Below are 253,560 nucleotides of genomic sequence, written 5' to 3'. Positions count from 1 at the left end.
CTAAAGTCTGTCTTCCATTTTCATTGACTATAACCCTGGTCCAGCCACCATCATCTCTTGGCTTGGATTACTCCTGACTGGGCCTCCCACTTCCACTCCTGTTTCCCTTTACTCCGTTCTCCACACAGCAACCAGAGTGACCTTTTCATATAAATCAGATCATCATGCTCTCACACTTAAGATCATCTTAGTTCTCTTAAATGAAAATGATGTATCATGGTTTAAAATTCCCATAGGACAGACATTATGTTGAGCTGAAGAAGCCAGACACGAGAGTAAATACATATGATTCCAATTATATAAAGTTCAAGAGCAGACAAAATTAATTGATGGTGATAAAAATCAGAACAATAACCATTGGGAGAGAAAGGTTTTAACTGGAAAGATGCACAAGGGGGATACTAGAAATGTATCAGGTTGGTAAACTATGGCCCAAAGGGCAAGTCTTGCTCACCACCTGTTTCTGTACAGCTGGCAAGCTAAGAATGGTTTTTACATTTTCAAATGGTTGAGGAAAAAATCAAAAGAAGAAAAAAATATTTTGTGATATGTTAAAATTACAAGTTATTCAAATTTCAGTGCCCGCAACTAAAGGTTTATGGGAATCTGATCATGCCTCTTCGTTACATAGCAACTGTGGCTGCTTTCCTGCTATAGTAGCAGAGCTGAGTAGTTGCAGCAGAGACCATAGCCCACAAAGCCTAAACTATTTTCTATCTGGCATCTTACAATAAAAAGTTTGCTGACTCCTGTCCTATATCTTGATCTGGATGAGGTCACAACCAGGGGTGTATACAGATGTAAACATTCACTGAAATGTGCACGTAAAATTTGTACACTTTATGTATCTCACAACATGTATTTTATACTTATTTTTTTTCAATAAAATAACCCTACAGGATATGATCCCTGTCTATTTTTTTTAACCTCATTTACCCCTTGTTCACTATACTATAGCCACCATGCCCTTCTCCAAACCATCCATCCAATTCATTTCTGCTTCCAGAGCCTTCATCTCCATTGTTCCCTCCATCTAAAAATTTTTCTTGGAATTCCCTGGCGATCCAGTGGTTAAAACTCAACGCTTTCACTGCGTGGGCCTGGGTTCAGTCCCTGGTCGGGGAACTCAGATCCCCCAAAATAATAATAATAAAAATTTTTCTCATGGCCAACTCTTCCTTTTCATGAAGGTCTTAGTTCAAATGTTGCCTCCTCAGAGAAGTTCCCTGACATTAAATAGCCCTTTCACTGCCTGTCACTCTTTATCACATGCCTTTTTCACAACCCTTACCTGAAGTTATTAATTTATTTGTATGTTTGTTTATTGTCTGCCCCCTTCCCACTAAAAGATAAACTCCTTGAGAGCAGGTACATTGTCACAGCATTGACAGTATCTCTAGATAATTAATATATGAAAACCATTTCAAACAACCCTGTGAAGAAGAGATTGTTCCATTAGGCAAATGAAATTTTGGTTGAATGAAAAGTGAATAATGAAGACTCAATATTGTCAAGATGCCAGTTCTTCCCAACTTGATCTATAGATTCAACGCAATCCAATCAAAATCCCAGCAAGTTACTTTGTGGATATCAACAAGCTGATTCTAAAATTTGTATGGAGAGGCAAAAGATCAGAACAGCCAAAACAGTATTGAAGGAGAACCAAGTTGCAAGACTGACACTACCAGACTTCAAGCCTTACTATAAAGCTGCAGTAATCAAGACAGTGTGGTATTGGCAAAAGAATAGACAGATCAATGGAACAGAAAAGAGAGCCCAGAAATAGACCCACATAAATATAGTCTACTGATCTTTGACAAAGGAGCAAAGGCGATACAATAGAACAAAGGTAGTCTTTTCAACAAATGGCGCTGGAACGACTGGACATCCACATGCAAAAATTTAATCTAGACACAGATCTTATACCCTTCACAAAAATTAACTCAAAATGGATCACACACTTAAATGTAAAGCACAAAACTATAAAATTCCTAGAAGATAACACAGGAGAAAATCTAGATGACCTTGTATGTGGCGATGATGACTTTTTTTTTTTTTTTGGCTGCGTTGGGTCTTCGTTGCTGTGCACACGCTTTCTCTAGTTGTGGCGAGTGGGGGCTACTCTTCGTTGCGGTGCTCGGGCTTTTTATAAAAAATAATTTTTTTATTTTTGGCTGTGTTGGGTCTTCATTGCTGTGTGCAGGCTTTCTCTAGTTGCAGTGAGCAGGGGCTACTCTTCGTTGCGGTTCGCGGGCTTCTCCTTGCGGTGGCTTCTCTTGTTGTGGAGCACTGGCTCCAGGTGCGTGGGCTTTAGTAGTTGTGGCACGTGGGCTCAGTAGGTGTGGTTTGCAGGCTTCTAGAGCGCAGGCTCAGTAGTTGTGGCGCACGGGCTTAGTTGCTCTATGGCATGTGGGATCTTCCTGGACCAGGGCTCGAACTGTGTGTCCCCTGCATTGGCAGGCGGGTTCTTAACCACTGTGCCACCAGGGAAGTCCAATGATGACTTTTTAGATGCAACAACAAAGGTATGATCCATGAAATAAATAATTGATAAACCGGATTTCACTGAAATGAAAAACTGCTCTGTGAAAGACAATGTCAAGGGAATGAGAAGATAAGTCACAGACAGAGGGGAAATATTTGCAGAAGACCCATCTGATAAAGGACTGTTATCCAAAATATACAAAGAACTCTTAAAACTCAAAAATAAGAAAACAACCCGTTTAAAAAAAAATGGGTCAAAGACCTTAACAGACATCTCACCAAAAAAAGATACACAGACAGCAAATAAGCATATGAAAAGATGCTCCACATCATATGTCATCAGGGAAAGGCAAATTAAAATAAAAATGACATACCACTACACATCTATTAGAATGCTCCAAATCCAGAACACTGACAACATCAAATGCTGATGAGAACGTGGAGCAGTGGGAACTCTCATGCATTGCTGGTGGGAATGCAAAATGGTACAGCCACTGTGGAAGACAACTTAGTATTTTTTTACAAAAGTAAATATACTCTTACCATACAAACCGGTAATCACTCCCTTTAAACACCCAAAGGAGTTGAAAATTTATGTCCACACAAAACCTGCACATGGATGTCTACAGCAGTTTTATGTAGAACTGCCAGAACTTAGAAGCAACCAAAATGTCCTTCAATGGGTGAATGGTTAAATAAGCTGTGGTACATTCAGACAATGGGCTATTTATTATTCAACGCTAAAAAGAAGTGAGCTATCACGCTATGAAAAGACATGGTGGAATCTTAAACACATTACTAAGTGAAAAAAATAAATCTGAAAAGACTGCATACTGGGACTTCCCTGGTGGTGCAGGGGTTAAGAATCCGCCTGCCAGTTCAGGGGTACACGAGTTCGAGCCCTGGTCAGGGAAGATCCCACATGCCACGGAGCAACTAAGCCCGCGCGCCACAACTACTGAGCCTGCGCGACACAACTACTGGAGCGCACGCACCTAGAGCCCATACTCCGCAACAAGAAAAGCCACCACAATGAGAAGCCCACGCACCACAATGAAGAGCAGCCCCCGCTCGCCGCAACTAGAGAAAGCCCGCTCAGCAACGAAGACCCAATGCAGCCAATAAATAAATGAATTTTAAAAATTAAAAAAGACTGCATACTGTATGATTCCAACTATATGACATTCTGGAAAAGGCAACACTATGGAGATAGTAAAAAGATCAGTGGTTATCAGGGATTGGGGGTGGGGAGATGGGACGAATAGGAGCACAGAGGATTTTTAGGGCAAAGAATACTCTGTATGATACTTACTGGCGGGTACATGTCATTATACACTTGTCCAAACCCATAAAATGCACACCAGGAGTGAACCATAATGTAAACTATGGACTTCGGGTGATTACGTGTCAGTGTAGGTTCGTCAATTATAACAAATGTACCACTCTCATGGGAGATGTTGAAAATGGGGCGATACTATGCATGTGGGGGGGCAGGGGCTATAGAGGAAATCTCTGTACCTTCCCCTCAACGCTGTGAACCTGAAACTTCTAAAAAATAAAGTCGTGGGGAATTCCCTGGCGGTCCAGTGGTTAGGCCTTGGTGCTTCTACTGCAGGGGCCTGGGTTCTATCCCTGGTCGGGGAACTAAGATCCCACAAGTGGGATAAATAAATAAATAAATAAAATAAAGTCTTAATTTAAAAAAAGGTGAATGATGCCCATCTTTATAGACCCTCCTCCCATCATCCTCAGAAGACAAGGCCAAGCCAGAGTCTGAATGGATTGAACATAGCCTTGTACTACTAATTCCTTACTATGTGACCTTGAGCAATTCACCTCACCTCTCTGAGCCTCTCTCCCCTCATCTGTAAAGTGGGGCTAGAGTTGCTGATGTAAAATTGCTTTGAAAGCTCTAAAGAACCAGCTAAATGCAGGGGTGTATTTTAAACCTCTATTTCAGAGTCTCAAACTCATGATCTTCAGGTCAAGTTTAGCCTTCAGGTGTGCTTTACATAATGTTTTGATATTCTGAGTATTATTAATACTTTAGGCAGGAGAATGAAGGTTCTTACTTGCCATAAGCCCCACCATTTCTAATTGTCTTTTACTGGGCGACCTCACACATCATATCTGCCTGGCTCCTGAAGGCAGTTGAATCTGCAACTTCTTGTTCCTACACGTGAGTGGGAGAGACGAGAGCAAAGATGACACAGCCCTTGCTCTCAAGAATTTAGTCTCATTACGGAATGAGCTGTGAGCTTGGCAAAAAGTCAGGGCAGAGCGTTTTGATGCCACAGTGGTCAAGGGTCGTGTCAGATCCAGTGGGGAGGACTTCCAAGGGAAGTTGTCGTTTGAGTCTGACCTTGAAAAATTTAGGCATGAAGGGTAGGCACTTCAAGAAGATGACATGGCCTCAGTGAAGCTGAGGGTTGTGGGGGACAGTGAGTAGATCAGCTTATTTTCTTTATAAGGGAACAGATTGAGACAGATAGGTCACATGGAGCCAGGCTGCCAAAGGCCCAGCATGCCACGCTAGGTAGTAAGGGATTCGTTCAGAGGTTACAGGGAGCTATTGAAAGTTGTTGAGCAGGAATTGGCATGGTCCAGACTCCACTTTCCAAAGGACAATCTAACAGAATGAATGGGGTGGCTGTAAAGATAGCTGTAAGGCTGGAGATAAGAGAGGCCAGAGCTGTTACCCAGTTGTAATGGGGGCTACTGGCCAGCAGGTGGCAGTGGAGATGGAGGGAGAGACACAGAAGAGGAAGAATTAGCAGGATTTGGCAGACAGTTGATTGCTAGTGATAACGATCCTCTAAACAGCAGTTCCTCTTGCCTTCTGTGAAGCTAGCCTTTCCCAGTCTCCTCCTACCTCCTACCTCCCTGGACGCTCCTTCTCAGTCTTGCTTACAGGCCACTTCTCCTGGACACCTCCATCAATTGTAGGGGGTCCTCAGCATACTTCCCTCAATTGCCTTCTCTCATCCAGCACGTTCTCAAGGGCAGAGGCAGGTACCCCAAAGCTTCAGGACCCCTCCCTTACAGGGACCCTTCGTTACTCGAAGTATCTGGGGGTTATAAAACAGTCTAGGTGAGGTGGGAAAGCCAGGTTGCAACCCGAAAGCATTTGCACATAAGCATTTCTGATAATTTGCCTAAAGAGAAGAAAAAGACACTAATCCCTAAGGCTCCAGTAATTTGTCATGATTTCATCATGCAGTCCAATGACCACCTCTTAAGTCAAGGACTCGCAAGGGTTATTCCCACCTTGGAACCTGGTTTCCCATCTAACACGTGGATTCCTCCTGCAGGCATCCCAGGCACTTTGGACACATACATTTAAAACTAACTCTGGTGGTCCAGTGGTTAAGACTTCCAGGCTTCCACTGCAGGCAGCGCGGGTTCGAACCCTGGTTGGGGAGCTAAGCTCCTGCATGCCTCATGGTGCGGCCAAAAATAAATTAATTAATTAATTAAACTGAATTCATGATCTGAACCACAAATCCGCTCTGCAGTCCACCACTATCCACCCAGTTCAAACCAGAATGGAAGGCAACACCTTCCCTTTCCCTCACACCTCACATCAAGCCACCGAGTATTTTCCATTACATCTGAAATATTTCTCTCCAATGGATATTTCTATCCATTTCCCTCCAGTCCCACACCCAGTTCTTAGCCCTTGATGACCTATACCAAGTGACAGTACCAAGAACTGGCTTGTTGGAACTGCAGGGACTTTAGTCCTCCCCTGCCCCACTACCAATATCTCTAACTGCCTCCCCACCCCATTCTTTGATATGGACAATGACTGTTTTCTCAGTCTTATGTAAAGTGATATGCAAATGAAGTTTCTAGGGGAGTCTAGTCCTCTAGCCTTTTGCTCTCTACCAGCCAGACAGCTGTTCCTAACCCTCCTCCAGACAGCTGTTCCTAACCCTCCTAGGGCTTGCGCTGTCTTCACCAGCCTCCTGAGTGGTCTCCCTGTGGCCAGTCTCTCCTCCCGCTAAAGTCCCAGCTCTGGCAGGGTTTCCATTCCAATGGGGGTAAACAGAGAACAGGCATGAGAGAGTGTAGGACAATGTCAGGGCCTCATAACGTGGTAAAGCAGGTGGAGAGGGGCAGAGATGGGGGGTCTGGGAGATGCCATTTTAGACGAGGTAGTCTCTGGTGAGGTGGCAGTTGAACAGAGACTTGAAGGTTTCTCCTCCACACAGCAGCCAGGGAAAACCTCTCTAACTTCAAAGCTGATAAAGTCACTCGACTTCAAATCCTTTCATGGTTCCCATGAAACTCCTTTCTGAGACCCACAAAGCCCTGCTTGGTGGCCTTTGCCAAATCCTCCGGCCTCATCTCTCCCAGCCCTCCACACACCAGCCACGCTGGTCTTCCCACTCGTGTCCCTTTATAGGCTCTTTCTCTACCCTGGGCTTTCTCACACATGGTTCTCTTTCCTTTCTACCCAGTCAAAGCTTACAGAGTAACATCACTGCCTCCAGAATCCTTCTCTGGTTCTCAGACTACATTATATCTCTTATTACATTCTGTGCTTTTTTTTTTTTTTTTTTTTTTTTTTTTTTGCCTCTCAGCACTTTAACACTGGAAATAATTACTCGACTTCCTGAAGGCTCATGGCAAGAGAGGGGTCACATTTGTCTTGTTCACTTATGTGCCCATGTCTATACGCATTGTCTGGAAGAGTGACAGGCACATACTAAATATCAATGGATAGGGGTTGGTTGTTGACTCTATGGGGTTTTTTTGCGGTACGCGGGCCTCTCACTGTCGTGGCCTCTCCCGTTGCAGAGCACAGGCTCCGGACGTGCAGGCTCAGCGGCCATGGCTCACGGGCACAGCCGTTCCGTGGCATGTGGGATCCTCCCGGACCGGGACACGAACCCGCGTCCCCTGCATCGGCAGGCGGACTCTCAACCACTGCGCCACCAGAGAAGCCCGGTTATTGTCTCTATGACCCACATATGTGAGATTCACTCAAAAATTATAACAGTGACAAACACTGTAAGCACCAACCTGTGTTTTTACACAAATTAATTCACTTAATTCTCACAAAACCTTATTGAGTAGATTGTCATCCTCGTTTTTACAGATGGTAAAAAAAAGATGGTTAACTAACTAGTCCCAAGTGACAGAGCTGGGAAGCAGCAGAGCAGGGACTCGAACCCAGAGAGACTGGCTCACGTGTGTGCCCTTAACTGCGGTGCAACACAGCCTAACAAATCCAGGTCTATGAAGCTCCAAGTATTATTCTAGGCACCAGGAAGATAGTATTGGAAAAACAAACCAGTAAAAACTCAACATTCAGGTTTTTATTGAGCTGATATTCCTGATGGAGAAAAACAAAGAACAAATTTATAAGCAAGTAAAAGTATAAAATAACGGTAGGTAATATGTGTTATGAAAAAATAAAGCGGGGCTGGGGAGAGGGAGTGAGGGGCACGGGTGGTGCTGTTTTGGACAAGGTGGTCTGGTAAGGCATCTCTGGTGTGCTGACATTTGAACAGAGAATGCTTTGGGGGAAGAACATTCTAAGCGAAGGTAAGTTAGTACAAAGAGGCTGCCCAGCTTATCCTGACAGGAAACAACCAGAAGGCTCAGGAGGCTGCAGGGGACAGGAGAACAGTAGGAGATGAGGCCGGAGAGGGGGGTCAGACTTGGATCTAGTAGGGTTTTGTAGGAGTTTAGATGGAATTATAAGTGTAGCAGGGGGGCTCTGAGCAGAAGCCAGTGTTGAGAATGGATTATAGAGGTGAGATTAGAAGGCGACTGCTGTAGACTAGGTGAGAGGTGATGGACACCAAAATGTTTACGTAGCATGGGAACCCAGGGATAGGGTTGCCAGATTTAACAAATAATTCCTCCAGGGGTCCTCCCAGAGGAGCCTCCAGAAGTCAGCTGTGCAGTGGGTGAGGTCCCAGGAGCCTAGGAGAGGGTGGCAAGCTGCTAGAATACCTCTCTCCTCTCTGGGAGGACTGGGAACTTGTGAGAACACAGCCAAGCACAGAGACTTTATGGGTTGATTCCAGCACATCTTAAGTTAGCACAGCAATCAAAAGCATCCCCAGCACTAAAAGAGGGAAACTAAAATCATGATGCGTGGTTCTAGGAAGGGTGTGAAAACAGGCACTCACATGCTGCAGGGGGAGTGTACATGGGCACAATCATCTTGATTTGGTTTTTGTTTTTTTTTTTCGGTTGTACCAGGTCTTAGCTGCGGCTCGCTGCCTCCTTAGTTGCGGCTCGTGGTCTCTTTAGTTATAGCACGCGGGCTCCTTAGTTGTGGCATGCAAACTCTTAGTTGCAGCATGCATGTGGGATCTAGTTCCCTGACCGGGGTGGAACCTGGGACCCCTGCATTGGGAGCGCTTAGTCTTATCCACTGTGCCACCAGGGAAGTCCCGATTTGGATTTTTTTAAAAGACTGTTTTTTAAAAAAAGAAAATAAAAGTATTAAATTTAAAAACTATTCTTTGGGAATTCCCTGGTGGTGCAGTGGTTAAGAATCCGCCTGCCAATGCAGGGGACACAGGTTCGAGTCCTGGTCCGGGAAGATCCCACATGATGAGGATCAACTAAGCCCCTGCGCCACAACTACTGAAACCTGTGCGCTTAGAGCCTGTGCTCTGCAACAAGAGAAGCCACCGCTCGCCGCAACTAGAGAAAGCCCGCGTGCAGCAATGAAGACCCAACGCAGCCAAAAGTAAAGAGATAAATAAATTTATTTTAAAAATAAAAAAATACTATTTTTCCCCAGAAATCACACTTTTAGAAATTTATTTAAGGAATCAATCCTAAAAATGAGCAAATATCCATGGACAAAGAAGTCCATCACAGCATTGTTTATAAAGGCAAAAAAATTTGGATATGACATAAAGTTTCAACAAAAGAAAAATAGGGAATTCCCTGGCCGTCCTGTGGTTAGGACTTGGAGCTTTCACTGCTAGGGCCTGGGTTTAATACCTGGTCGGGGAACTAAGATCCCACAAACCACAAGGCGAGGAAAAAAAAAAAAAAAAGACAAGTATGTGAAGAAGTAGTTGGGAGACAAGGAAAGTCAAATCACCAATAAATATATTGAAAAGATGGTCACCCTCATGAATAATCAGGGAAATGTAAAAGTGATAACATTACCATTTCACAAAACTAGGAGGACTTCGCCTTTACCTGTAAAGTTGCATTTTATTTAACAATTCTGCAGCCCAGCAATGCACCTTAGCACCCAGATTATGGTCTCTAACTAGGGCTGGTTGCAGAAAAGGCCAAGTCTGTGTCTAGGGCTGAAAGGTACAAGATGAGCCTGGAACATCTTGTAGACCCAGGAAGCAAGGAAATTTTCAAAGATTAACATAATCTTGTTGGAAAGACAAGAATCTTGACAAAGGGGCTCCCGCTGGCCAACGCTAAGACCATTAAAACCCTAAAAAAAAACCTGTTGGGCTGAGGTCAGTGTTGGGCTTGGCCCACTAAAGTATTCACAGAAGAGTGAACATAAAGTTCTGAACTCTTTAAAAAGGGTGAATAGAATAAAATAATCCTATTTTGTTGTCTTGTTAGTGAAAAAAAATTTTTTTAAATGAAAGCAAAAAAATAACAAAATGTGTGTTTGTTAATTCTAGGAGATGGTACACACGTGCTTGTTTTAGTTTTCTTTTTTTAACTTAATAACAATTTTTAAGTGTGTCTAGGATAGAGGTAACACTAATGTTTGCTTTATAATTACTTCGTAAGAAGTACATGCGCTTTATACATTCTTCTGTTGTATGTTGTATTTTACAATTTAAAAGTTTTTGTTAAAAGAATTCAACAGTGAGGGATTGCTTGATTAAATTTCAATGTAGCTGTTACATGGCATAATGTGCAATCATTAGAATGATGTACTGACATGGAACATATTGAAAACAGCAGGGTACAGAGTAGTGCATTTTGTATAATTGCAACTTATAAATTGAGAGGATGAATATATTTGTATAGGCAGACCAGGAAATGTGAGTGTGCTCACCAATGTGTCGACTGGGGTTATCTCTGCGTGGTAGGATTTGGGATAATTTCAATTTTTTGTGAGCTTGTCTGAATTTTAAAATAGTTTGATCACAGGCATGTATCATCATTATAAAAGCAACATGCTATAAAAATCCAAACAACCTCAATCCAATCTCCCATACATAACGACTCTAAACAGAGTTTAATGACTATTCTCCTCGACTGTTCTTTCAGACCTCACACACAAGTTTTCTTTTCTCTTTTTTTTAACAAAAATGAGAGGACACTGTACCTATTGTTCTACAACCTGCATTTCTTATTTAACAACACTGTTATAGAGATATTTTGTTTGTGAATCACACTTGTACAGTCAGAAAAAAGCACAATTATTTATGGTTTTGGAAACAAAATGCTGTAGGTATATATTATTAACATGATAAAATGTGAAAAAAAAGACTAACAACATATGTAATATGATTCCATTTCATAAAAATAACTAAATCTAAATAGGCAAACAAAAACGCAGACAAAAATTTTTAGAATATACCAAACTGTTAAATGTGATCATCTTGTTGAGGATGAGAAGGCAAAGCTGTTGATCTTTTCTTCTTTATATTCTTCTTTATTTTCTTTAAAAACTTTTTTGCAATGAGCATACATTGCTTCTTTTTAATTTATGAACTTTACCCCTCCCCAGGTTTATTGAGATATAATTGACATTGTGTTTTGAACTCTTAAAATCTTTTTTTTTTAAATCGCGGTAATAAATGTTTGCTCTTCATCAAACATAAAATCCAGTACTTTGAAGTATAAACCAAAAGGTATGTCTTTCCTTCACCTTCTTAATTCCACTCCCCAGAGGTAATCAGTGTTGTTACTTGTATTTCCTCAGAAATTTTCCATGAGTGTGTCTTTTATACCTAGAAATGATATCATACTGTATATATTGTTCTACATCTTGCCTTTTTACACTTAATATATGTGTAACATCTTTCCACATCAATACATACAGACTTATCTCTTACTTTTTTAAAAATAAATTTATTTATTTTATTTTTATTTTTGGCTGTGTTGGGTGTTCATTGCTGCACACGGGCTTTCGCGAGTTGCAGCGAGCGGGAGCTACTCTTCTTTATGGTGCACAGGCTTCTCATTGCGGTGGCTTCTCTTGCTGCGGAGCACGGGCTCTAGGCGCGTGGGCTTCAGTAGTTGCGGTGTGCGGGCTCAGTAGTCGTGGTGCACGGGCCTAGCTGTTCCTCGGCCTGTGGGGTCTTCGCGGACCAGGGCTCGAACCCGTGTCCCCTACAGTGGCAGGCAGATTCTTACCCACTGCGCCACCAGGGAAGTCCATATCTCTTACTTTTAAATAGCTGCCCGTCAATTGTGTGCATATAACATGATGTCTAGCTAACTTTGTACCATGCTGTGGTGGACAACGTTGTACGTTTATATCCTGAGTTGTACAAGTAAATCTATAAGGTAAATTCTTAAAGTGGAAGAGAATTGCTGGGTCAAAGAATATGTGCATTTAAGATTTCCATAGACACTACTAAATATTGCCCTCCTAAGGTGCTACCCTAATTTCTAGTGCCACCAACAGGGTACGAACGGTGCCCCTTTGCCCCTCCCTCATTAATATCACTAATTAGCAGGCTTTTATTTTTTTAATAAAATTATTTATTTTTGGCTGTGTTGGGTCTATCGTTGCTGCACGTGGGCTTTCTCTAGTTGCGGTTCGCAGGCTTCTCATTGCGGCGGCTTCTCTTGTTGTGGAGCATGGGCTCTTGGCACTCGGGCTTCAGCAGTTGTGGCACGTGGGCTCAGTAGTTGTGGCTCGCGGGCTCTAGAGCGCAGGTTCAGTAGTTGTGGCGCACGGGCTTAGATGCTCCACGGCATGTGGGATCTTCCCTGACCAGGGCTCGAACCCGTGTCCCCGGCATTGGCAGGCAGATTCCCAACCACTGCACCACCAGGAAAGTCCCTAGTAGGCTTTTAAAACATCGCCTGTGAGGGCTTCCCTTCCCTGGTGGCGCAGTGGTTGAGAGTCCGCCTGCCGATGCAAGGTACACGGGCTCGCGACCCGGTCCGGAAAGTCCGGGAAGATCCCACATGCCGCGGAGCGGCTAGGCCCGTGAGCCATGGCCGCTGAGCCTGCGCGTCCGGAGCCTGTGCTCCGCAACGGGAGAGGCCACAACAGTGAGAGGCCCGCGTACCGCAAAAAACAACAACAACAACAAAAAAACATCTCCCGTGAAACATCAACTCTACCGAATAAAAAGCTGGTTTTTATTTTAATTTTTTCATCTTGACACAAACCCTTGTTGAAAAGACATTCTATGCACAAAGTAAAACAAAAATTCCAAACAGTACACAAAGGTATACAGTAAAGAGAAAGTCTCCCTATATGACCCTCCTACCCCATCCAACCCAGATACCCTGTGAAAGGCTGGTGTATAAAAATAAAAAGTTCTGTGGATAGTGAATGAATATTTTCCCCGCTAGTGTTTTTTAGTGTAAGGTACGTGCTTTTTTTTTTAGAAAAGACTTCAGGTACTAAGAATTGGATTAATTAAAATCCTTAATAACACATTGTTATTATCTGTTTATAGCCCTCTTTTATTTCTTTATCCACTTGTTTTATGTTTTTATTTGTTTATTCATCTATTTATATATTTACTTATTAATATTACAATAATATTGACAATAATTCCCATCTTCTGATGGGCTCTTTTACCTGTTCAAGCTGCTTCCCCTTCCCCACACCAGGAAACCACTATCTGGAACTTTGTGTTTATTGTTTTCTTGCCTTTAGTTTTGTAGTTTTGTCCTATCTATGATGATTAAACAATATATTGTTTAGTTTTAGTTATTTCTGAATTTTTTTAAAGGTTATCACCGTGTAGGAGTCCTCAGGTTCTCACTTTCTGTTTTTACACTCAATGGTCTATTAATGAAATTCATTCGTACTGTTATGTGTAGCTGTGGTTGCTTCCAATTCCACTCTTGTGTACTATTTCATTTTGTCAAGATGCCCCAATGCATTTATCCATTCTCCTGTTGAAGGGCTTTTCGGGTTCATTCTGGGTTTTGGCCATTTGTTCACTGCTGTTATGAATATTCATAGACATGTCTCCTGGAGCACTTGAGCAAGACTTGTTCTTGGATACCTGCCCAAGAGTGGAAGTGCTAGGCTTTAAGGTGTGTAAATGTTCAATTTGACAAGAAAGAATGATGAATTGTTTTCCAAAATGGTTGTATGGCTATGTATTCCCACCAGCAATGTATAGAAGTTCTTCTCCAGTACTTGGTGTTTTAAATCTTGCCGTAGACTGGATATCTCATTATGATGTTGATTTGTATCTCCTTGAATGATGTTGAACATCTCTCAGTAAGTTTCTTAGCCATGCTTCCTCTTCTTTGAAATGCACGTTCGAGTCTTTTGCCCATTTTTCTGTTGATTTATTATGCTTTGTTGGTTCATAGACGGTCTTTAGATCATCTCAATATATATATCCTTGAATAGTGATATGTGTTTGCAAATATCTTCTTCAAATTTGTAGCTTATAATTTTGTTTTAATTTTAATATAGTTTTATTTATCAATATTTTATTTTATAACTACCTTTTGTGTTTTGAGATTCGTTATCACTCCAAGGTCAAAAAGAAATTCTCTTATATTTTCTCCTAAAACTTTTTAATGTTTTGCCTTTGATAATTAAGTCCTTATATCTGGAGTTGATTTTTGTGTATAGTGTGAGGCAATGATCTAATTTCATTTTTTCCTATAGGGAGGACTTTTTTTCCAGCTCCACTTATTGGATAGACCCTCCTAGCATCTGCCGTGCCACCCCTGTCATTTATCAAAATTTTTTTTATTCATGAGTTGATTTTGGTGAATTTCTATCACTACCAACACCATCTTGTCTTCATTGCAATAGCCTTTTAACAATTCTGGTAGAGCAAGTCTCTTCTCTTTATTCTTCTTCAGAAATATCTACCTGTTCTTAGCTCCTACTTCTCTGTATATATTTTTTAATTGGCTTGTTGAGTTTCATGAAAAACCCTGTTGTAAGCTTTATTAACATTGCATTGACGGTTACAGATCAATTTGGAGAGAACAGTATACTTACAATATTGTCTTCCTATCCATGAACACAAGATAGCCCCATTTGCTTATTAATAATAAATGTTGAAGATTATCCCAGATCTGCATGTTGGGATCTACCTTATATTTTATTTTACCTTATATTTTAAAAGGCCATACTAGACCATTTTGTGAATGTTGAGTGATTTATTTAATCACTCTCCTATTTTGGACAGTTGAACTATTTTCATTCTCTAGCTCTAGGAACAATATTTTTGTGGAAAACCTGTAGTGAATATCTTCACATACATGAAAAACAGTGTTTGATTTTGTTTTCTAAGTCTCTCTTTATTGCTAACTTTAGCCTGTTCTGCACCCAGCACAATGGCTCTAGATGTCCTCCGTCTTTTTTCATCACCGTCTTCCTCCTGCTGTGTCTTCCCCAGGAGACTGGCAACGGCTCTGTGATCCCTAAGTATTGGGGTCAGGGTCCCCTAGAGAGTCTACAATTGCTTCTCCTGAAGCTAGGGGTGGGGTGGGGAGATTTGGAGTAAAATAAAGTGATTTTGTTAGGTAAGAAAAATTGCTTCATTTCTAAGGTGTGTCAAGTGTTTCATACACATTTCATCACAGCCGCCCGGCCCAGCCCTGAGAGGTGAGCATCATTACATCGCTGTTATTCCTACATTAGCCTGAGACACTGAGGCCCCAGTTCACCCAGCGTTTTAGAGACCTCAACTGGATTCCAAGCTGGGGTTGTCCCAGCTGGCCTCAGGAAATGTTTATTGACAGTAAAGCAGGGTGTGAGTATATCAACAAACACTTATTAACCAATCTTTCTCCTTTTTCAAAGTTCCAAACATTTCCATCAAGGGCTCATTGTCTCGTTAATGAAAAGAGTAAACGCTCATTTGCATCACTGAAGACCTCTTCTCCTTCACAGCTTGCGAGGGCAGGGGCTGGTATTAGGGAGAGAGTTAGAGACCATGAGACCTGGTCTCTAGGCACCTAACATAGGCTCTGACACCTGGTTCCGTAAATGTTATAATCATTCAGGACATTTACAGAATAATGACCCTAACAGCTGCTATTTCCTGGGCATTTACTATGTCCCCAGCGCTGTGCGAGGCCTTCTTCTTTTGCTGCAGCTTTTAGTCCTCCAGACTTTTGAGGTCCAAGGTCTTGTCCCTTTTTTGGTAGGTGTGGTTAACTCTCAGGTTCAGAGAGGTAACTAGCCTAAAATCACAAAGCAAACAGCTAGCAAAGCAGGGATTCAAACCCATATTTTGTCTGACCCTAAAGTCTGTCCCTCTTGAATTTTTCACTAAATTTGCATGAGCCTTTTTCATCGTTGCACCTCAGTATACACTGAGGATACTCATCCCAGTCTTACCTGCCTTGCAAGCAAGCCTCGTGGGCATTACATTCTTAGTATTAAATAACCAACTCAAGCAAGCTGGTGCTAGAGGCAGTCTAATATCAGTAACCATCTTAACCATTTTTAGAACACCAGTGATTCTCACAGCAACTCCATTGAGATACGCTGTATTACTATTCTCATTTTGCGGATGAGGGAACTAAGGTTCAGAAAGGTAAAGTCATTGGCTCAAGGTCACTCAGCTCAAGCCTACTCTGGATTTGATGGGTCCTGGAGAAAAGGTGGGAGAAGGGGGGAAGGAAGGCAAGAGAGGACTCCCTCCAAGAGCCAGGGCAGGGCCTCCCACCAGTTGGTGGGAGGGCTTGGGAGGAACTAGCAGCTTGGTGAAGGCATTTGTCAGTCTTACCCACCACTGCCCACGCACAACCCCACAGCGAAATGCCTGGCATGCAGAAAGTGCTCCACAAACACTGCTCCCAGGCTCTTCTTCACTCGGTAGCCGGCAACAGCCCACACGACTCCCCTCGCTGAGGCTCCAGCTCACCCAGCACGCTCCCACCTCAAGGACTGGCTGGGCACTGCTCCCCCCTTCTGCCTGAAACATTCCTCTCCCAATTTTTGTATTTTTGTTGTGATAATTAAATTTTATGTTTTTGTAAAAGTTTTACATATAAATATATATGTTTTAAGTAGAAAGAGTAGAACATGATCCGTAAAGGTGAAACCCTATCTCCACTCCCTAGAAGTTCCTATTGAGCAATTCTCAAATATCTTTCTAGAAACACTCTATGCATGCATAGATATATACTTTTCTCACATACATGGTAGCAAACTATACACACAGTTCTTCCCTTAATATTTTTTTTTTTTTTTTGCGGTACGCGGGCCTCTCACTGCCGTGGCCTCTCCCATTGTGGAGCACAGGCTCCGGACGCGCAGGCTCAGCGGCCATGGCTCACGGGCACAGCCGCTCCGCGGCATGTGGGATCCTCCCGTACCGGGGCACGAACCCGCGTCCCCTGCATCGGCAGGCGGACTCTCAACCACTGCGCCACCAGGGAAGCCCTTCCCTTAATTTTTTTAACTTAACACTACGTCACAGGGAGCTTTCCTTATCTGCCACACCAACCAGTACAGACACACCTCATTCTTGTTAACTGTTCCATATTTATCCATTGATGATCCTACAAGTTTAACAGATGCCTGTGGCTAGACATTTGGGTTGTTTCCAGTCTTTCCACGATAACAAACAGGGTTTCCGGGAACATTACTATTATTATTGACTTATAATTCATATACCATAAGTTCACCCTTTTAAAGTATACAATTCAAGGGTCTGGGGTTTTAGTATATTCACAAAGTTATGCAACTACTACCACTATCTAATTCTGGGAACATTCTTTTTTTAAAAAAAAATTTATTTATTTATTTTTTTAAAAGTTCCAACTCACTTCTTCTTTTAAAAATTAATTAATTAATTTTTGGCTGCGTTGGGTCTTCGTTGCTGCATGCGAGCTTTCTTTAGTTGCGGTGAGTAGGGGCTACTGTTTGTTGTGGTGCATGGGGTTCTCATTGCGGTGGCTTCTCTTGTTGAGGAGCACAGGCTCCGGGACGCGTGGGCTTCAGTAGTTGTGGCTCATGGGCTCTAGAGCGCAGGTTCAGTAGTTGTGGCCCACAGGCTTAGATGCTGCGCGGCATGTGGGATCTTTCCAGAGCAAGGCTGGAACGCGGGTCCCCTGCATTGGCAGGAGGATTCTTAACCACTGCGCCATCAGGGAAGCCCCTTTAATATTTACTTTATTTATTTATTTTATTTATTTAGTTGCACCAGGTCTTAGTTGTGGCTCTCTGGCTCCTTAGTTGCGGCATGCATGTGGGATCTAGGTCCCTGACCAGGGATCAAACCCAGGCTCCCTGAATTGGGAGCCTGGAGTCTTAACCACTGTGCCACCAGGGAAGTCCCTGGGAACAGTCTTTTTTTTTTTTTTTTTTTTTTTTTTTGGCGGTACGCGGGCCTCTCACTGTTGTGGCCTCTCCCGTTGCGGAGCACAGGCTCCGGACGCGCAGGCTCAGCGACCATGGCTCACGGGCCCAGCCGTTCCGCGACATGTGGGATCTTCCCGGACCGGGGCACGAACCCGCGTCCCCGGCATCGGTAGGCGAACTCTCAACCACTGCGCCACCAGGGAAGCCCCCTGGGAACATTCTTGAACACAAATTTTTACGACCTTGCCTGAATGTGTCAGCAGGAGGCACCTCTAGAGGTGCGGTGGATAAGCTTTAGGGAGATGATTACTTCCGATGGGAAAAAGGGTGGGGCTTATTTATATGCAGAGAGGCTTGGGATCTCTGCATTACCCTCTCCACACTGAGCACATGCCTATGGCAATGACCACCTTGTCCCTTAGAGAAACTTAGGTCCATCTGGATTTTCACACATTGGATTTGCTTAAAGCAGGCTAGGCCCCTAAATAGTCCAGTTAGAACAGGCTAATGATGGGAAATGCCCCCATCACGTGTGGACTGTAACAACCCCCTTCACAGACCTTACTGTTGTGCCGTTGTGTGGTCCTTTAAAAAACTAAATCAGGTAATGTCTTTCCACTGTTCTGAAATTCTCAAAAAAAAAAAAAAAGTACAGCCTAAATAAACTGTAATGGCTAGCATCTCACTCAGAGTAGAAGCCAAAATCCTCAAGTCCCTACAAAGGCCTGCCAGGTCCTACACGATCTCGTCCCCGCACACCTCTTGGATCTCATCTCCCATCCCTCTCCCTCTCACTCACTCTGCTCTAGCCACACTGGTCCCCTGGCTGATCCTCCAGCTCACCCAGCACATTTCCACCTCAAGGACTTCACCCTGCTCCTCCCTCTGCCTCAAGCATTCCTCTCCCAGGTATTGCATGATTCCTTTCCTCACTTCATTCCCACTCTGCCCTTGGCATCCCTTAGAGAAACCTTCTTTGATCTCTCTATAGAAAATTGCACACCAGGGACTTCCCTGGTGGTCCAGTGTTTAAAAATCCGTCTTGCAATGCAGCGGATGCCAGTTGGATCCCTGGTTAGGGAACTAAGATACCACATGCTGAGGGGCAACTAAGCCTGAGCTCCACAACTAGAGAGAAGCCTGCGCACTGCAACAAAAGATCCCAGGTGCCGCAACTAAGACCCAGTGCAGCCAAAAAATAAATGAATAAATAAATGTTGAAAAAAATAAGAGAAAATAGCACCCCAGAACTTTCTAGCCTATATTCTACTCTTTTTCCTTAACAGTTATCGCCAACTGACATATATTTATTTCTTTACTCTTTCTGCCCCCTCTAGAATTTTAATCTCCCAGAGAAAAATACCTTTGTCTTTTTTGTTCACTGCATGTTGCTATAACACCGTAGATAATAAATATTGATGGACTTAATGAATGAGTAGCTTTCACTGAGGCACAAAACAAAGATTAGAAAAAGTCTAAAGGGCAGGGGAGGGGGGAATGGGCAGAGGATCTGAAGAGACAATTCACAGAAAAGGAGAATACAAGTGATTTGTAAACGTCTGACAAGATGTTCAGCTTCACTCATAATAAAAGAAATGCAAATTAAAACTTCAGTGAGTCACCATCTTTCACCTATCAGATTAACAAAGATCAAAAAGCTTATGGGCTTCCCTGGTGGCGCAGTGGTTGAGAGTCCGTCTGCCAGTGCAGGGAACGCGGGTTCGTGCCCCGGTCCGGGAAGATCCCACATGCCGTGGAGCGGCTGGGCCCGTGAGCCATGGCCGCTGAGCCTGCGCGTCCGGAGCCTGTGCTCCGCGACGGGAGAGGCCACAGCAGTGAGAGGCCGCGTACAGAAAAAAAAAAAAAAAAAAAAAAAAATCGCTTGTTACTTCTCCATGTTAGCAAGGGTGTGGAGAAACAGGTCCTCTCATACACTGTTGGTGAGAATGAAAATTGGTGAAAGGTTTGTGGAGGACAATTTAGCAGCATCTAAATCTTGAAAGCACGTACTCTGGCTTAGCAATTCCTTGTCTAGAAACTGATCCTGCAGGTTTATTTGCTCAAGTATGCAAAGATGTGGGTATTCACTGCAGCACTCCTTATTCTAGTAAAACACTAAAAAGAACGTAAATGTCCATTGATGGAGACTGGTTAAATACATTATGGTATAGCCTTACAATGGAATACTATGTAGAGACTAAAATAGAAATGGATTTCTATGTGCTGAAATGGAATAACCCACAAGAGATTGTTAGTTGAAAACAGCAATGTGCTGAACAGCATGTACTATATGTAAACACTTGTTTAAAAGAAAGAAAAAAAGGAATTGTTCTGCAGAAACAAACAAGAAATCAAATGATGTCTCCGGGGAAGGGGAAATGGAGCAGGGTAGGAGGGTCAGAGGAAGGAAGAAAACTTTTTATTCTACCTTTTTAAATAACCTACAAACTTTAATGTTAATTACCCTAGGCATAAAAGCAGATAATACATGCACATGAGACAAAAATCCAAAAACATAAAAGGATAATAATAAAAAGTAAGTCTCTGCTAAAAAAACCCAAAACACCCAGAACAAAAAACACAATGGGGCTTCCCTGGTGGCGCAGTGGTTGAGAATCAGCCTGCCAATGCAGGGGACACGGGTTCGAACCCTGGTCTGGGAAGATCCCACAGGCCGCGGAGCAACTAGGCCCGTGAGCCACAACTACTGAGCCTGCGCATCTGGAGCCTGTGCTCCGCAGCAAGAGAGGCCACAACAGTGAGAGGCCCGCGCACCGCGATGAAGAGTGGCCCCCGCTTGCCACAACTAGAGAAAGCCCTCGCACAGAAACGAAGACCCAACACAGCCATAAATAAATAAATAAATTTATTTTAAAAAAAAAACCACAATGATGGGGGTACATCAAAGGGACACAGGAGCCAACTGAAAACTGGAGAGTAATAATTAAAGTAGTACTAGTGTTTAACCTAAAGTATAAAATGAATATCCAGAAAACCATCATAATATAATATAAATAAATGATTGAATAAATAAATTCTTACCATACAGAAGAATTCCAAATAGTTTATGTAGATATTTTTGCCCTCAAGGAGGTGGAGCATAATGTCTCAACTCCTGTAGTCTGGGCTGTGCATAGTGACTTTCTTCCTAAGAGTAGGATAGGGAAAGGAGGAAAAGAGTAATTTTACAGTGGAATCTGACAAGCACTACCTCAGCCAGGTGATTAAAGTTAACATCAACAGTGATAAATCATCTTGGGCCTTCCCTGGTGATCCAGTCATTAGGACTCCGTGCTTCCACTGCAGGGGGCACGGGTTCAATTCCTGGTCAGGGAATTAAGATCCCGCATGCTGTGTGGTGCCAATAAATAAATAAATACAACCTGAAAAAAAAATTGCAAATTAAAAAAAGTGATAAATCATCTTGAAGGCATGTACCCTTGATATGATGAGATGAAAATGGCATTTTACCTCTGCCTACTCCCCAAACCTATAACCTCTAGTCTACTTCTAGGGAAAACAACACACAAATCTCAATTAAGGGACATTTTATAAAATACCTGACCAGTAATCCTCAAAGTTGTCAAGATCATCAAAAACAAGGAAACCTGGGATTTCCCTGGTGGCGCAATGGCTAAGAATCCGCCTGCCAATGCAGGGGACACAGGTTCGAGCCCTGGTCCGGGAAGATCCCACATGCCGCGGAGCAACTAAGCCCGTGCATCACAACTACTGAGCCTGCGCTCTAGAGCCCGTGAGCCACAACTACTGAAGCCCGCGTGCCTAGAGCCGGTGTTCTGCAACAAGAGAAGCCACCGCAATGAGAAAACCGCGCACCGCTGCGGAGTAGCCTCCACTCATCGCAACTAGAGAAAGCCTGCGCGCAGCAACGAAGACCCAACGCAGCCAAAAATAAATTAATTAATTTAAAAAACACACACACAAAAAAAAGGAAACAAGGGGCTTCCCCGGTGGCGCAGGGGTTAAGAATCTGCCTGCCAATGCAGGGGACACGGGTTCAAGCCCTGGTCTGGGAAGATCCCACATGCCGCGGAGCAACTAAGCCCGTGCGCCACAACTACTGAGCCTGCACTCTAGAGCCCGTGCTCCACAACAAGAGAAGCCACTGCAATGAGAAGCCCACACACCACAACAAAGAGTAGCTCCCTCTCGCCACAACTAGAGAAAGCCCGTACACAGCAACGAAGACCCAGCACAGCCAAAAATAAGTAAATAAATAAATAAAATAAAATAAAATAAAATAAAATAAAATCACTACATTATGCCAAAAAAAAGAAAAAAGAAAAGAAAACAAGGAAACCTGGAAAACTCACAGTCAAGAGAAGCCTAAGGAGACATGATGACACTGGGACAGACAAAGGGCATTAGATAAAAACTAAGGAAATCTGAAAAAAGTATAGACTTAATAATAATAAAGTATCAGTACTGATTCATTAATTGTAACAAACGTGAGATGTTAATAGAGGACTGAGTGGGGGGACATACAGGAACCCTCAGTACAATCTTTTCAATTTTTCTATAAATCTAAAATTTCTGAATAATAAAGTTTATTTTTTTAACATCTCCACATAAGAATGTCTCCTTTCTTCTCTTGAATCCGTAAGTCATATAACTTCTCCGAACTTCAATTTCCCCATCTTGAAATAGGGAAATTATTTTGAATCCTTCCAACTACAATCAATAACAACACTCTCATTTAGTGAATGAATGTTCACTGTGTACTAAATTCTATGCTAGGCACCCTTTACATGCATTATTCCCGTGTAACCATCACAGTGAAACTGTGGGCTAAGATTGTCATTTTTCTTCTTTGTCCACCATGGAAAGAGGCTGCAACTACACCAAGACACAGAGCTTTGGTTGGTGGAAACCAAATTCAAACTCCGTTATATCTGATGTAAAAGGCTCTAAACCTGTGTTCTCCACTGGCTCCGATCCCTCCTTCCCTCTTCTATGCTCATTGGTAGATGCTTCCCACCCCAAAGCCCATTTTGAAAGATGTGCTTCCCCAGCAAACTGCTTGTAACTAAGCATTCTCTTTCATCAATCTCTAAAAATCTCTTTCTTAAGGTTTCTTTCTTTTTTTCTTTAAATTTTTATTGGAGTATAGTTGATTTACAATATTGTGTTAGTTTCAGGTGTACAGCAAAGTGAATCAGTTATACATATACATATATGCACTCTTTTTTAGATTCTTTTCCCATATAGGCCATTACAAAGTATTGAGTAGAGTTCCCTGTGCTATACAGTAGGTCCTTATTAGTTATCTATTTTAGATATAGTAGTGTGTATATGTCCACCCCAATCTCCCAACTTATCCCTCCACACACCCCCCCACCCCCTTATCCCCTGGTAACCATAAGTTTGTTTTCTACATCTGTAACTCTATTTCTGTTTTGTAGATACATTCATCTGGACCCTTTTTTTAGATTCCACATACAAGTGATATCATACGATATTTGTCTTCCTCTGTCTGACTTACTTCACTCAGTATGACAGTCTCTAGGTCCATCCATGTTGCTGCAAAATAGCATTATTTCATTCTTTTTTATGGCTGAGTAATATTCCATTGTATATGTGTACCACATCTTCTTTATCCATTCTTCTGTTGATGGACATTTAGTTTGCTTCCATGTCCTAGCTATTGTAAATAGTGCTGTGATGAACACTGAGGTGCATGCATCTTTTTGAATTATGGTTTTCTCTGGATATATGCCCAGGAGTGGGATTGCTGAATCATATGGTAGCCCTAGTTTTAGTTTTTTAAGGAAGCTCCATACTGTTCTCCATAGTGGCTGTACCAATTTACATTCCCACCAACAGTGTAGGAGGTTTCCCTTTTCTCCACACCCTCTCCAGCATTTATTGTTTGTAATTTTTTGGGTGATGGCAATTCTGACCGGTGTGAGGTGATACCTCATTGTAGTTTTTATTTGCATTTCTCTAATAATTATTGATGTTGAGCATCTTTTTAGTCGTCTGTATGTTGTCTTTGGAGAAATGTCTGTTTAGGTCTTCTGCCCATTTTTTTGATTGGGTTATTTGTTTTTTTGATATTGAGCTGCATGAGCTGCTTGCATATTTTGGAGATTAATCCCTTGTCGGTTGCTTCATTTTCAAATATTTTCTCCCATTCTGAGGGTTGTCTTTTCATTTTATTTATGGTTTCCTTTGCTGTGCAAAAGCTTTTAAGTTCTTTTTTACGGTTTCTGATCAGAAAGGCATCACCAGCAATGACAGCAGTCGTTCTTGGAGCATGTACCCTGTGCCAGACACAGTTCTAAGAACTTTATGCTTACTAACGTAGCAAATTCATGCAGTAATGGTAGAAGAAACCATTAAAACTCCAGGTTCATATATTGTTGGTGGGAATGTAAAATAGTTCAGCCACTTTGGAAACTAGTTTGGCCGTTCCCCAAAATACTAAATGTAGAGCCACCATATGACCCAGCAATTCCGCTCCAAAGTATATACCTAAGAAAATTGAAAACATGCATTCATACAAAAACTTGCACACAGATATTCACAGCCGCATTATTCGTAATAGTCAAAAGAAACAACCCAAATGTTCATCAACTGAAGAATGGATAAACACAATGTGGCATATCCATAAAATGGAGAATGTTACTTGGCAATAAAACAGAAAGAAGTACTGATGCAAGCTATGACAGGGATGAACCTTGAGACCATAATGCTAAGTGAAAGAAGCCAGTCATAAAAGACAGGTTGAATTGTACGGTATGTGAATTATATATCAGTAAATTTGTTTTTAAAACCCTCCATTTTGCAAATAAGGAAACCATGGCACAGAAATGAGCACACTGCTTAAGATTACACAGCTACTCTGCTGAGCTCATTCAGAACAAAGAAACACATTTCCAAATAGCAGCCTGATGGTGAATGATTTGGGTTTTGTTTTGTATTTCCCCAATGTTGACAGTCGTTTCTGGACTGTCCTTTTACCTCTGCCTAAGGAGCTGCATAAGTTAGGGTCAGAACCAGAGATGGGTCAATGGAAGACAATGGTTATTGAGGATAGGCCCTAACAAGGTATAGCCCTTGGGATTCTTTCCCTTCACTCTTTCTTCTCGTATGAGTTTATTGCTCCTCTCTCACAGTAGCATGTAAGCTCCAGGAAAGCTGGACTTTTGTTTTGTTTACCTCTGTATCCCCAGTCACTAGTTCAGCGCCTGGCATGATAGATGAAGCGAACAGCAGTTGAAAGAATAAGAGGCAGTGCAGACAGGGAATCAGACAGAGGGAGGTTTCTGACTTTGGTGCTGGTGAAACTCTCAGAGGTGGAAATGGAGTAGGGGTGGGGTGGTGTGCAGCATCAGAGATCTGAGGTACTTGCGGGAGAGATCTAGGAGAGGTTGGATATATGTATCTAGAAAATATTTCACTGAGAATTCCATACCCAAATGCTTACAGGGACCAGGGAAGTGCCCTGAATCATGCCAATGCCCCATTCCTAGACAATAGAGTGGAAAGGACAGTGACAATCTGGAGAGAATACGCCCCATCTCAAGTGACAGTCATAGGGAGAGCAGGTACAATGTTAACAGATCTTTGGATTTTTCAAGAGAAGCTGAAAACAAGGACTGCCAGGTGAAATATTGTCTGCAAGCCAAGTTTCTCCTGGTCAACCCGTTTCTGACTTGTTGGAGCAAGGTAGACCTGAGTCCTCCCTAGAAGTCTTGGGCGTGTGTGGTGGTAGCAGAGAGTGTTGGATGCATCTTTCCTAAGGTGATGGGTATACTCGGAACAAGTCAATTCTGGGTGGCTCGGGTGGGAGCCAGCTTCTCTAGCTCAGTTTAGTCGTCACTTGGTTTTTATGATTACATCAAAGAATGATGTTAAGTGTAAAAAGACAGTTGTAAAATAGTACATTTCACAGGATCCCATTTTTTTCATTACATTTTGAGCATACAGTTAGTAAAATAACTGGAAGAATATGCCCAACAGTTAACAGTGGCATCTCTGAGGAATGGGATCATGAGGCACTTTCTCATGTATTTCTGTGTATTTGAACTGTTTTATAATGACCATGTATAAAAGAAAAACCAATACTGATTTTTTAAAAATTATAGATCTTTTATCTTTTCTAACATTAACTACTATCCATGTTCATATATATGTGCAGGTAAACACAAATACCAAATGACTGACAGTGGTTACCTTGGGAAGGGTGCAGGGCTGGGGTATGTTGACACGTGAACGGGAGATCTAGTTTTGCTGTCTTTATTGCTTGAATCTTTCTTTTTTATAAAGTATTTTTAAAATTAATTAATTAATTTATTTTTGGCTGTGTTGGGTCTTCGTTTCTGTGCGAGGGCTTTCTCTAGTTGCGGCAAGCGAGAGCCACTCTTCATCACGGTGCACGGGCCTCTATTGCGGCCTCTCTCGTTGCGGAGCACAGCACAGGCTCCAGACGCACAGGTTTAGTAGCTGTGGCTCACGGGCCCAGTTGCTCCGTGGCATGTGGGATCTTCCCAGACCAGGGTTCGAACCCGTGTCCCCTGCATTGGCAGGCAGATTCTCAACCACTGCACCACCAGGGAAGCCCTATTGCTTGAATCTTACACACAGTTGACCCTGGGGTATTGATTCCAGGACCTGCCATGGATACCAAAATCCTCAGATGCTCAAGTCCCATAGTTGGCTCTCCATATCTGTGGTCCCACATCCACAGATTCAACCAACCATTGATCATGTGGTACTGTATGAAGTATTTATTGGGAATAAAACCACGTGTAAGTGGACCTGTGCAGTTCAAACCCGTGTTCAAGGGTCAACTGGAATATGTACTCCTGGACTGCAGAAAAATGTGAAAAACTTCAGTGCCCAACACTCCAATCCATCCATCCAGAAGTAGAACAAATTGCCCAGGTGGGAAGGAGGGGAAAACCTTCATCAGGACATGGACAATATTGTCCTCATCCCTCCCCAACCCCAGGACCCAGCCCAATCCCCCCCAGGTGACCCACACACAAAGAGGAGCCAAGGGGCCTCATTGTAACACTCATTTTTATATAAATATCCGCAAGTCATGTTACAGAATAAGTCCCACTGGGGAAAAAAGTCAATGTTATGTTTTTGTTAAACCAACCCCTGCCTTCTAGGTTGGGCCCCAGCCTGGGGGCACCTGCTGCTTTGGGAAGGCTGGGGCTGCTGCCAAGAGGCTGCTGAAGAAGCTGCCTGTGTTGCCCACCCCCCGGCCAACCCCCTTCTTTGGTGTGTGGTACATGGTGACCTTCTCTGGCCCCCCTTAAGGAGCCTGCGGCAGGGTTCTGGGGAACAGGGTTCTGGAGAGCAAGGTCCAGGAATCCTGGGGGCACTTGGAAATAGAGTGGGGGGGACCAAGCCACTAAGGTGGAGTCTGAAGCTTAGAGGTTGCGCCTTTGGGGATGGGGGCACACAGAGGTAACAGGAACAGGTGGGGGGAACCTGGGCTGACAGCCAAGCAGGAAGCACTTGCCCTTCTCTCTAGCCTAGGTACCCAGGTCCCTTTTCCTGTTGGTCCGCCTCCTGCTGGGCCCCAGATTTCCAGGGATAAGCCCTGGGTTCCTGCCTGTTCCCTCCCAGCTCTCCCCACTGCAATCCCCCCTCCCCCCACAGAGAGGCCAGAGGCTAGGAACACAGCACCAGTCTTAGGATTTAATTAACCAGGAAGGGGGATTATTGGGAGGGGCACCCCTGTAAAAATGTACAAAAGGTCTGGGGGGCTATGTGGAAGAGGAGATAAATATGTACATGGAACCCCCCTTCCTTTAGCCCCTCCTCCCCCAGCCCTGAGAGGGCATGAGGACTTGGGTGGTAGGTGAAGGGGAGGGGGGCACTTTGGCCTCTGGCTTAGTGAGCCCTTGGGGAGGCAGGCCAAGGGCCTAGGGGCCCTCAGAAGGGGCGATGGTGCACCTCAGGAGATCACGAGCTATGACCTCTGAAATGACCCCCACTCTCATGTACACACACACCTCTCTAAAGGCTTGTGACCTCTGCCCTCCCAGTGACCCCAAGATCCAACTGATGCTTGATCCAGTGGGGGTTGGGGCTTACTGCTCCCAGATTCCACGACCTCAGAGGTGGCTGGTGAGGTCATGACCTCTGCCCTCCAGCCCCGGCTTGAAACCTCAGCTCTAGGACCTTGTCAAAAGAAAAGGGGGATGGAGCTATGCCCCTGCCCCTCCCCTTCCCTCACCTGTCAGCCCGGGTTGGGCCAGGGGCCCGAGGTGGGGAACTAGGCCGAGGGGCGGGCACAAGCGGAGGTGGTGCCCCCAAAAGGGCTCCTGGCGGGGTCTTGCTGAGAAGGTGAGGGGTTCCCGGGGCCGCAGCTGGTGGCGGCGGTGGAGCCAAGCGGCTGTATAGCAGGGGATGGGCAGGCTCTAGACCGTAGAGGCGGGCAGCAGCCACAGCCCCTGGTCCAGTCAGCTCCTCACCCGCCTCATAGAAGCGGGGTGGCCTAGAGAGGCGAGGGGGCCCTGCCAACCAGGCTGGCTCCAGGAAGCCAGCACAGCGCTCTGGAGGACTAGGGCCCAGAAAGGGGGGTGGCCGGGGCCTCTCAAACAGCAGGTGAAGGCCTTGAGGCCCGGTGGTGGTGGCAGCGGCAGCGGCGGCGGCGGCGGCGGCGGCAGCAGCAGCGGCGGCGGCGGCAGCAGCAGCCTCCTCCTTCCGCTCTTCCTTTACCCGCACCGATTCCTTAGCTGGCCTGGCCCCTTCCTCGCCAGCCCGCGCCTTGGGAGTAGCAGGAGAAACTCGGAGCTGGGGCCGTGAGAAGGGGAGGTCCCTGGGGGCAGGGAGGAGAGGATGAAGGTACTCCGGAGGTTGGACTGAGGTAAGGGAGGGAGGAGGGCAGGGCAGGTGGGGGCTGGCAGGGAAGCACACCTGTCTTTCTCCTCCTTAGTGAGAGAGGGCTCCCTCCGCTCCACAGGCCGCTCCTTGTCTGAGCCTGGTGTCCGGGCGGCCTCAGGGGGCCGGACCCAGGCAGGAAAGGCCAGAGGACTGCGGTGCAGGCGGCCCCATGGGTCTGGCGGGGAGGCGAAGGCTGGTGGGGCCCCTGGGCTTTCTTTCTGGGCAAAGACGGCGCCGGAGTCTAGACAGAAGACAAAGTAGAAAGTGATGGGAGCCAGGAGTGGGAGGTCCCACTCAGGCATCCTCCCAGTCCCCTGCCTGAGCACAGGAGCCCACTGCCCCCACCCCACCCCGCCCAGCACTCACTGAATGTGGGGCTGCCCAGGCCTCCAAAGGCCCCGTTGGAGAGGGCAGCCAAGGAGGCGAAGCTTGTGGGACGCCCAAAGGGATCTGTAGGAGAAAAGGGGGATGGTCAGAGCATTGGGCGGCCGGCTCTGAGCAGGCATCAAGGACTGGCAGGGAAGAGGCTGATCACCAAGCAGGCCCCAGAAAAGCACTGAGCTTTAAGGTGCAACGTGTTGTTTAACCTCACAAGCTCCATGAGGCAGATGGGAGCATTCCCACTTAAAGATGATTAAACAGGCTCAGAGAGGTGAAGTAACTTGCCAATCAATGGTCATCTAACCAGTGAGTGGAACCCCCAATCCAGGGCCTCTGACTCCAGAGGTCAGGCTCTTACCCCACAGCCCCCGACACCAGCCACCCAGACCAGCTCTACAGCAAGCCACTCGCCTGAAGGCCTCAGCTAGCTTCCTCCCACCTGCATGCAGGGCTGCTCCCAACCTGACCCTAACTTCATATATATGTCACATAGCCAGTCAGAACATGTAACTAGCAAGCTGCGGGAACCTCACAATTCCTCTTCTAGGAACACCTTTTCCTAGGCCAGCCGGCTCAACTCCTCCTCGTCCATCCAAACCCAGGATAAATCTCCCCAAGAAGCCTGCCAAGATCACTGGGAGCCAGTGACCATGCTCTCCGCTGGGCCTGCACAGCCTTCCTCCACCCCACTCTCCCAGGTGGCACACTCCCCACTACCACTGGCTAGTTTCAGAGACAGTGACTGAGCTGTCAGGGATTGGCGATTACTCTGCCCTTCCCTATCCCATTTTACAGAGGATGAGATCAAGGCTCAGAGGGGGTAGAGTAACCTGCCCAAGGTCACAAAGCAAGTGGAACCAGGTCTACCCTCCATTCCAGCTGCCTCTCAGGTCTAACTTCTATCCCCAGCTTAACACCTCCTGGAACTCAGGGACAAGGCTTAGGTTGCCCAACATGCCTTTGGCTCTTACCAATGTGGGTGCTGGGGCTCAGAAAGGGTCCGTGGGCCCCGGGAGCTGCCGTGAAAGGGTTGGCTGCAGCGTGGACGGCACCTGGGGCGGAGAGGCGGGAGATTCTGATGAGGCTGAGTGGACGCAAGGTGGGCCTCGGGCTACAGGTGGGCAACCTCAGGCCCAGAGAGGGCTGGCCAGACTCACCAGTCGCAGTGAAGAGGGAGGCGGCCGGGTGGGAGAGCTCCTGCCCAGGGGGCAGGGCCCCATAGGGCCCCGGAAGGCAGGGCAGGAGGTCGTTCCGAAAGTCAAGCTTGTGGGAGTCGCCCTGCGTGGGACAGGGAGAGGGGCAGTGAGTGAGGAGCCAGGTGTGGTCCCGCTCTTGCTCTTCCACCCCGAGGCCCCCTCCGAGGGCTGCCTGGCGCCAAGACAGGGCTTGGGTGGGCCTCTGCCTCTCTCAGAGCCTTCTCTGACCACCCCCCAGTTAGCAAGAGAACCTAGTGCTAACTGTGGACTTGCTCAGGCAGTGACCAGGGACAGGAGGGAACATTTCTGGCCAAGATTCTGCCAAGCTCTGCTGAAGGTAGACGCCCAGAGCTCAGGCAGGCCCACTCTCCCCAGCCCTCCAGCCCCAGTACCTTCATCTTTTCCTGGTGTCTCAGGATCATGTAAGCCACGCGCACGTGCATGGCACACCACTTCCCTGGTTTCTGCCGCCCCAGAAGGATGACCAAAGGGAAAGGGAAGGAAAGAATGTTCACTCATCACCCACTCCAGACCTGGCCCTGGGCCCAGCCTTGCCACACAACGTCCCCACTCATCACCCCTACACCTGAGGGATGACTAGGTTCATTTCACAGCCTAGGAAACTGAGGCTCAGAGAGATAAACTGTCTTGCCCAAGGTCCCACGGCCAGCTGTGTCTGAACCCAGGTCTGCGGTTTGCAAGCCTTTCGCTTCCTGCTGTTCCACATCTGGCTGCCTCCACGTCTTGGGCTTCTTGCTTATTCCCAAGCAAGACCCTCCCCTCACACAAACACCCTGACGCCAGCCCCCAGCCTCATGCAGCCTGAGGTCCTCACCAAACTCACCCTCAAAGGTGGCCGGAAATGGTCAGGGATCTGGGAATAGCAAAGCAGAGATTGGCAGCAGTTCAGACCTGTTTACTGACCTGGGCACCTCATCTCCACAGTCCCCAATGCCCCCCCAAACACCTCCCTGAGACCGTGTGCGGCTCCCTCAAACCTTTCCTTTCCCCATCTCTCCCACTCCAGGCACCTCCCCTCCAGCACCAAGTTACTGAACCTGGCTCCAAGGAGGTGCCCTGCTTGGAAGGCTGTGGAGTGGGTTAGTGGGCAGGCAGGACAGGTTTCTCAGAGAAGAAGAGTAGCTATCTGATAAACAGCTTTATATAATGAAGATCTGCTTAAGATTTCTTTAGAAAAAAGCCTTTACTATTGTTAAAAGAAGCTGGAAAACCTCTGGTCTAGTCTCTCCTTTAGGAAACAGATCCTGTGCTTTTCAAGATGTTCCCAAAGCCCTGGGCTTTAAGGCTGCTCCCCACGTCACTTCACAAAGAAGCAGCTTATCTTTTCATTGTTTTATGGACAGAACTTCCTGGTATGATATCATTTGAAAAAATGAGTGCTGTGACTTAAAAAATTTGAAAACCCCTACAAAAACCACCATCCTAGGAATCTTATTTCTGGGGCAACTTCATGAAATTCCTATCCCTCATGCCTGAGAAATCCTTCATTTATAGAAATTCCCTCTTTTCAGGTCCTCAGAGACACCCCTGACCATATATTAAAGGGAGGAATCAGTGGTTCACTCTCAAGTCAACCCTGCTCTCCCTCAACAGATCTTCCAGCTGCCCGAGGACCTGCCTTGGCCCCCCTCACCTGTGTCCCCTTTTGGGGAAGCCCGCTCGGCACTGGCCCCAGTCGTGGTGGCAGCTCGGGGTTCGTGCTCTGGGAAAGGGGAGTGGAGGGATCAGTCAGGAGAGCTGACACCAGGCATAAGAGGGATCTAAAACCAAGCTGGGGGCTGGGACAGGGAGGGAGCATGGCTTTGGAGAAACCTGGGTCCACAAAGGGAGGGCAGGAGGATGGGCATGGTTTTGGGGAATGGGAAGGTAAATGGATCCAGGGGTATCCGGGTTTGTAAGGGGTGGGAGGTGGTGGTGTCGTCTGGATTGGGAGCTCACCTTGGGCTGGAAGGCCCCCTGCAGGGAGCCAAAGGAGACAGCCGGCGGGAGGCCCGGAGGTAGGCCGGGCACTGCGGGAGGGAAGGCCGTGTACGGCTGTGGAGAGAAGGGGACTAGTCCAAGCTGGGGGTGGAGGTGCAGCCCATCTGCGGTCTGCCCATCAGTCCTCTGGCCTCCACCCTAAATCCCCCCCAGGGAGCTCTCCCAGGCTCAAAGCTCTTGCTTTTGAAGCTGAAGACTGGACCCCAACAATCAGGGCCACAAGCATTGATGCATCCATGCCCACACACCACACACACCACACACCCACACCACACACCCACCCACACACCCACACACCCACACACCCACACACACACTCTCACACACTCACATTATGCCGGAAAAGGCCTTCCATCTTTCCTGGATATTTCTCAAACTAGGGAAGAGAAGGGAAGAGTAAGCTGCCAGCCAGGAACCCAGGGCCTTCCCCTGGAAGCCATACCCTCCCCCCAGGTCTCTGAGCCTCATCACCGGCCCAATGAGAAGCTCACCATGTGGGGGCCGTGGGGTGGCAGCAGGCCCGGGGGGTAAGGGGTGAAGTGCTGGTGGGTGTGCTGGTGGGTGTGCTGGTGCTGGTGGTTGTGCTGGTGGAACTGGAAGGCCAGGGGCCGGGCAGAGCCCCCTGCCCCCACCACCTCGGGGCCACCCTGGGCATTCAGGTAGCGAGAGTTCAGGTCCTGGCCGATCAGGTCCTGCTCTGTGGGAGGGGAGGGGGAGAAGGCTTTAACATCTGTAGCCACCGTGTCAGCCTCCTTGGGCCCGGGTGACTGGCCTTCCCTTCTGGCTTTGGGCCGCTCCCTCCTCACGCCCTGCTGCTTGCTAAGGTCCAGATGCCCCGAAGCCAACTGGGCCCAAGCCCGGGGCCATGGCCCCCCACCCCCCGGCCAGGACCCCAAACTCACCAGAAAGGGCGTTAGCGGCTGAGGCCCCAGGGTGCCCTGGCACCTGCAGCAGGGGAGGGGGCGGGGGCAGGGCGGGGCCAGGGGAGAATAAGGAGGGGTGGGGGGGTGGGGGTGCGGGCCGCAGCCCGGGTGGGGGGAAGCTGTGGGTGGACAAAGGCAGGGGCAGTGAGGGCGTCGGGGGCCGGTGGGTGAGCTGCGCGGACGAGGAGGAGGCAGATGAGGAGGAAGAGGACGAAGAGGATGATGAGGGGGGAGGCTGAGCCACGGGAGGGGCCGGGGCCTTGGGGGGCGGCCGTGAAGAGCTGGGGAGAGAAGTGGGGAGATGAGTGAGGGGTTGGGAGGTGCCAGCTCTGACGGGAGGGGGTCAGAAGCCTGGGCGATACCTTGACCCTGGTTCTCCAACATGGAAGGTGGTAGAACCTGGCCCCCAGGACCCCCACCCGCCGACCCGGAGAACCCAGCCTCAGACTGAGGTACCTCCCACACCCAACAGCCCCCTCTCTCCATCTCTAGGTCTCTTTTTCCACACAGCTGCCTCTGACGCCTCTGGCCACGTGACTTTCCCTTTTCTGACTCGACCACAGCACAAAACGTATCGTTCACTTTGACGCTTAATTACGACAGGCCACCTGGGTTCCCACCCTAAGACAGTGGAAGCAGCACCGCCCTGGCCTGGCCTAGGAGTCAGGAGACCTGAATTCTAGGCCCATCTTGCCATTAACACCCTGGGTGACCTTGAGCAAGTCACTGCCCCTCTCTGAGCCTTAGTTTTCCCAATAATAAGAGAATGATAATGATGATAACAATAATAACAAAGACAGCATCGATGATAATAACAGTGTCAGTGATTCTTACCCTTTAGTGAGCACTTACTGTAGGCCAAGTGCTGTCACCTGCTTTATATGCTAATCCAAGTCTCCAACATTCCACATCACCTTCCCAATTGCTGCCGCATCCATGGAACCCCCTGTACCGTTTACTTCTTTAACTTAACTCAGTTTGTTTTTACTTAGCCTCACCAAGCAGTAACACGTGAAATAAAGGGATTGAGGAACTATTTATATTTTTTTAAAGCACATCAGAGCTGAAAAAATTTTACTCGCATAACATCTAAAATGCACTTACATACCACTAACAAAGAGCGTACACACTTTGGGAAACACTGCATTAATTCGTAATTAATCCTCACAACAGCTTTACAATGAAGGTACTATTATTTCACTTTACAGAAAGAAGAAATCAAGGCTCAGAGAGGTTAAGTGACTTGTCGAAAATCACACGGCCATTAAGTGGCAGAACAAGAATTTGAATCCAGGTCTGACTGACACCAAAGCCAGCACTCTTAATCATGATGTCAGCATTTCCCAAAGTATGTTCCAAAGAACACTATACCTAGCAGATGTGCCTTGCGAAAATGTCTCACCAGCAAATAAGATTGGGAAACGACACAAACTGGATTCCCCTCTATGTGAATATATAAGGGTTCTGATAAGTCCTGTAGTAATCTCTTCAGATTTGTTCCACCCAGCATCTCTCAAACTTTTTAGCCTCCGAATCCCTTTTCAAGTCATATCCCACAGGTACCATCCCATATCCCAGCCACAGAATGCAGGGGCTGACACCAAAATGACCAGGCCTTTCCAGACCAGGCCAAACCCCTGGACCACTCACCTGCCAGTGCTGAGGTCCAGGCTGCTGCCATAGGGGGAAGTGCGGAGGCCGAAAGGCGAGACCCGAAGCTGCAGCTGGGGCTGGGGTGGGGGTGGCAGACTGGGGGCGGCCGGCAAGGGTGCAGGGGGTGAGATAGGAGGCCGAGGGGCCGGTGGAGGCGGTGGTTCCTTCGGGGGGAAAGGCACTAGCAGCGGGTCGGGCCCTGGGGGCTGTTCCTGGCTCCGCTCCAGGCCCGACACTTTAGGGACTACGGAGAGTTTTGCTTCACAGTTCCCATTGAAGGCGCCATGGGGGCCCGAGGCTGTGAAGGCAGGACAGCAGATATATTCAGTTGAGGTCCACGCTCACCCAATTTCCCTCCCTTGTCTCCAACCCCAGCCCTTGGGACCAACCTTTGCTGGTTGAGACAGTAAAGGACGGGTCAAGGTCATCATCGGAGACCTGGGGAAGAAGGACAGGGACAGGGTCAGGTTCTGGTCAGGTCGGGCCCTCACTCAGGAAGGCCAACAGCCTCTGGAGTCTGCTAGGAACTGGTAGTGGTGACAAGTCTATTCCATCAACTTAGCTGAAATCCACCAAAGATTGTGGGCTCTAGGGGGCCCTATGCTTGGGGAAAAGGGTAGAGCAACTGAGCCTGAGAATCTGATAGGTTGGGAGGACTGAACTGAGGCAGCATGGAAGTAGCAGAGAAACAAGCAAATCAAAAATGTCAGATATCACTAACTGCTGGCTCAGATGCCTACCTGGCTTATAGATTTGTTTGGTCCATAAACGTTAGCAAAATTCTTAAACTAATTGCTTATATTTAGAAATCTGGAGATTCCTCATTAAAAACTCAGACTTGCAGGTTCTCTTGAGAATGGGCCGCTATTCTTCCAATAGTGGCTGCCCCGTTTGGATAGACAAGTACTATTTGTTTCACCACAGTTCCTGTCCAGCCAACTTTTTAAACTACAGCAAGACACACATCAGGGAGTACAAATTTAGTTAGTTACAGGAGTACAGCACCAACCGTTAGAACACACTGTTTCAAATTTAGCACATCAGCCCTAAGGATAAAATGAAATATACCTTTACAGGATATATTCTTAAACTGACTACAATGGTTTAGTGTTCTCACTGCCATGACCATCGTCTCAGCTCAGACTCTAATCTACAGGAACAGACTAATGGCTAGCAGGAAGGACCAACTGGATTCCACAGCCACTCCAGGTTTCCGTGGAGAACACTGGTATCTCCAAGGGCTTTGGAAAGGATGGCAGAGCAAGGCATGGGCCTTTGATTCTTTGGTCAACTGGCTCTAGTTACCAAATATAATTTGTCACTTACTTTCTCGATCCCCTGCTCCATACTTCCTCCCTAAAAATCTAATTCTGGCTCAACCTAACACACGTTCCCCACTTAAGGGGAGACTCTGTCTGCTGCACAAGGAAACTTTTAAGCTGCAGTTCATTTTACAAGCTGTAATACTGCCCACCCAACAAGTTCTAGCCCCACTCACCCTCTCGTCCAGATCGCTTTCCGCGTCACACTGGGGAGAAGGAAAGACAGAGGTGTCACAAGAGGGAAGAGGAGTGGGGGCAAAGGTTGAGAGGGGAATTTCAGACAGGGAGCGAAAGGGGAGGGGCTGGTACAGGTGGAGAGCACTTACTATGTATCCAGCTTCCGGAGAATGACGGGAGGAGGCCTGAGAAAGACCAGAGTCCAGAGGTAAGGGAGGCTGACTGGCGAGGCCTTTGGATAAAGTCTAAACTGCCCGGCAAGGCACTCAAGGCCCCTCATGACCTATTCTCAATCCCTTTCTACTGCCCACCCTTGTTCTCAATGCTCTGGCAATTTTTCAAATATACCAGATTCTCACATCTCTGTGTTTTCGCCCAAAACAACTTAGCCCTGTTTCTCTTCTTAGCAAACTTATGACTATCCTTCAAGGCCTGACTAAGACATCCCAGGGGGCTTTCCCTAACCACAACCCTCCTCCCATCCCCCAGACAGAATGAGTGGCTTCCTCATGTGGGCTTCTGCAGCATCTCTCCCAGATCTCTGCCTTCTGTTGCTTCTCAGGTTTTCGTCTAGGTAATTGCTCAAAGGCTGCTTCTTTCCTGCTATACTGACACCGACTTGAAAAGGTGTGCAGACACCCTATCTAACTTATGATTCAACTAAGTCCCTTTGCTATATTTCTGAATTATCAATATGTTTTGAGGCAGACATAGTGTTGGCCAAAAGCAGGCAAGTCTGACTGCGGACATGTCTTTGTCAGACCTGGATGGGGCAGTGGAAGCTCAAATTTGCTCTGCCTTTCTCTTTGCCCTTAGAGACTGGGGTCACTGTTTACCATTAGCAGCACTGCTGACGGAAAATGGATCTATGTGAAGAACATTCTGCAGAGAGTTTTAAAGGACAGGGATTTGGGACAAGCTCACCTCTTTCCTTCTCCGCTTATTGGGCCATTTTCGGGCCCGATCCCCAGAGGGCCGGCCAGGCTCTCGATCAGAGCTGTCCCCTGGTTCCCCAGTTGCCCCACTGGAGCCCCCCCTCTTCCGCTTCCCAGAATGCTTCAGCCGATGCTCCAGTCGCTCTGGGGGCTGAAGAGACGCATCCTTCTGTGGAGGAGAAGGTGGAACTACAGTAGATGGAGAAAGGAAAGCTCCGACCTCTCTAGGGGTGACCAGGCTACCAAAGTGGCTCTCAGGCCAGGTAACCTGGTTGGTCCCTGGAGACTAGCTCTACCTCCTCCCACCCCAGGGTGGGGCAGCAGCCTGGCCAGAGGAGCCGGTTGCTCTGGTTTGGGGTGCCAGCATTCCCCCCTCAACTCCACCCCCTCCAGGCACCGTACTCTTCTCTCTGGCCCTCTGAAAAGGTCCCCGGCCCCATCAGGCCCCACCTGCAAGGCCTCGAGGCTGGCGAAGCTGGCGATGGCGAAGCCATCGATCAAGTCCTCCTCTTCTTCTTCTTCCTCCTCAAGCTCCTCCTCAGCCTCCCCATCGTCTGCGCCCCCCTCCTCCTCCTCCTCCTCTTCCTCCCCGCGGCTGCCCGAGCCAGCAGGCCGCTTCCGAGCTCGGGGTCGCGGGGGCCGAGGCCTAGGACGCGGCCGCCGCCGTCTCGGGCCTCCGGGCCGCTCTCCAGACGAAGCTGACGACCAGGGCCTGGCGGGCGGCGGCGGCGACGACGACGACGAGGAGCCGCGCGGGGCGGCCAACAGGGCCCGGGGCGCGTCGCCGCCGGGACCTCGGCGGCGCCGCTGCTCCCGGTCTCGGTCTCGGCGCGAGCAGCGCCGCCGCCGCCGCTCCCCCTCAGCGGCCCAGCCCGGGCCCGGAGCCGCGGCCGCTGCCGTCTCCATGGCGACCGCCCTCAGCGCCGCATCCGGAGGCGGCGGGCCCCGAAACGGCCTGTCCGGAGGCCCGGGGTCGCAGGCGCGGCGCTGGCGGCTGCACAGGGACGAGAGGGCCACGGCTTCCCCTTTAAAGCAGGATCTGCTGGCCCCGAGCTTGCCCCAAGGCCAAGGCCCGGGGAGCCGGCGCCGCCCCCGGGGCGACAAGCCTGAGAGCCCCCCCTGTGGGGCCGGCGGGGCCGAGACGGCGAAAACGGGGCGGTCGTCCCTTTAAGGCAAGGCCTCAAGCTGTCCAGCCCCTGGTCCCTTTAAGACGACCCAACGGTGTCCGACCGGCCTAGTTCGGTGGCCGCCCCCTGCCAGGGGTCGAGACAACTCTCCCCGAGGAAGAGGAAGGGCCACCCCTTTACCAGGGGCCGAAAGCTCGCCCCGAAACGCAGACCTCCCCTTTAAAAGTGCCTCAAGTCCGCCGGCTAAAAGAGGCCACCCCTTTAAAGAGTCCAGGGTTCTCCAAACACCAGGCCACCCCTTTAAGGGCTCGGAAGTTAGTTTCTAGTCCTCCACAAGCAGCCACTTCCCCTTTAAGTTGAATTTAAAGGACTTCTTGCGTGGGGGAGAAGTGGCGGTGAGAATTCCCACTAGCTCCACTTCTCCCAACAGTACAGTTCTCAATTTGTCAGCATCTGGTTCGGTGCCTTCCCCTTTAAAGGCTGGCGTTGTAGTCCGCCGAGATCAGTGGCCACCCCTTTAAGGAGATTTAAAGGGGCCTCTTCCAGGCCCAGCTCTTCCAGCCTCCGCCTCCGGTCGCCATGAAAGGCGCGAGGGGGGGGGCGGGGCCGCGGGGGCCAGCCCTCCAAAGCCCCGGATGTGAGGCAACGGTGACGGGTAAAGCTTGTCTGTCTGCCGACATAAAAGTCTCTTCCTCCTTTCCTCCGTCTCTGTCTGACTTGCGTCTTAAGGGATCCGAAACGGCTGTTGGGCAGCGAGGGAACTCCAGCTCACCCTCCTGTCGTCTCCCTTGGAGTCTTGGGCCTCTTCTCCGCCAGGACTTCCCTGCCCCTCCTCCCTCTTCCTTCTCAGCCTACGCCTCCTTCCTCTCTCGGCCTCCTCCCACTCTCCGCCCCCTTCCCCCTCACCCCTCTACAGCCTTAGTCGTTGATAGGTTGAGAAGTGTACGTCAAGGCGAAGGGCGGAGTCAAACTAGGGGGCGTGAGTAATATGTAACCGCCCTCAAATCTTGGATTGGGTATGTCAGATTAGCTCCGCCCTTCATCAAGTCTTGTGACTCGACTGGTTAGAAGTAGGTGCTTGGGGCGGTTCTCCAGATGACCCCGCCTCTTCCTGCTCTTCGTTCATTGATTGGCCCGTCTCCTGACGGCGTCAAGGCGAGGATCTGGATGTAGTGCGCGAGGCCTAGGGGACGGTTGGCCGCTGGGCGGCGCGCGGTCGCGGAAGGTCCCAGTCGACAGCCAGCAACGGCTTCTCTCCCTTTCCGCTGCTTGGCTTAGCCCACAGGCAGCCTGGCTTCTCGCGCACGCGCTTGGTGATACCACCATCCGGCTGGCAGCTCAGTAGGATCCCCCGCCGTGCGTGGTGGCTAGAGCACGCGGCGTGCTTTGAGAGCGCCAGCCGCGCGGGAAGGAAACCGCATCCCATTTATCGCTCGGTGCAGTGGGAGAGTGCTGGCCTGTGGTCTCCGCGTGCTAACAAGAAAGAAACAGTGCCGGGCACCTCCTCACATATTAACTCATTTGACAATGAGGAGTATCTTAGGAAAGTACTGCTATCGGCCCCATTTTACAGATGGAGAAGGGAATTGATGCACATTTAGTTTCCTAACCAAGATTTGGACTCAAGAAGCTTAGCTCCAGGCTGTGCTCTTTACCACTGCTCTGTTCTGCCTCTAAGTTATGAAAGATGTACAGTGCCGCTTGTGTCCTCTGGTTGCCTGGGTTACCCTTTTAATGTGGACATTACACTGAGAGTCAACTTGCTTTTCTTATGTATAAAATGAGTATAATTCTCACAGGGCTATGTGTAGGTCAATTACCTGTGACAGGTTGTTGTAGGTGCTTAATTACAGCTGATTACTCTTAGCTCTTGAATCCAGCAGCAGGTTCCTGGCCTGCGTGTTAGGAGGAACTCAGGACCATCTTGAACAAGGCCTTAGTCCACTCTGGGACTTTCAGTCTCCTGTTTTTTGCCGCGCTGCGCAGCTTGCGGGATATTAGTCCCCCGACCAGGGATCAAACCCGTGCCCCCTGCAGTGGAAGCACGAAGTCCTAACCACTGGACTTCCAGGAAATTCCCTCGGTCTCCTCCTTGATGTAAGTGAACTGAGAGAACCCTGACCAGGGTCACATTAGCTTCTGGAGCATACTCAGAAGTATCCCTCCACATAGGAAAATTCTCAAATCAAGAGGGTATCTCCAATGACCATTCCTCTACCCTCTCCCTATATCCAACCTTCATCATCTTCCCTGGTCCCTCCCGTTTCCCAGTTTCGGGTGCCAAAGTAGAAACATCAGCCAGTACTGCCAGTTAATCTCAAACTCAGCTAGAGACATACAAAAGAATCAGAAACATATCGAAAACTTTACTAGAAACACAGAGAAAAAAAATATAACTGTCTCAGAGACTTCCCCTCCCTCCAGGACGGATGGACAAACAGATGGAGCTTCTAAGTCCGATGGGGCCGCTCTCGATCCCCTTCCTCCTCCTCCAGGAGCAAGGCATCCAGCTCCTGCAGTCGCTGCTGCAGCAGGGGTCCTACATCTGGGCTGGGGGCCAGATTGGGAGTAAGGGTCCTGCCAGCTGCAGCCCGGGCCCCGCGAGATGGCCGCCGGGATCGAGGAAGACTACTGTCCCGAAACTCTACAGTTCGCCGGAGCTTCCTTGAGCTGGTGAAAATCAGAGTCCCGTTGCGCTCCCGGGGTTCCTCAAAGATGGTCTCAAAGGTCCTGGACCAGGCAGGGAGGAGTGCTGGTTACCAGCACGCCCCCTGGTTCCAGATTTCCCTCTGTCACCCCCAAGCCTTCAAAGTTTCTCACCTCCTGGTTGTGGGTGACTGGTAATTCTTGTTGGTGTAAATTTCTTCTAAGCTGAACTCCTTCTTGTTCAACCTGTGAGCAAAGAGGAGCAGAGGCCTCTGAGAAACCTGGGGCCAGTGGGCCTGGAGAAGGGATAATTAAGGCCTGGTCTGTATTTCAGTTTCTAGGACGTGCCAGGAGTGCTGCCTGAGGCAGACAAATGGTTCTAAGCATAAACCATGTCCAGACGAAATTGACTCCTCCAAGCTGGACTGTGCTCCCTGAGAGGAGATGAAGCCACACTCAGGGGATCTGAGCCTACACCTGTTTGGCCAAGGCAGCTCTGTGCACAAGAAGCCTCTCACCTGATTGGTCGAGGCAGCCCCATTGGTGTAAGGTTTGGTTGAGAACGGGCCGGTGTCCTGCGTATTCTGAATCGAGAAACCTTTCCCATGGTCTGCAAAAACGGGGCAGAGTGTAAAAGTGCAGCATGGGCTCAGGCTCCCACTTGTCTCCTCCCCCTTCATCTGTACCTCTACCTTGGTCTTGGGGTCTGAAAGCACCTGGTCTTCTGAGGCCCTTGGCTCCTTCCTCTTGGTTGAGCTCAACCTGCAGAGAAGGTCAAAGCTCAGGGCCAAACAGCATTCACAGCAACATCCCCATCTCCTGCCCACTGGATACTAGGGAAGGAGGCTGGGCCCAGACTATGGCCAGAGCTTTAAGGAGGGTTTATCAAGAGCACTACCTGGGTTCTGCAGGTTCAGAGAAGGAAGAAGTGGACGTGGTAGACGAGCAAGATGTGACGAGGGGAGGAGAGCCTCCCACTCCTCCAAGAGGGAAGACCTCTTTCCGGAGACAGGGCCGAGGGGGTGGCGGGGCTCGGGCCATCTCTCCACCACCCACAGTGTGCCGCCGAGGCCGTGGCCGGCTTGGGTGGGGTGGAGCAGGGGGCCAGCTGCAGGTATCTGGGCCGGGGGGCCCCAGATCAGGGCAGGAGTGGCTTCGGCCCAGAGAGGGCTTAGGGAGAGGTGCTGGGGGATTCTGGTCTTGGGCCCGCCATTGGCGGATAGGGGGCCGGGGACTGACAGATGCAGTGCCCTCAGCAGCCCCAGACTGCTCGGCCTCTGAGATGGCAATCTTCAACTCCAACTTCATGGGGGGTGATGGGGGCGGGGGCCGTGGGGCTTTGTTGGGTGTGAGGAAGATGTCAGCAAAGCTCTCCAGCTTGGAGCGGACGGAATGGAAGAGGGGGGCCAAGCCCCAGGGACTGAGGCGGGGGCGTAAAAGGCTGGATGGCGGTGGGGTCGATGGGAGCTCCAGAACAGGATCTGGGGCTGAGGAAAGGAGAGGGTCAGGTGGGTATTCCTCAGCTGCAGGTGTCTAAGCCCCACTTCAGTAGCCTTAGTCCCTCCCCAAACACTAATCTTTGCCCACAGAGGAATAAGCCCATCCCTAAAATACCAAGCCCTAAATTTAGAAGTTAAGCTTCAGGTCTCTGAAGTCTAAACCCCATCTTCATACACCAAGCTCTGCCCCAGGAGGGGGTTAAGCCCCATCCCCAACTCGTCACCTCACACTTCTAAGCTCAGCTAGAATGTTCCAGAACCCCAAGTCTCATCCATCTGAGTCCTTACCTGGTGGTGGGCTCTCCAGAGGGTTTGCAGACAGGGCAGATGGCTGGAATGAGGGTTCCACATCCCTGGGTGGAGGCTTTGGCTGGTGAACCATCATCCTTGGCTCAGTTCTGGGGTGAAGGGGCAAGTTAAAGGCTGAGGAAGCTTCCAGATTCAGATCCCACCTGAGCCAGCACATCCCCTGTCCCTTAAGGCTTCTGAAAGTGCTACAAGGAAGGACTGGACATGTAAATTCTGATGCCCCTAGCTCTGGCTGCCTGGATAATGGCTGTTGCCTGCACATCTTGATAATCCCTTCCCCAGCCCTCTCACCTTCTCGCTGGGACGGTGAAGTTGGGAGTCTCATCGGCAAAGCCCTGGATATAAACAGGGGATGGTTGTGAGGAGGCAGGGAAGCCCCCTGTGGTCTCCGTAGCTTCCCACATCCCGACTCTCTCGGTCTCCAGATTCCTGCCTGGGTTCACACTAAAGACTTTTTCATATAGGTCTTTGCTCAGACAGTGTCTTCTGCCCTAAAACGCTGTCCTCCTTGCTCTGAGCAAAATCCACCCCAGACTCAGCCCTCCTACCCCTGTCTTCTATGCCCACTGGCATGCCTGCCCCCAGCTGAACTCCTGACATCTTTCCCTGAAGTTTCCATACCTCTGCTGGGGGTCTGGAGCTGGCAATGTCCTCTAGCATCACCACCAGAGTGGGCTGGGGGGCCTGGTCCACCTTTTGTGAAGGGCCCTCCTCTGGGCCAGGTGTTGTCCTTGATCGCCGCCTCAGTGTGGAATGGGGCCGATGCACACGGCTCAAGGGCTCTCGGCATAAGTGCAGTGGGTCGGGAGGCCTAGAGAGGGACCAGGAATATCAGTGGGGCTCAGCTGTGTTCCCAGCTTACCCCCCATCCTGCCATGCTCACCTGGCTTGTGGGGACCACGTGGCCTGTCGGGGTGGTGAGGCAGGTGGATGGCTGTGGACAGAATCCCGACGGTTGCTGCAGTGCCGTGGGGTGGAGATCTCCTCTTGGGGCACCAGGGGGACCTATGGGAGGAGGAAGTGTCAAGAGCAAGGTGACTGAATGAGGCTGGACAGGACCTCCCTGTGCCTAACAGTGCCCTATGCCACAAAAATGACACAAATCGTGGCTAGAATTCATTCAAGATCCCCAAAGAAGAGGTCAGTGATGGCCCTCAATTAAGGGCCAGATATGACAGTGTCCTGAGCTGCTGGTGTGGGAGCTGGATGTCACCCAGGCTATTTGAAGAAATGAAAAGGAGAGGGTGACCTGGAGTGAGTCACTGCCCTATTTGGGGCCTCAGTTTTTCTAATCTGTGCAATGGAGCCAAAGTCCTCAGCCTGCTTCCCAAGGATTGCCTAGAAGTTGGGCTGGGAAGAAAGCAGAAGGGTTTCTCATACTTAAGAGTTGTAGGGATGTGGTTTCAGCCCAACAGAGTTGGTAGTGGGGAATGGGCACTGGAGACACTGCCCAATTCCAGGCTGGAGTGAGAGCCAAGGAAAAACAAAAGACAAAAAAAAAAAAATCTAGCATTAGGGAGGCTGCCTGATGGACGAGTGTGAGTGTGAGGTGTTTGGACCTCAGTTATCCTCACTAGTGATCTAGTTTGACTTTGGTACTGAGGGGACCTGAGGGAGAAGGGGGCCTCTCAGTTCAAGGGGCTCACCATGTGGGCAGCCATGACATCTTCCAGGACCACGGCCAGGACCCGCCGAGAGGCTTTTTCCAACGGCGAAGGGGCCCCGAGGGGCTGCAGCTTCGGCCGTTTGGGGCTCCTGGCTCCCCATAACGCTCGAGCCAGGGGCTGGCGGCACAGACCCTGCCGGCCAGGCGGGCTGGAGGATGAGAGAAGCAGAGGACGGTCGCCTGAGCCTGTTGTTGGCTCTGTGGTTTCCCCGGTACGGCCACCAGGCTCCCCGTTTCCCGGGCTCAAGACAGGCGGGCGGGGTGCGCTCTCACCTGGAGTCCCCGGGCAAGTCCATGGGGGAAGCGGCGGCTCCGGGGAGTCCCTGGGGGATCCCAGGCTCCAGCCTGGGGTGGGGGGGGAGCGGGGGAGCCGGGAGTGAAGGCCAGCCCCTCCCGTGGGGCTCCGCCCTTCATGGTCCGCCCGCGGCTCCCGGTAGCTCACGGGCCGGAGCCCTGGGGCGCGTAAGGGCGCCCCCGCCTGGCTGCCAGGAACGGGTGTCTTCCCGCTGCCGCCGCAGCGACCAGCGGATCACTCGCGCCCTGTCTGGGCCGCGAAAACCTGGATTGCTGCGGCCCCCGTTCTCCCCCGGCCCGAGCCTCCTGGGGCCTTTGTCCCTGCAGATTCCGCCCGGAGATTCCCCCGGGATCAGCTGGGATCCCAGTCCTCGGAGGCTCAGTTTCCGCCGGAACCCTCTTCAATTCTCATCCACCCCCAGCGAAGTGGCCGAGGACTCCGAAGCAATACTCCCACACGCCGACGGTTCCCCACTCCCACTAGATCCCCTAGACTAGACCCCCGCGGAAAGAATCCTACAGCGCGGTTCCTCCAAACAGACGCCGCGCGAGGATTCTCCTCTCCCTGTGAGCTTCGGCTCCGCAAAGCTCCACTCAGACAGGGGCGGCCCGAGCTTGAGCATCAGGAACTCAGTCCGGATCCCTGGGGATCCACTGTCAAGCAGATACCCCCCCCTTCACTCCAATCCCGGGAGGTCCCGCCCACAGACCCCCTCCCTCCGCCCTCCCCTGATCCCCGCCCAGCTCTCTCCCCAGCCGGGGACCAGATGGTTCAAAAGTTTCTTTCCCTCCCTCCTCCCGCCCTCTCTGCAGCCGTTCGGTGCCCTCCCCCACGCGCCGCTCACCGCCGCCTCCCGCGGATCCCGGGTCTTCGACGGCTGCCACCTCCGGCTCCTTTAAAACTAGCCTTACCCAGCACTGCCCAACCGCCGAGGGCCTTCTTCTCGAAGCCTTGGGGCACCGCCCAATCGCCGGTCCCCGTCTTCCGGGGTGGTGAGAAACTAAGTGAAGCCGCCTGGCGGCCATCATCCCTAGGGGCAAGAAGCCAAATTTGGCAGCGCCGCCATTATAATTGAGGGCAGATTACGCTAAACCAGATGAACCGAAGTAGACCGGACGGCGTCATCTTCTCCGGTCAGTGAGTGGCCGAAGGCTATGGCAAGTTTCTTGAGCTATTGAGGCAACTGTCCTGAAGCTAGGTTGCCGCCACGTTTTTTAAGGGCATCTTCCGGTTCTTTCGTTTTTAGGCCAATAAACGTGAACTGAGTGCTAACGATATGTGAAATTCCCAATTTCCTAGAGAGGCCCCATTGAGCCCGTTTCCAGTACCATCGAAGGCTCCTGAACCGGGTTCTCACGTTGCAGGGAAGAGTTTGGCTAGGGCTGGTGCCGCCTCAGGCTCCTTTGCTCGCACGGTGGCCTGGAGAGACTGGGCTCGGTCAAAGTGGGGAAGAGGGTGGGGCATTGAGCTTCACTTTACCCGAGTGTTCTATAGAGGGCTCAGTACAGAGGCGTCATTGCAGGAGACCAGTAACCACCTTGGCGTGCTTGATGGGTCCGCTTTTCTCTGGGGCTCCCACGAGCCCTCTTTCAAGAGGGGCCTGGCTGATGGGGTGTGTAGATAGTCCTTAGTAGTAGGGGATCGGGGATGGAATCCTGCTGCTTAGAGAGGCTGCGTCACGGAAATTTTATACCAGCAGCCTGCTGTTGGTGGGGAGGTAGTGGGCATGTACTGGCTTCTTGTACTGTGAAGGCGCCCTCACTGCCTAACCAAAGCCCATGCCTCCACTAGTTCTCCTTCCCCAGGATTCCCTGGTCCAAACTAGTACTCTTCTTTTTTTTCTTTTTTTAAAAAAAATTATTTATTTTTGGCCGCGCTCCCAGGGCATGCGGGATCTTAATTCCCCGACCAGGGATCGAGCCCCTGCCCCCTACAGTGGAAGCTGGGAGTCCTAACCACTAGACCGCCAGGGGATTCCCTAGTATTTATTTTCTTGATAGAACAAAAAAGCCTGGAGCCTAGAATCCTGGGTCTGAGATGAAGGTGCGGAGTGACCTACTCAGCCCAGCATAATTCTCTTTTATGGGATTGAGTGATAAGAGTAATGATCCAGAAAGGAAGATATGGAAAGAACAGCATCGGTAAGTGTTGGTGTGGAAAATGAAGACTCCCGACTCTAACCAAGGACTCATCCAGATAGGTCTCTGGGACTACAGTGACTCTCTGTAGCACAAGGCCTGCTGGGGCCTCTGGAAATGCATGGTGAGACTTCTGGTGCGAATAAGCAACAGCTCTTCCAACCAGAAGTGTTCTCTCTCCCCGCTGGAGCAGGGCCGGCTACACAGGTGCCTGAGGATGTTCCCTGCTGGTATGGTGATGCTTCCAGCTGTGAGTAGAGATCCCTCTCAACTTTGATGAGTTGAGAGGGCCCCTGTAGGCTTTCACTTTCCTGCTTAAATACACAGGTGTTTCCCAGACTCCAGGGCAATGAAAACATTTCAAGGGCCGAGCAAGCCTGATCTGAGTTTTGAGGGCAAAGGAAGTAGCCTAAAGAAAGGGCCTGAGAATCTGGCGGGGAGGGCCCAGCCCTATGATCCTAACTTGGGGTGCTGGAGTTCATCAAATTGAATAAGGTGGACTGCGGTTTCTTGGCCCTCAGCCCAGGCCAGCAGTGACGAGCCTTCACACCCTCACGGCCTTGCCTCTGGAAATAACTCTAGAGGGAGGATTTCCAGTCACCTCTTTGTGACTACCATTTCAAAAACTCTTACTTTATCCACCACCTGTGTACACACCCCAGGTGTGGCCAGTGTGTGCTGATCCAGTGGCAAGAGGCCTCACCCAGCCTCCTACGGGACAGGTGATGTGGCTGGAGATTGGCACATCCGTGTATCTATTCTTAAGAAACTCTGGACCCCTTTAGGCTCTGGGCTCACATCTGCTTAACTGTTCCTGGCCTTAGTGGTCTCATTTGTAAAATGGGAACAATAAACCCTGTCGTGCCTGCCTCAAAATAGACTTAGCAGATCAAGTGAGAAGGCACATCTGAAAGTGCCTGATAAGTAAGTTAAGTCTCAGGCTGCAGGTAAAAAGAGGATGATAAAAACTGCCTCTTTCCCTCAGAGTGCTCTATCCCTTCTGGTCCTCAAGCCAGCTACTCTGCTCAGTATCTTTCTCTGTAGAAGCCTCTAGCCTGAGCTCTAGATCAGCCAGGGAGGATTGGGTTGGGTTGTGGCTGCAGGGTGTTGAGATGGAGGGATGTTCAGTTATAGCCCTTTGCCAAGAACCACCCCAGAGAAATGACAGGAAGTCTTGGGTTTGGGTTGCTACTCTGGTTCGCATCAACCATTCAACAAAATTTCATTACCTGTGTGCCATGCTGTGGGAACAGACAGGTGCCTGTCCCTAGGAGTTTGGAGTTTATATGCCTGTGACAAGGTGGCCGTTGCCTCTGCTGCTTCCCTCAGCCTCAGTCCCCTCCACCCTGAAGTATTTAGTCCACCAGGTGCCAGCACACTCCTGTCCAATTTAGTTCCCCTGGTGAGGAGCTTTCAAGACCACCTCTGGGGGCTCTTCCACTCTGGTCAGCTACTTGCTAGAATTTTTATTTATCTGGGGAAAGTGGTCCTGCCCATCGTCTAACTCGTCTTCCCCAGTCTAGAACCATCTGCCACCACTACTATCCTCACCTCCTTTTATTATTTATTTATTTAAGTGGGTATGATAGGCAGGTGTCAAGTTTGGAGGAACTGAATGGTAAAGTGATAGGGCCTGGACTTCCCTGGCGGTCCAGTGGTTAAGACTCCACACTTCCCCTGCAGGGGGCACGGGTTCAATCCTTGGTCAGGGAACTAAGATGCCACTTTTCCCACAGTGCGGCCAGAAAAAAAGTGATAGGGCTTATGGTGAGGATGTCAGGGGAAGGAAGAACATTGGGAGGATTAGAGAGAGAGTCAAGAAGTGTAAAGGGAGCTACCTATTAGTATCTGAAACAGATGTATGTCACTGTGCCAGTTATTCATTTATTACCTCTTGGAAAAAAATTCATTCTTTTTGCATGCTCTGTGAAAATGGATCTGGGCCCTTTAACTACTTTTTCTTTCCCAGCTGGCACAATTAATGTTTTGTCAGTAGAGAGTTGGGGAGACATTGCAGGAAGGAAGGGCTTTGCTTCCTGGTTCCCATGAGCCCTATTGGCAGGCTCCTGAAGTACGTAGTGGCCAGCGGCACCCAAATGCCAGCAGCTTCCCCTGGTACACCCCTTGGACAGTTTAATGGTACAGTGCCTCTGGTGAGACACCTTCCCATGAACAGTTTTCCCTGGCACCCTAGAGGGAAGATTTCCAGCATGTTCCACCAGAGTGACACTCCAGTGACTTCTGTGTTCTCCCCCCAAAATTCTGGATCTCAGCTCCAGGGAGGCCCAGGTAGAGGCTCTTTCTTAGGTGCAGTGTCTCCAGCTGAGGGGTAGTGGCTGCTCTTATAGCTGCTATTCCTGCATTCTTTAGAATTCTCTTTCCTTCTTACTATCTATAGCAGGCAGAATTGTGTCCCTCAGAATTGTGTCCCAGTTCCTGTGACTGTGACCTTATTTGGAAATAGAGTCTTTGCAGACATAATCATTGAAATCATACTGTATTTGGTTGGGCCTCAATCCAATTACTGGTGTCCTTGTAAGAAGAAGGAAGTTTGGACACAGACTCATGGAAAGGAGAAGGCCATGTGAAGACACACAAAGAGACATGCAAGAAGAATGCCATGTGGTAACAGAGGCAGAGATTAGAGTGATGCATGTACAAATCTAAGGAATGCCAGAGATCACCAGCAAACCACCAGAAGCTAGGAAGAGGCACGGAAAGATTCCCCCTAGGGTCTCAAAGGGAGTATGGCCCTGCTGATGCCTTGATTTCAGGATTCTAGTCTCCAGAACTATGAGAGAATAGATTTATGTTGTCTTAAGGCACCCAATTTGTGGTAATTTGTCACGGCAGCCCTAGGAAACTAATACATAATCCAATCCCTCATTTCTCTAATTCCCGTTTTTAGTTGATCATTCTTTTTTTATAAAGTATTTTTAAATTTTATTTATTTATTTATTTGGCTGAATCAGGTCCTAGTCATGGCACACAGGATCTTCGTTGCAGTGCGTGGGCTTTTCTCTAGTTGTGGTGCACGAGCTCCAGAGCGTAGAGGCTTGGTTGCTCCAGAGTGCGGGGGCTTAGTTGCCCCGTGGCATGTGGGATCCCAGTTCCCCATCCAGAGGCTGAACCCATGTCCCCTGCATTGGGAGGGACCACTGGACCACCCGGAAAGTCCCGATGATTTTTTTTTTTTGGCTGCGCCGCATGGCTTGCGGGATCTCAGTTCCCTGACCAGGGATTGAACCTGGGCCACAGCAGTGAAAGCCCAGAATCCTAACCACTAAGCCACCCCAATTATTGGGAACTCCCAATAATTCTGTTTAATAAACTTCTGCTTGTTGAAATTGCTATGTGGATTCTCCCAATTGCACCCACACTTATACCATCACCAACAAAAATACTAGTGTTTTAGCACTAAAGAAAATGGAATATACGAATCTTGAAAGTTCCTACTGCAATTACTATGCAGATATTTCAGAGAGTAGGCCATTTTTGAGAGAGGTTTAAAATCTGCATTGCAGACATATTCCTTAAATGCATTTTGAATGCTCCTATCGCACCTGAGAAAAAAATAATAAATGAGAGCAGATGGTGCCTGTGAGGACAGCTGGCTCAACTGAAGTGGAGAAAGTTGGACTAGACAGCTGCCATGTTATCTAAAGGCCATTCCTGACATCCTGTGGTTTCAGGTGGAGGCCAGCTCTAGACAACACTCAGAAAACAAGTCCAGGTAGAGGTTTCTAGAAATGACTGTACCTGATACTATAGGCTGAGAAGGCAGAGGGGCAGTGGTATCAGTGGCAATGCTGAGGCAGGGAGGTCCACGACACACACAAAATACATTCACCTGGCTATGACCTTTGCTCCAGAGAAAGAGGCCTAGACATGGGAGGCAAGGGCCCTGGCTGGTCAAGAAGGCTCTAGGGCTTCCCTGGTGGCGCAATGGTTAAGAACCCGCCTGCCAAGGCAGGGGACATGGGTTCGAGCCCTGGCCCGGGAGGATCCCACATGCTGCAGAGCAACGGGGCCCATGCGCCACAACTGCTAAGCCTGCGCTCTAGAACCCACGAGCCACAACTACTGAAGCCTGTGCTTCTAGAGCCCGTGTTCCACAACAAGAGAAGCCACCGCAATGAGAAGCCCGCGCACCACAACGAAGAGTAGCCCCCGCTCACCGCAACTAGAGAAAACCTGTGCGCAGCAAAGAAGACCCAACACAGCCAAAAATAAATAAATCAATAAAAAAAAGAAGGCTATAAATATGGGATGACATGTCCATTTATTTGCTCAACACACTTTTAAAACTGAAACCACATGCCAGACACAAAAAATACTGTGGTGAGCAAGACAGTGAGAGTCCTTGTCCACAGACAGACAAGTAAACAGACCAGGGCCTAGTGAGATAAATGCTAAACTCAGCTTATATGCAGGTTCCCAAAAGTGCACATAAGCAGAGCTAGAGAAACCTCAGAGAAGGTGATGAATCATCTAAGAACTGAGGGAAAGGGGGTCGGTGGGGAGACTGTGCATGGGTTATCCCAACTGTGCAAAGGACCAGAGGACAAAACTCGGGAGGCTGCAAATAATTGGGTGTCAGCCTCTCAGAACTAATGCATGCCTTTTAGAATAAATATGTTGGGGCTTCCCTGATGGCGCAGTGGTTAAGAATCTGCCTGCCGATGCTGGGGACACGGGTTTGAGCCCTGGTCGAGGAAGATCCCACATGCTGCAGAGCAGCTGGGCCCATTCGCCACAGCTACTGAGCCTGCGCTATAGAGCCTGTGAGCCACAACTACTGAGGCCCGTGCGCCTAGAGCCCGTGCTCCACAGCAAGAGAAGCCACCGCCATGAGAAGCCCGTGCGCCACAACGAAGAGTAGCCCCTGCTCACCGCAACTAAAGAAAGCCCATGCGCAGCAACGAACACCCAATGCAGCCAAAAATAAATAAAATAAATTAAAAAAAAAAAAACATTTTCCCAAGGTTCAGGCATCCAACCTCTTTTCCTTGGTTCCAACTGTCATTATATCCTCTAGGCCAGTGATTCCCCACTTGGGGGGGTGACTCCCCACTACCCCACCCCTCAGGGGATGTTTGGCAATGTATAGAGACATTTTTTGGTTGTCCAGCATGGGGGTGGGGGTGGGGGGGAACGGAAGGTCCAGGGAGGGCTATGTGTGCGCTACTGACATCTAGTGGGTAGAGGCTAGGGATGCTTCCACTAAACCTCCTACCATGCACAGGACAGCGCCTCACAACCAAGAATTCTCTGACTCAAAATATTAATAGTGCTGCGATTGAGAAATCCTCCTCTAGGCCTGCACATCTAATTGGCTGCTAAACATTTTCACATGGTTGATGAGCCGAGAGCTTATTTTTTTCTAGATATTTTAGTTGACTATTCAACTACACTTTACTCCTGTTGCTAGCATATGACCTAAAATCCTGTTACCCGAGTCCTTCCTTCTCATGGTTTTCCCATGCCAGTCCCGAGTCTATTGTGTACCTGTAGTTTAGGACAAATCCATGGGGGAAAAAAACAGGCAAAGTTTCTCTCCTCAAGGAGCTTACCTTCCAAAGCGGGAGAATGGACAATTTCTAATCGACATAGATAAGGGATCCTTCCTTATCTATGGATAATGGGTGGGCCCAGGGGTATCAGCTGTCTTGCTCAAAACCAGCCAGCCCTGCTCAGTGAAAAAGTGTCCCTTGTCCTCTACCATGCTCAGAATGCCCCGTGGACATGCGTGTAGGTGAAAACAGGTTTGTAATTATCTGAGTACAGAACCTATATTTATTTTATATAGAAGCACAAACTTACAAGTACAGTTTTAATCCTGACTTTTCCAGAAAGGCCTGTATAAATGGAGGAAAGACTGTATTTTGTTTTGTTTGGAACTTTGCCAAGAATTATTTGCCATTTTGGAAAATCATTGCACAGATGGCCACACTTGAATTTGAATCAGCAGCACAACCCATCTGTGACAGCCTGAGTTTGTAGCTGCTGTGTTCATAGAAATCCTATATGTAGTGCAAGCATATTTCCATATGATTGCTTCACTAAATCCTTTGGCAAAGCCCTGCCCAAGCATTTACATATTGAGATATACATTACTTTTTTTTTTTAAAGAATAATATAATACACAAAAGTGCACAAATCTTAATGAATCTCAATGTTCTTATTCTTAAATAGAGACCACAGTCCCTACCCTCACATGGAGCGTTGATCAAGGTTAGATGATTCTAAGAAGGTTGTTGTGCACCTGGGGCAATGTAGAAATTCCACAAAGGTGCTCAGCTCCCTACTGGCTTCTCTCAGGACAGGAACCCAGTTAATTTTGCGGCCAGGACGCACTCTCCGAGGCCTTGTGGGTCAGCAGAACAGAAGGAGCTGAGGTGGAATAGCCCAGAGGACGCTGACCAATGCGGGCTCGCTACATGGTAACCTCCGGAGACTCCTGATCCTGTTCTTGCGAACCCGGCCTCCTGTCAGGCGTTACCTAGCAACAGCGTCCTAGAGTCTGGCCCAAGAGGCCAATCAGCACGTACTTAGTTATTTCAGTGATGGGAACAGTCCAGTCACCGGGCGCTGTCAACAGCCACCTCCTCAAGCTAATCTCCGCAAGCACCAATGAGGGGTTAGGAATTTTAAGAGCTGGAGCTGAGTATTCGGAGCTGGCTCTTATTTGATAAGACCACCTAGGGGGAGGGAATGACCAGCTTCCGACTGCATCTGAATGATGGTTGTGAAGGCAGGTCGCCGCCATATTCTCTTAGGGCGTTTTCCGGTACCATTGTCCACTCTGAGTACCAGAGTGACCCATGACGTTGTGATTCCTCTGTTTGGGCCGCAGCTTGGCCCCACGCAAAGCCAAATCCGGGCTGGCTCAGACACCGGGTCTAGCAGGGCAGTGTCTCCTTGGTCCGGAAAAGAGAGTAGCTCTTGGATTGGGGCATCTAGGACCTGGGGACTGGAAGAATTCAAGCGCCGCCCTAGTCCCGTTCCCCATCTGCAGCCCAGAGCCTGGATCCGAGCCGAGGAGGCTGTGAGCTGTGTAACTTTGCCGCGCGGCGGAGTATTTCTTCTTGGAGAAGTGGTGAAATCCGAGGCGCAGAAGGCCCTTTACCGAAAGTGATACTAGAACCCTATGGCCACCTGAGGGCGCTCCGTGAGGCCCTTTAGTGGTCTCCCTTTGCCCATTTTTGCTCACTCTTTATTCATCTATTCACGATGTACGTAAGCCAGTTCTTGGGCTAGAACTGCAGATGCGGACTATTCAGGGCAAAATGCCTGGAGCTGAGGGGAACAGAGGGGATAGTGGGCTGAGGCTTGGGGAGGGACTGTCCTAGAGTGCCTCTTGAAAGCCTTTTTTTTTTTTTTTAATAATTTACTATGACCATCTTGCTGTGTCTATGACTACAGCATAGTTTTTTTTTTAAACGGCTTTATTGAAATGTTATTCACATACCATGTAATTCACCCATTTAAAGTGTAAAATTCAGTGTTCTTTAGTATATTTAGAGTTATGAAACCATCACCACAATCAACTAAACACATTGTCATCACTCCAGAAAGGAACTCCCCAGCCATCACTCCCCATTCTCCTCTCCTCCAGCCCCGGGCAACCACTGATCTACTTTATCTCTCTGTAGATTTGCCTTTTCTGGACATTTCATGTAAATGGAATCATAAGACATGTGGTCTTTTTTAATCCGGCTTATTTCACTTGGCATGTTTTTAAAGTTCATCCGTGTTATAACATGAATCATTATTTAGAATTTTTTTAATAGATTTTAGTTTTAGAGTAGTTTAGAGTTCGCAGTAGAATTGAGCTGAATGTACAGAGTTCCCATATTCCTCTGCCCTCCCCCCAGCCTCCCCCACTATCAACAACCCATACCAGAGTGGCACATTTGTTACAATCTATGAACCTACGTTGACTCATCATTATCACTCAAAGTCCATAGTTTACATTAAGATTCACAAAACTAACAGGAAACCTGATGGCTTCTTCCAGATTAACAGGAATTACATGGGACTGAATGAACTGATAAATATGATTTATAATTTTATGACTTTTTGTCTAAAATATTACTGGCTGGCTTTTAATCTCTGTTTTCCAGAAAACCTTTCCTCTTATGCTATGACCTACAAAAAGTTGATAAAGTATACCTCTGTATTGTAAATGAAGATGATACATTGCTCTTTTTCTCTGCCTGATCCCTCCAGAATTTGGCTTCTCTAGCTAGCTCCCCTCTGGACTTGATGGCTTCTTGCGACCAGGTTACAACTAGTTATACTAATCATTGAAATTTGTTCTCTTTATGTTGTTCTCCAATTGCTTATGCCTTGTGTCTCTCTCTGCTGTACTATGACCTTATTAATGTTACTAGCTATATTACTTATATCCTGTCTATTTTATAAGATTGTTACCTCTTGCATTACCTAATGTATCATCAGGCCTCCAACAAAATTAATGATGGCTAAATGTCTTGAGGCAATTGATCATATACATAACCCTATGTAAAATAATTTTAACAGTGAGACTCTAGATATGGAGAAGCAACAAGGGAAAACATTTCCTGGATTATAGGAATAGACTAGTAAAACACACGATCCAGAGAATTTTAGGTTATTAATAGGGCCCAATCCAAAAATAATACATTGGGGGACTTCCCTGGTGGCACAGTGGTTAAGACTCCATGTTCCCAATGCAGGGAGCCTGGGTTCAACCCCTGGTCAGGGAACTAAGGTCCCACATGCATGTCGCAACAAAGAGTTCGCATGCCACAACTAAGGAGCCGGTGAGCCGCAACTAAGGAGCACATCTGCCCCAACTGGCACAACCAAATAAAAATTTAAAAAATTAAAAAAAAAAAAACAGAAGCAGCACATTGGGTGGCTGATCAATGAAATCTTCCTCTGACCTAGGAATAAGAATTCCATGACAAATTGACCATGAAAAGCCTCCCAAACCTTGGTCGAATTTATGACCAAGAGGGGGCCCTGTGCAGGAGCTCCCTGGTGGCCTAGTGGTTAGGATTCCGGGCTTTCACTGCCATGGCTTGGGTTTGATCCTTGGTCAGGGAAATGAGATCACACAAGCCGCTGGGCATGGCCAAAAAAAAAAAAAAAGGCGGGGCCCTGTGGAAAGGGAACCTTGCCTGCCATTTGGTAAACAACAAATGCTGCCGGCCATCAAGTTATCAGCCACTGCAGCCACCAGGCCCTCCTACTCCCTACCAAGGTGTGCCTTGAGGGAAATTCAAGATGGAAAAATACAGGAAACATTCTGTGCCCTGGATACTGTTCGATAGTTAAGTTGCATATCTAAAGAACAATTTCAACAAGCCCAGACTCTTGCATCTTCCCATATATAGAAAAGCCCTAAAATCACTAACTTGAAATGTCTGTTTTTTTGTGATTAGCAATAATGTTTTGATGTTCAAATATATATATATTTTTTTCCAGCAAAAACTGCTATATATCCTGGCTCCTCCCTTACCTCTTTGGAGCAGTTCCTCAGAGCTGAGAGGATAGTCCTCAGTAAGCTCCTGGAATAAAACTCAACTCGGAACTTTTAGGTTGTACGTTTTCTTCAGTTGGACAAAATCTTTGTTCTTCTCCTTACTAGCAAGTGCCCTCTGAGATTTTCCTCATCAGTAGAACCAGGATGATAATCATCATTTCACACATGGTAGCAAAAAATAAATACGTTGAACGTGTAATATGTTGGGCATGGTACCTGCGCACAGGAAACGCTAACGTTAATTCCCTTCCCCAAAGGGCAAGGAGGGAGTTACCCACTATCGCAAGAGAAGGCTCCTCTGAGAAAGCCAGGAAAGGAGACCCAGGGATATTCCAGCCCCGGGTTGGCCAGAGTGGCTCCGTCGCTCAAATCCTTCCCTCCCTCGGCTAGGCTGCGCCTCCAAGAAACAGAGGACCACTACTGATCCCAGGCGGGGTCGCCCCTTCCCGCCTCCAGACTCCCGGGCAGTCACCCGACATCGAGGGTCCAACTTTCTGCCCTTACGCTTCCGTTGGCTTCGTTCAAACAGGCCGCTTTTGGCAATACCCAATCAGAATACTCGATCTTAGGCCACCGCCCAATGACCGCGTGGAATAGGGGGGGAAAAGGGCGTGAAGCCCAATCGCAGCGCCATCACACTTGAGGGCAAAGAGGTTAGGGAGCCGGCATGGCGCTCCGGTCAATAAAATCGATAGCTGGAAGCTGCTTGTGTTTCAGGCAAAGGCGGTGCAGTAGCGAGGCCGCCATTTTCCCTGAAGGCATCTTCCGGTGCCTTTCACCCAAGTTCGGGCAGGAGTTTCCTGAATAACAGCGAAAGGTTTCCGTTAACCCCGCCGGCGGCCGATTCCTGTTCCCTCCTGGTCTCCCCAGGCACGCTCCGCCCGGATCCGGCTTGGGCTCCCAAGTCCCGGCGCCCGCCAGCGCCCAGCGGCCAAGGCCGGGACAGCCGTGGCGCCGGCTTGTCGGGTCCAATGGCGCGGCCTTCGGCTCCGCTCCCCGCGCGGGGACCAGGAGAGGCCGGACCCGGCCGGAGAAGGGGAAGGAGGCCGAGGGCGGTGAAGTTCGGGGACGTGGCCGTGTACTTCTCCCCGGAGGAGTGGGAGTGTCTGTGGCCCGCCCAGAGGGCCCTGTACCGGGACGTGATGCAGGAGACCTACGGCCACCTGGGCGCTCTCGGTAAGGCCCGCCCCAATCCGCTTCCGCGGGACCTGAAGGGATGGAGGAACTGGGGGTGGGAGTCCAGAGTGTCCATGGTCCTGGCCTGCGAAGAGGTTGTGTCGGGCGGGAGGACAGGGGCTTGGCAGGAGATGCCACCGGGTAGATAAGTCTACCCAGCGTTATGTACGAGCTGGGCCTCTGACTGATTCTTCTTCCCCAGGGTGCGCAGGTCCCAAACCAACCCTCATCTCCTGGTTGGAACGAAATACCGATGATTGGGAACCGGCTGCTCTGGATCCACAGGAGTGCCCAAGGAGGGTAACAGTCCAAAGAAGTAAGTGAAAAATGCCTCGGAGGGCTTGCAGCCTCTAATGACTCAGTCCAGAGTTTCCGTGGCTAGGGGTACCTATGACCCACGCTCCATTTACCGTGTTCGTTTTTACAACTTCAGGGTTCCTGTCTCTTTCATGGTGTCGAGTCCTTCTACCAAAGATTCACTTGTCAGTTTGTAAACTGACTACCTGCAGTTGTCTGTTGTGTAAATGGATCAGTGAGCTTTTCAAAAGAGCTACAACCCTCCTTCCTCCTTCCCAGGACTCTGTCTCCAGCATGCTTTGAATTGGGCTCTGACTGAGAGAGCCTATACCTCTGACTTTTCCAGGTTTTGGTTGAAGGGATCTTATGGGGAACAGTGGCCTGGGGTGCAGGGGCCTCTGTTTGCCCTTCTGGCAGAATGACCCCGATCAGTGCAGGAATCTGCACGTCTCCTCAGGATCAAGCAAGGCTCTGATTAAGGCCATTCAGGTAGAAGGTCCCCCCAGATCCACCTACAGGGGCAGATGCAACTGTCTGGGCTGGAGTTTCTGTGCCAGATTCTCTAAGAGCAGGGCTATCTTTCTAAGATTCAGATCGGACATGATATTTCCTTGCTTAAAACCTTTCAGCTTGGCTTCCCTGGTGGCACAGTGGTTGAGAGTCCGCCTGCCAATGCAGGGGACACGGGTTCGTGCCCTGGTCCGGGAAGATCCCACATGCCGCGGAGCGGCTAGGCCCGTGAGCCATGGCCGCTGAGCCTGCGCGTCCAGAGCCTGTGCTCTGCAACGGGAGAGGCCAGAACAGTGAGAGGCCCGCGTACCAGAAAAAAAAAACAAAAAAAAAACCTTTCAGTTTTTGCCAAGGCAGGTTGTCAAATGGCTGTCAGTTATATCTAAGACACTTGGGGAACTTGGTGAAAATACAGATTCCTGGACCCCATCCCAGAACGACTCATTTACTCTTATGGATATCTATGAACATATACATATTTTAATAGCCTCAGTTGATTTGGATGTACGTTTAGGTTTGGTTCTCACAGTGTGGCCGTCAGACCAGCAGCAGCAGCAGCAGCAGCAGCAGCAGCATCAGTCGGAAATGTATTAGAAAATGCAAATTCCTGGACCCCGTCCTAGACATGTTGAATCTAAAACTGGGGGTAGGGCCCAGCAATCTGTTTCATTAAACCCTCCAAATGATTCGGATCACAATAAAATTTGAGAAGCATTGGCTTAAAGGGCCTTATGACCTAGTCAATGCCAAATCATACCTCATTTGTTTCCACTTCCTGCCTTATATTTACCTCTTCAAAAACTGAAAAAAAAATTTATTATTTTATTTTATTCATTTGTTTATTTTTGGCCACGTTATGCGGCATGCGGGATCTTAGTTCCTGGACCAGGGATCGAACCCATACCCCCTGCAGTGGAAGCGCTGACCTCCAGGGAAGTCCCCAAAACTTTTTTTTTAAATTTATTTATTTATTTATTTATTTTTGGCTGAGTTGGGTCTTTTGCTGCACGCAGGCTTTCTCTGGTTGTGGCGAGCGGGGCTACTCTTCCTTGCAGTGCATGGGCTTCTCATTGCAGTGGCTTCTCTTGTTGCAGAGCTGGGGCTCTAGACGTGCGGGCTTCAGTAGTTGAGGCTCATGGGCTCTAGAACGCAGGCTCAGTAGTTGTGGCGCACGGGCTTAGTTGCTCCGCAGCATGGGGGGTCTTCCCGGTGCAGGACTCGAATCCGTGTCCCCTGCATTGGCAGGAGGATTCTTAACCACTGCGCCACGGGGGAAGCCCCCAAAACCTTTTTAAAGTCAGCTTAACCTCCTCCAAGAAACCTTCCCTGATTTCTCCAAGCTGGATTAGGGGCTCCTGTAATACCCTCCATATTTCCATAGCCGTATGTCACACTTGGTTGGTTGTCTTTGTCACTAACATTCCTTGAAGACGAGCTGAGTCTGTTTTATAACCTGTAACACTATAATAGGAAAGAGTAGGAGCCCAGTGTTTGTTAAATTAATTTCTCCTTTGTGTTCCTGTAGAAACCAGAACCAGAAAGAAGAATGAAGAGAAGGAAGTATTCCCGCCTAAGGAGGCACCCCGAAAGGGGAAGCGAGGCCGCCGGCCCAGCAAACCCCGCCTGATCCCCAGGCAAACATCCGGAGGTCCCATCTGCCCTGACTGTGGTTGTACCTTTCCCGATCACCCGGCCCTGCAGAGCCACAAGTGTGCCCAGAATCTGAAAAAGCCTTACCCTTGCCCAGACTGTGGGCGCCGCTTTTCCTACCCGTCCCTGCTGGTCAGTCACCGGCGGGCACACTCTGGGGAGTGTCCCTACGTTTGTGACCAGTGTGGCAAGCGGTTCTCCCAGCGCAAGAACCTCTCCCAGCACCAGGTTATCCACACAGGCGAGAAGCCCTACCACTGTCCTGACTGTGGCCGCTGTTTCCGGAGGAGCAGGTCCTTGGCCAATCATCGGACCACACATACGGGTGAAAAACCCCACCAGTGCCCCAGCTGCGGGCGTCGCTTCGCCTACCCCTCCCTGCTCGCCATCCACCAGCGCACACACACCGGAGAGAAGCCCTACACCTGCCTGGAATGCAGCCGGCGCTTCCGCCAGCGCACCGCCCTGGTCATCCACCAGCGCATCCACACGGGCGAGAAGCCCTACCCATGCCCGGACTGCGAGCGGCGCTTCTCCTCCTCCTCTCGCCTGGTCAGTCACCGGCGGGTGCACTCCGGAGAGCGTCCCTACGCCTGCGAGCACTGCGAGGCCCGCTTCTCCCAGCGCAGCACGCTGCTCCAGCACCAGCTCTTGCACACGGGAGAGAAGCCCTATCCCTGCCCGGACTGCGGACGTGCCTTCCGGCGGAGCGGTTCCCTCGCCATACACCGCAGCACGCACACCGAGGAGAAACTGCACGCATGTGACGACTGTGGCCGCCGCTTCGCCTACCCCTCACTGCTGGCCAGTCACCGGCGCGTCCACTCGGGCGAGCGGCCCTATGCCTGCGACCTGTGCTCCAAGCGGTTCGCCCAGTGGAGCCACCTGGCTCAGCACCAGCTCCTGCACACTGGGGAGAAGCCCTTCCCCTGCCTCGAGTGTGGCCGTTGCTTCCGCCAGAGGTGGTCTCTGGCCGTCCACAAGTGTAGCCCTGGGGTCCAGAACTGTAGCCCTAGATCTGCTATAGGGGTGCCTAGCCAGAAAGGCAACGCCCTTTAGAATGGGAAGGACTGTGTAAGTTCATTTCTTTTTGCGGAGGGGCCCAGAAAAGGGAAGGAGCCGCCGGTTATACAGGGCAGAGTCAGAACTAAAACCCAGGTCTCTTGCTACACAGAGCTGAACTTTATTCTACCACGCTGGCTGCCTTAATACATGTGTCTAGAACAGACAGTCCCAGTAGGACAAGTGACATTATTTGGTTAAAGTTTTCCAACCTACTCTATCCTAAAAGAGTTTCTGTGTGTGGATATTGGGCTAAAAGTTCTCCCCATCTAATTTACGGGCTTTGTGTTTTCTAGTTTGTGCACGCAGGGATTACCTGTCCCCTTGCATGCAGTCAGGAGGACCCCATTTATGGGGAGCAAGATCTTCTCCTCCTCTGCCTCTTCCTCCATGCCAGGTTTAAACAAACCTGGTTTAGCCCCCTTTTGATGATATTCCTGCCAAGTGGTCTTCTACCCTTTAAAACCTCCCTTGACAGGGAGCTCACTACCTCACAACGCAGGTCATTTCACTGTGGGACAGCTCTGACAATTTAGAAGGCCCTTAAGAACAACATTCTCCTTCCCTGGAAGCCTTGCCCAGAATATGTTTAAAACTTGATCTACATGGCAGCCCTTCAGAAAACTTAACCACAGATACTCTGCCCCCATGTTTTCAGGTTAATTAGCATTAATTTGGTCAGTCATTCCTTAAAGATAGGTATTCAAGTCCCACACATGATCTCTCCCCAAACAGGTGCTGGTTTTTCAATGTCCTTTTTAAAGGATCATACAAAGTAAGCCAGCATCACAGTATACGCTGTACCTCCTTGGTCTGTACTTGTTTTAACAGCTCTAGATTGCATTGGATTTGGGGGTGGTAGCAGTGTACCAGGAATTTATTGGGTTTCAGACACCTAAATACCTAAGCTTTTTCTTTTGTTCTAAAACCACATGCTGTGAAGTAAGTCGTCTGCATCCTGTGTTTGGAAAGTTGGTTCAAGATGGGTCTGGGACATAAGCACAGTGAGCTTTGGGAGAAGATTAATTTTAAGGAAAAACAGGGGAGCTGTGGTCTAGGCAGCAAGAAGTAGAACCAGGACCAGCTTGTTGTACTTTATCTGGTGGATTTGGATTAGTTCCAGGCAGCCAGTAGCTGGAAAATTCTTGAGAACTGGGTCTCACTCCTCCCCGAGTCTCATCAGAATCAGGACACTAGCACAAAACCTTCCAATGAGTCCTCTGTGAACATTTTTCATGAAATGAAGTGAGGCCATTCAAGGAGGTTAAAGAGTTAGGTAACTGAATACAAAGCAGGAAGAGTCTGTAGTCATCAAGTTGTGTTCATGCCCTGCCTCCCTAATAAAAGCTCCAGTCAGCAGCAGCAGCAGCAGCAATGTGTTTTAATTTTGTCATGCCTCCGTGGCACCCATTCCTAAGTAGGTGTGCAGTAAAGCTTTACTGAATTAAGTAAACAAGGCCTACCACTTTGCCTTGGGTAGCTGTACCAAACTGAATTTCTAAACATGACATATCGCATATTCCAATAGCTGGTGTGGGTCATCCTCCTACCCCTGTTGCTTCTTCCCTCAGTCCGCCTGGTATCAGCCCCAGGGGGGTGTAGCTGGGGCACAGGGTATTTGTAATTACCTGTTCTGGTATTTAGCAAGTTGTGTTGTAACTGTTTGTTTCTCCTTGGATTGATGGGCTACCCCAAAAGCAGGGGTCATACCAGATTGGGTTTCATTAAAATGTCTGATGAATGATTATGTTCTCTGTGGAATTACTGTTTATAAAATGTAAATCTAGTTCCTTGACTAAGTAGACATTTTTACAGTTCTGATGGAAACCTGCCCTTTCCTAGCAGAAACCTATTAGAATTCTGCCTAGCCTCCTGTTTCAGAACTGCCTCTTTTCCCTACCTCTATCACCAGGCTGACCCAACTACTTCCTTACCTAGGAATTTTAGAAATTTCTTTGGGCCTGGATTGTAACTCATGAACTTGGGAGCCGTTGGTAGGCAAGTCCCAGTATGTGGTCTGTGGAGGGCCGAGATGACAGACAAGTTCTTAGGTTTCCTAATGCACTTCAGTCCCAGGATCCCTTTGACAATTAACTGTAGTCAGTGGGAGATCCCAGTATTCTTCCAAGTAATTCTCTCTTCTGCTTCAGGTAGTTTAAGTTGAGTTTCTGTTACTTGCAACCAAAAGAATTAACTAATCCACAGCCCCAATATGGGTATATCTCCCATCTGTCCTCATGCCTATATGTGAGCTATGAAGAAAAAAAAATTCACAGTGCTGCTGAGAGGGGCCAGCCTTTCCACTCCATCCTCAGCTGAACCTTCAACATTGTTTATGTCTTTTATAGCCCCAAACCAGTGACTGCCTTCCCCTTCACCAAGAAAACACAGGATGTCAAACAGGAACTCCCTTAACATTCCATTCCCTGCTGTGACTCCATATTTACCAGTGTGACCACTGGTACTTGCTTCCCCACCTCATGGGAAGTCCCTCATACGCAGAGCTTGTCTGTATAGGTGTGCCTGGATTTCATCTCCTTGTGCCCTCTCAGGGACTTTGCTCCGTCTATTATTCTCTCTTAGTTTTATGGTTTCAGAGTCCCTCTTTTGCCTGGAATATATACATGCCAACCTATAAACATGGAAAAATCTGTCTTTGAAAACAAAGAAATTTCCCTTTGGCTTCCGTCCCCATCTCCTATTTTCAGCTAAGTTTTTTAAAACAACAGTAGCCTACATTCACTACATCCACTCTGTTTATTCTTTGGCCTACTGCAATAGCATTCTAGCTATTTTGTTGAGCCTTTATGATGTGCCGTGTACCGTGGCATTAAGCATTTTATATACATGCCAATCTATAGTTGGTACGAGAACCCCATAAAGTCAGTGTTAGGAGATGCCCCTCCATGGGTCTCTCATGTTGCTACACATCTTGCTGAGTATGCCAAAAAACACAAGGCTCTACCCTCAGCAAATTCTCAGACTTGAGCCAATTCCAGACCTACAGCCCCTTGAATAAGGGAAGGCTGGGTCCCCTTGATGAAGGACCATGTTACATTGGCAAAACACTGTAAAACTTCTTCCTACCCTTTTCCAAATGTACCTACAGCCATCTACCAGGGTGGCTGGGCATGGGAGAAGGGAAGTAACTAGAGTTTTCAGGGATTCTAATTCTTCGAGATCCAAATGAGAGAAATGTATTAAGACAAAATGTTCTTCCAGAAATAAACCCTTATATTTATGATCAACTGATTTGCAGCAAAGGTGCCAGACACTGCAAGGAAAGAAAGTCTTTTCAACAGGTGGTGCTGGGACATGAAAAAGAATGAAGTTGGGGGACTTCCCTGGTGGTCCAGTCTGAACCTGCCTTAAGAATCTGCCTTCCAATGCAGGGGACGTGGGTTCGATCCCTGCTTGGGGAACTAAGATCTCACATGCCGCGCGACCAAAAAAACAAGTAAAAAAAGTAAAATAACTCAGGAAGGACATAAGAAACTGGTAACAGAAATTGCCTCTAGGGAGGGGAAAGGGACTAGAGGAGAGACTTTTTGTAAAAAATTGAAGCATAATACAAAAATAAGTTCACATATCACAAGTGCATGGCTCAATTTTCACAAACTGAACACATCTGAGTAACCAGCACCTAGAACAGGAATCAGAATCTCATCAGCACCCTAGAAACAAAAAAGGTAACCCTCTATCCCGATTCTTAACAGCTTGCATTAGTTTTGCCTGTTTTTATACTTTATATGAATAGAATCATGTATACTATTTTGTCTGGCATCTTTTGCTCAATATTTGCCTATAAGATTCATCCATATTATGCATGTGGTTGGAGATGATTCATTCTCATTCCTGAATGGTATTCCATGTAGTGAATATCCCACTTTGTTTATTCATTCTACTGTTGTGGATAGTTTCCAGTTTTGAGCTATTGCAACTTATGTTGCTGTGAGCACATGTCTTTCAGTAAACATATGTATTCATTTCTGTTGGGTATACACCTAGGAATACACCTAGGAATGAAATTACTAGGTCATAGGGTATGGCATATTTTCAGCTTTAGTATATACTGCCAGCTTTCCAGAGTGACTGTACCAAATGACACTCCACCAGTAGTATGAGAGTTCAACACTTGTGAAACTTACTTTTGACTATACATTCTTTTGCATTTGGTTATTTTATGAAATAAAATGCAGGGACTTCCCTGGTGGCGCAGTGGTTAAGAATCCACCTGCCAATGCAGGGGACATGGGTTCGAGCCCTGGTCCAGGAAGATCCCACATGCCGTGGAGCAACTAAGCCTGTGCACCACAACTACTGAGCTTACGCTCTAGAGCCTGTGAGCCACAACTACTGAGCCCGCATGCCACAACTACTGAAGCCTGCACTCCTAGAGCCCGTGCTCCGCGACAAGAGAAGCCACCGCAATGAGAAGCCCGTGCACCACAAGGAAGAGTAGCCCCTGCTCGCCACAACTAGAGAAAGGCCGCGTGCAGCAGCGAAGACCCAACACAGCCAAAAAATAAATTAAATAAATAAATTTTAAAAAATTCATGTGAATTTGCATTTTCTTTCTTTTTAAAAAAATTTTATTTATTTTATTTATTTTTTGGCTGCTTGTGGGACCCTACAATGCAAATGTTAGTCTGCGTGATGTCCTCTCAGTGGCCCCTTAAACTATCTTCATTTTTGTTTTCTTTTCTTTTCTTTCATAATTGAGATTTTATTAGTTGTTTCGAGAATCAGTACACAGGCATTTCAATTTGTACACAATTCATTTTTTAAAATAAATTTATTTATTTTTGGCTGTGTTGGGTCTTCGTTGCTGTGCGCGGGCTTTCTCTAGTTGCGGCAAACGGGGGCTACTCTTTGTTGCAGTGCACGGGCTTCTCACTGCGGAGGCTTCTCTCATTGTGGAGCACGGGCTCCAGGCACACAGGCTTCAGTAGTTGCGGCACGTGGGCTCAGTAGTTGTGGCTCATGGGCTCTAGAGCACAGGCTCAGTAGTTGTGGTGCACGGGCTTAGTTGCTCCACGGCATGTGGGATCTTCCCGGCCCACGGATCGAACCCGTGTCCCCTGCACTGGCAGGCGGATTCTCAACCACTGCGCCACCAGGGAGGCTCTGTACACAATTCTTAACATACATACCAAAAACCTAAAAAATTATGTAGTTGTGATTCTTTTTTTTTTTTTTTTTTTTGGCTGCACTGCGCAGCTTGTGGGATCTTAGTTCCCTAGCCAGGGATCGAACCTGTGCCCCCTACAGTGGAAAGACAGAGTCCTAACCGACTGGACAGCCAGGAAATTCCCATGATTCTTTTCTTTTCTTTTTTTAAATTTATTAATTAATTTACTTAGGCTGTGCCAGGGCTTAGTTGAGGCATGTGGACTCTTAGTTGTGGCATGAGGACTTCTTAGTTGCAGCATGTATGCAGGATCTAGTTCCCCCACCAGGAATCGAACCCAGGCCCCCTGCATTGGGAGCGCAGTCTTACCCACTGGAACACCAGGGAAGTCCCCCATGATTCTTTTCTGAACAGTTATTCCAGTGCCTTTCCAGCTTAAAATTTGGAGGCAAATTCCCTTAACAGGATATCAAGTACCCATATCTTCAAATGTGGATATGCTGTTACATCCTAAGTCCCACTAAATTCACAATTTAATATCGTATACACTACATACTCAAGTTTTCAATCATTCATAGCACATCAACAAAGTTATTAGGAAAACTGGACTACCAGGACCAACGATGTTACAGGGTGCACAAAATTCTGACCAGGAGAGCCAAGATCAAGGAGTGGTTTGCTTTAGGAAACAATTCTACCAAAAACAACAAGGGAAGAGAAGTAATTTAAAGTGTTCAAGGGACCTCTCTGGTGGTCCAGTGGTAAATAATCCGCCTTCCAACGCAGGGGATGCGGGTTCGATCCCTGGTCGGGGAACTAAGATCCCATATGCCATGGGGCAAATAAGCCCACATGCCACAACTACTGAGCTCTTGCGCCTCAACTAGAGAGCTTGCGTGCCGCAAACTACAGGGCCCACGTGCCCTGGAGCCCATCCTCCACAACTAGAGAGAGAAAATCCACATGCCACAACTAGAGAGAAGCCCAAGTAGACCGCACGCTGTAATGAGAAAGATCCTGCATGCCTCAACAAAGATCCTGTGTGCCACAACTAAGACCCAACGCAGCCAATTTAAAAAAAAAAGGAAAATAAATAAAATAAATATATAAAAAGTGTTCAAGACATTAAATGTACAATTGACTCCAACTGCCATTTAGTATGCTTTGTATTATAGGATAGAAAAGCTACCCCATCTATGGAATGTTAAGCTGACACCCAAGACAATCAGAACCTCCCATATTCAATATCCCACTACTTTCTGATTGTACCAAAAAATAAACAACCAGCAAATGACTTCACCTCTTAAAAAAAAGCATTTACAGCAGCAACATGGATGGACCTACAGACTGTCATACTGAGTGAAGTAAATCAGACAGAGAAACACAAATATCATATGATAGCGCTTATATATGGAATCTAAAAAAATGGTACAAATGAACTTATTTACAAAACAGAAATAGAGTCACAGATGTAGAAAACAAACTTATGGTTACCAGGGGGATTGGGGGGGAGGGATAAATTGGGAGATTGGGATGGACATATACATACTATTATATATAAAATAGGTAACTAATAAGGACCTACTGTAGAGCACAGGGAACTCTACTCAATACTCTGTAATGGCCTATATGGGAAAAGGATCTAAAAGAGAGTAAATAGGGACTTCCCTGGTGTGCCAGCCAGACTGCCAAGAGCCTTCTCGAAGCTGGGCTGTCTGGCTGCTGCCACTCTCCCCCACACTGGAGCTGCTGGGACCCGCGGTGGGGACCCTATTCTTGTTTTTTGGGGATTCCTTTTTTTTTTTTAATATTTATTTATTTGGCTGCTCCGGGTCTTAGTTGCAGCATGCAGGATCTAGCTCCCTGACCAGGGATTGAACCTGGGCCCCCTACATTGGGAGCACAGAGTCTTAACCAGCAAAGTCCCCCTTTTTGCTGTTCTGATTGGGCAACTTCCATTTGTCTTCCAGATCACTGGTCTGTTTTGGTTTTTTTGCGTTCTCTGATTTCCTGCTGCTTTCCACGAGTGTATTTTTCATTTCAGTTAATAAATTCAAAAGTTTTAAATCTTCGTTTTTCAGATCTTCTAGCCCTTTGATGATTTCCTCACAGATTACCTCTCCGGATTCATCCACTTTTCTCCTGAGTTCGATGCGCATTTTTATGACAGTTACTTTGAATTCTTTATCTGATAAACTGCTTGTCTCCACTTTGTTTAGTTCTTTTTCTGAGGTTTTGTCTTGTTCTTCCCTTCTGAAGATATTCTGTAGTTTCTTCATTTTGCCTAACCCTCTGTGTTCATTTCTATGTAAATCAGCTTCATCTCCCAGTCTTGAAAGAGTGGCCTTACATAGGAGGTGTCCTGTGGGCTCAGTGGTGCAATCTCCCCCGATCAACAGAGCCAGGTGCTCCAGGGGTATCCCCTGTGTGGGCTGCATGTGCCCTCCTGTTGCGGTTGGGCAGCAAATGTTGCAGGTGTGCTGGTGGGTGAGGTTGGTCCCCTGGGTCCTCAGGGGAAAGCAGGGGCAGGGCGCGTGGTGTTAGCTAGGTTGATGGAGAGTGATAGAAATAGTGCTCACCAGCACCAGGCCAGCTACGTGGAAAGAAAGTAAAAACAAATGACGTCTGCCAGTGCTTCCATCCCCAGAGAAAATTCCACCAGATCCCTGCCCCTCCGGTGCATGCCCTGAAATTAGTCAATGAATCTCCTTCTTGTATGACCCGGGCGCTTTTCAAGCTGCTGCCTCTGTGCTAGGACTTGGAGCAAGTGAGTTTCTGCGAGAGTCCTTTAATAATTGAGTGTCTTCCCTTTCCCACGGCCCTCGGGCTCTCCCAGATGTAAGCCCTGCTGGTTTTCAAAGCCAGATGTTATGGGGGCTTGGCTTCCCGGTGCAGGTCTCCCAGGCTGGGGAGCCTGATGTGGGACATGGACCCCTTGCTCCTCAGGGGGGACCTTTGCGGTTGTGATATCCCTCCTGCTTGTGGGTTGTCCCACGGGAGTGGGGGAGGTTCTCACTAGACCAGGACTCTGCCCTTCCTACCTTTCTCGATGTGGCCTTTTCCTTATATCCTTAGTTGTAGAAAATCTGTTGTGCTAGTCTTCAGGTCAGTTCTCAGAGATAGTTGTTCTATATGTAGTTGTAGTTTTGGTGTGTCCTGGAAGGAGGTGAGCTCAGGACCTTCCCACTCCACCACCTTGATCCAGAATTGAAATAAATCTTAAGAGATGATCTGACTCATTCCTCAGTGTTATTATTCATTTATGAGCTGTAATTTGACACAGGTTTTCTGATTGAGGCAGGGTCTAGATAGTGTTATAATTACAATAACAACTATAAGCTCCTATTTATTGAGTACTTTGTGCAAGGCGCTACCCTAAGCACTTAATTGAACCTAAGTTCAACCGAAACGGGAGCCAGATGACTCTGAATCCGGCTCTGCTGCCCCGTGAGCTGTCACCTGCCCCGTCACTCAGTTTCATTGTCTGTAAAAGGGGAGACATCTGTGACCTTGGAGCACGGGCCAGATCAAATACTGGGTAGGAACGCATTTCCACAGCCCACGGGCTAGCCCTGCCCGAGTACCAGAGCTCACTCCCTTACCTCCAGAACCCGCCTCAGTCTTGCCCTTGGGCTTTTACTCACCTCCAAGCCCCGGACCTGCCCATAAGAGGTCTCATGAGAGTAGCAGAAATGAGTACCTTTACTCCGTTGGAACCTCTCTCTTACATGCCGACCCAGAAAAGCCAGATCAAGAGAAATCCTGCACCGCCGGCCACCTTCGGATCTGCCGCTACTTCACTCTCGGCCTTTCAAACAGACCGCTCCGGAAAGACCAATCAGAGCCTTCCTTCTTCCCCTAGCGACCGGCGCTGTCCAATCAACGCACGCTATCTCTCTACGGTTACGCCGTGGAGTCCAACCTCCCTTCCGATTTGCCCCTTGGCATGGAAGGGCAGATAAGAAAGGCGAGGGATGTTGAGGCCGGAGGGGCACCATCTTAGTTAAGGGCAGGACTGTGGGCTTTCAGGACGTTTTCCAAGGAAGGCCGGAAACAGGTAATTGCGTTTCCACATTTTCCGGAAGCCTCTCTGCGAAGCACAGAAGGGTTTCCCATGGCGTCGCCCCCGGTCCGGTTCCCGGTGGCGGATGTGCCTGGGGAGGCCGGGACCGGGCGGACGAGGGAAAGCAGCCCAGGGGCCGTGAGGTTTGTCGGATGTGGCCGTGTCTGAGGCCCGCGCAGAAGGCCCTGAACCGGGACGTGACGCGGGAGACCTATGGCTTCCTGGGCGCGCTCGGTGAGGTCCGGCGGCCCAGCCAGGACCCAGTAATCTGTGGGAAGCGGGGACTGATGCGCCCAGGGGCGATGGGCTGGAAGTGTGGAGCACCGAGCAAGCGCCCTCAGTTCTCTTCTCGGGTTCTCAGCCGAGCCCAGTGTTTGTGAGGATTTTCAGGCCCCAAACCCAATTTTATCTTTTAGGTGGAAAGAGAGGTGGAGGCGTGGAGCCCAGAGGCCCAGGATCCAGATCTCTGCAGCTGTGAGCAGAAACGAGGGAAAGGTCCTTCACTTCAAACCCCAGGTTGTGACCTTGGAGAACCTCCTCCCGCACTCGGAGCCTCAGCACACACTGCCCACTCCAGAGCCCCTCCGTGTTTCCCTGCACCTGATCTGCACAAAGGGCTCAACAGAACAGCTAAATTGAGACTGGTAGCACTCTTGGGGCCACGTTGCTACCATCTCTTAGGAAGGCACGTTCCAGTTCTGGTTCTGGTGCACCTTCAGCCACCCGCGACTAGTGTTCAGTTCTTGGGCTGAGGCTCCTGGTCCCTCTTCCAAGTCCCACTTGAGGTTACTTCACTGAAAACCATTCACCTAACTGGCTTTTCTTTCTGGATTATTTTCTCCCTTAGTGCATTCTGCTTTCTGGACTGTATCTCTCCCGCTCCTCAGAGACGGAGTACCCTAGATATAAGAGCCTATTAAAGGAGCTGGTGCTCCCTGGAATAGAGGGCACGCTTCGGGCCTGTCCGCACTGGGGAAGCTCATCCAAGGATTCTGTCTTTTACCCAGAGCAGGTCAAGTAGCTAGCAAGGACACACATGTGGTGTCAAGCCTCTGTTGGCATTGTTTGGTCTTGAAGACTTAGAGGTGGCCGTAAAGAGGACAGTGGCTTCAGGTGAGGAACTCTCCTGCCCCACACTTGCTCTGCACATAGTGCACAAAGGTATCAAACTTAGCGAGCTTAAAGGGTTTTTTCTCCAAATTTTTATGAACTAGTAATTGCAATGTGCTTTTTTTTCCCCCAGATATTTGCATGTTTCCTGGATTTTGCATCTTTTGAGTAAAGATGTATTCTTGGGCCACAGCAGCTGGAAATATGATGCTGGGGAATTTTTTTTTTTTTTTAAAGAAGGAGTATATTACTTGTGATTAGAGTTGAAATCAAGGCATAGTTATCTTCCGACTTAATTTTTACTGTAAGGTTTGTATTTGTCAACAGTTGAGAGGTCTTTCTGACCTATTTAGATTTGCTAGCCCTACTTTAGAACAGGAAACTCTTGAAGGGATAAAAGTAAGGAGGTGGGGGGGGACTAAGCATGTCTATGTCAGGAGTGGTGCTAGGTGGCTCAAATATCTCTTGACCAAAAGACTGCTTCTCCAAATACCTGGGTTCCAAAGATGATTATTAATGGGAACTGAGGGTTATTTTTACTTCATTACATAGCCTCTCCTGAATTGGTAGACCTGGATTCCAGGTTCAGCTCAGTCCCCACTAGCTGTGTGGCCTTAAGCATATTATATTATTACATTATTCAGATGTAAACTGACAAGTAAAATTTATGAACTATAATGACCTCCTGCGTGTTTCCTAATTTCTCATAATTATCTGATCAAGATTCTTCAACAAACATTTACAGTTTGTTGGGCAATAAAACAATTTGAAAGCATCATTTTTGTATTTTTATAATGATTGGCAGGAAAAACATGACACCAACCACTTATGAGCAAACAGTTTTAGTCTTGAACGTTGCAATCTGATGGTTAACAGCCAAGTGTACTTAGCTCCATCTTCTTATGTTTTCTCCATCCCTAGTGCAAAGAGAAATGATTTACAACATAGTACCTGAATAAACAGAAGTATTTTTTGGTCCAAGTGAAATGCTTTATAGCTTCTCTTTACATAAAGTTCATTCCCTGTTTTGTTTTGTTTTTTAAATTTATTTATTTTTGTCTGCATTGGGTCTTTGTTGCTGTGCACGGGCTTTCTCGTTGCAGCGAGCAGGGGCTACTCTTCATTGCAGTGCGCAGGCTTATCATCGCGGTGGCTTCTCGTTGCAGAGCACGGGCTCTAGGCACGCGGCTCAGTAGTTGTGCACAAGCTTAGTTGCTCCGCGGCATGTGGGATCTTCCCGGACCAGGGCTCAAACCCGTGTGCCCTGCATTGGCAGGCGGATTCTTAACCACTGCACCACCAGGGAAGCCCCTGATTCCCTGTTTAAAAGGATACTTATTTCTGAGGATCTGTTTTTTTCCTTACTCCCATTTCTACACTGTTCACACAGTGAATTACCTCCAGAACTCAAAATGTTTTAAAATAAGCACATAATTGTTGAGGCAAAATCAGCAGAAGTCACACTTAAAGCCAGAAAGTATTTCCGGTGAAAAACAGCAAGGACAAGGCCAGAAAATATAAAGACTGAAAAGGCACTAGCATGATCAGCAAAGAACATTTCTGAACACAAAGGGGAGATTCGGCATGTAGGGCAGGCAGGAGGGCAAGCAAGGAATTGTTCCAAGACCAGACTGTGGGCTGCTGCCAACAGACACCTGGTAGATCTCATCCGTCTGTTACCTCCAGTGACCGGCCCCACGCTTAGCAACTAGAGTCTGCATCCTGCCTGACTGCAGAAATATTCCAAAGGTGGGAGTGAAAACATCTAGCACCTGTAGTCAGTCCAATGCAAGCCATTGAGATGACCCCTCTCAACTCAAAAATAGGAAGACACTGAGTCTAGGAAGCAGAGGATACAACCCAAGGGCAGGGAGGGAAGACCCTGGATGACAGCTGAGGCCCAGTCTGTTTTGGAGAGAGGGCTGAGGGCCCAAGGAGGGAGATTTCCCAGGGAAAAAAATGGGGATTTGAGATTTGATGCTCCCCTTGGTAATTTGCAACAACTTAAAGAAGCAGAGCAGATAACACAAGGAGAAAAGACAATTATAAAATTGAAGAAAAGCAAACAGTTGACAAGAAAGGAAGTATAATAATAGCATATATTAGGAAATGCTATTTACAATAATGTATTGCAATGGGCTTTCCTGGTGGCGCAGTGGTTAAGAATCTGCCTGCCAATGCAGGGAACACGGGTTCGAGCCCTGGTCTGGGAAGATTCCCACATGCCGCGGAGCAACTAAGCCCGTGCGCCACAACTACTGAGCCTGCACTCTAGAGCCCGTGCTCCACAACAAGAGAAGCCACTGCAATGAGAAGCCCATGCACCGCAATGAAGAGTAGCACCTGCTCACCACAACTAGAGAAAGCCCGCATGCAGCAACAAAGACCCAATACAGCCATAAATAAATAAATAATTTATTGCATTAAGTATGTTGTAAAGAGGTGAAGGGAATGGGGCTAGAAATTAAGTATCAAGTATCATAGCAGGGTGCCCATAGTGTCTAAAATGAGTATACCAAGAAAAAGCAATTTTAAAAAAAAGTGTAAAATGAAAGCTCCAGAAGAAATGGCTAAGAGTGAAGTGTATTGAATCAGTTTAGGAAGATGAAAAATTTCTGGAGTGGATGGTGGTGATGGTTGCATAACACTGTGAATGCACTTAATACCACTGAACTTAAAAATGGTTAAAATGATTTTTTAAAAGAGGTTAAAATGATAACTTTTATGTTATGTACATTTTATCACAATTTTTAAGAAAAGGGGGCTTCCCTGGTGGCGCAGTGGTTGAGATTCCGCCTGCCGATGCAGGGGGACACGGGTTCGTGCCCCGGTCTGGGAGGATCCCACATGCCGCGGAGCGGCTGGGCCCACGAGCCATGGCCGCTGGGCCTGCGCGTCCGGAGCCTGTGCTCCGCAACGGGAGAGGCCACAACAGTGAGAGACCCGCGTACCGCAAAAAAAAAAAAAAAAAAAAAATCCAAGAGAAAAAGTAGATTGGAAGTTACCAGGGGTAGAGAGGGGGCTGGGGGGGGGGGGGGAGGAAAGGAATGGGGAAGGACTGTTTAACGGGTTCCAGGTTTTCTTTTGTGAGGATGAAAATCATGTTTTGAAAAATGACACTAGTGATGGTCGCACAACATTGTGAATGTAATTAATGCTACTGAATTAAAAACTTAAAAATGGTTAAAATTTTATGCAATATATCACAATAGAAAAGTATGTATTGATTGGAAAGGAAACATGGGTGATACCAATGTCCTACATCTTGTTTTGGGTGATGGCATACATTTGTCAAAGCTCGACGGATTTCACACTGAAGATCCGTGCATTTTACTGTATGTACAATATAATTCAAGTTAATAAAAAGTTTAAAGTAGTTGCCTCTAGGGAACAGGGTGAATGGGTAGGGAGGCTGCCTTTTTCATTACAAACCTTTTGTATTACTTTTTTAAAAACCACGTAAGTTAATTATTTTGGAAAAACTTAAAAAGTAATTTAAAACTTCTCCATTCCAATTCCAGCCTCACCAAGCACCTTCCTTCGCCGGCGGCTCCAGTCCAGAAAATGAGCGAGCGGAACTGCCGGTGCAAGGAGTCGTGTCGGCTCCGCAGCTGTGCACCCAAGTGTAAACGTGTACCTGATCTCTACCTCGGCTGCCCCCAGGGTTTGGCCAGGTGTGTGCGTCTTCCCGCAGGGGCCAGAGACCGGCTTGCGGATCCCGCTGCCGGGACGCGCAGAAGGAGACCATCGAGTTCAAAGTCCCGAGCTCCACAAACACCGAGATCGTTGCTGGGTTCCAGATCCCGCCTACAGAGAGTTCCGCGTGAAAACGCCCCGCCAGTCCCGCGTCGCGGCACAGCCGCTTCCTGCTGTCGCGGCCAATCACCGGCGTGCAACGCGGCCAGCGGGAGTGCTGGAAGCCGCGGGCACGTCCATCTTTCTTGATGGCAGGAAAGCTCCCCTCAGCTCCCACCCGTTAAAACTCACCTGCACGGCCATTGTATTTAAGGTCAAGTGGGCAATGAAAAGCCAGACCAGCGCCATGTTTGATACGGTCAAGGGACGGCGCCCTTAAGAGCAGCCAGTGACAACTGAAGCCTGGATGTCGCCATATTTTCTGAAGGCACCTTACGGATCCCTTAACCCGGGTGTGTGTGTCCAAGCTGCCAGGAAGTGACTAAACACCGAGGGTGTTTATTTGTCCCCATCAGAATCCCGAATCCCAAACAGCCAACCCTGCTACTTCGGTTCCCTTCGGCTGAGTTCGGAGGCCAAGACTGGGCGGGGCCCCGGGCTCGGGAGCCCTTCCTGTGGACGACGAGAGCTGAGGCCAGGCGCGGGGAGCAGGCGGCCGCTGCTCTGGGCTGGAGGCCACATGGCGCCGCCCCCGGCCCCGCTCCTGGTGCTGAGACCGGGGGAGACCGGGCCTAGTTGCAAGAAGTCTGCGGCCATGAGCTTCGCGGATGTGGCCGTGTACTTCTCCCCGGAGGAGTGGGGGTGTCTGCGGCCCGCGCAGAGGGCCCTGTACCGGGACGTGATGCGGGAGACCTACGGCCACCTGGACGCGCTCGGTGAGGCTCCGGGTCAGAGTTCGCCTGCTCCTTCACTGGGGTTCACAGGGGAGATGACATGAGGACCCGGAGGATTGTGAGGCCTAATCCCGCACTATTCCACCAACGACACCAGCCACCTCCCATCCCCAGCGCTTAAGGTACCCTCTCGAGAGTCCTTCCATCTCGCATCCGCTTGCTTCAGGCAGGAGCACTGCAGACCCTGTCCAGGTTGATCCTAAATTCTGAGGAGGTGACCTCACCCTGACAGGGGGATGCCATCTTCCCAGGGCAGCCTCTCAGGCCAGCACTGTGATCCCTGTTCTCTCCCAGGATTCCCAGGCCCCAAACCAGCCCTCATCTCTTGGATGGAACAGGAGAGTGAGGCTTGGAGCCCCGCCGCCCAGGATCCTGAGGAGGGGGAAAGCCTGGGAGGAGCTCTGAGAGGTGAGGGATGGTCCCAAGTTTCCCCCAACCCCAGTATTCCAGGGCTTCCTGTCTAGCAGTGTTTTCTTTCAGATCGCCACCTCCAGCATCCCTAAAGGAATGAAAGAGTCAACAGATGTTGGATACGGGAGAAGGAAAAGAGGCAGACCTGATACAAATTTTTCAGAATTTGGTACAGTAGTCAAGTTGAGACCAGAGTAAGATAATCAGGAGCCCAAGTCTGAGACTCTCTCTGGGAGAAGCGCTGTTCATTCTTCCCTTTTCAGGGACAACTAAAATCCCCTAAGAATGAAAGCAGCTTCAGGTCTGCCTTTCACATTCTCAAACAAGGCAAAGCAGTAATTGGCCAGTAATTGACAACTTGGCTCTTCTTCTTTCACCATCCCTCAGCAGAGTGATCTTAAGCAAATACCTTTACTCCTCTGTAAATGTCTTAACCCTGCAAAAAAATGAGAAACCACCATAATAATAGCTACTGCTTATTTATTTATTTAGGCTGCATTGGGTTTTAATTGCTGCGCGCGGGCTTCCTCTATTTGCAGCAAGCGGGGGGCTACTTTTCCTTGCGGTGTGTGGGCTTCTCATCGCTGTGGCTTCTCTTGTTGCGGAGCAGGGGCTCTAGGTGTGCGGGCTTCAGTAGCTGGGGCACGTGGGCTCAGTAGTTGTAGCACACGGGCTCAGTAGTTGCGGCGTGCAGGCTTTAGAGCGCAGGCTTGGTAGTTGTAGCGCACAGACTTAGTTGCTCCGGCATGTGGGATCTTCCCTGACCAGGGATGGAACCCGTGTCCCATGCATTGGCAGGCGGATTCTTAACTACTGCGCCACCAGGGAAGTACTGCTATTGCTTACTGAGCATTTACTAAGTACTTAAGATGCTTTTACTCATTTAATCCTCCCAACAAACTTGTGAACTAAAGAAACCATTATGATTCCCGTTTGACACATGAGGAAGCAAGGCCCAGATAAGTCACTCTTAAGAGATTTGACCCCTGTTTACCATCCTTTAGAGCCTGTGTGTTAATCACTGGGCAGTACTTTTCTGGCACTTCCTTAAGTAAAAGCATCCTATAAACTGAAACGATATAAGCGAATGTGTTTTAAAATGTAACTTGATTCCTGTTTCCTAGGAGATGCCCCAAACAAAAAGGAAGAGGAACCCAAGACAGGGCCAGGAGCCAAAGGATCCGAAAAGACTCCTAGGAAGGAGAGGCCTGAAGAGCTGGTTAAAAACAACCTTGACTCAACCATCAGCAAAACCTCGGCAAGAGCAGAGCCACCCAGCAAAGCTGCCTGTGACCAGAGTGCAGGTGCGCAGCCCCCGGCCCTGGTGCCCAGTGTAGATGCTCAGACCAGCCAGCGGCGCCACGTGTGTGCAGACTGCGGCCGCCGCTTCACCTATCCCTCGCTGCTGGTCAGCCACCGGCGCATGCATTCGGGTGAGCGGCCCTTCCCCTGCCCCGAGTGTGGCATGCGCTTCAAGAGGAAGTTTGCCGTGGAAGCGCACCAGTGGATCCACCGCTCCTGCTCTGGGGGCCGGCGGGGCCGGAGGCCCGGAATCCGGGCTGTGCCTCGGGCCCCAGTCCGAGGTGACCGGGACCCGCCGGTGCTGTTCCGGCACTACCCGGACATCTTTAAAGAGTGCGGGTGAGCGGCTCCCCCTGGCTGGGCTTGAGCCTGACCTCAGCGCTAAGGACTAACTGGGCCCTGAGGGAGGCTCCTGAGTCAGGAATTTGGGACCCAAAATTCATCCCTTGGTTTTCCCTCAAGGATCCCTCTAGTTTCCAAACCTGTAAAAATAAAAGTGCCTGTAAAGATTCAGAGATTAAACTTGACACCTCCTCTCCCTAGTCTTTCTTAAAAAATGAAGAGAGTGACATGCTGGATTTTTCTCAAAGTGTTATCTCAGTAGCAGGTGCAGCCAAGATCATGTGCAAACACTGTCTCCAAAAAAAATCCCCGCTGCTTATCTGCAGCAGAGGTAAATGCTCTGGGGGACTAAGGCCGAGGAGGAGGCCTCAGATGTAGGGCATGGTCTAGTCGCGGGTAACTGACACCAACAGGAGGCTCAGGCAGTGGAGTGGGTGGAAAGAATACAGAAACACCGGGTGCAGACCTAGTCTCTGCAACTTGCCCCCAAGGCGTAGCTGTTAAGTCACATGCTTTCCCTGAGCCTCAGCTCCTTCATCTGTAAAATGAGGATCAATAATATCTACCTCGGGCTTGCCTGGTGGTGCAGTGGTTGAGAGTCCGCCTGCCGATGCAGAGGACATGGGTTCGTGCCCCGGTCCGGGAAGATCCCACATGCCGCGGAGCGGCTGGGCCCGTGAGCCATGGCCGCTGAGCCTGCGCGTCCGGAGCCTGTGCTCTGCAACGGGAGAGGCCACAGCAGTGAGAGGCCCGCATACCACAAAAAATAATAATAATAATAATATCTACCTCAAAGGGTTAGTGTGAAGACTGAAATTGTAACAATATGTATGACACAGTAAATGTGCAATAAACGTTTGTTGAAACACAATTGAAAATGCTTGTCGATATGTTACACTTCAGACCATGAAAAGAAGTCTGCTAAGGAGGCAGGGATGGATAGCAACAGCTGTGTTTCACAGATGAGTAAACTGAGGATCAAAGTTTCACCGCTACAAAGCAGGAAAGCTGGAAACTGGCACTGTGCCCACACATATCTACCACTTCCTATGAGCAGTCAGATCTGGGCAGAACAGGGGTCAGGGGCTCAGGTGAGGGTGAAGTGAAGGAGCCAGTCTCACCTGTCTGGGGGAGCCTCAGCAGGAAAATGAGAGCCCCGCCAAGGCCAGAGACCTTTGGCAGTCAACATTCAGTGACCATATATTGAGTGGCTTCTGTTGGAGAGACTGCCAGGTGATGAGGGAATCCCAAGATGAGGAAGGCTAATTTCCTTTATTCAGCAAACACCGTCTGAAGACGGGTTTTGTGCAGGGCGCCAGGGACACTGACTCAAGTCCAATGTTCAAAACAGTGATTTGGGCTGTGATGGAGGAAGTCCAGAGGCACCACTTAACCCATCCTGGTTGGTGATATGCCAGGAAGTGTAGCTTGGAGAAGGAGGTGGTTGTGCTTCCCATAGCATTAAGAGGAATTGGTATGTAGTGAGATTTTTAGGCAGAGGAAGCAGCGAAGGAGCCTTATTTCCTAAAAAGGATAAAAGAGGGACACAGCATGGAGTAAAGGTTAAGGACATGGGTTCTGGAGTCAGACTGTCTGGGTTCAGGTCCTGACTCAATTGCTTTATAGCTCTGCAGTCGTGGGCAAATGACTTCTTGCTCCAAGTTACCTCTCCCTGCCTTAGTTTCTTCATCTATAAAACCTGGATAATAATAGCACCTACCTCATAAGACTGACATAACGATTAAATGAGATAACACAGAATGGTGCCTTGAATATTAGTGTTTAATAAACATCGGTTATTGTTATTATTCAAATACAACACAAAATAATATGTGAGGAGGACCAAGAGGAGACCGAGGAAGGTTTTCTGGAGGAGGTGGTTCAAACTAGCCTTGAAGGATGAGAAAGATTTCAACCAGGATGGGCATGTATGGGGAATGGTTGGCAGTTCCACTTGATTGAAACATAAAGATTGAAAGTAAAGAATAATGGATGACAGATGCAGCCGGAGAAGTGGGACCAATCTGGGAGGACCAAGGATCCCAGCGGGGACCTTGGAGTTCACCCTGTAGGCACTGAGGAGCCATAGAAAATCCCCGAGCAGTAGCAAGGCTGTTTGACAGGTCCCATCAGATGTCTTTGCCGGGACTTCCCTGGTGGTCCAGTGGTTAAGAATCCATCTTGCAATGCAGGGGACGCCGGTTTGATCCTTGGCCAGGGAACTAAGATCCTGCAAGCTGCGGGGCAGCTAAGCCCATGCACCACAACTAGAGAGCCTGTGCACCACAAGGAAGAGCCCGCGTGCCGCAACTAAGACCTAATGAAGCCAATAAATAAATATTAAAAAAAATAAATATTCTTAAAAAAAAAATGATGTCTTTGTCAAACAGTGTGGAGTGTGTTCCGTGGGAAGAGCCTGCACATGAGAGATCTGTTTGGCGTTTGTCCCCAGGTAGAAGCGATCAGGAGTGGGACAAAGCTAGAGAGCAAGACTCTTTCTTTCAGTTGCTCTTGTTTGCTGACCTTGGAATTGGGAAGAAAGATACTCCTGAGAGGCTTCTGCCATAGAATTTGCATGGCTCAGTGAATGAACAACATGAGCTGTGAACAGGTAAGCAAGGGAGCCTGGGCGCTGGACAAGGGGCAATCAGGAGTGGGAGGGTGTGAAGGTCCAGGGGTGACCAGTACTGGAGGGGGCGAGTCAAAGAGGAGGGGGAGCTGGAGAGTGGAGGAGCCACCGAGGAGGGGGGAGCAGAACCAGGCACAGTGTGTCAAGCAGAGCTGTCTCAGCACAGAGCAAGTGCTGTCTGCTCTTTCTCGTTTATCCAGTTAACAAATATCTACAGGGACTTCCCTGGTGGCACAGTGGTTAAGAATCTGCCTGCCAATGCAGGGGACATGGGTTCCATCCCGGTTCAGGAAGATCCCACATGCTGTGGAGCAACTAAGCCCGTGCGCCACAACTACTGAAGCCCGTGTGCCCTAGAGCCCGTGCACCGCAGCTACTGAACCCACATGCTGCAGCTACTGAAGCCCGCGTGCCTAGAGCCTGTGCTCCGCGACGAAGAGTAGCCCCTGCTCGCCGCAACTAGAGAAAGCTGCACCCAGCAACGAAGACCCAACGCAGCCAAAAAAAAAAAGAAAAGAAAAGAAAAACCAACGAACCAAACAAAAAACAACAAGAAAATATCTACTAAGCATTTACCATGTACTAGGTACTATTCTAAGTGCCAAGGTATAGCAAGGAAAACAGACATAGGCATCCTCTTGGACTTTACATTCGGGTAGGGTGGGGAGAGACAAGTGATAAGCCGGCACATAAATAAGACAAGGTACTGTAATTGCAAATAACAAGCACTACAAAGGAACTAAAACAGAGGACATACTGGAAGTGCCTGTTGCGGGGGGGATACCTAGGCCGGGCCTTGGTGAGGAGACGCTTGAGATGAGATCCAAAGGATGAGAAGGAACCAAAGGGCCGCTCAGTGTGGTCAGGAAAAAAAAAAAAAAAAAAAAGGAGCCAAGGGGAACCGGGTAGGGTCGCAGGATGTGGGAGTGGGGGAGGGCAGGGTTTCAGAGGCGGGGGTGGGTGGGTGCTGGGGTAAGGGGGTTGCTGGGGACAGGGTGTGGGAGAGAGGGGCTTCTAAACAGGGGCCGGCAAGTGCCAAGTTCTGAGGTAGGGATGAGTTTGGGTGAGGTGCTGAAAATGAGTTTGGAGGCAGGGGAAGGAGTGTGGGGAGTGGGAAAGGGGCAGGTCACAGAGCTCTTGCTTGCCATGATGTGAAGTTTGGATCTGATTCTAAATATACTGGGAAGCCACTGTATCATTTCTGTTTTTGTTTTGTGGTAAAATATATGTAACAAAATTTACCATTTTAAATATTTTTAAGTGTTCAGTTTAGTGGCATTAACATTGCCCAACATTGCTCAACATTCACGATGTTGGGCAACCATCACCCCTATCCCTCTCCAGAACTTTTTCATCTTCCCCAACTGAAACTTTGTACCCCTTAAACAATAATGCTCTATTCCCCCTTCCCCCAGCCCCTGGCAACCACCATTCTACTTTCTGTCTTTGTGAATTTGACTACTTTAGGGATTAAACCACTAGGGGGTTTTAAGCAGAGTGTCAAGGGTCAAGGTAATCCGATTTGCATTTTAAAAACCCACTCTGGCTGCTCTGAGAGTGGACTGCAGGGGGGCGATAGAGTGGAAATGGAGAGTAGTTGAAGGGCTGGAGGTAAACACTGGAAGATGAAGGGACAGGGCCTGTCCAGGGCTGCACATGGGGGCTGGGTCATTGGAGGGGCACCAGGACCGTGATAAGGTTTCTGGCTGAGTGAGGAGGATGGAGGAGCAGTTCCTGGGGTGGACCTGGAGGTGATGACAGGGTGGACTGTGGCATCTTGGAGCTGGTGGGGAGCTCTTGGAGCTGTCTGGTCCAATGTTTGAAGCAGGGTTTGGGAAACCGAGGGTGGGAGGGGACTCTCTGGGGCACGGGGAAGAACACTTGTTCCTATCTCATGGGAATACTGTTCCACAGAATACACCCTGAGAAAGGCTGAGGCCCGGAGAGGGGAAGGGCCTGGCTTAGACCACACAGTTGAGTTAGTGGCAGAAGCAAGCCTGGAACCTAAAGCTCCCGATTTCTCAGCTGATGCTCTTGATCTTTTCACTACACCAGGCTGCGGTGCCGGATGGATGGGAAAGGCAAAGGGCTGGATGCCCAGAGACCAGGTAGGAGACCCCAGGCCTAAATCAGCAATGGACTGAGCAAGAGCTGCTACAGGGTGCCTTTTGTGAAGCCTGTCACCCTCCTGCAGGGCAATTCCACATACCTCCCAAGCACTCGAATGATATATTTTTTTCCCCGTGACTTGACCCCTAAACACAATCCTTTTAATGCTTAGAGCACATCATTTTAATTTTTTCTCTTTACATTTAATACAACAGTATGGAATTGCATAGGTGACCAAAAGCAGTTCTTCTGACTTCCTACGTCCCTGCTTCTTGCCCTACCCCACATTACAACTGCATACCTGGCCTAAAATCCCACCTGTCTCTGGTTGCTGACATTGTGCCTTCAATAATTGGAGACATCATGGCATGGGTTCTGGAGTCAGAACCCTCACTAGCTGTGTGGCCTGGGGCAAGGTCATTCCTCTGCGCCTCAGCTTCCTGATCCAGAAGGGTACCTATCTCTGAAGTGTTGTGAGGGTTGAGTTAACAGGCAAAAGCACTTAGAACAGAGTTTGGCATGCAGTAAGTGATCGATCAAGATAAGCTAATATTATTAATGTCTTAGTCACATCACAGAACCAACTGCAGCTCTTGCATAGTCGGCCACTGTTCTGTTAGGGGAGCTTGGAAATGGAAGCACATTCAGATGGAGCATGAAAGCAAATGAGTCCTGTCATCCAGTAACTCATCTAACTTTTTTCTTTTTTTTAACATTTTATTTTGGCCACGCCCAACAGCATGTGGAACTTCCCCAACCAGGGCTCGAACCTGTGCCCCCTGAATTGGAAGGTGAAGTCTTAACCACTGGGCCATGAGGGAAGTCCCTAACCTTTTTGTTTTTAAAATAAGTTTATTTTTAAATTTTTATTTAGTTTTGGCTGCGTTGGGTCTTCGTTGCTGTGCGCGGGTTTTCTCTAGTTGCGGCAAGCTGGAGCTACACTTCGTTGCGGTACGCGGGCTTCTCATTGTCGTGGCTTCTCTTGTTGCAGAGCACAGGCTCCAGGCACCCGGGCTTCAGTAGTTGTGGCACGTGGGCTCAGAAGTTGTGGCTCGTGGGCTCTAGAGCGCAGGCTCAGTAGTTGTGGCGCACGGGCTTATTTGCTCCGCGGCATGTGGGATCTTCCTGGACCAGGGATTGAACCCATGTCCCCTGCATTGGCAGGCGGATTCTTAAGCACTGCACCACCAGGGAAGTCCCTCGTCTAACTTTTTATACAACAATAATGACAATAACGAGAATCCAGTTTGTTTCACAATGTCAGCAGGGGCCAGTAAATTTGAAGCATTCATGTTACTTTTCTGGGAGCCTGGAGGAGGCAGCGCCAGGAGGTGGTGGAAAGGCTCGCATTAGGAGTCTGAAAACCCTGAGTCACTAATGGCCTCCTGACCTTGGGTCCTAACTGGGTTTCAGTTCCCTTCTATAAAATGACTGAACTCTAAGGGACTGAGAGGCATTCGGCCCGGTGTCCTCAGTAAGAGCTAGTAAATGTGTGGAAGTACTATAGACAAACAGACTGACTATCTCTATAAGGCACAATCACTGTAGGGATAGTTAAGAAACTATTAGAGGAATGGTGGGGGGCTGGGGGAGAGGACATTCACTGAATATTCTTATGTACCTTGTAAATGAAAAAACAAAACCCAAAAACCTGAGAAATGAATTAGTTTGCCAATAATAAAAAAATATATTTTAATGACCGGGTCACTGAGTGGGCCTTCTTGCGGGGATTGGGAAGAGGACATTTGGCCGGACAGCCCCTCCACTCCTAGCCCAGCGTCCCCGTCTCCCAAACCCCTCGCCGCCGCCAGCCCTCCCTCACCCGCGCCTGCACCCGCGCCTGCACCCGCGCCTCACCTTTCACCCACCCGACCTGAGCGCGGGCGCCGAAGCGGCTGCGGCCATCTTAACTACGGGCAACAGGCCCTTGCAAAGCCACTAGCGGAACAGTAAGAGAAGACAACTCGAGGGGGGAGTATACCAGATCATCAACGCCAGGCCGACACTGAAGCTGTTACATGCCTTTCGCTAAAGTAGAAGGACGGTAGAGTGCCACCATCTCTTCTGAGGGCTTCTTCATTTCCCGGCCCTGGGACCAACGAGTTCGCGTAACGAGCCGTTTCCCGCCATCCTAGAGTGGCCCCAACCAAAGCTACTTCCGGTCGTCTGGGCCCGGAGGGACCCACGCCCGCCCAGCACCGCAGGCCGAATCACCAGCGTCCCAACCCGGGGATATGGGGGTGAGCCCAAGACTCCGTCCCCGGCCCTGCTCTGGGCTCCCTGCGCAGGTGCCGGTGAAGGCCGGGGGGGAAGGAGCTGGGAGAAGGCTGAGGGCCACGGGCTTCGTGAAGGTGGCCCTGTATTTCTTCCCCGAGGAGTGGGGATGTCTGCGGTGGCATACGTTAACCTGACCGTGCTCGGTGAGATCCAGTGTCCCGGATCTCTGAAAAGGGAAGCGGGTGGGTGGGACGAACAGGGCCAGGTGCCTGAATCCACTGAGCCTGACTCCAACAGAGAGGGACTCTGTTTCCCGGCATCCTCGCCAGATCAGCCTAAATTCATAAGTGACCCTCTCCGGTTAGATTTCAACACCGCAAAAACTTCTAAAAAAAGTTCAGAACCTGTACCGGCCTTAAAGGCGCATGGCACACTAACCTCCACGGACTCAAACCAGATCTTTCCCTACAGACAAGCCATCTCCTTGACTGCAGCTAAGTAGAATCTTTGTTCTTTGGACATGCTTCTAGCTTAATGAGCCTTTGTTCTTGCTATTCGGCTGTGTTATACACTGACCTCCAACTCTAACACCCTTCAATGCCCTTCTCAAATGCCATCTTCAAGAAATTCCTTGGGGGGGAGGGATAAATTGGGAAATTGAGATTGACATATATACACTACTATATATAAAATAGATAACTAATAAGGACCTAGTATATAGCACAGGGAACTCTACTCAATACTCTGTAATGGCCTATATGGGAGAAGAATCTAAAAAAGAGTGGATATATGTATATGTGTAACTGATTCACTGTACACCTGAAACTAACACAACATTGGAAATCAACTATACTCTAATAAAAATTAGAAAGAAAGAAAAGAGAGAGAGGGAGGAAGGAAGGAAGAAAGAAAGAAAGAAAGAAAAGAAATGAAATTCCTCCTGGAGCTCTTCTGCCCTGTGCTGGAAGTCTCCTCTAAGCTGCAGCTCTGTGTCCATCTCTGTAGCCCTGAGTACAATCTGCCCAAAGGTCCTCTCTGCACCTGTGCCAGCAAAGCTCCTACCTGGTATCTCTCTTAGAGCAGGTACTTTATCTTGGTTCACCAATGTCTCTAATACCTGGAACATCTAGAACAATGCCTGGCACACGTGAGATGCCCAATACATTTTCATTAAATGCATGCGTAGGTAGTCTTAAGAACTGTTTATTGGATGATGAGGGTTCTTCCCCAGTTTTGCCAGACCCCAAACCAGCCCTCATCAAATGGGTGGAGCAGGAGACCCAGCTGTGGGGTACAGGTGCTCAGGATCCTCTGGAGGAGGAAGCCTGAGAAAAAGCCAGAAAGATGGGAAGTGGAGGTGATGTCCCAGTGTCAACTGTAAGGGAAAACGTTTGTTGAGCAATAAACACCATCTATATGCTCTTTACTGCTGGCATTACTAATTTTCACTGACCTGAATTTATGACACCCACTGGAGATTGCAATCTTGACCTTCTCTTTCTCACTTAATTGGCTTTGAGGCATCCAAGTGGTCACATGATTAGGTCACACTGTATGAATCATCCAGACCGTAGGTTAGTGGCAGTGTGTGAATTCAAGTTTAGGATGGAGGCAGTTCATCTGTCTTCCAGGTCCCTGGTTCCTATAACAGCTGCCCTTCTGGTTGAGAGTATCTCTTCTGGTTGGCCCTGGAGTGGGTGGGAATGTCCCTGACTTGGGAGCCCTCAACTGGCCAATACAGTGTAGAAGGGGGCTTCCAGGGCTGGGTACCCATCTGAATGCTTCTGTCATTGTGAAGGTTGATTCTATTACCTGAACATACGTAGGCCGTGGAGAGTTAACAGGAAAAATGGTAAGTTTTGAATCTGCTGTTTCCCAGCACTCACTCAGAAAAATGATACGTTTGGAAGGGGTGAGCAGAAGTCTATCTGGGAGTTGTCGTGAGGCTCTGGGGTCAGAGACACTGACGTGGCCTTGGAGCCTGTGGCCAAGGCTCCCTGTAGTCAGGACTTTCCCAGGCCCTCAGTCTGTGCCCAGCTTCAACATCTGGCACTCACACCACACCCTCATCCCCACACCAAGTGCAGTCATGCTTTACTTTACCTTCAACTTGGCCCAGTGCGCTCTGTTTTGTGTTGTTTTCTTTGACCACACCATGCAGCTTGCAGGATCCTAGTTCCCCAACCAGGGATCGAACCTGTACCCGCTGCAGTGGAAGCACAGAGACCCAACCACTGGACCTCCAGGGAAGTCCCGGCGCAGTGCACTCTGGAGAGGAACCCTTTACTTGCAGCTAGTGCAGTACCTCTCATGCTACTTGCTGACTTACACAGGCAAGCAGGCCTACTACTGTCCCCACAGTGGCAGGTGCTTCAGCCAGAGGCCACTAATAGACCCACCAGCTTGGTACCATGGCCCTCAGGGTCTGACCCAGGAGTGCAGACTCTGCCCAGGGTTCTTCTCCAGGAGAGTCCAGACCCCTCTGCGAGCTTTCAGCACTACCCAGGGCTCTTCCAGTGTGTGATAGGGATGGGCACTGACAGGTGAGAAAAAGCCATTACTCTTAATGGAAATTTTCTAATTTCTTTTGTGTCCTTCAGGGGGCTTGAGAGGCTAAGAGAACTTGCTGGGGTTGAGCCCCTGGGCAACTCTGCACCCTTAGTCCTTACGCTCCACGGACCACCCTGCAACAAGCCTCTCTCCTTGGCCAGGCTGACCCCTCCCAAGTTTTAAGTCTTCCCCTTCCCTCCTGCTGAGATCAACTCTTTACTTGCCCAGCTCCCCTAGGGAGAAGCAGCCACTGGGTACAGGATGTCAGGTGGAAGCCTCAGGGGGGCCTTTGGAAGGAGGCAAACAGACAAGAGCTCCAGAGCAGACACCAGAGCTGCTGAAGATGTGAAGTGCATGTCCATGAAGTGTGTGAAATGCTGTGACTGATTTAAGTGGCCAAAGGAAAAATATCAAGGCTTCTTAGGGCAGGGTATTTATGAAGGCTTGTGGGAAGCACAGACTAGACAGTCAATAAATGTGTCCGGTGAGAGAGAGGGTTTGGAGGTAGAGATGATGGAGAGAGTTGGTGCCATTTGCTAAGACAAAGACCCCAGGAGGGGCAGGTTATGGGAAGAAAGGGATGAGTTCAGTTTGAGCCACGCAGAGTCCGAGGTGCTTGTGGGCCATCCATGCCGGGGCAAGGTGGCAGGTGGCTCTGTGATCAGGAGCTCAGGAGCCAAGCTTGAGCTAGAGGTAAAGAGATGTTCGGGAGACGTCCTGTAGGGCATGTCGGGGGAGCGTAAGCTTACAGAAAGAGGGTCCTTCCGACCTTTTTAGACCTCACCCTACTCTTCCCCAGTCGCCCCCACGATCTCCTGAAACAGAAGCTCCCATAATTTCAGGCTTATCAAGCTTCCAGTAGAGAAGGTTCTTTTACTCGCTCCATTTTTTTTTTTACCCTCAACATTGGGGGAAGCCTGCTGTCACCCAGTGATGGCCAGCGGCGAAACTGAACGTCTGAATTAACAGCGCGGAGCGGCCTGGGGTCTGGGCTGGAGGTCGCTGTTCCAAACCTGGGCGGGGCCGCGGCTGCGCCTCCAGCGCGACGGGCGCGGGGACCCGGCGGGGAAGCCGGGCCGCCGCGCCTCCGGAGCCGGGCGCCAAGCTCTGGGGAACGCCGCCTCCGGGCTGGTGGCAGCGCCTCCTCGGGCGCCTGTAGCCGCTGCAGCCATGTTGGCTGAGGGCTCGAAGACAAAGCCACCTGGAGACACCGGGGCGGCGTCATCTGGGCACGATGGCGCGGGAGCGAAGTTCGCGGGGCCGCGTTGCCGCCATCTCTTAGGAAGGCATCTTCCAATTCTGGTTCTCGGTGCACCTTCAGCCACCCGCTCTTAGTGTTCAGCCTTCCCCGTGGGCCCTCGAGGGGCCGTCCCTGGTCTCCCGGCCTCACGACGGCGCCCCGACCCTCGGGCCGGGCCACGGAGCGTTCTGGATCGCGGAGGCTCCGCGGACCCCGGCGGGTAGGGTTGGCGCTGGCCCGCCGCCGGGGTGGCACTTACGATGGCGCCGCCCCCGGCCCCGCTCCCCGCGCGGGAACCTAACGGGGCCGGGCGCCAGTGGGGGACACCCGAGTCCCTGAGCTTCGCGGACGTGGCCGTGTACTTCTCCCCGGAGGAGTGGGGGTGTCTGCGGCCCGCGCAGAGGGCCCTGTACCGGGACGTGATGCGGGAGACCTACGGCCACCTGGGCGCGCTCGGTGAGGCTCCACCTGATCGCCTGCGCCCACAACCCCGTCCACCCCGCCCAACCTCTGGGTCCTGCACGTGGAGTGTGAGGCCCCAGAAAGTCGCGACCCTGGGCGGCGGCTTCCCCCGCAGCGTGGGCTTTGCGTTCTTCTCCCCTAGGCTTCCGAGGCACCAAGCCAGCCCTCATCTCCTGGGTGGAGGAAGAGGCCGAACTGTGGGGTCCAGATGCCCGGGATCCTGAGACGGGAGAGTGTCTTAGAGAAGCAGACACAGGTGAAGTAGTGGGTACTTTGTCCCGTGGGGACTTCCTCTGGGTCTGACCCATCCTGCTACCCTCTGCCAATTCCTTACCTGCTCATCAGTTTCCTCCCTGAATTGCTTTCCCAGCTAAGGTTGTTATGCCTGGTCCCTGCCTAGCTCTGGATTCAGCCTAGAAAGGGGCTGTGAGTGTGACCCAGGCATACCTGCCTCTCCACTCCCAGCTCCGCGGTATCTGAGCCCCTCACATCTAGTTGGTCTCTAAGCTCCTTGGAGCTCCGCGTCACCTCGTCTGCTGTTTGCCTGCTCTCTAGCGCCTCTGCCACCTCCTCTGTTTTAGTTTACTTCCTTTTTGTTGTATTTTTGTAGCAGCCTCCTTTCTCTTGGCTTGCACGGCTTTCTTCCTCCACTTATCCTGTCCACCTGTTGCACAGTGCCCAGCCCCTCTGAACTTGTCAATGCCAGTCACCTTCATGCCTCTCTTTGTGCTGCATCCTTACCATCCACTCATCCTCCGTGATCAAGCTAAATTGTTATCCCTCTGACCTTCATTTCCCCAGCCCTGGGGTAGAATGTACTGTGCCTCTGTTCCTTCCCTCTCTCTCTGTCTCTGCAGCTTTTCTTACCATCCTGTGCAGCTGAGGAAAATGTGTCACTCCTAGCTTCCCTGCCTGTACCAAGCTGAGGCCCAGAGGCAGCTGTGGGTCCAGAAGGTGCTTGTATCTAAGAGGCTTCTCTGTCCCCATGTGGGCTGTGGGAATCAGGGACCAGGATAAGCCAGGGTCTGAGCTCTCCCCTTATCTCCCAGCAGGTTCCAGAGACAAGGAAGAGAAAGGACAAAGAGAAGGGACCGAGGCACTGGGGAAGATCCTTTCTGTGGACGCTCAGCCTCCCGGGCTGACGGCTCTCAAACCCTTTTCTGCTGGGTTTTCTTATGGTTGGGAGCAGCCATCGAAGGTGCCTCGCCGGGGTCGCCCACCACTCTGTGCCCATCCCCCGGTCCCCAGGGCAGACCAGAGGCACGGTTGCTACATGTGCGGGAAGAGTTTCGCTTGGCGGTCCACCCTGGTGGAGCATCTGTACACCCACACGGGCGAGAAGCCCTTCAGTTGCCCTGACTGTGGCAAGGGCTTCAGCCAGGCCTCCTCTCTGAGCAAGCACCGGGCCATCCACCGAGGGGAGCGGCCCCACCGCTGCCCAGACTGTGACCGGGCCTTCACCCAGCGCTCCGCCCTCACCACCCACCTCCGGGTCCACACGGGCGAGAAGCCCTACAGCTGTGCTGACTGCGGCCGCTGCTTCAGCCAGAGCTCCGCCCTGTACCAGCACCAGCGGGTCCATAGCGGCGAGACCCCCTTCCCGTGCCCCGACTGTGGCCGCGCCTTCGCCCACGCCTCAGACCTCCGGCGCCACGTGCGCACCCACACGGGCGAGAAGCCCTATCCATGCCCAGATTGCGGGCGCTGCTTCCGGCAGAGCTCCGAGATGGCAGCCCACCGGCGCACCCACAGTGGCGAGCGCCCCTACGCCTGCCCGCAATGCGGCAGGTGCTTCGGCCAGAAGTCAGCCATGGCCAAGCACCAGTGGGTCCATCGGCCCGGGGCGGGGCGGCGCAGGGGCCGGGGTGCCAGTGGGTTGCCTGTACCCCTGGCCTCTGGCCGAGGGGACCTGGACCCACCCGTGGGCTTCCAGCACTACCCAGAGATATTCCAGGAGTGTGGGTGATGGCCTCAACAGTGACAAGGCAAAGGGTGAAGATCTAGACATTGTTTGAGGCCCAGGGTGGCCTCAGGGGCCTGAAACTCTGGCAGCCCCGGGGAGGCCACAGAATTCCCAGCCAGAGTTGGACCTGGGGGAGGAGGACTGTTTCATCTTAGGCCCTCACGAGCTTCATCTGCTGATACCTTGTTCCCTACTGTCCCAGACTCTAGAAGCCCCCTTTGCTGAGTTAGGGCTGAGGTTAGAACCCCCACTAGACTTTCACTGTGGGGAAGAAAAGGCTGTTTCTAAGAGGATTGAGGTGGAGAACTTTGTTTTACCCACTGACTTTACTGCAGAAGTTAAAAACTGATGGCTGGGTACTGAATGTGGTCTGTAGCAGCCTTTAATTTTTTTTTTTTTTAGCCCAGCCAGCATTTTTAAATGTTATGAATTATTGGTTAAGATTTAAAAATCAGGATATTTCACACAGAAAACCAGGTTTCTGGCCTCTCTTGAAAAATCCGAAGATTTGCCAACTCCACCTGAGCTCCCACAAAACCACAATTGGTGAGAGCTGAGGGGCAGTTGTCCCTTTGGATGGAGACCAGGCTCTCCAGTTCAGCATGCCTGCCACTCCTTGTCACCTCCTGACCAGTGTCAGCTGGCACTCATCATGGCTCGCCAACATCTCTGGCAAAGCAGGCCCTCTCCATCTGGCATTTTTCTACTCATTTACATGACCTGTTGGGTTCCTGTAGTCATTTGAGTTTGCAAACTGTAGTCTACAGCATTCAGTTGTTCTTGAATCAGGGATTCAGGTAGAGAGCATATTTGTAAAAGGGTGGCAGGAGAGAAGTAAAAGGAGGCTTTATGTTAGATCTTGGCTCGTATTGCATTTTATGGTTTACAAAGTACTGTCTTGTCCATCAACTCATTTCACCCTCATAATTGCATATGGAAGGAAGCATCTTGCTTGGAGAGGACAGCCCATCAGGAAGAGGCAGTCAGGACTGAATGTTTTGCCCCAAATGGAGTGGTGTCTCCACCTTAGCACCACTCAGCTGACCTGCACTTCCTGTTTTTGAAGGGCAGGGGCCTGAGAGACCCCTCTAGTACTCCTTGGGCCTCCCTCGGAGAGCCCTATGGCTCAGGCTTTGCTATTCTAGGCCCAGCCAGGAGGGCCTCATCACATTTTTGAACTGGAAGAGATCTTAGCTTTTCCATCCTTTTGCATCTGGGGACACTGAGACTGGGGAAAGCTGAGCAACCTGTCCAAGGTCACACACAGAGTGAGATGCTAGGATTCTTTGTTTCCTGCTGTCTTTACCACACCACTCCTGAGTTCCTTGTCAGTGTCTCAGCCAGGGTTCTGGAAGCATCTCCCCCCTCCCTGAGATGACACCCAGGCACTGACCTAGACTAGGGACAGAGCAGCCCAGTGTTAGTGAAGCCCAGGTACAAGATGAGTGACAAAACAGCCACATAGCCAACAAGGCAAGGGAGAAAGCAGCCTTAGATGAGAGTTCCAGGGCCAACAAAAGCAGAGCTCGCATCTTCACTCTCTTCAGGACCTCCATCACCAGCAGAGGGGGACAAGGCCAGGAACATTTGGGGTTAGTAGCCAGAGGGAACTGTACTATTCTATATTCCCAAGCTCTGCACAGAATCCCTCCCCCATCACCCTGTGACTCCATCATCCATCTACCACTCATTCCTTTGTGGTCAGAGTCCAGCCTTGTCCAGGTGATGGAAGCAGCCAGCCATGTGCAGACCCTTTCTTGCCTCTGGTCAGGATGACCCTTCCCCTCAAGTAGAAGTAGCAAAGACTTATGTCCTCGGTGGCCTGTGTGCACTTCCCTTCTGAGAACTCAGCCCTGTGTCTGGCCTTAGGAAGAAACCAGATTTGTCAACCTAAAGAAACTTCTATAGGAAGAGGTACAAAACTTGGGGAAAAGACACTTCAGGTAAAGTGATGGACTGACTTGATTCCAACCTAATCTTCCAATCTGACCCCACCAAGATCTCTCTGAGACTAAACTTCACCAGGAGGATTGGCTCATATGCCACCTGTCACAGGGGGAATGTGGGAGTAAGGAGAGGCACCTTGGCAGTAGTAGCTACCTTTGTACCAGCTTTTATTCCCCTAGAGAAGCCAGTGTCCAACCCATCCTTCCCCTGCCCCTCAGCACTGCCTGGGGGAAACTCAGCCTGCAATACCACTTCTCAGGTCAGCCTCAAAGCCAGATCAGGACCCTGTCTGAGCTTGCCAATTAAAGGTATAATTACTACTTTCTCTGAGTGCGCTTAAGTTTTCAAGACTTGCGTAGGGCCCCCAAACCAGAACCAACTCCTCTGCTTCCTGCCCTCGTGACCCAATTTCCCCCTCACTTAATATTTGAGTATCATGGCACGCTTAAGCCTCAGCCTCACCCCCTTCTTGGCTCCTCACTCCTTGGCACGGATACTTCCCCTAAAGGTAAGGCTCCCTTTTTCTCTCCACTACCACAGGTTTTTGAGGCTCAGCCCTTGAAGCAATTTAAGCCAGGAAGAGGGTTTTCCTAGGGCTTCATTGGTGCCTCAGGAGAAATGCTTGTCTGCATCAGTGAAAACATGAGCCCCATCCACATGGCCAGAGTGAGAGGTCAAGGCCATGACCACATGGCCCCTTCCTAGTTTGTCCAAGCCATGTAAAGGATAAGTATTGATCTGAGCTCCAAAGACCCCTAAATTTGGGGGGAATATTTGTTTATGTGTATCTTTCTAGGAACAGTGCATGCAAAGACGTTTATGACTCAGAAGCTAAAACCTGCTCTAGGCCAATATTTTTCAAAGTAAGGCCTTTCTGCCACAGAATCACATGCAGTTATCTCTTCAAAATGCAGCTAGCTCCCTGGGCCCTGTCCCTAGTTTATTGTATCTCCAGCAATGGAATCTTATGGCTGCTAAAGTTTGAGAGAACCACTGCTCTGAACGTAAAAATGTTATTTTCTAGCTGCTCTTAGCATTAGAAGAGTAGGGGTTGGTGTCAGGGCCTGTTCCAAATGTGTCAGGCCAGCTGATGACTTCGCCATACACAAAGACTCCCATTTCCTTTGTTCTTCGCAAAGGGGCCTGTGTCATGATTGGTCTCTTTCTGGGTACCTCAAAGCTTCTTGAATATACCTGGGCATCTCTTGTAGCATCTGACAGAAGCCCTCTTAGAGGGCTTGTCCTTTGCATGCAGGGAGGAAGCAGATCACACAGAAGCCCCTCTCACACAGAGCCTTTGTCAGGACTCTCTTGGGTGTGGGCCAAGTTGGTTGGACCATGAACTGTGGCTGCACACTGCCCCAGTGCTGCTGCACATTGAGGGATGATGCTGTGGACAAAGTGGCTGCCCAACTCAGGACATGCACTTGGTCAAGTTGGAAGCCTCATCAGAGTCTTCCCTGTGCTTAGAGCCTATCCCTGCTATGGGCATGTGGCCGGCAGAGGCTGGCTGCCTCTCGAAGGTCCATTGCATAGAGAGGATAGGTGCTGGAGGAGGCTGCCTGGAAGTCAGCCAGGTACTAGTGAGACTGAATTTCCACATGGAAATACTGGTGCCAGAGCAGACTGAAGCCCTGGCCCAACTTCTGCTATTCGTGGGGCTTGTGGCCCACGCTATGAAGAGTGCAGGCAGGGACCATGTCAGAGCTGGGGCTGGAGGACTCGCCACATACTTTGCAGGGGACGGCTGCTCTCCTGTGGGAATTTTCTGGTGGGTAAGCAGGTAGGAGGTCAGAGAAAAGTGTCTCATGAAGGAGACTTTTGTCTCTCATTTGTGTGCTTTGGGGATGACCAGGAGGTGGCCCAGGTCCAGCTCTGCCCATAATCACTGCGGTTGTAGGGTGTTCTGCCTGTGTGGGCCCTCTAGTGCTGGACCCTGTGAGCCATTCTTCATGAAGGTTTTAGGACAGACAGTGGGATGGGAGAGAGGCATGGAGCTGGAAGCTGATCCTCTGGAGGGCAGAAAAGGACTCCTGCTTTATTTGTAGGAAGGTATCTCTATCTGTCATTCTGTCTGTAAGCCTCTACTGAGAACTGAGATCGCGTCTCTCCAGCCTTTTCTCCTTTGGAATTCTCCAAATTCTTGTTCTCATCTCCTTTCAGGAGAATGGAAGATGCCATCTTTCCTCCTAAGTAGTTTCCTCCTTTCCTTTGTCTGGTAAGGCAACAAGAAAACACAATCTATGCTTCCTGCATCACTCCCACAGAGAGAATTTGGTTCATTAATTGTCAAGAACACTACCAGGGCTTCCCTGGTGGCGCAGTGGTTGAGAGTCCACCTGCCGATGCAGGGGACACGGGTTCGTGCCCCGGTCCGGGAGGATCACACATGCCGCGGAGCGGCGGGACCCGTGAGCCATGGTCGCTGGGCCTGCGCGTCCGGAGCCTGTGCTCCGCAACGGGAGAGGCCACAACAGTAAGAGGCCCGCGTACCGGGAAAAAAAAAGAAGAAAGAACACTACCAACTAGTTTCAGCAGCAAGGGTAGTAGAAGGACAAGAACTGGATCCTATTAAATTGTCTTTCCAGGGTCACTTTTCCTTTGATTCAAAGCTGCACCTAGGGCAGTGTTTCTCAGGTTCCCTTCCTCTACAAGCCTCTATCCAAGTCAGACAGGACTGGAGAGTGGTTCTCTCCTATCCACTTCCACTCCTGAGAAAATCCAGGAACCAGGGACAAAGGCTCCAAGGGATTGAGTTAAACTCAGTCTTTGGGGAAGGTGGAGGGGAGAGGCAGGGTAACAGAAGAGGAAACAACCTTCTTTCTGCGGCAGGATCCCCCCCGACTGGCCACTTCGGCACCTGGAACCTGTGGGAAGAAGGAAAGTGCTGGGAAAGAGAGTGCGAGAAGAGACTGGGGAGTCAAGGGTGTCTTCCTCAGATGCCTTGTCTTTCATTCTTCAGAAAGATAAAACCTAATGAAGGGTAAATGAGGGCGGGAAAATGTCTGAAAGCACAGGCTCGACAAGAAGGGAGACGCCAGGGACGTCCCTCCCACTCCTCCCGCTAGCACTTCTGAAGCACAGAAGAGGTGGAACCGGCCTGCGCACCCTGCAACCAATCAGAAAGGTGCCTCGCGTTCCCTGGCGACCATTAACGCCTAGCAGTTGGTGTAGTGGGAGGAGGCGGGACGGTGAAAGCACGCGCTGCACCGACCAATCGGTGAGTTCCCTGGGAGGGAGGGGCGGTGCCTCTGGAAACTGGAGGCAGGCCTGTTTCCTTGGCAACGATCCTAGCCCGCCCAGAAGGGGGAAGGGTGAGATTAGGAGAAACAGCGAGCGGAGGGGGCCAGGAGGACTGGGGGTGGGCGCGCCGGTGTGGGGGAGTGGAGTTCGAGGTGGGGGTTCGAGACTCAGGAGCCTCGATGAGCCTAAGGGGCGGGGCGGGGTCCCGAGGCGCGGCCAGAGCTGACCCCAAGGCCCGGGAGGGGAGGGGAGCTAGACACCGCCCCCGCTGGCACCGGGAAGCGTCGCTCCTTCTCGCTGACCTTGGTCTCGCTTGTTGCCTCGCCCTTGGCCACAGGCACTGACGGACGCAGGGCCGGGAGACGGACGTATAGGCCCCCGGGAGGACAGGACCTAGGACATAGGCATACAAACTGCCCCAGCTTCTCCCGCCGGCTCCAGGGCGCCCAGTCCTCGCCTACCTCGACGCCGGGGCCATCCAGCCCAGGGTTAATGCCAACGAGTTTCCACCTCCAGTCGCTCCTAGAGAGGCCGCGGCGCTAGCCAGCGGGGGAAACTGGCCGCGGACGGACACTTCCTGTGCGGAGGGAGGGGGACGGCCAGCCGCAGCCCACCCGGGGGCTGGGAGGCCAGACGTCGGGGTCCCGGGCGGGGAGCGGTATCCGGGGGCGGCAAGGGGAGTCGTGAAGTCTCTCATCTCCGAGGTCACGACGTGTGGGGGCCTGTGAGGACCCCAGGGCAAGCCGAGACCTTGTGGGTGGGGGCGGGGCCGCGGATAGGGGAGGGGCCCAGCGGGCCGGAGAGGCCCAGGGTCAAGACGTCCGGCCTCAGGGGCCAGGGCTGGACAGCCGGGTCCCCTGGGTGGCGCTAAGCGGGCGGGCGGCGAGGGCCCGGGTCTCGGGGCACTCAGACCGGGTCTCAGGATCGTCCGCCATCGCCACTGCCGCCGCACTGGGAGCCGGCGGGGATGGAACGGGAGGCGTCGCCGTGGGGCCTCGAGCCCCGGGATGTGCAAAGTCCTGACGAAATGGGGAGCCCCGAAGGGTCTCTCAAAGGTGAGGGAGGGAGCGCCCCTCCGAGGAGCGTGACTGGGAGCGGGAGAGGGGGTTGTAGTGGGTGGGAGGGGAAGAGAGCCGGGGGCTTGGACACCTGGGACTTGGAGGGGGCGGGGGCGAGGACCCGGTGTCCTGGGTTTGCTGAGGGGGAGGTGGGAATTTCAGCACTTGCCCGAGGGCCAGCGACCCTGCTTGAGGAGGAGGGAAAGGTTTGTGGCAACTAATGGTGGGACCCAGTGACCTTCCAGGCCCCACACAATCTGGGTTTTCTGTAATTCTCTGATCCTGCAGGCAACATGAGTGAGAATGAGGAAGAGGAAATTTCTCAGCAAGAAGGCACTGGGGACTATGAGGTGGAAGAGATACCTTTTGGGCTTGAACCCCAGAGCCCTGGGTTTGGGCTACAAAGCCCAGAGTTTGAACCCCAAAGCCCCAGGTTTGAGCCTGAGAGTCCAGGTTTTGAGTCCCGAAGCCCTGGTTTTGTACCCCCAAGCCCTGAGTTTGCACCCAGAAGCCCTGAATCAGATTCTCAGAGCCCTGAGTTTGAACCCCAAAGCCCTAGGTATGAGCCCCAAAGCCCTGGATATGAACCCAAGAGCCCTGGATATGAACCCCGGAGCCCTGGGTATGAACCCCGGAGCCCTGGATATGAATCTCAGAGCTCCAGGTATGAATCCCAGAGCCCGGGGTATGAACCGCAGAACCCTGGATTTGAACCCCAGAATCCTGAGTTCAAAACCCAGAGCCCTGAATTTGAAGCTCAAAGTTCCAAATTCCAGGAAGGTGCAGAGATTCTTCTGAATCCTGAGGAAAAGAATCCCTTGAGCATCCCCTTGGGAGTCCACCCTTTGGACTCTTTCACCCAGGGGTTTGGGGAGCAACCCACGGGGGGCCTGCCCCTAGGGCCCCCTTTTGAGATGCCCACAGGGGCCCTGCTGGCTACACCCCAGTTTGAGATGCTCCAGAATCCCCTGGGCCTGACGGGGACCCTTCGTGGTCCAGGCCGACGGGGTGGCCGGGCCAGGGGTGGGCAGGGCCCGAGGCCTAACATCTGCGGCATCTGTGGGAAGAGTTTTGGGCGGGGCTCCACCCTGATCCAGCACCAGCGCATCCACACAGGTGAAAAACCCTATAAATGTGAGGTCTGTAGCAAGGCCTTCTCCCAGAGCTCTGACCTCATCAAACACCAGCGCACGCACACGGGCGAGCGGCCCTACAAGTGTCCCCGTTGCGGCAAGGCCTTCGCTGACAGCTCTTACCTGCTTCGCCACCAGCGCACGCACTCTGGTCAGAAGCCCTACAAGTGCCCACACTGCGGCAAGGCCTTCGGCGACAGCTCCTACCTCCTGCGGCACCAGCGCACCCACAGCCATGAGCGGCCCTACAGCTGCCCCGAGTGTGGCAAGTGCTACAGCCAGAACTCATCCCTGCGTAGTCACCAGAGGGTGCACACCGGGCAGAGGCCCTTCAGCTGTGGCATCTGTGGCAAGAGCTTCTCCCAGCGCTCGGCGCTTATCCCCCACGCCCGCAGCCATGCCCGCGAGAAGCCCTTCAAGTGCCCTGAGTGCGGCAAGCGCTTTGGCCAGAGCTCGGTGCTGGCCATCCACGCCCGTACCCACCTGCCGGGTCGCACCTACAGCTGCCCCGACTGCGGCAAGACCTTCAATCGCTCCTCCACGCTGATTCAGCACCAGCGCTCCCACACGGGCGAGCGGCCCTACAGGTGCGCCGTGTGTGGCAAGGGCTTCTGCCGCTCCTCCACGCTGCTGCAGCATCACCGGGTCCACAGCGGGGAGCGGCCCTACAAGTGCGATGACTGTGGAAAGGCCTTCTCTCAGAGCTCCGACCTCATCCGCCACCAGCGGACCCACGCGGCCGGCCGGCGCTGACCTGGGGCCGGCGCTGACCGGCGCTGACCCGTCGGGGTGGGGAGGTGGTGGGCAGAAGAGAAGGGGACAGGGAGCTAGAGAAACCTTGAGAGAGAATAGGGGAAACGCTGGAGGAGGGAGGAGTCGAGGGTTCTAGGAGAGGGGGCCGGGATGGAGGAAGCGACATGACACGGAGACTTATGGGAAATGGGCTATGAAGAGGGGTTGGAGGGAGGCCAAGCTGGTAGCCGGAGGCTCTGGGAGAGATCCAGAAAGAGGTCAGCAGAGAGCTGGCCTCAGCAGCAGCATGCCCCTTGGTGGAAGCCTGGCTTGGCAAAGTGCTAGGTGGGGGTGGGGGGAGGGGGTTTGGGTTACTTAATTAGAATGGGTAGCTTAGATTGGTAGCTACTGAGACCCTCGTTGAGTCAGGAAGGGGTGAGGGTAGGCGGGGCGGGGAGTGGGGCCCCGAAGCTTGGCCTGGCTTCTGAGTGCAAACCCCAGCCTCCCTTGTCTTCCTCAGGCTTTGGAGCCCCTGAATTTGAGTTCAATAAAAACCTTTATGTGGTAAAAGAGACTCGTCCTTAAAATGTGTGCACGGATAGTGCCCTGGGCAGTGGGAGGTACTAGGTCATCACTACAGCCAGTGAAGCTGTAAGCCCTTGTCTGGGAAGTGCTTTTATATTAAGTGTTTCACTTGAATCTTATAAACTGAGGCTCAGGAGACATGACTTACCCATATCTGTGCAAGTTCACGTCCTGTGCTTTGAATGCTGCACAAACACAAAGGGAGTCCAGTGTAGGTGTGAGAAAACCCTCAGCCTCGTGGAGGTCCCTATTCCCAAACACGGAGGGTCTGTCCTTGGGCCAGAAAACAGACCCTGATTCTCATATCCAGACCTAGTGCCTGCATTCCAGCTCTCTCAGGCTCCCAGCAGCCAGCTGGGCTGTCCCCTCCCCGCTGCCAGCTGGAACCTCTAGCCACCCCTCTGTGCACACTGACTGACCGGAATTACAGGGATTGTCTGCAGTTCCAACCCCACCCATAGGGGGAGCATACTGGACCCAGTACGAAGGTTGGACAACTTCAGCCTTTAAGACCCACTAGGCTGGTCCTGTTTAGGACCATGTTGTTACTACCCCATCTCTATCCTACTTTCACATCTGAGCCTCAGCCTCCTAACACTTGGCTCCTCAGGAAATGATGGGGAGTTGGTGCCCGCAGCGAGTCTGGGGGAATTCTGGAGTGTGCCCTGTCGTGAACTTAGCTAAGGAGGACAGGCCACACCTCAGGGAATTACTCAGCTGCAGGGCACATCTTGAGATGAACATCTGCTAAGTTCCCTATGAAGGAGACGTTCAGACCATGTCTGCCTGGCTCCACCTGCCCCCAGCAGCTCAGCCTCACAGGCGGGTGGGGAGTCATCGCTCCACAGGCCTCTTGGGCCTCAGGATCCTGACATCACCCTCGGCCCCGCACCCATCCTCAGGCCTTATAACTTGTCAGGGGCAAATAACCTCTCTAAGCACATTTCAATCCAGCCTCTCATGATCTAGCAACTCTGGAAAGGTGCCCTAGAGATCATGTAGTTCAGTACGGTTTGGTGTGTTTAGTGGTTTTCAAAGATTAAATTATTTTGGATGTAGAACATTACTTTTCAAGGGAAATCTCACAGTCTTTTAAAGACCTTTGTAAACTTTATGCACATTTTTGTACAGCCACCCTACCACACATAATTTCAAATATTAAAAAACTCCAACTCCCGCATTTAATATAGTTCATATATGTAACTATATATGACGAACAGAACTGCACTTGACTACCTGACATATTACATTTGTAGACATTTACTACAACATTTATTTCAATTATACAATTTAATCTCCTTATTTTGTTTTTTTAAATTTATTTATTTATTTATTTTTGGCTGCGTTGGGTCTTCACTGCTGTGTGTGGGCTTTTTTAGTTGCAGCGAGCAAGGGCTAGGCTTCCTTGCAGTGCGTGGGCTTCTCACTGCGGTGGCTTCTCTTGTTGCGGAGCACAGGCTCTAGGTGCGTGGGCTTCAGTAGCTGTGGCTCTTGGGCTCTAGATCACAGACTCAGTAGTTGTGGTGCATGGGCTTAGTTGCTCCGAGGCACATGAGATCTTCCCGGACCAGGGCTCGAACCCGTGTCCCCTGCATTAGCAGGTGGATTCTTAACCAGTGGGCCACCAGGGACGCCCTAATCTCCTTATTTTGGAGTTGAAATTTTCTTCGGCTCTCAACTGTAGGCACTTGAAAGCTAGAAGGACCTGGGTACAGTGCCTGTGGTGCTTAATTGATAAAGTAGCCTTGGTATTTGGGGTTTTTTGGCCACACCATGTGGCTTGCAGGATCTTAGTTCCCTGACCAGGGATTGAACCCACGTTCTCAGCAGCGAAAGCACAGAGTCCTAACCACTGGACCACCAGGGAATCCCAGTAACCTTGGTATTTAATATTGGTTCAAATGAGGGTGGGAACTTAGCTGCTCAGCCTCTACCCCTCTCTTCATGACAGCTCCTTAGGTACCTTCAGGTGCCAGGTGGAGCAGACCAAACCCAGAAAGGACATGTGTGTTCCCCAAGGTTGAGGTGGAAGGGCTAATGGAAGAGCTCCAGCACCAAGTCTCTTGACTTGTGGTCAGCCTGCTGCTTTTACTACACCCTTCTCCTGCACAATAGACCAACCATTTCTGTCTACCACCATTAGCACTTATACGCTGGGAACAGTGCTAAGCAGTTTACACGTGTTATTTAACGCTCAGAGCGACTCTGAGGTATAGACTGCTATTATTCCTGTTTAACAGATGAAGAAATGAATCCCAGAGAGGTTAAGGAAATTGCCCCACATGACACAGCTAGGAAGCAGCAGAGCCTGGTTTCCATCCTAGGGCTGACTGGGTTTTGACCATTTTCCTAACGATACTAAGATGTTATTTACTTTTTTTTTTCCGGTATGCGGGCCTCTCACTGCTGTGGCCTCTCCCGTTGCGGAGCACAGGCTCTGGACGCTCAGGCTCAGCGGCCATGGCTCACGGGCCCAGCCGCTCCGTGGCATGTGGGATCTTCCCGGACTGGGGCACGAACCCATGTCCCCTGCATCGGCAGGCGGACTCTCAACCACTGTGCCACCAGGGAAGCCCTTATAGCTTTTTGTTTTGTTTTGTTTTGTTATTTACTTTTTTTCACTCTGTTTCTCCCATAAAGAACTGTTTTCTAGAAGCTGCACGACATGTGATGACATATGTCATCACTCTGATGGCTTGCGTGGAATGTAGGCATGGATGTTCTTATGTTTTAAGTTTTTCTCCGGTTTAATTTCTAATTGGGTAAAACCAATAGGTTTAACCCATATACATTTAGGGCCACTGAATCAAACATTTATTGAACAATACCTTTGTGCCAGCCCTGGTGAGGGGTCGGTGTTGGTAATGCACGTGAGGCCTGAGTCCTGCCTTCCAGAATCTCCTAGTCTTGAGAGAGGGGCCCACAGAGTCAGCATCACGTGCCCCGATGAGCCATAAACAAAGTGGTGATGAATTGGGTCCTTTGTCCAGGAACCAAGGGGATGAGAAAAGCTTGGAAGTATCAATACTTTGAAGTAGAAAGATTTTAAAGGATAGAAAACAGGTGGAAACAACAAGGACCTACTGTATAGCATAGGGAACTATATTTGATATCCTGTAATAAACCATAATGGAGAAGAGTTCAAAAGAAAAGGAAACAGGTGGAGGTGGACAGGCTGGCAAGGGGAACAGCACGTGTGAAGGCACAGAGGCAGGAAGGATGCATAGGTGTTTGAAGACAGTGCTCTTTTTTTTTTTTCTTCTTTGTTTTTCCTTTTTTGGCTGCACAGCACGGCATGCAGGATCTTAGTTCCCCGACCAGGATCGAACCCGTGCCCCCTGCAGTGAAAGCATGGAGTCCTAACCACTAGACTGCCAGGGAACTACCACAAAGACAGTACTCTTGAGCGAGTTGGAAGAGAGATTCCTTGGCGTGATGATAGCAGGTCTGTTCCTGAAATGAACCTCCCAGATTTTCTGTGTTTTGTTGCCAGCCTTGATGAAAATATTCGCTTTTTCCTCGTGTCACAGAATCTCGCTTCCTCAGAGAGACTTTCCCGCCCACCTATGTAAAAGGGCCCTCTCCATCACCCCCTACCCCTTGTCCCTCTTCACTTTCTTTACGGCCCTATCACTACCTGGAATCACATTTCTACTTTTTCGCTCTGTTTTCCCACTGAAGTGAAGCTTCCCGAGGCCAGGGACTTGTCTGTCATGTTCACAAGCAGGTCCTCAGACACAGCACAGGGCCTGACACAGAGTGCTCAAGAAATCCTGCAGGAATGAATAACTTATGAATGAATAACTTATGCTTCATGAGGCTTACAGATCATTTCATGTACTTTTAGCAGTTCAGTGATACTCCTGATGGTCAAAACATTTTTTTCCCCTCTCTAGGAAAATAAGCCTCACTTCTTCCTTCCTGATGTCTTGCTTTGGAGCCAGCCCCATGGTTCCTTGGAGGCTGGACCAGAAGTGGGTGATGAGGTTGGAGAGGCCGGTAGGCTTTGAAAGCCTGTGTGCCCAGCTCAGGAATGTCCACTTACTCCGCTGTAGGCAGAAGGGAGCCATCAAAGGTCACTGCTTGGGGGACCAAATGTTGCTTCTCACCTCCCACTGCTGGACAGGAGCTGACCTTAGAGTTACTCAATACTCCCCTGGTGTCCTACTGACCACAAGAGGGCAGCAGTGACTAGTCCCCTCTGTTCCTTCTAAGGCAGGGGTGGGGGGGTGGGGGGAGGTGGTTTCAGGGTCAAGGCCCAACAACCATTTCTTTAAAAAAAGGGGGAGGGCATAAATCGACTATACCTCAATTAAAAAAAAAATTTAAAGCGGGGGTATCAGAGAAGGTCTATTCTCACAGCTTAATAAATTGTCAATGCCTCCCTAACCTTTCCTCATTTTCTGTGTCTCTCTCGCTGCTTCCTTTGAATGAACTGACAACGTCCTGCACATGTCAGTTTCTGAGGGTCATCACGGCAAATAGAAAAAGGAGAAGGAGAAGGAGAAGGGAGAAAGGAAAGAAAAAAAGATTTGACTGTTTTGGTTCCACTTAGTGGGAGGGTTGAGAAGGAAATGTTCTTTTTTCTTTGGCCACGCCAGGTGGCTTGTGGGATCCTAGCTCCCCGCTCAGGGATCGAACCCGGCTCCTTGGCAGTGAAAACTCCAAGTTCTGACCACTGGAATTCCCATTTAATTCCAGGAAATTTTCATTTAATTGAGCCAGGCTGGAATGTCGCACCAGCACAAAAACATCACAAAATTGGGCAGAATTCTTAATTTATTTGGTAAATATGTACAGGTGCTGTGCTTGGCACTGGGAGCCAGGTAAACGGACATAGTTTCCATCCTTGATGGTGGGGGCCACAGTGGGATGTGATGGAGTACCGGGGTGGGGCTGTGGAGGGAGGGGGCAGGCGCCTGGGGCAGACTGAGCCTTGTTGGATGGGGTTGCCCTGGGGCCCATCCAAGCTTTTTTCTCTATCTTCCCACAGGCACCCTCACAGTTCAGTGAAATTGTCTCAAGTACCTACTATGTGTCTGGTTCTGTGATACCACCAGGGGTCCCAAGGTGAACAAGAAATATGATCCTTACCCCGCTGGAGTCCACTGTTTAATTTAAGTAAATCACTTAACAATTAACAAATATAAGCAGTGCTATGCAGGACAAGTGCGGGCTAGTGTAAGCGTGTATAATATGGGAACCAAACTGAGTTGGGGTTGGGGGGTTGCCCTGCGGAAGTTATGTGTGAACTGAGATCTGAAGGCTGAGAGAGGGTTAGGCAGGAAAAGGAGGCAGGAGGAATGTTCCAGGAAGTGAGAAGAGTCTGGGTGAAGGAAGGAGCTGGGCAAGTGAAAAGGCTGGTTAACTGGCGCTTAGAAAGGGAGGCGGGCTGTCTCGAGAAGAGGCTGGGAAGGGAACAGCCCAGTTTTGCAGACGTTGGAAGGCCTATTAAGGAACCTGACTGTTAGCCAAAGGGCAAGGGGTTTCCAGGAGCAATGTAGTGACACAGATGAGATTTGCTCTCTGGTAGGAGAATTGAAAGCTGACTGCATTCCAGGCAGGAGAGGATGCAACGCAAGGTTCTGGGGGCTTGAGGCCTCTGCGGACATCCAAGGGCAGGTGGGTATGAGGGCCTGGAGTGTCGCTAGGTCCTGCGATGACTGTTTCTCCAAAATTTAGATCAGATGTTCTCTTCCAGGGAAGGAAACTCACAGGGGCCGGTGGGAGCCAGGACCACATGATAATTACAAGGCCTCACCTCTGTGGCCTTCCTGGCCCATCCCTCAAAGGATCCTCACCATAAGCCTGCAAAGGAGGCAGGCAGGAATGGGCCCATGTTCAAGATAGGGAAAGTGAGGCTCACGGAGGGGCAGTGACTTGCCCAACGACACATGGTGAAATTCAGGTAGAGGCAGGCTGGCACCAGGCATCCCGAGTCCAGTCCTGGGCCTTCTGCATCCAGCCTGCACCTCAGTCCCTGCCACCTCCATCCTGGGCCTCCTTCTCGTGGAGGGGCTCCAGGCAGCCCGGGTCCTTGGCTTCTTCCCCAGACGCCGGCTGCCCAGCGTCTTCTCCAGTGGTTTCATTTGAAGCATCTACGGTCGCCTCCATCCTCTCCTTCAGGTTCCGTTTGAAGAAACCAACCTGTAGGAAGACAAGACTTGAGTAAACAAAGAGTCCACACAGCCCTTTGGACCCTTCGGCCCCTGCAAAACATGAAAGTACCGTTTATAGGGATAAGTCACACATGCCACAGACAGGTGGCATCTGTTCTGGGGATGGGGCGAGGGGATCTGCCACACCTGCTTCTTGGCAGTATGTTAAAAAGCTGTACGTTTAATAGTTCATTCCTGAGGCTCATCAAAATGTCATGTACCATTATTGCGGGTGGGTGATTTGACAATATCTAGTAATACTAACAGCAAAAGCCTGCACTTATATAGGGCTTATTAGTAGGGGCCATGCACTCTCTGGTGAAAGCTCAAAAGATATATATTCTTTGGCTCAGTAATACCAGCTCTAGGAATTGATTCTAAAAAACATCTGGACAAGTGTGCAGAGATGTTGGTAACAAGAGCCTTTTGGGACTTCCCTGGTGGCACAGTGGTTAAGAATCCGCCTGTCAATGCAGGGGACACGGGTTCGAGCCCTGGTCCGGGAAGATCCCACATGCTGCAGAGCAACTAAACCCGTGCGCCACAACTACTGAAGCCCGTGTGCCTAGAGCCCGTGGTCCACAAGAGAAGCCACCGCAATGAGAAGCCCGTGCACCGCAACGAAGAGTAGCCCCCGCTCACCGCAACTAGAGAAAGCCTGCGCGCAGCAACGAAGACACAACGCAGCCAAAAAAAAACTAAATAAATAATAATAATAAAAAAAGCGCCTTTTGGCACACAGTTTGAAAAAAAGGTCAATTCCAAACAATCTAAACATTCGTCAATAAGGATCTTGTTAAATAAAAGGTGAGGCATCCAGACAGTAGAAAACCACCCGGGTTAAAAAGCAAGAGGCAGGGACTTCCCTGGTGGTGCAGTGGTTAAGAATCTGTCTGCCAATGCAGGGGACATGGGTTTGAGCCCTGGTCCAGGAAGATCCCACATGCCGTGGAGCAACTAAGCCCGTGCGCCACAACTACTGAGCCTTTGCGCCTAGAGCCCGTGCTCTGCAACAAGAGAAGCCACTGCAATGAGAAGCACGCCCACCACAACAGAGTAACCCCAGCTCGCCGCAACTAGAGAAAGCCCATGCGCAGCAACGAAGACCCAACGCAGCCAAGAAAATAAATAAGTTTTTTAAAAAAATTATAAAAACAAAACTAAAGAGCAAGAGGCAAATCTGTTTGTGCTCAGACAGAAAAACATCAAGATATAATATCCAGGGGGAAGTACAAGCTCCCAAGCAGTATATACAGTAATGTTTTGTATACATCCACACATCCACTGGCTTTTCTCTCTCTCTCATGCTCACACATTCACATATACGTTAACAATAAAATTAGAACATGGAGGAATATAAACAAAATGGTTGTTAATGACAACCCTCTGGGGTTGCAATAGGGAGAAACTTTGATTTTCTATGTTCTCTTTTCTGGAATATTTGAGTTTTTCACGTGGAACAGCTGCCCTCCAGCACTCTTTATCTGGCTAACTTCTACTCATCCTTCAAATCCCAACTCAAAGGCCACCTCTCTTGAGATTCCTTTCTGGACTCCCCCCAACCTCAGTTAGGTCCCTGTATCATAGGCCCAGAGCACATAGTATAGCCCCCATCATGTTCATGTCTGTGTCCCCCACGGACTGTGAGCATCTCAAAGCCATGGACCATGTGTGTGTTCTGTGCCCCTGTATCCCAGTGCCTGGCCCTCGATATGTGGGACAGTCCTTCTCCTTCCTCTCCCTGGGTACCCAGGTCTGGCTCTGCCAGTGCTTGTTGAGGGATGCCGGTAAAGTCTTGCTTGCCCTTTGGGTCTCAGTAGCCTTATCTGTAGAAGGAGGAGTAGGCTGAGGCCCCTTCTGGCTTTAAAGCCCCCTCATCTTGGTATTCTGCTCCCTGACTCCTGCCAATTCCACTCTCCCCAGCCTGGCTGGGTGCCCGTTCCTCGCAGAAGCTCCTACCTTGTACAGAGCTAAGAAAATCAGTAGCAGCAACAAGAGTCCCCCGATGCTGCTCAGCACGTAGAGATAGACCATTTCCTTCTCATATACAACGTCGACCTTCATGATGACCTGTGGGGAGAGGAGAGGTGGGGAGTGCAGGGAAGAAGCCGTTCCCACCCCTGACATTTCTTGTGAATCTGGCCTCAATCCCTAGGTCTCCGCATTTCCCATCTGGACTGTGTCACGCACGACATGGGGCTTGGGCCAGACCCCCTCTCCAGTACACCTTGCATTGCAGCCACCAGAATGAACAGGCAAATATGCACCACGGCCCCCTTAAACCCTTAAGAGTCTTCCCTTAGCCCCGGGATGAAATGCCAGAACCCCAGCTCAGCACGCAGTGCCTTTCCGAATCTGGCTTCTGCTTACTTTTTCAGCTGCCCCTTCCCTTCTCCTGCTCTGAGCTTCCTGCTCTTAAACCCATCTCGCCCACTCTCTCAACGCCAGGCTCTGCATGTGCTGGGTCCCTCCCATCACGCCCTGCGTGTGGGGTGGGGGCCCCTTGGCTGAGTTGCCATCAAACCCATCTTGACCTTGTGGTCTGCTTGTGCCAAGGCTGATGGCTCTGGCTGTGGGGAGGTTCTTTTTGTTTCTTTTTAATTTATTTATTTTTGGCTGCACTGTGCCTTCGTGGCTGCGCACGGGCTTTCTCTAGTTGCAACCAACGGGGGCTACTCTTCGTTGCGGTGCGCGGGCTTCTCATTGTGGTAGCTTCTCTTGTTGCGGAGCACGGGCTCTAGGTGCATGGGCTTCAGTAGTTGTGGCTCACGGGCTCTAGAGCGCAGGCTCAATAGTCGTGGCGCACGGGCTTAGTTGCTCCGCGGCATGTGGGATCTTCCCGGACCAGGGCTCGAACCCGTGTGCCCTGCATTGGCAGGCGGATTCTTAACCACTGTGCCGCCAGGGAAGCCCTGTGGGGAGGTTCTTACAGCACTAAAGCCCAAACCTCCTCTGTGGCTGCCCACACTCCCAGCTCCAGCTCTCCTAGCTCTGCCCTGGGTTCCTCCCATTCCTCTGCTGCCCTCTGTTCCCGGGTCTCCTGAGGAGGTAGAGAGATACCTGGGCCAGGGAGGCGTTGCTGCCGTAGAGGTGAAAGTGCTTGCTGCTGCTGAAGGAGATGGAGAGGGAGCTGCAGAGGCTGAACATGGAGGAGGCCTGTGGGAGGGAGGGGCGGGGGTGCGGCGTCAGGCCAGAGGGAACAAGGACCCAGACCCCACTGACTTCTGCCCCCCAGTGCAACTCAAGGGGCAGAGGCAGAGGAAAATGGGTCCTAGTGGGTGCGCCATCTCTACCCCATTTTCTCCTGGAGCATTCTAACGTGCCGTTTGCCATTGTTGGGAGGACATTTTTCCTATAAAGAACACCTAGGAATTATCTGTAGGCCCCTGAAAACTGTCCTGCGAATTTTAAACAAATCGTGGTGGTCCTCTTTCATCTGCAACTGTGTAAACATTGGGGCTATTTCCTCAAGACAGAACAAAAAATGCAAGGAGGCTCTCTGGGGGGGAAGCCCACGCCCCACCCCTCGAGGCCCCCCCAGAACCACTTGGAGTCTGTTGCCAGCTACCTTGATCTCCCCCACCAGCTCCACCGTCCCGATCACTTGGACGAGGATCTCCTGCCTGAAGACCACTGGGCAGCGGAACTCGGCTCCAAGTGAGCAAGGCTGCGGGAAGGACAGCGGGGGGTCAGGGAGGTTTCCTCCCACCTGCCCCCTGGCCAGCCCCCACCCCAGTTTCTGAGGTCACGGCCCACACCTCAGCCACATCAGATGGACTCTCCAGTTCCTCACGGTGGCAGGTGACAGGAGGCTCCTGGGAAGGATGAGGCGAGGTCTTCAGTTAGTCCAGAGCTGAGAGGGGAGGCCCGCCCCTTGAGGCCAGACCTGCATTCTTCCCCACTCTCAGATACCACCTTGCATCCCAGTTCTTCCCCACCAGCCCCTGGCAGATTCAATCATGCTCACTCTTGTCCCCACACATCTCCCCCCACCCCCACATCATGAGCTCACCCCCAGAGACCTGCACACCCTTCCCTCTGAGGCCCACACTCACCGTCTGCACGCTCCACTTGTGCGTGATGGGCCCCTCGCCATGAGGCTGTGGTACCCTAACCAAGGCCTCCAGGGCGGGCACATTGTGGTCATAGACAGAAGGCTGGATCCTCACCTGGTACAGAGGACAAGGGTCTGCAGAGCCCTGAATGCCACCCCAATGGCCACCCCAGATCCAATCCTCCTTGGCTGGGACCCAAGGGCCCGCTCTTCATTAGGCAGTGGGCAATGGTCAACCATAACCTTACAGCATGGGTTCCACGCGCTTCTCTGCTTCCTCCATGTGGCTAACCCTTGCCCATCCTGCAAGGTACTGCTCAAACATCATCCTGAAGGTTTGGCTGACTCTCCCACAGCACCCTCGTTCCCCAGCAAGATGGCAAAGCATCTGCTTGTGTGCGTTTATCCCCCCTAGACTGTGAGCTGTGAGAGGGCAGGAGCTGTGGCTCATTTCACCTGCAATTCCCTACGGCCTTGACACACTACCCAGCACATAACCAGCCTCGCAAAAAGTAGTTTTTTGAATGAGTGAAAGAAGGAAGGACATTTAACAAGGATAGATGCAAAAATTATTTGGGAAAAACATTTTGGCATTTTGGAATTTATTTAAGAAACATTTCCTGGGGGTTCCCTGGTAGCTTACTGGTTAGGATTCCAGGCTTTCACTGCTGTGACCTGGGTTCAATCCCTGGTCGGGGAACTGAAATCACACAAGCTGTGCGGCGCAGCCAAGATTTTCTTTAAAAAAGCATTTCCTAAGTGCCTTTTATAAAAAAGATCTGTCTGTGCTAGGGCTGGAAGACCCAGAAATGTAGAAGGTGACACAGGAGTAGCACCAATGAATCACAGGTCAAGCAGGGAAATACATATCCAGTTTGTGGGGTTCTATCATTTATTCATTCAACAAACACTTGTGGACACTTTAAAAGCATCAGTTAAGTTAAATTTAAATGGCCTAATGTTAAAGGCAGCATTTGAATTTAGCTGTAAAAGGTAGAGAGGGGATTAACAGATGAAGATGGGGGAAGCCAGCGGGAAGAGAAAATGCAGGGAATTAGGAGAGCACCAGGTGAGTGTGATGTGGCGGAGGGTAGGGTGCCTGGGAAGGAGAGATAGGAGATAAAACTGGGAAGGAGACTTGGGATGAGATTCTGGTGTCCAGAGGCTGGAGGGCCAGAAGTTAGGGACCAACGACTAAGCAATGGGCAGTCCTGGAAGGCAGCCAAGGGGAAGATGGCTCCAGGGGGTTGCACCCACTGCAGGCATGGAATGGAAAGAAGTTGGGAGCCTGTGCCATAGTCCAGCTGCAAGAAGGTGAGGAACTCAGTCCGAGCAGTAGTGAGGTCAGAAGAGAGAAGAGGATATAGACAACAGGACCTGAGGAGACAGTGGAACCAAGGACAGAAGAAGGAGACGTTCACCCAGACTTGGAAGTTTTGCTTGAGGAAAAGGTGGTGCTTTTAAAGGATTCTAAGCAAACCAAAGGAGATGCTGGCTTACAGGAAGATGATAAATTTGGTTTCGAACATCCTGAGACCAAAGCTTCAAGAGGAGCAACTGTACTCCTAGTTACATATCCAGGAGAAACAAAACATATGTCCACACAAAAACCTGTACAGGAATGTTCTAGCAGCATTATCCATAATAGCCCAAAATGGAAATAACCCAAATGTCCATAGACTGAAGAATGGATAAATCAAGTATGGCCCGTCTTACAAAGGAATATTATTTCGCAAAAAAAAAAGAGAATGAAATACTGACCCATGCTACAACATGGATGAACCTTGAAAATACTATGCTAAGTGAAAGAATCCAGTAACAAAAGACCACATGTTGTAGGATTCCTTTTATATGTAATGTCTGGGATAGGCAAATCTATAGAGACAAAAGTAGTGGCTGCCAGGTGCTGGGGGAGGGAGGAAGGGGGTGTGACTGCAAACAGGTACTGGGTTTCTTTCTGGAGTAATAAAAACGTTCTAAAATTAGATTATGGTGATGCACAGCTTTGTGAATATACTAAAAGCCATTGAATTGTATACTTTAAATGGGTAAATTGGTATGTGAATTCTACCTCAATGAAGCCATTAAAAGACAACAACAACAACAAAAGATGCTAGGAAGACATCCCAGAGGAGATCAGTGACCAGCTGCAGGCACAGGTGCATTGGAGGAGCAAGAGGGACACAATTCCAAGTTGTCATTTGGAAGGGGAACACTTACCCTGGAAGTGAGACACACCTAGTGTAGACAGACACAACAGAACAATCAGTAGCGCAAGCCCAGAGCCCTGAATCTGCTAGGAAGCAATAGCAATGGTGACAAAGCAGAGGACGGAGGGTTAGAACACGTAGGTGGTAACAATCCCCACTAGATGAACACTTAGCATGCTAGGCCTCGTCTGAGTCCCACTAAATGCATGATCTCATTTAGTTCTTTCAATATTCCTATGTGGTGGGCAGTACTATCATCCCCATTTTACAGATGAGAGAACTGAGGCTCAGGGAGATTCACTAATTTGTCTGAAGCTATCAAGTAGTAGAGCTGGCATTTTAACCCAGGCTGTGACTCCAGAGACTGGAACCACTCTGTTCTATCACCTTCCTTGGATGATGGAGAAAACAACAATGCTAAAAACAGCCAATATTGACAGATACCGTTTGTGTCAGCACTGTGCTAAGTTCTTAAACTGCATTTTCTGGGAATTTCCTGGTGGTCCAGTGGTTAGGACTCTGCGCTTTCACTGTCGAGGGCGCAGGTGCATGGCCAAAAAAAAAAAAAATTAAATTAAATTGCATTTTCTCATTTGTGCCTCCTGACAACCCCATAAGGTAGGTGTTATTATCCCCGTTTTACCGAGGCTCAGAGAGGTTAAGTAAGCTGCCTAAGGTCACACAGCTTTAAGTGGCAGAGCTTCAAAAAGATCTCGGGTCTGGCTGAAGCCTATGTTCCTAACCAGCCATGGGAGCAGAAGACCACGAGGAAGGAGATCCGGTGGCCCAGCTGGCCAGCTCTCACTGGGTTTCCATGCCTATTTAGCCCACAGTAAACCTTAGTTATTAGAGCTGACCTCCTTGAGGCAAACAGAGCCTGACTAATGGGACAGCTTCAGGAAGGAGGGACAGGATCACCCATGACCCATGCCGTGTTGGGTTTAGCTAAAACGGAGACCATTAGGGCCTTTAGCAAGAGTGGCTACTTGGCAAGCCAGGCAGTAGTGAGACAAATGCAGGGCTGAAGATGCTGGAGGCATCTAGCCCTGGTGACTATTCAGAGGCGGAGAGAGAGAGAGAGAGAGAGAGCGTGCTCAAGGGGTTGAGCTGGTTCCAGGCAGAGTGAGGCAAGAATGTAAGGTTTCCAGGTAGCTGGGAAGGCCAGGGCTGCAGCACGACACCCACGTCACCCCTGTGGCGACCTCCACGTCCCCAGGCACTGCGCCAAGCACTCTAGAGGAAGCAGGTGACCCATTTAAACCTCACGACCACCTGTGAAGTTCTTATCCCAAACCTCACTTGTCACAGTGGGGAACTGTGGCATGGACAGGTGAATCCTTGGCCCAAGGTCATACAGAGCGCAGGCGACAGAGCTGGGGTTTGTCGGACTCTTTCCGCTCTTCTGGTGGTAAAAGGACCGGCCTGGTCGACCCAGTAGGGAGCCCAGAGCCATCCCAGTGAAAGACACTGGAAGCCAACTCCACTGGTCACTCAGAACGTTCTATTTCAATGCAAATGGGCATCTGACCTTCCCAAAGCCCCCTCCTCTCCTGACATCGAGGTGTCAAAGTGAGATGGCTCCCACCTTTGTTCCGCAGGGAATTGAACTGCCCCGGGTCCTTCCCCGCTAGCTACTGCCCAGTCGGCCCTGACTTCAGTGCGGCCTTGGGGAAGATGGTGCCTCTTTGGGGCCTCAGTTTCCCCCACGGTAAAATGAGAATGCTCTTGGCTTGTTCAGAGCCTGCTCCTCTCTGAGGTTACCTCAAGAAAGCCCTAGACGCCTCAAGGTTTAGACTCAGGGGGCGGCCTCCCTCTTCTGAGTTCCCATAATGATGACTCTACTACAGCACCGAGCATTGCAGGAGAAACGAGGACCACTAACTTAAACACACGGATTTTGTATACAAGTAAGTGTTTGAATCTGACCTGTTCCCCTTACTAGCTGGGTAACCAGGGCAAGTTACTTGACCTGTCTATGCCTCAGATTGCTCATCTGTAAAATGGGAACGACACTGCCTGTCTTACAAGCTCTCACGGTTGGGTGTGAATTGCGGGGCTTGCATGTATAAAGGTCCAGGCTCAGAACTTGGGTTTGGTGAGTGGTTGCAGACCCTGTTTTATTTATTGATGCCCTACCACCTAAGAAAGTACCTAAACTGGAATGGTAGCTCATTAAATGTTTGAATAAAAACTAGGTTCTCAGGAATGCCCTGGCAGTCCAGTGGTTAGGACTTGGCACTTTCACTGCTGGCCCGAGTTCGATCCCTGGTTGGGGAACTAAGATCCCAAAAGCCTCACAGTGCAGCAAAAAAAACCAAACTAGGTTCTCTCCGGAAAACATGAATCTGATTCTGTACCTAACTGAGAACGCAATTAGGAGATCAAATGTCTATATAATTGAATCCTAAAATAAATGGGAACTTTCTACTTCAAAAAACAAAAACACCCCACGACACTGTAAATCAACTATACTTCAATAAAATAAATTAAAACAACAACAACCCCAAAACTAGGTTCTCCCTCAGAGCCCTTCTGGCTCTCAAGTTCTGTGATTCCAGAAATAATTTATCCAGAGTTGGAAAGGAGCTGGTGAGTATGCGCCACTGGGAGCATTTCAGGGAAAGGATCACAGAACGAGGTGGAGGACTGGGCCCGTTGAGGATGGGACTGAGTCTAGTTGGTCTCTGCATCCTTGGGCCTCAGGATGGGGCTGAACGTGAAACCTCTAAGGACCCTTTCACACTGAGGTTCATACCTGGTAGATGTGCTTGACATGGTGGATCTTGGGACCCTTGGGGGTGAAACTGATATAGAGCGTGGAGTTTTCCTGGCTGTGGAGAGAGAGGAGCAGCTGTAGAAGCCAGAGAAGACAGCAACCCAGTCACCCAGGGGGCCCCGGGCCAGGGGAAGCCTCGGAGTTGCCAGCCACTGTGCTAGAGACGGCGCAGGCACGATCTCATGTCATCCTGACACTGCTCTGCTCTTGCCCTTCGGAAACTAGGGCTCACTGAAGGGGTCAGTCTTGCCCAAAGTCCTGCAGTGGGGGACAAGGACTGGAACACAAGTGGATGGCTTTTGGAGCTGTGTTCTCCCCACTAGACGCCACCTCGCCGGAGCCTCCACTGTCCTTGGGCCCCACTGCTCATCTCCTCGAGAAGTGCACCAGCCTCTGGCTTGCTCTCCCACCCCATCCGTCTAATGACCTTCCTAATATCACTCTCTGATCCTGCCACGCTCCTCCTCCGAATCCATCAATGGCTCCCTGCTGTCCCCAAGGGTCAGGTCCAAAGCTCCCCGACATCCAGACCTGCCCACTTCCGAGTCTGCCTGCCCACTGCTCCCCACAGATACCTACCATCCTCTGGGCCTGCCCACCCCCTGCTCCCCGGATCTGCCCCACTGTTTGCCGCCCCCATGCCTTTCCCTTTGCTAGTCTCTCTGATGAGAATGGCTGCCTTTCTTCCTAGCCCTTATCTGAACCTCCTCATCCTCCAGACCCCAGTTCAAGCCCCTATTCTGCATGACTCCTTTCAAGTCTCCTCCAACTCACATCATCTTTCCTGGCTCTAATTTCATATCACACCTCAGACAATATTGTGTTTGGCATTTATGTTCAAAAGCACCGGGGACCCCGGCTCAGACATGGTCCTGCCCTTATCTCACTGAGCCGACTTAAAAATGCCACTTCCCTTTTCTGGCTTCATCCTCTTTTCTGTAAATGAGAAAACCCAGCTAGTGATCCCCATGGGTCCTTCCTGCCACAGCATTCTAAGACACTCACTCTGTGTGTCTGGGTTCTCCAACCTGACCATAAACTCTCTGTGGGCAAGAGTCACTGTGAAAACTTTTCTATCTCTTCCAGCACTCTTGGCGCCGGGGAAGAGGGAATCCAGCACGGCTGGAAATGTTCAAGAGCTTGGCTGGAGTTTGGAGTAAGACAGATTTAAGTTCAGATGCTGGTGTCAGTACTTCCTAGCTGTACTACTCTGGGCAGATTCCTCCCTTCTCTGAGCCTCGTTGTTCATCAGTAAATCAGAGAGGCAAGGTGCCTCGCGAGGTGTCGAAAGCTCCAGGGGAAGCCCTCAGCTGCGCAGTGCAGCTGGAGCAGAAGCTCACATCAGCTCAGCATTCAGTCACATTTTCTTCTACCATAAGTATCGATCTGACTCAGAGATCGATAGCCCCGGGAGGAAGGCTGGGGCCCTGGGTGGGGAGGCTGAGGTGGGAGGAGAGGGGGGACGGCCGCTCAGGACTCACTCCTTGGTGAGGATGTTGATGGGGTACATGACTGGGATGCTGGTGGTGGCCGAGTTGTCCCCCAGGAGGCCTGAGTCCTCATTGTTGCTGCAGGGGGCAAGGTAGAGGGCAGTGTTAGGAGACAGTCTGGCCAGGACTGTGTGACAGTCTGAGGCCAGGGTGGGAGGAGATGCTGGCAGGGGCCTGCCTGGGGCCTGCTCACCAGCTCACATTGGCGTGCACCTCAACAAAGTCCCCCCAGGAGCCGTTCAGCAGCGTATGAAACATCACCTGGATATCAACCTGTCAGGGGAGGAGACGGGAATGAAGAAGGAAGGCGCCTGGCCCTCAGGGGGCCGCCTTAGCCCCTCACAGCCCCCATGGCCCCACTGCCATAGTCACAGTGACAGCTTATCTCAAGCCCTGGGCTGGGTGTTTTATCCCCATTGTAGAGATGAGGATACTGAGGTTCCGAGTGGTTAAGTCATGTGTGTAAGGTCACAAAATGAATGACCTAACCCTGGGTTTCTCTGATTCCAAAGTCCAGGCTCTCAAACACGACACAGGACACCTCTGCACACATTCTCCTGGGGTAGGGATAAGCCCTGCCTTTCCAATCACCTTCACCTTCCCCAGAGCCAGGAGCTCCCTCCCCTCCTGAGCTTACAGCCCCTTGGCTGCTTGACTCCTGGGGGCTGGAAGCACTCACCAAGCTGCCTGCTTTGAAGATGGGAGAGCTCACGTTGCAAGAGAGGGCCCTGCTCTGAAGCTTGGTCTCCTCAGGAAGCTCCTCGCAGCTCACAGGTATCTGGCTGTGGGGCTGGGGGTGAGAAGAGAGAGAAGGAGCGTTTTAGTGGGCAAGGCTAAGAGTTCCCCAGAGGCCACCAACCCTCAGGTCCCCTCCCCCCGGCCAGGGCACATTTGCAGAAAGGTGGGGCCGAAGAGTCAGGGGTACAGCCAGGGGTTCAGTACAAAGATGTTCACTGCAATCCTGTTTCTCACAGGGAAAAACTGGAAGTGATCAAACAATCCAAAGAGGTGGGAATGGTTCAGTGAATTGTGGTACAATCACAGGAGAGAGTTAAAATGCTGCTACGTCCACACATTCAGCAACCATTTACAAAATGAACTTGATCCTGGGCTAAAGAGGACAAAACCCTTCATCTTCATCGCTGTCTGGAAGCCACAGATTTCAGTTCAGATTGGGAAGAAAATCAGATAAGGAAATAGAGGCTCAGAGCAGTCGAGAGACTTTCCCCCAGTCTCACAACTGGGTAACCCGGCAGGGATCTGGTAGGAACTTGAATCCAGGTCTGTTTGACCCCAGATCTCAAGTTCTCAATCACTTTACTAGATACCCCTTAAGAAAGCATTTAATGTTGCTGTATAAGAATAATTCAAGGATCCATCCACAGATGAACGGATAAGCAAAATGTGGTCTATCCATGTGATGGAATATTAGCCTTAAAAAGGAATGAAATTCATACCTGCTATCACAGGGATGAACCTCAAAAACATAACGCTAAGGTGAATAACATCTTGCTAAGCGATGTAAGACAGACACAAAAAGACAAATATTGTATGGCTCAACATTTTTGTTTTAAATTTCAAAATTCAAAATTTTTTTAAAAACATGGAGGAGGGGCTTCCCTGGTGGCGCAGTGGTTGAGAGTCCACCTGCTGATGCAGGGGACACAGGTTCGTGCCCCGGTCCGGGAGGATCCCACATGCCACGGAGCGGCTGGGCCCGTGAGCCGTGGCCGCTGGGCCTGCGCGTCCGGAGCCTGTGCTCCACAACGGGAGAGGCCACAACAGTGAGAGGCCTGCGTACCGCAAAAAAAAAAAAAAAAAAAAAAAAAAAACATGGAGGAAAAATAACCATATGGAGAGCAAAATGCCAATTAGTTAAAATATAGAATAAATATACAATGTATCAATAATTTGTACCTATGTGTATAGAAAAACAGAAGGATAAACACCAAAATATTAAAAGTCATAATTGTGGGTTGTATAAGTACGGGTGTTTGTCTTCTTTAAACTTCTCTGTAATTTCCAAGTTTCTGCGGTGATTATGTATTACTTTAGTAACAATAATTTAAAAAATAAAAGTTGCACTTAAAATAACCCAGCTCGAGAGAGTAAATCCTAGGAGTTCTCATCACACACAAAAATGTTTTTTCTGTTTCTTTAATTTTGTATCCATACGAGATGATGCATATGCATTAAACTTATTGTGATGATTATTTCATGATGTATGTAAGTCAAATCATTATGCTGTACACCTTCCACTTATACAGTGCTGTATGTCAATTATATCTCAATAAAATTAGAAGAAAAAAATAATGAAATAATAAAACAACCCAGGCCATCCCTCAAAGACAAGTTGGTCACCTTTAGGAGGAAGGTAGCTCAGTCTCCCTGAACCTGTGCACAACTTCTTGGTCACCAGGTCCATGAGCCTCTGTCACACTCTCCATTTCATGCAACCCTCTAACCCTGTGATGTCCCCAGCCTCATTTCTTGGTCGCGAATCCGAGGCTCACAGAGGATGAACCTTGTATCTCAGCTCACACAGCTCGAGGGTGGCCATCAGGCTGAGAACCCAGAGGTGGTCCGAAGACCTCCGCCCACATCTTCAGACTGTCCTGACCGCCTGGGGCTCCAAGAGGCAGGACAAGCCTGGCACGTGGTCTGCGGGCAGACCCCACCCTCTCGCTCACCTTGAGTGTCTCCACTTTGCGGAAGGAGAGTCCCCGAGGGAAGCTCAGGCTGAGGTGGACCCAGTAAGCGTCTTCTCCCAAGTTACTCAGTGTCAGCCCCACAGAGAGGCTGGCGGAGGGGGTCAGACGCAGGACTCTGGATCTGGGGGGAGGATCAGGGCAAAGTTATGGGGGCCAACAAAGGAAGCAGGATCAGAGGTGGGGACTTTCAGAACTGAGGGATCCGGTAGGCCAGAAGAAAGAAATACACAAAAATAAGCTCCTGTGCACAGGCTTTAAGTTTTGCGATCTCGTCTATTCCTGATAGGAGAGCTGCAAGGCACCAGCATTTCTCAGAGGGGGAAACTAAGGCCCAGACGACAAACGGAGTCAGTGGTCGTGGGGGTCTTCCGACCTGAAGTCCTATGTTCTTTTTATACACAGGAGCTGCCTCAGGAAAACATCGAGTGAAATAGGAGGCCGTACAGACCTTGCAGTGGAGGTCAGCCCCAGGTTAGCCTCACACTTCTTGTCCTCTCCGCAGTTCTTCTCAAAAGGGATCTGGAAGGCCAAGAAGAAAGGACCAGGAGGCTCAGATCCCCACACCCAGGAGGACTGGACCTTGGCCTCTCTGTCTGCCCCTCTTCCCCTCTTACCTCCTTGGTCTCCGAGTGTGGTGAAGGCCTCAGGATGGGCTGGATGTCCTTGCCCTGCTGAGCACGGAGCAGGGGGAGACAGGAGAGAATAGTTGAGGCAGCAGAACTGATGGAGGAGAGCTGGAGGGGCTCAGAGCTTGGTGCTCCGCTGGGCTGGCTGTGGTCGGGGCCCTCTCAGGAGCCAACGCCTTCCCGGGGCAGGCCCCAACCTCCCGACTCAGCCCAAGGCTGTCTGTGCCACACTCCTCTGGTGGCAGTTCCTTGAGGGAGGCTCAGGGTGTCCACTTCCTGTCCTGGCCATGAGATCTGGGCCTTGACAGAGCAGCTCCCCCAGGTTCTCCCAGCCTTTGCTGGGAGCAGCACCTGGCCGCGCAGCCTCTAGACTCCCCTGCCTGGGACTAGCTCCTCCTGTGGTTCTCCTCTGTGAACCCCAGCTCTCCATCTCCTATCAGATCAAGGCCAGTTTTTTCAACATTTCCAGAATTTCTGCTCTGGGCCAGACCCCCCCAGCAGAGATCAAAACAGACACATTGCCCATCCTCCCAGGCTGGTGGGAGAAACAGCCTGGCATCCTCAAGTGTGAGGATGGGATAGGTACAGGGTATGTTTACAGGATGTAGAAGGGGATCCTATCCTACGCTTGGAGATCAGGGAAGCTTCCTGAAGGGATGGCATCTCAACTGAAATCCACAGGGTGAGGAGGAGGGAGCCAGGTGAAGAGAATGGAAAGAGGCGAAGAAAGAACAGTTTACGTGAAGGCCAAGGCAAGAGAGATTGTGCCCGTGTAAGGAGCAGGAAGATGCTCGGACTGGCGGGAGTGCCGCGTGTCAGGAGGGGCAGGAGAGGGAAGCAGGGTGCAGCTTCCCCCCAGCCTCGCAAGCCATATTCAGCAGTTGAGGGTAATGGTGACACAGGAGTGTTTTATGGGTGATCAACGGTATGTTCTCAAGAGACTCCAGCCCCCTCCACTTCCAGGCCATCTGCCAAGCAGCCTCCAGACCCTCCCCTAAGGGCGGGGCTCCTGGCAGCTTCTGCTGACTGCTTGCAGCCACCCCAACATTCCCGCACAGATTTCCCACCACCCACCAGACCACAGCCTGTCCCCAAAGGGGCATCCAGGGCCTCTGTCTTGTTCAGTTGTCCTGCCAGAAGCTAAGCCCACCTCCCCATTTCCCCCGAACTTAAAATCGTGCCTCTTCTCTCTCAACCTACGCAAAATCTACTCATTCTGCGAGATCCGGAACAAAGGACACTTCCCCCAGGAAGACTTTTTGACAACTGTGACCTCAGGTCTCTCTCTCTCTTTTTTCTAAATTAGCCTTTAATTTGTTTATTATTATTATTATTATTTTTGGCCGGGCGACACACCTTTCGGGATCTTAGCTCCCCAAACAGGGATCGAATTCGTGCCCCTTGTAGTGGAAGCTTGGAGTCCTAACCACTGGACCACCAGGGAATTCCCAGGTCTCCTTTGAAGCCTGAGTTGCTGCACCACACAGTTTGACTTTTTTATTTTATTCTTTTAATTAGTGCCGATGGGAGAAGCTGCTGGCTGTCCCTATACATCCTGAGTGGGTGGCAGGTTGCGGGGCAGGGCACTCAGCGCAAGCTGCCAAAAACCACAAGAAGGAGTGTGTTTATCAGTCACGGAGCTCCGGCCCTGAAAGCGACCTCAGAATGCAGAGATGCAGAAACCGTCCCAAAGAAAGACAGACCTGCTTGTGCCAGAAAAAAACAAATCTGCATCTTCAGGCTTCCAGGCCCAGGTTCTTTCCATCAGACCCTGCCGCCTTCCGACAGAAGCCAAACCACCAGCTGAGTGTCAAGGATTTCAGAAGAGGAAATTAGGCTTTGGCACTGGGTAGGGAGCGTGGGATCCAGGAGACTAGGATAGAGAGTGCTTTCCTCTTCTTTTACATAACAAGGGCACCCCAATTAGGCTTTGAGGGAACTACGTGCCCTCAACGGAATACCCTTGGGCGAGAAGGCTAATTAGGATACCCTGTCCTTCCACAGATAAGGGATGGTCCTAGGCTTTCTGGTGTTCTCTCCCTGTAATTTGCATCTGTTAGTATTCGCCCAGGTTAGAAGCCTAATGAGGTCTGAAGCTGATGCACAGAGGGACGCGTGGAAGGGGCCGTGCCCTGGGAAGTCCATCCATTATTTCTTCCTCTTGAGAGCCCCCAGAGCCTCCACCTACCCTGGTCCTCCATCTTCCCAATCCCAGTTTTCCAAATTTCTCTTAAATACAAACTCCCATAGACTCCTTTCTGCTTAAGTAAGCATATTTCATTTCTATTGCTTGAAGCCAATGTAATACAGTCCTGACAAATTGAATTTCTATTCTCCCTTATTTCCTATCAGTCTCTCCAGCTGATCTCTTCTTACCGTGCTTTGGTCCCTCGGTGTCCCTTCTTCCTCCCAGAGAGAGTAATTTAGGGAGACATTGATGGGAGAGATGAGGTCTTGAGTGCACACCTGAGGGCAATAAGAATACACCCTATGTCATGAGTTTAACCTTTACCACACTTCCAGTTAAAGGCACAACTTGTCCATACTTTATAAAGGATGAAATTCCAGTAGCTAGTTGTCTGAGACCTTACCAGGAGTGGAGGGATGTTTACTATACATCAGGTGTTTATGATATGCCCAGCTTGCTTCTCAGTACGAGTGTTATCCCTCAGCCCCAATCCCAAGGCAGACATCAGTCATCAACCACGGCACTTTTCCCCACTGAGTCCTAACAGAAGTCCCCGAATCTTTGTCAAACTCCTCTAGGCAACCATTATCAAAGTTTGCACAAGAAAAGAATACTCTAGAATAAGTAGAATATCCCAGTTCCTTGACAACAGGGGTGGATCTCAGTCTTTTATGTTATTACCAGTGCCTGACACTTTGGAGACGCTCACTTGGAGGACTTTTTGTCCTCACCTAAAGGTTCCCCCAATTCGAAGAGGTCGGCATTATTATCCCCACATCAGAGACGAGGAAAGTGAGGTGTACAAAGGTGACACAATTTTCCTAAGGGCTAGAACTGGGAAGCGAACCCAGATCTGTCCAACTCCCAAGTCTAAAGTCTTTCCATCATGTCACAGTGCCTCTTCTCTGGCAAATTTATGTTTAAAATTTCCAAATCTTGTAATGCGGGTTACGGGTATGAGGAGGCAGAGAGGCTCTGAACGAAATGAGATCGTGAGCTGATCGTTGTTGAAAATGGGTGATGGCTGTTTGGCGGTTCATTAAACTCTTTTTCTACTTTTGTATGTCTGAAATTTCCCATAATAAAAACTTGAAAATAAACTTCAAAATCTTATACTGAGTATACCAATCACGTATTCAGTCTCTTATGAAATATTTGAGGCCAGAATAAAATTTAATATCAATCTTATTTCATACAGAACAGATATAAGCAAACGGAATTTGGGTATTTTGGCAGTTATCTAAACTAACAAGAACTTAAAAAAATTCTTTCTGGGGTGCATTTTTTTTTAATACATTTAGTTATTTATTTCTGGCTGCATTGGATCCTTGTGGCTGCGTGCAGGCTTTCTCTAGCTGTGGCGAGCGGGGGGCTACTCTTTGTGTGGTGCGCGGGCTTCTCATTGCAGTGGCTTCTCTTGTTGTGGAGCATAGGCTCTAGGCACTCAGGCTTCAGTAGTTGTGGCACTCGGGCTCAGTAGTTGTGGCACATGGGCTTAGTTGCTCCGCGGCATGTGGGATCTTCCTGGACCAGGGCTTGAACCCACGTCCCCTGCATTGGCAGGTGGATTCTTAACCACTGCGCCACCAGGGAAGCCCTGGGATGGATGTTAATAATAAAACACCCACACGGCAAACGAAGATACCGAGTGCCGCAACTAAGGCCTGGTGCAGCCAAATAAATGAATAAATAAATATTTCAATAATAATAATGAAAAATGACCACGTGTACCTGGCAAATAGTGACACACCACCGTGCCTGAATATTCCATAGGACCGAATATTCTGTGGCCATTAAAAATAATCTGAAAGCTGGGCTGCAGCATTAATATATGATGTGTGAAAAGAGTAGGGAAAAAATGGTAAGTACTTTACAATTGTAATCATGTTTAAAATGCCTATGGATGTGGATTAAGGACTAGAAGAAAATATGCTGAAGGTATTGTTACTACTGTGATACAGAAGAGGAAACGGTAGGACCAGGAGATCAAGGTGACCTGTGACCTGTGCTGGACAGCGATGGAGCCGAGCCTGGCACTGGGGCTGCCTCCCGCTGCGGTCAGCTCGTCCGCCCCTTCCCTCCCCTGAGCAGACTTGTTGGCTCCTTACCGGGAAGTGGAACCAGAACCCAGTGCAGGACTTGACTGAGGTGACAGCTGTGTTCCTGCTGAGCTCATGTTTCCCTTCTGGGAACAACCCCCGGCTTCTGGTCCGATGGCCATCCAGCTGCAGAGTGTAAGTGAGGTTGGCAACCAGGTGCCCTGGGCAGGGTGGAAAGGCAAGAGTTGAATGATGGCGGATCCTGGGGCCGTGAGCCTGGATTTGGGGCAGGCAGCTGCGCTGGGAAGCAGGTAGGTAGCACTGACCTTTGAACTGGGAGATGAGAGACTTGACCTGGAAACAGACTGTGATGTTAACGCCTTCCTTCTTCTTGTCGCTGGAGGAATGCGAGCACTCGACTTCATGCACTGGGATCTCGGCCGGGGAGAAGGACATGGTTGTGATGATATCCACCACAGGCCGGGAGCTTCAGGGAAGGAAACAACCGACGCTCTCTCTCGGCCTCAACTGCCATCCCCAGCCAGACCTGGGGCTCCAGCTAGCAGAGGCCAGAGGACTCCCCTTCCCTAAAGCAGACCTCAGTGTCACTGTCTCTTTGCAATGAAAATAATAATGATAATTCATTAGGGCTCCCCATAATGATAATTCTTCCTAGCAGCCTTCTGACCCATTTCTCACACAGAAGAATGAGCTTTTAAAAAGAAAAGTCGGGACTTCCCTGGTGGTGCAGTGGTTAAGAATCCGCCTGCCAATGCAGGGGACACGGGTTCGAGCCCTGGTCCGGGAAGATCCCACATGCTGCGGAGCAACTAAGCCCGTGCGCCACAACTACTGAGCCCACGCGCCACAACTACTGAGCCCGCACGCTTAGACCCTGTGCTCCGCAACAAGAGAAGCCACCGCAATGAGAAGCCCGCGTGCCTCAACGAAGAGCAGCCCCCGCTTGTCACAACTAAAGAAAGCCGGCACGCAGCAACAACGCAGCTAAAAATAAAAATGAATGAATGAATGAATGAATTTATAAAAAGAGAAGTCAGGGAATTCCCTGGTGGTCTAGTGGTTAGGACTCCGAGCTTTCACTGCCAAGGGCCCAGGTTCGATCCCTGGTCAGGGAACAAAGATATTGAGCTTCCATGCCAGTAACCTTTCAAGGATGCCCCATGGTATTCAGAATAAAATCTAAACTTTTCACTGTCTGTGCCATACCATCTGCCTCTCCAGTCTTCTTTTTTTTTTGGGCTGCACTGGTTCTTAGTTGTGGCACGTGGGATCTTCAGTGCCGCATGCGGGGGGATCTTTAGTTGAGGCATGTGGGGTCTAGTTCCCTGCCAGGGATTGAAACCGGACCCCTTGCATTGGGAGCATGGAGTCTTACCCACTGGACCACCAGGGAAGTCCCTCCTCTCCAGTCTCACCTCCTACCACACTGACCCTATTTCCGTGCCTTGAACACGTCACACTTTTGCCTGCCTTACGGCCTTGGCACCTCCTGGGCTTTCGACATGGAAAGCTCTTACCCCAGATTTCTGCAAGCCTGGCTCTTTCTCATCTTTCAAGTCCCAGTTCCTCAGAAAGGCCTTTCTTGGCCACCAGCCTATAGTAGGTCTCCCCTGCTATTCTCTCTCACAGAACACTGCTCATGTCCCTCATGGCACTTATCACAATTGTAATGATCTATTTATTTGCTTTACTTTTTTATTATGTTTCCCCACACATACACTGTAGCCAATGACTTGTTCCGTATTGAAGACAGTATCTAGTCACTAGATGACGTTACATGAGGCTTCCAGTGACTCTAAGATCTGGGTCAGGCAGGAAATGCCATCACCATTTCAAAGATGAAGAAACTGAGGTCTTGAGAAGCAAAGTGACTGGGGTAAGATCACCCAAGAAGTCAGCGGCAGAGCTTCGACTTGAATACAGGTCACCAGGTTCTAAAGCCATCCCGCATCTCTCTAGGAGGTTTTAGTGTTAGACAGGCCTGGGTTCAAATTCTAGTCTGTCACTGAATAGCAGCTGTTTAACCTGGAGCCAGACACAAAGCCGGTATAAAAGGAGAACCAGGGCTTCCCTGGTGGCGCAGTGGTTGAGAGTCCGCCTGCCGATGCAGGGGACACGGGTTCGTGCCCCGGTCCGGGAAGATCCCACATGCCGCGGAGCGGCTGGGCCCGTGAGCCATGGCCACTGAGTCTGCGCGTCCGGAGCCTGTGCTCCGCAACGGGAGAGGCCACAACAGTGAGAGGCCCGCGTACCGCAAAAAAAGAAAAAAAAAAAAAGGAGAACCAAACTCACAGGGTTGAGCCGAGGAGCAAATGCGCCGAAGTCGATAAGCATTTAGCACGATGCCTAGTGCATCGTAACTGCTGAAACGATGAGGACTGGAATCATCCCCAGGTAGGACTCAGGAGTCCCATCTTACCTCAGCACGATCACCTGGCTCTCAGCCCCTACAGCCACATCTACCAGGCCGTCCCCGCCAAGGTCCTTCACCCCGTGGATGGAACGTCCAAACCATCGAATTCCAGGGAGCATCCGGGTCCCTTCTATCCGCTGAGACCAAGAGAGAGATTCATGCTAAGCTGGGGAGAGGACGGGTGGAAGGGCGGGAAGAGTCGGGCTGAGGAGTGGGGTTGGGGCTTGGTGGCTGCCAGCTGCCTGGGAATGGGTTCTGATTGGCAGGCGGGGTACCTCACCTGACTGGGCCAGGGGCTCAGCCCCGCTTGCTGCCCATTGAAGATGTACACAGCCCCCTGCTCTTCCAGAGGGGCTCCCACGGCCACGTCCGTCAGCTCATCCCCATTGATGTCCGTCAGGGCAGCGATGACTGCTCCAAATCGCCCAAGGGGGTAGCCGGGATCCCCGTGCAGCTCTGACACCATGGTGAACCCCAGCTGGGAAGGAGCAAGGCAATAGGTCCCACCTCAGTCACTCAGCACTAACCACTGGACCGCCAGGGAACTCCCCACCTTTGTTATCTGTGTGACTTTGTGCCTTTGGAAAGTTGCCCAGCCTTGCTGAGCTGCGATGTTCCCATTTGTAAAATAAAGCTCATAGTATCCCAGAAGGTGATTACGAGAATCAAACGAGGTATCCTATATATAAAAAGTTTGGCACTGGGCCTTGCACACATTTTTAACCACCTCTGCATATTTGCTAACGTTTGTCGTTGTTCTAAAGGTCTGATTAACACAGGATCAGGCAGGGAAAGGCTTTCAGAATAACTGAGACCAGAGAAGGCACGGGAGTCTCTTTCTCCCACAGCCTCCACGCATTGTCCTGGTCCCCACCTTTTTTCTCTGGTAGATAAACACCCGGCCTCCTCTCTGCTCGCCATAGAACAGGGGGGCTCCAACCAGCAGCAGCTCTGTCTCCCCATCTTGGTCCATGTCAACGCCACACAGCTCGCCGCCAAAATAAGAGCCAATCTGCAGGGAGAGGAAGACGTTTGAGGAAGAAACCTAGAGCAGGACACCTCCCTCCCCATCAAGGGCACCTTATCCGTCCTACTCTAAGCCCTCAAATGAAGGTCCAAGTCCTGGGTCCCACTCAGAGCCCGTATGAATTCAGACAAGCTGGGATCTTAAGTTGGCAAGTGGGGATGACAAGGCTAACCTCAGAGGCTTTGCAGGGGAACATATGCGACAGTGCTCGGCACAGGGCGAGTGCTCAGCAAGTGCATGCGTGTTCGGAAGACAGCAGGAAGCATAACTGGCGTCACTCCAACCCCCTCTTGGGCGGACGCCCCTGCAATCACGCTCACCTGGATCCCATCTATTTTCTGGATTTGGCTCCAACGTTCTCCGCCCTTTGGCTCTTGGAACAGCAACACCCGCCCCACGTGCTGGTATCGGGGGGCTCCAGCTGCCAGCAGCGACGTGGTCCGTCGGGAGGGCAGCCAGGTCACCGTGTAGCCTGAGGAGAGAGCGAGCGTGGGCCTTGGAGTTAGGAACACAATGGCTGCTGGACGAAGGTAAAACCCAGGGGGAAAGGCGGCAGAGACCCTGAGAAGCTGGGTTAGTAGCAAAGACACATTGAGACGGCCAGAAGACCTTCTCCCGAGAAGAGCAGCCACGTGCTCCGAGGAGTACAAATCCTGCCGTCAGGGTCTAAGACTGCATTTCTCGAACTGTGGACAACACGCATACGCAGGACTAAGCGGCCGCGTACTGCAGGGTAAACATCTTCCTGAGGTTCAGTTCACCTAAGGGTTTATAAAGGAGACTACCTTCTTCTTCTTCTTTTTTTTTTTTTTGCGATATGTGGGCCTCTCACTGTTGTGGCCTCTCCCGCTGCGGAGCACAGGCTACGGACGCTCAGGCCCAGCGGCCATGGCTCACGGGCCCAGCCGCTCCGCGGCACGTGGGATCCTCCCGGAACGGGGCACGAACCCGTGTCCCCTGCATCGGCAGGCGGACTCTCAACCACTGCGCCACCAGGGAAGCCCCTACCTTCTTTTTAAAGAGTAAAATGAAATGGAATATATTAGTAAGAAGAAGGCAAAGTTTGCATGAAGATTAAAAATAAAGCAGCAGATGCCTCAAGACTGCCAGCCTGCCCTGTTTCAGACTTGGCAGCCCCTACATTGCATGACCCAACTTCTTAAAACCAATCTCTTTATAGGTGATAGATAGATAGATAGGAAAAGAGAGAAGAAGAATTATGTATCTATATAGAGATACAGATACATATATACATATAGATATATCCTATGGGCTTTGTTTCTCAGGAGAATCTTGACTGATAAAATAATATATACATATGTATGTTATTCTTTACATATATATGTGTATATATAAAGAGAGATAAACAAATGTGGCAAATGTTAACAACTGATAAATCTAGGTGAAGCATATATGGATATTCATTGTACTATTAACTTTTCTCAAAGTGTGAAAATTTTTGCAGAAAAATTTGGTAGAAAAGATTAAAGATGCATTTCAGTGAAAAAGTTTGGTAAGGTAGTACAACTCAGTCAGCATGGAGACACAGCCTAATAAAAATACTGAAATTTAAACATAAGGAGTGGTGGACTTCCCTGGTGGCGCGGTGGTTAAGAATCCACCTGCCAATGTAGGAAACACGGATGGGTTCGAGTCCTGGTCCAGGAAGATCCCACATGCTGAGGAGCAACTAAGCCCATGCACCACAACTACTGAGCCCGTGCACCTGGAGCCCATGCTCCGCAACAAGGGAAGCCACCGCAATGAGAAGCCCGCACACCACAACGAAGAGTAGACCCCGCTCACCGCAACTAGAGAAAGCCTGTGTGCAGCAACGAAGACCCAACGCAGCCAAAAATTAATTAATTAATTAATTTAAAAAAAACCCATAAGGAGTGGTGATTGTACAGCACAGAGAATATAGCCAATATTTTATAATAACTATAAATGGAGCATAATATATAAAACTTTTGAACCACTATCTTGCATACCTGAAACAAATATGTTATTGTAAATCAACTATACCTCAAGAAAAAAAAAAAAGCAGGAGACTTGAAAACATCTCTGCTTCAAGGTATCACTGAGGTTATCTACATACTTCACAACTCCTGTGGTTTAGGTTCCCTGCCCTCTGTTCCTACACCGATGAAACGCTGGAGGAAATGCCGCAGGAAATTGGACCAGGGATTGGGCGGGAGCCAGGAGCCACCTCCCAGGAATGCTCTGAAGATGACCCAATTTGAACTTCTTTGTTTATTTTTTTTGAATTACTTTTTATTGGAGTACAGTTGATTTGCAATGTTAGGTTAGTTTCTACTGTACAGCAAAATGAATCAGTTATACATATACATATATCCACTTTTTTAGATTCTTTTCCCATACAGGTCATTACAGAGTACTGAGTAGAGTTCCCTGTGCTATACAATAGGTTCTTATTAGTTACCTATTTTATTTATAGTAGTGTGTATATGTCAGTCCCAGTCTCCCAATGTATCCCTCCTCCGCGTGACCTTCTTTGCTCAGAGCAGTTGGAAGTGAATGAGAAAAACAGATGTCTGGGACTCTATAGCCCATGAGGGGAAGGGTGAAGAGGCTGAATCACTCTCCTGCTTCTTCATGTATATTCCTGAAGTACAAGGGTTAAGAAATTGCCCTTTGAAATCAGAGAGACAAGGTTTTAATCCGAGTATTACTTCTTCCTGGCCGTATAATCTTGAGTAAATGACTTCATGTGTCTGAGCCCCAGTCTTCTCGTCTAAAAAAAAAACTGGGACAATATCAACCTTATAGGGGGTTTCTAAGGATTAAATAAGACCGTGGATGTAAAATGCTTAACACCATGTTAGTGAGATCTAAACTAAGATCAAGATTATATTTACTTCTACACATACACAGCACACATACATCTGTGTGTGTGTATATAGTGGTAGGGCTGCCTAACTAGATTCAACTTTGGGTTATTTCTTCTTATTCAGTGAGCAAATTTGCCAGCTATTTTGCAGTACAGTCATCTCTACGTATCCGCAGGGGATTGGTTCCAGGACCTGCCCCGATACCAAAATCCACCACAGACGCTCAAAGTCCCACAATTGGCCTTTGGTATCCCCGGCTTCCAAATCTGGGGATTCAACCAACCATGGATCATAAACGTGGAACCCGCAGCTGCAGAGGGCCAACTGGATACTGAAGAACAGAAAACCACCTTGAAGGCAGTAGTGTAGGTGCTGCAGTGTAAGTGCAGTGGTTACTAAGCACAGATTTGGGGCTGGGACTACCTACTAGTCTATGACCCTGGGGAAGTTATTTAAAGTCTCCTGGGCTCAGTTTCTTCATCTGTAAAATACAGATGATAAAAATACCTACTTACAGGGTTGTTGGGAGGATACAATGAGATAAAAATAAGTTAATATGTGCCATGCGCTTAGAACAGTGCCTGGCACATAATACTTGCTCAGTAAAGAAAAAGAAAAGGAAAACAAGGAAAAAATCAGAGGGCAGTCTCCCTCAGAAGGGTAAGAGTAGATGCACGATGAATAGCACCAATTTTCCCGAGGAAAGTATTTAATAAGATCTTGTGTTTTGAAAGTTTAATAATAATCTTTGTGTACTGAGCCCACCCCCAGCCAAGGGTCATGGGTGAGGCAGGGTGGAGGGTGGTGGTTCTAGATCTATGAGGAGGTAGAACCTGGAAGCACTCCTATCCCAGGGCTCTTGGAGTCAGTTCGTGCCTTGAGACAGGCTGACTCTTTGAATGTGAACTAGAAGAGCTATAACCCCAAGCGCAAGGGTGAGGCCGTTCTGCTCCTGAGACTGGCATCGGCTTGGATGGACAGCATCCCCAGGACTGTGCAGGACAAGACACCATGAGGCAGAGAGAAGCAACAGCAGTTGGTGGATTGACCAGCCTCGTTTCCTCTGTGCTTGGTATCTGAGAACTCTTGAGACTGAACCAACCCTGGAGTTCCTGGACAATTCAAGGGGAGGAAGCCTCACGGAGGAGGGGCTGGTCCTCCCACCGATGAGGCAGGTTGTTTTAAAGTGGACTCGGGATTTAATTTATAGGTATAACTGAGTAACGACACAGAGAAGTCACTGCCATTGAAAAAAGTTTATCACTCACAGCTCCCCAAAGCAGGTGTCACAGCAGGCCATGCAGGGCCACATGGGAGAAGCCCCAGGGTGGAAGGAGCAAGGGGAGAATGGCCCAGAGCTGTTACTGCAGTTTCGGTGGGAAGGAATGAGGGAGGCAAGGCAAGTTGGAACAAGCTTAGGACTGGACGGTTTGAATGATGTTGGCAGGCTCTGGGCTATAGAGGTGGTCTTCAGTTATCTAGTACCTGGGCCTGGGGTGATTTACGTCAGGGTGGATACTGGCCTGGTGTGTGAAAGTTAGATAAAAGGGTGGTTGGGATGCAGTGTCTGGATTGGCCAGTTGGCCTATGGAAGGCCTGCTCCCAGGCAAGTTGTTTTCTACTGGTAGGAATTAGCTGGCCCTGGGAGGAGCAGTCTCTCCAGGATTAGCAAGGCCACACGATGTCAAAGCCTCATAAGGTATAGAAAATAAAAACATGATTAATACACAGGTGAAGGGTTAGTAAGGGAAAAATGAAGACTATTATAACCATATTTAAACTGAGTTTGTTCATGTTGTTGCTTAATTGCTTTCATTATTATTTTGAAAGTCAATCTGAGTGACTCCCTGGTTCCCCAAAGCTGAAAGAACCCAGCAGAAAAGAGAAGTACTCACCCAAATATCCTGCCCTCACTTCTGGTGTCAATGGTTCATTCCCAACAAATGTATCACCCTGCAGGTCTGTCTTCAGATCGAGAAAGCCCCCAGCCCAGTCCTTGGCTCCAGCGGCCCCTACAATGCCATGGTCCTGCCCAGGGAGGGAGATGAGTGTGGGTCAGCTGCGTTCCCACCACATCCCTCAGCCGGTAGTGTCAGGCCCGCCACTCACCCTGCTGAGATCCGCGCTGATCCCGCTGGAGGACAGCTCCATGTTGAAGGATGTCAGGTCCTGTTTGCTTGTGCCTGAGGGACGAGGTAGGGAGAATGGGCCGAGACCCAAGGAGCCGTGAAAACAGTGTTGCTCAAGAAAGGACTGAGGAAAAAACACAGCATCCACCCGTAGGCAAGGTAGAAAGAGCATGAACTGTTTTTTTTAGGCAGCTCTGTGCAGCTTATGGGATTTTAGTTCCCCGACCAGGGATCGAACCCGGGGCCCTGGCAGTGAGAGTGCCAAGTCCTAACAACTGGACTGCCAGGGAATTCCCAAGAGCATGAACCTTAGCGTCAGACGGGGAAGCGACTTATGCCCTGAGTCTCCCGCGACTCTCCACGCGCCCCAGGTATGGATATTCCGTTCCCCGACTCAGCACGTCTAAGAGGCAGATTTTGATTTCTGCTTCTACTCAGGCTTCCCCTCTACAATGAATAGCACCCCACACCCACCTAATGACACGCTAAAAGCCCCGGAAACAACCTTGATTCTTCCCTTTTCCCTCCATTCTACCTCCAACACATGACCAAATCATGATAGTTCTACCTGCAAAACACATCTACCCACTTCTGTGAACCGTCTGTATCACCGCCACACTGGCCCAAGCCATCCTCCTCTTATGCCTGACGAAGGCAGGAGCTTGTTAATTTGGTCTCTTTGACTTCATTCTTTTCTTTTTTTTTTTTTTTAAATTAAATGTATTATTTTTTTGGCCGTGCTGCACAGCACATGGGTTATTAGTTCCCTGACCAGGGATCAAACCCGTGCCTGCTACAGTGGAAGTGCAGAGTCCTAACCACCGGACCGCCAGGGAAGCCCCTTTGACTTCATTCTTCCTCTTTCTATGCCTTTTTTCACAGAGCAAGTTGTGTACTCTTTTTTAAAAATGTACATCAGACCTCATCTTTCCCTTTCTTAAAACCCTTCGTAACTTCTCATTGGTCTGAAGACTAAAATCCAAACTCATGAGGAGCTGGGAGGCCCCTGCCTTCCTCTCCAAACTTCTGTCTCCTTTACTCCCCACACTGCTATTACACTGACCTTTTTTCCTGTTCCTCCAGCACACCGAGCCCTGCCCCATCTCCTGGCCTTTGCACTTGATCTGCTCTCTGACTATAATGCCCTTTGCCCACACTTCTCCCATGGCTGTCTGATTCTCATCTTTCATGCCTCAGCTCAAAAGTTATCTCAGTGAATTTTCCCTCACTTTAAAAAAAAGCACCTCACGGGATTTCCCTGGTGGTCTAGTGGTTAGGATTCTGGGCTTTCACTGCTGGCTCAGGTTCAATCCCTGGTCAGGGAACTGAGATCCCGCAAGCTGCGCGGCGTGGCCCCCAAAAAATTGCATCTCAGAAAGGCCTCCCTTGAAAAGCTTATTTAAAGTGGCTTCTTCCAATTAAATCTGTCTTACCACTTTACTCATTTTCTTTATAGCACTTACCACAAGCTTGAATCATCCTGTTTGTTTACTGACTTTCTTTATCCAACCTGAATATGAGTTCTATGTTGGCAATATCCCTGAGAGTCTGAGTCACAGCACCTGCTCCATGGTTGTTGCCAGCATGAATAAATAAAATGAAAATAATACCACCAGCCTTGCAAGGATACTGAGAAGAACCGATTCAAGGATATAGATAAAGTGCCTGTTACCTGTAAGCTTTCAAGAACCGTAGCAATTATTATGAAGATTTGTTCATCCAATCAAAGATTTGTTCAACAAATCTCATGAGTGAGATTTGTTCACTCATTTAGAGTCACTAAATATTTGGTGCCAGGGATACAGGGGTGGGAAAGCAGGCACAATACTTGTCACTAAACCTCTCAGTTTAGTGTGGGAGACAGACACCTAATAGAGAGCTCTTTTTTTTTTTTTTTTTAATTTATTTTTTTGACTGCGTCAGGTCTTAGCTGTGGCATGTGGGATTTTCCGTTGCCGTGCTCTGGCTTAGTTGCCCTGCGGCATGTGGGTTCTTAGTTCCCTGACCAGGGACCAAAACCACGTCCCCTGCATTAGAAGGTGGAGTCTTAACCACTGGACCACCAGGGAAGTCCCCTAATAGAGAGTTCTAATACAATGTATGTCACAGGGGCTGTGACAGGGAATGTACAGTGGTTAAAGCAGCACGTGGGAACCCAGATCAGCGAGAACTTATCAGAGGGAATGACATCTAAACTGTGATCTGAAGGATGAGTAAGGGCAGGGAAGGATAGAGGATAAGAGCTATGATTTATCAAGAGTCTACAAGGTACCAAGCACTTTGCTAAGCAGTCATTAGGGCTTGAATTGTGTCCCCTGAAGAAAAGATGTCTAAGTCCTAACCCCTAGTGCCTCAGAATGTGACCTTATTTGGAAATAGGGTCTTCTCAGAGGTAATCAAGTTAAAATGAGGTCATTAGGGTGGGCCCTGATCCAATCTGACTGGTGTCCTTATTAAAAGGGGCAATTTGGACACAGAGGGACAGACACAGAGAGAAGATGATGGGTAAACACACAGGGAGAAGACGGCCAGGCGACCAGAGTGATGCAGCTACAAGTCCAGGAACACCAAGGACTGTTAGTGAACACCAGAAATTAGAAGAGGCAGGGAAGGATTCTCTCCGAAACCATCACAAGGAGCGTGGCCCTGTCAAACCTTTAATTTCTAACTTCTAGCCTCCAGAACTGCAAGACAACACATTTCTCTTGCTTTTTAAAATTTTTTAATTTTCATTTCTCTTGATTTAAGCCACCTAGTTTTTGGTACTTTGTTACAGCAGCCCTAGGAAATGAATACAGCAGTTAAACCTTACAACCCTCTGAGACTGGTATCACTACCCCCCTTTAACAGAGAACAATGAGGCTCGGAGAGGGAAAGTGACCTGGCTGAGGTCACACAGCACAGGCAGAGTGAATTCTTGAGCAGGTCTGCCTGGTCCCATTAAATATAATCCATTGCCTCTTCAAGTGAACTGAACACCAAGGCTGTGTCCTAGTGAAGGGGCTTCCTGGGGGAATCAGGTATCTTTCAGCAGACTAAGCCACCTGGGGAAATACTCTCCCATAGGCAGTCCTCCATCTGGCGACTACAATCAAACCTCTTATTCTGGGCCAAAGAAGAGGGCCTGTGGGCTCCTTGCACTTGGCCCCTGCCTGCTTGCCTGTCTTAAATAATTTGAGGCCCAGGACAAGTGACAATGAGGGAGCTGAGTGAGGAGAGGAAGGGATTATAGTCATTCTACAGGGCTCAGCTGATGCCTACAAGATATAGGTCAGCTCGGGGACCCATCCTGGACCAGGCTGAGCTTCAAGAGGAAGACAGACTTTCAGAGGGAAATAGAGGCTGCTCCTAAATTGCCCTCCCTTAAATTCCTACCTGAGGGCTTTTAACCGGAGAGCTCTTAACACAGTGACAGACGCTCTGTAAGCTCCAGTGATTATTATTCCGCGTGTCCTTAGTCTGATGTCCCAGGTGAGGTTCTGTATACACCCCCTGAACCCTCTCTTCCAGGGTCTGCCACTCACCTTCAATGACATAGATCTTTTTTTGCAGCTCGGTGAATAGATCTTTCAGCTTCTCAAACGTGTCCAGAATCTTTACAAACTCCTCCGCAGGTTTTGAGGCAAATTCATGGAGTGTCTCCTGACTTTCCTTGGTCTTAAAATACTTTCCAATCTGGAAGAAATGGAGAGTGAAGAGCTAGCATCCCCAGAATGGCAGACCAATTTTCTGTTATTTTCACAAGACCCTGGCCCCAGGGAGAAAAGGAGTGGGGTTCAGGAATAGGAGAGGGAAGATGGGTGGTAAGAAGAGGCAGGGACCTGGAGCCCGTACCCCAATGATGTAGCGGATGATGTCTTTGGCCGCGTCAATGTTGGCTTTGTCAGTGGCTTCCCCGTCAGTGATGATGATAAGCACTTTGGTGGCATCTGGCCGGGCCCCCAGCTCTTGCCGGAACACCTTGGTCCTGTGTCCAGGAAGGAGGGGATGTGAGAGACTCCCCGCAAATCACCTAAGGTCTCCCTCTTACCCTGCTCATTAAGTCACTGTCCTGCTGATTATGCCAAATCCCTTCTCACAATTCCCAGACAGCTATTCCCAGCCTTCAAAGCTCTCCTCTGAAGCTCCTTCCTCACCCTGGTTGCCATATCCCTCCTTCTGGACCAGTGGTCTTCAACTGAATCCTGGGCAGCCACGAGGCTGTCCCAGAGTCTGTGGGCAGTGAGGGGAAACTCTGGGCTTCCTACTCTTCGTTTCAACCACGTGGCAACTACCCTTTAATCAGTTAGATATGCTGGTGATCTAGGTGAGATTCCAGTGGAAGGATGGGCTCCATGGCAGAAGGAAATTGGAAAGCCACTCTTCTAGAGAAAGCTCATATAACACCCCCTTCTGCCTCCCCTACCATTGCCAGGCTACTTGTACATCTCTGCTGCAGCAAATCTCCTAGGTAATCAAAGAGACTTGTTTCTGTGTCAATTTTTCCCCAAACCAGATTTGCTGCTGTATCTCTGGCTCCTGACTCAGAGTAGGTGCTCAGTGCACGTGACAGAAGAGAAAGAAGGAAGGAGTGAATTCTGGACAGGCCGAGGCTCCAAATTCCTGCCCTGCCCACAGCCTCCTTCTGAAGCAAGACAGGCTGCCCACAGCTTCCACTGGGACAGCCGCTCTATTTGAACATCCTCCCCTCCTCACCCCACAGCTAACCAAAGATGGACAATTAATCCAAGAGCAGCCAGTCCACAACCCCTGACTTATGGCATGACCTGTACTGGGAACAGAAGCTGAAAGTCACCTGGAGAGGCCACAGTGGGAGGTGAACAGATACAGAGAAGAGGGCGGGCGAGCTACTTGGAAGCTGCCACAGACAGAGGAACCTGATGGGCGGGGTCAAAACCACATCTTGTTCTATCTCGGATGCAAATGTTTCCCCAACTTCCATCCACCTGGACATGGCCTATCATGGATCCTCCTCATGGATTTCCACCCTGGTTTAAACCACTATCATCTCTCACCTGGATTTTTCAGTGTCTGCGAACTGGCATCCCTGTTTCCACCCTTGCCCCTTCCACAGTCTAATATCAACCCTGCAGCAAGGGGGATCCTTTTAAAAACATAAATCAGATTATCACTCCTTTGATCAAAACCACCAATGGGGCTTCCCTGGTGGCGCAGTGGTTGGGAGTCAGCCTGCCGATGCAGGGGACACGGGTTCATGCCCCGGTCCAGGAGGATCCCACATGCCGCAGAGCGGCTGGGCCCGTGAGCCATGGCCGCTGAGCCTGCGCGTCCGGAGCCTGTGCTCCGCAACGGGAGAGGCTACAACAGTGAGAGGTCCGTGTACAGCAAAAAAAAAAAAAAAAAAAAAAACCACCAATGATTTTCATCTCACTCAGAGGAAAAGCCAAAGTCCTCACTAGAGCCTCATCCAGACTTCGATGGTCTCTCTGACTTCATCTCCTACTACTTGAACTCATCACTTACTTCTCTCTAGCCACACTGGTGTCCTGGTTCTTCTGTGAACATCCCAAGCATGGGATCAGGGCCTCTGCTGTTCCCTCTACCTGGAATGGTCTTCCTTCAGGTATCCACATGGCCTGCTTCCTCACCTCCAACAAGTCTTTGCTCAGATGTAACCTTCCCTGATCTTCCCATTGAACATTGCTTTATTTTTCTTTGTAAAACTTACATCTTCTACTATATGATCCAATTTACTTATTTATCCTATTTATTACATTTCTCTCCCCTACTAGAATGTTAAGCTCCAGGAGGGCAGAGACTTTTCTTTGTTTCGTTCACTGTTAATTCCTAGCACCTAGAAAATGGCAAACAAAAACCTGCAGACCAGAGCCAGCCCACAGCTTGTTTTTGTATGGTCTCTGGGCTAAAAATGGTTTTTATATTTTTGTTTTTAAAGAGTTACAAAAACAAAGAAGAATATGCAACAGATAACTGTTATGTGGCCACAAAAGTCTAAAATAGTACTATCTGGCCCCTTATAGAAAAAAATCTGCCAAGTCCTGACCCGGAACACTGTCTGGCACACAGCCAGATGGTCAAGAATTATTTATGAAATACATTTCCATGACCGCTTCTTTTTGTTCCCACAGTTGACACCTTTTGGGGTATCTTCCCATCCTGTGGGGACCCAGTTCTCTAAGAACTGCCCCCTTCCCAATGGAGGTGGGACCCCTGAATCCATGTTACTCTACGTCATGAAGTAGAACAAGGCCTTAGCTGGGTTGACCCATGGACACACAGTCTAGGCTCAGCCAATCAGATTTCCTCTCTCCTGGAGGCTAGAATTCAGGTTGTTCACCTGAATTGAGGAACTGAGGCTGCCATTTTTTCAATGGACATTGTTTGATCATGTACCCACCAGAGCCATCTACAGAGAGAAGAACGAAGTAGACACGACAGGTCAAGTAAGCCCCAGAAGAAAAGAGCTGGAAACACATGCAGAGTCTTGAGATACATCACATGCATGTTTAACTTATGCAAATCCAACTATACATGCTTGGCAAAGAAATATAAATGAAAAATACAAGTGTACTAGTACAGGAGATCCTTTCTGCTATTTCACTCAATCTGAGCGTATGCCCCGGGGGAGCATGGGATAGGAGATGTAATTCTCTTATTCCCCAAAGTGGTCTCAGTTTCCATGGCCACTCTAATGTTTAAATACAGGTATTTAAAAAATACACAATATGGCCCTTTAACACAGTCCAACTACATTCATCTAGGTCTCAATTTAAACACAGTAATCTGATCCAACTCTGGGTTAGTAGGTTTAGAAAATCAGGATATGCTAGTTTCCAATATGGGACTTGGATATATTGACTCTGATGAAAAATTCAAAGAATAATTCAAAAGTAACTTGACTCTCTGAGATTTGTATTCATACACTGACTTCAAAAGCTGATCCCCAACTAACATGTGACTCTACCGTGGCTGTCATCATTCACAATCTCTTTTCAAGTTCTGGTTCTAATCCCTCACGAGGCCTGGAAATATTCTCTGTCCCAAAGGTTCATGAGCTATCCCTGCATCCTCTCACGAATTCCCCTTTGGGATTTAGCTGGTGTAGAGTCCTGTTATAATCAAAAGAACCCCGGAATTCCCTAGCGGTCCAGTGGTTAGGAGTCTGTGCTTTCACTGCCCAGGGCCCGGCTTCAATCCCTGGTTGGGGAACTAAGATCCCACAAGCCACATGGCGTGGCCAAAAATAAATATAAAAATAAACAATAATCAAAAGAACCTGGACTATAACACAATATTGTAAATCAACTATATACTTCAATAATAATAATAATAAAGAACCTGGAATAAAATTGCTCCAGTAGAATGCTTACAATAACCTGCCCCTTGCTGAGCCCACCTGTTGAGTTCCTACAGCCTGCAACTTGAAGAAGCTAGTGCTCACAGAACAACCGACGGATGGGCTCTCTCACACAAGGGAACTCACGCGACATAGTTGATGGCACCGAAGGTGTTGGTCAACAGGCGCATGTGTTTGACTTTGGCAAGAAGAATATCAGGGTCCTTCCAGTTAACATAATCCAAGAAAGTAAATTCTGTTTTGTAGTTTGAGGAAAACTGAACAGCTGCAAACTAGAAAAAGGAAAGAAGACAAAAAATGACGTTACATAGTCCTTCCCACTTGTTTGCTCCAATCTCTACATTTTTTTTATAAGTTTATTTTATTTTATAAATTTATTTATTTATTTTTGCTGCGTTGGGTCTTCATTGCTGCGCTTAGGCTTTCTCTACTTGTGGCAAGCGGGGACTACTCTTCTTTGTGGTGCGCGGGCTTCTCATTGTGGTGGCTTCTCCTGTTGCAGAGCACGGGCTCTAGGCACACAGGCTTCAGTAGTCGTGGTGCGTGGGCTTAGTTGCTCCGCAGCATGTGAGATCTTCCCGGACCAGGGCTTGAACCCGTGTCCCCTGCATTGACAGGCGGATTCTTAACCACTGCACCACCAGGGAAGTCCCACCCATCTCTACTTCTTTTGTTTTTTTTTTTTTTTTTTGCGATATGCGGGCCTCTCACTGTCGCGGCCTCTCCCGTTGCGGAGCACAGGCTCCGGACGCACAGGCCCAGCGGCCAGGGCTCACGGGCCCAGCTGCTCCACGGCATGTGGGATCCTCCCGGACCGGGGCACGAACCCGTGTCCCCTGCATTGGCAGGCGGACTCTCAACCACTGCGCCACCAGGGAAGCCGTCTACTTCTTATCCAGGACCTGGGCAACCCAACTCCACATTCCTGCCTTGAATCGTTCTTTTGTTTTATTTTTTCGGTCACACCTCTCAGCATTCGGGATCTTGGTTCCCTGACCAGGGATGGAACACATGCCCCCTGCAGTGGAAGCATGGATTCACCAGGGAAGTCCCTCGAATCATTCTTTTGAAAGTGAGGCTGTATATAAACAAACACAGAAATAAATCAACCTGGAACCCGTTATGGAGTGCTGTCTGCTGGGCTCCGGTTCTCTGGGTTCTGCCTACCTCACCAATAGAGGTGGTTCCCAGCAACCATATTTCTGCTGAGTGACCCTGCTAAACAAGATACAGTTGGCTGGGACTGAGGTGAGGCCAGTCAGAATCTCTCCTCTGAGAAACTGGAATTTGCAGAGGGAGGGGTTGCTTGAGAGGAAGATTGGAAAAAAAGCAACAACAAAAAACAAAAAAACACCTCCTGAAACTTTAACATGTGAACTTGGGAGCTTTCCACAGGCCCATGTGATCCAAAGAAGCTGAGAGCCAGTCTACAGAGAGAAAGAGAAAGAGAGAAGGAAGCAAAAGCCAAAAAGAAACAGAAATGAGAATTAGGGAGAATTCTGGAAGCAGAGGTCCAGTAATAGCCATGCCCTTAGGTTCTAGAGAAAACTTGTACTAAATTTTCCCTTTATGCCCTTAGCTAGCTCAGGTAGGCATCTATTGCTTACAACCAGGAATCCTAACTGATATATTTACCTGGTAGGAAGAGTTGCTGAGTTTCTTCATCACATCCTTCATGAAGTCCAGAATTTTCTGAAATTCATCTTGTTGCAAGCTCATTGAGCCATCAAACAGAAATACCAAGTCTACGTTGCCCTTTATACATTCTACAGAGGCCAGACACAGAGGGACTTGGTAAAGAGTCTCTGGGGGTTGGCCTGCCCATGCCAGTTCCCATGTATGGGCAACCACTTGGAGGTATTTTTACCCACTGGATCCCCCGTTCCTTACCCTGATAACCAGGGTGCCCTTGCAGCACCGGACCACTCAGATTCTGGTGGAAGAGGTAACACAGGCCACTTAGATAGATGTTCTGGTCACATGTCCGAGACAGCCCAGGGTCACAGGCCTGAAGGAATCAAAGATTTTTTAAAAGGTTGGGGCTTCCTCTTGCTGTGTGTCTTTAGGGCATCATCAACCAAGAACAAAAGCCTTCAGGGTCATCATCCCCCGACCTCATTCCCATCATCCAACTGGTTGCTAAGGCAAGATAATTCGGCCTCCAGGTATCTTGTATCAGTCTCTCCATCCCCACTACCAATGTTATATGCCAACGGATGCTCGCTGCCTATAGGACAAAGTCTAAACTCCTTAGTTTGGCATTCATATAGTTCACAGTAGGCACTATCTTACATTTCCAAACCCATCCCCTTCTATTTCCAATTACACATTCTGTGTTTAAGCCAAATCAAATGACTCCCTATTCCCAGAATATACAATGATGTTTCTTTCATTTATGACTATCTTTCCTGCCAGACTGTAATTTCTTGAAAGTCAGGGCTCACGTCATGGTCATCTTTGCATCTCACTCCCCTTCCCCCATCAGAACCCAGCACAATGCCAGGCATGTAAGAGTAGCTAAGTAATCAAGCTCCAATTAAATACTGGATAACTATTTCACTCGCTTAGCCTTCTATTTCTTATATACCTGTGTCAGAAGGATGCTGCTGGGATGAACTGTAAAGAGTAATGGACTTGTAATCAAATAGGAATTATATTCAAATCCTGGCTCTACCTCTTTAAAACCATGTGACCTTGACCAGGTCTTTTAACCCCTTTGGTTCTGTTTCCTCATGTGTAAAATCTGTATACGGATCCCTATCTCACCTGAGTGTCTTGAGGATTAAAAGAGATAAGGCAGTGTTTCCCAAACTTTAGGCGTTTGTGTACCAGTTCACAATTTCTGTCATATGGGCATATCATCCACACTATTATTAATATTTTATTTAACTAAAATTTACTTTTTTTAAAAAATTGAAGTATGGTTGATTTACAATGTTGTGTTAGTTTTTGGAGTACAGCAAAGTGATTCAGCTATATATATATATATATATATATATATATACATTCTTTTTCATATTTTCTTTTCCATTATGGTTTACGACAGGATATTAAATATAGTCCCCTGTGCTGTACTATAGGACCTTATTGGGGGAGGGAGGATGGAAGAGGGAAGGATTGGGAGTTTGGAATTAGCAGATGCAAACTATCATATATAGGATGGATAAACAAGGTCATACTGTACGGAACAGGAAACTATATTCAATATCCTGTGATAAACCATAATGCAAAAGAATGTGAAAAAGAACATATGTGTAACTGGGTCACTATGCTGTATAGCGGAAATTGACACAATGTTGTAAATCAATTATACTTCAAGAAAATTAAAAACAAAAACAAGAAACAAAAAACAAAACCCAAGAGGAACTTGTTTAAAATTTACTGTTTTAAACTTTAGCCTCATCCTATGCAATGCGAGGCAAGAAATCATGAATTTAACGTACCTGGTGAATATTTTTCTAATAAGCCATTAAATAAATATATGACTATTAAAACATTAAAAGTTGTGTACCACCACAAATCACCTTGTATGTTAACGGTCACAGATATTGTACATTTGGAAAAAACACTGAGATAACTAAGGTCTCAAAAATAGCTGACTGATAGATGGCTCTCAATAAACACTGACTGAATCTGAACCTTTCTGATGCCTATAATCTTCTATAGCACGGGTCCCCACCCCCTCGGTCCGCTACCCTTCTGGGGCCTGTTAAGAACTGGGCCTCACAGCAGGAGGCGAGCGGTGGCAGCAAGCAAGCAAACCTTCATCCACCTCTCCCCATGGCTTCCCTTCACCGCCTGTACCATCCCCCACCCCCACCCCCAAGCTCGGTCAGTGGAAAAACTGTCTTGCACGAAACCAGTGCCTGGTGCCAAAAAGGTTGGGGACCGCTGTTCTATAGGATCTTTAATCCATTTTTTTCTTTTCTTTGTCTCCCTTTCCTAGCATCAATCTTCACAGGCGCTGATATCACACTGTACAGAACTCTTACCAAAAGGCTGTCACTTGTGGGGTCTGTCGCCAAGGTCATTCCCAAGTACTTGGAGGTATAGTTGGAACCTGCAGGCACCAGAAGATTGGTCTGGAGGAACTTAGGCAATCCAGGTGTGATGGGGTCAGCCTCAATTTCCCGATACCATTCCTCCCAGCTCCCAAATCAGTTACTCACTACTCAGTCTGACTGGCAAGCAGTGTCCAGTGCCTGGGTGGCACTGATAGAGGTTTCCCATGTTGTTCCCCTCACCTGGAGCTCCCACGACAACCCTGATGAGAAATCGCATCTGTGAGATGGAGTTGCCCAGGCCTTTACCCCCCCCCCAACTCCTACCTATTAAGGGGGTTTGGACCCCCCACAAGATATCTCAAAGCAATTCAGCCACTCCTCTTCTGGGTGACTCCTCAGCCCCCATCTCGTCCCTATTGAATCCCAGATAAATAATCCGATGTGAAAGAATTCTAGAAAGTTAAGGATCTTTTCCATTTACAGTCCAGAAAAACAGAGGCCCAGAGAATGATCTGCTGGAACGGCACAATACGAGTTCATTTAATCAGCCAACAATTCAAAAGTCGTTTATGGCTTACCTGCTATGTGCTAGGCTGTGGTATGTACTAGGGAGGGGTGGGGATTAGAGAGAAAAACCAAATCTCTGCCATCGAGGAGCTCACTGTCTAGTCTGGGAAAGAGTCTGGAATCTAGGAAGTATGGCCAAGTGTTTTAGGGGTTGTGATACATATTCCCTTCAATTAGGCACTTATAAGGTGCTTTAATGATGGATGGTCCACATCGTACTATCTGATGGCCTTGCTCCTGTTGCTTGGGTCCCACCACGGACTCCTCAAAACCGGAAGGTCCTGGCCAGGGCAGGGAGGACCTGCGGCGACAGCTCACCCATTTCCAACCTGCAAGACGCGGTACCCAAAATGCCTCCCGGCGTCTGGGATGGAGAAGTTTTGCACGTGTCGCACATCCAGGTTGTAGCTCCAGGCTGGGGCTGAGGGAGACCAGGACCAGGTCAGCCACTTCCGACCAGGGACCCCCCACGACCACCTCAGAGCGGCGGGCGTTGATTGGCCTCAACCCACGTGCCCGCAGTGGGCGGCCTCACCCGGAAAGACCTCGCTTCCTTCTCCCCAGGCCACCCACACCCCGGACAGGGCTGGCAGCCCATTTCCTGGACTCCAGGAAATGTGAAAGCAATTCCCTACTACCCAGAGCTCTGGCAGCGCCAGGGCCTGGGGAGGACACACAACTTCCCGATTGGCCCATCAGCAAAGAAGGAAGGATGAGAAGGCAGAGGCCCCTAAGAAAGGAGCAGTCCGAAGGGCCCCCCCCAACCCGAGGCGGTGGGGATGCCCCAAGGCAGGGTGTATCTCCCCACACACACCCACTTCTCCCCTGGGCTTGGGGCCCCGTCGCCCTGAAAACTCAGATAATTAGCCTCAGGCTCCCTCCCCGTGAAAGTTCAAGATCCCCTGATCCTGTGAAGCTGCCTCCTCACTCTTGTACTGCTCCCTGCCTCCCCACCCCACCATGGACCAGTCTCTGCCATAACCATTAGATCTCAAATTCCCCCATCACATCCCCCACCTAAGCCCCAAACTGTTCTTTTTGGCCTTGCTTTCCCTCCAGGCCTCAGGCTCATTTCACATCTTAAGATGTCATTTCTTTCCCCCCTTCTCCCTCCAGAATTCCTGGGCCCCACGTTACCTATGGCCAATCCCACACTTAAAACAGCTGCTCATTTACTCTGGTTCCACAAAGCCCTGCAGTTTCTCTGGTCACAGACACATGTCCCCTCCCCTCCCCACCTCTCTTGCCTACCAAAGAGAAAAGGCCCAGACAGCAGCAGCCTCATCACCATGATGCAGGAATTCATCTTTCAAGGGGCTGGAGGGACCCGACCTAGGTGCAGTCTCAGAGGGCTCTTGGGATTTACTGGCAACCTAGACAGGGTGAAAGAGGGAAATGATAATGCCTCAGGGCCGCTTGCAGTGGAAATTTCTCACAGAGGCGCCAGGCTGGTGACACTGCACTGGGGGAGAGAGGGTTGTGCCTGGAGGGGTTGTGAAACCGCATGGGTTCAGAGAGGAAGTGTAAGCAGGTTAAAGACACTTCCTGTGCCTGCTTGCATTTTCTTATCATCCAGCGGCAGGCAGCACAGTAGTGCTGCCCGAGAGCTGCTGTGTCTCAGTCCTTCACCAGCACACAAACTTAAGATTCGTTAAAGCTCAGTGGAGGACTGGTCAGATGAACTGTGGTACAACCGTAATGGAATGCTATGTAGCCACAAAAAAGGAGGATTGAAAAAAAATAAGATGGGGGGGAAGAATGATGTAGCTTTCTCTTGATGTTGAAAGATGCCCATGATACACTCACCATCGAAGAAAAAAAACAAGTTACAGAACAGTATATTTAATAATTCGTTTTGAGTCTAAAACACAAACAAAAAATAATAATTTCCACAGAATGGGAGATATATGATTTGCAAGTCATCTGATACAGGACTTGTATCCAGAATATATAAAGAACTCTTGTGGGACTTCCCTGGTGGTCCAGTGGTTAAGACTCTGCACTTCCCCTATAACGGTCGCGGGTTCCAACCCTGGTCAGGGAACTAAGATCCCACATGCTGTGCAGCACTGCCAAAAAAGGAAAAAAACAACAATGACAAAACAAAACAGAATATATAAAGAACTCCTGTAACTCAATGGTAAAAAGACAACCCAGTTTTCAAGTGGGCAAAGAATTTGAATAGACGTTTCTCCAAAGACAGTATATAAAATGGCCACTCCGTACACGAAAATGTTCAACATTATTAGTCATTAGAGGAATACAAATCAAAACCAAAAGATACCACTTCACACCAAAGAGGATGGCTAGAGTAAAAAAGAAAGAAACTAAGTGTTCGTGAGAACGTGGAGAAATGGGAACTCTTGTGCTTTGCCGGTGGGAATTTAAGCTGGTGCAGCTACTGTGGAAAACAGTTTGACAGTTCCTCAAAAAAGTTAAACATAGTTTCCATGTGACCTAGCGATTCCTAGGTCTAGACCCAAAAGAATTGAAAATATGTTCACCAAAAAACTTATACATGAGTGCTCATAACAGAATTATTCATATTAGCCAAAGACTGGAAACAGTGCAAATGTCTACCCACTGATGAATGGATAAACAAAATGTGGTCTATTCATACAGTGGAATATTATTCAGTCATTAAAAAAAGAATGGAGTATTGGTACATTCTACAGTGTTTGTCCATGTAGAATGTTTGTACATTCTACAAACATTCTACAATGTTTGTCCATGGACAAACCTTGAAAATCATGCTAAGTGAAACAAGTCAGGCACAAAAGGTCAGATATGGTATGCTTGCATTTACATGAAATGTCCAGAATAGGCAAATCTATAGAGACAGAAAATAGATGAGTGGTTGTCAGGGCGGGGGGAGTGGAGAATGTGGAGTGACTGCTCTTGGGTATAGAGATTTTTTTTGGAGTGATGAAATGTTCTGGAATTAGATAGTGGTGATGGTTGCACAACTTTCTGAATATATTTTTAAAAAACACTAAATGGTATGTGATTTATATCTGGAAAAAAAAGAAAGATAAATGGAAGTTGAAATTATGGGTGTGTTTGTAAAAAAAAAATCTGAAACGACACACAACCAAACTCTAAACAGTGATTACCTCTGCAGAATACGGATTACACATTTCTGCATTATCTGGAAGAGGATGTATAACTTGGGTAATTAAAAAAAATAAAAATATTAAAAACACAACAGAATAGAGGAAGTGTATTTGTTTATGGGAAAACAATACTGATACACTTCTTATTCTCTCTGTTGTGAGGAAATCCTGCTCAACCAGCAAGGCCACTTCCAGTGTCACTGCCCTGCAGAAGGCTTTTGCAGTCAGATTACCCATAATCTACCGCCAGGCAGTTACAACTTGACGAGCTGGCTCTTGTTAATTAGATGATATTAAACAGTCTTTTTCAAATTCAGTTAAAATCAGATAAGTCAGACTGATTTCTTTGATTCTCTGTACAGCAGTTTCAATTTACAGCTAACCAAATTCTTTTGTTTTGTTCTGAAATTACAAAAAGAATATACATTTTAAAATTCAAACATCACAGAAGTGTATAAAGTAAAAGGATAAAAACTCTAGAATAACCATGGTTACCAGTTTGGAGCCCTACGTTCTTCATGACAAAAAATTATTAGTTCTAGTAGTTAACCATACAGGTTTGATCTGTTTGGAAAAACTATAATTCTCCTCTCACCACGGAACATCTAATCCAGAATTAATAGTCAAATTAGCCATCTCCAGTGTGAAGGTTTTCCTTTACACCAGCTTCAAATTTTAGTTGCTTGAGTTAGGGCTTAAGTTTATAGAAACTTTAAGTGTATCAGTAGCAACGAATAGAACACCTGGGATGAAAGGATTCAGGAAACACTCTCAGAGTCTCCATTGCTTGGATTATATTAGTTTATGTGTATGTTTCAGCAGGTGGGTATACTCATTTGTGTATTTATCATGTTCAGGTTTTCAGTTTAAAAAAACAAAAGAATTATACATATATATATAATATATATATTTTTCCCCCCACTTCTTTTCAAGGTTTATAAGGCTGAGGAACTATAAAGTACAAGTAAGCCCCAAAGATTCTAGGAAGTCAGGGGCCCAATGCAGGAGAGAGCAGGTGATTCCCCTGAAGAGCTGGGCTGCAAGGATCTCAGGCTGAGACCACATGGGGAAGGCCTGAGGGGCAGGATACACCTTACACACACACACAGACACACACACAGACACACATACACAACTTCTTCCCTAGTCATGTTCGCCAGCTGTCTTCATCATAACTGAGACTGTCAGTTCTCTGAGGGCCCAGATCCTCTGAACTGTCTCTCCATTCCATCCCTTCTGTTAGAACCTCCATCAGTTTTCACCTGAACAATTTATTGCCACTGCAGCTCTTCTTTCCCTCAGTCCCCTCCCCCTAGAGAAGGTTCTACCTCCCAGCTACTCGCCCAGTAGCCTTGAGAAACCTGAGCATGTCTCTCTCACGCTTTAAAACCCCTGATGATTCCCCTTTTGCCCACACAAGATTGAGTCTGAGCTCCTTGGTATGGCTTTCAGGGGCCTTGTTGCCTCTCTGTGCCCCATGGTCTAACCTACTGAATGTCTCCTCAGTGGGCAAACAGACCGAGCATCTAGAGAAAAGTTTATGAAACACAAAGTGTTGGCCATACTCGCACCCCTTTCTGAGGAAAGCAGCTTCAATAGGTGGTTTCTGTATGATGTCATATTGACTGCATCAGATGAACAGTGTGGAACGGATTCTGTTGGTGTGGTGATGGCTGAATGGACCTGAGGTGATGCCTGGGGCAAAGATGGCCACGGATAGACTGGACCCAACACATGCAGCTCTCTCCAGGATGACTTGGTTTTTCCACTTATGAATTGTTCCCCACAGGGTCGTGAAAATGGACTCAAACATATCACGTCACAGAGGAGTGACAAATGAGATCTCAGATTGGGAAGTTCCAGGTTACACAGAATCCATGCAACTAAGACTGAGCCAGTGGGCTGGATGCCTCAAGTCTGTGTGTCCTCTGTGGGGTAAAATGATCTCAATGATGTCTTATTTTTCTGTAGGTTCATCTGAAAACGATGAGAGAGAATTTTTTCTTGCTCCACTCAAGAGAGCAAACAGGACTTTGTATCATGCTCTTTTGTATCTTCATCACTGCTCATTCCATGGTCCAAGCCATCACCATCTTGTGCCCAGATTTTTTTTTTTTGCAACAGATTATTTTATATTTTTTGATAAATATATCAAGGCAAATAATACTGTAATCCATGTTCCCTTCTCCTCATGCCCTAGAAGCAATAATTACAATTGTTTGAGGGTAATGATGCTTTTATATTTTAGTATGTATAAGTATCACAATATATATCTATGTATGTGTGATATTTATGACTTTTAATTGACATAAAATGATTTCAAAACTGTATAAAATGTTCTGCACTTTGGTAACTCATTATTATGTCTATGAGATCAATCAAAGTGAATATATATAATTCTGGTTTATTCATTTTGATAGCTGTATAATATTCCATTGTTTTGATATGCTCATATGCAGTTTTCCTTTTCTGATAGATGTTGAGTTGCAATGTTTCGGTAAAAATCCTAGTATATGTCTTTTTGTATATTTTTATAAATTCCCTTATGGTATACCCCCAAGGATAAATTTTAAGTCATAAGGCATACACATCTTCAAAGACAATGTATAATAATACCTGATAATAAATTGTCTTTCAGAGTAGTTACGGCAATTCTACCAATTCTCCTTTTCTTTATTTGTCAATATCTCACTTTTTTCCCCTTGATGTTGTTGTTGACTAAAAAAAACACTGCACACCGTAAAAGCAGTGAGTTTCAGTTTTTGTTTTTTTTTAAATTTATTTATTTATTTAGGCTGTGTTGGGTCTTCGTTTCTTCGTTTCTGCATGGGCTTTCTCTAGTTGCGGCGAGCGGGGGCCACTCTTCATCGCGGTGCGCGGGCCTCTCACTGTCGCGGCCTCTCTTGTTGCAGAGCACAGGCTCCAGACGTGCAGGCTCAGTAGTTGTGGCACACGGGCTTAGTAGCTCCGTGGCATGTGGGATCTTCCCAGACCAGGGCTCGTGTCCCCTGCATTGGAAGGCAGATTCTCAACCACTGTGCCACCAGGGAAGCCCAAGTTTCAGTTTTATTGGGGGACCTTATTGAGAACTATAGCCCGGGAGACAGCCTCTCAGATTGCTCTGAAGAGGTAGGGGAGGACCCAGTATATATGTGATTTTTTTGGCTGGGAAAGACATGTAGTCAAGCATATATCTTGGTAAAAGATTACTAATCTAATCATAAAACCCAGCTATCTCAAGTTAATGATCTTAGTATTTTCTATGTCTGGGAAGATGCAAGAATCTAGGGTCATTGACATTCTCCCTTAGATATGCATCTTAATTATATATCCAAAACAAAGCTCCATCTTACTGTTCTCCTTCCGGAATTCCCTTCCAGGTGCACTGTCGGTGGGCAACTGCAGTGGGTTGCAACTTAATCCTTATAGAACTGAAATGGTGGGGGGCAACATTCTTTGTTTACCTTGTAATGTCCAGTTTTGTCTATTAAGCCATATATGTAAATATATATATGTATCTTGTTAACTTAATTTCCCTTCTCTGATAGACCTAGTGGCAGGGCAGGAATAAAGACGCAGATGTAGAGAATGGACTTGAGGACAAGGGGTGAAAGGGGAGGCCGGGACATAGTGAGAGAGTGGCATGGACATACATACACTACTAAATATAAAATAGATAGTTAGTGGGAAGCAGCCGCAAAGCACAGAGAGATCAGCTCGATGCATTGTGACCACCTAGAGGGGTGGGATAGGGAGGGTGGGAGGGAGGTTCAAGAAGGAGAGGATATGGGGATATATGTATATGTATAGCTGATTCACTTTGTTGTACAGCAGAAACTAACACAACATTGTAAATCAATTATACTCCAATAAAGATGTATAAAAAATTTCCCTTCTTTTACAAAGTTATAACAGATGATAAAGTAGGAGATTTAGATCACTGGCTTATTATAAAAAGCTATAGTTCAGGAACAGTCAGATGGAAAAATTGCACAGGGCAGGGTGTGAGGAGTTTCCCTGCCCTCTCCAGGCACCTCCACATGCTCACCAACCCAGAAGCTCCTTGTGCCCAGATTTTGTGGCAGTTTCCTAACTAATGGGTCCTGCTTCCAACCTTGCCTCTGCTGCAGTCAGAGGGGTCCTTTAAAAATATGTCAGATCACGTCACTTTCTTGCTCAAAACCTTCCAGTGGTTCCTCATGTCACTCAAAATACCAGCCAAAGTTCTCACCATGTCCCACAAAGGCTTAACTCATCAGACATCTCATCATCTGTTTGAGCTTGTCCCCCTCCAGCTTACTCCTTTCCAGCCTCACTGCTGTCCCGGCCCTTTGATCATCATCCATCACTCCTTGGCCTCAGGGCACTTGTTCTCCTGCAGGCTCGTTCCCTGTCTCCTCGAGGTCTTTGTTCCTTAGCACTTATAAACTGCTTCTACTATCTAATTTCCTTATTCATCTAGTTTATTGTCCATCTTCCCTACTGGAATGTAAACTCCACTTGGACAGTTGTTATTCACTGCTGTACACCCAGTACCTAGAACAGTGCTTGGAACAGAGTGGATAAATACTGAATCAGTAAATGTTTACTAAATGAATGAATACTCGGGGCTGCCCTTGTCCCTAAGGATAGTTAAAAGGCTTTTGCTTTCCAAGGTCTAGGCTCTCAGAAGCAAAAATCTGTATCATTTAAAACGGAGAGGTTGAAGGAGTTGAAAGAAGAGGGCTGGGGGCTTCCCTGGTGGCACAGTGGTTAAGAATCTGCCTGCCAATGCAGGGGACACGGGTTTGTGCCCCGGTCCGGGAAGATCCCACATGCTGCAGAGCGGCTGGGCCGGTGAGCCATGGCCACTGAGCCTGTGCGTCCAGAGCCTGTGCTCCGCAGTGGGAGGGGCCACAGCAGTGAGAGGCCTGTGTACCACAAACAACAACAACAAACAAAAACAAACAAACAAACAAAAAAGAGGGCTGAGTTCCCAGAGCCAGGAATTTATTTAATGACTATATAAAATGACATAATACACTGGGGGCAGGTAAGCAATCTGTTGGCTCCTTCCAGACTGTGAATTGGAGAATAGAGAGAGGACTGGCCAGTTACAAGAGAGGAGAGGGCAGTTCAGACATTCATAGAAATATGTGTCATGAGAGATATAAATATGAGCTCCGTGAATGAGGAACAGCGATAACTTGGAGGGCGGCGTCCATTCCTAATGGCCTCTCTAGCCCCAGTTCACATGGACCCTCATGCTGAAACTTTTCTCTCCTGTGGCTCTTGGATGAATAAAATATTGACTAGGCAAGGGTGTGGCAGCAGGAAGCTTCTGGGCGCTCAGGGACCAGTGGGCCTCTGGCTGATGTAGTTGGCATCAGGAAACACAGGCTGGGGCCTCCCAGCCTCCCACATGAAACCACCAGGCCCAACTGCCTCGAAACCCAAGACAAATCAGGGCAAAGGTCTCTTTTCAGATTCACACAGAAGATCCGCTTGTGCAAATGCTGCTGGCTGCCATCAGCTGCTGTCTCTCGGCCCAGGCTCTTCACCCACGACTTCCTCTTGGGTGTATCAACACAAGCTGCTTTGGTCAGGATGGTTCTGACACAAGTATCTGGGTCACCACAGGGCTCTTTCCCCTTCTTCCCACCTGCCAGGAGGTTAGAAGGAGAAACTCCCCAGAGGAGGAGTTGGAGCCTCAGGGCAGAGGAGGTCACTAAGGCCACCACCCTATTCCAAGGCCCTTATGATCTCATGGCTAGGTGGACCGTGCATTCTAAGGTTCTAGAAACTCTACCTGGGTTTTCCCTTTACCTGGAGGGAGGGTTGAGCTGAACACACCACAGGTAGGGATCTTCTAAGGATGGCAGCCCTTGGGCATTCACCTGTAGTCCATGGGGCCCCCCGTTGTCCCTGATTGACCTCACTTCGAGGGCTCCATTTCCAGCATCTGCGTGTGGGGTTCATTTTTGTGGCCACAGAGCATACAGTTCAGGGCCAGCAATCTGGGAATCAGTTCTGGGCCGTATTGTCTGGCTATATTGTGCCAGTGAATCTCTTCACCTCTCTGGGCCTTGGTTCCTTCTTCTGTACATCGCCCAGACTTCCATGGGACTCACTAATCTGTGAGCTCTGATAGGATCGTATTCATCTTCATACCCCCATATTGTTGCTTTATGACCCCCACCTGCTAGTACAAGATCTCCAGCTTCCTGCAAATCTTCTGTGCTGTTTCAGGAAGTCTCACATACCATTCCCTGGTGTGTAAGCTGCTCCGGACTTCATACCTTGGCTGCTCTAGCCTAGATAATAGCCACTGTGTATAAGAAGGATCTCTACTCCCCTCTGACAGCTAAGACTTCATTCCTGGGTCAAGCTCATTGTCATATGAGTCTCCCCCACCTTCAGGAAGCTCCTCTGCTCCCTCTTGAAAAGGTCTTCTATAGGGTCACCTTGGAAGTTTTCTAGGCATGCCCAGGCATTCTTGAACTTCCAAAGTGGCCACAACCCAAGTTTGGCCTGCTTTGTGTACAATGAAGATATCAGTAATGCCCACCTGATAAAATTTTTTCCAACAAGGAAAAATTTGTTAAAACAAGGAAAATGACTCCCTGCCATCACTATACTTCAGTGAGAAAAAAGAAAACATTTTCCGTCTTCTCACTGGGTAGCTTGAGTCCATCTAGAAAATAGGTCAAGAGAATTCCCTGGTGGTACAGTCGTTAGGACTCCGTGCCTTCACTCCTGTGGGTCCAGGTTTGATCTCTGGTCCGGGAACTAAGATCCCACAAGCCGTGCCGCATGGCCAAAAAAAAAAAAAAAAAGAAAAACAGAACCTGGAAGACTGGTTATTGTAGGATGTGTTTGCACTGTCTGAAGTGTTTGGGGGAATACCTAAATCATTAGGAAGGCCTCCTCCCAGGTCTCACGACCAATCAGACTCTCCTCAACCCTTTCTGCCGCCCCTCTTCCAGCTGAATATTCCTGAAACTCCTTCAGGAACTATGGGCGACTCCCTTCAAGGCCTCGGATGACTCCCTATGAATTTGGAGGGTCTTGGCCAAATCTCACATTGAGGTAAGTAATAGGAGCCCATTTGAACTGGCTAAAATTAAAAGAATAAATTTGTTTGAAGAATATCACAAAACCCTTAGGGGAACCCCAAAACAACTGGGTCTTCTGGGTGGCTGGAGAGGGCACCCCATCTTCCCCCATTCTTCCCTTCCTCTCTGCAGGCCACCATTCTCCGCATCTTCAACAAAGCTCAAAAAAGTTTGCCCTTTATTGACCACCTCATCCCAACTTTATATATACTTAATCGAGGGGGCTAAGATCTCTGAATTTCCACACCCTTAGGAGGGAGAATCTGATTGACCAGCTAGAGTCAAATGTCAACCCCACAGTAACCAGCTGAGGCCAAGGGAACAGAGTCACATCCTAAATACAAACCAGCATCTGGCCACCTCGTCCTCAATCTCTGGGTGGGGAAGTAGTCCTCAAGCAGAGGTTGTGGGGCTAGGGCGAGGCAGAAGCGCCAGAAGTTATTTGTTTCGTGGGGTAAATTTCAGTCTTACAACATAACTTGGCTCAAACTTTCTTTAGCCTCACGTCCCACTTTTTCTTCCTCAATCTCTCATCAGCTTATCCCACTTGCCTAAAATGTGCATTCCCCATCACCACGTGTCAAAATCTGCCCAAGATCTTCTCTAAGGCTTTAAAATAAATAAATAAATAAATTTGGGCTTCCCTGGTGGCGCAGTGGTTGAGAGTCCACCTGCCAATGCAGGGGACACGGGTTCGTGCCCCGGTCCGGGAAGATCCCACATGCTGCGGAGCGGCTGGGCCCGTGAGCCTTTCTCTGAGGCTTCATGCCAACTTCTCCATGCCATCCTTTATGATAGTTTCCACTAGAAGTGTAGTAAAAACAATTTCAGATATGAAAGATCTCCTGAATTCAACCCTCCCTCGTCTCACACAAGTCCCTTATGTATTACCTCCCACTAAATCTTCAACCAGGCCCCGCTCACACACCTCCAGAGCTGGGATGCTCATGACTTCTCAAAGAGATCCATTGTGTCTCCGGTGTCTCTGCCTGTAGGAAAATGCTTTCTCGTATTACATGCCAATTTGCCTTCCTGTGACTTCCATGCTTTAGACTTGGTTCTGCCCTGTGGAAATGCCTAGGACTAATCTTTTCACCTTCCCACCAGGAAACCCCTCAGCAATTTGGATATGGCTCATGTCAACCCTTAGTCTTCTCTCTTCCAGGCTGAACATCCTCAGTTATGTCTAATATTCCCCATAAAACAGTCTCAAGTCCTCTGACCATCCTAGGAGGAACACGTGTCAACTACCCTCCTAAAATGTGGTGCCTCAAAATAAATACAACAGGGATAGTCAAGGAAACCTTTAAATTTTTTTTAAAAAAGGAAGAAAATAAATTAAATCTCCAACATAATAAGAATTTGGTTATATCGATTAAACAAATCGATTTTATACAATACTATTCAGGCTTTATCAAAATACGGTAGATTTACATATACTAGCATAGAAAGATTGTCATGGTAGAAAAAAAGCAAGTTACAGAGCAGTGTGTGTTACATCTTATTTGTCTGCTAGGCAGGAAGTCTGTCTTTCTCAGCTTCTCTCTCTCCCATCTCTCTGTCTCTTAAACATTTCGTTTTTTCGTGTATATATAAAACAAATTGGGGGGAGGATAAGGACTGAACTCTGCATAGTTATTTCTAAATTCTAGAGATGTCTTGAGTTATTTCTAGAATATAGAGGATAAGGTTTGGGGGATCTTTCACGCTATGATTGTTATGTCTGTAATTTTTTTTTTTTTTGTAAAGAGCACATATTACTTTCATAATCAGAGAACAACAACAACACTAATAAAGGATTTGCAATGCTTTGGTGAGCTCCGAATATCAGGGTGTTGATCTATTTCCTCCTTCACATTCTTTTCATTTATTCATTCAACCAACGCTCTCTAAGGCCTTCTCTGTGCCAGACCTGGTGCTGGGCCTCGGGCTTCTAGAGGCTAGTGAAGTGTGATTCCACCTGTGAGAAGCTCACAGATGTCAGAAAAAACCTAGCATGATAAATGCTAGGACAGAGGAAATCACAGAGTTGAGGGATCACAGTGGGGGGACTTCCTGGCGTCTTGAAGATAATAGTGTTTGTTGGCCATAAAGGGCTTTTGGGTGATTGAGAGCAGCCTTGCAAAGGCCTGGAGGCAGGGAGAGCTGTGCTGTCCTCCGTCCAACCCCTCTACCTTCTTCCCTCTAGTCCAAGCCACCACCATCCCTCACCATCCTCTGCAGCATTCTTCCCCTCCAGTCTATTTTCAACCTAGCAGCCAGAGTGATCTCTCAAAAACACAAAGGCAACCATGTCATCCCCCTGCTCAAAACTAATCTTGTGACTTCCTCCTTCTATTAGGAGAAAAAGTCCAAAAATCCTCCACATGACCCATCAGATCTTGCACTCAAGCCATCAGGAAATCTTTTGGTTTCAAAAAATACCCTGACTCTGACTGCCTCTTGTAGCCACTGGTGCAAACCACCATTGTCTCTCTCCTGGGTTTTTGCAGGAGCCTTCTCACTGTCCCTCTGATTCCACCTCCCGAGCCCATCTGCCCTTACCGTGGGCAGAGTCATCATGTCAGTCCTCCAGTCTAAACCCTCCAATGGCTCCTATCTCACCCAGAGCCAGAGCTGAAGTCCTTATAGTGGCCCACAGGCCCTGCATATCAGGCCTTTCATTGCCCCTCTGACATCACCTCTTCCTGCCCTTCTCTTGCCCAGCCACTGGCCTACTTACTCTTTCGCCATCGCATCAGGCTTGCTGTGTCTTGGGGCCTTTGCTCTGGGTGTTTCTCTGTTTGGAATGCCGTTCCCCCAGATGATCACATGACTCCCTCCCTCCTCATCTTCAAAGCCGCTCTGGTGATCTCTATCTCTGTCTCAACATCCTCCATTACCCGAGTTCTGCCCTAACCCCGAGTCTCTTTCTCTCTGTGGGTCTTATGGCAGGAGTTCACTCACTAGGGTTTCTCACATTTGCCCCAGACACAAAGATGAAACTTCCTGGCATTTGGGATGGTGGAAGGTGGTTAACAATGTGAGAGTTGTGGCCATGAGTGTCATTTCTCAAGTCTTCTGAGGCAGAGCCTGTTGCTAAAAATCCCATGAGGCAAGTCCAGGAGAGGTGGGAGTTGGGAACTAGGGCTGAACCTGGCCTGGGTCAGGTCCAAGGCAGGGACCACCAATGGGGACACTGACCTGGGTGTCAGGCCAGAGCGGTGGGGCCTCAGGCCGATGGGAAAAGTTTGGACCTTTGGGGTTTGACTGCAGACTAAAAACCATAACAAAGTTAGATTATGTCAATCCTACAATGACCTGTGAAGCACTATGTCCTGTGCTACCTCCTCCCTACCCTGTGCCACATCTGCCTGACTTCATTTCCTTTAACACTCCCTACTCACGATGCAGCAGTCACCCTGACCTCCTTGTTGTTCCTAGACCACCCCAGGCACACTCCTTCCTGCCCCAGGACCTTTGAACTTGCCAGTCTCTCTGCCTGAAACACTCTTTCCCAAATATCTGCATCCTTATTCCTCTCTTCAGTCAGGCCTTTATTTCAAAGTCACCTTCTCAGTGAGGCCTTCCCTGACCACAATCATACAATACACACTCACATACAAGAATTCTTACCTCCTTCTCTCCAGACTTTATTTTTTCTCCTTAATATCTATCCCTAACCAACAAAGGATGGCTCTTATCTAGTGCTATCCCTCTCTTCATTAACATGTCAGCTCCATGAGGACAGGGATTGCTGTCTGTTGTATCCACTGATATAGCTCCAATATCCAGTGCAGTGGCTAGCACAAAGGAGGTCTTCTATACATATTTGTGAATGAACCCAGGGAGAGTCTCCAGCATCTATTTCATGCCAGATATTTTTCAGCCATTATTTTATTTCTTACTAGAAATAAATGGGATGATCCCATTTTTGTTTAAAAAAAAAAAAGGTCTATATAATGCACAGAGCACACACTATGTCACCCCGTACAGCCTGGAGGGAATGGCTGGGCGCCCCCTGGGGCCCATTGTGAGGTGGTGGCCCTCTATAGAGCATGGGAAGAAAAATGTCTAAACTTAGTTCTGCTCCACTAAGGTTCAATAGCAATTCTCTCCGGGAGGAGGGATTTCAAGTGATTTTAACTTTTTTCCTTTTTACTAAGTTGCATTTTGTGATTTTTCTACAATGACAAGACAGTGATTTTGTAACAAGAAAAAATTTTAATGGAGAGTGTACTGAGCCTACTGAAGTATTTTCAGTGTACTGAAAATGCACTGAATGTATATTTTCAGGAATTCCCTGGTGGTCCAGTTGTTAGGACTCCGTGCTTCCACTGCAGGGGGCGCAGGTTCTTTCCCTGGTCGGGGAACTAAGATCCCACATGCCTCGAGGTGCGGGGCAGGCCCCCTCCCCAAAAAAGTGTACTGAACCCTAAAGTGTAGTGTCATAATTCTGAATGATTATCATAATGGAAAAAAGCCCCAAGGCTCTTATTGTATGTGAAAATCAAATGGGGGTGGGTGAGGGGTGAGATAGGAGTAGGGGATTAAGAGGTACAAACTACTATGTATAAAATAAGTAAGCTACAGGATGTATTGTACAGCACAGGGAATACAGCCAATATTTTATAATAACGTTATTTTTTAAAATATTTATTTATTTTGGCTGCACCGGGTCTTAGTTGTGGCACACTGGATATTTGTAGTGGCGTGCAGGATCTTTAGTTGCGGCATGTGGACTCTTAGTTGCGGCATGCATGAAGGATCTAGTTCATCGACCAGGGATTGAACCTGGGGCCCCTGCATTGAGAGCACCGAGTCTTAGCCACTGCACCACCAAGGAAGTCCATAAAATAACTTTAAATGGAGTAAATCTATGAAAGTTTTGAATCACAATGCTGTACACTTGAAACTAATATATTGTAAATCAACTATACCTCAGATTCTCTTATTCTTTAAAACCCCTCTTTCTTCTCCTTTGCCTGCTCTCCCAACCCCACCTCCAGGTTTTTATCTTTGCAGTCTTTGACCCAAATGATAAATGTGGTTCAATGAATCTCTCAGTGAAAAAATAAGAAAAAGATAAAAAGGATGCTTTCGAAAGCTCATGATGCGGTCACAAGGATCCACCCGGGTGGATGGCCTGCACAAAGGCACGTCAACCTGTCGTTCTGGCCCAGTAGGTTGGTCACTGGCCAAGGCAAATTCATGACTTTTTTTGCACTGGTCCGGGTGAACATTGCTCCCAGGTAGAAGTGACAGGGAGGGATATGGATGCAAATCTTCCCCCAAAAGAGTCCTGCTTCCTTGAGGGGCGTGGTAAGGGTTGTTAGTATTATCAAGGGGACCCCCGGAATGAGGGGTAGAGCACCAGCCTTCCGGTCAGACAGACTTGGGTTTACAATTCTCACTAGGTTGATTCCCAGCTGGTGACTCTGTGCAAGACTCCTCACCTATCAGGGACCTCAGTTTCTGCATCTGTAAAATGGAGTTAAGAAAGCCAATTTCCTGGGGCTGCTCTGAGGAGGAAATGAGGAGATAAATAAATGCAAAATGCTCAGCACCATCGTATGGCTCATTATATGTGCTCAGCAAACTGTATTGTATAAAATGATGTATTCATTCAACAAATGTTATTGCCATGTAAAGTGCTAGGGTGGACGAAACAGAGCAGCCCCTGCTCTGTGGAGCTTACAGACTAGTGGAACAGATAGTCATGGTGTAATCACATGAATAAAGAATTACAATTGCACTAAATACTGAGAAGGAAAAGTCCAAAGAACTAAGAGAGCATATAACCAGGGGCACCTGATCTAGCCACTTTTTAACCCGGAAGAGGTGACTACAGATGAAATAGAATGCTTTTGTTTTTCCCTTAATGATAAGAGAATCCTTCACATGTACAATATGCTGAACGTTTTGCAAAGAACTTTTCGTGGATGAGATTTTCATATGATCCAAAGCAGAGATGATGACCCTCATTTTACAGAAGTGGAAACTAGGGTGTAGAGAGGTTATATAACTTCCTTAAGGCCAGACAGCTCATTGATAGCACACCCAGAGATCAGACAAAACCCAGAAGTCCTTTGCTTCCACATCTATTGCTTTTACAGTATATCATTTTTTTAAAATTCTGAAATACAGCATACTTCCTTCTTTTTAAAATGTTGAAATATAGTTTACTTACAAAAAGCATGGGGAAATATATGTGTATGGTTTAAGGAGTACCTATGTAACTACCACCCAGCCCAAGGAACAGAATTTAACATAGCTCAGAAGTCCCCTTATATACACTTCCCCAGAAGTAACTCCTATGCTAAATTTTGTTAATCATTCATTCTCTTACCTTTTAAAAGAGTTTTTATCATTTATGCATCTCAGCGATATATTATTGCTTATTTATAAATGGCATCTTAGTTTATGTTTCCTATAGCTCGCTTCTTACTGCCAACATTTTGTTTTTGAGATTATTCATGTTGATGATGCCTATATTTCATTTTTACAAATAAATAATATTCCATTGTGTGATGCACTCCCATTTGTGCACTCCCCTGCTAACAGACATTTGGATCATTTCCAGTGTTTTACCATTATAGCTCTTCTTTTTCCTTTGGGAGATAAATGAATTTGTTTTTATAAAAAACTTTTGAAGATGTTATAAGTTTTGTGAATTTAAAGTCCAGTCCCTACACTCACATTATCAGTACTGTATGATAGTAGGTTCTATCATTTATTTTGAGCTTACCATCAGCCAGGAACTGTGTTAGGAGATTTACACACATTTTAAAAATTTAATTCTCTTAACATTCTTATTTGATATGTATTATTATCTTCAGGTGAAAGGACTATTTTTTTTAGGCAATGAAACTGAGGTCCCTAGAGGTTAGACAATTAGCCTAAGGTCATTAGGAGAGCCAAGATTGCAACTCGGTCTAATTCTAACGTTCTGGTTCCTTCCAATTCACTCCAGGACTTAATACCGTATTGTGCAGTAATAAAAACCAAATGTAATGATGAACTATACTATCTATAATTATCTACTCTATTTTTTATATTTGTGATTGTGGTAAAACACACATAACATAAAATTTACCATCTTAACCACTTTTAAGTGTACAGTTCAGTAGTGTTAAGTACATTTACATTGTCGTGCAAACATCTCCAGAGCTCTTACAGCCATTCTTGAACATATCATCTGGGGCACACGTGCAGGAGTTTTCTCCAGGACATGTCCTATGGGTGGAATTCCATGGGTTTGCATGTGTCCAACTTTATCAGTTAAGGCCAAACTTTTTTCCAAAACGTTTGCACCAATTTATACTCCCATAGGCAGTTACTTATTTTTCAAGTATGCATTACATTCAAATGTTTAAAAAAATTATTTTGAGTTCCAATGTTAAAAGAACAAAAAGGCAATACAATGAAAAAATCTCCTGTCCCCTAACCACCTCATTCTCTCCCCAGAGGCAATCAAAATTACTTATTACTTATAGAATTATTAGTATAAGGTCTTTATGAGAATTAAATTAGTTAATATATGTAAAGTATTTAGAATCCTGCCTATTAGAACTGTAACTACTATCAGGATAATCACATCGATGTTTTCTCATTCTTTTTTTTTTTTTTTGCGGTACGCGGGCCTCTCACTGTCGTGGCCTCTCCCGTTGCGGAGCACAGGCTCCGGACTTGCAGGCTCAGCGGCCGTGGCTCATGGGCCCAGCCGCTCCGCGGCATGTGGGATCTTCCCAGACCGGGGCACGAACCTGTGTCCCCTGCATCGGCAGGCGGACTCTCAACCACTGCGCCACCAGGGAAGCCCTCATTCTTTTTTACAGTTGCCTGATAGTCTATTATATAAATGTATCACTATTTTAATCATAATTGATAAACATTTAAGTTGTTCCTGTATGTTTATAGCACAGCAGTAAATAACTATTATTTCCCACTCACATAGGTGAGTACATCTAAAGGATAAAGTTCTGGAACTGGAACTGCTGGGTCAAAGGTATTTAACACAGTTATAATTTTAATGGATATTGGCAAACTGCCCTTCATGAATACATCACAGATTCTCATATATATTAACTTAAAGAGGTAGAAACTTTGGAATAGAATAGACCTAGGTAAGCTACTTTGTTGTTCAGATGAGTCAGCTGATGCACGGGAGAGGGAAAATGACTGGCACAGGCAGTTAGTAGTGGAAACAGCACCAGAACCCATGCAGATGTCTGGACTTGGAGTCTTAAATGCTTTAAAGTCCATGTTAACATTTCATTATTTTGATGCTGCGGCTTGCTTATATAATGGTAGTAACTTAATAATTAATTTCTCACTATTCTTTCCGATTTTTCCCTGGGCTATTTTCCTACCCTGGATTGATCATGCGCGCTATCTTGGACAATTCTGACCGGCTTGAGGTTTGCCAAGTGACCCATCTGCCCTCGTCTTAGAAAATGCTGGATTTGGTAAACTGCCTCTAGGGAAACAGAGCTCCGCCAGCCACTCCCAAGAGATCATTTAAATTACATCAAGGGAAATGAACCAAGGTATTTGTTCTGTAATCTCTCCGAGGTCAATTTCCCAAGCTGGTGGTTGATTAGTTAGTAATACATCTTTTAGACCAAAGGAAGCCCGCCTCTCGAGGGCAAAGTGATCATTGGCTGGTATGGCTGTCAATCACAAGGGGTATAAATAAGGGATGCCGGCGACTCCTCCCCCCGGACGGCCAGGAGCGCGTGGGGTGGCGGCAGTCAGGCTGCGCGAGTCGTGCCGGGGAGGCGCTGTGCGGTAATATCTGACTGTTACTCCTTAATAACTGGAGTGGAAAGTAAAAAGGACCTCTGCTCCTCACTCCTCTTTTCCCCTCCCTGCCGGGCAGGCGTGATGGCGGAAGCCGCGGCGACGGGCGCCGGCGGAGAGGCGATGGCGGCGGTGGCGGCGGGGGAAGGCTCCTCGGGCCCGACAGGCTTGCCTCTAGGCCGGGGCTTCTCGAGCTACCGGCCCTTCGAGCCCCAGGCGTTGGGCCTCAGCCCGAGCTGGCGGCTGACCGGCTTCTCCGGCATGAAGGGCTGAGGCTGCAAGGTCCCGCAGGAGACGCTGCTCAAACTCCTGGCGGGACTGACGCGGCCAGAGGTGCGGCCTCCGCTGGGCCGGGGCCTGGTCGGAGGCCGTGAAGAGACGGCCCAGGAAGCCGGCCTGCCGGTTAGGGCGGAACCCAGCCCAACCTTACCAACCCTCGGCATTGGGATGGACTCGTGCGTCATACCCCTGAGGCACGGGGGCCTGTCCCTGGTGCAGACTACCGACTTCTTTTACCCCTTGGTGGAAGATCCCTACATGATGGGGCGCATAGCTTGTGCCAACGTGCTGAGTGATCTCTACGCCATGGGCATTACTGAATGTGACAACATGTTGATGCTACTCAGCGTCAGCCAGAGTATGACTGAGGAGGAACGAGAAAAGATAACACCACTCATGGTCAAAGGCTTTCGGGATGCTGCAGAGGAAGGAGGAACTGCAGTGACTGGTGGGCAAACGGTGGTAAACCCTTGGATTATCGTCGGTGGAGTTGCCACTGTGGTGTGTCAACCAAATGAATTCATAATGCCTGACAGTGCTGTTGTTGGGGATGTGCTTGTGTTAACCAAACCCTTAGGAACCCAAGTTGCTGTCAATGCCCACCAATGGCTGGATAATCCTGAAAGATGGAATAAAATAAAGATGGTGGTCTCCAGAGAAGAGGTAGAGCTGGCCTATCAGGAAGCCATGTTCAACATGGCTACCCTAAATAGAATTGCTGCTGGATTAATGCACACGTTTAATGCCCATGCAGCCACAGATATCACAGGCTTTGGCATTCTGGGTCACTCTCAGAACCTTGCAAAACAGCAAAGAAATGAGGTGTCCTTTGTCATTCATAATCTGCCAATCATTGCCAAGATGGCTGCCATCAGCAAGGCCAGTGGGCGCTTTGGGCTCCTTCAAGGAACCTCAGCAGAAACTTCTGGGGGGTTACTGATTTGTCTGCCAAGAGAACAGGCAGCTCGCTTTTGTTCGGAAATCAAATCTTCAAAGTATGGAGAGGGCCACCAAGCCTGGATCGTCGGCATCGTGGAAAAGGGAAACCGGACAGCCCGGATCATTGACAAGCCTCGAGTTATCGAGGTCCTGCCTCGAGGAGCCTCTGCTACCGCTCTTGCTCCTGAGAATTCCAGTACCTCCTCTGAGCCTAGCTTGTGAGATGGAATAGGGGAAGTTGTTTGGACTGTAGAGCCTTTGTACAGAATCATGGACAATTCTCAAGAGTTGATTTTAGGAAATTTCCAAAGAAGGCTGCCTGCGTAATAGTTCCAGCTGCCCTTTGTAGGTGATTTGAATCAGCCCATCAAAAGCTGCACATTCCAAGGCCAGAAGTAACATTTTGGACTTTCGGGGGGTAGGTTTGCTAATCTCTCGAGTGGAAAAAGAGCAGAAAACCCTCTGTTTCCTCTTTCCAAGAGCAAGATGAGGCTACTCAGGTTTGAGAGATTTTTCTCAGCACAGGGTTCATTGATTTCTGCCCAGGGAGTGAGATTATTTAAAATTACATAGACACCAAAAATAAGTTGCAAAAAGAAAAACATTTAGATCAGAAGCAAATAAGTTTGGACCAGTACTGTTGATAAATCTAAATTGTTAAGGGAGATTAAAATGCAATGTCAAATTCTTATTAGATTACTCTGAAATACTGGCTCTTTCCTACTCTGGACAAGAATTGAGCAGCTTGTCCAATGACTGGGAAAGGAGGACCTCCAACCACCTTACTTGGTCTCTGTTAATGACGTCTCTCCCTCTAAACCCCTTTAAGGACTGGGAGAGGCAGAGCAAGCCCCAGAGCCCAGGCCTTGGTGGACATTAAGATGTTAAATTCTTGTGTTGAAAATTCCTGGTGATTTAATCAATAAAGTGATTTCTAATGAAATAAAGAGGATTTTGTTGAAAAATTCTTCTGGCTAATGTTTGTATCCTTGGAATTCTGTTTCTTTAACAGTCTTATAAAATGAACCAACTGATACATTTAGCGTTGACAGTAAAGGACTCGAGAACAGGCATAAATCCCAAGGACTAGAGGGTGGGAGAGGAAATAGGTAAAGAAAGGTGTCAACAAATCTTGGAACATGGCAAGTGGGTGGAAGAGGGGTAACTGACTTAGAAGAACAGAGGAAGGCGAAGTATAAATGCCTTCAGAGTTGGGGAACACTAACAGGAAGCAAGGAAATACGCTCCGAATGTACTAAGGAAGGTGGGGTCAAAGGGTGGGGATGAGAACGGAGATACTGGTTAAAAATTTATGCACAGGGCAATTAGATCTTTGCAGTTCTCAATCTTCTCCCCTGTGTCATACAACCAGGTGACTGCCTCTCACCTGTGTAGGTAAATGGAGGTTTGTTTTCTGGAAAATGTGAATTTAAAAAATATTGTAAAGTCAGGGGCACCAGGCAGAGCAGAGGACAGGGAGCCTCACCAAAAACAAGAATAAAGACAAAAATGAGATTGTCCAGCCCCCTCCCTCAGCTTAGCTATTAGAAACACTCTCCAGGAAGCTTATACCGCCCCTGCCTGGCGCAGGTGGAATAGACTCCTCTGGAGAATATAAACCTGCCCAGAAAAAAGACCTATAAATACAAACATTTAGGGAGTCCCTGGTGAAAATCCCTGTACTGGGAAGCCTCCCAGTTGAAAAGCTTCACTCAAGCACATTCTTTTTAATGCCTCATTCTCAAATATGAGCAGGCAAGGATCACCAGATATTTGAGGCAAGCCTCCAACTTGAAAGAAGTCAAAGCAAACAAACAAACTCAAGAAGGAGACAATACAGGGAGCAAAAGAAAAAAAAGAGCAGAAATAAAAGAAGATAAAGTATCCATTAAAAGATAATAAGAGAGCAAAGCACTTAGAATATAAAAATATAGCTACAATCTTAAAGTTCAGTAGAAGATTTAGAAGGTAAAGTTGACATCAGAAAGGAGACAAACAAAGAGATGCACGATAGAAGGAAAAAAAAGTAGGAAAATCAGAGATGAGCCAGGAGGTTCAATGTCTAAGAGTCCCAGAAAGAGGTAATAAAGCAGATGGAAGAAAGAGAACGATCAAAAAATAATACAAGAAAGTTTTCTAAAGTTTAAAATTGCAACTGTCACATGCCTTTTGAATTCCCAGCATTGTGAGTGGAAAAAGGCCTACACTCATTTTACTGTTAAATTTTAAAATGCCAGGGATAAAGAGGCCCTAATAATAACAATAGCAAATTCTTACCTGGTACATACTCTTTGCCAGGCACTGTTCTAAGTGCTTTTATATGTATTAACTCCTGTAAACTTCCAACCACCCCATTTCGCAAATGAGGAAGCTGAGGTGCAGGGAGATTGAGAAATTTGTCCAAGGTTGCCCTGGCAGTCTCCTAAACAGCCTGGTTCCAAAGTCCATGCTTCTAATCATTGTGCTCTCCTAAATCTTCTGGGGGGAGGGGAAGATCACAAACAAAGGTTTGGTATCAGACTTCTCAGCAGTGAATTGGAAGCTAAAAGACAAAAAAGCAATGCTTTCAAAATTTTGAGGGTAAATGATCTCTGTGTAATTCTATATTTAGCTACGTTTTTCAAACAAATAGTATAAGGATATTTTTTAGACATGGAAGGTATCAAAGTGGTTTCATCCCATTCACTCTTTCTCAAGAAACTACTGGAAGATGTGCTCCAGAAAAACAAGGGAGCAAACGGAGAAAGAGAAAAACATGGGGTCCGGGAAACCCAACCCAGCACAGGTGGAAGGTGAAGGGAGCTCTCAAGGTAATAGCGGTCCAGCAGGCATAGAGAAGAACCAGCCCATGCTGGAGCAGAAGCCTGGAAGGCTTCCAGGAAAAGGAAAATGGAACTGATAGAGGATTGGTATGTTTAATTGTGTGATAAATTGTATTGGAAGGTTATCAGAAGATGTAAATAGAATTAGTGACAATTACCAATTATGTAGAAAATTAGCCAAAAAAAAGAATGAGGCAGTTATCAACTCCAGCCAAAAAGAAAACCTTGAAAAATAAACAAAATGTAATCTAACAACAACAACAAATAAATAATAAATAGATAAATTCAATCGGGTTTTCTCCTGCTCAGAGCTCAAAGCTCTCAAATAGCTTTCCACAAAATCCCTGCTTCATCTTGTGACCCTTCATCTCACAGCACTCTCCCTACCTCTCTCACTAAACTCTAGCCCATTAGCCTTTCCATGGTGCTTCAAACAAATCAAGATCCTTTGTTCTCCGCCTGGAACCTCACCTCTTTGCAGCTGGCTCACTCTTAGTCCTAATTCAGCTCAAATAAAACCTCTTCATAAAAGCCCTCTCTGACCTCACGCAACACCCAGCTACTCTCCCAACTCATCACTGTATTTATTGGCTTCATAGCTTTTATCCTAATCTGTAATTATCTTGAAAATTTCTTAGTTTACTTTATAATTGTCCCTTTCTGCTTGTATGTAAGCTCCAGGATGGCAGAGGACGTTCTGTATCCCAGCACTGGAACAGTGTCTGGCCCCCAGTTAGTGTTCAGAATAGTCTGGCCCACAGTTAGTGTTCGGAATATACTGAATCAATGATTGAGTGAGGTATACACTGGGGACCCCAGCACCCTCTGTTTTCACACTTTCCTTGCTCTTGGTGTCTCCTAGTGGTGGAAGTTGGTACCACCAATCTCTTAAGACAAGGCTTTGGAGAAGAAATTTGGGCCTTGGTTCTGCTTATCAATTTACACAGCTCTCTAACTGGTTTATTTTCTTGCTTGGGGTGGGCAGTAGAAAAGGGCAGGAAAATGACTGGATGCTTCCCTGGCCTGGGTCCTCTTAGTTAACCTAGAAAGGGTTAGGGGTTGGAAGCAAGGTAGGCACCCAACTATTCCTTGGGGAGGGGCTGGGCAGCAAAATGGAGGTAGCAGGTAGTGGAGGTGACAGGCCTCGGGTGGAAATCAGAACAGAATCACAGGTATAAACAGAGGTAAGAAAGGTGATGGAGGAAAAGAAAGAGGAAGAAAAGGAAAAGGGAGCCAAAGGAAGAAAAGAAAAAGGAGAGGAAATTGAAGGTAGAGAAAGAGAGAGAGGAAGATGAAAAGAAAGGACAGAAGGGCAGAAGGAAAGGCAGTGGCAAGGTGACCTCAGCAGATACCCAAGCACATGTGAGCTGCCTCCTTTACTCCTTTGTGGGGAGACGTCTTTCAGTTGCTGAAGAGCACTGGGGAGTGCTGGTGAGCTTCAGCCTTCGCCTTTCTGGGTGATGTCAGACAAGTCTCCTGACCTCTCTGGGTCTCAGTTTCCTCATCTGTAAAATAGGTGCAGCCATACCCACCTATGGCAGGCGAGTTATGGAGAGGATCCCATGAGACCTGCTCCTCTGAATTAATATTTATTAGATCGACTCAAGTACCAGGTCCCGGGGAAACAAAAGCCGGACACTGCTTTTGTTCTCCAGGAGACCCGGTCTAGGGGGAGATCTAGAACAGGAACACCAAACAGCCCCAAATTAAGGCAAGAAGTGGTAAGCGCCATGAGAGTGAGAGTGGATGAAGTGCTTTATAAAACCAAATTATGTCCTGGGAATTCCCTGGCGGTCCAGTGGTTAGGACTCTGTGCTTTCACTGACGAGGGCGTGGGTTCAATCCCTGGTCGGGAACTAATGTGGCCAAAAATAAATAAATAATAAAATAAAATAAAACCAAATTATGTCCTTTTGGAGGAAGTTTAGGAAGGCTTCCCAGAGGAGGTGGCTTTGAAGCAGGGCTCTACAGGATGGGTGGAATTTGGATTTGGCTACACAGAGAAGGGGGATGGGCATTGCAGATGGAGGGAACTATGTGAGCAAAGGCAGGGAGAGTGGGGAACACCTGGGGATACAGCTGGGTAAGTAGGTTGGGGAAGGACTTCTAAGGGTGTTGGGGACTCCCTGGCCTGACTGAGCTAGGCTAGAGGTTCCTAAAAGCCTCTGTCATGACTCCTCCTGAAAAATTTAAGAAGAAATATTTTTTCTTTTTTTTTTTTCAAGAAGAAATATTTTTAATTATAGCAGCACCCTTTCTCCTGTCCCCCAGTTCAAAACCAACAAGGCCTATGGATCTACCTCGAATAAGAACAGCACTGCAGTAGATTCTCGGGATCCAGCCATGAACAAAATACATATCGTCCTGGTCCTCCTAGCACACTTGTGGAGGGTCCTTGGAGGCCACCTAGGCCAGACCCCCATTATATAGAGAAATTGAGGCTCAGAGAAGAGAAACAATCTTCCCAAGAGCATTGGTAGATAGGTTCCCAATCACCTGACTCCTAGTTTCCCATCACACTCTGCTGTCTCTGGGACCTCCGACTGGCTTAGGTTCCCCCACCCTGATACCACCTACCCAGCTTATGGGCTTCTGTTATTTTGTTCTCCAGCTGCTGTTGACACTTCCACTCCAGGGTTTCCCAAAGAGCCTTACTGGAAACAGCTGCATCTGTTTGGCTGTAGTGGGGAAGGTGGCCAAACTCTTGAGTACCAGAAGGGCATATGTGTGCATTGACACATTTGCCTGTTCCAGCCCGTCCACCCTGTCATTAAACATTTATTAGCCTGCACTGGGGAAACACCTTTGGTTTGAAAAGACTAGGGCACCTAGTCTCTGGGGGGATAGGCTTCTAAAGGGCTAATCACAAATGTGGACCAAAAAGCAAGACCAAGTACACTGAGGCCCTGACTAAAGAAGTCTGGCTGCCTAGATGTGACTGAGGAGAATGGAGAAAACTAACAGGATGTGGGGTGAAGGTTCAGGAAGAGCCTGGGACGAGAAGTCCAGATGATGGGGCCAATCATATATTCATGCCTGTTCCTTCTCCCTCGTGAGGGTCTCCCCCGCCCCCACCCCCAACTCCATGCCGTGCTGATGCTGAGTTTGGTTGGTCTTTAGAGGATGATGCCGTTGGAGCAAAGAACTTGGATGTCCCTGCAGGATGCTTTGCAGGAGCTTCACAACTCAGCCAGGGAATCTCCTAGGGGAGACGGGCAGAGGCAGTCTCAGAGAGAGCGCCTCCTGCTTCGGGTCCGTCTCCAAGGACCATCTGACCTGGGAACTCTAGAAGTCCTGGAAACCTGACTGTTCAAAAATCTGAGATGCAGAGGACTCCTGAGAAAACTGCTCTCCAAGGGGTGTTTTACATTCCAGTAAGAGTTTGGGTTCTGGTCTGGAGAAGCTTAGCAAACACCAGGGAAGGTGCTAGGGGTGGCCCTTGGCTCCTGAAACTTTCAGTACCCAGATCCATAAGGCAGTTCAATGCTCTGAACTTCAGACCTGTCTGTCCACCTGCCTGCTGGACATCACCTGGATGTTCTACAGTCATCTCGGACCCAACGTGTTCCAAACTAAAATTCGTTATCTTCCCTCCTACCCCAACTCCCCGGTCTTCTGTGTCCTCATTTCAGCAAATGACAAAACTATCCATCCATTTACTCAAGCCAGAAACCAAGGAGTTACTCAGGACTCCCTCTTATCTCCCACACCCTATATCCAACTTCCATGTTGCCTAATCTAGCAAATTCTGTGCTCTCATTTTACCCAGCAGCTCAGCCGCATCAGATGTCCGCTCGTTCTGGAACACTTTCCTCCCTTAGGCTCCGAAATTTCACACTCCGTCAATTTTTCTCCTATCTCACCTTTCTCTTCTGCTCAACTGCCAAATGTTGGAGTAGCCCAAATCTTGGTCTCGTCTACCTAGATTCTGGTACTAGTTATTCTTCTCCAATTCCCTGACTTTAGGTACTGTTTAAATGACTAAGACTACCAAATCTGAATCTCTAGCCCTGATCTCTCCTCTAAAACTTAGGCTCATAAATCCACCTGCCAATTCGATACGCGTCTTCAACTTGCTTTGTCCTAAAACACGCTTCTGATGCCTCATGTGTTCAATCCTGAACCTCATCTTCCACATCCCAGTATGAGTCACCATCCATCCACCAAGTTGCTCAACACTCAAAACCTGTAGGCCATGCTTGATTCTACCCTTTCTCCCATCTCACTAGTTCAAAACCACCAAAGCCTATAGATCTGTCTCCAAAATATGCATCCACCTCTCTTCATCTTCACCCGCCATCAGCAGTCCAAGGCAGCAACATCTGTTGCTGGAAAACTGCAGTAACTCATCTCTCTGCTTCTACTCTTGCCCTCTTCAGTTCATCCGTTTTTTTTTTTTTTTAAATATAAGGTCAAATTACATAGAATGCTACTCTTTTTTAAAAAATATTTATTTATTTGGCTGCACCAGGTCTTAGTTGTGGCAGGTGGGCTCCTTAGTTGCAGCACGTGGGATGGAACCCGGGCCCCCTGCATTGGGAGCGTGGAGTCTTATCCACTACGCCACCAGGGAAGTCCCCTCTTCAGTTCATTCTTAACACAGCAGTCAGAGGGCTCAGAAATACAACACATGATCATACTGCTCCCCTGCCTAAAATCCTCCAAAGGGTTCCCGTAATAGTTAAAATCCAAAATAAAATATAATATGAAATAAAATCCATGGTTGATTGATCTGATCTAGCCTCTTTTTTCTTCTCCAACACCATATCCCACCATTCTCCCCCTTGCTCACTGCATTCCTGCCATCCTGGAATTCTTTTTGCCTTTAGAACATGCCAAGCCTTTCCTGCTTTAAGCACTCTTGTTCTCTCTACCTAGTACTCTTGATTTTTCCCCTTGACTTTTACTCAGCTTAAATATCACTTTCTCAAAGACGAGTAACAACAACAACAAAAACCCAAAACAAACAAACAAAAAACCCTAAAAGTGGCTTGACCAACAAAGCAATTTTTTAAAAAATATTTTATTTATTTATTTGGCTGTGCCAGGTCTTAGTTGTGGCATGCAGGATCTTCAGTTGCAGCATGTGGGATCTAGTTCCCTGACCAGGGATTGAAGCTGGGCCCCCTGCACTGGGAGCATGGAGTCTTAACCACTGGACCACCAGGGAAGTCCTTCGATAAAGGGATTTATTATATTATATAACCAGAGTCCTAAATCAGGGCATCTCTGTAACTTGTAAAAGTAAGTGGCTCAGCAATGTTATCAAGGATCCCGGTCCTTTCTGTCTTGCTACCTACCAGTCCCAGATTCTTTTTTCATCGTACTTATCACCATTTGAGACAATAGGACATAGGGGTTAACAGACTCTGAAGCCAAACTGCCTGAATTTGAAACCTGGCTACCACTTTACTAGGTGTTGAGTTAAACTACTCAGTCTCTCATTTTCCGTATCTCTAAAATGTGGATGATTATTATAGTATTACCTACCTCAGAGGGCTGACTTGAGGATTGAATGAGTTGCTGTGAGGATTAAAAAAAAATATGTAAAATGCTTAAGCAACCTAAATGCCCATTGACAAGACAAATGGATAAGGAAGATGTGGTACATATACACAATGGAATATTACTCAGCCATAAAAAGGAAAGAAATTGGGTCATTTGTATAGACCTGGATGGACCTAGAGACTGTCATACAGAGTGAAGTAAGTCAGAAAGAGAAAAACAAATATCGTATGTTAACGCATATATGTGGAATCTAGAAAAATGGTACAGACGAACTGGTTTGCAAGGCAGAAATAGAGACACAGATGTAGAGAACAAACGTATGGACACCAAGGGGGGAAAGCGGCACAGGGTGGGGGGTATGAATTGGGAGATTGGGATTGACACATATACACTAATATGTAAAAAATAGATAAGTAATAAGAACTTGCTGTATAAAAAATAAATAAATAAAAATAAAAAGAAACTATAGATTTAGCAGGGCCTCCAAAAAATAAATAAATATGTAAAATACTTGAAACAGCTACCTTACTTCTAGTTCACTCTCAGGCTCAGCTGTATCCTGGAGACATTCCTGTATCCTTTTGATAAATTCCCCTTTCTCGTTTAAACCCTTCATTGCTGGGGTTCTCCACGGGGCTTCCCGCCATCATTTTGCTTTGGCGCCATCTGGCGCCCAAAAGGGAAGTGATGCGCCTGCGCTCTCTACTCTCTGCCTTTTGTCTCTTCCCTTGGTCGAATCTGGTACCTATACCTTTAAGATGCTTGGCCAAGACTGAAGAATTCGGGGGCCGGCGCCAAAGAACGCAAGTCCTCTTAGGTTGGTCCTGTCCGGGTAAGGGGCGGGCTGTAGCAAACTCCACGTAAGAAATTGGTCTTTCTTTTGGTTCCGCCCCCGTGAAGCAATCATGAACGCCTGTGATTGGTCAGGCGCTCTGGAGGCGGGGGCTCCGAGTTTGGCTCCAGGTTCTTCAGCAAGTCAGGGCTGCGGCGGGGTGGGCGGTATGTCCGCGGGTGGGGAGACGCGTGGGGATGCAGGAGGAGAGGGCACTGCTGCTGCCGCCCCCTTCAGCTTCAGCTCGGAACCAACGCTCGAGGACATGTAAGCCGTCCTTGCCCAGGCTGGGCTGGGGAGATCGCCCCCTTTCTCCCTCCGTTTGGGGAGGGCCCCTCCACGTGGTCGGGAAGAAGGCTAGCAGCTGTGCTCAGGTCCTAGCTCTGCTGGCTGACCCCCGCAGGCGAGCCTTCTAACCTCCTCCTCTGTAAAATGGGCTTAATGCACACCTGAGGCAGGGGATATACCGGAGTACGATGCTGCTTCTGCCCTGTCTCTGCCCTCCAGGAGCCGGAGGTAGGACGGTGGTAAATGTAGTGTTGAGAGGTGGGAGGCATTTCTTGCTGGAGGAAATCAAAGAGGGCTTCTTAGGGGAAGTGTCCTGGAGCTGTACTCTGTAAAATCAATAGGATTTAGATATACAGAGATAGGGATATTCCAGATGGAGGAAAACTGCAGAAGCAGCAGCAGGAGGTGGAAAAATGAAAAAGAAGGTATTATTAGATTTCGACAATTTAGGGTCTGTGTAAGGTCCCACCCATTTTATAGATGAGGAAACCAAGTTCCCTAAAGAGGAAACGACTTGCTTAGGCCACCCAAGGAATTGGTTGCAGAATCCCCCCAATACCCATGCCCCCATTACATATCACTGAGGTACCTGCCAGGGCCCTGTATCTCCTCCCCCATCCCCTAACCTTGGGACCTGGACTTCCACCCTTTTCTCCTATTCCAGCCGCCGCCTCCATGCCGAGTTTGCTGCTGAACGAGACTGGGACCAGTTCCACCAACCTCGGAACCTCCTCCTGGCCTTGGTAGGGGAAGTAGGGGAGCTGGCAGAGCTCTTGTGAGTAGATGACCGGCTTCCGGAAGAGTCTGTGTGTTGGGGAGGGGAGGGGAGGATTTATTTGACCATTAGATATCCCTGGATCCAATTTCCCCTCCTCACTACCAAGCTCTGTACATGGTTGCTGGGCATACAAAGATGACTTCTGGGTCCCTGCCCTCTAGGGGTGCCCAGTCTCCTGGGAGAGAAAGGTGTGAAAACAGCAAGGCAGGTCCAGGTCTAAGAGGGGACAGTGGTAACTGTCCTTTACCTCTGCCTCTGGGGTGGAAAGGCAGGTATTCTATAGAAGACCTGCCTATGGCATTCCAGACAGGGGGAGTTTACATTTGCAAAGGTAGTGAGGTGGGAAAGGGCAAGTTAAATTCAGGGAGAATATAAGATTCCTTCAGTGTAAGCTTCTTGAGGAAGAGCAAGGATTTTGTCTGTTTTGGTCTCTGGTGTGTCCCAAGTGGCTGGGACACAATAGGCACTCAATATACTGTGGCTGTGGAGGACAGGGGTAGGATAGGAACACAGAATGATAGAATCAGGGCTGGGAAGTAATGGAGTTTGGACAGAACACCTGACCAGATCTGATGGTAGAAAGGTCACTGTGTCTGCAGGGTGGATTGGATCCCCAAGAGAATTGGGTCAGGGGAGACCGGTGAGGAAGCTGGTGTAGATGAGGCAAAAGGTGGTGAGACCTAAGTCAGGGCAGTCACTGTGGGATGGACAAATGAGGGCACTGATGTGTGTGAGGGCAAGCCATTCGTTCATTACAGATTCATGACCACCATCTGTATGCTATGTCCTCTAGAATCGAGATATGGCCTTGAACAAGATAGACACAGTTCCTACCATCACAGTGCAAGGAGACTGACAATAGATAAGTGAACTAATTTTAAAAGATGTGGAATTGTCACAAGTTCTATGAGGAAAGTAACACAAGGTGATGAGAAAGAAGGTAACAGAAGGGAGAAGGCTTTTCTGAGGAGGTGACATCTGAGCTGAGACCTGAGTAACAGCCAGCCATGGGAAGGATGGGGGGAAGAGCATTCAAGGCAGAGGGAGCAGTAAGTGCAAAGGCCCTGTGACAGTTTGGCCCATTTGCAAGGCAGAAAAGGCCAGAGTGGCTTTAGGTGGGGAGTGAGAGGGAGCATGGTGGATGATGACACTGGAAGAAGGAGTCAGTTCATGCAGGACCTGGAGGGCATGGCAGGAGTTTGGATGTTATTCCAAGCACACTTGGGGGAGTTTTAAGCAGGGGAGGGACAAAATGTAATTTGTGCTTTTAAAAGATGGTGCAGGGTAAGAAGATGAGTTAGAGGCTTCTGCTGTGGTCCAGGTCTAAGGTTTAGTCTGGGGTGGCAGTGGCTAAGGCCGGCAGGGGAGGAGTAGAATTGTGTCTTTTGGCTACTCCTTGGCTCAGGTAGGGACACAGAGGTCTGGGTGAATCATCTGATGGGGTCTCTTCCCCACCATGAAGATTCCAGGGCCTAGCTGGGTTGACTTGTCTTTGGAGGAACTTCCTAGGAGGTGGGAGTTCATTGCTGCAAGGCCTGGGGTGTGCCCCTGAGAGGTGGAACCCACTAGCTTAGCTAGCATCTATGTGTGTGTGCCTGTCTTTGTGTCCTGTCCCCAGTCAGTGGAAGCCGGATGAGGAGCCTGGGCCCCAAGCCTGGCCCCCCAGGGAACGAGCAGCCCTTCAAGAGGAGCTCAGTGACGTCCTCATCTACCTGGTAGCATTGGCAGCCCGCTGCCGTGTAGATCTGCCCCGAGCAGTGCTCTCCAAGATGGACACCAACCGGCGACGCTACCCAGTGCATCTGTCCCGCGGCTCTGCCCGCAAGTACACAGACTTGCCCCATGGGGCCACCTCTGAAAACCAGGCTGTGGGGCCTGCAGACCTTGCCTGTGAGTCCACAGGTCAGGCCTCAACCTAGAAACATGGGCACAGAACCTGCAACTCAGCACGGCATCTGAGGAGCAGAGGGTGCTCCAGCCGTGCTACCTCATTCTAGTCCTTTCCTAACAGATCATGGGCCTGGGCGCTACCCTTCTTGAGGTCTGAGGCCCAAGAACCTCCAGTAGGTAGCCTCCTGTTTTTTTCTCTCTCAATAAAAGTTTTGGTTAGCAACTTCTGGATTCTTCCTGGGGCAGCTGGGGGGGCTCTCTGTCTCAGCACATGCTGGAGAGGGGTACCAGGGATACCTGTGAGCCCAAAGCCCATGTTTCTCTATTATACTGCCCACCTGCAGAGCAGAGAGATCTGATTTCTAGTAAGTTCTCTGTCTGACCTCATGCAAGTAAGTCCCTTCCCCTTCTCTAAACAAGACTGGAGGCTTTATGTAGTGTTGGATAAGAGCCCAGGTTCTGGAGCCAGGCTGTATGGGTTCAAATGCCATCTTTGATACTGGATGATGTTCTGGATTATATTGGCATCTTTCTGTGCCTCCATTTCCTCATCTAAAATGAAAATAAGGGACTTCCCTGATGGTCCAGTGGTTAAGACTCTGCGCTTCCACCGCAGGGGGCGTGGGTTCCATCCCTGGTCGGGGAACTAAGATCCCACGTGCCGCGCAGCCAAAAATAAATAAATAAATACATTAAATGAAATGAAAATAATGTTATCTACCTAATAGGGTTGTAAGGTTTGAGTAAGTTATTCTAAGTAGAGTGTTTAGGACAGTGTAAGTTTGCAGTTGTCATTATCTGTTTGCTTTTTCAACTCAAAACTTTCAGGGGCACAGAGCAGGAAATTTCAACAGTTAAGGCAGGCGTGGGCCTTGTCCCTGAGAGAGCTCTCTGCCCCTCTCCCTTGGCCCCCAGCACAAATCAGGGTCAGGTCTGTCTGATATGAAGCAGAACAGGGCTTCCTCTCTTTTGGGGCTTGGACCCCTTAGCCCCCTCCTTCTCTCCCAAGGCCAATTTGCTTGTTCCACTTCTACACCTAAAGATAGTGTTGGGTGTGTATGATTCACCCGTTGTGTGACCCCAGGCACATCACTTTCTTTTCAGAGCTACCCAGGGAACTAGCAGCCTGCCGCCTTCACAGGGTGAAACCTGATTCCACATCAGTAAAATAAAGCATTTCCCTTTACTGGCCTCACTCTTATTAATGACGTCACTTCCTCCTAACCAGTGACCTCTCTTACTCCCTAGGTAAAAGAGAATCCATCAGATTGGAACTGCTTTAGCTTTAACTTCCCAAACCCTCCTTTCCTCTGCCCACCAGTGATAGCAGGAGCCTTAGCTTATTGATCTCTTATTTCATCTGTCTCCTTGATCAGTTATCTCCTCTCTCCTCCATATAATCAAAGTCTTTTCCTTTCCATTAGCCCATCCCATTAGCACATAAAGCATAGTTGAGGGCTTCCCTGGTGGTGCAGTGGTTGAGGGTCCGCCTGACGATGCAGGGGACACAGGTTCGTGCCCCGGTCTGGGAGGGTCCCACATGCTGCAGAGTGGCTGGGCCCGTGAGCCATGGCCGCTGAGCCTGCACGATGGGAGCCTGTGCTCCACAACAGGAGAGGCCACAACAGTGAGAGGCCCGCGTACCGCAAAAAAAAAAAGAAAGAAGCATACTTGACTCTCTTTCGTATTGACAAGACAAAACCAACAAAACTCTAGCTACTTCCCTCATGCTTTTCACAGCCAAACCTCTTGAAATGGATCTATACCCATCCACTCTGCTTCTTCATTGTCTCATTTCTACCCTAACCCATTCAACGCTGGCTTTCACCCCCCACCCCTCCACTGAAACCGTTCTCATCACTTTCCCCGAATTCACACACAGTGGACACCACAGCGGCATCTGACTGAGCTGTTTCCTCCATAAAACACTTTCCTCTAGATTTCCCAGACAAGACACTTCTGCTTTTCTACCTCTGGCTGTTCTGTCACAGACTCAAGTTCTCTACTACCCTCTTCTGGATGTGGTGCCATGCCCTCCAGACCTGATATCCCCAAGGTGTTACTTCCAATCGCCTCCCTGACCCGTCCACATTTACTTCACACTCAATGTGTCCAGGTTGGGGTGTAACAATTGCTGCCACTTCAACTCCTGCTCCTGCTCCTCATCCTGTGTCCCCATCTCAATGACACTGCCTGCGGTCACCCAAGCTAAGAAATGAAATCAGCCCCATCTCTCCTTTCCGCACGTCCACTTTAACTCCTATTAATTCTAGCTCAATAATATGCCATATGCCTCCCTCCCCTCTAATCCCTCAAGGCTTCTTTGTGGCCTTGGAACATTTAACCTGGCTTCCAGGGTCCTTAGTGGTCTGTCTCCTGCCAACGTCCTTGCTTGTTGTCCCTGCCTTCCACCCCAGAGGACATCTGCAAGCTCTAACAAGTCTGGCATGCAGGTTCAGGGGTTCTCTCCATACGTCCCCAACCCCAACTCTCTTGACCTTAAGACCAGCTTAAATGCCACCTCTGAGAAGAGCCTCTCTAAACTCCAAGACTGCACTGAAGACCTCTCCTATCCAGCAACTCCCCCAACAGAGTTCCAATGACAAGGGACTGCACTTGCCTGTGTACTCGTCCTCACTGTGCCATTCACTGGCTGTCGGTACCTATTTACTCATCTGCAGAAATGGAGGTAAAAGAGTTACCTCACTTTGGGATGCTTTGAGGATGAAAATGAGCTAATAATAATGTAGCAGTGAAGTCCTTTAACCTCGTGCTAAAGTTTCCACTATTGCTTCTCTTTACTAGACCAAGTTCCATGAGGTTCATGCCGGCTCACTCAAAGCTCTGCAGAATGCAGTGCCTGTTGATCACAAATGCGCTAAATTTATGGACCCTTCTAGGTCTGAGGTCATGAAGACATAACCAAGGGCCAAGCGTGGAATGACTCCACACACACACAAAACCAGTTCCTGGAACACTTTTGGGCTTATAGCCCCACTTGACTCCATGACAATTCACCTAAATCACCTAAGCCTGGAGAGACCCCCAACTTTCCTCCTAATTCACACCCCACCCACCTCATTCACAGGCACGGGTGGGGTGAGGATATAATACTTTATTCACTCTAACACGGGCCGAGGGGATGTAATGAGGGGGAGGTGGGCGCGTTTCCAGGGACCCCCGGTAGGGGATCCTCCCTGTCTCCCAGTTCCAGGGCAGCCAGGCCCGCCGTCCCACCCCATCTGAGACGCAGGAGGCGGGGCGGGGAGTTGTCCAGGTTAACGCAGCCCCAGGTCGGGATACTAGCGTGCCCCTCCCCAGCTCGCACCCCGCGGAGACAAGAATGGCGGTTCAACTGCCCTCACAATCTGGGCAGCGCTCAGTGGCAGTGGCTCCGGCGGGTAGCTTGAAGTCCCGGCCGCAGCCCGCGCAGATGTAGAGACGGCGCCGCATGTGCGCGCGACGGTGGCGGATGAAGTGTGAGCTGAGGCGGAAGCGCCGGCCGCACTCGGCACATGGGTAGGGCCGCTCGCCTGTGTGCGTGCGCGCATGCTCCGCCAGGTTGGAGCGGTGGCCGAAGCCGCGGCCGCACACGGCGCAGCGGTGCGGCTTCTCGCCCGTGTGCACGCGCCGGTGCTTGGCCAGCGCCGAGCTCTGAGCGAAGCGCGTGCCGCAGTCGGCGCATGCGTACGGCCGCTCGCCCGTGTGCGTGCGTCGGTGGCGCGCCAGACACGAACTGCCGCCGAAGGCGCGTCCGCAGTCCGGGCACGAGTACGGCTTCTCGCCCGTGTGCACGCGCAGGTGCTGTGCATAGTTGGAGCTCTGCGCGAAGCGGCGGCCGCATTGTGCGCATGCGTACGGCTTCTCGCCCGTGTGGCGCCGCCGGTGCTGCCGCAGGTTCGAGGCGGCCGAGAAGCGCTTGTCGCATTCTGGGCATTCGTAAGGCCGCTCGCCCGTATGCGTGCGGCTGTGTTTGGTCAGCGCTGACTTCTGCGAGAAGCGCCGGCCGCACTCGGTGCACGCAAAGGGCCGCTCGCCCGTGTGTATGCGGACGTGCTTGGCCAATGTGGAGCGGCGCGCAAAGGCGCGGCCGCAGTCCCGGCACGCGTGTGGGCGCGCCGGGTCCGCCGACGGCGCTGGCGCCTCGCTCGGGACCTGCGGGGAGAGGGGACAGGGGACAGGTCAGCCCTGACCGAGAGGCTCGGGAGCCAGAGACCTGGGGCTCTGCCGGCTGCAGCCTCTCCGTCCCCCGTTTGTACAGTAGGAAAAGCCACGGGGTGCGCCTCTCAGGACGGTTGTGCGCTTTAAATGAGATTAACATAAACGCACATAGCACAATGCCTAGTGTAATTCTAGCTATTCTTTATTAATTCATACAGTATTTATTGAACGCGTACAATGTGCCAGACTCTGTTCTAGGAACTGGGGATTCAACATTAAATTTTTTTTTTAATTCCTAGTTTCAGGAAGAATGGATAAGGAGTGCTGGTATTGGAGGGGGTGCTGCAAATTTAAATAGGGTTGAGGAATCTCGCTGATGTCACATGAGCGAAGACCTAAGGAGGTGAGAGAGCAGGTTCCAGAGGGAAAAGCAAGGCCCTGAGACAGCAGTTTTCCTGTTCTAGGAATGGCCAGAAACAGTGCTTAGGGCGGACGGCAGGAGGGGAAGAGTAATCCATGGAGTGGTCCTGAAGGGGATATCTTAGCATAGGGCCTTGCATGTGAATGAGGTGAGGACTCAATAGAGATGTTAGACGGTTTTGAGCAAGGAGGGGAACAGATTAGACTCATATTTTAAAAGGTTTCAGGGGCTTCCCTGGTGGTGCAGTGGTTAAGAATCCGCCTGCCAATGCAGGGGACAAGGGTTCAAGCCCTGGTCCGTGAAGATCCCACATGCTGCAGAGCAATTAAGCCTGTGAGCCACAGCTACTGAGCCCACATGCCTGGAGCCTGTGCTCCGCAACAAGAGAAGCCCCCGCTCGCCGCAACTAGAGAAAGTCCATGCGCAGCAACAAAGAACCAACGCAGCCAAAAAAAAAAAAAAATTAATTAAAAAAAAAAAGAATAAAGGAGGGGAGGGGGCAGGAACCCAGCGAGGAAGCTACTGTACTGCAAGCCAGAGAAGACAGTGGCTTGGACCCAGTGACAAAGTTGGGAAGTGAAGGTGGTGAGAAGTGGTCTGCTTCTGGACATATTCTGCAGTTTGAGACAGCAAATTTGATAGTAGATTAGACATGAGGTGTAAAGAAAGGAGTAAAAATGACTCCAAGGATTTTGAGCTTAGCAACTACAAAGGCGGAATTGCCATCTACAGAGCTGAGGGTGGAGGGAGGCGCAAGTTGGTACCTACTATCCGTTTCTGATCTTATCTGCAGTTCTCCTTGACACATCTGGAGCTCAGGAGAGAGGCCCAGGCTGGAGATGTTAATTGGGAAGGCATCAGCGTGGAGGTGGTTTTTAAAGCCTTGAGACTGGATGAGTTCGCCCAAGGAATAGGCAGAGAGAAATGGGGGTGGCAAGACAAAAAGCAGCCAGCAAAGGAGACTGAGCAGAAGCAGCCAGTGAGGTAAGAGACCCAGGAGAGCACGGTGTCTTAGAAACCAGGCCACCGTCAAGTCCAGGCTCTCTAATAAACTTCCAAGAGCAAGCACCTATCATTTTTTAAGCTGCAAAAAAGGCAGCCAGGGTGAAACCCAAATACTATTCTGAGGCCTGAAATGAAAAAAATTCAAAAATAAGCCAGTTTCATGAGGTCTGGGCCTCTGGAGATAAAATCAGAAAAAGAAATGCTTTATAAGAGGCAGATGAAGGGAAAACAGTTTGTACTAACAGTAAAGAGGAATACTGAGGAAACATTGCTTCCTTCTTAGAAAAGAGAAGGCTCATCCTAGCAAAAGTGGTGTTAAATCTCTACTATGGACTAAGCAAATAGGATATTAATTCATGACCAAATGAAAAACCAGGCACATATTAAGCATAAGACAGTGTTAGCTTCTTTCTCCCCATATTCCATCTCCACCAAGTGATTATCACTATTCTTCTTCTATAGATAAGGAAACAGGTTAAGAGAGGGTAAATGACAACTAGGGAGTGGCGAGGCCTCTTCTTTCTGAAGTTGTAAGGAGGGCACCTTCAGGGCCTTCAAGATCCTTTGTTAAAAAGACAGTAGCTTTTTGGTAACCACCTCAGAAATGTGAAAACAAGGCAGTTTGGGAAACTGGTCACCAGCCAAGGGAACTCTGGCTTAAATACTATTATCATGATAATGATAACATTACAGTGTAAAGATCTGACAGTGCTATGTTATGTACATTATTGTATTAAATCTTCCTGTCACTCCCCCTTGAGTCAGGCATTATCTTTTGAGAAAACTGAGCTCAGAGAGATTAAATTCACATAGCCAGTGGGAGTCAGGACTGACCTTAAGAGTTCTCACCCTTAACCAGTAGGCTACACTGCTTCCCTGCACACACAGCATGAAGATGTGACAGCCGCTGGACTCCAAGTGCCTGGCACTCTCTAAGAGGGATTCAAGGTTAAAATACAACTTGATACTTTAAATCGAGAAACTCCCCACAGCAAATTGGGCAGTCTGAATTCAAGGTCATGCTTTCCAGTCTTGCCCCGGTTTTGACATCTATTGGGTTTATTTCATCACGTCAGCCATCGTGGAGAGAATTTTTCTCATTATATCTGTATTTTTCTGGCCTGTTTTTCTTTGGCACCCTTCTTTAAGGTGACTTTGACCAGCCTGAGGACTTCCTTATGCTGGATTCACTATCTTGTGAAAAAGAAATTCTTCACACAAGTACCCTTGGTATCTCCAGCTCCAGGAGGAGGGGCCTTGGGTGCCCTAGGAAGAATCTTCGTAAGAGGGGCTGAGTCTAGCTCATTAAGACCCCAGGCAAGTCCCTCCCTTCCCCTGCCTCAGTGAACCAAGGAAGGCAAGGTAGGCTAGGTGAGATCAATATTTCCCGACTTGAGGTATGCACATCACAGAATGCAAGAGGATTCTAAGTGTTATGTAGGCTAACTCTTATCTTACTATGATCATTATGTATTTATTTTCATGGATATTAGAAAAACAACAGATCACATGAAACCCACAATTTCATCAGTATTATTGCTCAGATGAGGGTAAATTTATTTAACAAAACAATGTGAATCTATCTGAAGAAGAGCATTAAATAAATGAGCAAACAGGTAAGTGACTGAAGCCTGGCAAATACCAGACTTACATGCCTTTTAAGTTCTACAGCTGTTAGATTTAAAAATTAGAATACAGGGTATCTGCACTATAACATGAGGGTACTAGGGGGATACATGTAGTATAAGAATATGACAATCCAAGTATTTAAAGTTAGTGATTTTGGAACTTCCCTGGTGGCGCAGTGGTTAAGAATCTGCCTGCCAATGCAGGGGACACAGGTTTGAGCCCTGGTCCGGGAAGATCCCACATGCCATGGAGCAACTAAGCCCGTGCGCCACAACTACTGAGCCAGCGCTCTAGAGCCCAGAAGCCACAACTATTGAAGCCCGCGTGCCTAGAGCCCGTGCTCCACAACAAGGAAGACACCACAATGAGAAGCCCTGCTCACCACAACTAAAGAAAGCCTGAGTGTAGCAACAAAGACCCAATGCAGCCAAAAATAAATAAATAAATAAATAAATTTATTTTAAAAATAAATAAATAAAAAATAAAGTTAGTAATTTTGTCTTCCTGCTTAAGGTGTTTTTGTTTTTGTTTTAAACCAGAGCAAACATTCCAGTTTTTTCCTCAGCCATTACTTTTCTAATTAATAACAATAACTACCACTTACTGAGCACTCACTGTGTGCCAGGAAGTGTGGTAAGTGCTTTCCACCCATGTTCTTATTTTAAATTCTCACAACCCTTTGGGTTAGGCTGTATTAGCACCATTTTAAAATAAGGATATAAGACTCAGAAGTAAGTGACTACCAAGGTCCTACAGCTAATCCATCGGCAGGGTCAGGGTTTACACCGGAAGTCTGTCATTATCTAAAACACCTCTTCTCTCATAGAATGATGCAATTCTATCTCACTGACAAGTTTAAGGTTACCTACACAGTTTGTCTCCCTCACCTGGGCTTTTTTAGCTGTCAGAATCTCCCTTCTTTTGAGTACAGAGTATAAAATACAATCCCTATCCTCTCGCTCATTGCTAAATCAAGTGTGGTCCACAGACCAGCAGCGTCAGCATCACTGGAAACTTGTTAGAAATACAGAATCTCAAGTCCCCCCCATACCTACTGGATCAAACTCTTCAGTTTAACAAGATCCCCAGGTGATATGTACGCATGTCAAAAATGAAGAAGCCTGATCTAGGAGATGCACTACTCCTAGGGAAAGCAGGTGGGAAAGGTGAAGAGGGTTCTACAGGTTGAAAGACCACATGGGCAAAGTCTTCGAGGTAAGAAGGGTCAGGTGTGTTTGAAGCTGGGGCATGGGATGGGTGCTGAGTGACTAGAGATGAAGCCATGAGGTCAGACGATGAAGACCTTTGAATGCCAGGCGCAGGAGCTGAGGGAAACAGAATACCACTCAAGGGTTCAATTTTAAGCAGGGAGAGACAGGACTGGATGTATATAGAGCCCTCTGACAAAACCCTTCTATTCATTAAATATAGTTTGGATTTTAATAGGCAGTGAGAGAATACTCCAGCTACTGAGTGCAGCATAATTAAGGCCTGTTCTGGACAATGACCGGCCATGGGACTGGGTGAGAGCTGAGAGTCACAGAATGTTGACACTAGAAGGAGCTTTGGAGACCACTATTTCATAGAAACCGAGACTCAGGGAGACCACACAGCAAGTTGATGAGCTATCTTGTGGGATGTGTGTGTGTAACTCTCATTTCCACCCTCCTCCAAATCCAGTCACCCACGTGATACTTAGACTGGATTTCAAGGATCTTACTTTCATTATCTCATTTTATAGATGAAAAGGCTGTCGAGGCAAAACTGGTAAACAGTGGTTAGGATTTGAGCCAATGCTTTTAACAGCTACATGATACCATTCAGAGTCTAGCTCTACAGCCTTTTCATGACTAGCCATGCCTACACCCACCCTTCCCATCCTTAGCTCCATCCAGTCCAATCAATGTTCCCCAAAACCCCCTTATTTCCATCTTCTCTCCCCTGCTGCCACTACCTTAGAACAGGCTACCAGCCGTACCTGACCTGGTCTCCCCACAGCAGCCCACGATTCTTCTAAATAGAAAATCTGATCATGTCTCTCCTCTGATTTGAGGCTTCTGATGGCACCGCATAACCTAACAGAGTACGTCCAAACTCCTAAGCTGCCTTTCAACACCTTTTACTCTCTGGCCCCGCCTACTTCTCTGGCCTTATCTTCTCTGAGCATTTGCTTTTGCTGTTTCCTCATCCTGAAATGCCCTTCCTCCTCCTCCATTTGCCAAATTCCCACTAAGTTTTCAAGGCCCACGTCAAAGTCATTTCCATGAAGCCTTCCCCACTGCCTTGAGTTATTTGCCCTCAATTCTCTAGGCCTCCATGTTCTAGGTTTCCCTGTTCACTCCCAAGCCTCAGGATTCAGCCCAGAAAGGCCTTGATAAAAATGAGTAGAAAAATCTCCAGAAGGATGACCTAGCCCAAGGTCCTGAACTTTAGGGAGAAAAATGAATAATAGCAGCAAATACTTACATAGTGTTTATTATGTGCCAGACACAGTTCTAACTCTTTACATGTATTAACTCATTTAATCCTCCCAACCCCAAGAAGTCGGTGCTATTATGATTTCCCTTGTACCAGTGAGGAAACTGAGCCACAAAGAGGTTAAACTTGCCTAAGGTGACACAGCTGGTAAGTGACAGAGTTGGAAGTCCACCCTAAACTCTGGAGTCTGAGTTCTTAACTTGTAGGACAAAGGTGGAGACCAGGGGATTCACAGGGCCGGAAGAGGCAGGCTGAGCTAGGAGGATGGGCCAAGGAAGCCTGAGAAAACAGAACTAAACGGGCCACCGCAGTGAAAGCGCAGAGTCCTAACCACTGGACCGCCTGGGAATTCCCTAAATAGTTATTTTGACTGGAAGAGGAGGCCACAGCAGCCAGCCCCCTCCCCCTAGGGCCCACCACACCCACTAGGGGGCAGCAGAACTTTCTTTTTCTGGGAACTGGCGCCTGTGCAGGAAGAAATCAGAGGGAGCCTGGGCCCACAAATCTGGCCCAGGAGTCTTCCAGCTGGACTCAGGGCTGCTCTGGCTGTGGGTGGGAGTCCTGTAGGGTTTTGGGAAGTAGAACTATACCTAGTGGCAGTTAGGGTCTCTAATGGGTAAATCTAACTCATATTTTGATCTCCTTAAAACTCCTCTCTTTAAACCTTCAACACCCTTGTCAGTCTAACCCTGCTAGACATCACCTCGAGGAACCGAGGAGAGCGTTTACTCTCCAGCACCCAGCACAGAGCCTGGCACAGTAGGCGTGACATCTGTATGATGGCAGCATGGACTGTGGGACAGAAGGATGGGTGGCCAACCCTGAGAGTCAAGGGAAAGTAGGGACAGGATCCCTGGATTCTGTGTGAGGGAGGCTGGACCTGCACCAGGTTTAGGGGCGAAGGGACCCCAGGGTGTGGAACACGTACCTCCTTGTTGTCCATGGGGATCTTGAGTTTCACCACTTCATACTTCTCTTCACCCTCATCCTCCTCACCCTTCACCAGCAGCACCATCTCTTCTTGCATCTCTTCCTCCTCCTCCTCCTCTGTCTGCTGTTCACCGGGCATCTTGGTGTCCTGGGGCAGGGAGCTGAGTCAGAAGCTCAGGACCCGCCCCCCCACCATGGCTCTGGCCCACACAAGGCGGTGCAGCCGTGGCTTCTCCTGTGATCTTTGTGTCTGACCTTCTTCCCTCTATCCCAGCCCGGCCCTAGGCCCCAGCCCTATCCCGGGACCAGCTCGGAAGACTCTCGTTCACCCCACTCATCCCGGCATTCAAGGCCCTGAACACTTCGAATCTCTAGCCCCAGTGAGTCACCACCCTCCCCGCGCTGAGTCACTCCCCGGTGCCTGGGTCCGCGGCCCGGAGCTCTAGGGCACGGGCTGGAGGCAGGATCGGGACGGAGACCCTGAGGGGGTGCGCACTCACCAGCCACAGGTTCGGGCGCTCGAGCTGCCCCAGGCCAGGGCGCCGGGCGGTTGGGCACTCTGCGACGCCGCGACTCCGGGGGCGGGGAGTAGGCGGGGCCTCGGTGACGACTGGTCATTGGTCGGAATACCTAACCCCGCCCCCTAGGGGAGGGGCCAGAGGACCCAGGCGTCCGGCCCAAACTGCCCCGGGAGGGTGGCGAGCCCACACCCAGTACCTTCCGCTCAACTCCGACTCCCAAAGACCCCGGGCTGCCCTAGTCGGTGTTCAAGGTCCTCACAGTCCTGTAGTGACCTACCTTAAAGGCTCGTCTCCTGCGGCCGGCTCGGAGGTCTCAGCTGCGGCCAAGCGCGTCTGCTCCGCCCGAAATAGGCCACGTGCGCTCCCGCCCCTGCCTGGGCCTCTCGCTGGCGCCCCGCCTGGAGGGCGGACCCTGTTGCCTCCTCACCTCTTCCCTTCCCTCTTTTTGCCTCTTCCCTCTTTTTGCCTCTTCTCCCATCTTTTCTCCTTTCGCAGCGTCGCCTTCACGGTCTCCTGGTCTCTGGGATATCTTGCTCCTTGAATACATACTTACCAACAGCCACCCAAGCAACCGCTGCTGTTTGTTGCGTGGTGTGCCTCTTATGCGCCATCGTTATGCTAAGCCTTTTGCACATCTGATCTCGATCCGCACAAAGGTGGGTCCATTTCACAGATGAGCTAATTGAAATTCACAGATGAGCTAATTGAAGCTAACTGACTTGCCTAAGTTACACAGTAAGTACTGTCACAGCATCCCAGTAGCCTAGGTGGAAAATTATAGCACACGGACCAGATCCAGTCCACAGAAGTATCTTGTTTGGCTCTCAGGTTTAAAAGTTAACTTCAAAAGAAGCACGAGAGGTCTTTTACAAAATTTAATTTCCAACATTTAAAAATTGAGATATTTCATGTAAAGATCTGTATTTTCCCACTTCTCTTGAAAAAGATACCTAATTCTCCCAATTTATGAATGGGGCAACGAAGATTCAGAAATGATGAAAGAGAAATTAAATTCAGTAAGTGCTTACAATCCCTAGTTGTCTCTTTACAACAACCCTGTGGGGATCAATCATATTACCTTCCTTTGACAAATGACGGAACTAAAAACTTAAGTAATTTGCTCAAAGTCACATAGCTGGTAAGTAGCCAATTCCAAACCTCATGCTCTTCCTGTTGCACCAAATTCTCTCTCAGAAATGAGGTTACATGAGGAAATTGGTAGCAGAGCCAGGACTCAAGCCTGATCCTCAGTCTGCAGAGCCCATAACATAATTTGGATGTTGGGATTACATCTGGTCAAAGTTTTGCTCTTCCTCAGAGCTGGGAAAAGGGGGTAAATGAATGTGATACTCACCCTCAGGATCCCAAAAGCCACTTTGATTGTGTTAATTCTCTCATCAAATATTTATTGAACCCTACTATGTACCTGGCACTATTCTAGATATTGGAGATGCAGTAGTGAACAAAAGAGAGAAAAATCTTAGCTACCATGGCACTTCTCAAGGTGTAAAAAATGTCAACAAGTAAATAAGATAATTTCAGGTAAGGACGGGTGTAAGAAGGAAATAGGGCCAGATGATGCAACAAGGAGTGGCTATGGTTGGGAGCTTCTTTAATGTGAGCAGGGAAGGCATCTCTTAGGATATAATATATGAGATGAAACTTGAATGATGAGAAAAAGTTAGCCATTTGAAAATCTAGATGAAGAATGTTCTAGACAGAACTACAGAGACTTTAAGGTGAGATTAAGCTTGGCATGTTTGAGGAAAAGAAAGAAGGCTTGTATGGCTGCAGCCAAGTGAGTTAATGGAAATGTAGTGTGGGAGCTGGAGAAGAGGCAGGCGGGGCCAGATTATGGCAGGAACTCTAGCGAAAGGCAAGGCGTGCTTCCCCTAATTCAGAGAATCAGTGAGGAGGCTCAGCTGGGAGCAGCGAAAGTCCCTACTGGAAGGTCCTCCTACTGTGGGAGGACTTTGGAACAGATGCTTGCAAAAGGAGGAACATGTACAAGTATCTATCTGGAATCAGAGCTAGTTCTTGTTCTTGAGAATCTCACAGTCTAGTAAAGAAGGTGATTTAAAAATATATATGTATATGATATATATATATTATATACATATGAAAAGGAAACAATAGGTGTTCTGACAGCCCCGTGGAAGGGAGTGGATATTGGGTGCAGGCCTCACCAAAGAGATAAATGTAAAGGACCTTCAAAGATGAGTGGGAGTTTGCCAGATGGACAAAGAGGTAGCAGTTTGTGGGACTGTAAACTCTCGTGAAGAGAACATCATGTCCCAAGGACATCGTTCACCAAAGTATTGAGTGAGCCTTATTGTGTGCCAGGCCCCTTTTAGGACTGGGAGGTAGAAAGTTGAATTTGGAAGTCTTTATCTCACTTTTCACTATTCTGCATTTCACTATTTGCCTTCAGCCTCACTAGAAGTTTACTTGAGTTCTTGAATCCCAAGGACTTGGTGCATAGAACACACCATTCGCCATCTCATCTCCCACCTCCTCCTTTCTCGGCTTGTTCCAAGTCATTCTTTACGTCTTAACATAATTGCCTCTTTGGAGAGGCATTGAACCATGTGGGAGTCTCTCCTGCATGCCTGCTTCCTGCATAGTCTTTACCACACTTGAAAATATTTGTTCAATGTCTAGCTTCTGCGTAGAAACTGAGGGCAGAAACTTTGTCTTATTCATCTTTCTATGCCCAGTACCCAGCACACAGTAGGTAATGCTGTTGAGTGTCTCTTTATCCTAAAGAAGCTCTCGATGTGTTAAGGGAGCTTAACACATCAGATGAAGGGGGTTCTAACCAGGCTGGAGGTTTAGGGAAGGCTTCTGGGAGGAAGTAACACTTGAGGTGTTTGGATAGGTTAACACGTTGGGAAGGGGGGCATTCCAAGTTACAAAAACAGAATATTTAAGAGGCACGGGTCTGAAACCACAGTTTTATAGAGAGGACATGCGCACATACGGCAGGGTTTTTAATAGGGGAGTGAAGTGGTCAGATTTTACAAAGTTCACTGCAGGCTACGTTGGAGGCCAACCTGGTAGGGAGGTGAGACACGGCAACCAGCAGGGAGGATCTTCCCAAAGCCCCAAAGGCCTCCATTCAGGTCTATGGGTGTTTGTGTGCACTTAGGACAGAAGCCGCTGAGCACTCCAGACCTGAACTCAAAATTCTGGGATTTCGAATCTGTTTAACAACTTGGCAGGGGTGGGAGGACTGGGAGGAGCCGCGCTGCAGCAAGCTTTCATTGGTTTCTAAGGAAGCCCGGCCGACGGTTAAGATGTCGCGAGAGCTTCTACCCGGGGACCGTTCCCGCACGCAAATTAGCTGAGACGACAAGCCTGCGAAGTTGTAGGGAGTGTTGTACTTCATTTCTTAGATGGGTGAACCGCCCTAGTCTTTTTTGTCCCTGGCCAATCAGGTCAGTTCCTTTTTCCCCTTCCTCCCTATTGGCGCCCTCCTCGGAAAAAGCTAGGAGTTGGAGTCCTGCACCTAATGACGCATGGATGGCTGGGAAATACGGTTGCCTTTCCTGGGGGATAGAGACATCCCCTTGGCCCTGCCTTTGGGCTATGCAGACGAATGACCTGTTTCTCGACAAATAAAAAAAGGGTCGCAGGGAGGTGGGGTTTCCCAGAAAGCAGAACATCAGTGTCGGGGTCTTCTGAGCTGGTACCAATTCCTGCCAGCCACTTTTCTCCCGGTACCTGTCGCCATAGCAACAGCGCTCGCAAAACACCCGCCCACCCCCACCCCCCACGCTCCCACCGAGTGTTTTTCCTTTTAAGGGTCGCGCTCGAGCCTGTGGCGTAGGTGGCTCCTGTGGGCAGCCAGAACTCAGGTCTGAGGCATCAGCTGACAGGCCTGGTGGCCGTTTTCTTAACCCGTTGTCAGAGCTAAAAAGCAGCTATGACAACCCAACTTCTTTATTTGACAGGGCTCAAAGAGAGCGAGTTTACAACATGGCTTATGGGTTTTGCCTGTGGCGACCCTTCGGCACCTTTTTCACCCCTCACCACGCACACACGCACACAAGAGTCCAAGCCTCAGACAAGAAGCAGTTTATTGGCGAGACACATGGAGATGTGGCTGTCAGGCCTTGGTGCTTCCCTGGCTTCTCCTCACCCCTGTACTGCCCTTCTGCCAGTGTATCTCTGCTGCCGTCCACCAGGACCTGGGCTTAGCACCCAGGGCAGATGACTGCTCTTTCTGCTGTCTCTGACCTGTTCTGCCGTGTCCAGGTGTCAGGGCAGTTTGGGCTTCTCCAGGGCAGATAGCTCTGGCCTCTCCAAGTGTCCTCTTCCTGGCTAAGACCACGTCCAGCGGCCTGAGGCTGGGTACTGCCTGCCTCACAACAATACTCTCACCATCAGTAGGGTGGTCAAGATGGCCTTGCCTCACTCTGTCACCCTAAACCTCAGAAGTCTCATTGTTGAAGCTCATAGGTCTAACAAACCCTGGTTCAGGGTGCTGGTCTCCCAGGGGCAAGGTTGGGAGGGGTCAATTTACAGGTTAAGAGGCAGCAGGAATTTAGAGTTCTTTAAGGGCCCTCAGGCTAAGGTCAGTTTGTTCATCAACAAATATTTATTGCCTACTGTATACTAGGCAGTGTTCTAGAAGCTGGGGGTATAAACCACACTGGCAAGGTCCTGACTGAGCCCAGCCAGGAGTTTCCTGAGCTTCAAGGTCATTGTCTCCAAATCTCTATTGCTATCTATCCACTCCTTTCTCCCATTTGTTTCTTCCCCTCCTTCTCCCTCCCACTGCCTCCCAGGCCCTTTCTTCTCTGCTTAAGCGGCAGATACCCTCCCCTTTGGTCTCCTGGGCCTCCACCCACCCTGGACCCCATCATTCCAGTCCCGTTGGTGGCTCCTCTTTGAGGGGCCTTGCCTGACCATCCCCTGTCCCAAAGGGCCTCAAGACCAGGTGCCCACGCTGGTGCTTGATGCGGGCAGAACTGTCACCAAAACCCTTGCCACACTCTGCACACTTGTATGGCTTCTCCCCGGTGTGTGTACGCCTATGTTTGACTAGATCCGAGCTCCGGGGAAACTCCTTCCCACAAAAGCCACACACGTGGGGCTGGCTGGGCCCAGAGGGCTGAGCCCGGACTCGGGATCGAGGGGCCGTGGGTGCTGAGCCAGGGGGGTTGTGTGGCCTCAGGAGAGTGGATGGTGGTGGTGGCCGAGCCCGTTCACCGCGGTGGGTGCGGAGATGCTTGACCCGGGCAGAGCTGTCGGCAAAACCCTTGCCGCATTCAGGGCAGAGGTAGGGTTTTTCCCCCGTGTGTACACGATGGTGTTTCACCAGGTCCGAGCTTCGGCGGAAACCCTTGCCACACTCAGGGCACTTGTGGGGCTTGTCACCCGCCAGCGGTGGAGGCGGCTCCCCAGCCTGTGGGCCCCCAGGCTCCGGCTCCAAGCCAGGCAGGCCGAAAGGGCCATCACCTGAGTGCGAAGGGCTTCGAGGCGTCAGCGGGGGGTTGGTGCCAAGGGGAGGTGGGGGTGGGCTTGAGCTGGGGGGTGGGCTGGGGATCAGGGGGGCGAGGGGGTAGCCTGGGAAGCTGAAGTCCTGGGGCTCCGCGTGAGTGAGGCGGTGGCGGAAAAGGGTGGAGCTGAGGCTGAAGGTGCGGGCACACTCCGGACAGGCATGAGGCCTCTCGCCACTGTGGGTGCGGAGGTGCTTGACCCGGGCGGAGCTGTCAGCGAAGCCCTTGCCACACTCGGGGCAGAGGTAAGGCTTCTCTCCTGTGTGCACCCGCAGGTGCTTCACCAGATCTGAGCCCCGGGCAAACTCCTTTCCACACACATCACAGCCAAAAGGCTTGGGCCCCAGGTGACTGCGCTGGTGGCTCAGGAGGCTGCAGCTGAGTACAAATCTTTTGCCACAGTCAGTGCAGATGTATGGCTTATCCTGGGCCTTAGGTCCCTGTGCGGCTGCCGTGGCTACTCGAGATGGCAGCCGTCGGGGCACCACGGGCCGGGGGGGCTGCTCCCCCCGGTGTGTCCGCTGGTGCTTTATGCGGGCAGAACTGTCGCCAAAGCCCTTGCCACAGACCCCGCACTTGTAGGGCTTCTCGCCCGTGTGTGTCCGCTGGTGTTTCACCAGGTCAGAGCTCTGCCGGAAGCTCTTGCCGCACTCACCGCAGATGGTGGGGCGCTCACCAGCAGGGATCCTGGATCGAGGAATCTTTGGGGGGCCCTGGGCTGGTGGCCGGGCTCTGTAGGGCTTTTCACCACTATGAGTTCGCTGGTGTTTGATACGGGCAGAGCTATCCCCAAAGCCCTTGCCACAGACCCCACACTTGTAGGGCTTCTCCCCTGTGTGGGTTCGCTGGTGTTTCACCAGATCTGACATCTGCCGAAAGCTCTTGCCACACTCGCCGCACACGGCAGCCCGATCACTAGCCTGGCCCCAGCGTGGTTCTCCCAGGAGCCGAGGGCCTCTGTCCCGGGCCTGTGGTTTCCCAGGTCCCACTCTCTGGACCCACAAGTCATCCCAGGTCTGAATGCCTTCGGGTTTGAGAGAGGCATTTCCTACTTCATGACCTGGGGCCAAATCTTCCTCTTCCTTGAACCCCAAGTCATCCTCCTGTGGGGCATGTTCAAACTCATCTGGCTGAGAAATCTCCACGTTCTCACTCCCTAGACCTGGGGAAAGAAAAAGGAGTTGTAGACCCTGCCCTTTGGCTCAGCCCCTATCTTTGATAGCAACCTCCCCAGAAAGGCGTCCTTGACCATCTGTGGTTGCAAGGATCTCTCTTGCTCTCTCTCCTCTGAATTTCTGAAGCACTTATTATTGTCTGTGCCTCTCAGTAACAGTAACTTCCTTTTACCGTGCCCTTCATATGTGCCAATAACTTAACCAAGCATTACTGAATCCTTGCAAACAATCCTATGAGGTAATACTGTTAACTACCCCCATTTTACCCAACATGGAGACTCCGAGAATTTAAGTCACTTGCTCAAAGTGAGTTATAAAGTAGCAAAACCAGGTTTCTAACTCAGGTCTGTCTGATTCTCAAGTCTGTGTTAACCCCTACATTATATTGCCTGGTATTTGCTAATTACATTATATCTTTTTTATATTAGCCCAGTCTGTAACTTATTACTTCAATCATCTTGTGTGTACCTGAGAGGACCCAGACACACACCTGTCCCTCAGGATGGGTAAGAGAGATAGGCACAAAAAATTATAATTGCAGGCTCAGAATAACTGTGCTGTCACGAGAGAGAGGAAATAAAGAGACAGGGCTGGGCTTTCACAGCAGAGAAAAGAGTAAACCATGGAAAGGGATGCTGAGACTAGATTAAGCATGTAAGATCTGGATTGAACACTAGGCTAAGGCTTTTAATTAGTAGCAGAAGGGAGCTAGGGAAGGTTTTTGTGAAGGGAGACAGGATTAGATCTGGACTTAGATCAATGTGGCTGCACAGTGCATCACTGGAGAGAAAAGGGCTGAGGGGAGGCTGCTGCAATTGCCGGGATGAGACAGAATGAGGCCTGAAGTAGGGCAGAGGCAGCAAGCCTGCTGATCACTGTCGGGGACGGAGAGGGAGTCCTTGAAATGATGCCCCTCAAGGCCTGGCGCATAGTAGGTGCTCAGAAACACTGGCTCCATCCCTTGGCTTTTGCTCTCCTCCTCCCCGCCCGCCCCCCCCACCCGCCCACCCCCCGGAAGCACAGTTCATGTCCGATTTTTCTGGGTCTGGGCCAGGCAGAGCCCAGCACCGGGGTCCTCACCCGGCCATTACCTGCCCACGGCGGTGCACCGCTTTGGCCCTCACCTGTGCGGGTGCCTCTCAGCTGCTCCCTGTCCTCTGAGCCATGGAGATCCGCGCCCCAGGGCCCCACCGAGCGCTCCATCGCCGGCACGCCGCCCTGAGCAAGGGGACAGACACAATTTCACGGTCACACAGCCATGTGCGGACGGCGGCGCCCTGCCCTCTGCTGGCCGGCACGGGGACCGGGCAGCGTTCGGGTCCGAGGTACGGGGCGCGGCTCCCGGTGATCCCCACCCGCGCCGCCAGCCGCCCCTGCACCTGCTGCTCCTTCCGGAGCGCAGCCGCTCCCCTTCTCCTCCCGCCGCCGCCGCTGCAGCAGCCGCCTCCGCCACCCCGACGCCCTCCGGAGCTCCTCGGCGGGGCTCCGGTGCCCGCGCCGCCAACGGCTCGGGGATGTGGGCTCGGCGCCAAACGGGGAGGGGGCTCCGTCCCAGGCGTTCCCCTGGGGCGGCCGCCGGGGGCGGGGACGGGAAGCGGAAGCGCCGGGTGGCACCCGGCCGCTCTAGGACCTTGGAGGAGCTGCACGCTTGTGGGGGCAGCCCTCGTCCTCCAGAGCTCTGTGGCCGGCGGGCAGCCGCGTGCCGCGGAGAGGGCTACTCTGAGCCGAGGACAGTTGCCCGAACTCGGTGGTATTAACCGTGTGCCTCCTGGTCTGGAGCTGGATGTGGTGGGCCGAAGACTTCCTAATTGTCGCTGTGTCGGGCCACCCGCGCCGAACTCCGGAGCTGGCCAACAGCGCCAGCCACCCCGGCCCGGAGAGACAAAGAGAGATCCAAAGGCAGACCCAGGGAAAGGGGTGGGGGAAAGACCAAGGCAGACAAAGGGCGGCAGAGGGCGGCGGAGACCCCAGATGGGGCGGGGGCGGGGCGCCGAGACACGGGAAACAAAGCGGGACCGGTCGGCGAGGCAGAGGGCCGCGCGTGGGGGCTGGGCTGGGGGAGACAGGCAGTAGCGGGAGCTAGTGGCAGACGCCAGATAAATGCTGAGGAGAGGCAGGCCGATGGACACAGACCTGGATCCGGAGTCGTAACCTAAGAGCCCTGAATCAGAGAGGATGCAAAGGCAGAGAGTCAGAGACTGCAGCAGACCAAAAACACAAGAGCAAATGATTGGCCGCCAGAAACAAACACATGTAGAAACAAATAAGAGAGACATAAAGTCGTTGAAGCAAAGTCGGAAGAACTACAAGAAAAGGCAGGGAACCTGGAGAGAAACAGAGGCAGAGGAACGAAGAAACAGGCAGAGACAAAGAGAGACAGGGACACAAAGAAAGAGGCCATGGGGAGACTAGGGACAGGTCTACAGCCCTACCAAGGGAGCCCAGGGAGAGGCTAAAACATTAAACCCTGTTTCCCAGCTTGGTGGGACCCTGGCTGGGGCTGTGTTCCAGTGGTCCCAGGGGTGTGATCCCCAGTATCTGTACTCTGGGCAAGGTTGCCTTTGGGGAGGGGGTGGGGTGCCTGTAAGTGTCTGCAGCCCATCTAATGATGGAGAGGGGTAACCAAGGTTTGTATATCAATTAACATTTATTAGTACCTCAGTGCTATGTCAAGAGTTTGGTAAAGAGATGAAACACGTGTAAGAGTTGTCCTTGGGGTGCTACCAGTTTAAAGGGGCAAGCAAACAAATCATGATAAATAAGAACTCTAAGGGCGTGAGAGAGTTACGTTCACCGATTCAAGATAGTAGGAAGAGTTCTTATTTGTGGGAATGAATCTGTATGGTTTTGTGTACCTGGTATGCATGAATGTTAGACACGGGTAAACATGGAGCACAAGTCAATCAACACATACTTATGGATCATCAACCGTAAGTCTAGACCCTGGAAATACAAAGAAATCCCTCAGGGAGCTCTCTCTGCTCAGTAGAACATGGAGACATACAGATGATATGACAGATTGTATACCGACCTAATAAACAAAGATGTGATAGGAATGCAGTACAGAGAGAGAGAGACCTGTAAGAGTTTAGTGGCTGTAGACACTGTCTTTAAGTTCATTCATGCAGAGTTTGATTCCTGACCTTGTCATTTGCTCCCATTTAACCTTGGGTGGGGAAGTTACTTCTGTTTCCTGAACTGTAAAATGGGGATAATACTTAATTTGAATGGTTGAGGTGTAAAGTACTTAGTAAAAAATATCAGTTATTACACTTTGGGCTGAAGTAACCAAGGAAGAAGGTGGCATTTTTGAGCTGATCCTTTCAGGACAGGTAAGATTTCAGCCAAGTCCAGAGCCTGGCTGAAGTGGGCCTAAAATGAAGAACTCCAGGCAGAGGGAATGAAATGAACAATGGCCCACATACTAATTGCAAACCTACTATGTGCTAGAAGCTTGGGATCCAAAGATGATTAAGATCTATCCTCAAAGAGGAAGATAGATAATAGTTCTGTTTTAATGTGTCAAAAGTTTACATAATAGGAAAGTAGTGGAAGCTGCAGATGAGATGGTAAGTTAATCATCTGTTCCACAAACATTTCCCGGGGGTCCAATATGTGCCAGGCACATGTGCTGGGAAACAGAGGTAAGAGGGTACCAAAATGGCAAAGAGCCAGCCCCTCTTGGAGGAAACCCGCAAAGGCTGGCCAGCCCGCATGCCATACTCACTTGGAGAGCTAGCTCTGACTTTGAGAAGACAAAGCCTGGAGTTATTGGGTCTGAACCTGAACTCAGGTCTAAAGACATAGAAACCCTTTCAGGGATGTCTGGTAGGGCCATAGGTAGCTATGAAGATATGATGGAGAGATGAAAAAGAACTAATCCAGATGATTATTAAATGGGAAGACTGCTGTCTACAATTCAGTGCCCCATAGGAAACTCAAGGGGGGGATCTTCCTTTCTACAAACAGGCCCCAAACCTTATCACAGGAATAATTGGGCATAATTTGTTGGTGTTAATAAGCATGTAAATGGAATATTGTGTCACTGCTAATTCATATCATCTCTGCACTTAACCAAGCCAAGAGCCTTTTCTGAGGGCATTTATTAGTATGCACAAATGCCTTAAATATGTGACTTCCTTTGACTCAGTAATTCCCCTTATAGAAATGAGGCCCAAGGAAATGGTTGGACAAGTGCACAATGATAGCACCACAAACACAGTCATCTCAGCTCAGCGTTGTTTATCACAGGGAAGAATGGGAATCAGCCTGAATACTAAGCATCTAGAAAAATGATAATGTAGATGTGTATTTATGATCATAGATATATAAGGTGATGAAAACAGGTTTCCAAAGTTATGATCCTAGTTTTGTGAATATATATTTATTCATATGTACAGGCATATGAGATAATCTAGAAGGATGAAAATCAAAATGAGGATATATCATGGAATGATATTAGATGTAAATTTTTCTAACCATTTGCATTTGCTAATTTTTCCATGAGAATATGTATTGGTTATACAGTAAATAAATGAATATAAATGCCATTTTTTCTCTTTTTTTCTTTTTTTTATTGAGGTATAGTTGATTTACAATATTATGTAAGTTTCAGGTGTACAACATAGTGATTCACAATTTTTTTTGTAAATATTTATTTTATTTATTTTCCTTCTTTTTGGCTGCATCGGGTCTTAGTTGCGGCACACGGGATCTTCGTTGAGACATGTGGGATCTTTCATTGCGGCGTGCCGTCTCCTCTTTGTGGCCCTTAGGCTTCTCTCTAGTTGTGGCGTGCGGGTTTTCTCTCTCTAGTTATGGCACACAGGCTCCAGAGCGCGTGGGCTCTGTAGTTTGTGGCACGCAGGCTCTCTCGTTGAGGCACGAGGGCTCAATAGTTGTGGCGCGCGGGCCTAGTTCCCCCGAGACATGTGGGATCTTAGCTCCCCGACCAGGGATCAAACTCACGTCCCCTGCTTTGGAAGGCGGATTCGTTACCACTGGACCACCAGGGAAGTCCCAGTGATTCACAATTTTTAAAGATTATACTGCATTTATAGTTATTATAAATTGGCTGTATTTCCTGTGCTGTACAATATATCCTTGTAGCTTATTTTAGTTTGTACCTCTTAATCTCTCAGCCCTATCTTGCCCTTCTCCTTTCCCTCTCCCCACTAGTTTATTCTCTAGATGTGTGAGTCTGTTTCTGTTTTGTTGTATTCGATAGTTTTTTTTTTGTTTTTTATATTCCATATATAAGCGATAATATATAGTGTTTGTCTTTGTCTGACTTATTTCACTAAACATAATACCCTCCAAGTTCATCCATATTGTTGCAAATGGCAAAATTTCATTCATTTTTATGGCTGAGTAGGTAGTATTTCATTACGTGTGTGTGTGTTTGTGTATGTATATATATATGTATATATATTTTATATATGTATATATAATACCATATCTTCTTTATCCATTCATCTGTTGATGGACACTTAGGTTGCTTCCATATCTTGGCTATTGTAAACACTGCTGCTATGAACATTGGGGTGCACGTATCTTTTTGAATTAGTGTTTTCGTTTTCTTCTGATATATACCCAGGAGTGCTATTGCTGGATCATATGGTAGTTCTATTTTTAGTTGTTTGCAGAACCTCCATACTGTTTTCCACATTGGCTACACCAATTTACATTCCCACCAACAGTGTACAAGGGTTCCCTTTTCTCCACATCTTGCCAACATTTGTTATTTGTGGTCTTTTTGAATGATAGCCATTCTGACAGGTGTGTACATGTTATTTTCTTAAATATTATTTGAATAATTCAGGGAAGAGCTGATTAGAGTCTGAACACAGGGCAGGGGCAAGACGGTGAAGGGTGTAGAGAGGAGGGGCCAATTTTTCTCATGGATAGAAAGGACTTGGAAACCAATTGGATATACTTGTGGAGAGCAAAGGAGGGAGGAGTTCAGAGTTTTAACTAGGATGGTAGGGCTGCTCAGCCTGGTGAGAAATGCAGGGGGAAGGGTTGTGGTGCAGGGGGAAGGGTATAATTATCCCTTCCCTTGGCTTCTCAAAGTACTCTGTTTATCTCATTATTACACTACATTTTTAGCACCAGTGCTGTGTGTCACTCTTGCTTGTGGCTGTCTCTGTCTCCCCAGAGGGCGGCAACCCTGGCTGATTCACTCTCTCTGGATTCTCAGCAACTAATGCAGAAGAGCAGTCGCTAGATTGGAGCTAGCGGCACTGTTGCACCCCTCAGCTCATGTAATAGCAATAACTAGCGTCATGTGTGAGCTCATCTTTTATGCCAGGCACTGCTAAGAACTTTATATGTGTTAGGTATATAATCCTCGTCATGCCCCTATGAAGTGAAATTATTAATGGCATTATTTAACAGATACAGAAACGAAGTCACTGAAAGGTTAAAGATGCCCAAGGTCACACAGCTCTTAATTATTCTATGTCTTTATAATCATGAAACTTGAACAACTTCTGTGAATTCAGTGTGGTGGGAGCGTCCAATCCCACATGGTAGATGAGGAAAGTAAGGCCCAGAGAGGTGATTTTTCCAAGGTTACATGAAAGGAGCAGTACTAGAAATGAGGTTGAAGTAAGGAAAATGTGGTAGCGTAGATGGATCTTAAAAGATAGCGCTGATTGAAAAAAATTAACAAACAAATACATATTAGTATGTACATATATAGCTATTTGTGTAAACATGTACTATGCACTGCACATTTTTCAAAATATGTACAAACTAAAAAATTACACATTAAGCACATTAGAGTGGTTGCCTTAGGCTGAGGAGAGGAAATGAGTGAGCCCTGAGGTGGCATAACAGGGCACCACAGACTAGGAGTCTTAATCAACAGATGTTTATTTTCTCATAGTTCTGGAGACTGGAAGTCCAAGATCAAAATGCCAGCAGAGTTGGTTTCTGGTGTGGCCTCTTTTCTTGGGTTGCAGACAGCCACCTTCTCACTGTGTCCTCACATGGCCTTTCCTTTGTGCATGTGCAGAGAGAGATTGCTGGTGTCCCTTCTTATAAGGACACCAGACCTATAGAATCAGGGCCCCACCCTTCTGACCTCACTTAACCTTATTTCCTCCTTAAAGGTCTTACCTCCAAATATAGTCACATTGGGGGTTAGGGCTCCAACACATGAAGTGGGGGGTAGGGGGACACAATTCAGTCTATAACAGGGGCTAAATGGGAAATAATAAATAGAACCATGAAGAATAGAGAAAGAAAATGGGGTTGGAGCAATAGGCAGGATCCAGATTGAGCAAGGCCTTATAGGTCATACTAAGGGGACTCGCTTTAAAGTTTCAGAGAGGTCACTCAGTTCATAAATGCTAAAGCTAGGGTATGTGTGTGTGTGTGTGTGTGTGTGTGTATATATATAGTATATTGTATACATAACTGATTAACTCCAAAGCCCATGTCATCCGAAACCACTCTGAGTCCTGATAACAAAATATAAATGTGTGTATTTCATCTTACTATGAAAAAAATGGAGTTCAGAGAGGGCAAATCACTTGCCCAAGGTCACACAGTAAGTGGGAGAGCTGAGGTTTGGGAAGTTCTTTCTGACTCCAAAGCCAAGCTCCTTTTACAAGTTCTGCAGCCTGCCAGCCTTTGTCCCGGACCAATTTCAATCACTCACTCTTTCGTGCATTCATTTATCTAGTATATTATTTATTGGCACCTTCTTTATTTTTTCTTTCTTTCTTTTTTTTTGGTGGTACGCGGGCCTCTCACTGTTGTGGTCTCTCCCATTGCAGAGCACAGGCTCTGGATGCGCAGGCTCAGCGGCCATGACTCACGGGCCCAGTCGCTCCGCGGCATGTGGGATCTTCCCGGACCGGGGCACGAACCCGTGTCCCCTGCATCGGCAGGCGGACTCTTAACCACTGCGCCACCAGGGAAGCCCTATTGGCACCTTCTTTGTGCCAGGCCCTGTGCAAGACACCAGGGATATAGAAATTAGAAGACATGGTCCCTGTCCTCAGAAAACTCAGCGGGGAGTAGAAGAGATATCCAGATAAGCAAAGGTGGGCAATGGAGGGGCCTGTGAAAGGTGCTGGGGAGTCTAGAGGATGGAAAATGACTCTGCCTGGGGTGGGTGGGGAAGGTTTCATAGAGGAGGAAGAAGAGCCCTTTGAATCAAACCCTAGAAGGATAAAGAGCAGTTCACCTGGTGCAGAAGAAGGTAAAGGTCAACATACACAGAGCCTAGGATATGGGCACTCACTAAGGGTGAGTGAAAGATGGGGTGATGAGGTCAGATGGGAGAGGCTTTGGCTGCCAAGTCAGGACTCAGAATTGATTCTGAGATCACTGGGAAGCCCATGAAGGGTTTCAAGCAGGGGAGTGCCTTGGCCAGGATTCTGAAGGACAGTCTCTCTAGAAGAGGTGTCCAAAGACCTGAAGTTCTTTTAAGAATCCAGTGCAAAAGCTGGCGAGGAAAATTGATTGCCCCTCCCACCCTCAATCTTTGTTATGGCTTTTGGTCCACTCAGACCCTTGGAACATTTTTTTTTAACCACCTCTGTCAAAGCCTTCATCTCACTTGCTAGAGAGACCAACCCACTTCCTTCCTCTCTGCTTACACCCTACCTCCCACCAGGGTGATGGGGTTACAATGGGGCTTGGAATAAAGGTGTACAGAGAACAGGGGGGTTGAAGCTTCCTATTGGGGTTATGGGCAAAGGTATCCAGGAATTGAGGACCACAGCTCTTCTTGGTCTCAGCTTTTCCCACCTGTCTGGGCCAGTTTGAGCATCTCAGCTTCCTACATTGCCCGCCCCCTTGTTTGCCGCCCTCAACTTCCTGCCCCACCAGAGGAAGTGGGGAGAGACAGCAGGTGCAGCGACAGCTATCGGGGCCATGGTGAGTCTTTATGCCCAGGAATCCAGGCATCTCTGCCCCCAGTCCCCTACCCCCAGGTTAACCAGGTCAACCCACAATAGGCTGACTTCTCCTAGCCTCTGAGATCAGGTTATCCTGGGGGCCCTGCCTGCTGCCCCCAGCAGCCTCATATTGTCCACCCCCTGCCAACAGGACAAGGAGTATGTGGGTTTCGCCGCCCTCCCCAACCAGCTGCATCGCAAGTCCGTCAAGAAGGGGTTTGACTTCACACTCATGGTGGCAGGTCTGGAGGTTTTGGAGAGGGGCCTGGCAAGGGGTCCTCAAGAGACCTTGGCTGTCCCCTCACCTGACCAGCTGGGGCTGTCTTGTCCACAGGGGAGTCAGGCCTGGGAAAATCTACCCTCATCAACAGCCTATTTCTCACCAACCTCTATGAGGATCGGCAAGTCCCAGAGGCCAGGGGTAAGACCCCCTCCTCACCGTGCTCTCCAGGCACTCTGACCCCCTCCTCCCATGTCCCTAGACTGCACTCTCTTCCTTTCCAACTGGGTTTCCCATGACATTCTGGGGGACTCAGGCAGCTCACTGCTTTTCTCCGAGACTCGCTCTCCTCCCCTGAAAAATGGGTGGAGGCAACTGTGAGTCTGAGAAAGGAAATTAGTCCTGCCTCAGGCCCCTACCCAGCTCCCTGACCTCTCCCCATCCTCATAGCTCGCTTGACACAGACACTGACCATCGAGCGCCGGGGCGTGGAGATCGAGGAGGGGGGTATTAAGGTGAAGCTGACCCTGGTGGACACACCTGGCTTTGGGGACTCAGTGGACTGTTCAGACTGGTGAGGAATGGGGGAGGACCTGGGGCTCAGCTTCCCAATGTGGCTACTCTGTGGAGACTGAGGGGTCAGATTCTGGGCTGGTCTGCCCTGCCCTACCCCCCGCCCCCAGCCAAAGGTGGGGCCTGTTTCTGGTGGCCTTGTGGCCCAAATTGCCCTGTACTTCCCGACATCTCACCTGCCAGTTTCCTCTTATGTCTTTGTTTGGAGCCAAAGAAACTACTTCCCACACCCACAGTCCTGGCTAGCCTTTTCCCCTTCCCTGTGCTGTGGTCCCTGTTCTCTGACTTGCCGCTCTCTCCCCACACCCCAGCTGGCTGCCCGTGGTGCGCTTCATTGAGGAGCAATTTGAGCAGTATCTTCGGGATGAGAGTGGCCTGAACAGGAAGAACATCCAGGATTCCCGTGTCCACTGCTGCCTCTACTTCATCTCACCCTTTGGCCGGGGGTCCGAGGGGCACCCTGGGGAGTTGGGACATTTGGGGAGGGCTGGAGGGGGAGTGTCTCTGTGCCCTGAAACTGAGCCCTGACCAATCCCTGGGTGCAGGCTCCGGCCCCTAGATGTGGCCTTCCTCCGGGCGGTGCATGAGAAGGTCAACATCATCCCAGTCATTGGCAAAGCAGATGCCCTGATGCCTAAGGAAACACAGGCCCTCAAGCAGAAGGTGTGTGCGGTGGCCTCTGACATTTGGCCTCACATGAAGCCAAAAGTCAGGATCAAAATCGAACTCAGCCTTGACTTCTTTGATCTTGGGGTAGCCCTTTTGGAGCGTGATGTGTCAGGCTAGACTGTGGAAGAAAGTTTCTGAGGAAGGTGGGTCATAAGCTGCCTAAGGAAGCCATGTCTCTGGAGGTTCGGAATAGAATCCCTGGGCTGGATGCTTGGCTAAGGCCTGTCTGAGGCCAGGGGTGTAGACATAATGACCAATATTATCCTTCTGGCCCCAGGATGCTGACTGCCCCACCCCCCCACCTTCCCACGCCCCTGTGTCTTCAGAGCCCTTTCCCACTGTTTCCACTTATGCCTCTCTCTCCTGATCTTTCGGTGTCTGCTCAGCTTCAAAACTTCCCAGGCATCAGTCTTCCTATTAGGGTAACTGTCTCAGTTTTTCACCATCTACGTCTCTGTCTCTCGTTGTTTGAGATTTTGTTTTCAGTCATCCCATATGTCCATCTTTCACCATCTCTGTCTTTCATGTCTTCCTCTCTGTCTCTTCCACCCCGTGTCTGCGTCTATATCTCACTGTCTCTGGTCATGCAATGTCTGTGGTTCACAGTCTCTGTGTTTCTCACCGTCTCTGCATCTGTCTCCTCCAAGATCCGGGAACAGTTGCAGGAGGAGGAGATCAATATCTACCAGTTCCCCGACTGTGACTCTGATGAGGATGAAGACTTCAAGAGGCAGGATGCGGAGATGAAGGTGCAGAGGCAAAGGAGGAAGGGGCAGAGAAGCCAGGGAGGGCGGATGTGGAGGTGGGAGCTGAGAAAGAGGTTTCTGCCCAAAGGGGGCCAACGGTGATCGCTGACTCCTGCCCTCTAGGAAAGCATCCCTTTTGCTGTCGTCGGTTCCTGCGAAGTAGTGAGGGACGGCGGGACCCGACCGGTGAGGGGACGCTGCTACTCCTGGGGCACCGTGGAGGGTGAGTAAGGCCAGGAACGCATTCTGAGGCCAGCAGGGAGCCCAGGACGCCTCCGAGTCAACCGCACCCAACAGGTGAAGTTGGGGAGAGTTCTGGTCCCGGGGGTCCTAAAAGTCAAAAGAGGGGTCCTTGGGCAGCAGACCCGACCCAAGCTCCCCGACTCTTGCCGGTCCGCCCCCCAGTGGAGAACCCACATCACTGCGATTTCCTGAACCTGCGACGGATGCTAGTGCAGACACACCTGCAGGACCTGAAGGAGGTGACGCATGATCTGCTCTATGAGGGCTACCGGGCGCGCTGCCTACAGAGCCTGGCCCGGCCTGGGGCGCGTGATCGAGCCAGCCGTAGGTGAGAGCCAGGGCTGACTCCTAGGTGCTTCCAAGGCTCTGCGCTCACCATCCATGACCCCGGCCTTCACCTTCTAGACCTCTCTCCCGGAGCCTTTCTTTCCCCACCCACTTTGCGTATGGCCCTAACCTGAAGGACATGGTCCCGCCAAACCCCAGGCCCTGCCTCGCGGCAGTGACTCACAACCACGGTTCTCGACTTTGATTCCTGCCCCTTTCCTCCACCCCCTAGCAAGCTCTCCCGCCAGAGCGCCACAGAGATCCCGCTGCCCATGCTGCCTCTGGCCGACACGGAGAAGTTGATCCGCGAGAAAGACGAAGAGGTGAGCAAGCACCTCTCTTTCCCCCAGATCAAGGCCCCAAATCCTCTTCGAAGTCCCTTTCTGGCCTTGCCCGCCCAGTCCCACTGCCTGCAATCTTGCTCCGCACAGCTGCGCCGCATGCAAGAGATGCTGGAGAAGATGCAGGCCCAGATGCAGCAGAACCAGGCTCAGGGCGAGCAGTCGGACGCTCTCTGAGACCCCCGCCCGGACCCTACTTTACCTTGCCTCCGCCTTCAGTTCGTCTCTTGTCCAATCCTCGAGCCCTAGGCTGCCCGGCGCTTAATCCCGGAGCCCCAGCCTGTAAGGCCCGCCCTTGCAAGGGGTTAGCGGGCTAGCAGGTTCTCCCAATCCTGGAGTGTGTAGCCCCGCCTTTGGCTCCGCCCCGACCCCGCCTTGGCTCCGCCCCAATCCGCCTCGGCCCACCTAGCGAGCCAGAGCTTCCCTCCCATTCCCTAACTCTCCCAGCCCCTAACTCTCCCACCCCGCCCCACTTCACCCAAACGGCGACTTCAATAAAAACTGAATTTCCCTGAGGCCACGCAAGTCTTTTCTTTCCCAGCGGGAATAAGCGGCGGGCGTAGCGGGTGAAACCGTTCCACCCAGGCCTCTGGGCCACTATTTATTCATTCATTTGCTGGGCACTCGTTTCGTGCCAGCCGGTGTTTCAGCGCAGCCTCCCACCTGAGCCCTGCTCACACAAACGCACTGAAGCCGTCGCGGATAAGAAACGAGACCAGTTTAATTTATTAGGAGTCAAGGTGGGGTGGTCGCACTGGCAGGAAGGCGTTGCCCAGCAGAGGCCTAAGAGGGTCCGCTACTCCTGGTCCTTGGCGTCGCCATGCGTGATGACGTAGCATATGTTCTTGTAGTCTACGTTGCCGCCCACGTCGGGGGGGAAGGCCGCCCACATATTCGTGATCTGGGGAAAAAACGCAGGGGTATCTCCAACCGGTTCCTTACGTTCCCCTTCCCCCAGCCCTCTGCTTCTCCTAGGCCCTTTCCCCACTCACCTCTTCGCGGGTGAAGCGGTCACACTGCGTGGTAAGCAGCTCCTCCAGGCTGGAGAGAGGTGACAGAGGTTGGGCTTCGTGATTCCTTTCCACTCCCTCCCACCTCGTGCCCGTTGCCATTCCCAGTCTTGCCTTGAAAACCAGGGTTACTCTGGATTCCTCTTTGGTCTCCCAAACACTCTGGCCTCCCCCCTTTTGCCCTTCCCCCTGTGTGCTGTGAAAATTTAATCCCATCGCCACAGTCCTAATTTTTCCCTTATCTCTGGCAGTGCCTAACTCTTGGTAGGAATTTAAGGAGGCTTTCTGTGTGGGAGCAGCTGGAGGGTGTCACTTACAACTGCTTCTTGATGGTGCCCTTCCCCTCAGGGTCCAGGACCTTGAAGGCTCCAGTGATCACATCCTCAGGGTCGGCACCTGGGGGAGTCAGAGGGCACATGAAGCTGAAGGGTTGCTAAAGGGTCAGTCCCTGAAAGGTCTGGGGAGAGGCATCTGGGGGTTTGGACCCAGGACACTTCATTCACCTTTGAGCTTCTCCCCAAACATGGTCAGGAAGACAGTGAAGTTGATGGGCCCACTGGCTTCCTTCATCATGTCATCTAGCTCCTCATTCTTCACATTGAGACGCCCTGGAACAGGGTGGGGGAAGCATGGAGTGGAGTGGGGTCTAGGGGCCAGGGAATAATGCTTCCCATAAATTCACATCATCCCATCCATTTTTTATCTGGGTAGACTGAGGCCCAGGGTGGACCTGGCAGGGCTGGAACCTAAGGCTGCTGAATTCCCAGGACTCTGCAGCCTTGAATCTTTACAGGTGGAGTAGGCTCACCCATGGCTGCGAAGGTGTCCCGCAGGTCCTCCTTGTCGATAATTCCATCACGATTCTGGTCAATTACTGTGAAGGCCTGTGGAGGGCCAGGGTAGGGAGAGGTTAGGTCCCCCATGGCCAGGCTTCAGCATCCTTACTCTAGGCAGATCAGATTCTGAGATTCTGGCCCCCAGCCAGCCGTCCACTTCCACTCCAAGCAGGGAGGAGTACAAGGAATTCTAAACCCTTCCCCTTCTGCCAACAGGTGCACATTCCAGGGAGGGGTTGGGGGAGGGGCAGCAAGGGGAGTCTTTGGTCAGCCTTCAGTCTCCCTTCTCCCCGCCCTTACCTCCTTGAACTCCTGGATCTGGGTCTGATCGAACATGGAGAAGACATTGGAGCTTCCGCCCTCTGCCACTGCCTTTCTCCTGGCCTTCTTGGGTGCCTGAGGGATGAGGGTTGGGCAGAGGGGTTCATGGACCAATCCCTACTCCTCTCTAGAGGCGATGGATTAGATTCAGGCTTCTTTGAGTCCATTCCTCTAAAGCAACTTTTCTGGCTCTAGGCTTCCTCTTCCTTATGCTGAGGAGACCTGCTGCAGTTGTACCCCCGAATTCCTCTGGGTAGCCCTCAAGTCCCCATCCTTCCGTCCTACCCAACAAGTGGAGTGTACCTCCCCTTCTCAGTGCCCTGACCCTGCCTCCTCTGAGTCCCAGACTTGCTGCGTGACCCTGATCACTCACTCACCTGAACCTCTACTTTCTCATTTATAAAATGGGAGTGGGAACACTTGTCTGGCTGGTCCCGGGGGTTTTAGGAAGATGGAGTGCAGGATGGCATGGAGCATGCTTTGAGAGGGACTGGGCTCCTGCGAGTGGAGTGTCTAGGCAGATTATCCTTGGTTGGATCCTCTAGGGCATCATTCTGTACATTCCCCATTAGTGATATCAAGAAAGGGAAGATTCATCTTTTTTCCTCTTGCCAGACTGGGAACCAGCTACTTTCTTTCAAAGGATGAGGCTGCCCTGAGGTCTGAGGGATCTGGGCAGGGGCTGGGGGATTCTCACTCACCATATCTTAGGTCTCCTGGGGGCCAGGCAGTGGCTCTGGCTGGAAAGGAGCAGAGAGTCAGCCTGGGGCGGTCCCTCTGGAGTTATATAGTCCTGCCCCAGGGAGTCATTAACATACCAGGGTAACCTTAGCCCTGTGGGTGCCCACCCCAGATACCAAAATAGCCCAGCTCAGGGCCTCTCCTTTCTTGGGCTGGCAACAGCTGGAGCCCAGGGAGGGAGGGAGGAGGGAGTGAGTCTTGGGATGCAGGTATCACTAGGACCTGGGCAGGAAGGAATGTTCTTTCTCCCCAAAGGAGGCTGGAATGTGCCAGGGTTCAGAGAGGGCCCAGGCTGAGACACAGGACTAGGAAAGAGATGCACCAGGCTCCTGTACCCCTGTGTGGGGTGGGCCCAGATTTAAACCCAGTAAATTTATTGAGTACCTACAGTGTTCCAGGCACTGGTCCATGCTTTGCAGGTGCACTTTGACAAACACAGTCCCCCCCACTGTGGAGTTCACACTCAAGGGTATGTATATGTGGGGGTAGTGACAGAGGTTACAGGTGGGAGAGAGCTGCCTGGGGAAGCTGAAGGATCAGGAAGTCTTCTACATCCCCTTCAAGAAGAGGGGGGATTTTGTGAGGAAAGATGTGGGGCATGGAATCACTAGGTATGAAGAGACTAGACAGCCTGGAGCAGAGAGCCTGCTCTGTGACCCTGGGCTTTGCACTCCAACTCCCTGGGCCTTGGTTTCCCCCTCTATAAAATGGGCACGTAATTCCCATCCCACAGAACTTCTGGATGTGAACACTATTTGGAAACAGTTAGTGAAGTATAATCATTATTTTTATTTTTATTTTTCGGCTGCACCACATGGCTTGTGGGATCTTAGTTCCCCAACCAAGGATCGAGTCCGGGCCCTTGTCAGTGAAAACCTGGAGTCCTAACCACTGGACTGCCAGGGAATTCCCATAATCATTATAATTAATATTCAGGCCCTGCCTTGGTAGAACTTACAGTCTAGCTGTGGAGACAGGGTAAATGCAGAAAATGACAAACCAGCTGGTCAGGAGTACAGAAGTAGAGGGCATAGCAGCCCTATCTAGGAGTATGGGAATGACGTTATAAAGGCTGGTAGAAGTGAGTCAGGTGAAAGTGGAGGAACAGCCATGCTAAGTGGTGGGCACAGATGGGCAAAGGCCTGGCGAAGTGAAAGATCAGAAGTGTTCAGTTTGCCAGAATTGGGATGGGGCTCGAGCAGAGGATACAAGGGGCTGGACATCAGACACTGGAGGGTCTTCAAATGCCATGCTGAGGGCTGAGACCTTGGGAGCCTTGGAAAGGTTTGAAACAGGAGAAGGACATGGTCTAGTGTGAGTCTATAATCACTTTTTTGGATACTGGTGTGAAAGTTGGAACTCAGAGGAGGGGAGTCAAGGACACCAAGAGGGAAGCTAATTGCTCACCTCCTCCTCGGTGGCTGGGATGGCCAATGGCTTCTCTCTCCAATCTGGGCTAGAACCAGCTAGGCTGACTGTGTGACTTTGAGGTACGCTCTCCCACCCCTCTGGGCCTCGGTGCCCCAGTCCATTCCGTACAGTGGAGGTCTGCGGAAATTGTGGGTGAGGAAGCCCCAGGAGGCCCAAGGTTGGCAAGGACACCCGTGTCTCCTCCTCCTCCTGTTCCCTCTCCTCCTCCTCCTGTTCCCTCTAGGACCTGATGTCCTAAGGAAGTCTCCTCCTTCCCTCCCCCTCCTCCAGCCTCATACCAATGCCTCTAAGACATTTGCTTTTCTGGTCACTGGGGTCCAGGCACCTGTTGTCTCTAAGAAGAGAGACAGAGCCACCCTAAACTTAGCAGCTGCCCTTGGCCTCCTGCACTGGCCCCTCCCTGCCTCAGTCGACAGCTGCCTCACCTTATACGGTTACCATGGGGGTCCAGGCCCAGGGAGGAGCCCACTTATTACTGGGTTCTGGGAGGGGAGGAGAACTCCAAAGAGGGGGATGGGGGTAGTGCTTAGGAAGCTTGGGCCAAATGGAAAGTGGAGAAGTTGAGGAGGAGGAGATCGGGAGTGGCATAGCTCAGACACTGGTTCACGGGATCTGAGTCTGAGCTGGGAGTAAGGAGCCTCAGAGAACTCAGCAACCAAGTAACTGGGAAGCTGGGAGCTAGGCCTGACTGAAATTTCAGGATGGTGGACTTTGTATGGAAATTGGAGCCCTCCTGGTGCTGAATCCTGAATCCTGGACCTCAGGGGAATGAGAGCCAGAGAGAGAAGGGGCTGGTAAAGTCAGGGCTTTGTGTTTGTGGTCTAGGGTAGCCTGGAGGGCTCATGAGATTGGGGTCTGATTTCTTAGCAGAGAATGAGGAGCACAGAGGGGTGTATCAATGAGGAGAGAGGAGTTGATGGCATGGGTCCTGGATCCCCAAAAGAACACAGATATGGGAATTCATGGTATTGGGAATTCATGATTTGGGGTCTGGGATCCCCACTAGAATGGAGGGGGCACTCAGAGGATGAGTTCCAAGGAACTGGAGCCCAGATCCTGGGGAAGAGCTCAGATAGAAGGGGCTGAGGAGAGGGACTTGGGGATTGGGATACCCACAGGAAATGGTGGATCCAGAGAGATGAGTCACTTATAGGATTTTGGGGCTCTGGTTATAGTCGCCTGGGATTTGTTGCGGGCTGGAATGAGAATTAGAGGCTAAGTGAAGGGCAAGAGTACCTGATCAGAGCACTGGATCAAGTGCCCTGTGGTGGGCTTGGGAGCTGAATAGAGAATGGGGCCCACGAGAGGACTCAGGCAGGGCAGCGTGGCGCTCTTATTGGCTAACGGTTGCACCCGGTCCCCGCCCCCTCTCCGCGCTGTCCCCAACTGTCACCCCCACCTCCCGCGCTTGTCTCCGGTTGTCACCGACATCCCTGGCTTGGCACTGCCTGCTGGCAGCACCCCTTCCCTTTGGATGCTGCATTGGCTGAGACAGCTGTCTATCTTCCTCCTTTTGCTAAAGTGAGAGAATGCATTCATTGGCTGACGAGGCAAATTAATCGCAAATTTGACCCTCCCCTCCCAGCTGTCATTTCTTCCTGACCTTCTTGGGACACCCAAAGAATCCCTCAGCTCTTATCGACTGCGGATGCTGTCTGTCACCGCCCAAATAGACATCACTGTCTGTCAATTTGACCTCCGCCTACTCCCCTTTTCATTGGCTCCCTTTTAACCTTTCCTATTAGGCAGGCCCGCCTCTTCTCGCACAGCACCCGCCTCCTTCTACAGTCGTTCACTCTTCAGCCATCTTTATTGGCCAGGAGGTTCACCTTCCTGCTTTTCTATTAGTTACTCCCTTCGTCCCGCCTCCTCCTGCCTTCACTCGCCCTCTCATTGGTTTTATAACCTCCGCCTTGTCTGTTTCTTCTTCCCAAATTACCCACCCCCTTCCCACCTCCAGCCCCACCCACACTTCCAACGATTGGCAGAAACCCAGTTCTCTCTCTCCTATTATTCGTCCAAGCCCTCTGACGAGGAGGGAGAAAAAAGGAGCGCGATGGGGCCGCCCGCGCGCAGGCGTGAAGCGCCGAAACGCTGGCCTCTTGGCCGGCACCGGGGCTTGTGCGCAGGCGCGAGGTGGGCCGCTCGCCCGAAGCGGGAGGGAGGGGGAGGCGGCGAGAGTGCGAAAGGGGGGAGAGGGCGCGAGCGAGACCCCGGCGCCTGGCGCCCCGGGACCCGTGCCCCGGCTCCGCGCGCCGGGTGGCCCCCCGCGCGCCAGCAACGACCCCGGCGCGCGCCGGGCCGCGCCCTTCGCCCTTTCCCCTTCCTCGGCGGGCGGTGGGGAGCGGCCTGAGGGGCGGCGCCTTTTGCGGCCGCCGCGGCGGGGGGATGTGAGGGGCGGCCCGCGGTCATGGAGACGGGCCCGGCGCCCCTGGTGGCCCCGCCGCGCCGTCATGGCGCCCCCGCGGCCCCGTCGCCGCCGCCCCGCGGCTCCCGGGCCGGGCCCGTCGTGGTGGTAGCTCCGGGGCCGCCAGTGACCACGGCCACTTCGGCCCCGGTCACCCTGGTGGCCCCCGGGGAGGCGCGGCCCGCATGGGTACCGGGTCCAGCCCAGACCTCGGACTCGGCCCTGGCCCCCGCCCCGACAGTCACCGGCAGCACGGAGGTGGGGCTGACCCTGGAGGCCTCACCCGAAGCCCTGAGGGCGCAGGTCTCCGAGCCAGAGCCCTTGGTGCCTGAGGCTGTGGCAGGAGCCGAGAGGTCCATGGCTCTGGCCCCAGGGGCAGACTCTCCGAAGACGGAGGAGGCCAGAACCTCACCCGATCCTGGGCCAGGTACCCTCACCGGGACCTGCACCAGGACCCCTTCAAGAACGGCTCCTGGGGCCCTGACCGCCAAACCCCCGCTTGCCCCCAAGCCGGGAACCACTGTGGCCTCAGGAGTGACTGCACGGGTTGCAGCAGTGACAGCAGGACAGGTGACAAGTGGACATGGAGCTGCAGCATCAGCATCAACAGGACAGGCACCAGAGGACCCCTCAGGGCCTGGCACAGGCCCTTCAGGGACATGTGAGGCCCCGGTAGCTGTCGTGACGGTGACCCCAGCTCTGGAGCCTGCTGAAAACTCTCAGGACCTAGGCTCCACGTCCAGCCTGGGACCTGGAATCTCTGGGCCTCGAGGGCAGGCTCCAGACACTCTGAGCTACTTGGACTCCGTGAGCCTCATGTCTGGGACCTTAGAGTCCTTGGCGGATGATGTGAGCTCCATGGGCTCAGACTCGGAGATAAATGGGCTGGCCCTGCGCAAGACGGACAAGTACGGCTTCCTTGGGGGCAGCCAGTATTCGGGCAGCCTGTGAGTACCCAGCGGGCACCCAGCGGGCCTGCTTCATGGAAGTAGAGGTTGCAGGGTGGGGGGGATGATACGCCTTGCCCACGATCTCGCTGCCCATCCTCCTCTGAGGATCCACGGGGTGATTAGTGGGAATGGGAATGCTTAACAATCCTTATCACGCCTAGTTTCCTGAGGTTTCTGTGGCACCAGCGTGTTAGGGTTTGAGACCAGGTGTCGGGAGTCCTGGGTTTGAGCCTAAGCCTTGCCTTTGGTGTGTGTGTGCCCTTGAGTTAGTGCCTTCCACATTTGAGTTAGTGCCTCACTTTCCTCCTCTGTGAAGTGAAAGGTTGAATGAGATTGTACCTCAGGTTGTCCCAGCTCCTTGGTGGGAAACTCCAGCTACAGGTCAGATATTCTGGAGGGTTGGCTGGACAGGGGTTCTGGTAGAGATGTCTGGTTCCTTAGGGAGAAAGTCTGGAGGGATGCAGGCAGCTCCCTTCCCCCATAGCCTTAGGTCTGATGTGGTGGTGAGGTGGGGAAGTCTGTTTGATGGAGGAGAGACTCTGAAGGTAGGGCCCGTCTGTGAAACAGAAGAGCAGTCTTGTGTTTTCACTGAAGGAAAGGGGGTGGAGGAGGCCTCTTCCCCATTTCCTCATCTCCCCAGGCGGGCTTACTCTTTCCTAGTTCCCTCCAGGGGCCTGAGTCACTTCTGAGGTGAGGGTGTGATTGCTTCTGACTTCTTCCTTCCCTCTCTTTGGATCATTGTTCCTGTACCCCTTTAACCTGCTGGTCAGTTCAGTTTACAGCACTGCCTGAGAACCCCCAGTGCCAGGCCCTGTGCTGGGTACTAAGGATAAAATAATCATTTCAAGGTGCTCATCATCTAGAGGAGAGACAAATACTTAAAACAGTTGGTTTCAATATAATACGTTAGGTTTAGCCTGGAGATCATCACAGGGTTTTGTGAGCAGCTAGGGAAGGGATCTTTTGCCCAGTCTGGGCATTCAGCTGGACTGATCTGAATTGTGAAGAATGAGTAGGATTTAGTCATGGCTGTGCGTGTTGGGGTGAGGGGGACCTGCCATGTGTTGGGGGAAGCCCTGTGGGAGGGATTGTAATCCAACAAAAAAATCAGAAAATCTTTGAGTACCAACGTTCTCGGTCCTGTGTGGGGAGGGCAACTTAAGTTTGACCCTGGTGCTTTCCCATGCATGAGGGATGCATTGCTGTACCTAATTTATAGATGAAGAAACAGGATTAGAGCAGTTGAGTGACTTGCCCCACTCAAACAATTTGGATCTGTGTGACCAATGGCACTCTCCTCAATACCCTGCTGCCCTGAGGAACTTGGATTGAATTGGGTTTTAGTGAGCCCCTCTTGTGTACCAGGCACGGTGCGGGGTGCTAATTCTCTGCTTTTTTTTTTTTTTTTTTTTTTTTTTTTTTTTTTTGCGGTACGTGGACCTCTCACTGTTGTGGCCTCTCCCGTTGAGGAGCACAGGCTCCGGACGTGCAGGCCCAGCGGGCATGGCTCACGGGCCCAGCCGCTTCGCGGCATGTGGGATCTTCCCGGACCAGGGCACGAACCCGTGTCCCCTGCATCGGCAGGCGGACTCTCAACCACTGCGCCACCAGGGAAGCCCTAATTCTCTGCTTTTAATTTTGTCCCTCTAAAATCCATCTTCCATGCTGGCAGGATCAACTTCTGAGGCAAGGCTGACTGTGGCACACGTTACCTTAAAAGCTGTTAGCAGCTCAGCACTGTCCACAGGATAAAGTCCAAGCGCTTTAGCCTGCGCACAGGGTCCTTATGTTCTGGCTCTGCCAGCCTCTCTGGTCTTCTTTTCCACCGCCTTCTCACCATGCACTGTGTGCTGTGGTCCTGTTGAAGTGATTGTAGTCTTTCTCCCTTCATACTCAGGCTGTACCATCAGCCAGGAATGCCCTTCTCCCGGTCTTTCCCTGCCATGTTCTACTCAGTCCTTCATGGCTTACCTCAGATGTCCCTTCCTCCAGGAAACCTTCCCTGATATCCATTGCCCCTACTCCGATTAGGTGCCTCTTCTGTGCATCTTTGTAATTGCATTTCCCTCACATATTGCAATTATCTCCCCTGCTAGCTTGTGACCTTTTGAGGGCAGGAAAGGTATCTTACTCTTCCTGGCCTTTAGTAGAGTTTGGAATTGCCTTATGATAGAGATGAATGAGAAATCACCTTTTTTTTTTTTTTCTTTTTTGGCGGTACGCGGGCCTCTCACTGTTGTGGCCTCTCCCGTTGCGGAGCACAGGCTCCAGACGCGCAGGCTCAGCGGCCGTGGCTCACGGGCCCAGCCGCTCCGCGGCATGTGGGATCCTCCCGGACCGGGGCACGAACCCGTGTCCCCTGCATCGGCAGGCAGACTCTTAACCGCTGCGCCACCAGGGAAGCCTGAGAAATCACCTTTTAGTTTAAGGAGTTTCTGGGACAAAGGAAACTAACTTTAAACCTCCCATTTAACAGTCCTTTATATACAGTTTCTCAATAGTCCTCTCATAACTTTGTGATGTAGGTGGTGGCATTCCTTTTTACATTTATAAGGAAGAGACTTAGGTTATCACTTGCCGAGACTCCCCAACTTCTAAGGGACAACTGGGCTTTGAGCTCAGGTCTATCTGGAAACCCAAGCTCTTTCTTCCATTCCACTCACCTGGTACTGGCTCCTACAACTAACTGTTTCAAGACTGATGGGGTATCTTGAGTGCGAAGCTCTGAAAGAACAGTGAGCAAACAGTGCAAGGAGAGCTTCATTTGCTTGGGAATGTGGGGTGATTTCAGGGAGGAGGAGGTAGCGGAAATTGCAGATGGTGCAAGGGATCTTGAGTTTTGTAGAAGGAAACTCAGACAGTTGCTTCTAAGGGGACAGGGAAGTATGTTTGTTATGTATTTTATTTTATGGATAATAATTGCTGTTACTGAGTCACTGCTATGTGTTAGCTCATATAACCTCTTAGGTAGATACTATTTTTCTCTCCATCTTACACATGAGGAAATTGAGGCTTAGAGAGTGACTTGCCCAAGGCCACACAGTGAATAGGTGGCAAACCTAGAACTTGGATCCAGGTCTAATGCAAAGTGTAGCTTTTCAGTATTCCGTGCTCTCTCCCCAAACTTGTATATGTCTTAAGTGGGATTTGAACACAGCCTCTGTATAGTGATCCAACATGAGAATGTGATCTCTGTTCAGAGATTCCAAGGAAATTCCATTTAGTGTGGTGAACTAGGACCTTGGATGGCCAGAATGACCAGACATCCTAATGTTTGGTATTGGTAGCTCACAAAATGCTCTTATGGTCTGATCTCTCATGTTTGAGCTTGGGGAAGTGGCTTGCCTCAGTCCCCCCAGCAATCTGGATTTTATACTACTGCTACTGACCTCTTCCATACTCCCCATATCCTCAGAGAGAGCTCCATTCCTGTGGATGTGGCTCGGCAGCGGGAGCTCAAATGGCTGGAGATGTTCAGTCACTGGGATAAATGGCTTTCACGGCGTTTCCAGAAGGTTTGAGAAGGCTGTGGTGGGCAGGGCAATGGACATGGTGGGGGTGGGGAGGACAGGGTGGGCCCTTGTGCTCTGGGGAAGCCCAGGAACCTGATAGTATCTGCTCTCCGGACCATGTTGGGGGTAGGTGGTACTTGGGCCTTGGGGGAGGAGTAGCTTTAAAGATAGAAGGCCAGGCGGGGTCCAGTGGAGTGAAGCCTATGGGATGTGGTACGAGTGTCCCAGGGAGCCCAAGGACTGCTGGGGAAAGCTTGGAGGCTGTGCCTGCCACTGAAGCCGTTCCCCTGCCTGCCACTCTGCCTTAGGTGAAGCTGCGCTGCCGGAAGGGGATCCCATCCTCCCTCAGAGCCAAGGCCTGGCAGTACTTGTCCAATAGCAAGGAACTCCTGGAGCAGAACCCGGGCAAGTTTGAGGTGCGCACAGCTCCAGGGTGTGGGGACGTGTGACAGTGTCTGTGTGAAGGGTATCATCAGTTCCCCCAGATCCTGAGATAATCTCAGCTGTCCCACTGCAGGAGTTGGAACGGGCTCCTGGGGACCCTAAGTGGCTGGATGTGATTGAGAAGGACCTGCACCGTCAGTTCCCTTTCCATGAGATGTTTGCTGCTCGAGGCGGGCATGGGTAAGGCGACCTGACTATATGAGTCAGTGGTGGATACAGGGCTGGGTTGAAAGCAGTCTTGCCTTCCAGAACTTCTACAGGAGTGGTCCTTAATGGATTGAGTGTCTAGCCATGTTGAAGGAGGTCTCCTGGGAGGGAGACTGTGATTCAGGGTGGTGGGGGTGGGGTGGGGTGCTGGTGAGGGGAAGGGGAGGCACATCAAGGGCTCATTGAAGAGGTTGCATTTGAACTAGGTTTTAAAGGATAGATGGGAGCAGAGCAAGGGGCAGGTTTTTCCTGGCTTGGGGGTTATGTAAGCTGTGTCTGGGCAGTGGGGTTGGGTAGAGCTGAGGCTGGAAAAGCAATTAAGGGCCCTTAAATGCTGTGCCCAGGCCCTTCGATCTTTGTTCTGTTTGCCCGGCTTCCTCACGAAGGCTATAGATCGCTTCCTAGTAGTGTGCGATGTTTTTAGGTGGTTCTCAACTCCTTGTGGGAGCATGTGGATGGACATTTAACAGTAGGTTCATCCTTTCAGCAAATATTAGTCAAGCGTCTGCTATCTGCCAGGTACTGTTTTAGCTACAGATGACAGCTGCCCCCTCAGGGCTTATATTTTAGTAAGGATAGACAATAAATAAAAGAATGAAAGTATGTTGTATGTACAATGGTGGTAAATAGAAGAGTTTAAAGCAAGAAAGGGGAAAAGAGAATGTGAGCCGAGATTTGGTTACAAGTGACCTGATCTGACTTGTGTTTTAAAAAGATCATTCTGGGACTTCCCTGGCCGTCTAGTGGTTAAGACTCTGTGCTTCCACTGCGGGGGGCATGGGTTTGATCCCTGATTGGGGAACTAAGATCCCACATGCTGCGCAGCACGGCTGGAAGAAAAAAAAAAGGATCATTTCTGGCTGCTGTGCTGACAATAGACTATAGGAGACAAGGGCAGAAGCAGAGAGACCAGGTAGACTATTTCCATAATCCAGGAAAGAGATGATGATAGATAGACCAGGATGGTAGCTGTGAAACTGGATATATTTTGAAGGTAAAGCCAAAAGAATTTGCCAGTGGATTAGATGTGGAGAGAGAGAGAGAGAGAGAGAGAGAGAGAGAGAGAGATAGTAGTTAAGGAAGACTCTCAAGGTTTTTGGTCTTAGAAACTAGAATGAATGGAGTTGCAGTATACTGATATGGATGGGAAAACTGGGGGGAACATAGGCTTGAAGGGTATATCAGGAGCTCATTTTTGGAATGTGAAGTTTGAAATACTCACTGGATATCCAGATGGAGATGCCAAGTAAGCTGGATGTACAGTGGACACAACATCCAGGGCGAGGTTTAAACTGGAGACAGATTGGAAATTGAGAGTTGTCAGGCTCTACACGGGACCAGATCTCACCCATGGGACTAGATGAGGTCATCAAGGCAGCAAGTGTAGATATGAAAGGAAGCTGTTCAAAGATTGAGCCCTGCAGCTCCAACATTTCAAGAATGGGAAGATGAGAAAGAACCTGTAAAGGAGCCTGGAAGAAGCTGGTGAGGTATAACGAAAACCAGGAGAGTGTGATTCCTGGAAGCAAAGTGAAGAGGGGTTTCGGGATCAGCTGTATGAAATGCTGCTGACGGGTCAAGTAAAGTGAAGTGTGCAAATCGACCTCTGGATTTAGCAATGTGGAGGTCATTGGTGACCTTGATAAAAGCAGTTTTGTGTGGAGCAGTGGGCTAAAGCCTGACTGGAGGATGGGAGGAAAGAACTTGAAGATAGCAAGTCTGTACTCTAGGTGGGTTTGGCTGAATAGGTAGGAAAGAAATGATGTGGTATTCAGAGGGGAAGGCTGGGTAGAGAGAGGTTTTTGTTTGTTTTTTGGCCATGCCCTGTGGCATGCGGGGTCTTATTTTCCCGACCAGGGCTCGAACCCGCACCCCCTGCAGTGGAAGCATGGAGTCTTAACCATTGGGCCGCCAGGGAAGTCACGAGGTGTTTTTTTTTTTTAAGCTAGAAGAAATGACATGTTGGTATGCCAGCCTCTGTAGTTAGAGAAAAATGGATGACGCACAAACAATGGGAAGGTTGCTGGAGGGATGGCCTGTGTAGGCGAGAGGGGATGGGACCCAGTGTCCAAGTGGAAAGGCTGTGGTTGGCCAGGATCACAGATAGTTCACCCATAGCAACAGGGGAGAAGGCAGGGGCACAGAAGCAGGCAGGTGGGTGAATGTAGCATGGGAGCTTAGGGAAGTTACATGTTTATTTTAATATATATTAGATGAAATAACTAGTATATCAAACCTGTCATTTCATGGACGTTATTACAAAGTGGAGAAAAAATAAATAATAGTGGGGTGGTGTGCAGATAAAGCACAAATGAAGATCACACTCCAGTGACTGAATTTTGAGAAACACTATGTAAGCAGTGGTCAGGTGTGTGTGACTGGAGGCAGGGAGAGGATCTGGGAGGTTATTACATCGTCCTGGTTGAGAGATGAAGGTCTGAGCTGCTCAGTGGCTGTGGCGGCGGAGAGAGGGAATAGACGTGCGGAGAGAGGGAATAGACGTGAATAAAATTCAGAAGGTAGTGTTGATACGACTTGATAATTAGCTGTGGGGAGTGATGGAAGGCTCGCTGTTTTCTGATGTGGGGCTGAGGGGATGGGATTCCCACACACAGAGATGGGGCACCCTCAGGGAAGAGGAACAGATCTAGGGCAGAGAGTTTATTCTTTTGGATGCAGAGACAAGAGAAAGGTCTGAGGCACAGCTGGCTTCCCAAGCCTACACCGAGAACCAGGGCTCTGCCCGGCGGGACTGATGAATTCCAGACAGATAAGGCAGGGCCTGCCCTGGGAGAGTGCCTGCTCTGGGGCAGTAAAAGCATTCAGACAGTGCCAGAGGAGGGCTGACGCTGTTGAAAAGCTTCCTGAAGAAGATGACCTTGAAGGTTTACGGGATGGGAGCAGACAGAGAGAGAGCACAGCCCGTGTGGGGACACGGGTGGGGAGCACGTGGGTGTGCAGGCAAGGGCGGAAGCCTAGAGCCTGGAACAAAGCTTAGGTTACGGTCTGAGTCTTTGGCTTAAGCTTGATAGGCAGGATTAGGAAGGTGGATAGAGGTTGTGGTGGTAAAGCTCTGGGGTTGATCTGCCACGGGATATAGGGGGGCTCTCGGGGGGTGCGGGTTAGTTTGGGGGCGAGAGCTCCCAACTCCTGTGACTTTCCTCATGGTCTTTCCCCATACCCACAGGCAACAGGACCTGTATCGAATCCTGAAGGCCTACACTATCTACCGGCCTGACGAGGGCTACTGCCAGGCCCAGGCCCCCGTGGCCGCAGTGCTGCTCATGCACATGCCTGCTGAGGTCAGCAGACGCTGGGCCTGGTTGGGGAGGGGCTGGGAGGATCTTGGCCTACAGTGGTGATGGGGAGCTCCCTCCTCCCTGTTTCTCAGGCCCCATCCCTCCCTCCTTGTTCTTGCCCTTCTCAGCAAGCCTTTTGGTGCCTGGTGCAGATCTGCGACAAGTACCTCCCCGGTTACTATAGTGCAGGGCTGGTGAGTGTCTGGAGGCTGGGTGCAACTGGGGCTGTGACTTTTCCCCAAGACTGCAGGGTGGTCCTTGTCCTGCCCCACGCTGTACCATTCTGTCCCTCTGTTCTGGGCCTCTCCTACTGAGGTGAGGATCCCACTTTGTGGATGGGTACTGACTACCAGGGCCGGTTCTACCCCAAGGGTCCTCAGCAGGCCTCTTCTCATGGTTTGTCCCACTTTCAGGAGGCCATTCAACTGGATGGAGAAATCTTTTTTGCGCTGTTGCGCCGGGCCTCCCCACTGGCACATCGGCACCTGCGACGGCAGCGCATTGACCCCGTGCTGTACATGACAGAATGGTTCATGTGCATCTTTGCCCGCACTCTTCCCTGGGCTTCAGTGCTACGTGTCTGGGATATGTTCTTCTGTGAAGGTACTTCTGTAGCCATTTCAGGCCATGACGGGGCTGCGGTTTCCATGGTGGCTGCCAGAGGGTGGCCTGCTGACATAAGGCTTCACTGGAAGATGTCTTGGGGCTGGAGAAACTGAGGCCTGATCTTGTTGGCTCTGCCACCAGCCCACAGCTTGCTTTACCTCCCAGGAACCTAAAACCCATGGCAGCTTGTTTCCCTTCTTAGGGCCTCAGTTTCCTCATTTGTAAGGTTGGCAGTAGACAGGGATGGGGGCTGTGAGTCCCTCCTAAATGGGACAGGCTGAGATCCTGGGCTGATCATCCAGCCTCTCTTCCTTGGACCCTGCAGGCGTCAAGATCATCTTCCGGGTGGCCCTGGTGCTGCTGCGGCACACGCTGGGCTCTGTGGAGAAGCTGCGCTCCTGCCAAGGCATGTATGAAACCATGGAGCAGCTGCGCAATCTGCCCCAACAGTGCATGCAGGAGGACTTCCTGGTGCATGAGGTAGGCCCTAGCCTTAGCATACCTCACACCTGCTTTGGCCCATCCCCATCCCCAATCTTATTCTGGTACCTGTTTCTTCTCCATCTAGGTGACCAACCTCCCAGTGACAGAAGCACTGATTGAGCGAGAGAACTCGGCCCAGCTCAAGAAGTGGCGGGAAACCCGGGGCGAGCTGCAGTATCGGCCCTCACGGAGACTACACGGTTCCCGGGCGATCCATGAGGAGCGTCGGCGGCAGCAGCCACCCCTGGGCCCCTCCTCCAGCCTCCTCAGCCTCCCTGGCCTCAAGAGCCGAGGCTCTCGGGCAGCTGGAGGGGCCCCCTCTCCACCCCCTCCTGTCCGCAGGGCCAGTGCTGGGCCTGCCCCAGGGCCTCTGGTCACCGCTGAGGGACTGCATCCATCCCTTCCTTCGCCTACTGGCAACAGCACCCCACTGGCTCCCAGCAAGGAGGCCCGGAGGCAGGAGAAGGAGCGGCAGAAACAGGAAAAGGAACGTGAGAAGGAGCGGCAGAAGCAGGAGAAGGAGCGGCAGAAGCAGGAGAAGAAGGCTCAGGGCAGGAAGCTCTCGCTGCGTCGGAAGGCAGATGGACCCCCAGCCCCCCAGGATGGCGGGGACAGGTCCTCAGCATCAGAGGCCCGGCAGGATGCTTACTTCTGACCTCTGCCCTGGGGCTGGACTGCAGGGCCCTCTCTTCTTCCCTCAGCCAAGAGCAGGCCTTGGCCTGGGGTGCTGCTCCCGGCCCCCTTGGCAGGCTGTCCCTCCTTCTGAGGAAAGTGGCTTGATTCCCCGTCTCCTTGCCAGCTGCTGATCCCTACACGGCCAGGACAGTCAGAGTACGTGGGGCAGCTGCATTTCCCTGGGGCAGCAGCGAACAAGTCTGGAGCCCTCCAGTTAGGCCCAGCTGGGGTCTCTGTCACTCCTGCCCCGATTCCCTCTGGGATCCCTTCCCAGGTGCTGTCCTGATTGGCCTTTTGTCACCACAGGGGTGACTTTTGGCAATGGGAGTCAGCGGTTTCCAGATTCTTACACTCCAGTCACTCCCCTTACCCATGAAGTGGAGCTGGGTTCCTTTTCCCTTCTTCAGTCCTGCCTGTCTCCCCCCACTTCCTGGTGGGGGGCCCAGGCTCTTCGTGTTCTCCTTCTGGACATCTCTGTGTTGTAATTATGTACGGAGGACCCGGTTGGCCCAGGGTGGGGGTGTTCACTCTCTTCTGTCCTTTGGTTTTCCTCCACCATGTTCTTGCACGCTGGTTTATTTAAGGGGACATGCACTGGAGCAGGAAATGTCCCCCACTTCCCCACCACCACCCTCCTTGCTCTCCTTCCTCTTCACCTACCTTTCTCTGTATTCTCAGGCCTCCCCTGCTTTGTCTCACCAGGGCTCCCACCTTTCACCTTGTTCCCTTCCAACTCTCTCCAGCCCCTACCTGGGTAAGGGGTCTTCCCTTGAGCACCAGGGGGTGAAACCCAATGTTTACATTTTCTTCTGTCTCTGCCCCCACCCTGTGCGGCGCTTTGAGGAACCGGAAAAGAACCTGCTGTTGTACCTGGGCCTGTCTCCTGCATTGTTATTTGATGAAGGGGGTTAGAATAAGGACAAGGAGGGAGGAAGTGACGGAGCTAGTCAGGATGTGGGTGTGTCTCTTGAAGCAATCGGCTGGTCTCCTGGTCTCGGCAGGTAGGTACCTTTTGGCCTTTGGTCTATTAGTCACTCATCAACAGACAGTGGTTGAGCTCCCACTCCACCTCTGCCTGGGATCCACTGCCTCCGTTGTCACTGGCCTCCTGGAGCTGTCTGTGCGCCGCCTGCAGCACCCGGATCTCCTTCCCAGAGTGCTCGTGCATCTCCTGCAAGCTGGAGAGGGTACTGCCCTCTCTGTACTGTGGGGAGCCACAGTCCTCTGGGGGTGAGCTGGTCTCTTGTCCAGCTGCCTGGCACAGCTCCTGGTGCTGGGCCTCCAGAGAGCGTAGCAGCACAGCCAGGCTCCCAGCTTCTCCTGATTTTCTGCTGCCGGCTTGTAGGCCTGCCCACCTTCTACCCCTGGGGTCAGGATGGTAAAGGCGTAGGGTTCTGTGGCCCCAAGGCGTGGCTTCACTGGCAGTTCTCTAAAAGGATGAGGCTCAGGGGTGTGTGGGTCAGCCTGGTACCAGTTCCAGGTAGAAGAGGAGGTTTCCCCGGAGGATGAACCAGCGGTGCTGGTAGCTGGTATTTCTGGCCCCCTTCTTTAGCAGGATGCCTTCCCGGTCCAGAGCCTGTGTTCTGTAGCCACGGAAGAAACTGAGCACAGACTTGTGCAGTTTCATGGTAGTCCATCCTGGGAGGAAACCCTAGGGGCAGGAGAAAGGAGGGGTGGACCATCTGGTATCCTAGGGACCCCAGCTGCCCCCAGTGCCCTCCTCTGGCTCCAGTAGGCTCTTTCTGGGCCCAGCCTTGGCCTACTGGGATTCAGACTCTGAGTATCCTCAAGAGGTAGAGGTCTTATACCCTGAGCACTGGGACCTACTCCCACTTTCCAACCCCAGCTCTGCCCCTTGGGACAGAGTACAAAACCTGGGCAGGGGCTGCTGGGCTGGGGTCCTGTTTTGGCGGGGGTGGGGGGCACGGGTATCCACTACTGCCCTTTTCCAGGCGTACCTGAGATGAGGGCACAAGGGACCTCTGGCCTCGGTACTGGGCACAGGTGCCACTGCCACCTCTCCTATTATGGCTTTTCCCACCTCAGAAACCAGGAAATTGCCCAGGTGGTAGGCGTGGGGTAAATGACTTCCCCTGGATCCTAAAAGGAGCTGGGCTGGGAAAATGCCCCAGGAGAACCGAGCAACCCCTCTGGGACAAGAGCAAGGCCGCACCTCGAACTAGGAGAGGGCGGACAACGGAACGCTGAGAGTAGGAAGGCAGGATCTCTAATGAGATGATGAAAGGCGCAGAGCCAGCCCTGGAGAAAACGAGACCCAACCGGGGAAAGGGAAACAAGGGCAGGGACCCAGCGGCCCTGCTGGGATTTTGCCCCTCCATCGTGACTCTGGGCGCCCCTTTAGGTAAAGCGCGCTCCGCTTTCTCCCCAGAGCCTCTACTGCTGTAGGAGGGAATTGAGACCACTTCCGGCCATCCCTCTCGTCCGATCAGGGTCTAGGCGTTCATACGTGCCCTCTGCTCGCCATCGTCGCCCCACACGTCTCACGTCACTTCTGGGAGGGGGTGTCTTTCCCCGCTCAGCGCGTACTTCCGCCCTCTCCGTCAGTTAGTCCTCTAACACGAGTGAAGCCACTTCCGGCCTTCCCCGGCGCCTTCCGCAGTTCTCTTCCGGGTGGTGGCGGGCGGGTGACCCGGATGTAGTCCTGGCGAAAACCAGTCTCCCTGGATTCCCCCGCCTTTCCTGGGTCTTTAGGTGAGCGCGCGCCGGCGGGGTTGCTGGAGTCCTCGTGGCTCTGCTGCCACTCTGATTTGTACACAGCCCAGGACAGTTGGGGGTCACCCCACGGAGTCGGGAGTTCGGCGCAGGGAGGAGCGGGGCTGCCAGGGTGCCAGGTCCTGGGTTCGCCGAGGCCCCGCTGGCTGCGAGGAAGCTGGAGGTGGTTGAGCGGGTGTCTGCTCGCGGAGCAACGTCGCGCCCAGGACTGCGGGGGCCGGGAATGGTGGTGGTCACGCGGGGGAGCCCGTCTCAAGGGGGGGTGCCCGTGGGGAGCTCCTCCGCGCGTCCACCTCTCCATCCCCGCTCCAGCAGCTCTTTCGGATGCCAGACCAAGTCCTGGGGGCCTCTTGGCTGCCAGCTCCCCTTTCGGCCCCTGATTCTGTGCTCCCTCCCCTCCCAAACTGGATCCAGTACCGACTAAGGGAAAGATATGTCGTGCGGGAGATCCTCTCGCGGTGAGTATTCTCCTCACCCAGTTCCTTTAATCTGCACCCTTTTCCTCGGCTCAGCTTGAGAAAGGCTCCTCTGTCCAGTCATGCCAAAGAGGAAAGTGACCTTCCAAGGCGTGGGAGATGAGGATGATGAGGATGAAATCAGTCCCCCCAAGAAAAAGGTGAGGGGGCCAGATTCCTGCATTCTGGGGAGGAGTGATGGGAGGAAAAAAAGCTAGAAGCCAAGAGAGAAATCTGGAGGGATAAAGAAAAGGTGGAAAGGGCTAGCTTTTCTATGTGCTCTGAGAAATGGGTTTGCAGGATTTTCAGTTTGAGTCTAGATCCTAGAGTATTTTGAGTAATAGCCAGTAACCTGCATCTCTCTCGATTTCTGACTGCTGCCCACAGTTGGTGGACCCTGTGGCTGGGGCAGGAGGTCCTGGGAGCCGCTTCAAAGGCAAACACTCTTTGGACAGCGATGAGGAGGATGATGATGAAGGGTCCAGCAAATATGACATCCTGGCCTCAGAAGATGTAGAAGGTGAGCTATAGCCAAGAACTGACTTTCTGCTGGAGGACCAAATAGGGGTTTCTGAGGTCACAGAGCACAGGAGACTCCTGTCTCATTTTTGCATTCCTAGCATGGGACGCCTGTGTCTTTGGTGCAGGTCAGGAAGCAGCCACACTCCCCAGTGAGGGAGGTGTGCGGATCACACCCTTCAACCTGCAGGAAGAGATGGAGGAAGGCCACTTTGATGCTGATGGCAACTATTTCCTGAACCGGGAAGCTCAGATCCGAGACAGCTGGCTGGACAACATTGATTGGGTGAGGGCCAGAGGTGGACGTGGCTGGGCCTGGGCCTTGCTGGCAGTTTGTCAGAAACAAAACCTTCCCATTTTCACGTTGCAGGTAAAGATCAGGGAGCGGCCGCCCAATCAGCGGCCGCCGTCAGACTCAGAGGAGGAGGACAGCTTGGGCCAGACACCAATGAGCGCCCAAGCCCTCCTGGAGGGCCTTCTGGAGCTGATGTTGCCAAGAGAGACAGTGGCTGGGGCACTGAGGCGCCTGGGAGCCCGAGGAGGAGGCAAAGGGGGCAGCAAGGGGCCTGGGCGGCCCAGTTCCCCCCAGCGCCTGGACCGGCTCTCCGGGTTGGCTGACCAGATGGTGGCTCGGGGCAACCTCGGAGTGTATCAGGAGACAAGGGAACGATTGGCCATGCGGCTGAAGGGGTTGGGGTGCCAGACCCAGGGACCCCGTGACCCCACAGCCCCACCCTCCCTGGACATGTTTGCTGAGGAAGTGGCGGAGGGGGAGCTGGAGACCCCAACCCCTGCCCAGAGAGGAGGTAAGATTGAAGGGCAGAGGAGGGATGTTGTGGGCAGGGGCAGGCCCCTTGAGGTCCAGATGGCTCTGCCTGTTATTTTAGACGCAGAGTCGCCCGGAGATGGTCTGGCCGACGTGATGTGGGAATATAAGTGGGAGAACACAGGGGATGCTGAGCTGTATGGACCCTTCTCCAGCACCCAGATGCAGGTAAAATCCTTTCTTCTTCACTTTGCCTCTTCTCTCTCTCCCCCCACCCCATTAGTCCTCCCCCAGCTCTGCCCTCTCTTCTTGCAGACCTGGGTGAATGAAGGCTATTTCCCGGACGGTGTGTATTGCCGGAAGATGGACACCCCCGGTGGACAGTTCTACAATTCCAAACGGATTGATTTTGACCTCTACACCTGAGCCTACTGAGGGCCGAGTTTGGTGGCCCCTTCTTTCCTGGATTCTGCGGAGGAGGCCCCAGCTGCCTTAGGCAGTGAGGATATCGGGGGCCACTTTTCAGTCAACTTCCTTTCCCCAATAAAAGCCTTTAGTTGTGTATTAGGGCCTTGGCTGGGCTGATGGCCAGAAGTTGGGAACGTTTTCCAGACCCCTTTGGACTTGCTTTGGCCCTTGAGTGTTTCCTTTCATGAAGTTCCTCCTTGGGAGTTTGTCTCTGGTCCCTTGAACCACTTCGCCTTTGTTTACCAGTCCTCGGGGCAGAGCTGGGCCTGTCAGGTGTCTTGTGGCCTCCCAACCTGACTTTGTTCACCATCTAAAAATCTCTCCACTCACATGCCGTTCTCCAGAGTTCTCTGGCAATTCTTGTTTTGCTGTTTTTAGGTCTTTGGCTTTTAGGACCTAAGATGCTCTGCTTTTCAGCCAGTGCAGGACAGAGCCCCAGAAGTGGAGACTTTAGGCCTGGAAAGGCTGGGACATCTGTTGGGAGTGAGCAGGAAAGCTGATACTCACTGGCTCCCCACTGCCTCAGACTTCTTAGAAGTGGATAGAAACGGCCTCTTAGGTAAAGTCTAGACTCAATGTTGGCACTTGAAGGACCTTTCAAGGCCACCTGGGCCAGTCATGCTTTGTACAGGCACAGAGGTGGGCAGTGTCTCACTGGAGGTTACACAGCACATCAGAGGGCGGGCCCAGACCCAGTGGGCTCCCTTCGAAGACCTTTCCTGGCACCAGGGCTTTTCTGTCTGGCCTTGGAAGCCCTGTGGCTTACGTTTTCTGGGCTTCCACAATGTGTCTGACACTGGTTAGTGCCTTGAGGGAACTGAGAGAACTGGGCTGGTCACCTCCCAGGAATTCAGAGTCAGGGGGAGGGATTGGGAGGAAGACTGATATGCATAATTGTATAGTCTGAACCAAACACCTTCCGCCTCCCACCGGTGCTGCCTTATGCTCTTCTCACTCACACCAGTTAGTTCTCTACCTTGGCTCTGTTGGAGTTTTATGGGGAGCTGTAACATCACTCCGCAGAGATTCTGAATGAATCGATCTAGGTAATGGCCTGGTGTTTGGGGCTTTAAAAAGCTCCCAGGTGTTTCCCACATGCAGCCAGGTGGAAAACCACTGGGCCTGACTCCAGGACTGAGGTTACACCTGGGGAAAGGGGCCGTTTCGTGGACCCTGCTGTGGTGGAGCTGAGCATGGGTGTGGCCGGGGCTCTGGTGGAGTCTGTTACCTATGGGAGAGTCAAGCACCAGAGCCGTGGGGGCAGATGGGAGGGTGGAAGGAGTCAGGCTTGGAACCAGGAAAGGCTGGAGGGGCGGCATGGGGATACTTGATGCTCTAGTGAGGCACCCAACTTATATAATAATTAGCTACTATAATAACTAGGCCCATTCTAGTGCTAGCCCAGACCTGGATTTCATTGACTTTAAGATGCCTTCAATTGTAAGATGTCTTACTTTATGTGTCAGTTAGAAAGAAAAGCCTGCGCATTGCAGTTGTAAGATGTCATTGGTTCAGAGCTGCCTCCTGATTTCAGAAATGTTCCAAAGTGAAAAACAGATGTCTTAGGACCAGTGAAATACAGTGTTCACGTTTATATCCCCAGTGACCGACTCATGGGAGGTACTTAGTGTTTGGTGAATAGATGGAAGCTATGGGGGGCAGTTCCCCTGGATGTCCCAAAGGCACCCCGGGCTCCACAATCCAAAGCTGATCTCACCTTCCCCACCCGTACAGCCTCCTGTGTTCACCTCCCTGAAGACATCATGTGTAGGCAGAATAATGGCCCCCAGAGATGGCCACTTGTGAATATATGACTATATGGCAAAAGGGACCTTGAAATGTGCTTATGTTAATGACTGAGATGGGGAGATTATTCTGGATTATTGAGGTGGGCCTAGTGTAACCACAAGGGTCCTATTACATGAAAGGGACTGAGGCGGGTCAAAGTGAGAGGGAGATGAAGATGTTATACCCACGGCTGGGTTTGAAGATGGAAGAAGGGGCCATGTACCGAGGAATGCAGCAGCCTATAGAAGCTGGAAGAGGCAAGAAAACGGGTTCTTCCCAGAGTCTCCACAAAGAAATGCAGCCCCACTGTGGGTTTTAGCCCAGTGAAAACCATTTTGGACTTTTGACCTCTTCTAGAACTAATAAAATCGTGTTGTTTTAAGTTGTTAAGTTTGGGGTCACTTGTTATAGCCTCAATAGGAAACTAACACTCCATCCAGCTGAATGCCTCTCCTTCATGAGCATCAGTAAATTCTCTCTACCTCCGGCATGTCCCTGTTTCAAGCCCCTATCAACACTTAACTCCCTTGCCTTTAAAAAAACAAACTGTGTACATATTTATGTGTGTGTACATATATAAAAATGTATATAAAAATACATATTTTTATATAAGCTTTGTATATCTTACAGTAGTTTTGTAGATTAACAAAATTTCCAAAAATAGTACAGAGTTCACCCAGCTTCCCCTATTGTTAACATCTTTCAGTAGTACGTTTGTTACAGCCAAGGTACCAATGACCTTGCTATTTTTAAACAGCTTTATTGAGATAGAATCCACCCGTTTAAAGTACCATTGTTTTTAGTACATTCACAGGGTTGTGCAACCATTGCTACAATCTCATTTTAGAACATTTTTCTCTAAAAGAAACCCCACCTGTCAGCAGTTCCTCCCTATTCTTCTCCATCCCCCCTCACCCTCCAGTCCCTGCCAACCTCTAATCTACTTCCTGTCCCGGTAGATTTGCCTATTCTGGACATTTCCTACAAATGGAATCATACCGTACATGGTCTGTGTTTTCTGTGTCTGCTGCTTCTCCTTAGCATGTTTTCAAGATTCACCCATGTAATGTGTAACAGTACTTTATTCTTTTTTATTGTTGACTAACATTCAATTGTATGGACAGATTACCGCTCACTAAATCTCACACTTTATTTATATTTTACTAGCTTTTCCCTAATGCCTCTCTTCTGTTTCAGTGTCCCGATCTGGGACACTGCAGGACATTTAGCTGTCATGTCTCCTTAGCGTCCTCTGTCCTCAGACTTGTTTTCACTGACCTTGACCAGTTTGAGGAGTGCTGGCTAGGTATTTTGTCAAATTCCTAAAGTTTGGGCTTGTCTGGTATTACCCCCATGATTAGATTTGGGTTATGGGTTTGGGGGAGGAAGACAACAGAAGTGAAGTCCCTTGCCTTTCACCGAAACTTTTTTTTTTTTTACAGGCATCACTTTTTTTTTAAAATTTATCTTTGGCTGTGTTGGGTCTTCGTTGCTGTGCGCGGGCTTTCTCTAGATGCGGCGAGCGGGGGCTCCTCTTGGTTGTGCGCGGGCTTCTCGTTGCGGTGGCTTCTCTTGTGGAGCATGGGCTCTAGGCACATGGGCTTCAGTAGTTGTGGCTCGTGGGCTCTAGAGCGCAGGTTCAGTAGTTGTGGCTCACGGGCTTAGTTGCTCCACGGCATGTGGGATCTTCCCGGACCAGGGCTCGAACCCGTGTTCCCTGCATTGGCAGGTGGGTCCTTAACCACGGCGCCACCAGGGAAGCCCCTCACTGAAACTTTTAAAGGCTCCGCATTGCCCTCAAAGTTCGAAAGCTTGAAGCTGATAGGTTTTCCGTGGCCTGGCCTAAGCCAGCCCCTCCGCCTCCACAGCTGCCTTTGCTTTCCTTCCTCCCGGCCTCCCCTGACACCAGGCTGTAGGCTCCGGCCTGCTCCCAGAACAGGACAAATAACTCACTTCTCCAGGCCTGGCCAGTGATGCCCTTCTCTCTTCTCAGACTCTCCAGGGAGACCAGTGACTATGTCTGTCGTGCCTTAGCTCTAGGCCTCCTTTTCCTAAAGGCTTCCTGACTCCCACTCCCACTTCCCAGGTTGGTCAGCATTTCTTCCACAGCGCCCAGTAGCACAGACGTCTGATGCAACACCCAGAGCGGTTTTTCCTGGCCTGTCTTCACCAGTTAGCCTGAGACAGGGAATCAGTGCTGATGAATGAATAAGGAATGAGCCATTTCTTTCCCCCTCCTGTGTGTCAGGGGGACAGCGCCTTCCTGAGCCAGACTGGGGAAGTGGGAACCTGTGGGGCTGTTTGTTGCCCCAGAGGGGGTGAGGTGTGACCTGGATGGGCAGTGTACAGGTGTCTAGACCCAAGCGTCCCCCAGAGGGGCAGGATGGAGGGGTCTTTAGGGTCATTCTAACTCCTGGGGGTGTCACTGACCCATGGGCAAATTTATAGGAGGGGTTCAAGGTCAAACCCTTGACACCTGCAGGTGTCATCACTGCATCTGGGACACCAGACCCTCTGAAATGCAGCCTCTTGGCTTTGGCAGGCCATTTTCCAGAAGAGTAGCGAGAGTGGGGGAGGGTGAGTCTAGACACTCCTGGTGGAGGGCTGGGGTATCACTCTGCCCTGGGCATCTGGTGGGGCTCTGGGGGAGACAAGGACTGGGAAAGAGCCCAAAAGGGGTTAAGATTAATGAAGAATCAGCATCCACAAAGCCTGAGGAGTTTGGGCACCTTCACACCTTTGACACACCTGCCACCCCTTCCAGACCCGCCTGGCTGGCTGGAAGTCTCACTGCACAGTCACTGAACCCCAAGCTCCCAGGCAGTGGGGAGACCTGAACCTGGCAGCTTGCCTTCCACTCTGCTTCCAGCCAGAACCAAGCTGGAGCCCTGGAGATGCCAAGCTCTTTCTGGTGCTGAGACCCGAGAGGAATTCCTCTCAAGGGTGGATTGATTGATTGATTGATTGATTGATTTATACATACATACATACATACATACATACATACCTTGCGGCTTGCAGGATCTTAGCTCCCTGACGAGGAACTGAACCCATGTCCTCATCAGTGGAAAACGTGGAGTCCTAACCACTGGACCGCCAGGGAATTCCCTCAAGGGTGGATTTAGTAGCAGATGTTTTGCGCAGGATTCCAGGGTGGATAATGTTCCTTCAAGTCAGTAGCCATTTCTGAACTCCCTGTGGAGGCTGGGCTGTCCCTGGTCCTTTTCGGCCATTCCCCAAGTTCAATGATACACTTTCATTGTGGTGGGTTCACCACTTCCCAGACCAGCTTCAACCTCCTCCCGGGGGAGCTTCCCAGCACACATCTCCAGCTGGCTGGCTGGGGGCTGCTGCTGCCCTGTCCTCTAGGAGGCTTGTCTGGCTCAGCCTGCCCTGTAGGTAAGACCCCACCTCCCTGTGTAAATACTGCTCGTGACAAGTGTGTAAAACCTAGCTGCAGACGCTGATGCTGAGATTTGCTTGGGCAGCTTCTGGTTTTCCTGTTCTGATGCTATCATCCTTGTTGTTACTTTCCTGTTCTCCACCCACTACCCCACATATCTCTACCCAGAGTATCTCTGAAGCTCTCGGTGGCATCAGGCCCTGCGGCTCCCACGCCCTATTTTGGACACATTTCTCTGTCTCAGCCTCTTCACACTCCCTTGGACACAATGTGGGCTTTTGCCCTCTGGCCTAAGGGCGCTGCTGCCTCTTACCTGACCCAGACTTCTGAGGCTAAACCCATCTCTACTTGATAAGAGTTTTTTCCGGTCGTGTGGGGTGAGATAGGGGTAGAGGATTAAGAGGTACAAACTACTATGTATAAAATAAGTAAGCTAGTGGTTAAGAATCTGCCTGCCAATGCAGGCGACACAGGTTCGAGCCCTGGTCCGGGAAGATCCCACATGCCGCAGAGCAACTAAGCCCGTGCACCACAACTACTGAAGCCCGCGTGCCACAAGTACTGAAGCCCGCGCGCCTAGAGCCCGTGCTCTGCAACAAGAGAAGCCACCACAATGAGAAGCCTGCGCACCGCAACGAAGAGTAGCCCCCGCTGACTGCAACTAGAGAAAGCTGCGCGCAGCAACAAAGACCCAACGCAGTCAAAAATAAATAAATAAATTTTAAAAAATAAGTAAGCTGCAGGATGTATTGTACAGCACAGGGAATATAGCCAATATTTTATAATAACTTTAAATGGAGTAAATCTATAAAAGTTTTGAATCACTATAAGGTACGCCTGAAACTAATATCATATTGTAAATCAACTATACCCCAATTAAAAAAATAAAGTGACAGGCTGGTACTCAGATCCTCTTATTCTATTTTTTTTTTTTTTTTTTTGGCCATGCTGCGAGGCTTGTAGGATCTTAGTTCCCCAACCAGGGATTGAATCCAGGCCCTCGGCAGTGAGAGTGTGGCGTCCTAACCACTGCACCGCCAGGGAATTCCTGACATTCCTTAAGTATCTAAATAAGTTAGGAATATTATGTTTAATCTTCCCGACTACCTACTATTTAGTTACATATTTTCCCCATCTTGCTGATGCGAAAAATGAGGCTTAGAGAGATGAAGTAAACTGACCTGCCCAATATGGCAAAGTCTGAAAATGGTAGAGCCAGGATTTGAACCCAGGCCTGTGTGATCCTAAAGTCCAGACAGAATTTTTGGTGAGCTGTCTGTTCCAATTTATGGCCTATTTTTAAATTGGGTCTTCTTCTTGAGTTGTGAGACCTTCATATATCTCAGATACAAGGGCTTTGTCAGATACATATTTTGCAAATATTATCTCTCAGTCCATAGCTTTTCATTTCATTTTTAAAAATCAGTATCTTTTGAAGAACAACAAATTTTTAATTTTGATGAGTTCAATTTGTAATTTTTTTTCTTTTATAGTTTGTGCTTTTTGTGTCCTATTTAAGAAATCTTCATCAAACCCGGGGTAACTAAGATTTTCTATGTTTTCCTCTAGAAGCTTTATAGTTTTAGCTTTAACATTTGGGTTTATGATACATTCGACTTAGCTTTTGTATATGAGTCATTTCGGTTTTTTTTTTTGCATATGGCTATCCAATTGTTTCAGCACCATTTATTGAGAATATTCTCCTTTCCCCCATCGTATTGCCCTGCCACCTTTGCTAAACATCAATTGACCACATATGTGTTCATCTTTTTCTGAATTATTTATTTAATTTCATTAATTTATATGTTTATCTCTACACCAAAACCATGTCTTGTTAACTGTAGCTGTATAGTGAGTCTTGACATCATGTAATGTACTTCCTCTTTTTTCTTTTTAAAAATTGTTTTGGCTAGTCTATGTCTTTGGCTTTCTATATAAATTTTAGAATCAGCTTGTCAGTTTCTCAAAAACCTTGTTGGGATTAGACTGGGATAGTGTTAAGTCATGTAGAATTGATATCTATTTCTTCCTAATAATATTTATTGATATTATTGAGTTCTTCCTTAAATATTTGGTAGAATTTACCAGTGGAGCCATCTGTGCCTGGAGTTTTCTTTGTAGGAAAGTTTTTTTCCTTTCCTGAATATTTCCATTTATTACCTTCAGTTTATGGGGAATGTGAAGGAATTCAACTGACTTTACAATGTCACCAGGAGAGAAATGCTGGAAACCTGAGGGTGAATCCTTTATGCTTCCAAATATTTTGAAAGTTGGCTTATGTAGAGACAAAAACAACAACAACAACAGCAAAACCACACCCCAAAACCCTCCAAACCAATAAATTTTGTATGATGAAAGAGTATTTCTGGGAATGAAAAAGAAAAAACTCTGCCTTTCAATGCCTAGAGGTCTGTGCTAGTTTTTGTTGTTGGTGTTGTTGTTTTGCGGTACGCGGGCCTCTCACTGTTGTGGCCTCTCCCGTTGCAGAGCACAAGCTCCAGACGCGCAGGCTCAGCGGCCATGGCTCACGGGCCCAGCCGCTCCGCGGCATGTGGGATCTTCCCAGACCAGGGCACGAACCCGTGTCCCTTACATTGGCAGGCGGACTCTCAGCCACCGCGCCACCAGGGAAGCCCAGTCTGTGAAGTTTTGAAGATAAAGCTTTTATTTTAGGCACAGTGCTCAAATTGATTTCATAGGAAGGTTTAACTACAAATTGTTTCATTAATTATGTAAGTCTAATTCAAGTTTTCTTTTTTTTTTTATATGTATTTATTTATTTAGGCTGCGCCGGACCTTAGTTGCGGCATGCAAACTCTTAGTTGCAGCATGCGTGTGGGATCTAGTTCCCTGACGAGGGATCGAACCCAGGCCCCCTGCAATGGGAGCACAGAGTCTTACCCACTGGATCACCAGGGCAGTCCCCAAGTTTTCTATTCTTGAGTGAGCTTTGGTAGTTTATTATTTTTAAGGAATGTTTCCATTTCATCTATGTGGTTGAATTTACTGGCACAAAGTCATGTATGGAATTGCTTTCTTTCTTTCTTTTTCTTTTTTCTTTTTTTTGCTGTGCCTCTTGTGGGATCTTAGTTACCTGACCAGAGATTGAACCCAGGCCCTCGGCAGTGAGAGAGTAGAGTCCTAACCAATGGACCACCAGGGAATTCCCTGGAATTGCTTTCTTAATTTCATTTTTGAATTGTTTGTTGCACTTTGCATAAGTCATTCTACTACCTCTGATCTCCATTGTTTCAGATGCAAAGTCGGCGTATATCAGTATTGATGCTTCCCTACACATGATGAGTCTTTTGTATTTGCTGCTTTTATGATTTTTCTTGTTGTCTTCCAACAGTTTGGCTATAATGTGTCTGACCGTGGATCTTTTTGTATGTATCCTACATGGTATTCATTGAGTTTCTCAGATGTGTAGATTATTTTTTCATCACATTTGGGAAGTTTTTGGCTATCGTGTCATTTTTTCCCCTTTTCCCTGGTAAAGTACTTAATATTACTAGTTTCTATGAAGACATATTCCATGAGCAAAGTGATTAAGATTTTGGTTTCTTAGTCAGATAGTCCTGGGTTTGAATTCCAGCTTTGCTACTTATTAGTGGAAGACAAGTCACTTCATTGCTTTGTGTCTAGGTTTTTGTTTACCGGTTTATTATACAGAATACTATAGAGGATATAGATGAACACCCAGATGAAGAAGTACATAGGGCAGCGTCTGGAAGGGTCCTGAGCACAGGAGATTCTGTCCCCATGAAACTGGATGTGCCACCCTCCCAGTATGTAGATACGTTCACCAACTGGGAATCTCTGCCATTGTTTCTTCAAATATTTTTTCCCGCCCTTTTCTCTTTTTCCCTTCCTGTTGGGACTCCTACTATGCTTATGTTGGGACACCTGTTGTTCCATAGATAACTGAGCAAAGACTTATTTTTTCAAAAATATATTTATTGGGCTTCCCTGGTGGTGCAGTGGTTGGGAGTCCGCCTGTGGATACAGGGGGCATGGATTCGTGCCCCGGTCCGGGGGGAATCCCACATGCCGCAGAGCGGCTGGGCCTGTGGGCCATGGCCGCTGGGCCTGTGCATCCGGAGCCTGTGCTCCACAGTGGGAGAGGCCACAGCAGTGAGAGGCCCACGTACCACACACACACACAAAATATATATATATATATATATATATATATATATATATATATTTAATTTATTTATTTTGTCTGCTCCAGATCTTCATTGTGGTGCACAGGATCTTTAGTTGCGGCATGCGGACTTCTTAGTTGTGGCATGCAGGTGGGATCTAGTTCCCCGACCAGGGATAAAACCAGGGCCCCCTGCATTGGGAACACAGCGTCCTACGCACTGGACCACCAGGGAAGTCCCACGACTCATTTTTATTTGCCTTTTCCCTCTATGTTCTTCAGATTGAATAGTTTCTACTGACCCATCTTCAAGTTCACTGATTCTATCATCTGTCATCTTAAATCTGCTGCTGAGTCCCTTTAGTGAATATTTCACTTCAGTTATTATTGTTACTCTCAACTCCAGAATTCCTTTTTTTTTTTAAATGATGGGAGTATGGTTTATTGAGCTGCACCTTAGTACAGGCGCTGGGGCTCGCCCGTGGTGCTCTTAATGTACAAAGCCCGGCTGTTCTGCCAAGTTTTCTTGAGCAATGACACCGGGAAGTTGACAGCTGATTGTATGTTGTACACAAGCTCATCATCTTTCACCTTCATGTGGCCAACAGCCACGGCCAGACACAGTACCTTCTTTATCTGGAACTTGATCATGGACTTCACTTCATCAACTTTGGCCACCATGTTCTCATTGTGGGTCAGTTAGGAAGGGAACTTGCCAGACTTATTCAGGCCTGGGCCCAGGATTCATGGGATCCGCTTGATCAGAGACTCTGAAGCCAAAAACGCATCATACTTTTTGGCCAGCTTCTTGACCAGTTTCTTATTCTTGTTGAGTTTCTTCGGCACCTTGATGTCCATTTCCAGAAGTTTTTCATCATTCCAACAGACATTCTGTACCCTAACTAATAAACTCCCCATTCCTTTCTCCCTCCAGTCCCTGATAATCTCTATTTTTTCTGTTTCTATGAATTTGCCTATTCTAGGTACCTCATATAAGTGGAATCATACAATATTTGTCCTTTTGTGTCCAGTTTATTTCACTTAACATACTATTTTGAAGGTTCATCCATGTTGTAGCATGTATCAGAACTTTTCTGTAAAAAAAAAACACATGATTTCTACCCCCTTATCAAGATGATCTATTTTTGATTCATTGTTGTTACACTTTTCTTTGAATCTTTGTTTTGCTGTCACACTTCTTTGTTTAGTTCTTTGAACATATTTATAATAGCTACTTCAAAGCCTTGGTCTATTAAATACAACATCTGGGGGCATTCAGAGACAACATCTACTGATTACTTTTTTCCCCTGAGTTTAGACTGGATTCTGATGCCCCCTAAAGGTTATTGTTGTCATGGTATGTTTGTTTGTTTAATAATTGGCCTAGGCAAAATCTGTGAAATCTGCCTCCTTCATGGTGTGTGGTCACTGACCTTTCTACCCTGTTTTTATTTTTTTAATTAATTAATTATTTATTTTTGGCTGCGTTGGGTCTTCATTGTGGCACGCGGGCTTTTCATTGCAGTGGCTTCTCTTGTTGCGGAGCACAGGCTCTAGGCACATGGGCTTCAGTAGTTGTGGCACATGGGCTTAGTTGCTCCACAGCATGTGGGATCTTCCTGGACCAGGGCTCGAACCTGTGTCCCCTGCATCGGCAGGCGGATTCTTAGCCACTGCACTACCAGGGAAGTCCCTACCATGTTTTAAAAAATCCTTTTTTTTTTTTTAATTTTAAAGTTTGGGTTCCTAGGTAGACCTCTGTGTCAGTGTAGCTTAATGGTCAGCCAATTATTGGATGGAGGTTGTACTCAGTTACTTTGCGTCAGTGAGAATTCTGCCTCTGCCAATGGATCTGTGTGTGGGTAGGAGAGCACAAAGTTCCCGTTGTTTTCAAGTTGGCCCCAGCCTTACTTTCCACTGAGCCCTTCTGAGTCTTCTCTGTACATGTAGCCTCAGGGTTAGCCAAGCGTGTAAGGGTGGAGCGGGCCCTCTGCCCTCTGCGGCAAAGCACACAGCCTCAGCTAGGAGCATGCTTGCCTCGTCCACAGCCACAGCGCCAGGCTCTTCACTTGCATGCCACACATTTAGCTACTTATATCGGCAACGTCGCTTGGCATGGGCATCGTCTGGGTCTCTAAATCCAATGAGTCCCCTTCAGCAGTGAAGCCACTGGTCCTCAAGACCTGCCCCACCTTGGCAGAACCTATCAAGCTGGGAAGGGGGCACGATGGAGCAACCCCAAGCAAGAACACCACAGACTCTCACTGTTCTAACTCAGAGTTGAACAGTTTTCAACCCAATTTGCTTCTTGGATTGGGGTATGCCTTTGGTCGATCTCAGAGCCCTGAAGTAGCTGTTTTGTCTAGTTTGCCCAGATTTACAGTTACTTTTGGAGAGAGGATTTGCTGACCTCCTCACTCAACCATAGGTGGAAATCTCCTCCTCCTTATTTTGGGGCAGGGGTAGCTGTGCCACACAGCATGCGGGATCTTAGTTCCCTGAACGAACCCGTGCCCCCTGCAGTAGAAGCGCGGAGTCCTAACCACTGGACCACCGGGAATTCCCGGAAATCTCCTCCTTTAAATATTTTGAACTTTGTTGTGGTAAACAGTTATGTTACTTGGCCAAGCAGTTCCGGGGAGTCTTAATGCCTTGGAAACAGTTTGATTCTTTCAAGACTTGCTTTTACAATTTGTTAGGACCAGAATAGCCTTTAGTCTAGGGTTAATTTGGCCCCCATGCTGAGGCAATGCCCTTCTGAATCCTCTACAAGATGCCCATGTGTTTGGAGGTCTTTTCACTCTCCCCAGTGGGACCAGCAGCTACTCCCACTCCGCATGAGCCCTGGGGATTTTCTCCCCTGCTCAGTACTCAGCTGAAGTCTCATGGCAACCCTCTGCCAGGGTCCAGAGTTCCCTCTTGGTACAGTTCCCTCCTCCATTACTCTGCCCTGTGAATTCTGATGGCCATGGCCTCCGCAAATTCTCAATGTCTCCTCCTCAACTCAGGGAGACTGCTGGAGTCTATTTGTGTGCTTTCTGTGCTCTCTTCCTGTGCTTTCTGGGAATTCTCTCCCAGAGAAGAATAAACTAGGGCACAGAGCTCACCGTCCTGCACTGCCTGTTGTCCAGTGTCTGAAAATCCTAGATTTTGGGTGGCTCTTTACTTGTTTAAGATAGGTAGGTATAGTGGGCAGCCCCCACTACTCCATTGTGGTCAGAACCCCAGTCAGGCTCTCTTATTACACTATGCTGCACCCCAGCCCAGCCCCACCTTGTACCCCAGTATTAGTGGCAGAAGAGGCAGTAAACAGCAGCTTCTGGTTTTCTACAAATGTCTCCAAAGTTCTCCATGGAAGTCAGCAGGAGGGCCCATTCTCTGTGTTCATGAGCACCCATGCAATGTGGGTGAGAGGCAGACATGGGGGAGCAGGGTGGTGGAAGGACCCAGGCCTTGAATGTCATGACCATGGGCTTTTCACTGAATTCAGGTAAGGCTGCTCATTGCTCAAGAGTCCAATACTTAGAGACAAGTGTTGCGTAAAAGGTAAGATAGCTTTATTGAGGAAGCCAACAATCCTGGGGAGAAGGTGGACTCATGTCCCAAAGAACCACTCCCCATTCCCCAAGTTTTGCTTGGAGAGTATATAGGGAAATGAGGAAGGGGCTACATGCTGAGGAGAGGGTTGCAGGGTGCATGATCAGTTCGTGGACATTTTTCTGATTTGTTGATGGTGAGGTAACCAGGAGTCAACATCATCAACCTTCTGCTTCCAGCCGGTCTGGGGTCAAATTTCTTGGGGCAACATACAGTTAACTTCTTCCACCTGGTATCTGCAAAAGAGCTCAAAATATTATCTATAGCCCTTGAGGAGGAACTAAAGGTCCTTGACTTTGTTTAATGCCTAAACTATTATTATTTTGTCTTGCTTGACTATTTTCCTTTGTTTCTGCATTTTCTCATTTCTCTGACTAAATTTATTCTTTGGAGCTTGGGGAAGGCCAGAAGGCTAAAGTTTTTCTATAGGAAAAAGGCAGGCACAGGATGGGCAAGGGGCAGGGAGCTGTCCTGGGAAGACCCCATAGGGTCCTGCTCAGTTACAGGCTCCCTGAGGTCCTTCTGCCACCAGCTATTCTGGGATTCATGAGGAGGCAGGACATGTAACATCTACCTGAAACCCACAGGAGGTTTGTTTTCTGGGGAGCAGACTTTGCTCTGAAGTTGTCTTGGTGATAATAATAATAGCCTACATTCATTAAGTACTAATAATGTGCATTTAGGCACTAGGCTTAATTGTACATACATTAGTCCTCATGATAACACGGGGGCAGGGTGCACTATTGCTCTTCAGGTGTGCAGACCTATCAGTAGCAGGAATGTGGGCCCTTCTGGAGTTTCCTGAAGGAGTAGCCAGAGTGCCTGGTGTGGGGGTTACTGGAGGGATTTCTTGGACCAGTGGCTCTTTTTTAATTTTTCTTTTTTGGCCACGCCGTGCAGCATGCAGGATCTTATTTCCCCAGCCAGGGATCAAACCCGCACCCTCCTGCAGTGGAAGCATGCAGTCTCAACCACTGGACCACCAGGGAAGTCCTGGGCCAGTGGCTCTTTACGTAGAGGTACAGAACTATTCCAGTATCTTAACAATTGGAGAGCTGCACCAGTGTGTGCCGACTCAACTTTTGTGGGGAATCTCAGGAAGCCACTGGTGTTTGCAAGTTCTAACATGAGCAGTAAATGGCAGGGCACCAGCATGACACTGCCCAGGGTGCCATTACTGTCAAGGCTGCCTGTGGATCCCAGGCCTGCCACAGAATAGGAAGCTTGGCAGGTTTGTTATCGCCTGTCCTAACAAGGCCCTCAGGCCTGTGTTTACTGCTCACAGCACATCCCCCGCCCCACATGCCAGTCACAGTGAGTTGTTTCCAGCAGCTTCTACACCACAGGCTCCTTATTGCCTCCAGGCCTTTGCTAAAGCTCTTACCTCTTCTTGGAGTTCTCTACCCTCTTCTCTCTGTCTGGTTCACTTCTACTATTCATCCTTCAGGTACAGTGAATGTATCACTTCCTCCAGGACGCCTTCCTTGATCCTCAGGTTTGAGTAGGGGCTTCTGTTATGTGGTCTCATAGGTCTGTGCTTCCCCTTCGTAACTCTTGTCAATGGCTGCAGTAAGTTCCATGAAAACCAGAAACCCTGCAGAGCCCGTGTACCTCCAGCACTGAGTGCCATGCCTGGCACACAGTAGGTGCTCAATAAATATTCATTGAAAAGGGTTTTGAAGAGTGGTCTGAGATGGAGGCCAGGCCGGCTTATAACCCAACAGTCTCAGCAGATAGATAACAGTCCAAGGGAGGAAACTGAGACCTGGGGGTCCAAGGGACCATGAAAAATTGAGAATTGGGATTTTGTTTATCCATGCGTTAGTTGATAGACATGTAGGTTGTTTCCACTTTTTGGCAATTAGAAATAATGCACATTGTGAACAAGTTTTTGCATACGTATAGGTTTTTATGTTTTCAGTTCTCTTGGGTATATACCCCAAAGTGGGATTGTTGGGTCATATGGTTATAAACGTTTAGTATGTAAAGGAACTGCCAAATTTTTCCAAGGTGGCTGCACTGTTGCATGTTCCCGCCCTCAGTGTACGAGGGTTAAACATTATGTCTTCTTTTTTTTTTAGGAATTCATTTATTGGACTTCCCAGATGGTGCAGTGGTTAAGAATCTGACTGCCAGTGCAGGGGACATGGGTTCGAGCCCTGGTCCAGGAGGATCCCACATGCCGCAGAGCAACTGAGCCCATGCGCCACAACTACTGAGCCCGCACGCCTAGAGCCCATGCTCTGCAGCAAGAGAATCCACCACAATGAAAAGGCCGCGCACCGCAGCAAAGAGTAGCTTCTGCTCACCACAACTAGAGAAAGCCCGCGTGCAGCAACGAAGACCCAACAGAGCCAAAAATAAATAAGTTAATAAATTAAATTTTAAAAGAAAGTACATATGCCAAAAAAAAAAAAAAGAATTTATTTATTTATTTGGTCGTGCCATGCAGCATGTGGGACCTTAGTTCCCTGACCAGGGATCGAACCCATGCCCCCTGCAGTGGAAGTGTGGAGTCTAAACCACTGAACCACCACGTAAGTCCCTAAACATTATGTCTTGAATATCTGTTAGAATAGTTGAAATCAAATGACAGTTTAAACTGGATTCCCAAATATATAAACCAGATAAAAGTGCCTTCGGGGCTTCCCTGGTGGCGCAGTGGTTAAGAATCTGCCTGCCAATGCAGGGGACACGGGTTCGAGCCCTGGTCTGGGAAGATCCCACATGCCGCGGAGCAACTAAGCCCGTGAGCCACAACTACTGAGCCTGCGCGTCTGGAGCCTGTGCTCCACAACAAGAGAGGCCACGACAGTGAGAGGCCCGCGCATCGCGATGAAGAGTGGCCCGCGCTCACCGCAACTGGATAAAGCCCTTGCACAGAAACGAAGACCCAACACAGTCAAAAATAAATATAAATAAATTAATTAATTAAAAAAAAATGGTCCACATCAGAAAAAAAAAAGAAGTGCCTTGGTTCTGACGGATGTGGGGGAAGGTAGGTACCAGTCCAGCCCAACAGGAAACAGAGTCTAACTCAGCTGGTTCTAGAGCAGTGCTGTCCAATAGAATCATCTGTCATGATCAGATTTCTATATCTGCACTGTTCAAAATGGTAGCCACTATCCACATTGGCTACTGAACACTTGAAATGTGTCTAGTGCAATGGAGGAACTGCATTTTAAATTGTGTTTAATTTAATTATTGTAATTTAAATTCAGATACCTACATGTAGCCAGTGGTTATTATATTGGACAGCACAATTCCAGAGGCTTTAATATAGGGACTCCTGGTAGAGATACGTGTTTGGTTAAAGGAAGCTACAAAGAGGACTTCCCTGGTGGTGCAGTGGTTAAGAATCCACCTGCCAATGCAGGGGACACAGGTTCGAGCCCTGGTCTGGGAAGATCCCACATGCCATGGAGCAACTAAGCCCATGAGCCACAAATACTGAGCCTGCGCTCTAGAGCCCGCGAGCCACAACTACTGAGCCCACGTGCTGCAACTACTGAAGCCCACGCCTAGAGCCCGTGCTCCACAAGAGAAGCCACTGCAATGAGAAGCCCGAGCACCAAAACGAAGAGTAGCCCCCGCTCGCCACAACCAGAGAAAGCCCGTGTGCAGCAACAAAGACCCAACGCTGCCAAAGAAAGGAACCTACAAAGAATGTTGCCCCCAAGGACTAAAGGAGAAGAGGAAGAAATAGTGTCGCTGAACCCCAGTGAAAGCTGGAGACATAGAGGAGGAGGTAAAATTCTGATCATCAATTCCAGTGTGTGTGTGTGTGTGTGTGTGTGTGTGTGTGTGTGTGTGTGTGTGGTTTGGGGAGCTCCATGCCAGAAACGGGGACAAAGTTCAAATGTATATTTCTTATTGCAAATCACAATATCACAGGAGGCCAGCTCACAGATGCTATAGACATGGGTAGGGAGATAAAGCCACTGCCAGAGGCGTGATCCGGAGCAGGGAAGAAATGTCTTGACTCTCTTCACTCTCCCTCTGATCTCCAGGCTGTCCTACCTTTAGCTGAACCCAAGTGGGAGCCAGAGGGCAAGGGAGCCTCCAGGGCAGAGAGCAGGGCAGAGAAGGGATCTGGGGAGGGCAGCTGTCAACCAGCCCAGGGTGACAAGCCCCAAAGGACCACCTCTGAACCCCAGGGTGGAACTCTGTCCTAGGTGGGACAAGTCAAACTGAATAAATTCCTGGGGTAGGGGCAGGAGGGAACCCTTGGAAGTCATATGGCTTCCATATTCTTAATGGCTGAGGCATGAGATGAAAAATAAATTAAACTCTGTGCCAGGGCTTGCCGTAAGCTGAGTGACCTCACTGTTATTTTCTTGCTTAACCTTATAACAGTCCTGGAGAGATGAGCACCATTACCTTTAATTTAGGATTGGGATGAGGGCAAGTAGTTGGTGACAACTACTGGTGACATTCTTCCAGACTGGAGGAAGGCTGCAGGGCTGTAATACTGAGTGCTCCACTAATTGTTCTGGGGCTGGGATAGATCTGAAATCATGTCTTAATATTCAATATCTCCAACTTTCATAATCGAGTATTTTGAGTCCTATCACCTCTGGCTTTGCAAAGCACACAGATCTGCCCTGTCTCCGTGTGTGGGAATCCCATCAGACCTTCAGGCCCATCCCTGGACTCCTGATTCTCTAGCTGTTTTCAAAGCTCAGTTGAGAAACAACCGAGGGCTTTGGAACCTGAATGAACACCAGTTAAATCCTCTAAGTGTTCTAAATTATAGCCCTGGCTCAAATTAGATCAAAAGAAGCTTATATAGATGACTCTAAAGGAGTGTTGAAAGATTCGAACTGGGACCTGGGTTTGAATGCAGATTCTACCCCCTTACTAGCCGTGTGATCTTGGGCAAGTCACTTAAACTCTCTGAGCCACCATGGCCCTCTCTGTAACTGCAGTAACACCGATCTCACATGTCAGCTCTGGTCCTCTTCTGTTAATCAACACTCACTCTTGAGGTGAGCTCATCCAGACTCACAGCTTTAAACACCAACCAGATGCTGATGGCCCCCAAATTTACACCTTCAATGTGGGTCTCTTCTGGGAGTTCCTCACTTGCTCCTAGAGAATTGCTTACTTGAAACCTCCACTTGGGTGTCTAATAGGCATATCAAACTTAGCATGTTTGATCAATGCTATATCTTCTCCCCCAAACCTGCTCCATCCCCAGCCTTTCCATATCAGAAAACGACAGTTTGGTTCTTACAGTTAGTCAGGCCAGAAACCTTGGTGCTGTCAGATCCCTTCTCTCACACCCCCATATCCAATGTGTTAAGAAATCCCATTGGTTCTACCTCAGATGATAGTCAGCAGCTGGCCACTTCCCTCTCATCGCCCATCATCCTGGATCCCTAACCCTTAACTTTATAAGTGAGTGTCAGGAAAACACTGACTCCCCTGAGGAACTACTGTGTTTCTTCCTCTTTGACTAGGAAAACTCATCATGTAAATTGTCCCTTTAAGGGCCAGCCCCAGGAAGCTCATAGTCAAATGTGAAGTGGGTTACTCTATTTGCTCTTTCTTAGGCTTGGATTTTTTCCTTTCACTTTTGTTAACTTCACCAGTTTTTTAAAATTTTAATTGAGATATATTGTCTTATAACATGATATTAGTTTGAGGTGTACAACATAATGATTTGATATTTGTATATATTGCAAAATCATCACCACACTGTCTAGTTAACATCCATCACCACACGTAGTTTTGTCTCTTGTGATAAGAAATTTTAAGATTTACTCAGCAACTTTTAAAAAGGCAATACAATATTATGAACTGTAGTCATCATGCTGTATATTATATTCCCAGGACCTATTTATTTTATAACTGGAAGTTTGTATCTTTGACCCCCTTCACCCATTTCACCCACCCCTGACACCCCCGCCTCTGGCAACCACCAATCTGTTCTCTGTATCTATGAGGTTTTTTTGTTTGTTTTTTATTTTTAAGATTCCACATATAAGTGAGATCATCCAGTATTTGTGTTTCTCTATGTTTTGCTTAGTATAATGCCCTCAAGGTCCATCTATGTTGTCACAAATGGCAAGATTTCCTTCTTTTTTAATGGCTTAATAATGTTCCTGTATATAAGTATATACATCTCTCTCTCTCTCTCTCTCTCTATATATATATATATATATATATATATATGTATATGACACTTAGGTTGCGTCAGTGTCTTGGCTATTATAAATAATATTGCAATGAACATGAGGGTACAATGTAACTTTTTTTTTTTTTTTTACAATGTAACTTTTTGAGTTAGTGTTTTCATTTCCTTTGGGTAAATACCCAGCAGTGGAATTGCTGGATCATATGGTAGTTCTATTTTTAATTGTTTGAGGAACCTCCATACTGTTTTCTATACTAGCTGCAACAGTTTATATTTCCATCAATGGTGCGCAAGGGTTCCATTTTCTCCACATCTTTGTCAACACTTAGTTCTTGTTTTATGATAATAGCTATTCTAACAGGTACGAGGTGATATCTCATTGTGGTTTCGATTTGCATTTCCCTCATGATTAGTGACGTTGAGCATCTTCTCACGTGTCTGTTGACCATCTGTATGTCTTCTTTGGGAAAAAGTATATTCAGATCCTCTGCCCGTTTTTATTTTATTATTTATTATTTTTTAATTTTTAAAAATATTTATTTATTTATTTATTTGCCTGTGCTGGGTCTTAGTTGCAGCATGAAGGATCTTTAGTTGAGGCATGTGAACGCTTAGTTGCAGCATATGGGGTCTAGTTCTGTGACAAGGGATCGAACCCGGGCCCCGCTGCACTGGGAGCATGAAGTCTTAGCCACTGGACCACCAGGGAATTCCTTATTTAAAATTTTTTTTTGGCCACACTCCATGGCTTGTAGGATCCTAGTTCCCCAACCGTGGATTGAACCAATGCCCCCTGCAGTGGGAGCATGGATCCCTAACCACTGGACTGCCAGGGAATTTCCCACCTATTTTTTTTAATTAATTAATTAATGTATTTATTTTTGGTTGCATTGGGTCTTCATTGCTGCATGCGGGCTTTCTCTAGTTGCGGCGAGCGGGGGCTACTCTTCGTTGTGGTGTGTGAGCTTCTCATCGCGGTGGCTTCTCTTGTTGTGGAACATGGGCTCTAGGCGCCTGGGTTTCAGTAGTTGTGGCATACAGGCTCAGTAGCTGTGGCTCGCAGGCCCTAGAGCACAGGCTCAGTAGTTATGGCGCATGGGCTTAGTTGCTCTGCGGCCTGTGGGATCTTCCCAGACCAGGGCTCGAACCTGTGTCCCCTGCATTGGCAGGTGGATTCTAAACCACTGCACCACCAGGGAAGTCCCCCCACCCATTTTTAAACCAGATTTTTTTTTGGTTTTACAATGTGGTTGTATGAATTATTTATATGTTTTGGATATTAAACCCTTATCAGATATATGATTTGCAAATATTTCCTCCCATTCTGTAGGTTGCCTTTTCATTTTGTTGATGGTTTCCTTTGTGCAGAAGCTTTCTAGTTTGATGTAGTCCCACTTATTTATGTTTGTTTTTGGTGTCAAGTCCAAAAAGTCATTGTCAAGACCAATGTCAAGGAGCTTATTGCCTATGTTTTCTTCTAGGAGTTTTATGGTTTCAGGACTTACCTTCAAGCCTTGATCCATTTTGTATTATTTTTTTGTGTATGGTGTAAGAGAGGGGTGCAGGTTAATTATTTTGCATATGGCTGTCCAGTTTTCTTAACACCATTTATTGAAGAGACCTTCCTTTCCCCACTGTATATTCTTAGCTTTGTTGTAGTAAATTAATTGACCATATTTTGTGGATTTATTTCTGGGCTCTCTATTCTGTTCCATTGATCTATGTGCCTTTTTTTATGCCAATGCTATACTGTTTTGATTATTTTACCTTTGTAATATAGTTTTAAATCAGGAAGTGTGATGCCTCCAGCTTTATTCTTCTTTCTCAAGACTGCATTGGCTCTTTGGGTCTTTTGTGGTTCCATGCAAATTTTAGAATTCTTTGTTCTGTTTCTGTGAAAAATGCCACTGGAATTTTGATATGGATTACGTATAATGTAGATTATTTTGGATGGTATGGATATTTTAACAATATTAATTCTTCCAATCCACAAGCATGAAATATCTTTCCATTTTTCTCTTCTTCAGTTTCTTTCATGAATGTTTTACAGTTTTCAGTGTACAGATGTTTCACTTCCTTGGTTAAATTTATTCCTAGGTATTTTACTCTTTTTGATGCAGTTGTAAATAAGATTGTTTTCTTAATTTCTTGTTCTGATAGTTTGTTATTAGTGCATATAAACACAACTGATTTTTTAAAATAAATTATTATTTATTTATTTTTGGCTGCGTTGGGTCTTTGTTGCTGCACGCGGGCTTTCTCTAGTTGCGGCGAGCAGGGACTACTCTTCGTTGTGGTGCACAGGCTTCTCATTGCAATGGTTTCACTTGTTGTGGAGCACGGGCTCTAGACGCACGGGCTTCAGTAATTGTGGCACGTGGGCTCAGTAGTTGTGGCTCACAGGCTTTAGAGCACAGGCTCAGTAGTTGTGGCACACAGGCTTAGTTGCTCCGCAGCACGTGGAATCTTCCCAGACCAGGGCTTGAACCCATGTGCCCTGCATTGGCAGGCAGATTCTTAACCACTGCGCCACCAGGGAAGCCCTGTTTATCTATTTTATATGTATCAGTGTGTATCTGTTAATCCCAAACTCCTAATTTATCCCTCCCCCATCTCCTTCCTTTTTGGTAACCATAAGTTTGTTTTCTATGTCTGTGAGTCTATTTCTGTTTTGTAAATAAGTTTATTTGTATCATTTTTTTAGATTCCACATAAAAGTGATATCATATGATATTTGTCTTTCTCTGTCTGACTTATTTCACTTAGGATGATAATCTCTAGGTCTATCCATGTTGCTGCAAATGGTATTATTTCATTTTTTTTATGGCTGAGTAAGATTCCATTGTATACATATACCACATCTATTTTATCCACTGAATTTTAAATCTTAATGAATTTTAATGAGTTTAAATTAAAATAGTTCCACATGGTTAGTGGCTGCTGTATTGGACAGTGAAGCTCTAGACAATGCAAAGAAGAGAATGCAAGTATTAGCTACTTTAAGCATTATAAAAGTAAACGTAAGGACTTCCCTGGTGGCGCAGTAGTTGAGGGTCCGCCTGCCAGCGCAGGGGACACGGGTTCGAGCCCTGGTCTGGGAAGATCCCACATGCCGTGGAGCAACTGAGCCCGTGCGCCACAACTACTGAGCCCTTGCACCACAACTACTGAAGCCACGTGCCTACAATCCAGGCTCCACAGCAAGAGAATCTACCGCAGTGAGAAGCCCACGCACTGTGATGAAGAGTAGCCCCTGCTTGCCTCAATTAGAGAAAACCCACATACAGCAACGAAGACCCAGTGCAGCCAAAAAAAAAAACACAACATTTGAGTACTTAAAAAAAAAAAATGAGGCAACAGGCCCAAATGGAGTCACTTGTGTTAAGCTGAGTCACCAAAACCAAAACTTAATACCTAACCTAATTGCAGTTTCAGCTGCTCCCAGGCATGGAATTTTAAATTAATCAGTCTGGAGCTTGTTTTTTTTTTTCAATTTATTTTATTTATTTATTTTTGGCTGCGTTGGGTCTTCGTTGCTGCACGCGGGCTTTCTCTAGTTGTGGAGAGTGGGGGCTACTCTTTGTTGCGGTGCGCAGGCTTATTGCGGTGGCTTCTCTTGTTGAGGAGCATGGGCTCTAGGTGTGTGGGCTTCAGTAGTTGTGGCGCACGGGCTTAGCTGTTCCGCAGCATGTGGGATCTTCCTGGGACCAGGTCTCGGACCCATGTGCCCCGCATTGGCAGGCGGATTCTTAACTACTGCACCACCAGGGAAGCCCAGTCTGGAACTTCTTGATAAACACTAGTGAGGTAATTTCCTTGAAAAGACCCTTACCTTTCCTGACCGCTGCCTCTAAGGGAAGATGTCCTCGCCTAAAATAATCCTTTTCTTTTGCTGATCACCTCCTCATCCCACCCCACTTCTGCCTATAAAAGCCTTCCATTTGTACAGCCCCTCAGAGAGCCTTTCTACTTGCTAGGTGGGATGCTACCCAATTAATGAGTCGTTTAATAAAGCCAATTAGATCCTCAGTTGAATTGTGTTGTTTAACAGGTCGCTGGCACTGTTCCCAGAGCACCCCGTGTCCTAGCTCACTGAATCCTCAGGACGAGGCTAACCCTTCTCACAGATCAGGAACCTGAGGCACAGGAAGGTGACATTTGTTGCCCAGGGTCACACACTCAGTCAGTGGCTGAGCCTGGGTCTGGCCCCAGGAAGTCTGGCCCCAGAGTTCCCTCCCTTAACCACTGTGCCGCCACACATGACAGCTGATACTGAAAATGACCACGGAGAGTTATTATACTCACAGCAACAAAAACAACTTTAGTTACGGTTACAAAGAGCCTAAAAAGAGGGATGTAGCTGACCCGGGAAGTGGGACAGGGCCAGTGGGTCAAATGCTCTCCTATTGGAGCTAGAAACCAGTAGCTTAATGGCAGGCAGGATGGATACATAAAAAAATAGCAGAATTAGCATATCGTTGAGGGATATGGACCCACCAGAAGAGCTGAGACTAAAACAAATTAAAGGGATTAAAAAATGGTTCCTTTCCAGGACCATGACTTGGGAGGGAGAGGGGAGGAGTATTACCATTCATGATAAACACTCTGTGCTTGTAATATGGGATACTTAGATAAAAATTAAGAAACCATTATGTTCAACCATAGATTAGTACATAAACACCTCTCTGACCAGAATGAAATTCCCCGGGGTTGGGGGTGGCCAATGGCTGCCTGACTTGTCAGTCCTGTTCCTAGAGAGGGTTGTGGATGGGAGAAAAGGCCCCAGGCCTTGGAGAATCAGATGGGACAACACAACGCACCTCTTTTAACATCAGCTATTGTTTATTTGGCTCTTACTAAGGGATTCCACCCCCGCCCCCTTCACACTATCTAACTTAATCCTCCCAAGAACTTTGAAAAATAGTATTATCATTCTTATTTACAGATGAAGAAACTAAGGCAAAGAGATGACATGACTGACCCAAGGCCACACAGGGGCAGGAAGGTCTGCCCCTCAGAGACCTGCAGGAGGTCAGAGCTGAAAGTCCAGACCCTAGGGAGGGAAGAAACATCTTCCTGGAACATGAGTTCGTTGCCCCACTGTTGCACCTGCAGACCTCTGATGACCTCCTTCCTGGAGGTCTGTGGTCTGGGTGAAGCCTTCACAGTTTCAGGCACACCCAGTGCTCGCAGTGCCCCACCCCTACCTGGTCCCTTTCTGGTCCTTGCCTTCAAGGGCACAGTTCGTCACCCGGCGCCCTCTTCCTACTCGCAGCCAGAGAACTCCACGTCAGCCAATATACATCACTGAGTGCCGACTGTTTACCAAGCACTTTCAGTGGTACAGCAGCCAACAGACACACACCCATGCTCTCACGGGGCTTACGCTCCAGTGGGGGTAGAAAGACAAAACAAAATAAGCAAGTAAATGAGAAGTACCATAGAGAGAAAGCAGAGGTGGGAGCTGGGTAGTGCAGGCCAGGGGGAAGGGGTACAATTTTAAATAGCCAGGCAAAGCCATACTAAGAAGATGAGCCGTTTAGCTATCTGGGTGAAGAGCCTTCCAGGCTACAGACGGCACAAAGCCCCCAGGGCTCAGATTCTCCAGGGATGAGATGGAGGCCTCGGTGGCAGGAGCAGAGGGAATGAGGACAGGAGGGGAGGGTGGGTCAGACTGGGTGTGGTCTTGTGGTCCATTTTGAGCACTTGGGCTCTGAGTGGGGTGGAAGCTGTC

The 253,560-nt window shown here is 49.2% G+C and overlaps 15 protein-coding genes and 2 pseudogenes across 28 annotated transcripts; 9 read left to right on the top strand and 8 right to left on the bottom strand.

The window, feature by feature from the left end:
- Nucleotides 1-26,956: 26,956 nt before the first annotated feature.
- Nucleotides 26,957-39,468, bottom strand: FBRS (fibrosin). Of its 3 annotated transcripts, none has more exons than XM_079946425.1 (18): nt 37,834-39,468; nt 37,373-37,552; nt 36,598-36,633; nt 36,448-36,477; nt 35,339-35,387; nt 34,947-35,247; nt 33,276-33,577; nt 32,865-33,070; nt 32,705-32,749; nt 32,332-32,427; nt 32,027-32,095; nt 31,208-31,246; nt 30,765-30,836; nt 30,334-30,454; nt 30,148-30,228; nt 29,162-29,245; nt 28,829-29,036; nt 26,957-28,730 (listed from the first exon to the last, which is right to left on the bottom strand). In XM_079946425.1, exons 1-18 carry the CDS (start codon nt 38,287-38,289, stop codon nt 28,142-28,144), a joined length of 2,964 nt encoding a protein of 987 aa, XP_079802551.1. In that variant the 5' UTR covers nt 38,290-39,468; the 3' UTR covers nt 26,957-28,141. The 3 variants fall into 3 exon arrangements, with proteins under 3 accessions (XP_079802551.1, XP_079802552.1, XP_079802553.1); XM_079946426.1 differs by having other exon boundaries at nt 31,217-31,246; XM_079946427.1 differs by lacking the exon at nt 32,705-32,749.
- A 1,445-nt stretch (nt 39,469-40,913) lies between these two features.
- PRR14 (proline rich 14) lies at nt 40,914-45,835 on the bottom strand. Of its 2 annotated transcripts, none has more exons than XM_079946103.1 (12): nt 45,770-45,835; nt 44,904-44,975; nt 44,611-44,779; nt 43,848-43,969; nt 43,586-43,775; nt 43,256-43,299; nt 42,944-43,053; nt 42,055-42,643; nt 41,843-41,918; nt 41,675-41,766; nt 41,331-41,402; nt 40,914-41,240 (listed from the first exon to the last, which is right to left on the bottom strand). In XM_079946103.1, exons 2-12 carry the CDS (start codon nt 44,924-44,926, stop codon nt 40,961-40,963), a joined length of 1,767 nt encoding a protein of 588 aa, XP_079802229.1. In that variant the 5' UTR covers nt 44,927-44,975; nt 45,770-45,835; the 3' UTR covers nt 40,914-40,960. The 2 variants fall into 2 exon arrangements, with proteins under 2 accessions (XP_079802229.1, XP_079802230.1); XM_079946104.1 differs by having other exon boundaries at nt 41,849-41,918; nt 45,770-45,834.
- An 11,354-nt stretch (nt 45,836-57,189) lies between these two features.
- ZNF689 (zinc finger protein 689) lies at nt 57,190-63,020 on the top strand. Its single transcript, XM_079946123.1, has 3 exons — nt 57,190-57,771; nt 57,974-58,087; nt 60,104-63,020. Exons 1-3 carry the CDS (start codon nt 57,567-57,569, stop codon nt 61,285-61,287), a joined length of 1,503 nt encoding a protein of 500 aa, XP_079802249.1. The 5' UTR covers nt 57,190-57,566; the 3' UTR covers nt 61,288-63,020.
- A 12,660-nt stretch (nt 63,021-75,680) lies between these two features.
- Nucleotides 75,681-79,102, top strand: ZNF688 (zinc finger protein 688). Of its 2 annotated transcripts, XM_079946124.1 has the most exons (3): nt 75,681-76,165; nt 76,478-76,591; nt 77,719-79,102. In XM_079946124.1, exons 1-3 carry the CDS (start codon nt 75,970-75,972, stop codon nt 78,237-78,239), a joined length of 831 nt encoding a protein of 276 aa, XP_079802250.1. In that variant the 5' UTR covers nt 75,681-75,969; the 3' UTR covers nt 78,240-79,102. The 2 variants fall into 2 exon arrangements, with proteins under 2 accessions (XP_079802250.1, XP_079802251.1); XM_079946125.1 differs by lacking the exon at nt 76,478-76,591.
- A 9,410-nt stretch (nt 79,103-88,512) lies between these two features.
- ZNF764 (zinc finger protein 764) lies at nt 88,513-92,263 on the top strand. 2 transcript variants are annotated; one of them, XM_079946102.1, is made up of 3 exons: nt 88,513-89,439; nt 89,588-89,701; nt 90,498-92,263. In XM_079946102.1, the coding sequence occupies exons 1-3, from the start codon at nt 89,244-89,246 to the stop codon at nt 91,409-91,411; spliced, it is 1,224 nt and encodes a 407-aa protein (XP_079802228.1). In that variant the 5' UTR covers nt 88,513-89,243; the 3' UTR covers nt 91,412-92,263. The 2 variants fall into 2 exon arrangements, with proteins under 2 accessions (XP_079802228.1, XP_079802227.1); XM_079946101.1 differs by having other exon boundaries at nt 90,495-92,263.
- A 4,589-nt stretch (nt 92,264-96,852) lies between these two features.
- On the top strand, nt 96,853-99,846 carry ZNF768 (zinc finger protein 768). Of its 2 annotated transcripts, XM_079945549.1 has the most exons (3): nt 96,853-97,653; nt 97,945-98,006; nt 98,928-99,846. In XM_079945549.1, the coding sequence occupies exons 1-3, from the start codon at nt 97,566-97,568 to the stop codon at nt 99,540-99,542; spliced, it is 765 nt and encodes a 254-aa protein (XP_079801675.1). In that variant the 5' UTR covers nt 96,853-97,565; the 3' UTR covers nt 99,543-99,846. The 2 variants fall into 2 exon arrangements, with proteins under 2 accessions (XP_079801675.1, XP_079801674.1); XM_079945548.1 differs by having other exon boundaries at nt 97,945-99,846.
- Nucleotides 99,847-104,875: 5,029 nt separating this feature from the next.
- Nucleotides 104,876-157,872, bottom strand: ITGAL (integrin subunit alpha L). Of its 4 annotated transcripts, XM_079944946.1 has the most exons (31): nt 145,962-146,157; nt 145,029-145,131; nt 144,309-144,403; nt 144,132-144,199; nt 142,030-142,147; nt 141,775-141,905; nt 140,266-140,411; nt 136,635-136,767; nt 136,325-136,475; nt 132,781-132,854; nt 132,567-132,699; nt 128,140-128,291; nt 127,667-127,804; nt 127,073-127,270; nt 126,799-126,929; nt 124,685-124,845; nt 124,428-124,579; nt 122,508-122,597; nt 120,120-120,173; nt 119,954-120,024; nt 119,485-119,626; nt 117,474-117,584; nt 116,988-117,067; nt 116,786-116,872; nt 115,284-115,359; nt 110,320-110,433; nt 110,023-110,079; nt 109,833-109,931; nt 109,325-109,420; nt 108,224-108,334; nt 104,876-106,253 (listed from the first exon to the last, which is right to left on the bottom strand). In XM_079944946.1, exons 1-31 carry the CDS (start codon nt 146,014-146,016, stop codon nt 106,080-106,082), a joined length of 3,501 nt encoding a protein of 1,166 aa, XP_079801072.1. In that variant the 5' UTR covers nt 146,017-146,157; the 3' UTR covers nt 104,876-106,079. The 4 variants fall into 4 exon arrangements, with proteins under 4 accessions (XP_079801072.1, XP_079801070.1, XP_079801071.1 ...); XM_079944944.1 differs by lacking the exon at nt 104,876-106,253 and adding an exon at nt 157,640-157,872 and having other exon boundaries at nt 108,127-108,334; nt 124,428-124,845; nt 145,962-146,083; XM_079944945.1 differs by lacking the exon at nt 104,876-106,253 and having other exon boundaries at nt 108,127-108,334.
- Nucleotides 157,873-163,635: 5,763 nt separating this feature from the next.
- Nucleotides 163,636-165,875, top strand: SEPHS2 (selenophosphate synthetase 2). Its single transcript, XM_079945778.1, has one exon. It carries the CDS (start codon nt 163,783-163,785, stop codon nt 165,136-165,138), a length of 1,356 nt encoding a protein of 451 aa, XP_079801904.1. The 5' UTR covers nt 163,636-163,782; the 3' UTR covers nt 165,139-165,875.
- An 8,219-nt stretch (nt 165,876-174,094) lies between these two features.
- Nucleotides 174,095-178,177, top strand: DCTPP1 (dCTP pyrophosphatase 1). The gene is made up of 3 exons (XM_079944942.1): nt 174,095-174,345; nt 175,031-175,141; nt 176,763-178,177. The coding sequence occupies exons 1-3, from the start codon at nt 174,152-174,154 to the stop codon at nt 177,061-177,063; spliced, it is 606 nt and encodes a 201-aa protein (XP_079801068.1). The 5' UTR covers nt 174,095-174,151; the 3' UTR covers nt 177,064-178,177.
- Nucleotides 178,178-180,111: 1,934 nt separating this feature from the next.
- Nucleotides 180,112-188,790, bottom strand: ZNF771 (zinc finger protein 771; the record flags this gene model as incomplete). Its single annotated transcript, XM_079945476.1, has 4 exons — nt 180,112-181,189; nt 187,657-187,806; nt 188,159-188,268; nt 188,733-188,790. The coding sequence occupies 4 exons, from the start codon at nt 188,788-188,790 to the stop codon at nt 180,386-180,388; spliced, it is 1,122 nt and encodes a 373-aa protein (XP_079801602.1). The 3' UTR covers nt 180,112-180,385.
- Nucleotides 188,791-192,020: 3,230 nt separating this feature from the next.
- Nucleotides 192,021-196,790, bottom strand: ZNF48 (zinc finger protein 48). The gene is made up of 3 exons (XM_079944941.1): nt 196,238-196,790; nt 195,983-196,076; nt 192,021-194,845 (listed from the first exon to the last, which is right to left on the bottom strand). The coding sequence occupies exons 2-3, from the start codon at nt 196,059-196,061 to the stop codon at nt 193,044-193,046; spliced, it is 1,881 nt and encodes a 626-aa protein (XP_079801067.1). The 5' UTR covers nt 196,062-196,076; nt 196,238-196,790; the 3' UTR covers nt 192,021-193,043.
- A 6,924-nt stretch (nt 196,791-203,714) lies between these two features.
- On the top strand, nt 203,715-207,312 carry SEPTIN1 (septin 1). Its single transcript, XM_079945829.1, has 11 exons — nt 203,715-203,750; nt 203,922-204,012; nt 204,105-204,191; nt 204,441-204,564; nt 204,875-205,009; nt 205,109-205,226; nt 205,880-205,981; nt 206,102-206,201; nt 206,384-206,549; nt 206,781-206,871; nt 206,980-207,312. The coding sequence occupies exons 1-11, from the start codon at nt 203,748-203,750 to the stop codon at nt 207,064-207,066; spliced, it is 1,104 nt and encodes a 367-aa protein (XP_079801955.1). The 5' UTR covers nt 203,715-203,747; the 3' UTR covers nt 207,067-207,312.
- A 280-nt stretch (nt 207,313-207,592) lies between these two features.
- Nucleotides 207,593-212,536, bottom strand: MYL11 (myosin light chain 11). Of its 2 annotated transcripts, XM_079945776.1 has the most exons (8): nt 212,465-212,536; nt 209,758-209,796; nt 209,036-209,131; nt 208,708-208,783; nt 208,403-208,507; nt 208,217-208,295; nt 207,882-207,930; nt 207,593-207,790 (listed from the first exon to the last, which is right to left on the bottom strand). In XM_079945776.1, exons 2-8 carry the CDS (start codon nt 209,758-209,760, stop codon nt 207,686-207,688), a joined length of 513 nt encoding a protein of 170 aa, XP_079801902.1. In that variant the 5' UTR covers nt 209,761-209,796; nt 212,465-212,536; the 3' UTR covers nt 207,593-207,685. The 2 variants fall into 2 exon arrangements, with proteins under 2 accessions (XP_079801902.1, XP_079801903.1); XM_079945777.1 differs by lacking the exon at nt 209,758-209,796 and having other exon boundaries at nt 212,465-212,484.
- An 878-nt stretch (nt 212,537-213,414) lies between these two features.
- Nucleotides 213,415-224,697, top strand: TBC1D10B (TBC1 domain family member 10B). Its single transcript, XM_079943693.1, has 9 exons — nt 213,415-214,582; nt 218,001-218,100; nt 218,406-218,513; nt 218,615-218,721; nt 221,936-222,050; nt 222,176-222,241; nt 222,461-222,650; nt 222,979-223,133; nt 223,222-224,697. The coding sequence occupies exons 1-9, from the start codon at nt 213,639-213,641 to the stop codon at nt 223,789-223,791; spliced, it is 2,355 nt and encodes a 784-aa protein (XP_079799819.1). The 5' UTR covers nt 213,415-213,638; the 3' UTR covers nt 223,792-224,697.
- A 137-nt stretch (nt 224,698-224,834) lies between these two features.
- On the bottom strand, nt 224,835-225,671 carry LOC307197614 (sesquipedalian-1-like; annotated as a pseudogene). The gene has a single exon. The product of its transcript is annotated as a sesquipedalian-1-like (transcript).
- Nucleotides 225,672-226,460: 789 nt separating this feature from the next.
- Nucleotides 226,461-231,019, top strand: CD2BP2 (CD2 cytoplasmic tail binding protein 2). Of its 2 annotated transcripts, none has more exons than XM_079944939.1 (7): nt 226,461-226,523; nt 227,057-227,160; nt 227,387-227,519; nt 227,647-227,804; nt 227,889-228,324; nt 228,406-228,512; nt 228,600-231,019. In XM_079944939.1, the coding sequence occupies exons 2-7, from the start codon at nt 227,083-227,085 to the stop codon at nt 228,708-228,710; spliced, it is 1,023 nt and encodes a 340-aa protein (XP_079801065.1). In that variant the 5' UTR covers nt 226,461-226,523; nt 227,057-227,082; the 3' UTR covers nt 228,711-231,019. The 2 variants fall into 2 exon arrangements, with proteins under 2 accessions (XP_079801065.1, XP_079801066.1); XM_079944940.1 differs by lacking the exon at nt 226,461-226,523 and adding an exon at nt 226,544-226,707.
- Nucleotides 231,020-238,546: 7,527 nt separating this feature from the next.
- Nucleotides 238,547-238,948, bottom strand: LOC307198831 (large ribosomal subunit protein uL1-like; annotated as a pseudogene). The gene has a single exon. The product of its transcript is annotated as a large ribosomal subunit protein uL1-like (transcript).
- Between the last annotated feature and the right edge of the window lie 14,612 nt (nt 238,949-253,560).

This window comes from Stenella coeruleoalba (assembly GCF_951394435.1).
Source record: "Stenella coeruleoalba genome assembly, chromosome: 15".
Taxonomy (NCBI): Eukaryota; Metazoa; Chordata; class Mammalia; order Artiodactyla; family Delphinidae; genus Stenella; species Stenella coeruleoalba.
The sequence above is the reverse complement of the archived record's forward strand: the minus strand, read 5'-3'. Positions and strand labels throughout refer to the sequence as shown.

What these genes read in the sequence shown, in the direction of transcription:
- FBRS (XM_079946425.1), bottom strand. Translation starts at nt 38,289, where the DNA reads ATGGAGACGGCAGCGGCCGCGGCTCCGGGCCCGGGCTGGGCCGCTGAG. An exon ending in TACTGTCTCAACCAGCAAAG is followed by an intron (nt 35,248 to 35,338) that starts GTTGGTCCCAAG and finishes CTGCCTTCACAG; the next exon opens with CCTCGGGCCCCCATGGCGCC. An exon ending in ACTAAGGAGGAGAAAGACAG is followed by an intron (nt 28,731 to 28,828) that starts GTGTGCTTCCCT and finishes CCCTGCCCCCAG; the next exon opens with GGACCTCCCCTTCTCACGGC.
- PRR14 (XM_079946103.1), bottom strand. Translation starts at nt 44,926, where the DNA reads ATGGACTTGCCCGGGGACTCCAG. An exon ending in GCTCCAGACCCCCAGCAGAG is followed by an intron (nt 43,300 to 43,585) that starts GTATGGAAACTT and finishes GTTTATATCCAG; the next exon opens with GGCTTTGCCGATGAGACTCC. An exon ending in ACCCCAAGACCAAGGTAGAG is followed by an intron (nt 41,767 to 41,842) that starts GTACAGATGAAG and finishes CCGTTTTTGCAG; the next exon opens with ACCATGGGAAAGGTTTCTCG.
- ZNF689 (XM_079946123.1), top strand. Translation starts at nt 57,567, where the DNA reads ATGGCGCGGCCTTCGGCTCCGCTCCCCGCGCGGGGACCAGGAGAGGCC. An exon ending in CGGCCACCTGGGCGCTCTCG is followed by an intron (nt 57,772 to 57,973) that starts GTAAGGCCCGCC and finishes CTTCTTCCCCAG; the next exon opens with GGTGCGCAGGTCCCAAACCA. An exon ending in GAGGGTAACAGTCCAAAGAA is followed by an intron (nt 58,088 to 60,103) that starts GTAAGTGAAAAA and finishes GTGTTCCTGTAG; the next exon opens with AAACCAGAACCAGAAAGAAG.
- ZNF688 (XM_079946124.1), top strand. Translation starts at nt 75,970, where the DNA reads ATGGCGCCGCCCCCGGCCCCGCTCCTGGTGCTGAGACCGGGGGAGACC. An exon ending in CGGCCACCTGGACGCGCTCG is followed by an intron (nt 76,166 to 76,477) that starts GTGAGGCTCCGG and finishes GTTCTCTCCCAG; the next exon opens with GATTCCCAGGCCCCAAACCA. An exon ending in CCTGGGAGGAGCTCTGAGAG is followed by an intron (nt 76,592 to 77,718) that starts GTGAGGGATGGT and finishes CCTGTTTCCTAG; the next exon opens with GAGATGCCCCAAACAAAAAG.
- ZNF764 (XM_079946101.1), top strand. Translation starts at nt 89,244, where the DNA reads ATGGCGCCGCCCCCGGCCCCGCTCCCCGCGCGGGAACCTAACGGGGCC. An exon ending in CGGCCACCTGGGCGCGCTCG is followed by an intron (nt 89,440 to 89,587) that starts GTGAGGCTCCAC and finishes CTTCTCCCCTAG; the next exon opens with GCTTCCGAGGCACCAAGCCA. An exon ending in TCTTAGAGAAGCAGACACAG is followed by an intron (nt 89,702 to 90,494) that starts GTGAAGTAGTGG and finishes CTTATCTCCCAG; the next exon opens with CAGGTTCCAGAGACAAGGAA.
- ZNF768 (XM_079945548.1), top strand. Translation starts at nt 97,566, where the DNA reads ATGGAACGGGAGGCGTCGCCGTGGGGCCTCGAGCCCCGGGATGTGCAA. An exon ending in CCCCGAAGGGTCTCTCAAAG is followed by an intron (nt 97,654 to 97,944) that starts GTGAGGGAGGGA and finishes CTGATCCTGCAG; the next exon opens with GCAACATGAGTGAGAATGAG.
- ITGAL (XM_079944944.1), bottom strand. Translation starts at nt 146,016, where the DNA reads ATGAATTCCTGCATCATGGTGATGAGGCTGCTGCTGTCTGGGCCTTTT. An exon ending in GGTTCTGGTTCCACTTCCCG is followed by an intron (nt 122,598 to 124,427) that starts GTAAGGAGCCAA and finishes TATTGCCCTCAG; the next exon opens with GTGTGCACTCAAGACCTCAT. An exon ending in ATGTCAAGCACATCTACCAG is followed by an intron (nt 110,434 to 115,283) that starts GTATGAACCTCA and finishes CCTCTGTACCAG; the next exon opens with GTGAGGATCCAGCCTTCTGT.
- DCTPP1 (XM_079944942.1), top strand. Translation starts at nt 174,152, where the DNA reads ATGAACGCCTGTGATTGGTCAGGCGCTCTGGAGGCGGGGGCTCCGAGT. An exon ending in GAACCAACGCTCGAGGACAT is followed by an intron (nt 174,346 to 175,030) that starts GTAAGCCGTCCT and finishes CTCCTATTCCAG; the next exon opens with CCGCCGCCTCCATGCCGAGT. An exon ending in GGGGAGCTGGCAGAGCTCTT is followed by an intron (nt 175,142 to 176,762) that starts GTGAGTAGATGA and finishes TCCTGTCCCCAG; the next exon opens with TCAGTGGAAGCCGGATGAGG.
- ZNF48 (XM_079944941.1), bottom strand. Translation starts at nt 196,061, where the DNA reads ATGGAGCGCTCGGTGGGGCCCTGGGGCGCGGATCTCCATGGCTCAGAG. An exon ending in GCTGAGAGGCACCCGCACAG is followed by an intron (nt 194,846 to 195,982) that starts GTGAGGGCCAAA and finishes TTCTTTCCCCAG; the next exon opens with GTCTAGGGAGTGAGAACGTG.
- SEPTIN1 (XM_079945829.1), top strand. An exon ending in CACAGGCCCTCAAGCAGAAG is followed by an intron (nt 205,227 to 205,879) that starts GTGTGTGCGGTG and finishes GTCTCCTCCAAG; the next exon opens with ATCCGGGAACAGTTGCAGGA. An exon ending in CTCCTGGGGCACCGTGGAGG is followed by an intron (nt 206,202 to 206,383) that starts GTGAGTAAGGCC and finishes TCCGCCCCCCAG; the next exon opens with TGGAGAACCCACATCACTGC.
- MYL11 (XM_079945776.1), bottom strand. An exon ending in GGACACCTTCGCAGCCATGG is followed by an intron (nt 208,508 to 208,707) that starts GTGAGCCTACTC and finishes ACCCTGTTCCAG; the next exon opens with GGCGTCTCAATGTGAAGAAT. An exon ending in ACCGCTTCACCCGCGAAGAG is followed by an intron (nt 207,791 to 207,881) that starts GTGAGTGGGGAA and finishes TTTTTTCCCCAG; the next exon opens with ATCACGAATATGTGGGCGGC.
- TBC1D10B (XM_079943693.1), top strand. Translation starts at nt 213,639, where the DNA reads ATGGAGACGGGCCCGGCGCCCCTGGTGGCCCCGCCGCGCCGTCATGGC. An exon ending in AGAACCCGGGCAAGTTTGAG is followed by an intron (nt 218,514 to 218,614) that starts GTGCGCACAGCT and finishes GTCCCACTGCAG; the next exon opens with GAGTTGGAACGGGCTCCTGG. An exon ending in AGGACTTCCTGGTGCATGAG is followed by an intron (nt 223,134 to 223,221) that starts GTAGGCCCTAGC and finishes TTCTCCATCTAG; the next exon opens with GTGACCAACCTCCCAGTGAC.
- CD2BP2 (XM_079944939.1), top strand. Translation starts at nt 227,083, where the DNA reads ATGCCAAAGAGGAAAGTGACCTTCCAAGGCGTGGGAGATGAGGATGAT. An exon ending in TCAGTCCCCCCAAGAAAAAG is followed by an intron (nt 227,161 to 227,386) that starts GTGAGGGGGCCA and finishes TGCTGCCCACAG; the next exon opens with TTGGTGGACCCTGTGGCTGG. An exon ending in TCTCCAGCACCCAGATGCAG is followed by an intron (nt 228,513 to 228,599) that starts GTAAAATCCTTT and finishes CTCTTCTTGCAG; the next exon opens with ACCTGGGTGAATGAAGGCTA.